General features: G+C 38.8%; 49 protein-coding genes, 1 non-coding gene and 1 pseudogene across 67 annotated transcripts; 25 read left to right on the forward strand and 26 right to left on the reverse strand.

Annotated features, from left to right (window-relative positions):
• Positions 1 to 726: 726 nt before the first annotated feature.
• Positions 727 to 14,325, reverse strand: LOC111788359 (uncharacterized protein At1g76660). 2 transcript variants are annotated; one of them, XM_023668672.2, is made up of 5 exons: positions 14,049 to 14,325; positions 12,439 to 12,546; positions 12,189 to 12,321; positions 1,432 to 2,611; positions 727 to 1,173 (listed from the first exon to the last, which is right to left on the reverse strand). In XM_023668672.2, exons 3-5 carry the CDS (start codon positions 12,225 to 12,227, stop codon positions 968 to 970), a joined length of 1,425 nt encoding a protein of 474 aa, XP_023524440.2. In that variant the 5' UTR covers positions 12,228 to 12,321; positions 12,439 to 12,546; positions 14,049 to 14,325; the 3' UTR covers positions 727 to 967. The 2 variants fall into 2 exon arrangements, with proteins under 2 accessions (XP_023524440.2, XP_023524439.2); XM_023668671.2 differs by having other exon boundaries at positions 12,439 to 12,556.
• Positions 14,326 to 15,147: 822 nt separating this feature from the next.
• Positions 15,148 to 23,516, reverse strand: LOC111788825 (neurofilament light protein). Its single transcript, XM_023669356.2, has 3 exons — positions 22,124 to 23,516; positions 20,480 to 21,166; positions 15,148 to 16,361 (listed from the first exon to the last, which is right to left on the reverse strand). The coding sequence occupies exons 1-3, from the start codon at positions 23,303 to 23,305 to the stop codon at positions 15,777 to 15,779; spliced, it is 2,454 nt and encodes an 817-aa protein (XP_023525124.2). The 5' UTR covers positions 23,306 to 23,516; the 3' UTR covers positions 15,148 to 15,776.
• Positions 23,517 to 24,127: 611 nt separating this feature from the next.
• LOC111788826 (UDP-rhamnose/UDP-galactose transporter 2) lies at positions 24,128 to 26,937 on the reverse strand. Its single transcript, XM_023669357.2, has 5 exons — positions 26,547 to 26,937; positions 25,902 to 26,086; positions 25,515 to 25,715; positions 24,862 to 25,023; positions 24,128 to 24,775 (listed from the first exon to the last, which is right to left on the reverse strand). The coding sequence occupies exons 1-5, from the start codon at positions 26,674 to 26,676 to the stop codon at positions 24,416 to 24,418; spliced, it is 1,038 nt and encodes a 345-aa protein (XP_023525125.1). The 5' UTR covers positions 26,677 to 26,937; the 3' UTR covers positions 24,128 to 24,415.
• A 1,921-nt stretch (positions 26,938 to 28,858) lies between these two features.
• On the reverse strand, positions 28,859 to 30,167 carry LOC111788827 (poly polymerase). The gene has a single exon (XM_023669359.2). It carries the CDS (start codon positions 30,009 to 30,011, stop codon positions 29,433 to 29,435), a length of 579 nt encoding a protein of 192 aa, XP_023525127.1. The 5' UTR covers positions 30,012 to 30,167; the 3' UTR covers positions 28,859 to 29,432.
• Positions 30,168 to 30,841: 674 nt separating this feature from the next.
• Positions 30,842 to 32,867, reverse strand: GALS1 (glycosyltransferase family protein (DUF23)). The gene is made up of 2 exons (XM_023669360.2): positions 31,669 to 32,867; positions 30,842 to 31,554 (listed from the first exon to the last, which is right to left on the reverse strand). Exons 1-2 carry the CDS (start codon positions 32,808 to 32,810, stop codon positions 31,197 to 31,199), a joined length of 1,500 nt encoding a protein of 499 aa, XP_023525128.2. The 5' UTR covers positions 32,811 to 32,867; the 3' UTR covers positions 30,842 to 31,196.
• A 1,746-nt stretch (positions 32,868 to 34,613) lies between these two features.
• On the reverse strand, positions 34,614 to 40,367 carry LOC111789164 (squamosa promoter-binding-like protein 16). Its single transcript, XM_087121155.1, has 10 exons — positions 39,269 to 40,367; positions 38,920 to 39,113; positions 38,011 to 38,840; positions 37,806 to 37,880; positions 37,595 to 37,702; positions 37,393 to 37,510; positions 37,032 to 37,167; positions 36,799 to 36,940; positions 36,101 to 36,700; positions 34,614 to 35,723 (listed from the first exon to the last, which is right to left on the reverse strand). Exons 1-10 carry the CDS (start codon positions 39,829 to 39,831, stop codon positions 35,307 to 35,309), a joined length of 3,183 nt encoding a protein of 1,060 aa, XP_086977281.1. The 5' UTR covers positions 39,832 to 40,367; the 3' UTR covers positions 34,614 to 35,306.
• A 542-nt stretch (positions 40,368 to 40,909) lies between these two features.
• On the reverse strand, positions 40,910 to 47,524 carry LOC111789163 (uncharacterized). The gene is given in 8 exon segments (XM_087121154.1): positions 40,910 to 41,136; positions 41,138 to 41,446; positions 41,522 to 42,115; positions 42,251 to 42,349; positions 42,885 to 43,079; positions 43,443 to 43,622; positions 43,758 to 43,916; positions 44,007 to 47,524. Coding segments are annotated over 8 exon segments (4,734 nt in total). The 5' UTR covers positions 47,181 to 47,524; the 3' UTR covers positions 40,910 to 41,112.
• A 10,859-nt stretch (positions 47,525 to 58,383) lies between these two features.
• Positions 58,384 to 66,462, forward strand: LOC111789162 (DExH-box ATP-dependent RNA helicase DExH12). The gene is made up of 3 exons (XM_023669822.2): positions 58,384 to 61,421; positions 62,394 to 62,783; positions 63,015 to 66,462. The coding sequence occupies exons 1-3, from the start codon at positions 58,461 to 58,463 to the stop codon at positions 66,195 to 66,197; spliced, it is 6,534 nt and encodes a 2,177-aa protein (XP_023525590.2). The 5' UTR covers positions 58,384 to 58,460; the 3' UTR covers positions 66,198 to 66,462.
• Positions 66,436 to 67,145, reverse strand: CP12-3 (CP12 domain-containing protein 3). The gene has a single exon (XM_023669827.2). The coding sequence runs from the start codon at positions 67,010 to 67,012 to the stop codon at positions 66,587 to 66,589; it is 426 nt and encodes a 141-aa protein (XP_023525595.2). The 5' UTR covers positions 67,013 to 67,145; the 3' UTR covers positions 66,436 to 66,586.
• A 58-nt stretch (positions 67,146 to 67,203) lies between these two features.
• BUBR1 (BUB1-related (BUB1: budding uninhibited by benzymidazol 1)) lies at positions 67,204 to 70,239 on the forward strand. The gene is made up of 11 exons (XM_023669826.2): positions 67,204 to 67,515; positions 67,601 to 67,660; positions 67,861 to 68,005; positions 68,089 to 68,246; positions 68,847 to 68,928; positions 69,074 to 69,131; positions 69,202 to 69,256; positions 69,372 to 69,540; positions 69,642 to 69,724; positions 69,796 to 69,876; positions 69,981 to 70,239. Exons 1-11 carry the CDS (start codon positions 67,319 to 67,321, stop codon positions 70,039 to 70,041), a joined length of 1,149 nt encoding a protein of 382 aa, XP_023525594.2. The 5' UTR covers positions 67,204 to 67,318; the 3' UTR covers positions 70,042 to 70,239.
• A 1,277-nt stretch (positions 70,240 to 71,516) lies between these two features.
• LOC111788961 (splicing factor U2af small subunit B) lies at positions 71,517 to 75,606 on the forward strand. 4 transcript variants are annotated; one of them, XM_087121170.1, is made up of 2 exons: positions 71,517 to 72,604; positions 75,468 to 75,606. In XM_087121170.1, the coding sequence occupies exon 1, from the start codon at positions 71,740 to 71,742 to the stop codon at positions 72,568 to 72,570; it is 831 nt and encodes a 276-aa protein (XP_086977296.1). In that variant the 5' UTR covers positions 71,517 to 71,739; the 3' UTR covers positions 72,571 to 72,604; positions 75,468 to 75,606. The 4 variants fall into 4 exon arrangements, with proteins under 4 accessions (XP_086977296.1, XP_023525326.2, XP_023525327.2 ...); XM_023669558.2 differs by lacking the exon at positions 75,468 to 75,606 and adding an exon at positions 73,410 to 73,718; XM_023669559.2 differs by lacking the exon at positions 75,468 to 75,606 and adding an exon at positions 72,875 to 73,294.
• LOC111788981 (pyrophosphate--fructose 6-phosphate 1-phosphotransferase subunit alpha) lies at positions 74,759 to 80,146 on the forward strand. The gene is made up of 19 exons (XM_023669589.2): positions 74,759 to 74,932; positions 75,468 to 75,640; positions 75,770 to 75,882; positions 76,158 to 76,232; positions 76,326 to 76,439; positions 76,517 to 76,584; positions 77,011 to 77,094; positions 77,372 to 77,425; positions 77,600 to 77,680; positions 77,779 to 77,872; positions 77,952 to 78,025; positions 78,145 to 78,255; positions 78,350 to 78,394; positions 78,478 to 78,534; positions 78,842 to 78,946; positions 79,037 to 79,153; positions 79,301 to 79,404; positions 79,497 to 79,662; positions 79,790 to 80,146. The coding sequence occupies exons 1-19, from the start codon at positions 74,843 to 74,845 to the stop codon at positions 79,922 to 79,924; spliced, it is 1,860 nt and encodes a 619-aa protein (XP_023525357.2). The 5' UTR covers positions 74,759 to 74,842; the 3' UTR covers positions 79,925 to 80,146.
• Positions 80,147 to 80,506: 360 nt separating this feature from the next.
• On the reverse strand, positions 80,507 to 85,884 carry LOC111789222 (ARID/BRIGHT DNA-binding domain-containing protein). Of its 2 annotated transcripts, none has more exons than XM_023669920.2 (14): positions 85,513 to 85,884; positions 84,710 to 85,160; positions 84,454 to 84,587; positions 84,311 to 84,350; positions 83,957 to 84,009; positions 83,788 to 83,833; positions 83,356 to 83,448; positions 83,071 to 83,193; positions 82,887 to 82,938; positions 82,739 to 82,811; positions 81,680 to 81,746; positions 81,510 to 81,560; positions 81,257 to 81,349; positions 80,507 to 81,176 (listed from the first exon to the last, which is right to left on the reverse strand). In XM_023669920.2, exons 2-14 carry the CDS (start codon positions 85,145 to 85,147, stop codon positions 81,072 to 81,074), a joined length of 1,368 nt encoding a protein of 455 aa, XP_023525688.2. In that variant the 5' UTR covers positions 85,148 to 85,160; positions 85,513 to 85,884; the 3' UTR covers positions 80,507 to 81,071. The 2 variants fall into 2 exon arrangements, with proteins under 2 accessions (XP_023525688.2, XP_023525687.2); XM_023669919.2 differs by having other exon boundaries at positions 83,071 to 83,214.
• Positions 85,885 to 86,460: 576 nt separating this feature from the next.
• Positions 86,461 to 88,630, reverse strand: LOC111788822 (cyclin-dependent kinase B2-2). The gene is made up of 8 exons (XM_023669354.2): positions 88,331 to 88,630; positions 87,863 to 88,004; positions 87,695 to 87,756; positions 87,497 to 87,608; positions 87,306 to 87,399; positions 87,139 to 87,208; positions 86,909 to 87,047; positions 86,461 to 86,812 (listed from the first exon to the last, which is right to left on the reverse strand). Exons 1-8 carry the CDS (start codon positions 88,555 to 88,557, stop codon positions 86,720 to 86,722), a joined length of 939 nt encoding a protein of 312 aa, XP_023525122.1. The 5' UTR covers positions 88,558 to 88,630; the 3' UTR covers positions 86,461 to 86,719.
• Positions 88,631 to 89,507: 877 nt separating this feature from the next.
• Positions 89,508 to 92,940, forward strand: LOC111788408 (AT hook motif DNA-binding family protein). Of its 3 annotated transcripts, XM_023668746.2 has the most exons (7): positions 89,516 to 89,653; positions 89,804 to 89,925; positions 90,294 to 90,810; positions 91,240 to 91,292; positions 91,553 to 91,684; positions 92,107 to 92,268; positions 92,384 to 92,940. In XM_023668746.2, exons 3-7 carry the CDS (start codon positions 90,342 to 90,344, stop codon positions 92,612 to 92,614), a joined length of 1,047 nt encoding a protein of 348 aa, XP_023524514.2. In that variant the 5' UTR covers positions 89,516 to 89,653; positions 89,804 to 89,925; positions 90,294 to 90,341; the 3' UTR covers positions 92,615 to 92,940. The 3 variants fall into 3 exon arrangements, with proteins under 3 accessions (XP_023524512.2, XP_023524514.2, XP_086977729.1); XM_023668744.2 differs by lacking the exon at positions 89,804 to 89,925 and having other exon boundaries at positions 89,508 to 89,653; XM_087121603.1 differs by lacking the exons at positions 89,516 to 89,653; positions 89,804 to 89,925 and having other exon boundaries at positions 90,187 to 90,810.
• LOC111788407 (uncharacterized) lies at positions 92,906 to 95,249 on the reverse strand. Of its 2 annotated transcripts, none has more exons than XM_087121602.1 (5): positions 94,930 to 95,249; positions 94,365 to 94,707; positions 93,946 to 94,211; positions 93,655 to 93,851; positions 92,906 to 93,436 (listed from the first exon to the last, which is right to left on the reverse strand). In XM_087121602.1, exons 1-5 carry the CDS (start codon positions 95,117 to 95,119, stop codon positions 92,999 to 93,001), a joined length of 1,434 nt encoding a protein of 477 aa, XP_086977728.1. In that variant the 5' UTR covers positions 95,120 to 95,249; the 3' UTR covers positions 92,906 to 92,998. The 2 variants fall into 2 exon arrangements, with proteins under 2 accessions (XP_086977728.1, XP_023524511.2); XM_023668743.2 differs by having other exon boundaries at positions 93,946 to 94,217; positions 94,930 to 95,247.
• A 278-nt stretch (positions 95,250 to 95,527) lies between these two features.
• LOC111788410 (heavy metal-associated isoprenylated plant protein 30) lies at positions 95,528 to 96,359 on the reverse strand. The gene is made up of 3 exons (XM_023668750.2): positions 96,185 to 96,359; positions 96,025 to 96,097; positions 95,528 to 95,914 (listed from the first exon to the last, which is right to left on the reverse strand). The coding sequence occupies exons 1-3, from the start codon at positions 96,188 to 96,190 to the stop codon at positions 95,718 to 95,720; spliced, it is 276 nt and encodes a 91-aa protein (XP_023524518.2). The 5' UTR covers positions 96,191 to 96,359; the 3' UTR covers positions 95,528 to 95,717.
• Positions 96,360 to 97,537: 1,178 nt separating this feature from the next.
• XCP2 (xylem cysteine peptidase 2) lies at positions 97,538 to 99,123 on the reverse strand. The gene is made up of 4 exons (XM_023668749.2): positions 98,649 to 99,123; positions 98,307 to 98,542; positions 98,057 to 98,197; positions 97,538 to 97,973 (listed from the first exon to the last, which is right to left on the reverse strand). Exons 1-4 carry the CDS (start codon positions 99,100 to 99,102, stop codon positions 97,758 to 97,760), a joined length of 1,047 nt encoding a protein of 348 aa, XP_023524517.2. The 5' UTR covers positions 99,103 to 99,123; the 3' UTR covers positions 97,538 to 97,757.
• A 3,196-nt stretch (positions 99,124 to 102,319) lies between these two features.
• LOC111789055 (NAC domain-containing protein 4) lies at positions 102,320 to 105,083 on the forward strand. Its single transcript, XM_023669691.2, has 3 exons — positions 102,320 to 102,814; positions 103,463 to 103,737; positions 104,074 to 105,083. Exons 1-3 carry the CDS (start codon positions 102,613 to 102,615, stop codon positions 104,929 to 104,931), a joined length of 1,335 nt encoding a protein of 444 aa, XP_023525459.2. The 5' UTR covers positions 102,320 to 102,612; the 3' UTR covers positions 104,932 to 105,083.
• Positions 105,084 to 109,775: 4,692 nt separating this feature from the next.
• On the forward strand, positions 109,776 to 112,590 carry LOC111788007 (protein PLASTID MOVEMENT IMPAIRED 1-like). The gene has a single exon (XM_023668138.2). The coding sequence runs from the start codon at positions 109,819 to 109,821 to the stop codon at positions 112,414 to 112,416; it is 2,598 nt and encodes an 865-aa protein (XP_023523906.2). The 5' UTR covers positions 109,776 to 109,818; the 3' UTR covers positions 112,417 to 112,590.
• Positions 112,591 to 112,625: 35 nt separating this feature from the next.
• MCD1 (multiple chloroplast division site 1) lies at positions 112,626 to 116,193 on the reverse strand. The gene is made up of 6 exons (XM_023668139.2): positions 116,021 to 116,193; positions 115,627 to 115,911; positions 115,058 to 115,224; positions 114,551 to 114,938; positions 112,946 to 113,153; positions 112,626 to 112,845 (listed from the first exon to the last, which is right to left on the reverse strand). The coding sequence occupies exons 1-5, from the start codon at positions 116,063 to 116,065 to the stop codon at positions 112,947 to 112,949; spliced, it is 1,092 nt and encodes a 363-aa protein (XP_023523907.2). The 5' UTR covers positions 116,066 to 116,193; the 3' UTR covers positions 112,626 to 112,845; position 112,946.
• Positions 116,194 to 116,256: 63 nt separating this feature from the next.
• On the forward strand, positions 116,257 to 116,328 carry TRNAW-CCA (transfer RNA tryptophan (anticodon CCA)). Its single transcript has one exon. It is a non-coding gene; the product is annotated as a tRNA-Trp (tRNA).
• A 1,585-nt stretch (positions 116,329 to 117,913) lies between these two features.
• LOC111787643 (RING-H2 finger protein ATL80) lies at positions 117,914 to 118,707 on the reverse strand. Its single transcript, XM_023667661.2, has one exon. It carries the CDS (start codon positions 118,608 to 118,610, stop codon positions 118,050 to 118,052), a length of 561 nt encoding a protein of 186 aa, XP_023523429.2. The 5' UTR covers positions 118,611 to 118,707; the 3' UTR covers positions 117,914 to 118,049.
• A 1,603-nt stretch (positions 118,708 to 120,310) lies between these two features.
• On the reverse strand, positions 120,311 to 123,187 carry LOC111787480 (FKBP-like peptidyl-prolyl cis-trans isomerase family protein). Its single transcript, XM_023667453.2, has 6 exons — positions 122,875 to 123,187; positions 122,438 to 122,508; positions 122,269 to 122,355; positions 121,879 to 122,028; positions 121,677 to 121,736; positions 120,311 to 120,635 (listed from the first exon to the last, which is right to left on the reverse strand). Exons 1-6 carry the CDS (start codon positions 123,122 to 123,124, stop codon positions 120,567 to 120,569), a joined length of 687 nt encoding a protein of 228 aa, XP_023523221.2. The 5' UTR covers positions 123,125 to 123,187; the 3' UTR covers positions 120,311 to 120,566.
• A 288-nt stretch (positions 123,188 to 123,475) lies between these two features.
• LOC111785280 (uncharacterized) lies at positions 123,476 to 127,426 on the forward strand. Its single transcript, XM_023665689.2, has 5 exons — positions 123,476 to 123,640; positions 124,315 to 124,447; positions 125,616 to 125,712; positions 125,913 to 125,999; positions 127,028 to 127,426. The coding sequence occupies exons 1-5, from the start codon at positions 123,580 to 123,582 to the stop codon at positions 127,160 to 127,162; spliced, it is 513 nt and encodes a 170-aa protein (XP_023521457.2). The 5' UTR covers positions 123,476 to 123,579; the 3' UTR covers positions 127,163 to 127,426.
• Positions 127,427 to 127,997: 571 nt separating this feature from the next.
• On the forward strand, positions 127,998 to 130,612 carry LOC111785270 (glyceraldehyde-3-phosphate dehydrogenase B, chloroplastic). Its single transcript, XM_023665679.2, has 9 exons — positions 127,998 to 128,262; positions 128,353 to 128,463; positions 128,655 to 128,816; positions 128,934 to 129,101; positions 129,176 to 129,336; positions 129,467 to 129,528; positions 129,604 to 129,653; positions 129,774 to 130,180; positions 130,275 to 130,612. Exons 1-9 carry the CDS (start codon positions 128,164 to 128,166, stop codon positions 130,408 to 130,410), a joined length of 1,356 nt encoding a protein of 451 aa, XP_023521447.2. The 5' UTR covers positions 127,998 to 128,163; the 3' UTR covers positions 130,411 to 130,612.
• Positions 130,579 to 135,407, reverse strand: LOC111785262 (glutamate receptor 3.3). The gene is made up of 6 exons (XM_087120989.1): positions 134,112 to 135,407; positions 132,670 to 134,012; positions 132,318 to 132,595; positions 131,801 to 131,832; positions 131,299 to 131,708; positions 130,579 to 131,215 (listed from the first exon to the last, which is right to left on the reverse strand). The coding sequence occupies exons 1-6, from the start codon at positions 134,374 to 134,376 to the stop codon at positions 130,793 to 130,795; spliced, it is 2,751 nt and encodes a 916-aa protein (XP_086977115.1). The 5' UTR covers positions 134,377 to 135,407; the 3' UTR covers positions 130,579 to 130,792.
• Positions 135,408 to 136,988: 1,581 nt separating this feature from the next.
• LOC111788887 (putative protein phosphatase 2C 27) lies at positions 136,989 to 140,497 on the forward strand. Its single transcript, XM_023669455.2, has 4 exons — positions 136,989 to 138,069; positions 138,349 to 138,540; positions 138,802 to 139,007; positions 139,561 to 140,497. The coding sequence occupies exons 1-4, from the start codon at positions 137,866 to 137,868 to the stop codon at positions 140,117 to 140,119; spliced, it is 1,161 nt and encodes a 386-aa protein (XP_023525223.2). The 5' UTR covers positions 136,989 to 137,865; the 3' UTR covers positions 140,120 to 140,497.
• A 48-nt stretch (positions 140,498 to 140,545) lies between these two features.
• LOC111788889 (uncharacterized) lies at positions 140,546 to 143,522 on the reverse strand. Its single transcript, XM_023669457.2, has 9 exons — positions 143,173 to 143,522; positions 142,785 to 142,811; positions 142,579 to 142,658; positions 142,386 to 142,458; positions 142,129 to 142,183; positions 141,726 to 141,777; positions 141,596 to 141,620; positions 141,413 to 141,504; positions 140,546 to 140,882 (listed from the first exon to the last, which is right to left on the reverse strand). The coding sequence occupies exons 1-9, from the start codon at positions 143,266 to 143,268 to the stop codon at positions 140,834 to 140,836; spliced, it is 549 nt and encodes a 182-aa protein (XP_023525225.1). The 5' UTR covers positions 143,269 to 143,522; the 3' UTR covers positions 140,546 to 140,833.
• A 137-nt stretch (positions 143,523 to 143,659) lies between these two features.
• LOC111788888 (coiled-coil protein) lies at positions 143,660 to 145,745 on the forward strand. The gene is made up of 6 exons (XM_023669456.2): positions 143,660 to 143,964; positions 144,346 to 144,463; positions 144,699 to 144,851; positions 144,962 to 145,020; positions 145,173 to 145,260; positions 145,370 to 145,745. Exons 1-6 carry the CDS (start codon positions 143,776 to 143,778, stop codon positions 145,486 to 145,488), a joined length of 726 nt encoding a protein of 241 aa, XP_023525224.2. The 5' UTR covers positions 143,660 to 143,775; the 3' UTR covers positions 145,489 to 145,745.
• A 120-nt stretch (positions 145,746 to 145,865) lies between these two features.
• On the reverse strand, positions 145,866 to 152,966 carry LOC111788886 (Calcium-binding EF hand family protein). Of its 2 annotated transcripts, none has more exons than XM_023669453.2 (13): positions 152,478 to 152,966; positions 150,635 to 151,772; positions 149,730 to 149,948; positions 149,408 to 149,634; positions 149,087 to 149,161; positions 148,829 to 148,900; positions 148,656 to 148,754; positions 147,957 to 148,028; positions 147,756 to 147,870; positions 147,453 to 147,521; positions 146,995 to 147,307; positions 146,807 to 146,888; positions 145,866 to 146,594 (listed from the first exon to the last, which is right to left on the reverse strand). In XM_023669453.2, the coding sequence occupies exons 1-13, from the start codon at positions 152,595 to 152,597 to the stop codon at positions 146,058 to 146,060; spliced, it is 3,138 nt and encodes a 1,045-aa protein (XP_023525221.2). In that variant the 5' UTR covers positions 152,598 to 152,966; the 3' UTR covers positions 145,866 to 146,057. The 2 variants fall into 2 exon arrangements, with proteins under 2 accessions (XP_023525221.2, XP_023525220.2); XM_023669452.2 differs by having other exon boundaries at positions 146,807 to 146,891.
• Positions 152,967 to 153,779: 813 nt separating this feature from the next.
• On the reverse strand, positions 153,780 to 155,548 carry LOC111786232 (WUSCHEL-related homeobox 8). Its single transcript, XM_023666561.2, has 4 exons — positions 155,198 to 155,548; positions 154,755 to 155,059; positions 154,170 to 154,679; positions 153,780 to 154,048 (listed from the first exon to the last, which is right to left on the reverse strand). Exons 2-4 carry the CDS (start codon positions 154,981 to 154,983, stop codon positions 153,975 to 153,977), a joined length of 813 nt encoding a protein of 270 aa, XP_023522329.2. The 5' UTR covers positions 154,984 to 155,059; positions 155,198 to 155,548; the 3' UTR covers positions 153,780 to 153,974.
• Positions 155,549 to 155,765: 217 nt separating this feature from the next.
• Positions 155,766 to 157,821, reverse strand: LOC111786276 (HMG1/2-like protein). 4 transcript variants are annotated; one of them, XR_015419780.1, is made up of 9 exons: positions 157,660 to 157,821; positions 157,509 to 157,563; positions 157,261 to 157,359; positions 156,874 to 156,931; positions 156,723 to 156,767; positions 156,563 to 156,643; positions 156,371 to 156,469; positions 156,214 to 156,280; positions 155,766 to 156,133 (listed from the first exon to the last, which is right to left on the reverse strand). XR_015419780.1 is itself a non-coding variant. In XM_087121144.1 (8 exons), the coding sequence occupies exons 2-8, from the start codon at positions 157,553 to 157,555 to the stop codon at positions 156,266 to 156,268; spliced, it is 444 nt and encodes a 147-aa protein (XP_086977270.1). In that variant the 5' UTR covers positions 157,556 to 157,563; positions 157,660 to 157,821; the 3' UTR covers positions 155,766 to 156,265. The 4 variants fall into 4 exon arrangements, 2 of the variants coding, with proteins under 2 accessions (XP_086977270.1, XP_023522357.2); XR_002813768.2 differs by having other exon boundaries at positions 156,214 to 156,283; XM_087121144.1 differs by having other exon boundaries at positions 155,766 to 156,280.
• A 138-nt stretch (positions 157,822 to 157,959) lies between these two features.
• Positions 157,960 to 162,052, forward strand: LOC111786206 (uncharacterized). The gene is made up of 8 exons (XM_023666552.2): positions 157,960 to 158,645; positions 159,264 to 159,303; positions 159,386 to 159,464; positions 159,556 to 159,601; positions 159,690 to 159,788; positions 160,487 to 160,847; positions 160,930 to 161,084; positions 161,175 to 162,052. The coding sequence occupies exons 1-8, from the start codon at positions 158,244 to 158,246 to the stop codon at positions 161,400 to 161,402; spliced, it is 1,410 nt and encodes a 469-aa protein (XP_023522320.2). The 5' UTR covers positions 157,960 to 158,243; the 3' UTR covers positions 161,403 to 162,052.
• A 280-nt stretch (positions 162,053 to 162,332) lies between these two features.
• LOC111786250 (DNA repair RAD52-like protein 2, chloroplastic) lies at positions 162,333 to 164,989 on the reverse strand. 3 transcript variants are annotated; one of them, XM_023666579.2, is made up of 3 exons: positions 164,832 to 164,989; positions 164,627 to 164,749; positions 162,333 to 163,427 (listed from the first exon to the last, which is right to left on the reverse strand). In XM_023666579.2, exon 3 carries the CDS (start codon positions 163,228 to 163,230, stop codon positions 162,607 to 162,609), a length of 624 nt encoding a protein of 207 aa, XP_023522347.1. In that variant the 5' UTR covers positions 163,231 to 163,427; positions 164,627 to 164,749; positions 164,832 to 164,989; the 3' UTR covers positions 162,333 to 162,606. The 3 variants fall into 3 exon arrangements, with proteins under 3 accessions (XP_023522347.1, XP_023522340.1, XP_023522333.1); XM_023666572.2 differs by having other exon boundaries at positions 162,333 to 163,438; XM_023666565.2 differs by having other exon boundaries at positions 162,333 to 163,465.
• Positions 164,990 to 165,665: 676 nt separating this feature from the next.
• On the forward strand, positions 165,666 to 168,622 carry LOC111789339 (putative serine/threonine-protein kinase PBL21). The gene is made up of 6 exons (XM_087121328.1): positions 165,666 to 166,483; positions 166,665 to 166,840; positions 166,960 to 167,149; positions 167,333 to 167,724; positions 167,861 to 168,186; positions 168,302 to 168,622. Exons 1-5 carry the CDS (start codon positions 166,420 to 166,422, stop codon positions 168,146 to 168,148), a joined length of 1,110 nt encoding a protein of 369 aa, XP_086977454.1. The 5' UTR covers positions 165,666 to 166,419; the 3' UTR covers positions 168,149 to 168,186; positions 168,302 to 168,622.
• A 2,244-nt stretch (positions 168,623 to 170,866) lies between these two features.
• Positions 170,867 to 186,268, forward strand: LOC111787997 (uncharacterized). Its single transcript, XM_023668125.2, has 39 exons — positions 170,867 to 171,078; positions 171,783 to 171,856; positions 172,044 to 172,143; positions 172,270 to 172,377; positions 172,798 to 172,914; positions 173,640 to 173,790; positions 174,155 to 174,402; positions 174,494 to 174,682; positions 175,009 to 175,085; positions 175,166 to 175,283; positions 176,147 to 176,230; positions 176,392 to 176,487; positions 176,640 to 176,741; positions 177,163 to 177,231; positions 177,422 to 177,517; positions 177,605 to 177,712; positions 178,292 to 178,405; positions 178,616 to 178,699; positions 178,828 to 178,956; positions 179,593 to 179,791; positions 179,895 to 180,035; positions 180,136 to 180,179; positions 180,792 to 180,875; positions 180,966 to 181,034; positions 181,152 to 181,228; positions 182,260 to 182,329; positions 182,481 to 182,630; positions 182,948 to 183,013; positions 183,164 to 183,308; positions 183,429 to 183,493; positions 183,594 to 183,659; positions 183,877 to 183,970; positions 184,338 to 184,374; positions 184,469 to 184,526; positions 184,649 to 184,759; positions 185,238 to 185,305; positions 185,452 to 185,518; positions 185,601 to 185,669; positions 185,884 to 186,268. The coding sequence occupies exons 1-39, from the start codon at positions 171,034 to 171,036 to the stop codon at positions 185,977 to 185,979; spliced, it is 3,885 nt and encodes a 1,294-aa protein (XP_023523893.2). The 5' UTR covers positions 170,867 to 171,033; the 3' UTR covers positions 185,980 to 186,268.
• On the reverse strand, positions 186,197 to 191,061 carry LOC111787998 (protein NLP4). Of its 3 annotated transcripts, none has more exons than XM_023668126.2 (5): positions 190,030 to 191,053; positions 188,860 to 189,788; positions 188,109 to 188,156; positions 187,183 to 188,023; positions 186,197 to 186,989 (listed from the first exon to the last, which is right to left on the reverse strand). In XM_023668126.2, the coding sequence occupies exons 2-5, from the start codon at positions 189,673 to 189,675 to the stop codon at positions 186,325 to 186,327; spliced, it is 2,370 nt and encodes a 789-aa protein (XP_023523894.2). In that variant the 5' UTR covers positions 189,676 to 189,788; positions 190,030 to 191,053; the 3' UTR covers positions 186,197 to 186,324. The 3 variants fall into 3 exon arrangements, with proteins under 3 accessions (XP_023523894.2, XP_086977452.1, XP_086977453.1); XM_087121326.1 differs by having other exon boundaries at positions 186,849 to 186,989; positions 187,082 to 188,023; positions 190,030 to 191,059; XM_087121327.1 differs by having other exon boundaries at positions 186,851 to 186,989; positions 187,078 to 188,023; positions 190,030 to 191,061.
• Positions 191,062 to 191,426: 365 nt separating this feature from the next.
• On the reverse strand, positions 191,427 to 195,390 carry LOC111786298 (catalase isozyme 1). The gene is made up of 8 exons (XM_023666611.2): positions 195,231 to 195,390; positions 194,701 to 194,797; positions 193,627 to 193,904; positions 192,472 to 193,248; positions 192,186 to 192,275; positions 191,998 to 192,065; positions 191,788 to 191,881; positions 191,427 to 191,696 (listed from the first exon to the last, which is right to left on the reverse strand). Exons 1-8 carry the CDS (start codon positions 195,243 to 195,245, stop codon positions 191,637 to 191,639), a joined length of 1,479 nt encoding a protein of 492 aa, XP_023522379.1. The 5' UTR covers positions 195,246 to 195,390; the 3' UTR covers positions 191,427 to 191,636.
• Positions 195,391 to 197,891: 2,501 nt separating this feature from the next.
• Positions 197,892 to 200,942, forward strand: LOC111786310 (G2/mitotic-specific cyclin-2). The gene is made up of 11 exons (XM_023666622.2): positions 197,892 to 198,231; positions 198,374 to 198,437; positions 198,600 to 198,741; positions 198,890 to 198,949; positions 199,039 to 199,237; positions 199,325 to 199,450; positions 199,575 to 199,664; positions 199,778 to 199,999; positions 200,089 to 200,187; positions 200,283 to 200,461; positions 200,553 to 200,942. The coding sequence occupies exons 2-11, from the start codon at positions 198,383 to 198,385 to the stop codon at positions 200,698 to 200,700; spliced, it is 1,320 nt and encodes a 439-aa protein (XP_023522390.2). The 5' UTR covers positions 197,892 to 198,231; positions 198,374 to 198,382; the 3' UTR covers positions 200,701 to 200,942.
• A 252-nt stretch (positions 200,943 to 201,194) lies between these two features.
• LOC111786321 (small nuclear ribonucleoprotein SmD3b) lies at positions 201,195 to 203,913 on the reverse strand. The gene is made up of 5 exons (XM_023666632.2): positions 203,659 to 203,913; positions 202,209 to 202,261; positions 202,031 to 202,097; positions 201,883 to 201,939; positions 201,195 to 201,547 (listed from the first exon to the last, which is right to left on the reverse strand). The coding sequence occupies exons 1-5, from the start codon at positions 203,815 to 203,817 to the stop codon at positions 201,485 to 201,487; spliced, it is 399 nt and encodes a 132-aa protein (XP_023522400.2). The 5' UTR covers positions 203,818 to 203,913; the 3' UTR covers positions 201,195 to 201,484.
• LOC111786332 (small ribosomal subunit protein uS10y pseudogene) lies at positions 202,591 to 203,248 on the forward strand (annotated as a pseudogene).
• A 211-nt stretch (positions 203,914 to 204,124) lies between the features above and the next one.
• On the forward strand, positions 204,125 to 207,145 carry DPMS1 (Nucleotide-diphospho-sugar transferases superfamily protein). The gene is made up of 8 exons (XM_023666649.2): positions 204,125 to 204,446; positions 204,933 to 205,032; positions 205,113 to 205,146; positions 205,212 to 205,288; positions 206,067 to 206,092; positions 206,209 to 206,373; positions 206,463 to 206,577; positions 206,791 to 207,145. The coding sequence occupies exons 1-8, from the start codon at positions 204,340 to 204,342 to the stop codon at positions 206,893 to 206,895; spliced, it is 729 nt and encodes a 242-aa protein (XP_023522417.1). The 5' UTR covers positions 204,125 to 204,339; the 3' UTR covers positions 206,896 to 207,145.
• A 1,000-nt stretch (positions 207,146 to 208,145) lies between these two features.
• On the forward strand, positions 208,146 to 210,084 carry LOC111786356 (butanoate--CoA ligase AAE1). Its single transcript, XM_023666658.2, has 2 exons — positions 208,146 to 208,358; positions 208,560 to 210,084. The coding sequence occupies exons 1-2, from the start codon at positions 208,161 to 208,163 to the stop codon at positions 210,027 to 210,029; spliced, it is 1,668 nt and encodes a 555-aa protein (XP_023522426.2). The 5' UTR covers positions 208,146 to 208,160; the 3' UTR covers positions 210,030 to 210,084.
• Positions 210,085 to 210,260: 176 nt separating this feature from the next.
• Positions 210,261 to 215,350, forward strand: LOC111786365 (O-fucosyltransferase 6). Of its 2 annotated transcripts, XM_087121646.1 has the most exons (11): positions 210,261 to 210,399; positions 210,508 to 210,722; positions 210,834 to 210,890; positions 211,005 to 211,095; positions 211,435 to 211,511; positions 211,803 to 211,891; positions 211,979 to 212,162; positions 212,395 to 212,576; positions 213,886 to 213,988; positions 214,277 to 214,611; positions 214,692 to 215,350. In XM_087121646.1, exons 2-11 carry the CDS (start codon positions 210,564 to 210,566, stop codon positions 215,149 to 215,151), a joined length of 1,737 nt encoding a protein of 578 aa, XP_086977772.1. In that variant the 5' UTR covers positions 210,261 to 210,399; positions 210,508 to 210,563; the 3' UTR covers positions 215,152 to 215,350. The 2 variants fall into 2 exon arrangements, with proteins under 2 accessions (XP_086977772.1, XP_023522449.2); XM_023666681.2 differs by having other exon boundaries at positions 210,365 to 210,722.
• A 1,193-nt stretch (positions 215,351 to 216,543) lies between these two features.
• On the forward strand, positions 216,544 to 219,033 carry LOC111786385 (uncharacterized). The gene is made up of 2 exons (XM_023666693.2): positions 216,544 to 217,331; positions 218,087 to 219,033. The coding sequence occupies exons 1-2, from the start codon at positions 216,744 to 216,746 to the stop codon at positions 218,858 to 218,860; spliced, it is 1,362 nt and encodes a 453-aa protein (XP_023522461.2). The 5' UTR covers positions 216,544 to 216,743; the 3' UTR covers positions 218,861 to 219,033.
• Positions 219,034 to 222,437: 3,404 nt separating this feature from the next.
• LOC111787565 (uncharacterized) lies at positions 222,438 to 223,649 on the forward strand. The gene has a single exon (XM_023667575.2). It carries the CDS (start codon positions 222,438 to 222,440, stop codon positions 223,329 to 223,331), a length of 894 nt encoding a protein of 297 aa, XP_023523343.2. The 3' UTR covers positions 223,332 to 223,649.
• Positions 223,650 to 223,718: 69 nt separating this feature from the next.
• LOC111786415 (serine/threonine-protein kinase BSK1) lies at positions 223,719 to 226,968 on the forward strand. Its single transcript, XM_023666695.2, has 9 exons — positions 223,719 to 224,601; positions 224,700 to 224,835; positions 224,962 to 225,095; positions 225,179 to 225,284; positions 225,427 to 225,512; positions 225,594 to 225,782; positions 226,024 to 226,188; positions 226,281 to 226,394; positions 226,509 to 226,968. Exons 1-9 carry the CDS (start codon positions 224,242 to 224,244, stop codon positions 226,758 to 226,760), a joined length of 1,542 nt encoding a protein of 513 aa, XP_023522463.2. The 5' UTR covers positions 223,719 to 224,241; the 3' UTR covers positions 226,761 to 226,968.
• On the reverse strand, positions 226,959 to 229,772 carry LOC111786398 (ATP-dependent zinc metalloprotease FTSH, chloroplastic). Its single transcript, XM_023666694.2, has 5 exons — positions 228,335 to 229,772; positions 227,978 to 228,224; positions 227,704 to 227,887; positions 227,342 to 227,513; positions 226,959 to 227,253 (listed from the first exon to the last, which is right to left on the reverse strand). The coding sequence occupies exons 1-5, from the start codon at positions 229,661 to 229,663 to the stop codon at positions 227,032 to 227,034; spliced, it is 2,154 nt and encodes a 717-aa protein (XP_023522462.2). The 5' UTR covers positions 229,664 to 229,772; the 3' UTR covers positions 226,959 to 227,031.
• A 431-nt stretch (positions 229,773 to 230,203) lies between these two features.
• LOC111786431 (putative CoA ligase CCL5) lies at positions 230,204 to 233,806 on the forward strand. Its single transcript, XM_023666697.2, has 5 exons — positions 230,204 to 231,558; positions 231,992 to 232,137; positions 232,546 to 232,613; positions 233,158 to 233,260; positions 233,503 to 233,806. Exons 1-5 carry the CDS (start codon positions 230,346 to 230,348, stop codon positions 233,614 to 233,616), a joined length of 1,644 nt encoding a protein of 547 aa, XP_023522465.2. The 5' UTR covers positions 230,204 to 230,345; the 3' UTR covers positions 233,617 to 233,806.
• A 359-nt stretch (positions 233,807 to 234,165) lies between these two features.
• On the forward strand, positions 234,166 to 243,252 carry LOC111786446 (uncharacterized). Its single transcript, XM_087121341.1, has 18 exons — positions 234,166 to 234,490; positions 235,142 to 235,281; positions 235,509 to 235,626; positions 236,179 to 236,274; positions 236,363 to 236,496; positions 236,712 to 236,789; positions 237,601 to 237,780; positions 237,883 to 237,955; positions 238,094 to 238,215; positions 239,160 to 239,324; positions 239,405 to 239,476; positions 240,356 to 240,476; positions 240,554 to 240,844; positions 240,916 to 241,046; positions 241,150 to 241,329; positions 241,643 to 242,275; positions 242,734 to 242,883; positions 242,982 to 243,252. Exons 2-18 carry the CDS (start codon positions 235,168 to 235,170, stop codon positions 243,048 to 243,050), a joined length of 2,727 nt encoding a protein of 908 aa, XP_086977467.1. The 5' UTR covers positions 234,166 to 234,490; positions 235,142 to 235,167; the 3' UTR covers positions 243,051 to 243,252.
• The last annotated feature ends 433 nt before the right edge of the window (positions 243,253 to 243,685 follow it).

A 243,685-nucleotide genomic window follows, 5' to 3' on the forward strand; every position in this document is an offset into this window, starting at 1 on the left:
AAAACCATTTACCCATGTCGATAAGACCTCACAACCTCAACCGTTTGATGAACCTTACACATATGTTGGGTTAAAATACAAAACTTATACACTTTTGCTCACGGGCCATTTAGGTGTCAAATTCCATAGGTGTTAATGTAGGAACTTTTTTCCCCTCTGAGACATGGGCGTTAACTTGATCTGAAAAGTTGTTTTCTCATTTTAGTATTATCATACAATATCCACTAAAGATTGTCCTAAGCTTAAAATATGGAAGAAAAAAAACATTTACTCGTGTCGATAAGACCTCACAACCTCAACCCTGTTATGGAGGCACCCAAATCATTTTGTGAAAAACTTGTCTCTAAAATGCACATTTAGAGAATTTGACGTACAACTCATTCTCCCTCAAAATTGTGTCCTTCCAAGGGTGCAACTAATGTTCTTGGTCCATCTTAGAGTAAGTCAAGATGTCGCCTATGAATATTATGACAAAATTATCCAAACATTCCTTGAACACTCAATTCATTAACTCCATGAACACTTCAAGGCACTAATGAGTCCGAATGACATAACCACAAACTCATAATGATCCTTCCTCTAAAGACTATCTTCGGTACGTCTTTCTTTTTATCTTAAATCTGTTGATAACTCGTTCAAAGATTACCTTAGATTCTAAAGAAAACCTAATCAATGACCACTATTAACGGGAGTTTGGATATGCATAATGATGACGTATGCACAAGATGGGCAAGATTGTACATGCTATTATATAATTCATTGGAAAAAAGACAAACTTCGTCTACCAAATACAGAGATTTGACCCATTCCATTTCTAAACTGGAACGATAAAGAACACAAACTATATGCATCCATCCACTGATCAAGTCAACTCAGAGAACAGGTTAGGTCATAGGTTAGACATTCCATGGAAACCCGCAAAGCAAAGAACAGATACACATACTACAAACTATTTCAGAAATGGCTCTTAGTCATGCCATAAAAAATCTCCCTTGACCTCCCCCCTCAGGCTCCTTCCTCTTCTGTAATCAACTTCTGCATCAGAGCAGGATAAAGCATGATTATACTTGCGGCTATTTTTGGACGACCCTATTCTTGAGAATAGGTCTTCTGTTTCACCTTGGGAAGTACTTGATCCTGGCAAGTTACCAGGTTGTCTTTGCAATTTATCGTCTGCATCAAACAGGTGACAAACAGGTGACAATTGTAACCATAACTAAATTGTAGCTTTCCTAAAACCACATCCCAAAAATGTAATTTAACCTGACTACTAGCATCAGAATTGTGAGTCAGTGTATATAAAAAGGAAATAATGAAACGGAAAGAAAAGTTGCAACATTTTGAAAAAGTTCCCCAAAATGTATTTGTCTTTATTTTCTTTTGATTTCTCATGAAACAAGTGTGAGCTTGTAACAGGGAACAGTGGCTCACCTTTACAGCCATTGCATAATGCCAGGACTTCAGAGCAGGTTTCTTTTTCAACAACGTCAGATGCTGATTTAATACTTCTTTGACTCTGTAAAGTTGCCTGCGTGGATTTCAGTTTTTCACCCACTAATGGAGGTTGAATACTTTCTTCTGCAGACAGACTAGTTGAAGTAAAAGGTCTCATAGTAAAGGAATCTTCCATTACATCAGATATCTCCACGTATTGTGTGGTACTTATAATTTCATCGGCACTGAAACCAAAAGATGCTCGGTAAGCTTCTATTTCCTCCACATCTTGTTTTGGAGACTTACTGTGCCGGTTTTGGTATCCATTCCCACCAGAAGCGTAAACATCTGAATCCTTTGATACACTTAACCTCCCACCAGTATGAGGGAATGGTGGATTGTCCAGATAGAATTGTGCAAATGTAGCAGGGCAGAAGAAATTAGAATCCTGAGAAGCAAGAGGTGTGCCAGTTTTCTCATGTCCAAATAGCCGACCAGAACCACTTCTTGGATATTTTCCATCTTGGAGAGAAGCTGAAGGATTCCACTGTGGTGGAAAGTCCCTCTCAGGAAAAGAAGATGATAAGCAATCGCCGGAGGTCCTTGAAATTGGTGACACGAGGCTACTGGCAGGACTTCCAGGGTAGAGAGAATATGCTGCTTGAAGATCATTGGAAGGAACGTAATTTGCCTTTCCAGTTCCTTTGAGATCCACCGATGAGGATAGGAACTGAGCAAAAGGCACATCAGGGGAAGAAGGAGTGGTTAGGTGAGCTAGTTCGGGTGGGGGAGTGAGTGGAGCAGTTGACGGTTCAGTGGTGAAAGCTGAGAAAACAGGAGGAGAAACCGGTTGTGTTTCATGCGCATATGGCCCTGTAGCGAACATTGTGGATGAAGGACCTCCAGGTGAGTTGGCAGACAACGACAAGAAACAGCTAGGTGATTGGGCTGTTGAAGGGAGTGCAGAATTTGTAAAGGATGCTGGTGAAGAAGGTGGGGCTAAAAGGGATGGAGCTATCACAGTAGCCTGATTGGCTATTCCTGCTGCATGAGGTCCATTTGGCTGGGTTGTCACGACATTGCCCTCAGGTAAACGAGATGCAGGCACAATGCGCTTTTCTCCTTTCTGAGAGTGAAAACAAGATAATGCACCCCAACATCCACCCCATCTCTTTCCCTGGTACAGAAGAAAGTACCAGAACTTAACAGGTTATCACAACAGCTCCTTAAAGAATAGTCAATGAAGAACCAAAAAGTTTAGAACCATCCCTTTTCACAATTTTCGTACAAATTCTTGCTAGCAGAGATGGCCATTTCAAAATTATCCATAAAAATGTCCAATATCCAGTTTTAGCATTAGTTAAAGTGCCTTTTAGATTTGAGCAAGTTGTTAATGGATGTAAATCGCTTAAGCGATTCAAAGGAGCAGCCTGAATGTGGGGATCAATAAATCAAATATCAACCGCAATAAATACAAATATTTAATCAAACATCATTAAAATAAAAACCAAAAAACAAAAAGAAGGAAAAATCAAATGCTATTGTTCCATAAATAAAAATTTACTAGGTTTTTTTAACAAGAAAATTCTCATAGATATAATGAAAAGGATTAAAAGTTCAAGGGATACAAAATCCCAGAGGGAGTGAAAAAGAAAAAAATTAATGATATAAAAGACACTCAAATAGAGAATAACCACGAACAAAAACTTTTCATAGACCTAACAAAACACCCAAAAAAAAAAAGACTATTATTGACTTTTTGCTACCATCTTGAGAAAGTTGAAAACGCTAGGGAGGGCTTTCAAATTTGCGACTGTAGATTTTACTTTGTATTTTTCAGAAATGGTGGAGTACGCCTCATTGAGCTCTTGTTTGTATTGAAGAAGAATCTCTAACTTCTTTTGAAGATATTCTTTTCAGCAAAAAATCATTTCTTGAAGATACTCTATTCAAGAAAGAATTCCAGTTGGTTGAACAACCAGAGGGAATGAGACAGTTTAATAATTGAATTGATGAATAAGGCCTTTGGGAGTTGCCTTTATCTAATGGAAAGTAACGAGGTCAAGACCAGGAGATGATTCTTCTCAATTTCTCATAGATCGTTCTTTGATTTCCAAGGAATGGGATGTGATGTTTGATAATTCTAGAGTCTCAGAACAGGTCCTCCTTTTTGTCACTTCCCTCCTCTTTTTGAAGCTGGTAGTTTTTCTTAGGGACCTTCCCCTTTTCAGTTTCGTAACATTTGGTTAGATGGAGTCTTGCTTCAAAGACTCAAAGAGAAGGTGGACTTGAAATTGGTGCATTGAAGCAGAGAAATATGGCTTTATTGGCCAAATGGGACTGGCTTTCATGATGGAACCTCAATTTTTATGGAGGAAAGTAATTGTTAGCATCTATGGTTCTGTAATAATGGATGGAATTCAGGCTTGGAAGAGATTTAAGTCTTCGAAGTCCATGAATTCAATTTCAAAATTATGGCAGAACTTTGATTAACTTGCTCACTTTAATTTGGGCAAGGGAAGGAAGATTCGATTTTGGGAAGATCCTTGGTTGAAATTTTATGTTTTAGGGACTTTTTTCCGCGGCTGTATGCTATTTCACCTTCTCCCAATGCCTCTGTTTGAGCGTTTTGGGATATGCACGCTGGTTCTTGGAATCTATCTTTTTGTTGATGCTTGAAAGATGAGGAGATTGCCGATTTTCAGACTCTACTCTACTGCACAATATTTTTGTTCCGAGTCTTAATACAAATGAAGCTTCTAGGCATTGGTCAAATGATCCTTCAGGTATTTTCTCCGCAAAATCTTTAAATGATCACCTGGTATCTTCTTCACCTTTGGAGAAAGAGTTATAATTAGCCTCACGGAAATCCAAGAGTCCTAAGAGAACTTATATTTTTTGTGGATAATGCTTGATGGGAATTTTAATCCGTCCAATGTTTGGAAAAAGAAGAATCCAGCTCACTGTCTGTTTCCATCAGTTTCTGCTCCTCAGCCTTCAGGATGCTCTCCCAACCATGTGTATTTTAATTGCTTTTATGCAAGCTTTGGTTGGTTCAAGCTGTTCTCAATTTTCAATTTTTTCTAATGTCTCATCGCAGTATCTCCCACACTACATGGTCCAACACTTCTCAAACGATCTTAGAAACTGACACCCAAAGAGAAACATAGAACCTAGAGGTGGAATGGTGTTTTAAAATGATATCAAAGCAAGAGGTCCTATGTTTGAACTCCGGTAATGTCATTTCCTCCCCAATTAATATTGATTTCCACTTGTTGGGTCTTCTACAATTTTAGGGTTAAGCATAAGTAAGGAAGAATTCTTTGACGATTCTGACAATCGTACCTTCCTTGTTTGTTCTTGTGCCACCTTCAATCCTTTTTCTAAACCCCATTTGTGTCACTTATGCTCCTTTTCCTAAACATCAATCGCTCCCCCTACTTTAGAGATGTCCAGAAGGCAAGAATAGAAACATTCCTGCCGCCAATTTGAATCTCTATTCTCACAAAAAAATTTCATTTATTTGTCAGAGAGCAAGTTCACTACAAGAAAACTTTTTTCGTCTTTTATTTCTTTTTTTTTTTTTATCTGTTCCATCTTTTAAATTTATTCTCAACTCTAATAACCATTCTTTCCCAAAAAAAAAAAAAAAAACTTCTAAATGGATTATCCTCGACATAACAATTTAAAGAAAAGTTACAAATTATCACAATAAAATAATAATATACCATAAGCAAAAATAAAATTATAATGTTCAACTAACATAAATTTTTATACTTAAATTTCAATAATGCAACATCAACTCAACTCCTCCATCCCTACTCCCTCCTCCATTCCTTGTGTACGAGATTCCCCATCCTATACGAGATGAGTCCTCGAAAGACTCGAGCTCTTACGATTAAATGGACATCTCTACCATTCCCATGACTCATGTCAACGTCTTTCCCGTCTTTCTTTCCTCACCCATTCCCCATCCATTCCATCGACCACTCTACCTTTGTCCATTAACCCCTTTTTCTTCTTTTTCTTTCTATTCTTCTTCTCATTCTCCCATCACTCAATTGCTCTTCCTTCCCTAACCACACAGCACCAACTCATTGACTGCAACCGTTGCTTGCCCTTTTATTGTTATCTGCATTTTCTTCGTTCAACCTTCCAGCTATCGGCTCTCCTAGTATGTGATATTCTCATAGATTTCTCTTATCAAGATTTCATAATTAAAAGTCGATTGATTTTCATTTTTCTTTTTTTTTTTTTTTTTTTTTTTGTTCAACGGTAGTGATGAGTTAGTACATGCATAATATTGATTTTCGTATTGAATGTAAAAATGACAAGTTTTTCGTAGAAAATGTGAACAAAAAGAAGATTCTTCTTCTAACCTACCTCTTATTCCGGTTTGAATGCTCTATGGTTGAGCTTTGACAAATTCCAGTTTGCTCGATTTTCATAAGAAATTTAGAAAGGATTTTGGGATCAACTAGCGGTCTAAATTTGGTTCATCCAATGATTGGCATTCAAAATGTACTATTTGGCCTTACCCAGGTGGAAGAAAGCTTGTACAACAAGAAACACTCCCACCTTGAGTGTATAAAGAGCTACAGAGGATGAATATTTTTAAAGAATTTACGTTTCTCATATTGAAAACATTCTTTTTTGAAGCAATAGGGCAACACTTTCAGTGGTCTGGTAAACATTAATTTCCCAAACAACTAATTTCCTCAGCCATTGTATTGAAGAAATCATGGTGTTTTGTCCATTAGAGACTCTTCAAACTTCGTGGATATAAGGAAGATTAATCAGGTAATGGAAGATGAAGGGTTCACTATCACAAACAAAGATGATTTGATGGCAGGGGTCCATTATTCAAAGTTCCCTTCCGTTCATGATACGATCAATAATGTGGATGGCCTGGGTTCTCCAAGCAACAATAACTTTGTGGGACACAAAGGATTAAATGGCGGTTTCTTGCATGATCAGAACAGTCCTCATCTTCAAAGGTGTTATTTCCCCCGGTTTTATTGGACCAGCTTTAAATGGAAGTGATTGAGATTGATAAATTGGAAGCGAACACCTAATAGTCAAGGTTATTAACGAGGCCACTATTCGAAATTTTATAAAAGAAAAAATGCATTTAACTATTTGTCTTTCATGGTTCCAGACTCTTCAAATTTTATCAAGTCAATGGAATTTTGTATGTCTATGCAGTCAGATCCTATTATCTCAATAAATGCAACTGATTCTCATTTGGTCTTATGATCAAATAAAATAAGTACATAAATTTTAGAGACTAATCCAAATTTTATTGAAGATGTTTGCTCATGGTTTTGTTAATTCATCATTCTCCATTCCAAGTTCAAACTTAATTCAGAAAATGGTGTACCGTTTTCCTCTAAAATTTCAGATGCTCTATCGTTTTTTTCACCATTTATCGACTCTGATGCTGAATCACTAAGAAATGAGAAATTGGAAATTGATCAGAAAATCCATGACAATCTTGAACAATCCTCGACTCTCCTTTTTTCGAAAAAATGTTATAGCTTCTTCAAAGTTTATGGATGACCCGGTCAAAGAAGATTTTCTGGTGGAGGCCACCATCTTGATTCCTAAAAATTTCACCTCTTAATGAGATTTGCAGTCGTCATATGCATGAAATTTCCCCTACTCCAACTCAGAAAAAGGTTAAATTGTTCTTTTTGTTTATTCCCTTATTCAAGATTCTTTTATAGCTTTTGGTTGTGGAAAGCTTCAAATCATTCGGTTTTAAGTTTTTCCAGTCCAATGTGCTTTTTAGAATAAGAAAATCAGTTTTATTAACAATTGAATATGGATGAGTTTGAATTTGATTGAATTGTGTTCTCGATTTGGTTATATTGGCGGGTATTGGTAAAATTTTATAAACCTCAACGAAGATCCTTCTTTGGCATTCTAGAGGATTTTGGAAGGTTTCAAAGGCTTGCATTAGTCTAATAACTCTTTCAATGCAAGAAGTGTTTCTTCAAAAAATATCTTTTCTCAGCTTCATTTTCTCGAGTTGCTTTTCTAAGTTTCAAGTTCTTGAGTATTTGTTATACTTCCACTCCGAAGAAGTTCCTACATTTTTAGCCAAAGTGGGAGCTCTTTATTTCAAACCTTTTGCTGTATTTTTTATTGTCTCACTAGTTGGTTTTCATCATTTTATCCTCCGGTATTTTAGGGCTTATTTTTCCTTATCTGGTCTGATCCTTAACGTTTTTCCTTCCTTTCTATACATCAATGGGAAGTTATTTAGTTTTAAAAAAAAAAATCATACTCTTCTTCTCATCCTTGAATTTCACTTTTTCCTAGATACATGATATGTATCTCTTATGTTTCTTTTTTCAACCAAAAAAAGGAAAGAAAAAAATTATAGAAAACATAAAAACACAAGGGTTGTAAAAGAACTACTCTAATTAGAATGGATGAAAGAATATTGTATATACAAAAAGGCATAACAAATATTAGATAGAGACGCCTATAATTCTAATTTCTCCCAAATACGGTTTAATAGCTAGCATCCTTCAAAAACTTCTCTAATCAATTTCCAACCAACCAATTCAAAAGAAGGCTTTCGCCATCATAAATACTCAACAATCACAAAGTACCACAAGCAACTTCTTTGAAATATCAATCCCACTAGGACACAAGGGCATTCTTGAAATTACCCATAAGTCAAACTAGTCCGCTACTTCAGGTTCCTAACAACAAGATCATAAGACAATTATGTTATGCTACTTGTTCAGCGTGGAATATTCTCTTGAAGCTTCTTCATATGATGAATAAAGATTCGTATGAAGAATATAATGAACATTGATTAACTGTGATGTTAGCACCCTCTCGAGTAGCATTCAAAAGGCACTTCCAAACATTTGTGGGAAGTTATTCTTTTAGGGGTTCCCTTTCTTTTCTCTCAATGTTTGAGAATGTGGTGGGAGATGGGGTTGGGTGAACACTTATGGGAAGGACGTTAGTTTGGATGATAGATCTCTTTACTCTTTCTTTTCTCATCTTTACCATCTATCTTCCATGAGGCTTCATTTAATGGCTTACGTCCTTTCCTCCTTGGAAGGTTCCACCTCTCTTGACCTTGGGTTGCACTAATCATTACCTAAAAGGGAAAGACCAGTCTAGTAGCCTCCCATAAGGAACTGTTATAACAAGCATGAGCGGAGATGAGAAATGACTTGTTTCTTCATGAGGGATCCGTGTTAGTCTCTTGCTTAGGTTAGGGGTCACCTTAACGATCTGCTTTCTAACGTGGATATTTTGACCATTTTATCTTTACTGAGGGGATTCATTTGCTTGTCCCAAGAGGAGGTATCTTCGTACTTGAATTCTTGAATTCTTAACCCTTGTGAGGTGTTCGAGAAGAGATAAACAATCATATGTTTAAAGGGGAAGGGTCAAACTAGGGAGCAAGTTTGGTCTCTTTTCATATTTCACGTCTCCCTCTGGGCATCAATACATAAGAACTTTAGTAATCTGCAGGGTTCATCTAGCTTGATTTGAGCCCTGTCCTTTATCTCAACTCATGGGGTTACCCCTCATATTCTTTCATGTTTTCTTAATAAAAGCTTGGTTTATATATTAAAAAAAAAACAATTGTGATGCTAAAATAATACTTAAATGTACGTGCTTGTCGGATTCATATGTAGGAAGAATTAATTACTTTATAAGGTAATTAATGCAAAATCAAATATTTGCTAATAGCAAAAGGACCAACGACTGAACTTGATTCTTGAATAAGTCAAATGCATCTCACCTTGAAGGATTTACGTACATTACAAGTGTGTGCATATATGAAAGAGTAAGTTCAAAGTATAATTAACCGAAAGAGTAAGTTCAAAGTATGATTAACCGAAAGAGTAAGTTCAAAGTTCAAAGTGTGTGCATATATGAAAGAGTAAGACCTCCGTCCCATCCCTCTTTGAGTGAGAACAGAGGGAGGTAAGGGTGGATTTAAGGTGGCTTGCTGGCTGCGGAAGGAAGAAGGACTCGGATTTGTCAAAGGGAGAAGGCACCGGAGGTTGAAGACCAAAACCCACGCTTGTTGGGAGAACTTAAGCTCTAGATCCACGGGCATTCGTCGGCAATTTCGGATGGAAGCAAGCCAAAACGAAAAGTCGAACGAAGGGAGAACGCCAAGGTACATTCATGAGTTTTGAGAGCTTCTACCGTTACATTCGTCCCCTACCCTCCATGAGTTGACCCAATTTCAATTGCTACCCTCCATGAGTTGACCCAATTTCAATTGCTATAGGTTCGCAAGAGGACGATCTAGACTTTGTTGAAGAAAACAGGTAGAGTTTTGACTTGTACGACGAAGGGCGAGTGCGAGAAAGGAAGGAGGAAATCCAGCAAGCGCAGAGATGAGGGAAAGAAAAAGAATAAGAGGGAAAAAAAATGATTATGAAAGAAGAAGAAGAAAAAAAAGGGAAGAAGAAGGTTCTCAAGAGAGGAAGAGGGAGGAAAAGGAGAGGAGGAAAGAGAAAAGAAAAAAAAAAGAGAAAAGAAGCGAAAAAGATAAAGAAAGAGAAAGAAAGAAAAAAAATTTGGAGGAAAAGGATGGGTCCAACCCACAAGCCCAACCCGAGTGGCCGACCCGTGGGCGGGTCAACTCGGGCGGTCTAACTCGCGAGCATCCCAACTCGGGCGGTCCAACCCGATTTTGCCTCTTTTTGCGTAATTTACTCGTTTCAACTCCGACTTTGGCACCATTTTGACCGATTTATATCAATGTAAGAGTTATTTGAGGAGTTTGACAATTGTTGGAATCCCCAAAAGACGCAAACCCAAACAAAAAGTGTCATGCTTTCCAAGTAAGTGGCATCTCAGAACCTAGGATTTAGCTATGGTCATAGCATGCATGAAAGTATGATATGAGAAGCATGTCATATAAATTTGAGCATGCAATGAGTTGGTTTGATCTATGTAAGAGCACATTAAACGTTATGGTGCACATTTATCGAGGAATGAAATGTTGAGTTATGATTTGACCGAAATTGAGAGTATGTCTTTAGTATGATATGAAGCATGCTATTGGAAGCCGCTTATAAATGGTTGTGCATAAAATGAGCTAAGATAACATATGTGGAATGTTATTATGTATGTTACTAAAACGCGTATGCACTATCTTATGAACTGAAATTTATAAATAGGTATCCATGCTTAGATCGCTATGCTATGTCTCTATTTCATATGTTTCTGATGTATGCAGTTATACGAGGACAGTTAGGGGTACGCCAACAAACCCCTAGTTGTGAACCTGACTCGATTGTCAAGGGTTCAGATAACCATAGAACTGGCATGATATTTTATGATTTATGATTGTACCATGTGGGGACTACTGTGAAGTTGGCCAGTTAGCTTCACGCCGGCCATAAGCAGCAGAGGTCCACAGTTGTACCTTGTAAATTGGTTATAATTATTGTTCATGCATGTGATTTATGCAATTACACAGGGACGGTAGGAGCTCGCCAACTAGCCCCTCATCATAAACCTAACTCAATTCTCAAGAGTTCAGATAACCATAGAACTGGTATATGATGTTTTATGATTTGTGCCCTGTGGGGACTATTAGGAAGCTTGTTCGTTAGCTTCCTTTTGGTGAACCTATCATGAGCAATAGGGGTCCATAGTTGCACCTTAGAGTTGGTCGAGCCTTAATATGCATGAGCCCTACGAGATTTATACCAAGGTCGTGCCTCAAGGACTCTGAGATATGACAATGATGATGATAGACTAGCAGAAACAACTAATTAGGAGACCTAGAAGACCTAAGAACATTCCAAGGGCCGGAGGTCAAGATAGGACCAAGATCCAAGAGAAAGTAGAATGAGTAAACCTAAAGTGTAGCCTAGGAAAAGCTTATACGGGGGAACGAATCTCCAAAAGAGAATAAGATACCGAATGTACGAACAAGATCAATAAGACTTAATAACGAAATATGAACTACCAACAAGCTGCTTACTGAGAATATTTTATATACTCATCCCTACCACTTCAACTTTCTTTACAGGCGGAGCTTGATGCTTGACGTAGTTCGAGGCAGAGGCACACATGGGTTGTTGGCTATAGGGAGTCTCATCACACTTGAGTCTGAAGTTCCTTTATAATTACCTTTAAATCTTGTATTTCATGTATTTTAAATAGTTCGATCTTGTAGTGTAGTATTTTAGTGGTCTTTTCTTGTTTCTTTATAAAAGCAAAAATTTTAATTATTATTTTAATCAAATTTCAAAGAGCATGCACGTGTTCAAATGTTTTAGATTTTACGCATTTTTTACTTATTTTCCATGTTAGTAACGGTCAGTGGCTCGAGTCCTTCGAAAAGTGGGTCCTTACATGAAAAGAAACTAAAACAAAGGAATAATAAGCATAAAGTGGAATGACCACAAACCAAATCACAACAAGAAGGTGATGCCCATTAGTCAAAGCTGTAAAACTAACAAAGATCTATATAAAAAACTATCAAGTACATGGAATCCACATTTGTAAAATAATTTGTGGTAGAAACATGGATTTGGTACATTGCTAGGAAATAGAGGGGTGAACCTAGATCTAGGAAAGAAAAGGCCGTGAAAAAGAATGTCATTGCTTACGCAGTAAATCCAAATCCTAAACAAGCAAAATGGGGATTGGAGCACTCTAAATCTACTGGTATAAGAAACAATGTGCAAAAACAACAATATTCTCGAGCTATAAACAAGCATAATGATTTGTGGGGAGGGGATGCATACCCGTTCTTGTTGAGGGATTCTATTCTGCTCGGACCCCATTCACACTTGGTAGCTCGACTAAGTCTCTATTTACCTTCCTAAGTTGCCCTTTCCTACTAGACTCTTGGCCCACCTCCTCCTCCACCTCCTCCTCCTAACGAGCATAAATATAGTTATAAGGAACCAGTAAAATGAAAGATTTAAAAGAAAAGAAAAGCCAGTAAAATGAAAGATTTAAAAGAAAAGCCACATGAGGAAGGAGGTCTCTTACCGTCGACTTCGTCCATTTAAGGACTAATATGAGTTAGACCCATACCAACCTTGGCATTTCTTAACTCACGGAGTAGAATCTAACAGCATATAGACTTCCTCTCCAACGCTGAAAAAAGCTTGATAAAGAGAAAGAGAGACGATTCAATATACTTATTTTAATAGATAAAAGTTGAAATATTACTAGAAAGGACAAGGAAAGACAAAAGTGAGAAAGATAAAGAGGCATAACAGCGAACTATGAGATGAGCATACCTAAAAATAATGACATTTCTTCTCATTTTATTTTTTTCCTATCTTTTGTGTCATTTTTATTAGATTTTAGATGCCAAGGGGTACTTGTATTTAGTTTGGTTCAGTTTTTTATCTATCCTTTAAAAGAGGTTTAAGTAAATCAAAATTATTATATTTGAAGATATTCAACTAGTCATCATCTTTATGATCTTGGAATTTCCAAAAGGAAAAAATGTATCTGCAGGAGGCCAGAATGTTCCATTGTTTAATTAATTCTAAATCCCACTGCCGGAAAACTGATTTTTTTCCCAACAACAATGACAAGGAATCTTAGGCAAGAAGCAAACGTGGCCAGCTGGAAAAATTTCGCAATTTTGAGGCTTTTTAATCAGCGCCACAATTATATTCCGCAGCTTCCACAATCAAAAATTGAATCGAGGGGAAAGGAAAATTTCAAGCTACATAAAAATAAATCAAAATATCAAAGCCGAGAAGTGTCTTTGAAATAAATCAAAGACATGCCAAAAGAATAAGAGAGTGGCAATCTTATATTTGTGAAGGTGAGGCAAAGGGTTATAGGGCTTAGTGCAATTACTGAGGGCAGTGGAGGAACTATTTTGTATGCGTACAATTGGAGCTATATAGGAAGTCTTGCACTGTGATGGTGAAGCATCTTGATGCTACAAGTCCAAGACTACCATAACGACTGGCTAGGTGTTCAACCAGCATATGGAAGCAGAGGGAACATCATGAAATCTTTGCGAACGGAATATTAACAACAGGGACTAAAATAGGCGCTTTCAAAAAGTTCAGAGACTAATCGGCATTTTGAAAGTTGAACTAAGAAATAAAAAAAATGTAAAAGTTCGGAGACCAAAATGGGATCTAAACCAAGAAAAAAAAATGTTCAGAGCGATTTTCAATAAATCTTTCTGAATTATGATTTGATGAAGAAGAATCAGATGGGTAGAGGAATCGATGGCTTTTGAGAAGAGAGACTTCGATTCAAGAAGTTTGGGATTCGAATTTCGTTCTGAACACCCAGTGCCTGAAGATGTGTTGGTCTCTGATTGAAACCCAAAGAAATCCTAGTCAACGGTCTTCGATTGCACTCGATTTGATGAATTCAAAATAACCATCTGAATTTTAGACTTTTGTGTTTTGTTCCTCTAGTGCAAGGGAAAGCGACTGTAGAAGCAATCAGTTAATACAAAAATGAATCTTCTAAAGGAGAAGAAGAAGAAACAAAAGGGAACAAAAGAACAGCAACAAAAACCCCAGTTTAAAGCCAGCCACAATTTCCCATCACAAGAACAACAAATTCATTATTGGGCCCATTGAATAAATCAGCTTAAAGCCCTTAGTAAGTGAGATTACCTGCAATATTAGCACACAAAAAAGTCCCAGAAGACGGCTGGTCCCTTGTTGTGATGAATGGTTGGTTATTTGTTAAACGCGTCCCTTCTCCCGACCAGTAAAGGTTCCAACAGGGAGCGACGGCGACAGTCGCTGATTAGTCGACGGAGACGGTGGCTTAGTAGTCGACGGCAACGGCAGCTGTGTAAGTGAGACGGCAAATGCGAGAGACAGAGAGAGATGGAACGATGGTGGCTACTGGCCGACAGTCGAAGGAAGTTCCCACATTAGAGAAGCCCTAAACCAAACGCAAAACTTACATTTGAGTCGGTCGGTTAAAACCGGGACTCGGTCGATTCAGTTCGGTCTTAAAGGTTATAATTCGAACCGATCGGCTTGGTTCCTTTCGTCCGTTTTGAATTACTAGTAAAAAACACGTGCATTGATAAGAGAGTAAAAGTGGCCTTCTTAGAAACATAGGTTGAAGTTCAATTTCTAGAATTTTCAACCATTTCATCACTTGTTGACGAGGGAAATTAACACGTATATGATTCATTATTTAAACTTGTGCTTTAATGGTTTTCTTTTTCTTTTTTTTGGTAAAATTCATAGGAGAAATGAAGATGAAATTGTAGAGCACCACTTTAATGAAAACTTCACGGTAACTCAAGAATTGTTCTTTAAGAGAAGGAAATCCTAGAATTGACGAACCTTAAAAGATGATTGGGTCACCTTGTTTGGTATATGTTTATTTTGAAGGTATATGTTTATTTTGAAGAGTAACAATCTCCTACTGATCTAAAATACAATTATACTTGATAGTTAAGAATTTAAAAAAAAAATGGTGATCATTTTGTTGTCGTCGTGTTTTAATGTTGCGTTGAAAGTAGTTCGTTGGGCTAATTTGAAGAATAGTGCCAATTTGCCCGATAATGTTATCATCGCCACAAGTGGTATTTAGTCAATTTTAGAAATTTCAGGTCTTCATTAACGGTTACTCTTTGTTTTGGAATGAGGAATTTTTTTTTTTTTTTTTCTTTTTTATTTGTTATTTTGTCACCTCATCAATGTCCCGTCATGTTTTAAATCAACAAATGATAAACTCCCAACTCTGAAATCATTTGGAACCAATTTCTAAAACCTCATAAATTAAAAATATCTCTTTTGAAATCTCAGAAAACCAAATAAACACCAATCTCCGACATCAAGAATAAAAAAAAAAACCGCATTTCCAGAAACAGAAAAGACAAAAGAGTAAATACACTTGAACACATTGCATGTCATGTACACTCGTTCCAAACCTGGAAGAGAAGAGACCAGCAGGATTCAGATCACTTTCGTTGTCCTTCCTGGGGCACATAGAGAGCTTTCTCTAGTCAAAGAACTTGGTTAACGCGCAAAGGGTTCTGCCAGCTTCCATCCAAACCTTGCTGCATTCTGAAATCTCAGCTTTGAACAGAAAGTAGATCAGTAATGTCACTTCCAAATTCTTCCTTTCTGATGAAGCTCCCGTGTCAATCAAACTCAAAACGAAACAACAAAAAGATGTGGCATTACGAAGCTGCATGCGTCTACATCACGACAGCGACTTTAATGATACAAGAATTGGAGAAAATCTCGAGTCAGGCTGGACGAGTTCCTGCACCACTGATGAGATATGTGATACTCAATGAATAACAAACACCAATATTCCCATTGTCGAGCTCCTTCATTCAATGACAAGCACCAAAATTACACATCATCGAAAACTCAATTTTCTGGATGACAAATGGATGCTACCAAGTCTGCTAATTTCTCACGACCTAGATTGAACACAAGTTCCGCAGAGATGAAGTGTTTAGGAATAGTTGAAAGCTCGTCCTCATGGAAATTATATATTGGCTGAAGTTTCTTGGCTTCACAACGAGCTGCTTCAGCCTCTGCCAATAGAAGGTTAGCTTCTCCAGTGTCACCCGACTCCAGAGCAGCAGCTCCTTCTGCGGCTGCTGCGCCAGCAATCAAAAGCAACCTCTGGAATCTAGCTTTTGCTACTTCTTTTTCCTTCGATTGAATCGAAACCTCAGTCTCCTGCAACCATTTCATTGTGTCTCTTGTCTTTTCCTCAAGTTTCTCCAGGTCTAATAAAGCTCTGTCTATGTCAATACAGATGCTATCTTTTTCATTACTGAGAGATTTTGCCTCAGCAGCAACTCGAGCAGCTTCTTTGAAATTTCTACCGGCAGCAGCAACTTTCTTTTCCGCTTCCAACTCAGGTACTCTCTTGTCAATGAAAGAAATTCTTTGTTTTGAGGAAACTATGTCTTGCTGGATGTGTGATTTTCTTGAAGATAATTCCTTCAAACAATTAGAAAGAAAGATTAATAGAAGGAAAACAAATGCAAACCCTATTACATAAATATAGAAGTCCATGCATTAAAGAAAAGTGAGACTTTTCCTTTATTCGGTGAAAAGAAACAAGATTTGTTTCTTGTTCAACGAAAAAATAATAATAATAATAATAATCATACAAAAGTCCATGCATAAAAAATAAATGAAGTCCATGCATAAAAAATAAATGAACCGTTCAAAAAAGCAAACCAGTCCACAGAATTTTGAAAAAAAAAACTCCAATCGTGGAAATCTATGAGAGGAGGAACCAGAGTGACAGAGATTGCTTTGTAATGAAAGATAGTTTGGGGCGATAATGGCAAGTTGTATTTTAGGAATAGCTTAGCTAAGGAGAAAATCCTGGAAAAAAAAAAAGCATTTGAAGGCAAGTGTCATTCGGAAAAGAAGATGCATTTGAAGAGAGTAGCTGTGCGATTCATTTTTACCCATTACAAGTGATAAAACCAAAGATTTTTGGAAACCTCGGCATAATCGTACACAGCGACGGGGAAGAAGGCACAACTAATATGAACGAAGAAGATGATGCGAGCAAATGAGGCGGCAGCTTCAACCAAGTGCTCTACAATGTCACATGTGAAAAGATGGAAAAAAAACACGTTTGATCCAATGCTTGCACGACCTAAGCCAATGTCCGCCAACAGAATTTTTTTCCTGTGTCCCAAGACTTACGAATCCTGACAAGGAACCATACCCATCCTTCTTTAAGCAGTCCCACTCACGAGTTGTGTTTCTCCCCCAGAATTTGCCCGACCCGGTTCATCTCCAAGATCAAACTTTTTGTTAAAAATTTGACTCAGCTCACATTTGAAGGATTTTACATACCTTGAATCAATTCAATTTGAATATTTTCAAGATTTGGCAAGAATGGAACGACAGAATCCAATGAGTACATTGCATGAGCAAGAAGGTTGGCAAGTGAAGAAGTGGCAAAACAGATGTATCCACGATGGAGAGATTGATCAAAGAGCTGAGGAACAGTTACAACTGATTGCAACCATGCATCAACAGTTTATAGGGTTGTGGGCATCGGTAGGTAATAACGTGTATCACGATTTGAAGGGGTATACCAACTCAAGAAAAGGCTATGGTGATTAATGAAAAGGATTGAAGATCTCAGGCCAAAGTTCATATCTGAAAAGTGGGAATGAATTTTCTGCTATTTCTTTAAACGCACAGCATGATGGATTTGAAATGGGTTTTGGAAGTGGTGGACGACAAAGAAAATGGTTGGGCAGAAAACTGGGATGGGCGGGGCACGAAAGCCACAAAAAACTAGGGGGCAGAGGAATGGAAAGATGGTTATCTAGAGAACACTACTTGCAGATTTATTTAATGGAGACCTACGATTGTCTGTTAGCTAAACAACAAGAATCATATGATGACGAGAGAATAACTGCAATATTTGTTATGTGGGAGCCGAACACAGCATGTTGTGGCCGTCTAATTAAAGATGGTGCAATAATTATTCCAGTGATCAAAGAGAGATTAAAAATGAAATCAGATATAACACATTTCTTTATTATTATTATTTTTGTTTCTTTTGGGAGTGGATATTTTGTTTAATGCTTGTAATGGTTGCTATTACGGGATATATTGGGAATATTAAGCTATTAGTAAGGGCATAGTGGTAACTAGTGAAGGGTGACTTGGTTATAAATAGGGGAGTTAGGGTTCTTAGAAAGGGATTAAAATTTGGTATTTTCTTAGTGTAGGGACTTTAGGAGAGTCATAGCCCTCTCAGAAGGCTATTGATATTGTAATACAGTTCGATTGTGTGTACTTCTTGTTAGGGTAATCCTAACAAGTCCCTCATCAGCTTTTCTAAACTCTTCTGCACAGCACAAAGGGCTCTAAAGAGAGAAAGCTAATGAGAGATCTCTACCTCTTTTGGGGAAAAACACAAAGGGCTCTAAAGAGAGAGAAAGCTAATGAGAGATCTCTGCCTCTTTTGGGGAAAAAATCTCTTCCAAAAAGCAAGTCTTTTACACACCATATCAACAACAGAATTCCAGAATTCCAAAACAAGAAGCTTTTAGGATTATGACCAAGCGGGAGACCTAGATAAGAGGAAGGAAATTGGGGACAAAACCCTTGGAAAATTGAGGTAAGAACACCGAGGAGTTAGGAAACTCAAATCACAAAAACCTCAAACCAAGGTTTCAACCCCAAGGGATAGGATAAGATGTATAAGATGTAAATTAGCGTGATGATCAAAGATCCAAGATACGAAAACTAATCCTTTGCCTAGGACTCGAACACTCCAAGGGTAGGTTGATCATTCTCACCAAATGTAGTCATGCAACCTTAAGAACAATAATTGCAAGAAGATGTGAGGCTTATGGCTCTCAAAAGTGCGAAGAAACAATGTTACTCACCATCATACCTTGAAAAAATGCACGAAAAACTTTTCTCATCCTTTGAAGATTGGGCTTTAGCTCTACAATCTCTTCAATTCGGTTGAAGTATTTAAGGAAGTGATGTAATTCAAGCATAGCCTAACTTTATCAATTAGTTCTCTGGTGTAGTGGTTTGAAATGGATTAGGCTGGTTTTAGTGAGTTATAACCAGAGTTTGGTACATTCACTTTTGTTTATTAGAAACTAGCCGTTGGAGGCTGTTTAAACCACTATCTAATGGGTGTTATGGGATTATTTCCCTTCAAGTACCTAGCTTTAGGCTGTTTGACACATTCATTTAAAATCAAAAGTCAGAACTGACTGTCCTCAATACAAATAAAAAGTGAGGATGCTTCCACTGCCAATAAATACTGATGAAGGTGGGTTCTTGGCCAAATGCATACTTAGACCTCCCTTTGAATGGAAACCCTGATATAACCTCTTTATGTGCACAAATTGTTGAGAAGTTTAAAAATTGAAAAGGAGGCTACTATTATGGAGGAGCTCTCATATATCCAAATGAGGAGGCTTACGCTTATTCAAGCAACCTCACCAAACCTCTCTACTAACTTCTTGTCCCTCTTTGACTCTACAGAAACTTACTACAGAGAGGGGAACAGCGAAATTATTGGTTTACACCTAGGAGGACCTTTTGCTTTGGAAGCTGGATAACAAAGGTTCCTTTTCTACAAAATCCCTCTTGAAAGACATTGATAGTAATGGAGGAGGAACACAGACCCTCCTATATGAATTAATTCGGAAGGATCACTTCACAAAAAAGATTAAATTCTTTCTTCGGGACCTCAGCCACAACAGAAAAAACTATCATTTATCTCTCTACCTCCTCATTGCTCCCCATTAGAAAAAGGTGGAGACCCAAAGTCATCTTCCTACATTGCAAAATTATGGAAGTACTTTTCTATTTAATTGGTCAACACCTTTAACAAAGGAACCAAACTGCCTCCTCAACTATGCTCTTGGCCACCCTTCCAAATAAGTTAAAATGATTCTTTTGATGAATCTCATTTGTGCTTTCTTTTGGGCTACTTGGATAATGGAACCAAAGGGTTTTCAATGACAAGGATCATGCTTTTGGTGTAAACACTCATCTCTTTTCAATTGTTATAGCTCCTCCTCTCTGTTAATAGAAGAAGTTCATTGTAACTCCATCGGCTTAGAGCTTTTCTCCCTTTTTCTTTTTCCTTTTTTTTTTTTTTTTTTTTTTTAACTTCTTCAATAGTAAATTTTTCACATTTAAAATACAAGAGTGTTCAAACTAACAGATTCCTAACATACCAAATAACCTACTATCAGCTGGTATACTAACTGGTTATGACTAACAAACAGCCTAACTAACCCATAACTAACTATTCTAGAATTTACTCTTACGTCATTAGAGAACTTTGGAAAAGTACAACTTTACTAGTCAGATTGTGCTTGGTCTTTTTTGCTGTATTTCTAAAACTGGATACCTAACAACTACTTATCAAATAGGACACTCCATTTGTCCTGAGCATATACAAACTTCTTGTGAAAAGGAAAAAATGTTAAGAATCTCACAAGATATGGAAGCTCCACGGTAGTACCTCCTCCATCAAACCTTTTTCCATCATGTGGAAAGTGATAAAGAAGAAGGGAGCCCCTTGGAAAATAGGTAGCGGAACTAACCTGGAGAGAAGAACTTGCAGAATGAAACTCTTGCTGTAGCATTTGAACATCCTTGGAGAGCTTATCTTCAGATTGAGAAAGACTAGCTTTATCTTCCCTTATTTTCAAGATGTTAGACATCAGAAATTTTCTCAGCCTAGCAATTTCTCTGTATGCTTCTGCGTCTTCTATGGAAAGTTGAGCAATTTTCTTCAACTGCTCTCCTTTGTCCTTTTCCAGATTGAGAAACTCATCAATTTCCCTTCTTTTAACTGAAAGAGATTGACTTTCTAACTGCAACTGGGAGAGGGTCGATTGTAAGGAATCATATTTCGCATCCATGTTTGAATGTACATGCTGAAAACCAGAAATTGCGACGGAAATTCTTTTCTCAACAGCATCAATCAGAGAATCATTTTCTTCTATCTCCCTCTTCTTTTCTTCCACCAAAGCCAGTAATTTCTCAAGTTCATCTGTCAACACGGCCTTTCTTTGACAAAGAACATTTTTCTCTCTTTTGTCATCCTCGACCAAAAGTTCAACAGAATCATTCAAAACCATGCAAGACTCTTGAATAATAAGTGACTCGATTTCAGTTTCCATCTTCTTGGCCTCCAAGACTTCATTTGACAAATGCCACTTTTCCAGTTCTTTTGCAGATTCTGCCTCTGCAGTATTTAAGCCCAAGACAACATCATTTGCAGCATCCTACAAAAAGGAAGAATAATTAAGAAGTCATTTCCCATACATGGAACCAACTTCAAAAATTAGAAATTGGTGAATGCTGTGGATTGCAGATCCTTATAATCTTTAATCAACCTCCAATGGCCTGTTTGTCTTTGAAATGCTCCATAACCAAAGAATTTGACATGTCCCCCTATTTTAAAGAAATCGCAGTGTGTTTTTTGTAAAGGCTTGACCAATTATTCCCGTCTTCGATAAAACTTGATTCATTAATACATAGCTTTCTTGTAATATAAATTGTGTATTTAAATAGGAACGAGTTCATGGAGTAAATGGAAGCGAACAAGAACTTCAAAAGACGAGGTTCAGGAATTATGCAGGTTATAGCAATTCCTACCAGTGTTAAGAAGTTGACGATAGATGAAAATGTCTACTTCTTTGCTGTTCATGATTTTAACGTTTTGCATAATATTAACAAGAAAAAGATACTTGTCTTTTTTCTTTTTCTTTTTTGAAAGAAAAAAAAAAGTATTTATCTTCTATCATAAAGTATTTTTCAATATTTTTCATAATATGAAAAATAAAAATTGGAAATCTGTTATTCTATCATACGTTATGATATAAAATGGGAAATAGAAGATCCAAGAGGCCCGTAAAGATGAAGATAGATATGAATGAGTCAACTAGATATCAGGGTATAATAGCAACAGTGACTTAATACTTCCCTCTCTTCAGAGGAAAATTTGTTGTATTTTTCTTAATTTCATTTAGACATTGAAATTCAATCAACATTCCCCTTAAAAATTTTGTGAATACCTTCGTATTTTTCATCGTAAGAAATCCTATCATTTGAAGGACAAGAATGGAAGCCTACAGTCTACAGCTCTTTTAGACGGAATGTGTTGTGTGTGTGTGTGTGTGTATGTGAGTATACTGAGACGTCAGACATTAACATACATAGAAATCCTATTTGAAACTGACCGTAGCAAAAGTTCGGAGCAGAGAATCACATTTTTCCTCCGTCGCAATCAAGAAGTCCAGAACCTCGTGCATTCTGGAATCCATTGCATCACATAAGGCTTCAACATCTTTTAGTTCGTTGAGGAAGGCTTCTTTTTCTCCCTCAGCAGAAGCTAGGCTCTCGCTGAGCCTTTCTGCGGTTTCAAAATCTTCGGCTTCGCATGCTTCCTCTAACTGCCTTTCAAGATTGGAGTACTTGTCTAATGAAATTTTAAGATTATCCATAATTTTGCGTCTCCGTTGGATAACATCCTTCCTAGAGGCAGATACAGAGGCGACCGAGTTACGAGCAGAAGTCAGGTTCTCAGAGATCTGGATTCTAACTTGCTCCAATTTAAACTCGGGTGAATTGCACACTTCAGTCTCAACGCTACTTTTTTCAAGTCGATTAGCATCTTGTTGATTTGGAGATCCCATTATGACATCTTCTTGAGATACAAAATTAGGGGATTCCATTTTGTCAACTGAAGAACTATGAGAGCTTAAAGTCTGTGGTGGAGAAGCAGATGGTTGGATCATAGATAAAGCATCAGGGTCCTGGTCATTGTCATCGTCGTCATGAGTGTGATTATTGGAATTCGGAGAATTAAGATCGGGAGAGGGATTTGGGGTGTGGGCATCTCTGCCATAGCCAATTCGCAAACCAGGTCTCCTTTTCCTTCTTGAAATCTGTCGAGAGATTGAGACGACTCCTCGGTCTCTCTCCGTTGCTTCTCCTACAGCCGAACCAGGGGTATTCATAATTGTGGCAACTTGAGAAGGATCGGTGATCTGCAACGAATTCTGATCTAACTGGAATTGAGTTTGGTGTTTAGCTTGGCCCTTATGCATGGAACTGGTAGTGACGAGCGTGAGGTCGGAAAAGAGGTCCTCGTCAAGGGGTTCAGAAAGATGAGAAGATGAAGTAGGCATCGTTACCGTAGAAGAAGCTGAATTACTGGCAGTAGTGGTAACTTTAGCGGCTGTGGAATTGAGGGGGTGAGGCTGATTAGAGATATCTGGACCAGGATGATCACTATCTTGGTCTTCGGGGGTGGGAAGGATTTGGATTGGGTACTCGGAAGGGTCGAAGAGTACCATTCCTTCAAACAAAGAATCATTCTCATTTTCATCCTCTACCTGATTATTCAGCTCCACGTCCATGACCTCTGGCACTGCGTTCTTCAATTCCAGAAAGTCGATCAGTGCGTCTCTCCGCTCCTCGGCGCAACCCTAGCTCCCACTCGAAGTCTAATTTTAATACTTCTCCTTTTGGTACATTCGGCAAGTTCTTCCACTCTTTAGATCGAAGGCGACGAACTGTTTCTTTCGTAAACAACCCCCATAAAATAAAATAAAATAAACTCTACAATAAGAGAGAGTGAGTTCTCCACGATATATGGTGAAACTAAATAATGGTCAATTCAACTAAAAACTAACAATTAAAATAAACAAAAAATTACGATTAAGAAAATAAAAAAATAAAAAAAAAACTACGATGTTAGGTGAAACTAAATAATGGTCAATTTTCCGCAAGCCAAAAAATGAATTTGAAGGTGAATCAATTAGAGACTAAATTACACAAACAAACAAAAACATATATTTAAATTTATTATTTCAAATGTTCCAATATTACTCTTATCATCTCATAATCGTTTAAAAAGTATCATTGAAATGACATTAATTATTCGTTCAACATACTAACAAAACTACATAATGAGAAATGAGAAATTCAAATATGGTACAACTCCAGTTTATGGACTATATGCTGGTATCTCTTTTGAATAAAATTGAAGGTGCCTCATTTTAATAATATTTGTCCTTAACCATTCAAGAAGTTAATCTTCTTCCTCAATCTCCAAATTCTTCCATCACAAAAATTAATGAGAAGTTTCACTTACAACGATTATGTGCCAGCTTTGTTTGGTTGAGTTGTATGCATTTTGTATTCAAACTTCCATAGAAGATAGAATTAACGTAGAGAAAGGAGAAAATCAAATAAAAGTTGACCCATTACAAATGACGTTTACATTTTACCATCCGTTCATGGACTTACAACTATTCTGTTGGCATAAATAATGTGAAGAAAAAAGAAATATACATGATATAAACGTATAAATATAAATGTGAACAAGAAAAATATAGGGTCGGCCAAGGTTTCTACAAGAGCTTTATAACATCTAAAATTGATGGGTGCAAGGACAAGGAAATGGATAAGTCTAGACTGTAAACACAACATAAACAATACCATGACCTAAACAAACAAAGTGAAATTTATCCTTTAGTCTCACCAAGTTCAATATCCTTCACTGGTTTGGATTCCATTCCGTCCTTCAGAAGTCTGATTTCCTCTTCCGTCAGGCTATGTTTCACATTGATATTAGTCTTCACCCCAGATTGCTTCTCAACCTCCACAGCCCAACTATAAATGACCATACCAACAACGGCTAAAATCATGCCTGATATATTTTTCAAGGTCAGTTCTGAATCGAAGAGCAGCCACCCCAATGTGAGAACACACACTGTTTTCATGTGACCTAACACCTGGAAGGACACAGCTGAGAAACGCCCAATGCACAGATATTGACTCACATTGCAGAACACAGCAAGAGTGCATGAGAGGAGGATGAACAACTGCAAGTATGTAGCATCTCCAGAAATTAGTTGAAAATTGCGTACATAAATGAATGGCGTACATAAATGAACCGCCTTCTACTTACAAGGGCACCAGAAGACATTTTATAGTTCAGTAGAGATTTGTCGCTAAGGTAGTAATCAATAAATGGTCCGAGAAGCAGGAGAGAGAGGGCTTGAATAGGTGCTGTCTTGCTCAGCAATTCAAAAGACCCAATGGAGTACTTCTTTTGCAGTGAACCTATAGTCTGTTGCAAGAATATGGTTTAGCGATGCGATGACACTATTATAACAACTGCCCTTACCTTTATTATCATTTCAGACTACACAAAAGGACTCAAGATATCAAGGTTAACACAGATAAGTATTCTGACCATGAGATAGTTATTGTTCCAAGAATCAGAATGTCTTTATCCAAAACAACCTCCATTACAAAAAAAAACTGAACAACTCCAGTTACCATTTCTGATAAGATATTTTAATAATATTGCAACAGGTTTGCCTAGAGAGGAGCCCAAGGGTCTCTCACTCAAGGTCGTTACACTGAAACCAGTGTCCCATAACCTTCAAAGTTCTGTTTTGCTTCTTTCAGCGGGATAAACAAAAGGGAAAAAAGAAAGAAAAACAGTCATACCCTAGCTACAAACCAATTGATCAACATATACATAAAGTAGAAGGAATAAAGGCTAAACTGGAGACGACAAGATTCAGCCAAGTAGATATGTGAAGAAGTACTCACAATTTGCTGCAAAGATGTTGACAAGACGGCTATGCACGCACACAGAAAACCTTTGAGATTAACTTTTACATCAGTGACAGTGCAAACTCCCACACCAATTACTACTACTACAACAGCAGTTTTCACTTCTTTTGAGTAGTGCTTGTTATGAAGGATCCACTCCATCACACAAACCACAGGGATCATACTAAGTTTCGAGATCTGAAACAAAAATATTCTCCAATCGTAAAAATAAGAAAGGAAAGAGACCAAAACAGAGAGACAGAGAGAGAGATTGCATGAATACACAATTAGATAGACATTGTTTAACTTGTTATACCCAATGCATTCCTATAAACTAAATTAAAGTGCAAACGTTGTCAAGAGTGTCATATAGTAAGTTCTTACTTGGTAGAATCCCACTGAATTCAACATGAGACTAAAGTTCATTCCCGTGATAGACATATTTGCGACAATAGAAAACCAAAAGAGCTCCCACAAAGGAACATGCTTTGATGAGGAATAACCAGTGGCATTCGAGACCAGACCGACTAGTGCAGTCACCGCAAAGTGGAACCCAGTCAAAGTTGTGGCTGAAAATGAAAAGAATTCAAATAACCTTATTTAATTAGTAGGAAGGAAACAAGGATCCGCGCAGTAAATTTCAAGATGAAAGTTCGGTTAACTAAGCATACAAAACTGTCCCGGCTTGCAAGTAAGACCGTAAAACGTCACTTGCAATATGAGAACGGGGCAAAAAAATTGGCCACAAGTGCAAAATCGCCATTGAGCGTACAAACGAGTTGAGAAATTCCATCGTAACCAAGAGAACAGATCCTCAATTGTCCGCATTACATGAGATGAACCGAGAGTGAAGCGAAGGGAAAACCCATGGATAGGATATAGATCGGTGAAAAACGAAAATTGGCGCAAGGAGTTTTAAAAGGTTGTAATAAAAAAATTTTAAAAATAAAAAATAAAAAAAGAAGAAGGTGCATACTCAGCAATCAGAGATCTATAGGAGAGGTGTGCGAGGAAGAGTAAGAAGCTCACCGAAACTGAAAGCGTAACCATTGGCAGACATGAGCTGCTTGTTGGCCATGATAATCCCGACTGAGCTGATGATATTCATCGCCCATGCCCCAACATCCGACACCGGCGATGATTTCTTATCACCCTCCATTTCTCTTTCTTCTTTCTCTCTCGTTCAAATGAAGTGAAATTCGGAAACAGGAGTGAATGAGAGAAAAGGAAAAGGAAGAGATTGGAGGAGGGAGAGAGAGAGGAATTGAAGGACCCTCCAAACAACAGATGCCCAGATCGGATCTTAAAATGTGTTTACAGATAAGTGAATGTACAAGACGATGGAAAGACAGGCGAGACAGCAATAGGGACTAGGGAGGCAAAGCAATACAATTTTGAAGGAAGGGGTAAAAAAGGAAAGAATATGAAGGGGTTATACGTTTTTTCCCGAGTCTCACACCTCCCACCCCAATTCTCCATTCCGCTCCGTTGGACAATTACTATAACACCCACCCAACCCACACCGTGTGACCGATCTGTGACGGCGAGGAGGCGTACGCACGCGTCGCATGGGGCTTCTCACGTTTCCTCTCGCTCCTCACTCCTCCCTCACTCTTTTATTATTATTTTTTTATGGGGGAAAAAAAAAAACCTCGGACGTTTCATTAATTTCATACTAAATGAAAAATACATATCATCAAAATCTAGTTAGCATAATCATCAAACAAGTGAATAGAGGCCACTTAGAAACCAATTTTGTAGTAACTAATTCTAAGCAAAATTTAAACTTTAGAAACCAACCATGTCACATGGAAACAAACTTAAATATCAAACATAAAAAATGTTGGTTTAAAAAATGAAGAGATCTAGATTATAATTAAATATAATTTGTAGAGGTGTCTATATGTTGATATTAATATTGGATTTTGTTCCTTAAGCGGTGAGTAAGAGTTTTATTGAGCTACTTTTGGAAGAAAATCATCCATGAAGGAGATGTTTAGTAATTTTTTTTTTTTTTCCAAAACTTCTTTAAAATTTCCCTCCATAGGTGGTGGTTTTACTCATTCGTGATCCATTAGATTCATTGTTAACAGTACTACATTTTGGAGAAAGAACCAAATTGAATCATGGACAACCAATGTTGTGGGCTGAATTAGGATTAGCCATTAAATTCACTATCCCAATGTAAAGCCCAAGCTCCAAGCCTATATATGTAGAATTATTTATGGTATTGTAGGGTTGTTGTCGTGTTTTATTGGTCGTGAAAAATTTATGTTTTGGGACCATAACTATATGCATGTTGTGATTTATGAATGTAAGGAGTGGTAACAATTATAGGCTATATGTTTTAGGTAACCAACCACTAATAGTCACATGAGTTAATTGCTAATAAATGGTCAATGGCTGAAAATGATTTTTAGTGAGTAATCAACCAAGGGTTTTTCAATTTTGATTGGTTAAATGATAATTTTGGGTTGATGGCAGTTTCCTTTTAAAGGTTTTTGTTGTCCAACTATTTGGTTAAATTGGATGGCTTTTAAATTTTATTTAGAAAAGGATAAATTTCACTCAAGTGTATTTTAAATTATAAATTTTCAGTGTTAATGACGTTGCGGATTAGTAGTGTGCCGCGATCTAATTACTAATTAGAATGATGTTCTAATAACCTATAAATAGTAGTTTTGAAAATATCACAATCATCTTTAATCCCTCAAAATTAAATTTATTGTAAGATACATGAGATGGGCGTAGTTGGAGTCGGCAAGACACATGCGCCCCCCAGACACCAGTTGCATTAGTTTAACACCCTCGCACCGCTCATTCCTCGTCGTGAACCTCACCTTCCTTCCATTGCAATCTGTGCTCCAAACCGACAAAGATTGCACCCATTTCTTTTTTGTAGTTTTAAGACGAAGTGCTACAGGAATGATAATTCTTAATTTTACAATCTATGATGGATTATATTGCTAACATATTTAATACAAAGTGCGCCAATAATGTATCATTGGTCAAATACATTATGGATAAGTCCAAAATGTATCTTTCTTATAAATTAAAAAAAAAAAAAAAATGTAACCAACCATGCTTTGGTGGTCAAAACCTTAGCATTATCGAAAGCATTTCATCATAAACAAATACATGCATGTTCTGCCCCTACCATCAACTTTTTGCCCACTAAAATTTGCGGTGAAAAAATGATTGGAATAGAGTTTGATGATGTGGCAGTGATTGTGGATTAAAGAGTTGGGTGTTGAAGTGAAAAGTGATTTTGTTGAAAGAACGGATATGATTACATATTATTTAAAATTTGTGAATTCCAAGGATTAGCAATGGGCATGGGCTGGTATGAATGAAGTTTCCTTTTTTAATTAACAAAATAGAATTTTCCAAAATGGAGGACGTAGAATTTAGTGGGGAATTAGATAACAAAAGCGAAAAGAGAGACATTGTGTTCAGATAAACAGGGTCGTCCATGCCATCAACTACGGCGGCGCCGTTTCAGATTGTCAACTCTTCCGCCTTCTCGTCGTATTTCAGTTCAATTCAGTTCATACTGTAATGGGCCACTCCCTTTGACTCTGACTTGCATATTTAATTAGGTTGCCCATCCACCGTCTTCGGCCCCTCGTTAATCCAATTCAAGCGTCGTCGATCACCCAAGTCGCCGCAAATTAACCGGAACTTAGAATCAGATCAGGATTTCGGAAGAGGATAATTCCCTCTTCCAGCAATTCAACATGGGTAATCATCTATACATCTCAACGCTGAAAGAATGAATCTCAGATTACAAAAGGGAAAAAAAATTAGAGTTGCTTACAGAGGAGAAATGAAAATTAACAAATATATGAGAGGCGGGGAGGGAAGGGAGCAGGGAGGTATCCACGTAAATCGGGGGCTAAAATCCCTACTAACTCCCTACAGAACGGCGCCTTCATAGATGGTGCTCAATTTGAGTTTAAAGGAACGGACAGCCATTTTTGCTCTTCTGGACGTCAATCTCTGCAATTTTCTAACGGAGGGTGAGGCAGAGGTATCCGCGGCGGCGTTCTTTTTGGAGGGCTCCTTGGAGATGATGTGGTCGGAATCCGAGAGGTTGAGGAGGGGAGAAACACGACCCTTTTTACGGCGATCGTTGGGGGAGGCATTTTGGAGGGCGAGGCTGGCTTTGACAGCCAAGGCAGCCATTTGGGAGGCGCTCAATCGGTGGTGGAGGTTGGAGGAAGGAAGGAGGAAATAGATCTGATTAGGGAGAAGCTGTTCATCGAGAGGCAAAGGGGGGATGAAGTCATCGTAGTATAAGCGGTCGGAGTTGCAAAGAAAGGAGTCGGAAAGAGAAGAAGAGGAGTTTTCGGTCTGGAGAACGCGGGAGACGGAGATGGGAACAGGGTATTCGCGGAGATGGCCTTGCAAAGAGATCACTTTGGCGGTGGGAGGAGGTGGAGAAACAGAAGAGGGTTTGGGATGATTGAGGCAGTCGGATAAACAGGCACCCATCAGTATCAAGCCTAGCTGTTGCTGATGTCTGTCTACGTTTCTGACACGGAATTTTGGGGGATTATGGTATAACCAGGAGGAGGAGGAGCCGAGGAGGAGGAGGAGAATGAGAAGGATAAGGATATTGGTATAACCAGGAGGGGATGGATCATTTATTGAAATGTGATGCTGGTGCGAGGTAAGCGATGAGGAAACAGAAAATTGGTCATCGTCTACGTCATAAAACTACCTTTAAACCTTCAACGCGGCCTTTCCATTTAATGCTAATACCAATCAAAAAGAAACCCGACGTAGTCAACGGACACGCCAAACCAACACACACCCACACAAAAATAAAAATAAAAGATGACCACAATCTTGTTCCCCAAGCACATACAAATTGAAAAATGCCCTTACTAATCAATGCATAATCCATCAACGTCATTCTTATTTATGCCCTTATTTATTTATTTAAAAACACACTGCCTTCTTCTTGTCTAATGTTTTTTAAGCTTCTAAATAAAGTAATTCCCATAACAATTGTCACATAAGAAGATAAAAGACCATAATTAATTGCAACAATTCAAAGGACACAACGGTAATTATATATTATTATTACCTTTTATTACTTTAGGTCCTCAGTAAGTAGCAACGGTAAGGACACAGTTCTCTTTCCCTGTACTTCCACTTCCACGCTCCATAGAAGCGGAAGCAGCGGAAGGCACAAACTACCCATCATCAATTTTCTCTGTCGCAACCCATTCATAATCATATTCATAATACACGAAAAGAAAAGAAAAAAGAAAAAAGGTCCCTTAAAATTGCAAGGCTAGAGCTCAAAGTAGAAAGAATGAAAAGAAAAAAAAGTCCCTTAATCCACTCATTACAATCTTAAAGCAACTATGTATCCCTTTTCTATCACTGGATTCAAAGTGACTGTTCTTTTACCACCACCAGTACCAGGGTAGATTAGTAACGGAGGAGGAGTAAGTTAGTAACTGAGGAGTAAAGTTTGGGCAAATATAATTCCCCTCCCCCATCATTACATCCACATTCAGAAAGTCCAGCCACTCCAATCGAATTTGCCCCCAATTCTGTCTACCACATAAATTCATGACTTCTACTTACAATTCACACATTCCTACACCCAAATTTGCAACTTGGAAGATGATGAAAGCTGATGGATGTTCTCGAGCTGTAACCATATCAGGAGAAGAGCTTCGCATTAGCAGTACCGATGGCGTGGCGCTCGAACTCCTTAATGGTGTCAGCAAGCTTCTTCATCTTGTCGTCGTACACAAAAGGGGTTTGGTTGAAGATCGTGACGTTATGAATGGCGGAGTTGGGGAGGAATTCCCTGCACAGTTCCCCTCTCACCATGATGGAGTTGTGGTAATGATAGTATCTAATCTTGGACTCTGTTTTGTGCGTTGTATTTCCAATCACATTTTCCGACATGTGTACCCCCGTAGCATACGCGTTCTTGGCTTGTATCGCGTACTTCCGGTCTCTCCAGATTCCAGACTTTATGTCTTTAAACAGCAGCTTTTCAAACCCCCATTTCCTGACAAGGGGAACAAATATATATATATATATCAATTCATTCATCACTATCTACCTCCTACCTGACCCCAGATCCAACAAGTATCTTCCACACATAATTAGATCGAACACGTACCTGGAGTAATTTTGAGCCGAATCGTTCAAACATAGCATACTGGACATTGGGTTCTGCTCGATTGTAAATTGAGTATATACGGAAAACTCTTCCAACACGGACTCCAAGCTACTCCCCTCGGGCAAATATATGTACTCGTCCACATCGAAATAAAATGTCCAGTTTGCCGCGTGTCGGTACCGGTGGAGGCAGTCGTTCACTACCAGAAACTGATTATAGTAATACCCATCGTACTCTGACTGTGCTCTAATGTCCTGAATTGTCACCCTTCCAGCTCGCACCCACGGCTCGAGGACAGCCCTGACCTCTGGGGACACCCCGCCGGCGTCGTGAAACACAAAATGGGATTTAGACCCGAAGAACCAGGCATGGTATGCCATCCATTCTCTGATCCTGGCGGCACTGAGGTTCCCGTAGAGAGACGAACCGCAGTACAAATATTCGTAGTCATAAGGAGGACGGAACTTGGAGGCGTTGTAAGAGCCTGGCAATTCCTCAAGAGCAGTGAACTTTTCGTACTTTTTCTGGGACTGACCGTAGTAGGCATTAACCGTAAGCTTTCCACCCGAATTGTCGTGATTGGGATTGAGGGGAAAAGTGCAATTGACGACGACGACGGTGTAGACACGGCCATAGCCCCAATCGGGAAGAATCTTGTAGGCCTTGGCCCTGATGGAAGATCCATTGTTGAAGATCCACTCGCATTTGTACCAAGGATGGCCGTAGACGTGAATGGGTTTGGAAGCAAGGCCGACGACGGCAAAAGTGCGTGGTCCGCCTCTATAGGCTCCCATTAAAACGAATAGAGCCGCGGCATTACCAAATGGCTGGAAAATTCGGTTGTTGGGATCGGTTGGGAGGGTGGTGGAGTACTTTTTGGCAGCGGCAGATGCGGTAAAGGGGAGAGAGGTATTGGGAGGAATGGTGAGATTGGCGAGGGCGGCGTCGGTGGTGTTGGTGGGGGCGGAGCAGGAGCGGGCGGTGGTGAAGAGGAGATTCTGGTAGTAAGGAGGAAGATTCCAGAGGAACATGACAAGAGTGAGGGCGAGACATGTGGCGACCAGAGGCTTGGTCTCGAAGCAGGTGAAGAGTTTGCCGACTTGGGCGTCGCCGATGGAGGTAGCCGGACCGTCTTTCCTCATGAAGGCAGGAAGGCAGGAAGGGAGGCAGAAAGGGGAACTTCAGTCCTTGGCCTCCGCCAGTCTCTTTTGCTCTGTCTGTCGGTGCGATGAGATTAGTGGCCATATGCGCATATCATATCATATTTAGTGTATTCATTGCTCTTTTTTCCTTTTTTTTTTTTTTTTTTTTTTTTCCCTTTTATTTTTAGTGTAATAATTTAATAATAATTTATTATTTTTCCTTGGGGAAACCATATCTTCAGAAAATTACAGTGATGGGACTGGGGTGGGGAGTGGGAGGCAAAAATCAAACAAGCGTAGGTGAGGCATCCACGTGTCTGGATTCCAGGTCCTGCAGTTACCGCGACCTCAGGGATTCCCTAAAACATTTGGGCATCGATCTCGTTGGAATTACAAGTCTACCACTTTGATTTAACCTAACTTTATTGCCAGTGAGGTGTCCGCCCCGGCAAGGTAAAAACATGAATAAACCTAATTAATTTTGTAATAAATTTCCGCAAATATTTGGTAATGCCAAGTCTTTTTCTTTTGCATTTGGTGGCAATGCATCTTCTATTTTAAATCTCCTTTAATCAAATGATATCGACTAACCGACTAAAAATACAATTTATTAATAAAACTACCCTCAAAATAATAAACGAGTTCTAGCCACTAAAAATAATTCATTCATTTTTACTAAACAAAAGGCTAAGCCCAATTCATCTTTATATTTGATGATGATGATTATTATTATTATTAATTAGATGCAATAATTAAAATTAGTCAATACTAAATAATGGAATGGTATTAAGTATTTATCAATCAATCAATGGTAGTTAATAGAGACAAAATAGTATTGTTGAATTTGCACCAAACAAATAATTGATGATACTCTCATCATTTCAAAACGCCCCAAAAGCAAGTTGCTAAAGCCGGTTAAGTAGTGTTCTCGATCCTCGTTTTTTATTTTTCATTTTCTCTATTTTAAGAAAGAAAAATAGAATTAAGTTTGATAATTTTGGTTTTTTTTTTCTTTCCTTTTTCTTAAAATTATATGTTTGGTCATACCTTGTTACAAAACCAAATATTCAAAATTGTATGTTAAATTAATAAGGGAAAATATTGGAAACGTGAAAATGAAATTGTTTTTTATTGTTATAACAGATATTGTTAACTAGCGCGGAATATGGTTTTATCATTTATTTTGAAATTATAAATTTAGTACACAAGTAAATTATAAATTATAAATTGTAAGTAAGAAGTTATGTTGGAAGAGTGATTTAGTAAGAGGTGGAATAAAAAATGAAAAGAATTATAGCTATGTATTTTTGTGGGGCAGTGAGAGTCAAAGAGAGAAATAAATAAAAGTGGGGCCGACATGAATAAGGAGGAGGGCGGGATTGGTGAATGTGATTATGTGAATTTGTGAGTATCGTGGCTGGCCTTGTTGGCTTTATTGGGTTTTGGCAATGATAATAAATAGTTATTAGAGAAAAAGAAATAAAATGAATTAGTTGTTTCACAAGAAAACAGAAATAAAATGAATTAGTTGTTTCACAAGAAAAAAGAAATAAAATAAATAGATTCCACGTACTATTTTATTTCCTGCAATTGTATTTCTACACCCTATCGTCTTTTTCCTTCAATTATTTTAATTTTGTTTTTCACTTTCAAGAACATGCCGTCGTTCTTGTGTTTTTATGGGTGAACTCAACCACTGAGGTGCATTGAGCAGTGATGACAGATGGTTGATTCCAGGACTGATTCCAAAATTTCCCTAAAATCCTAAATTGGGTGTGCAATATTTATTTTAAGCCCTTTCCAAACCTACAATTTATACCTCAATTAATTAGATTTATTAATACACTCGCACCTGGATGTTACTTAACATTCACAAACGGGGATCAATCAAACAAAAGCCGCTTCATTCACACCTCACGGCTCACAGTAGAAGACAGTAACAAATTTTCAAAATTATTTTTCTGAACTAACTTAATATCCATTCTTACTAAAACCTTATTGGGGTACAGATCTCCCCTGTTTGGTGTAGTTGTTGTGGGCGTTCCAGTAAAGTTTCCGTCTCCTCCGACACCACTTCTCTCATCGTCGGTCTTGTCTTCCCCCTTCAGTTTTAGGCACCTCCACGCCAGCTCTGCCGCTTCAATCACTTGCTCTTCAGACCTCTTACATAATAAAGAAGAAAGAAACTAAAAAGGAGGAGGGGGAGGGGGTCTCTCTTCAGACCTCTTACATAATCTCTTCCCCGTCCTTTCCTCCTCAATCACTCCATCATCCCCGACCCGCTTTCTCGAATTCAACTTCCACGTCCAGTGGCACCTTCCCTCTATTTCAAAACCCACCGCAGCTGCCAAATAATACAATATCTGCTCTTTTAACTAATCCGTCTCAACTTCACAACTCGGCTGCTGGTTCACCTCTTCTCTTTCAAGGCAACAGATCGTCTCAACTTATCAACCACTTGTCTTCTATTCATTACACATCATCACTCTATTCAAACTAAATTGTCCCATACCTCAAGTTCTCCCATTTGAAGGGTGCTACTAAGCCAATGTCTGGGGAACCCCGCAAGAATAGGCACACGCAAACACACACAGCACCTATAGCAAGCATTGAATGGATATAGGGCCGATGAAGCAACCGGTGTGTCCCACTCCCAGGAACCCTCTTGTAGCACCTTCCTGCAACAACTGCACACCTAGAGCAACATCTTCCTTGCACCCTGCTCCGCTCACTACTTGACACCCCTACTTCCTCTATCTCATTCCCAACTCTCACTGAAACTTCACCCTTCTTTCTGTCACCAAGTTTTCGATCCACCAGCTCGTTACAAGAGTGATTTCCCCTCATCAACGCATAACCCCGTGCTGACTTTCCGCTTGCATCTACTTGGGAACTCCAGCAATTCAATCCAATCTGCAACTTCCAAACAACAAATTAACAGCACGTAAATGTAAATAATTTTTTTGAATTAAAAATATAGTATCACCAATCCTAATTTAACTTTTTCTGAAAAAAGAGGATTTTTTAAAACATATTTCTCCATTTCTTAGGGGATAAAAAACCCCCTAAACAGCACTTCGGAACCATTTTGGGAAGTACACCTAGGAAGGGTTTTGAGAGCTTTCAGACAACAAAGTAGACAATATAATCCTTCATCACCACGGTGGTCAACTATCAGAGCGCTCTAACATAATTTTGGGACAAATATCAAAGTATACAGTAACGCAAAAACCCATCTTGTCCTCAAAAGAAAACCAGGATACGCCTTAAAAGATGCAACTAGATGTTACCTCCAGCGGGTCATTTGTCAGAGCATCAACCATATCATCTGAATCTGCCATTGAAGCTGCCAAATGCATAGGCGTAATACGACCAGGACCAATAACATTTGGTGGAAAGAGGTACTTTTTCTCTTCATCACCGAAGCCAAATACATAATAATGGACGAGTAAATCAACCATCGGCCTGCACCTCCTTTTCACTGCCCGGTTCAAAAGCTGAACCTCAGATATCATTTCCAAAGATTTCATTGATAGTCCATTTGTGATCAAGCATTTTTTTACCAGAATGTCAAGAAGTGTTTTAAGTAGCGCACAGAAGTCCCTCTCTACTGAGAACGTGAGTAAAAATTTGAACCGCCTGATTAGAAAAATTGGATTATCTAGCTTGGAAGACGACCTTTCCCTTTGGAATAGCCATCCAAGTTCATTTAAGAACTGCAAAGTTTCATCCTTTAGCCTCAGCTGCGAAGGAACACATGAATGGCTTTCGGAACTGATATCAGTTACTCTAAACTCATCAAACACGGACTCAAGATGCCTCAATTCCTTACAGATGGCAGAATCAGCTATAATAAGGGGGAAACTATTTCCTCTAAAACCATTTTCCACCTGTTAGCATTGTACAGTAGATTAAAAGAATAATCTTGTAAGAAACTTTAACTGTGGCCAAGAAGATAACACATGCTAGTTCAAACCAAAAAAACTACCTCAATGAAACAACGACCAAGAGTGGACGGTGATGCATCCCCAATTTTGTAATTACCAGAGTGTATCTCATCGTATGTTCCCTGCCTACTTAATCCCATTACTTCTTTGGATATGTAGCCACCCATAAATGTGCAATGAATCCTACAAGGTTGTGAAGCGTCACTTCCAGAAAAGAGAAAAAGGAACAATAAAAACCAACAAAATTCATCACCTATCATAACATTGGACTTACTTGGTGCAAGGATTTTTCAAATTCCTTCCCCGTAATAGAAAGGATGTCTTTTGTCCACTCACAACAGCCAAAGGTGACACCGAGATTAACTCCGGGTTACTCCATGCTTTTGAGGATTTGTTCAGACGAATCTTCCCTGAATATCCAATCAAATCAGTGGAAACAAAATTTAACACAAGAACAACAACAAATCTACAGCCTATTGCTTCAGGGACTACGCTATAAGATTATCACACATCGTTCTGAACCAAATCAGATATGAAAAAAAAAAAAAAAAAAAAAAAAAATGATGCTGATTAATACTAAATAAATCTCTAATTCAACAAGACAAAGACCGACCACTACCCTGGTAAGTTCTCACCATCCTTGTGCGACGCTAGTTGCCTCCCAGAGTAGACTAAAAATCTTCCACTTCTCCAAAATTCAAGATTTTCGCCATGAACCAAAGATTTAACATGCAAAACCAAATTTTCTTCAAGCTGGCAAAGAACGAGTGAAATTAGTTAGAGCTCATAGAACTTTAGTGGTACAATTTCAGTCCTGGATAACAGCTCTTCACTCACCTGTTCCCATGCAATGGATGACATAGACATATAAATCGATAGAACCACACAACCAGGCCGTATGTAGCTTTCCATTTCAGATGGACAATTAGACAGCCAATTGTATATCTAGAACATTAGAAAAGAAACTTTATGAATTTTTTCCAGACATATGCAATTGCAGCATTTTATATAAAAGAAAATTGGAAGCAATAAGATCCTAGAATCTTACTTGTGTCCGCAATGTCCCTGGAAACTGACTGGGATCCTTGTCGAAGAGTTTAAAACTTATCCTTCCAGTGCGATCCTGAATAATGTTGTTTCAAACCACAATAAAGAATAATGATATCAAACACACACACACACACACACACACACACACACACACACACAAAGCACGTCCACAAATACAAAGAAGAATGTACTCAGCAGGATACCTGAGCATCAGAATTTAAATTAGAAGGTGAATGATCAGACCCCGAAGAAGTATATCCAGCCTGATAAGGAACAGTATGAAGCAAATTTGGGCCGCCTCCTCTATCTGACTCTCTAAAGAGTTCAAAGGGCATGGCGCTACTAGGAGGCTTTGGGACCTCAACAATTCCACTAACTTCTTTTCTGATTGGTATTTTCCTATTACTCGTAGTTTCTTCTGATCTTTGCACGGGAAACAACTTCTGCAGGAGAGGAGGTGAGGATGATGGAGACCTCTCTTCAATAGGATTACTGCTATCAGAAGAAAAGTACTTTCTAGAAGCCGTCAAGTTTAGTGGGGTATCATGTTCAGGCGAAGAGCTAAACAGCTGAAGTGGCAAACCAACTCGAGATCCTTGAACTTGTCCATCCGATTCTTCCACGGGAGACTGGTAACTGGTACTGCTTCTTTCTCCTCCAACTGAAGGAAATTCCAGAGGCCTATTCTGGAGATCAGAACCAGAGGGGCACGATGACCTTGTTTTTTCGCTAGCACTACTCGGACTGCTCTTCTGCGACAGCATTGCCAGAGCATCTGGAGCTGATGCCACTAAAGTTGCTGAAAGTACAGTGAGCAAGTCCATGGTCGAAGAAGAAGATGGATTTCTATTGAATTTGTTTTGGTTCTGCAAAGAACTTCCTGGAGAAGCCTCCCCCATAAAATTCTCTAAATTGGGCACCTTTGCTGCAAACTCTGCTGGTAAAGGAAGTGAATTGACCTTAGTGAGGGTCTGAATGAGTTGGTCACTATTAGCTGACAGCAAGCTTTCTACACTCTGGCCTTCGTTTTTTCCTGATGTTTCAAATCAATGTGTTAAGACAAAAGTCAGAAACAAATAGGTATCAGAAACTTGATGAGGCAATTGCTTGACCTTGAGCCCGAGCTAGAACAGCCAATAGACTGAAGATGTCCAACTTCCCACCGCTTGGGGGTCCTCTACTTCCTGGCGGTGTCAGCCTTGAGGTTACATCCTCGGGCTGCGTCTTCCTTCTACGCCAGTTGTGCCCCGCAAGTCTCCTTCTACAGCTTCTTTTCCCATCATCGAATTCCGAAAGTGGATGAAATCTGAGGAGAGGTTAATAGCAATAAGAGTTAAAATGTATATACACACATTTGAAGAGGGAGGCAGATTGGTAATGAATTTCTGGCGCATCAACACAAGATGGAAAACAAAAAGGCATAGAGAAGCGGGGAGAGATGGTAGGAAGGAAAAAAAAAACCTGCTGCACTGCTGGCAGAACCTCTGCATCAGATTAGCAACTAGGGCTTTGGTGGATTTGCTATGGAGCTGGCAAACTTTATGTCTGCGGTGATAGTCTTTGGCATTAGAGAGATCTTCCTTACAATTATCGACCTGACACATAGGGTAGGTGGCAGCGGCGGGAGATCCAGGGTCAGGGCGGAGCTTTTTGGGGGGTTTGGAGAGCGGCTGCTCAACGCAATTGAAATTGGGAGCAGGACCAAGATTAAGGCGAAGAGTCTGATCATCCTGGAGGTGGAGAGTGTTGTTGTTTGAGGTGGAAGGAAGAGGAGTAGCAGGAAGGAAGTGGGGTTTGGATGAGAGAGCATCGGAGTGGAGTAGCGCAGGGTCGGAGGGTTTGATGAGGAACGTATCGGTATCCCAATCCCAAGTCTTAGGGTTCCAAGTATGGGAGTAGTGGTGGAGGTGATTGTGATAAGATAAAGGGCGCTTGTTGGAGGTGGAAGGCAAACCAGTGTAGTGAGTGGGGAAGGTTTGGTGGATGAAAACAGGAGGAACAACTTGGGCGCCGAGGTCGTCCATGGAGAGGGAGGGGAAGGGAAGCAAGGGGAAGGAGAAGAAGGGAAGCAAGGGGAAGGAGAAGAAGGGAAGAAATGGAAGAGATCCAGCTGAAAGAGATGAGATCTGGAATATGTACAAAGCAATCTACTGCCTGTTGTTGCTGCTGTACGAAACCCAAGAAGAAAGCGAGAGAGAGTCGTCTGGAGCTGGAGCTGGGCTGTACCTGAACCTGAACTACCTGAACTACCTGAACCTGAACCAGAAGCTGGAGCAGGAAGAATCACTTTTTCCTTTTCTCTTATTGCCCAATATTGTTTTTATCCATCAGTTCGTGCAAGTCTGACACGAAGACAGGAAACATCAACTCAACTCAACTCAAAGTCTGTAATATGAGTTAATAACAACGGAATATTACATACATGAGTAATGCCTTCTTGTCTTGCGATTGCTACTCTCACCCACCTGTGATCTACCTTCTGTTCGCACCTCATTTTGAAGCGTGCACCAAACACTCACGCACAGCCCATCAAATCTCACACCTCCATTCCCCGTCTCCCTCGCCCTCACCGCCTATATTTTCCACACGTCACCTTTATTCTATTGTTATTATTTTCAATTATGAAACTAAAGCATACAAAATAGCTCCTCAAAGTAACAGTTCAAGAAATTTTAATTAGTTTGTTTGTATACTAAAACATGATGTCCGGATATGTGCAAAGACTCAATTTCGGCTTTATAAATTGGGTTTAGCTGTTCTAAAATGAGCACCTAAAATCGGGAGCGTTGCTCATGGTTGTGGCGATAGTCACTTTCCCATAATAGCACTACGCATTAAGGATTGGAACAGGCACCCATCAACACCATTGTACAGGATACAGAAGCAGTGGGGCCACATGATTCCGGTTCCGGATAGCTACATTGTCAGTGCGGGCCCCTTCCCCCCTGTACGGACGCCGATACATCCACTTCTGGCTTCTACTTCTCCTCTCCTATGGAACATCCTTCTCCATATTTACTCATTCGAAGCACTTTTATTTCTGCTGCTTGCCCAGTCAACAAAATAAAATAAAATAAAAAAGGGTCATTTGAGGCGCCTTAATAATGGGAAAACTTTCATTTTGTTAATTTAAAAGAGACCAGTCCTGAGAATAGAGCCAAAGAATTAGCCTACCGTATCTATATAGAAATATATTCTATGGGAATGTCCCAAACCAAAACTCTATCCCTCTGCCCTTACCAACTGTAATTGTGTGTCGCTCTCTATATGAAATTGAATTGCATTCTAAATTTAGAAACCAAGACCTAGTAGAGAAGCCGCTGTTGCCCCCACGAAGAACACCACGAAAACAATCAGGGTGGTCAAAAGAACCCACATCCATGGCTGCATCCCCCTCTTACTCCGATTTCGAAGAGGTGGAGGAATTGTTGACTTTGTCTTGCTGTGCTTGGTGTACTGCGACTGCGACGCTTTTTGTGGCCTCTTCGCAGCCGTCCCCTGTTTACCTGTGTTTTCAGACACCTCCTTCGGGGTGCTCTCCGTGATTATACCAGATTCCTTTTCTTCCAAACCATTTCCAGCTTCCGTCTCAGCTGCTGCCATCTTCCTTGCCTTCTTTTTTGCTCTCTTCTCCCTTAGCTGTGCACAAATATGTTAGCTGTCAAAATTGTAATTCAAGCAAAGAATTAAAAGCAATTTGAATATGCCCAATACCTTCTCTCTCTCTTCCGCCTCTTTTCTTGCTTTAGTTACCGCCCTAGCGTGGGCTTTCTCAGCATTTCTCTTTTTCCTCTCCAATGCCTCTTTGGCTTTGGTCTTCTCTTCCAACTTATGTTGCTCCTTCAACTTGATTGCTTCCTCTTTCTTTCTCAACTCTTCTGCTTTCGCCGCCAACTCCTCTTCCTCTCTTGTTCGCTTAATCTCCACGGGTCGTGGTGGCTCTTCTACGTCATTCTCGCAAGAAATATTCCTAAGGCCATTCACTAAAGCCACAACTGTCGTGGGCTTCTCGTTTTTTGTCGGTTGATTCTTTGTTTTGACTACTTCGATCACTGGTTTATCATTATCTCTCATATTCTCAGCGGGTATCAGTTTTTCTGGTTCCAGCGTTTTTGAAACTGTTGAAAGAGAACTGTCCCTCGCTGGTCTCTCCTTTACAATCTGGTTCAGTGCATGTGGCTCTTCATTGGGGCCAAGGGAGCGGCCATCCAACGTCTTTAGTCGCCTCAGGGTACTTCTCATGTTGCTCTTAATATATTCTTCCCTGAACTCAGCATTTGTGTTCCACAGTTCCATCATGCACTCCACCTAAAATATTGATCAATCAGAGTATGGAAACAACTCGACGCCCAAAATCAAAGCAAACCAGCAATAGCAACACCGACTCAATACCAAAGAGTAACTTGATTATGTCAACAAAAACTAGGGGAAGAATAAATTAACCTGATTAACAGAAAAACGTTGCAGTCTCTCTACATCTCCACTCGATGCGATTTCATTGGCTTCTTTCACGTCATCCCGATACTTCCAGTAGTATTTGTTCTGCAAGTCAAGGGTCAAACTTCAACGGTTACACTTTCGCTGGGTGGCAATCGTTAGAGGATCTCTACCGATGGAAATATGCCAACGGAAAACATAAAATGACACATGTCCAATTCCAACATCATTTATTGCCTATTCGAGCCTAACTTCGTAGATAAAAACATAATTTGGCATCTCAAAGTTTGATGGTTCGATTCATAAACAAAAAAAAAAAAAAAATTGTATGTTCTATCTGAGAGATAAAAAAGTCCCCCAGATCAGGCTCCAGCTTGCAATCTTTCAACCTATACAGAACAGAATTCAAAACAAAAATGGAAACCCCTTTTGATAAATTCTCCTCACAAACATGTTATACCAGCTAAAATAGGTCGTTGGAAACCATCTTCCTTAAAGATGTCGATCTTGTTTCATTTAAAAGTCATGAGGGAAATAGACCCTGGCCCTCATAACTTCGACACTTGTTGTACACAGCGTCTTCTAAGATGCTTATTACCACAAGTAGATCGCATTATGAGCAAAAATTACGAGTACAAACCTTATCGTATAATTGCTTCCTCGTACTCTGTAAATTGGCATATGCTTCTTGGCGAATCTTATCTGCTGCTTTAAACTTGGATTGCAATTCATCCAGCTTTAAGCTTTCATCATTACATATCTTCTTGGCAGCCTTTATAACTGATTCAGCTTTCAGAACATTGCCTCTCAGTAAATCCATCTCCTTTCTTAATAGCTGTGTGGTACAATTAATAAATATCATGAGAATACGCATCTTAAAACAAAAGTGAAGATGCATTTTCTAATTTTTTATGCTTGCGAGCACTTGAAACCATATTTAGATGAGGGGTACAATTCATATTTATAGCATCTTTAAAACAAAACTGAAGACAAATTATCTAAATCTTATGCTGCATTGCAAGTACTTTTAGCTGTAAACACATTTTAGATGAGGGGTACCAAGTAACAAATACCATGTGAATATGCATCTTTAAAAGAAAATTGTAGATGATTGGAATGAATCTCATGCTGCATTGCAAGTGTTAGAAGCCATATTTAGAGAAGCAGAGATACAAAAGTATCAAACCCTATATCATACCTTTAGGCGCTCTTCAAACTGGTCTTTCTGGTCCAATGCCTGTTGAAGCTCATCCTGCTTACCCGTAGTAGATGAAAGCTGTTCCCGTAGCTGCTTCAATTGCTTGATTTCACGAATCAATTGCTTTTCCTCTTTCAGTGGCAGTGTTTCATGCTCTATAATGTGTTCAATGCTGCGCACCTGCATACATTGAAGCACGATTTCACAAAACGTTGAAATAAAAAATAAATTCAGGGGCATGAGCATGCACACAAGTGGCAGGGGGGAGGAGAATCGCTACAAACATATTTAACTAGAAGATCAACATGTACTTACCCTGCCATCAACGTCCCCAATGGACATTGCATTCTTTACTTTTGTTATGACTGATTGAACAGAGTCAATCTCCTGTCGTTTTGACCTCAGCAAGTCTCTTGCAGCTCTTCCTTCTGACACTGCAGCTTCAAGATCATCACTTAACACTTTCCATGCAGCCTGAACAGATAACCATTTGAACCATAAAATGATGTTTACATATACATAAATATATTAAACTTTGAAAAAGTATAATAATGTCATTATTACCCTCATTATCTGTATTTGAACTCGAATGGCATCTCGATCCTTGGTCGTCTGATCAACTTCCGTTTGAGCACACTTAATCTGCTCTCTTATATTTATATCACCAAATTTAGGTACCCTAACCAAAAAGTTAAGTGGCTTTGTTCCTGCTTCAGTACCTACATTCTTCCCTGCCAAAGCTTCAATAGAACCTTCTGGGGAAATAGGGGAAGGTTCATTCTGGCAACTCTCATGAACGACCTCAGTTTCTTCTTTCGTCGGTTTACTGTCAGTTTGAGAGGTAATATCAGACATTGGGTTCAGATCCACTTCATCGTTTACTGCAGAACCCTTGACTTCAGTTTCTGATGTGCAATCATCGCTAGTTATATCTCTGCCACCACCTCCTACGGAAGATGCAATCTCGATATTCTCTCCTGATTTCTCATTAGCAGTTGGACTTGAGCTACGTTCATAATCACGGAATTCTGAATCTGTTTCAACAGCAGAACTTTGTTGGATCGCAGTAGATTTATTGTCACCATTAGGAACTTCAGGAACAGTAGAACCTTTCTCTTCACATTCAATTGAAATAAAATCGTTAGATTCTGATCTCATATCATTACAAGGGAAAGTTGATTGGTTTTCTTCTTCGATGTCACCACTCTCAGACTTGGTTTCAAAATTATTGTCACCAAGAAGACTAATCTCATGATTTTCACGGACTTCATTATCCAGTTGGACATAATTACCAGCAGAAGCCACATTTTCAGACATTGTACAATCCTCGACTTCAAGATCAGGTCTCAGTACTGGATCATCAAGACCGTGTGTACAGGACATTTCCCTTATTTCAACTGAAGTATTTCCTATCACAACAGAAGAGACTGCTGTTTCAACGCTTTGTGCAGGTTCAACTTCCACAGGGATTAATTGACTTCCCGCAACAGAATCATCACCATAAGAAGTTCTAGATTCATCAAGCGCAGTGGACATCTCATCTCCAGAGACTGTACCTTCCAAAACTTCAACCCTGTCACATTCGTCCACTTTAGGATGGGAAGCCGTTTCTGAAATTTCTTCTAGTTCTAACACATGATTCACCTCTTGTTCATTCACGGTAATCTCATTTAACTCCACTTTTGGATCATTAATAAGCATTGTATGAGTTAATTTATGAGTTTCAACAGAATCAATATCAGGATCTACAGAGCTAGATAAAGTTTCAGTATGGTCATGGAAGCTGCTCGTGTTAGCTACAGTGTCTTTGTCATCAATAGTCTTCCAAGGGCCATCTTGATCCATACTCGTTGCAGTGCTAGTGGAGATAGAACCATTTAGATCTTCTGAATTGACCAATGGACTAGGAGCTGCTGCCAAATGCTGCTCCATGTCCACTTTGTTTTCTTCAGATGGCTCTAAAAGAGAATCCTCATTGTTTAAACTTTCTTGTTCCTCACCAACAACATGGCAATGTTCACCATCCGGATTAATTGTAACTTGAGTTCTCTCAGAGTTCTCTTCATTTAAAGCAACCCCTAATTTACATTCCCCCTTGACGTCCTCCACTGAACCATCAGGGTGATCTAGCTCAGATTTAACAGCACCCATACTTATAATTTGAGATTCTCCTAATCCTCCTACTGGGTCGCTTGTCGCAGCTTTATTTACCATCTCATCAACCTTCTCTTTGCCAGAATGGCAGTCGGCAGCCTCCACATTTGCATCTTGTGATTCTCGAATGCCTTCTTCTCTCTCGAAAGAGTCCAACTCAGTTTCTTCACTGCGGTTTTCTATGGTATCAGACAATTCATTAATAGCCACTGTTTCATTATCCTCGGGAACTACTTCACCTTGCCCACGCTTATCCAGGGTAGCAGAAGATTTGACGGCGTCCACTATTTCATTTTGCCCGTTAAGCTTAATATCTTCCCCCTCCCCAGGAGACTCCACTTCAATTTCTGACATAGGATTTGCCTCGGTATTAGACAGCTTGGGGGCTTTCATTATGCCATTTTCCTTATGATTCTGAATGTCCACCTCAGTATCAGACAAATTGAAGGCTTTCACTCTCCCATTTTCCTCATCATTCAGAATGTCGTCTCCCTTTTGAGAAGACTCCACCTCAATTTTCCCCCTAGGATTAGCCACGGTACCAGACAAATCGAAGGCTTTCATTCTGGCATTTTCCTCATCATTCTGAATATCGTCTGCCTTCTTAGAAGACTCCAACTTAATTTTTCCCCTAAGATTAGCCGCAGTATCAGTCAAATTAAAGGCTTTCACTCTGCCATTTTCTTCATGATTCTGAACCTCGTCTGCCTTTAGAGAAGACTCCACCTCAATTTCTTCCCCAGTGTTTGACTCAGGATCAGAAAACTTGATTGCAACAATTCCATATTCCTTGCGAAATTGGATGCCCTCTGCGTTTTGAGAAGACTCCGCCTCAATGTCTATCCCACGATTTGCCTCGGTATTAGAAGACTTCATGATTCCCATTACTCCATTATCCTCGTGAATTTGAATATCTTCCGCCATTCGAGAAGACACCACCAAGATTTGTCCACCAAGAGTTGCATCCGTGTTTGAAGATTCAGAGGTAGAAATTATTTGATTTTCCTCCTGAATCTGAACGTTTTCATCTTCTTGAGGAGCATCTACCCCATGGATTTCACCTTCTACATCAAACGATTCGTTGACAGCCTGGTTCTCCAGGATTCGAGTTTCTTCCACTTTTTGGGAGGAATCCAGTCCAGATTCCGCTTCATCCACCTTGGCGTCAGAAGATTGAAGAACATCTACCACTCTAGTCTCATCCTGAATTGCGTCACTCACTTTCAAATGCTCAGAAAATTTAAACGGTGAATCCTCAGATGCATTGGAAACGAAAAATGAATCGGGTTTCCTACCATCGTCCGTACTGAATTCCCCATTATGAACCTTAATTTCCGTATCGACATTGTGAGAACACTCTAGTTGCCCATTGAGATCCGACACAACATGATCATCGGAAGTAGCAGCATCGGTGGAGTTGACGAAAACGTAAGAAGCATCAGTATCATCCTTAGGAATGGAAGCAGCAGAGCCAAGGGATGCTGCATTGCAAGCGTTAGGCAAATTCTCGTAGGTACTCATATCCAAGGCACACTTCTCGTAAACCTGAGAGACGTCGGCGTGCACATCCATGTCAGCCATCATTGTGCATCAAAAACTGAAAACCCGCAACCGCAATTAAAGAGGAAGACTGGTAATTGAATAAAATTCAGAAACAAGAACATAAAAGGAGAAAGAAAAGAAGGGATCAGAAAGTGCGAAAGCGAGTAGAAGTGGGAAAAGGTATGATGAGTAAGTCAAAGTTGAAATGGGCAAGATCTCAAAAGACGAAGAGGAAAGAGAGAGTTACCGGAAGCGGAAGCGGAGGAGTGAGTTGAATTTGGCAGATCAAGTAGAGAAGATGATCGAGAATGGCGGATGCAGATCTTGAGAACTGATTCTGAGAATGGGGAGAGAGAAAATAAAAAATAAAAAAAAAGAAGAAGAAAAAGAAAGGAAAAGCGGAAGAAATAAGGTGTGAAACGAACAGCTGGGCGGGGGAGGAAGAAGAAGAGGAAGAAGAGGAAGAAGGAGAAGAAGAAGAGAGAAACACTGGTCTCTTCTTTCTCTGCTTCCTAATCCTAATCTTAATATGATTTCAAATCAAACTACCAAATCTTCTTTTCAAAACCAAATCAAAATTACCAAATCTTCTTCTTCTTCTTTTTTTTTTTTTTTTTTTTTTTAAGAAAATTAAAATGATCAAAACTACTCTATCTAAAATAATGGAAACAGAAGAAAAAAATCTTTAAAGGTTGTCATTTTTTTTTTTGAACTTTCCAGTGGCGTAATTTTCTGAAATACATTTACGTCCAAAAAAAAAAAAAAAAAAAAAAAAAAAAACCAACTTTCCCTATTCCTTTGGTTATTATAATATTCATGGAACTCAAAAATAAAAATAAGAGACTCTCACAGTTCCTTAGTTATGTTGAATTAAATATACTTTTTTATTTTTAGACTTTCCTAATATTTACTTTTCCTCCATGACTATAGATGATTTAAAAAAGAACTAGATAGTGTTATCTAAACTTCCTAATATTTATATCTACTACCTGATTAAATACATCACTAAGTTGATGAGTAAATACATCACTAAGTTGATGAGTAAATACATCACTAAGTTGATGAGTAAATACATCACTAAGTTGATGAGTTGGTTTTACAAAGGAAACAACCTAACTATATTTTTATTCCAAACTTTCAAATCAAGTTTTTTCAAAATGTTAAGTTATCCCTTTAGTCTCAAGTAAATGCATTAATCATTATGATGCAGTAGACTAATTTTAAAACTAATTTAATTATTGTTAATATATAAAAGAATTTAAGATCATCCAAGAACATTTGAAGAACATCCAAGAACATTTGAAGATCTAAGGAAACAATGTTGATGGGAGGAATATGGTTTTGTGGAATAGAAGCGAGATTTGGAAAGAGGTTACGTGTTCGAAGGAAGGAGGGGTGTATCTTCATGGCGCAAATTTTGGCGCAAATTTTGTGGAATAAAGATTAGGAACAAAACGGCAACACAAGTTAGTTTTGACAATATCTTTGGACTTACTCATATTATGTGATGGGGACGTGGGTTGAAAAACAAAGGGGGAGAATATGGTGGAGGGAGTGTCGGTGGAATTATTCAAACTCCGAGATCTGAACACCCAATACAAGGGCCTTCTACAGCCTCCGACAAATGAATGAAGGGTGTGGCGCAACGTGGGGTGGACTTTTGTACATCTAATCTACCTTCCCTGCAACTAACCCACAACTCAGCAGCTTCATATTGTCAAAATAACACACCCCAACCCAGTCCATCATGGAATAGAAAAAAGAAGCAGTGGGTTGGCTTGCACGCACAATTGCCTGGATCCAATCCACATCTACGAGTTGACTTAGATGCCTGTTAAATCACCATGGACCTCAAGCAATACAAACACAAAGAAAGGATAGCCCTCACGTACACATACGATTAGTCAACTAAACCCCGCGGAAACTATGATCGACACATTGAGTGCTAAGCTAGGGACATGAGTATTCTTTAGGCTGAGTGCTACTTCAGGTCACAGAGTCTCACGGTCAGGTTTGTCCAACGTAGGTTGCTTGTGGCCGCGTGTTGGATGTCTCGATCATGCTTGTCCAGAATATGTTGTCCATGGGGTATATGCCCGTTCTAAACTCCTTTTACTCGCTTTCATATATAGTTAGATCTGTATTATTCTTGTTGTGTCAATAAGCAATGTCTAGTCGTGTCATTGTCAGACAATTCAACTTCCCAACCAATCTTTTGTACTCCTGAGGATCTTTAAATGATTCTCCTTCTTTGCTGAGTTGCAAATTAGTTGCAAATGAGGATCTTTTTTATGTATGAATTCCGATTATATATCATTGACGTACCCAACAAGCATTGTAATACCATTCTCATATCATTGATAGAAGATAGAATGACCCTGAAAACCCTAATTGTTAACAAAAAGGTCCTCGTATTTTAGATCATAAACATAGTATCATGAACATAATATAGGCGCAAAACAACAAGATCCAAAACCCCAAACCCAAAGACCAGAATCTCAAACTAAGAGAACGTACAATTAAACTAGACTTCAAAATAAAACAAGATTGGACATAAGCATTTAAGATAAACAACAATTTGAGAGCAGTAAAAAATATAACCAAACAGATGGGAAAAAAATATAGAAACAAAACATACAGACAGACACAGGAGAAAGATTCCATGTAATAAATATCCAGAAAGATGCTTGACCAAGACATGGAAAACAAACCTTGCCCACTCACCGCCATATGGGTTGAGTGAAGTGAGAAGCTCCAAAATATCTTACATCTCTTGAATTAAAGCACCAAGGGATGCTAACATAAAGATTGAATATTCCCAAAATCCTTTTTTAGCATGAAAAATTGAAACCATTTGAAGAAATGTCCATGTCATCAATTTAAAATTATTAGGTGGACATCATTTCTTGATTGTCTAATGAACGTAATTCAAGAGGAACAAGGAAATCAAAATTCAAATCAAGTAAATATTAAGAAATAGCAATTCTACAACAGAACTTCGAACACGAAACAAATATCCAAATTTTGAATTGGAATATTCAGCTAATTCTAGTTAGAACAATAACGTGACTAGAAGAAGTATTATAGAAGCAAAGACTTCTAATCACCATTGGTTAGCCTAGTGGTCGGTCAGCCTAGTGGTCAGCCTAGTGGTCGGTCAGCCTAGTGGTCAACAAGGGGCAAGTAGATAACAAAGAGTGAATGAGCTCAAGTCATGTTGGCCACCTACTTCAGATTTAATATCCTACAAGTGTCTAAATCAGGTACTTCTCCTGTTATGAGCTCGCTAGACAATTGGCTATATCCACATCTTATTGTATGGCCTTTTCATGATGATAATAGAAAGTTAGCTTCCAAAGCTTTCTTTACCCCAATGTGGTATCAGAGCAGTGCTCATCTACTACATGTTCTCACCGTTGTAGTTCTCCCTTCTTCTCTGTTGTATCAATTAATTGGACCAGCCAACTTGAAGAGAGATAATTCTCCAGGAATTTACTCCTGGAGTTCTAAGGGAATTAAAAAATATTGGCAAATAACTTTCGGGTGGATGTCGCATCTAACAATCCCCTTTACATCCACCATTTTGATAATCTAGTATTGATGCTTGTATCCCAGCCAACAACTGGAGAAACTTCACTTTCTGTAGTCGAGCCACAAAGATAGCACTTCCCAAATGTCCATGAAGAACTCGGGTTGGTTTTATTGATCGCATCTTGCCATGTTCATCAAGAAATGATCCTTTAGTAAATAAGTGAATCACAGCAACCAGTGTTATCCACTTACATTCAGCTCAAGAAATATTACGAGAGATTCTCAAAGAATAATGTCCTTCAAAGTTTTCAGTTATGATGGGACTTGGTGACTCTTACCTAATGTTAAAAAAGAAACCAAGCTTTTCATGAGGAAAAAGAATGTACAAGGCATACAAAAAACAATAGACCTCCGGATTGAAAATAATAGAATGAAGGCACACCACCTCTAGAAATTGACGATCAGTGAGAGAACAAAGAGAACCCAAAGAGAGCAAGGGTCAGGAGAAGACAAAAAAAAAAAAGGCCACTTTCTCCCGATTATTGATGAGGACATAAATTGAAAATTTGAAATTATGTGAGAGGAGAACATCAATTATAGGCCTAGCAACCCTTATGTGAGGTGTGTAAGTGGAGGCACAAAGGCATTAATTGATATCTTCGAGATGGAGTATGGACTTTTGGGTCTAAACAACTTCTTTGATTGTTTAAGATCAATTGTTATTAATAGGTTCTATTCCTTCTAAGGCCGTGTGGTATGTAGTGGAGTTTACCAAGTGGTGTTCTTGCTGGACATGAACCTAGTAGAGGGATGGGCACTCATTGTGACAATACAGCTATACTGGTTGGACAAATCTAACAACCAAAGGAGCTAATCAAGTTTCTCAAACTCTAATCAACTTTCCACGAAAGATTACTTCCTATTCTTTCTTAACCACTCAGTATACTCTGCAGCGTAATAGACAGGGTATGTAGCCTTCCATCTTCCTCACCATTATCCTATGTATGAAGCTTCTCTTTCATGAAAGCATTCGGTATATCGAATATAATCAAGTGGCCTAATATTATCAACCTACAATTCTTCACGCACACACAAAAAAGAATAATAATAATAATAAATAAATAAACTTGTATACGAAACTATCATGAAAATCAAGAGTCCATATTCGATCTAAATTTTCCATCAAGAATAACACGGTGCAGAAAGTCTGTAGCCTATCCTCAAATTTTGAGGAAAATGTGAGGAAGCCTTTTATAGACGAATCAGACTTCCTTTAGGTGGAAAATTGTAGTCCAATGGTGGCAGCAGATTTAGTGTGATGTCCCACATTGGTTGGGGAATGTCCCACATTGGTTGGGAGGAGAACAAACCACCATTTATAAGGGTGTGGAAACCTTCCCTAGCAGACGCGTTTTAAAGCCTTGAGGGGAAGCCCGAAAAGAAAAGTCCAAAGAGGATAATATCTGCTAGCGGTGGATCTGGGCCGTTACATTTAGCATAAGGATCGGAGAAAGAGCATGAAAGATGAACGGAGAGTGATGCGAATAGGAGCAGATATGAAGGCGAAGGCAGAATGGGGTGGAGATCAAGAAGGCTGTACCTTCTGTCCAAAGCAATTATGGGAATAGCTTCCAGACTCTTAATCCAAACACAATACCAGCCATGAATTGCTAGTTTTTTTTGGGGGTAAAGAAACCAAGCTTTCATTAAGAAACATGAAAAATAATACGACAAAAAACAAGCCCAATAAAGATAAAGACTCAAAAGCTACACAAAGGGATTCCGGTCCAACAAAATCAAACCAAGATCATAATTACAAAAAGGTCCAGTGGCCGTTGTCCACAAGGAGACAATCTCACCAACTTCCAAATTTCGCCGCAAGACCTCTCAAGCTCTCAAAAATTCTATTATTCCTCTCAAGCCAAAATCTCCCACAAAAATGAAAAGAAATAACATGCCACACAACTTGGCCTTTACCACGAAAAAAGAACCCACGAGAACCTCCTCAATCATAGCATAACAGTCCCCATTCCAAACCAGACATAAATTATAAGAATCCAACCAACGAGTCCAAAGGGACTAAACAAATGGGCAATCCAACAAAAGGTGATGCAAATCCTAAAACGGGCAACACACAAAAGATGCACCAATGCGAAAACAACACAAAAGAAGAGTGTCTATGGACACAATTCATAGTGTCAACTCTTCCTTGTAAAACCTGCCACAAAAAAGTTACTTTCTTAGAAAGTTTAACCTTCTAGAGAGAGGAGAAAGGAGAGGCGGAATGGGGGCGAGGAAGACCAACAACAACTAGGAGAATGAGCAGCAAGAGAATCCCCAAGATGGCTCCAGGTTCCAGAACCTAGAGTCCCTACCCCTTCGAAGTATACAAAGACCATGGAGGATAGAAATATTATTGAAGCATAGAAGGCCTCTTTATCAGGAAAAAAAAAAAAAAAAAAAAAAAAGAAAGAAAAAGAGACATACAACCCAAAAATAGCAAGAGAGATCAAACAACGAAAGATCATAAGGCACAAGATGTAACTTTTTGCATGAGATATGGCATAAACATGGAAACACCTCACGAAGGCGCTTCTCACCCAACCACCAATCTTTTCAAAAATAAACACTCGAATCATTCCCAATATTGCACTTTAACAAACGAAGAAATAGAACGTAAGATGGAAGCAATCAAATTCTAGAGGATTTTAAGATAACCTTTAGTACCACCACTTATAACCCACTCACGGATGTGGGCCAACTACTTCTAAGGAATGATGCAGAAATCAAGGGCTCAAGTGCCCAAGTTCGTGTTTTAGGTACTTGTTATTATGTGCTACAAACTCATTGTCTCAAACAAGTACTGGATAATTGCATCTGGTGTGGCTTGTGAGATCTCACATCGGTTGGAGAGGGGAACGAAGCATTCTATATGAGGGTGTGAAAACCTCTCCCTAGCAGATGCATTTTAAAAATCTTGAGGGGAACCTGGATACGGAAAGCCCAAAGAGGACAATATCGACTAGCGGTGGGCTTGGGTTGTTACAAATGATATCAGAGCCAGACACCGGGCGGTGTACCAGAGAGGATACTAGGCCCCGAAGGGGGGGTGGATTGTGAGATCTCACATCGATTGGAGAGAGGAACGAGTGCCAGCGAGGACACTGGGCTCCGAAGGGGATGGATTGTGAGATCCCGCATCGGTTGGAGAGAGGAACGAAGCATTCTTCGTAAGGGAAAGCCTCTCCCTAGCAAACGCGTTTTAAAAACCTTGAGGGGAAACTTGAAAGGGAAAGCCCAAAGAGGACAATATCTGCTAGCGGCGGGCTTGGGCTGTTGCAAATGGTGTCAAAACCAGACACCGGACGGTGTGTCAGCGAGGGGCTGGGCCCTAAAGGGGGGTGGATTATAAGATTTCACATCGTTTGGAGAGAGGAACGAGTGTCAGCGAGGACGCTGGGCCCCGAAGGTGGTGGATTGTGAGATCCTGCATCGGTTGGAGAGGGGAATGAAGCATTCTTTGTAAGGGTGTGGAAACCTCTCCCTAGCAAACACGTTTTGAAAACCTTGAGGGGATGCCCGAAAGAGAAAGCCCAAAGAGGACAATATCGGCTAGCGGTGGGCTTGGGTCATTACAAATGGTATCAGAGCCAGACACTCGGCAGTGTGCCAGTTTGGACGCTAAGCCCCGAAGGGGGTGAACACCGGGGGGTGTGCCAGCGAGGACGTTGGGCCCCAAAGGGAGATGGATTGTGAGATCCCACATCAATTGGAGAGAGAAACGAGTGCCAGCGAGGATGCTGGGTCTCGAAGAGGGTGGATTGTGAGATCCCACATCGATTGGATAGGAGATGAAACATTTTTTATAAGGGTGTGGAAACCTCTCTCTAGCAGACGCATTTTAAAAACCTTAAGGGGAACCCCGAAAAGGAAATTTCAAAGAGGACAATATTTGCTAGCGGTGGACTTGGGCTTGGGCGGTTACATAACTAGTCATATTGTTGTAATAGATTAAGTTTCCATGACAATGAAACCAGTTGATAAATGTCCCGATTGCATAGTTTAGAACAGCTGGCTTGTTTGTGTATTTTAATGGCAATCGAAGCTCAAATCCTTAAGCTTAAGGATACTCGGTGTGTATAACAGAGTTCAAGTTCAGATTGTCTCGTTCATGATCTACTTACTTTGAACATGATTCACAATACCATACAACTTGAATTCCTATATGTTCTAGACAGATTTTAATTCAACGTTTATGTAATTATTCTAAAAATATGCCACTCCAACTTGGCATTGGGCCACAAATCTTTCATGTAACATAAATATAGTGGATGAACTTTTGTTCTATTTGTTTCTTAGCTCCATAGAGGAGGCTGTCTTTTGCGTCTAACAACAATTAGTCATCCAGATCTCATCCACTATGATGAGATTAATTTTGGTTTCAAATTGACTTTTGTCAACTATTGTACATGCTTCACGTGGATTTTCCAAATGCAATCAAGGTCAAGTGTTCAATTTCCCATCACTCTTTTCTTTGCGTCGATTGAAACTTAATTCCAAAAGGTTGTTAAAACGTTTCATTTGTGTATTGAAGTTTATTTTTTACATCTAAATGGTGTATTAATACATCAGTTGTCGTACGTATGAAGTCCTGAGAAAGCCTCGATAGTGGAAAGCTTTGAATGACACTTCCCCATTGTTTCAATCTAGAGTTCCAATACGATCTTGGTGACAGTATGCTTACTACAACTTTTTTTTCTCAATATAACCTCTTCCCCTTCTTTTGTGGAAACCACTCGCATTTTATTTAATACCAATCAAGAAAAGATTATCAAATACTCTTTAGAATACTACTACATTTTGTTTTTCTTAGGATGAAAAATTGGTAAGGTGGAAGAGTATTTATAGTAAAGATTAGACAAGGTAGACGACACATTTGTAATCTTCTAGATTTTATTTTCTAGATTTATTCCTAAAATATCTAAATATCTAAATTTTTTCTTCACTCTTCTTCGTGATGTCTTCTATTTGCTAAGCCCTGACTTCTTGGCTGGCTAGAAAATTTTCAAACTCTACAAGTGATGGATGACAGGTCAACCTTGTACTGCAATAATAAAACTTCTATATTCTGGCCACAATCCGTGGATGATAATCCTCTTCATTTGAGCTTCTCCAATGATAGACTTCAAATCTAGTTCAGAAATCTTCCGACAGATCGACTTAACCCTGTGAAGTATACCAAGCAATCATCATGTTGCGTTGTGAGATTGACAGCTCGGTTCTCCAGAAGTTGTAACCTCGTATCATTCTTCTTTGAGGAAAGCATTACGAACATGTCTCATGCTTCTTACGGTGTTTTGTCATCCTGAATGTGCTTCAACATCTCTTCTTCGACCACGATTTTCAAGGCAGACATTGTTTTACCTATTTTGATTTTCCATCTACCCCATTTTCCAAAACCTTCTTTTTAAGTTAGGGCCAGAGGCTTGAGCATACGTTGTTTGGCCGTAAGCGACGCGCAAACGAATTGGCTTAACTCACTTGTTGCTGGGAAGTGAGTGTCGCACAATCGCAAGTCCGCTGCCAAGAAAAGTGCGATTGTGACACCCAGCGTCCTCGCTGGCACACTGCGAATATCATTGTAACAGCCCAAGCCCACCACTAATAGATATTATCCACTTTAGCCCGTTACGTATAGCTGTCAACCTCACGGTTTTAAAACGCGTATGCTAAGGAGAGGTTTCCACACCCTTATAAGGAATGCTTCATTCCCCTCTCCAACCGATGTGGAATCTCACAATCCACCCCCCTTGGGATCCAGCGTCCTTGCTGGCACACCGCCCGATGACTAGCTCTGATACCATTTGGAACTGCTCAAGCCCACCACTAGTAGATATTGTTCGTTTTAGCCCGTTACGTATCGTCGTCAACCTCACGATTTTTTTAAAACATGTCTGCTATGATACATGAGAGCTAACACAATTATTGGGATTTTTTATTGGGATGGTAACCCAATAATTGTCTTGCTACAATATCCTGCTCTGATTTTATCATAGCCCAAAAGGGTTGAGGTTCGTAGTCACTCTGGGATGGTATAAACCCAGTTGTGATTGTTGACAGAGGAGTCCCACATCAGTTAATTAAGGGGTTGATCATGAGTTTATAAGTAAGAAATATATCTCTATTGGTATGAAGCCTTTTGGGGAAACCAAAAGTAACGTCATGAGAGTTTATGCTCAAAGTGGACAATATCATACCATTGTGGAGGTTCGTGGGTCCTAACATGGTATCAGAGCCAGACATCGGACAGTGTGCCAGCGAGGACGTTGGACGCCCAAGGGGTGGATTGTGAGATCCCACATCAGTTGGAGAGGGGAACGAATATTCCTTATATGGGTGTGAAACCTCTCTCTAACATACGTGTTTTAAAATCTTGAAGGGAAGTTCGGGAGGGAAAGCCCAAAGAGAACAATATTTGCTAATGGTGGGCTTGGGCTGTTACAAATGGTATCAGAGCCAGACACCGAGCGGTGTGCCAGCGAGGACGCTGGACCTCCAAGGGGGTTGAATTTTGAGATTCCACATCGGTTGGAGAGGGGAACGAAGCATTCAAGGGTATGGAAACCTCTTCCTAATAGACGCGTTTTAAAATTTTGAGAATAAGTCCGGGAAGGCAAAGCCCAAAAAAAGAAAATTTTTTTTAGCGATGAACTTGGGTTGTTACTAATAGTATCAGAGTTATGCCCTTAACTAGTCATGTCAATAGAATCTTCAAATGTCGAACAAAAAAGTTGTGAAGGTGTAGTCAAAAGTGACTCAAGTGTTGAACAAAGGGTGTACTTTGTTTGAGGGTTCTAAAGAAGGAGTTGAGCTTCGATTAAGGAGAGTCTAAGGTTTCACAGGGTTCAGCGGAGGCTCTATGGTATACTTTGTCGAGGGGAGGATTGTTGAGGATTATTGAGAGAGGAGTCCACATCGGTTAACTAAGAGGTTGATCATGAATACATCTCCATTGATATGAGTCCTTTTAGAAAAACTAAAATAAAGTTACTAAACAGGCTATTGGTTTTCACAGCCATTAATGGAATTGCAGAGAACACCAGAACCCCTGCAAGCTAAAGCAAGATGGAGAAAATAAAATATACTTATCATTCAGCTAAATTTTGATAGGGATAGCTTGTTGTCTTACCTCCTGCGACGAAATTCTGCATGTGGAACGATGAGGAATAGAGTGGCTGTTTCGAAGATTAAGGGTTGTATGGTGCGCGTGCGGAGTTGTTGAATAGAACTCCAGTAGAATGGGCGGAGGAAGATGAAATTGCAGAAGGAAAAGTGTGTGGCTGAAATAGGGCCATTGCTGCCATGAGTGACATTGGAAGTGAGCACTGAGCGAGAACGCAGCGTGCACGACTTTGGCGCGTTGTTAATTCATTCCACGTGCCAAGAGTAATCTAAAAGTACTATCGGAGAGCTTAGAGAGAGGAAGAAGCTTCTCCCTCCGTTGAGAATAAAATGTTTTGGTCTAATCCTATTAACAAGACTCTAAATATGAATAGGATTTAAATTTAAGATTTAAATTCAATATTCTAATTTTTCTAATTTTGAACTCTCCACTTTCAATAGAGTTTTACGGAGATAAGCCGGTTTTTTTTTTTTCTTTATTTATTGGGCTTCATTTCCAAACGAGGCCCGTTACTGTTAAGGGATTTTGAGCCTTCAAAACCCTAGATTTCGCCGCTCTCCAATTGACTTCCGATCGCCGCTCTCCAATTTACTTACTTCCGATCGTCCATGGCGCATCTGGGTGGTGGTGCCGAGGCTCACGCCCGCTTCAAGCAATACGAGTATCGAGCCAATTCCAGTTTGGTTCTGACTACAGACTCTCGTCCTCGCGACACACATGAACCCACCGGCGAGCCCGAGTCCCTCTGGGGAAAAATTGATCCTAAAAGCTTTGGTGATAGGGCTTATAGAGGGAGGCCCCCGGAATTGGATGAGAAACTTAAGATATCCAAGAGGAAGAAGAAAGAGCTCGACCCACTCGCGGAGCTTCCACCTAGTAGGCAAAGCAGCAAGCGTCGTCGTCTTCAGGAAGAAAGTGTTCTTACTTCTACCGAGGAAGGAGTCTACATGCCTAAGACTAAGGAGACCAGGGCGGCTTACGAGGCGATGCTCAGTGTCATTCAACAACAATTAGGTGGGCAACCTTTGAGCATAGTAAGTGGCGCAGCGGATGAGATTTTGGCGGTTCTAAAAAACGACTCATTCAAGAACCCAGACAAGAAAAAAGAAATCGAGAAATTACTGAACCCCATTCCAAACAATGTATTCGATCAGTTGGTGTCTATTGGGAGGCTTATTACCGATTATCAAGATGGGAGCGATGCTGCCGGGCCTGCGTCAGCTAATGGGGATGATGCTCTTGATGACGATGTAGGTGTTGCGGTTGAATTTGAGGAGAACGAGGAGGAGGAGGAAGAGAGTGATCTAGACATGGTCCAGGAGGATGAAGAAGATGAAGATGATGTGGTAGAGCCTAATGGTTCTGGGGCTATGCAGATGGGCGGGGGAATTGATGACGATGAAATGCAGGAAAAGGACGGAGGTATGAACCTTAATGTTCAGGATATTGATGCTTACTGGCTCCAGAGGAAAATCTCTCAGGCTTACGAACAACAAATTGATCCACAGCAATGCCAGAAGCTTGCCGAAGAGGTACTCAAGATACTGGCTGAAGGTGATGACCGGGAAGTCGAGACCAAGTTGTTGGTGCATCTCCAGTTTGAAAAATTCAGCCTTGTAAAATTTCTTCTACGAAACCGACTGAAGGTTGTATGGTGCACCCGTTTGGCTAGATCTGAAGACCAAGAAGAAAGAAAGAAAATTGAGGAGGAAATGATGCATCTGGGTCCAGATTTAGCTGCAATCCTCGAGCAGCTGCATGCTACTAGAGCAACAGCGAAAGAGAGGCAAAAAAATTTAGAGAAGAGTATCAGAGAAGAGGCTCGTCGATTGAAGGATGAGAGCGGAGGAGACGCAGAAAGGGGAAGGAGGGAGCCTGTTGAGAGAGATATGGACAGCGGGTGGTTGACTGGACAGAGCCATGTGCTTGATCTTGACAGTATTGCATTTCAACAAGGTAGTCTTTTGATGGCAAACAATAAATGCGTACTTCCTGATGGGTCATACAGACATCTCAGTAAGGGTTACGAAGAGATTCACGTTCCTGCTCTGAAACCAAAGCCGTTTGATAGCGAAGAGAAATTTGTTAAAATTGCTTCCATGCCAGATTGGGCACAGCCAGCTTTCAAGGGAATGACTCAGTTAAATAGGGTACAGAGTAAAGTCTACGAGACTGCCCTCTTTAAAGCGGACAATGTTCTGTTGTGTGCCCCTACTGGCGCCGGGAAAACTAACGTTGCTGTCCTCACTATACTACAGCAGATTGCTCTGCACACAAATCCAGATGGTTCGTACAACCACAATGAATACAAGATTGTATATGTTGCACCTATGAAAGCTCTTGTTGCTGAAGTTGTTGGCAATCTGTCTAATCGCTTGCAGGACTATGGTGTCAAGGTTCGGGAACTTAGTGGAGATCAGACATTGACTCGTCAACAAATTGAGGAGACTCAAATCATTGTTACAACTCCTGAGAAGTGGGATATCATTACTAGGAAGTCTGGTGATCGCACGTATACACAGCTTGTAAAGCTTCTGATTATTGATGAGATTCATCTTCTTCATGATAACAGAGGCCCTGTGCTTGAAAGCATTGTCGCCAGAACTGTGAGGCAAATTGAGACCACTAAGGAGCATATCCGTTTGGTTGGATTATCAGCCACCCTCCCTAATTATGAAGATGTAGCATTATTCTTGCGAGTTGATATGAAAAAAGGTTTGTTTCATTTTGACAATAGCTACAGACCCGTCCCTCTCTCTCAACAGTATATTGGAATAACGGTGAAGAAGCCATTGCAGAGGTTCCAGTTGATGAACGATCTCTGTTATGAGAAGGTAATGGCAGTTGCTGGAAAGCATCAGGTTCTTATCTTTGTCCATTCAAGGAAAGAAACTTCCAAAACAGCTCGTGCTATTCGAGATGCTGCTCTTGCCAATGACACTCTTGGCAAATTCTTGAAGGAGGACAGTGCTAGCCGTGAGATTCTTCACACTCATACCGATTTAGTCAAAAGTAATGATCTCAAAGATCTTCTACCTTACGGTTTCGCAATACATCATGCTGGGATGACAAGGGTTGATCGCCAACTTGTTGAGGATCTTTTTGCTGATGGTCATATTCAAGTTTTGGTTTCCACGGCTACTCTTGCTTGGGGTGTGAACCTGCCAGCTCATAGTGTTATTATCAAGGGAACCCAGATTTACAATCCAGAGAAAGGAGCATGGACTGAGTTAAGTCCTTTAGATGTTATGCAGATGCTGGGTCGTGCAGGAAGACCTCAATATGATTCTTATGGGGAGGGAATAATCATCACAGGACACAGTGAATTGCAATATTATCTTTCACTAATGAACCAACAGCTACCGATTGAAAGTCAGTTTGTCTCCAAAATGGCCGATCAATTAAATGCAGAAATTGTCCTTGGGACTGTTCAAAATGCAAGAGAAGCATGTAATTGGCTAGGATATACGTACTTGTATGTTCGTATGCTAAGGAATCCCACCCTGTACGGAATAGCGCCTGATGCTCTTTCAAGAGACATAACATTGGAAGAGAGGAGAGCTGATTTGGTAAGTCCAAAATACTTTTTGAGTCCTAATATTGGTTGTTTGCTGGATTGCTTGTTGTTACCTTTTGTAGATATTTCATGTTTCTTTTCTTTTTTTTTTTTTTTTGTCAAAACGTCTCATATTGGTTGTTTGCTGGATTGTTTGTTGTTACCTTTTGTAGATATTTCATGTTTCTTTGGCCGGATGAGCCATTCAACACTTGAGAAAAATATATCAGCAAACATGGTAGATGATAAATTATTATTTCAGAAATATTTTCTTACTTTGTTTTAGAGAAGAAACAACACTTCCATTAAGACCGAAACAAGATTAACAATAAAAAAGTGGCTAGACAAGTCGCTAAGCAATGATTCCAATGATGTTATTCTATGTTCTAGATTCAAAAGATAATAGAAGTATCTGAACAACGAAATCCTTGTGTATGATGCTGTAGTCCTCTCAATCATAATGTATTTCAACCAAATGCCCAAGGCTGATGTTAAAGGACCTGTAACCCACAAAAATCTACCTCTTCTTCCTACACAAGGAGGATTTTAACCTTACTAATTATTCAATCTTAAATAATAAAATAGAGTAGAAGATGAAAATTAACACTTTAAAGTCATAAGCGTTACTAACTCTAACATTTATTAGAATTAGATTATCATGGAGAAGAAGATTTGTCATGGAAAGAACTAATAGAGACCTGTAGGAGTGCTTTTGTTTAAGCTATTGGTATTGGAGCGTTTGCCTTTTCTAAAAAAAGCGTGAATTTGTTTCTTAAAAATAATGGCTGAATACTGTACTCAAGGAAAGAAAAATGACGAAGGGAAATAGACAAAATCTAAAGAGGAGAGATGCGAAGTAAAATGATAATGATGATTGTTGTGGGTAACTTGGTTGTGGGTGATAATGATGATTGTTGTTTTATGTTGCGGTTGTGTAAGATGATATTTTTGTTTTTCTTATTATGACGCTGCTCTATGTCTGCAGATTCATTCAGCTGCTACAATATTAGACAAAAATAATCTGGTGAAGTATGACCGCAAAAGTGGGTATTTCCAAGTTACCGACTTGGGTCGCATAGCTAGCTACTACTATATAACACATGGAACAATATCCACTTACAATGAGCATTTGAAGCCAATGATGGGGGATATTGAGCTATGTCGCCTGTTCTCATTGAGTGAAGAATTTAAATATGTAACTGTGCGCCAAGATGAGAAAATGGAATTAGCAAAGCTGTTGGAACGTGTTCCAATTCCTATCAAGGAAAGCTTGGAGGAACCCAGTGCCAAGATCAATGTTTTGCTGCAAGCATATATATCTCAGCTAAAGCTGGAAGGGCTGTCGTTGACATCTGACATGGTGTTCATAACTCAGGTCTGTTCAGTTTGCTTTTGTTTAAGAATTTATACAAATTGAATTATCTCATTTTAATCTTTAACATTTATTTGTTATTAATGGCTATTTACATCTCATTTTGTGGATTCCTGTCCAGCTTTGTTGTTGTACTCCAAACTTCTTTTGTTGTCTGTACCCATTTTCTGTGCCTCTATGCTTAGGCTTTTAATTTGGCTTTCCTTGCATTAATATCTTTTAATGTTTCATCAGAGTGCTGGACGGCTTATGCGAGCTCTATTTGAGATTGTCTTGAAACGAGGATGGGCACAACTTGCTGAGAAGGCCTTGAACTTGTGCAAGATGGTGAGTAAAAGGATGTGGAATGTCCAGACACCTCTTCGGCAATTTCATGGTATCTCGAATGATATTCTCATGAAGCTGGAGAAGAAGGATTTGGCTTGGGACCGGTACTATGATCTCTCATCGCAGGAGCTAGGTGAGCTTATACGTGCACCCAAAATGGGAAGAACTCTTCACAAGTTCATCCACCAATTCCCAAAATTAAATCTTGCTGCACATGTTCAGCCAATTACACGCACTGTTCTGAGAGTTGAGCTCACAATAACACCAGACTTCCAGTGGGAGGACAAGGTTCATGGATATGTTGAGTCATTTTGGGTACTTGTGGAGGATAATGATGGTGAAAATATACTTCATCATGAGTATTTCCTGTTGAAGAAGCAGTACATTGATGAGGACCACACTTTGAATTTTACGGTCCAGATATACGAACCACTACCCCCGCAGTACTTCATACGTGTTGTGTCAGACAGATGGCTAGGGTCACAAACTATTTTGCCTGTCTCTTTCAGGCACCTCATTCTGCCAGAAAAGTTCCCCCCACCAACGGAGTTGTTAGACTTGCAACCTCTTCCTGTGACTGCGTTAAGAAATCCATCTTATGAAGCTCTTCATAAAGATTTTAAGCATTTCAATCCTGTTCAGACTCAAGTCTTTACCGTGTTGTATAACACAGATGACAATGTTCTAGTTGCAGCGCCAACAGGAAGTGGAAAAACTATTTGTGCCGAGTTTGCTATATTGAGGAATCATCAGAAAGGGCAGGATAACATGTTACGTGCTGTGTATATTGCACCTATAGAAGCTCTTGCCAAAGAACGTTACAGAGACTGGGAAAAGAAGTTTGGAAAGGGACTTGGAATCCGTGTTGTTGAGTTAACAGGGGAAACGGCGACAGATTTGAAACTTCTTGAGAAAGGTCAAATAATCATTAGTACCCCAGAGAAATGGGATGCTCTATCTCGTCGTTGGAAGCAGCGAAAACATGTCCAACAGGTCAGCCTTTTTATTATTGATGAACTTCACTTGATTGGAGGTCAAGGTGGTCCTGTATTGGAGGTGATTGTGTCTAGGATGAGATACATTGCAAGTCAGATTGAGAACAAGATTCGAATTGTGGCCCTTTCTACTTCACTTGCAAATGCCAAAGATATTGGGGATTGGATAGGGGCTACTTCTCATGGTCTCTTCAATTTCCCGCCTGGAGTTCGTCCTGTGCCTTTGGAGATTCATATTCAGGGGGTGGATATAGCTAATTTTGAAGCAAGAATGCTGGCAATGACAAAGCCAACATACACCGCTATTGTTCAGCATGCAAAAAATGGAAAGCCTGCTCTTGTTTTTGTTCCTACAAGGAAGCATGTCAGACTGACAGCAGTGGATATAATGACGTACTCTAGTGCAGACAATGGAGAGAAGCTGCCATTCTTGTTGAGATCTCTTGAAGACATTGAGCCCTTTGTTGACAAGATTCACGATGAGATGCTGAAAGCCATTTTACGTCATGGGGTTGGCTATTTGCACGAGGGATTGTCTAGCTTGGATCAAGAAGTGGTGACGCAACTGTTTGAAGCAGGGTGGATTCAGGTTTGTGTTGTAAGCAGCTCGATGTGTTGGGGTGTTCCATTGTTAGCCCATTTGGTGGTGGTAATGGGAACACAATATTATGATGGAAGGGAAAATGCGCACACCGACTACCCTGTTACTGATTTGATGCAGATGATGGGACATGCCAGTCGACCACTGCTTGATAATTCTGGGAAATGTGTCATTCTTTGCCATGCACCCCGTAAAGAATACTACAAAAAATTCTTATATGAAGCTTTCCCGGTTGAAAGCCACCTACACCATTACCTTCATGATAATATTAATGCAGAAATTGTTGCTGGAATTATTGAGAATAAGCAGGATGCTGTTGATTATATTACGTGGACTTTTATGTACAGGAGGCTTACTCAGAATCCCAATTATTATAATCTTCAAGGTGTCAGTCATAGGCATCTTTCTGACCACCTTTCAGAGCTTATTGAGAACACCTTGAGCGATTTAGAAGCAAGCAAGTGCATTGGCATTGAGGATGATATGGACCTATCTCCATCTAATCTTGGTATGATAGCGTCGTATTATTACATAAGTTATACTACCATTGAGCGTTTCAGTTCGTCTTTAACTGGCAAAACCAAGATGAAGGGTCTTTTGGAGATTCTGGCTTCAGCTTCTGAGTATGCATTGCTTCCAATACGACCGGGTGAAGAAGAGTTGATTCGCAGGTTGATTAATCATCAGCGATTTTCCTTTGAAAATCCGAAATGCACAGACCCACATGTCAAAGCAAATGCATTGCTGCAGGCTCACTTCTCAAGGCAATCTGTTGGTGGTAACTTAGCAATAGATCAACGGGAGGTAGTCATTTCTGCCAGTAGGTTGCTGCAGGCAATGGTGGATGTCATTTCGAGCAATGGTTGGCTGAGCCTTGCCCTTCTTGCAATGGAAGTCAGCCAGATGGTGACCCAAGGCCTGTGGGAGCGGGATTCCATGCTTCTTCAGCTACCACATTTCACAAAGGAACTGGCCAAGAGATGCCAAGAGAACCCTGGAAAGAACATAGAGACAGTATTTGACCTGGCGGAAATGGAGGATGAGGAAAGGCGTGAACTACTTCAGATGACAGATGTTCAGTTGTCGGATATTGCACGTTTTTGCAATCGGTTCCCAAATATTGATTTGGCGTACGAGGTACTGGATGGTGAGAATGTTGCAGCAGGGGAGAACATAACACTGCAAGTTGCACTTGAGCGGGATCTTGATGGAAGGACTGAGGTTGGGCCTGTGGATGCTCCGAGGTATCCCAAAGCCAAAGAAGAAGGCTGGTGGCTTGTTGTTGGCGATACAAAGAGCAACCAGCTACTGGCGATTAAAAGGGTTTCCCTTCAAAGGAAGTCGAAGGTCAAGCTTGATTTCACTGCGCCTCCAGACACTGGAAAGAAATCGTATACCCTTTATTTCATGTGTGATTCATACTTGGGCTGCGACCAGGAGTATAGTTTCTCAGTCGATGTCAAAGATGCTGACGAAGATAGCGGGAGAGAGTAGAGTAGCTGTTAGTCTGGCAATCGATGTCAAAGGTGCTGATGAAGATAGCGGGAGAGGAGTAGAGTAGATGTTAGTTGGGTGTTTCCATTTTGATTTGAAATTTGTTAACTGATAAAGAGCAAGTATTTTATAACTCAAGGGATTGTCTTCGTTTTTATGTGATTAAGATGCTATAATTATGTATAAAACTTGTAACATGCTTGAATATGGTTCATTCAACACGGTATCTGGATATGGATGATATGAAAATATTGTGGTTTAGAAAGTGGAATTGTGGACAGATACAGCATTGATTTTGACAAAAGAAAAGAAAGAGTGGATATGATAGTTGATAGTTGATAGTTGATATAGAACAGAACACAAGACGAGACACATAGGGATCGGATCACTCATTCCTCGTAGATTTGACACTCGTCAAGCTGAGGATTGTCTCGACAGAAATACTCCAGGGGATCTTGAGTCTGTAGTTTACGTAGGAGATGGGCCTTAGCTTGGCTAACTTCCTCCACCTGGTCCCAGGCCACCTTGCACTCATCAGAGCCTGAGGTCTCGTCCCCCTTGCAAACCTCCTCTGCTTCCATCACCTTCTTCTCAATCATCTCCGTCAGAAGCTTCTCTCTCATCCGCGTTCCTTTGTGTTTGTATTTTGCCATGCTCACAGTCATTGCTCTCTCCCGCTGATACCCCTGTTTTCTGCTGCCGACACTCAGCCCTAGATACGCTATTTTCTCCTGAAGGCCCTTACACGGTCTCACAGAGGTGGATGATGAAGGTTGCATCGGCCACGGCCACGACCACGACCACGAGGCAGCCATTTTATTAGAACTCCAGTTGCTTCAATTTCAATGATCACCGGACGCCTCAAGGCTTTCTCAGAAACAGAATTAAGTAATAGTATTTTGAGTTTTTGACCACCCACCCTATCTCGAAAGCAATCTTCGTGGGTCTTGGGCCGGGCTCTTAGTCTTCGGCCCAGCCCACCCACCCACCCCATTTATATTCCTGGATTGAAACAACGGGGAAAATCGGCCGTTGAATTTTGAAATTTGAAATTTGAAACCCTTGGAGCGTAGTAACACGATTTGGTTCGTCGTCAGCGAGGTGGTGGAGAAACAATAGTCATGGAAGACGCTACAATACAGGAATTGGACCCAGAAACTGAGTTCCTTTTCTCCAAGCGGAAAACTGAGAACGATTGGGAACTCTTCAAAGAGAACGTCAGACCTCTGAAGAGAGGTCGCAATATCAGCATCTTGAACAATGCCCTCAAGTCCCATTCTGATAATCATCTCAAGAAATCCCTTCTTGATAACCGAAGGTTTTTTCCCCATCTTTTTCCATCTCTCTTTTGCGCCTATGATTCTAGTGCCCCTTTCCTAATCTCTTCTTCATTCTTCTTTCAGGAAGTTGATTGAGGCTATCGACGACTACAAAGGCGACGATCCCCTGCAGCCATGGCTCGAGTAAGTTGCCTGTTTTTCTTGTTTAACTTCAGATCTTCATTTGAACTGAAAAACTCGCCTAAAATTTATTCCTCTTCAATACATTGCTCTCATATTTCCTAACCTTTGGTTTGCTAAATTAGTTGAAACTTGCTTCTCACTCTCCTTCCAGCTTTACATTCTAATTCCCGGTATTTACTAACAATACATACTTTTCAAAGGTGTATTAAATGGGTCCAAGAGGCATATCCAGCTGGGGGTGATTTCTCTGGCCTTGTTTTGATATATGAACAATGTGTGCGGAATTTTTGGCATTCAGATCGCTACAAGGAGGATCTCCGTTATTTGAAAGTGTGGTTGGAATATGTGAGTGGGATCTCCTTTTCCATTGTGTACTACTACTATATTTGAACTTTGAGTCTTTGTCGTTTGATAATTAAATGCTGCAGGCTGAAAATTGTTTTGATGCTGAAGTCATATTTAATTTTCTGCACGCAAATGAAATTGGTACGACGCATTCTGCTTATTACATAGCATATGCTCTCCATTTGGAGTCTAAATCTAAATCAAAGGCTGCAAATGACATGTTTAATCTTGGTATCTCAAGGTGAGGCTTCAATTTAATATTTTGGCATTTCTTATTGAATTGGATCAGGCATTTTTTGTTAATTAACGTGAATAACATGATCAATTATAATTCTTTCTTGCTTTTCGGCTGCAAGGATTGAGACAAGTGTGTCCTAAATATAACTCGGATTAGATTACTAACTTCGCGCTTTAACCTTTGTATGACTTGTATTTTATGCATTGGTTTTGATACTTTGTTTTCTAGCATAATATTTATGTTTGATACAGATTTTGTGCGGTTAATTTATTGGAAGAAGTGGACTGTATCATTCTATGGTAGATATGGTTCGTTTGATTTGAACACAATTTAGTATAAACAAGACAGAACTTGGTTGTTGTGCCCTCATGCTGCAACAATGAATATTTCTTTCTTTCTTTATTTTTCCCCTTTGATAATATTAAGATGGATTTGATTCCACAAATTTATATTGATGAATTCCTCCATTTTCGCTTTGAGACATAATGTCTTATCTTGTATTTCTTATGTTGTAAATATAGAAAAGTTTTCTTTATAATTTCTTTAAAAATTTCCCCTGCTATGTTTCTTTTTAATTTTTTTAATAACTCTTTTGATGTGTAGGAATGCTCATCCAATAGATAAATTGAAGGATGCTTATAGAATGTTTCTCTTGCGCACAATGCAAAGACCAAAAGCTGCAGATGTAAGCAAGTTTTTAAATTGAACGTAGCTCATATCATTCTAACTGAACTTCTAAGTTGAAATCATTATAAAATTCAGATATATCGTATATGAAACTATTTAGGTAAATTGTAGCTCAGTCATGTGAGTGTACCTGTATTGTGTAGGAGTCGGTGGAAAAATGCTTACCAGTTCGTAGCTTTGGAACTGTGCTTCCCAATCCAGGTAATCACAAGTTCATTTGATTTCATCTGCATTAGAACTTTACACTTTCTAAAGCCTTTATATGTTGCAGGAATGCTGACAATGGGCAATGTCGATCGTTCCAGGAAAAACATGAAGCCTGAAAGGTGAGTGCAGTTAGACTTGGAGAGATTTTAGTACGGAGCTGTACAAATTTCACTAATATGGGATGTTGCTTGAGGTCATTTATCTCCTTTGAACTTTGTTGCAATTCAATGGTAGGTCATGTCTAGCTCCACTTGATGTTTATGATGATTCAAAAGTCGCCGTTACTTCACACCATGAACCAGATGTTTCAAAGGCACATTTGAATTCTTGGACAGTATTGGGGAGTCGAAGGGAGAGAAACAAAGAAAACAATGCACCTCCTTCCAAATGGACTTCCCACAAGGTTTGACAGTGACATCAAGATGCAAGATTATTTTAGTAGATACAATTCTTGAATTGTACAACTGATGCAGTGTATAAGACCCTCAACATTTCTGTTGTCAGATACCGCAAAGGATTGGATCCAGGATTGGAGGATCGAATGCAAATGCACCTATAGAGGTGTTTGTGGACGAGGAATGCGAAGAGTAAGCTAAAACATTATTTTGTGTGAACTATGGGTTCATTAACTTCACATGAATTTCTTCTCTTGTCATAGGGCGCATAAACTGGAACATGAAGAAAGTCGCAAGTCTTCAACCACACAGCTTAGGCAAGTTGATGGACGCGATTGTAAAAGGTGAGAAATCATTACCACAGTATTTCCAATGCTTTGTTTTTTGCATGAGGAGGGTCAAATATGATTTGCAGCCAACCCTTTTTGTTTTTATGTTGTTTGAGCAGGGAAGCAGAGTTACTAAGGCAGAATCCATTGCGCAACTTTCCTTCTAACAGTTTCCGATGATCAGCTCTGTTTGTTGTAAATTGTAATTCCCTAAATGGCTTATCCTGTGACTGGTGGATCTTTTCCTAAAAAACCTTCTCCAAGTTCTCTCCTTGGCCAAAAAAAAGAAAAAAAAAACCTGAATTGGTTTTGGGTTTGTTATGGTCAACAACCCTTGTTTGCAGTTTCTTTTTTATAAATAACTTTGTTTTGGTTGTAGTTTTATGTGTTGTAACTATGTAAGGTCATTTATGGTTGGAATCATTTGAAAATTTGATTGAATGCGACTTTATAGTTTAATTATGAAGATAAATAAAAAGGAGATTACTGCAATTTGTTTTACTAAACACTTTAGGGATGAAAAACTAGGTGGGAGCGGAGTGGAGTGGAGTGGAGGGATAATAGTAAAGGCGAGACGGTTTGTGCTTAAAATACCTAAATCTTTCTTTTAAAATTGTTATATATCTTTATTTCTAAAATCACAAAAACTTTCATGCAATTATTGAATTTGATCTTAATGATCTTTTAATACTCTCTCTCAGTACTAGTCCTTGTGTAAGTTCTTGAGGTGTTGTATCCTTTTCGTTGGATCCGCTTGGTTGAGCCACTTTTTGCTCACCAATATCAAAGTCACTTGGATCTTCGATGTATCAACACGGACTCAATATGCGTAGTTTGCTCCCCATCTTGTGGTACAATTTCTTCAATGCTGTTTGAGTAGGTCAAAATTTTCTTATCTCATAACCCACCACAAAGATGTTTCATCAAAGCCTATATCTCTTGAGAGGTTGCACCTCTGGTTGGTCACCACACTTCCGCCCTATATCTGTAGCTGGTATGCTCCTTTTTTAACACAAATCGCCCATATCGCCCATCTGTTGAAGGTTTAACGCATATTTCATTCAACTAATAGATGTTAGTATCGCTGACTCTTACCAATCATGTCTCCTTGGTTATTCTATTGATCATCAAACTTATCAAGAATCTCATCACTAGTGGGAATGACTTCGACCTCTTCGCATACCCTCCAAAAAAGAAGTTTTTTTTTTTTTTATCATGGAGCTTGCTTGGATACTTGTTACTTGGCTTAAAATCCTACTTCGTCCAATTTACCGACTCTATTTGACAATCTCCAAATTCTTTTGCTTAGATTTATGCATGGACTCCGAACTAAAGTAAACACCTAAACCAACTTTTCGAGTTTGGGTAGGGAGATAAATGGGGGATTCTCCTTTATTCCTTGAGGTCTTTCATTCCAATTATCTAATCTTCTTTTGTTCGCCGTGTTATGATTTTATTTTTTACATTATTTAAAAAAAAAAAAAACAACTAAGTGGCTGGCTGTTATGTGAATTTATTTATTTATATTTTTTGTGAAGACATTAGCAATTATGCCATGGCTTCTCTTTGATAAATAGCAATAAAAAAATATGAATATAAATATAAATATAAATATAAATATAAATATAAATAGTATGGCTGCTATGGTCGAGCGAAAATTTAACCCAGCTCTTCTCCGAAGCTCCTCGTTTACGTATCTGGGATCCATCTCTCCAATTTAGGGTTTTTGCCTCCCTTCCACTTTTCTTCTCTAACTTGTAATAGCACTATCGGCTCCCGTTTTCTCTTGATATTCATTTCAATATCAGCTTCTATTCCGCCGAAACCCTCCCAATCAGGTCCACAATTGTAGCTGAGAACTTCTTCTTCTGATCTACAATGGCTGAACACTTGGCCTCAATATTTGGCACCGAGAAGGACCGTGTCAACTGCCCTTTCTATTTCAAGATCGGCGCCTGCCGTCATGGAGATCGTTGCTCTCGCCTCCACAACCGCCCTACTATTTCCCCCACTCTTCTCTTATCGAACATGTACCAGCGCCCCGACATGATCACCCCTGGTGTCGATGCTCAGGGTCAGCCCATAGATCCCCGCAAGATTCAGGAACACTTCGAGGATTTCTACGAAGACATTTACGAGGAACTCGGAAAGTTCGGTGAGATCGAGAGCCTCAACATCTGTGATAATCTCGCCGACCACATGATCGGCAATGTTTACGTTCAGTTTAGGGAGGAGGACCAGGCTGCTGCCGCACTTCAAGCGTTGCAAGGGCGATTCTACTCTGGTCGACCCATAATCGCAGATTTTTCTCCGGTGACAGATTTCCGCGAGGCCACGTGCCGCCAGTACGAGGAGAATAATTGTAATCGAGGTGGATATTGCAATTTTATGCATGTTAAGATGATTGGGAAGGACTTGAGGAGGAAGCTGTTCGGTAGTAGGTTCCGGGGTTATAGGCGGAGCCGTAGCAGGAGTAGAAGTTTGAGTCCGCGGAACCGGAAGGACTACGATAGGCGTGAGAGGGATTATAGAGATCGTGACCATCGTGGAAACGGACGGAGCAAGGAGCGTCCAGATAGGTATGACAGAGATGGGGGAAGGAGAAGGCATGGAAGCCCCAGGCGAAGCAGAAGTCCTGTCAGAGAAGGAAGCGAAGAGCGCCGAGCCCGTATTGAACAGTGGAACAGAGAGAGGGAGGAGAAGCAGTGAGGTGTACGTGTTCGTGTTGGAATTTGCCTGTTTGGTAATTGTTCTGTGCTCTTTGTCATTTAATTATGTACCTTACCTTACACCAGAGTACCGTCTGCCCGAATAGGAAGTAGAAATCTTTTCTAGACAAAACGATGGATATGATATCAAGTAGGCCATTTGGTTGTGTTATTTCTCTTTCTAGTTGATGTTGTCGGATATGATTTCTCACCGTTTCTATCTTCGCTTCATCATTCATATGCTTTAACAACCTGTGTTTCTTCCTGTTTATGCCAACTTCCTTTCTACTTCTTATGAATTTCAGTTTCTCCTACATGAATTTCTGATCCAGGCAAGAACAGGATAGAAAATACGTTGGCATGTTAGCTAGCAATTCAAATTCCGATTACTTTTTCACTATCAGTCGGCTGGGAAGTACATGGAGATGTTGTCCAACTTGTGGGGGAAGGAGTTGCATTTGAGTATACGTGAGAAAAAGTGAGATCATGGTGCTTTTAGATCGTTGAGTGTGAAACAAATAAAGTTGTACTGTGTGCTAGTCAAATTGATGAATGTTGATTATGTTAAACTAACCGTGTATGGCCTTGTTGTTCCTTGCATAACTAGTTTTGGTAGAGAGTAATCTTCTTTAGATGTTCCACGACTTTTCTTTATATGGAAATTGTTTGAAAATTGTTTGGGTTTTGAAAGGGCCTAGAGATATTAGCGCCTTTTTTCAGATGAATTGTTGTTCGATAGTTATTGTAGCTAGGATAATCAGGCCATATCTATATAACTTGGACTTTCATACTAGATGATAACAATGTTGAGCTGAAAAAAGTAAGTCTGGAAATATGCAGAGGTGAGCAACATGCTGTTGTTGAATGGCAGCAAATGAGGAATCTCGCTTGATTTGATACTTGAATAAGAAAGTAGAGCAATGGATACCTTTATGGGCGAGGGAGAGGTAGAAGCAGAGGAAGATTACCGTGGCCAATGGAAACATGAAGCCGGCTTTATGATAGAGTTCCCATGGACTTCGGGGGGAAAAATGCCTTGGGACTGGATGGATTATATTCATTTTGATATGTTGCGTGGATTCTGTCTTAAGAATTGGTGCTTATATATGGATTTCTTTCTTCCCCTTTGCTCTCCTTGTTTGAGGGATAGTTCCTATGCGTTTCTATAGGATGATGGCTTGTGATTGACAAATTAGTTCAGGTTTAGGTGACAAATTAGTTCAGGTTTTTACTGCACCAATTCCCGTTTAACAATCCTGATGGCAATGCTTCAAATATGCAGAAATAGTTTTGCATTTCTTCCCAACCCAACCACTTTGCATAGTGGGTGTGATGATAGTTTTGTAGTCGGGTGGTTAATCTCCGAGGATTGCATATCATATTTTTTTTTTGTGAGGTAATGCTGTCAACAAAAATGAATATTTTCATTTGCATTAAAAAAAAATATATGAAAAGCACATGTATTTCAAACAGCATGCACATAGAATTTGAGGTTTTGCATAAAAAAAAACAATATGCTATGAACAGAAATGAATGTTTTGGTTTGAAATAAAAGTAACTCACTTTTTAGCAAATGATTGGTGCAAAATTGATGAAATATGCAAAGACGCACACAAACAAACAATAATATTAAATTAGCAGCAAGAGCATGATACAAAACAAATGTAGGTTGGACAGGTAAAATGAAGTAAGAATGAAAACAAATATAATTCATCTTGTTGTTGTAGTATTACAGAGCAAGAGATGTTATAGGTGTTAGTTAGTTAGAAAGCGTGGTGTGGTTTTGAGGGTTTAGGTGAATGAATAATGTTGTATAGTGATGGGAATGGATAGTGGTGGAGTTGGAGTTGTGATTGTTATCTAATGGCAGCTTGTTTTGGTGTAAATTAGTCTTCTTTTTCAAAAAAGAGGGTTATCTTTTTACGGTGGAAAGTGAGGCGAGGCGTGCAGAGCTGCCCATGGTTAACCACACCGGAAACTGGTTTTGGTTAGACAGTGGGCTGACGCGGAAGTCCGGCTCCAAATTTCGATTTTCATTCATAACCCCCCTTTACACCAATGGCATTATGGTAATATAACCCCCCAAGTATGGTCATTCTTTGGTGTACACAGCGCAACACCACCAACTGAAACCAAACAGCGCTTGCTTGGTATCAACGCCATGCGCCTATAAAACGAAACCGTCATTTCCAAGCTGAACCATTACCAAACGACTCTTTCACTCCTCACTCTCTCTGGTTCCTCCGCCACAACCCTACCAACCCAACTCCCCCATGGACTCCGATTACGGCATTCCCCGCCAACTCTCCGATCTTCAGAAATTCCGCTCTCTCTACCAACCACTGCTTCCTCCCTGCCTCCAGGTTCTCTCTTCCTTCTCTTCTCTCCCTCTTTTCATGCAATCGTTTTTCTCACATGCTGCCCTATCATTTGCATCCCATCGTTTCCACTCACTTCCTCATCGATCTTATCCTACTACTCACTCCATGCTTAGATCTGGCCCAATGTAGTTCGCGTCCCACACCCAAGGATCATTGTCATTCCTGCAAATACATTTTGCGTTGCTTATACCACAAACTCCGGATCCTTCCATTTATATCACTACCAATCTATGTTATTAGTTTCATACTTTGATTCTGTGTTGTCTGCCCGTCTTAGCTCATGTTGATCTTTTTATGCTGAAGATCGAAACTGCATGCTTTCTTGTGCTGACATAGCTTAAAAAAAATACCAATTTGACAATTGTGGTACTGTGGAAATCAAGCGAACGATAATAAATATTGGAATTGAAGAATAACATAAATTAGTTTGCGTTTCGAGTTGGTGGTCCGGTGCAGATGTACAAAAATGTTAAATTTGGTGTAGTCGCTTACATGTCCTCATTATATCATTCTACAGGGAACAGAAGTTAGGGTTGAATTTGGTGATGCCACTACAGCTGTGGATCCTGCTGATGCTCCCACCATTAGTCGGGCCTTTCCCCACACGTACGGTCAGCCATTGGCTCACTTTCTCAGGGCAACTGCCAAAGTCCCAGATGCTCAGATTATTACTGAACATCCATCAATCCGGTGCGTGCATTTGGCGATTAATTTTCATAGTCTACAGTCGCTATAACTTCATATGTTATTTGTGCTTTTGAGGCTACAAAATAGATATATTGTACAAAAAAACTTCTCTCATTGCTTTTCTACCAACAGGGTGGGAATAGTATTTTGTGGAAGGCAATCCCCTGGAGGCCATAACGTTATATGGGGACTTCATAACGCTCTCAAAGTCCACAACCCGAATAGTGTATTGCTTGGATTTTTGGGTAAGTTTTTCCTCTCGTCTTGGTATTGATACGAGTAAAGCTTAAATGTTCACTTACTCGTGACGTGTGCTTTGATGCTATGAAATAGTCCGTCAGTATGGCATGGTGATGAGTTCTTGAGAACTATGTTGATGTTTAGCGCTTTTTTCTCATACTGCATCGATTATGTTCCCTTTCAAATGATATAAGACTTTTTCTTTCTTTTCTTCTGTGGTCTGTGTTGTTGTCATTTGAATGGCAGAGGTAAATTGAATGAACTGTTATTTCTTCAACAGGTGGCTCTGAAGGTTTATTTTCCCAGAAAACTCTTGAGATAACCGAAGACGATCTTTCAACGTACAAAAATCAAGGTATGCTGTGTTTTGAATCCTCTGTGTTGCAGATATTTTGATTTGCCATGCTGTATAAAGTTTCTTTACATTAGTGGCATTCATGTTACATAGGTGGTTATGATCTACTTGGACGGACCAAGGATCAAATTCGAACAAAAGAGCAGGTTAATGCTGCACTTAAGACATGCCTAGATCTGAAACTGGATGGTCTTGTCATAATTGGAGGTAAATTTCTTTCGTTAGCTCTGCCTAGCTGTTCTATTCATGTGTGAGCTAAATATGAATATCTGGTGGTTCTGAAGGAGTGACATCAAACACTGATGCTGCTCAGCTTGCCGAAACATTTGCTGAATCCAAATGCCCCACAAAGGTAATTTCAGTGAGTTCAAATAAAGATATACTGTTTAACAGACGCACACACAAAATTACTGAAATAGTTTTCAATACTATAGATATTTTGAGTTGTTGAGATATTGAACGAGGAGGTTTGGGAGGTGGCTGGGTTTAATGCCTCTATTTGAGCCTCGATCATTAGGCCTTTTTATAACTATGATTGTAGTCTTATTCTTTTGGATTGGTGTCCTTCTTTGTAATTTGGTTTGGGAGCCTTTTGTTCAGGCTCGTTTTTTGTATGCCCTTGTTTTCTTTCATTTTTCTTTTTCTGAATAAAGCTCAGTTTCTTACCTAAAAAATAAACTGTACTTAACTGCAATTTTTAAGTTCTCTTGTGTGTGCCACTTCATCCACGATGTGATATTTCTTTCTTGCTCTGAACTGATCGGACTGAACCATGCAGGTTGTAGGTGTTCCTGTTACTTTGAATGGAGATCTCAAGAACCAGTTCGTTGAAACAAATGTTGGCTTTGACACCATTTGCAAGGTAAAAAAAATTTCTGATATTTTCCAAGTGGAACTATGATTTTGTTGTATGATATTTTTCCTTTTGAGTCTTTGAAAGCTACTAATACTTCGCAGCAAATTTAAATGAATGAAAAATAATTTCTTATTTCTTTCCAATCTGTGGGTTATCACTGTCGCTTGCTTTGCATATTGTTGATTAAGCATCATAATATTATCTTGTAAAGGAACTTATTGTTGATTAAGCATCATGTTATCTTGTAGAAGGGACTAAACTTACCAATTCTTTTCATCATCAGGTCAATTCTCAGCTAATAAGCAATGTATGCACTGACGCCCTGTCTGCAGAGAAGGTTAGGAAAGAAGTCGTCATTGTTCTACAGTTACATGGATGTGGGCTGACATTGTTTATCTTGCGCATTCCTTCTTTTGCCTTTATATGATAAAAATCCTCATGCTTTGTAAAAAAATGGCGCTCTTGAAAATTTTATTAAGAATTTTTATGTATGCCTTTTGTGTTTCTCCAGTACTACTATTTCATTAGACTCATGGGCCGGAAAGCATCCCATGTTGCTTTGGAGTGCACTCTTCAATCTCATCCAAATTTGGTTAGTTTTTCTTCCATACTATTTTATTTTTACTGAAGTTGTTTCTTTGAAGGGCCTACTGCCATATATCTTGTCTGATTGGCTCTGCTCATTTGCAGGTTATTCTTGGAGAGGAGGTAGCTGCATCAAAACTTACTCTTTTTGATTTGACGACACAGATATGTGATGCTGTTCAGGCTAGAGCACAACAAGGTCTCGTACAATTTATTGTGCCTCTAATCTCATATTTGTTAGTAGTTTTCAGTTGTCTGATCTTGTGAATTATGATCAGACAAGTACCATGGGGTCATCTTACTACCCGAAGGGCTCATTGAAAGTATTCCTGAAATCTATGCTCTCTTGAAGGTTCCTTCTCTCCCTTTCTCTGGTTTGGTTCATGGAAAGCGGCACCATATATTGACCTTTTTTGTTTAAAAAACTACGTGAAGTACTTCAACGATGTGGCTTTATTTTGCCGCTTTCAGGAAATTCACAGTTTACTCAAGCAAGGAGTTCTGGTTGATAACATTTCTTCCCAACTCTCTCCTTGGGCATCAGCGCTTTTTGAATTTCTGCCACCTTTTATCAGGAAGCAGGTTAATGCTGAAATCTTCAAAATTAATTCCATCTCCAATTTTGTCCACTCTAAGCTGTGAGATCTTAATGTTTGTTGCAACTTTATTGTTCCAGTTGCTACTTGACCCGGAATCAGATGATTCTGCTCAACTATCTCAGGTATTTCAGATGCATGTTTTAGATTAAAAAAAACGTCATGCATTCATCTTTAGACAATTGATGTCCTTTGTAATTTTCTTTAGATTGAGACAGAGAAACTTTTGGCACATCTTGTGGAGGCTGAAATTAACAAGCGTCTGGTAAGACATGCTACGTTTGGTTTTATAAAAAAATGTTTTGTTTTTTCTTTTGGTATAAACCTGGAGTCTACGTTTGTAATTTTACTCCATGGGCATCCCATCCCCCTGCGGAGATATTTAATATTTAATACGACTTGCCTTTTGGTGTTTTGCCTTTGTGAGTGAGTGATAAAAAGTATGCCTATGGTTTTCAGTTATCGGACTCTGATCTTCAATATTAATTGGCCTTGTTCTTTCTAATTGTTTTCTTTTCTGTGCCTAGTTTTATTGGAAATTTTGTGATTGTGGTGTATTTCATTTCTAACAGAAAGAAGGGACTTACAAGGGGAAGAAATTCAATGCCATTTGTCACTTCTTTGGTTACCAGGCTCGGGGATCTTTACCTTCAAAATTTGATTGTGACTATGCCTATGTATGTGACAATTAACAGTTTTGAAGTCTGATGAGCATATCCACTTACCATGAGCTATAATTTAACATTTGAATGTTTCTTTTTATTCAGGTTCTTGGGCATGTTTGCTACCATATCTTAGCTGCTGGCTTGAACGGTTACATGGCTACTCTAACTAACCTGAAAAATCCAGTGAACAAATGGCGCTGTGGTGCTGCCCCGATTGCAGTTGGGTTTTGTTCCTTTCATGCTTTGTTTATTCAGTTTAATCAAATTAATAGAATTGTGATTACTGTTAGATTTTTGTTTCTTATTGATATCATTTACGTCTTGACAATGCCTACTAACTATTTAATTGCTTCTGATGAAACACAGTCCATGATGACTGTGAAGCGTTGGGCTCAAAATCCTGGAGCGTCATCCATTGGAAAACCTGCAATTCACCCAGCAACTGTTGATTTGAAAGGGAAAGCATACGAGTAAGAATTCTTTGGTTTTCATAATTCTAATGGTTTGACGATCCAAAATAGCTTCACTTCACCCACGGCAATGTATTTGTTTATTGTTACAGGCTATTGAGAGAAAATGCGAGCAAGTTTCTTATAGACGATCTCTATAGAAACCCTGGACCTCTTCAGTTTGATGGTCCTGGTGCTGATGCCAAGCCTATCTCTCTTTGCGTTGAGGACCAGGATTACATGGGCCGCATCAAGAAACTACAGGAATATCTTGATAAGGTGCGCTTCTTAGATCATTGGTTTTGTCTTGAATATTCTTTGAATGCCTATAACCAAATATTGGTGGTATTTATGTGGTTGAGCTTACTGTGATTTCTGATCAAAGTTGTTACATCTTTCACTTCAGGTCCGAACCATAGTAAAACCAGGGTGTTCCCAGGAGGTTCTTAAAGCAGCATTAAGCGTCATGGGATCGGTGACCGATGTTCTCTCAGTTATGTCATCGAGTTCCTTCAGTGGAAAGGCATCTTTGGAAGCGTAGTGAACTTATTTTATGTGATGCTCTTCCGGTGACAATGTGATTTTCTTTAACCTTGTTTACTTCAGCTGGCAGAATTGGGTAGAGGATAACTACTGATGAGTTTTCAATTTATGGTGTAACATTTTTCTGTAATAAGTACCACAGAGGTATGTTTCGCAGTTTTGGGAGAATGTGAACATTTTCTTATCATTTTCATATTTAGTCTACAGTAGCTATCATTCATCTGGTTTGTTCCCGAATGCGCTACTGTGTGGTAATTCGACTCGTGTTTCACTTGCACAATGACAATAACAAATATAAATAATGCAACCAAGTGTGAACTTGTGTGATAATTTGACTCGTGTTTCACTTGTTTTTTATGATTAATGAAAGAATATAGACATGAATAAGAGATTTGGTTGATGAACAAATAGCATGTTTTTCATTAGATCTAGATGCTTAAATTCCTTCTCCATCTCTTTCATCTATTGCAGTAAGTTCCAATATTAGCAAATAACAAAAGCTTCTCAAACTTACCGCAACAGTCCAGACGGAACCAGAATCTTGGAGAGGTCCAAGCCATGTCCAACAAGGAAGATCAGCTTTCCCAGGAAAGCAAACTGAATATTATTACTATTAATTGCGTCAATAGTATAGATGAATACCATTATAATATATCAGGGAATCAACCCAACAAAGTTATTATCATCTCAAACCGGGCATATAAAACAAGTGAGAAGTTGGAGACAACCAATCAGTCGAAATGATAATGTTGATCCTGGACTACCCTAAAGCCAGAAGCAAAGAGAAAAGTGTTAATAATCATGGGAGGAAAGAGCAAAGGCCGGTTTCAGTGTGGACATATTCTCTAGATTTTTAATGCAGGATTCTATGTCAGCATCACCTTACCTAGCGTTGCATCGGGTGCAAGGTGATGCATTCACCAAATGAGTAATTTCTTCGCCAGGGATCTTACTCATCTCAGGAAACACTGGAATCAACTTCAAACCGCTTCCAACTTCCACGGAGAGATTCCCCCAACAAAATTATCAACTTTCAAGGTTCCTAACCTAAACAGCCCATTAATTATACAACTCCTCTCTTACTACAAATGCAAGATTCTTGCCCTGAAAACATAAGGAGTCTCTCTCAATCAAACCAAGGAGGCTCACATGGATCCTTGCTCAAAAGGGGCTCGCACAAAAAGTCGGCCATGAAGGCTCACCACGGCAGATGTCTGAAGAGGATCAATTCTTGTGGGTAAGCTCACCACCTGAAAATTAAACCAATATATAATTCCAACTCCCAACAGCCCAACCAATAAATAAAGGCTCATCGTGTAAAAAACCATACCTTTTTAAAAGGCGTGATGCCCCAAGGATTATCAACCTGCTCAGGTTGACCAGTAATTACCAGACGTCCAGCTGGATCGGATTGAACCCGAACCTGAAAGAAAAGTCAGGTTCATATGATACTATTGTTCATGTTATATGATACTATTGCTGAATATTCTTTTTAATCAAATTCTAACACCTGAATGCAAATGTAATTCACTGCATATCACCAAATAAAACAATTAAAAGAGAGATAAAAAAGGACTGCATACCTCCTCTCGTAAAAGCCCTGGAACTAATGCATATACTTCAAAGCAGTCATTCTGAGCATAGACCCAAACAGTCAGTAACCAGTCCAGTTGAAGATGATGCAGAGAACCACGACATGATTTCATAGTTGCGAAGAAAACCATTCAGCAATGGAAAAAAGCAGTGTACTAACCATCTCACGCACATTAATTTTGACCCAATCAGCTGGAGGTCCAACATCCATAACTGTTGTCATCACTCTGACAGACAAAAATTATTTTAGATTCTAGACTCTGAATCAAGCAGGAAAAATTAAAAGGCTACAAGCTGTAAGTCTGAATATTCAAAAAATGCTTTAGAGAACATAATGCAGCACTTCAAATATGGCTAACTTGACAAAGTGTCATTAAATTTGTATGTTAGTTGGCATAGTCATTGTAACAGCCCAAGCTCACCGTTAGCAAATATCATCCTCTTTCGGCTTTTCCTTTCGAGCTTCCCCTCAAGGTTTTAAAACGCGTCTGCTAAGAAGAGGTTTTCACACCCTTATAAGGAATGTTTCGTTCCCCTCTCCAACCGATGTGGGATCCCCAATCCACCCCTTTAGGGCCCAGTGTCCTCGCTAGCACACCATCTGGTGACTGACTCTGATACCATTTGTAACAGTCCAAGCCCACCGCTAGCAGATGTTGTCCTCTTTGGGCTTTCTCCTTCGGGCTTCCCCTCAATGTTTTTAAAATGCGAATACTAGGAAGAGGTTTCTACACCCTTATAAAAAATGTTTCGTTACCCTCTCCAACCGTTGTGGGACCTCACAATCCACCCTTTTAGGGGCCCAGCGTCCTCGCTGGCATACCACACGATGTCTGGCTCTGATACCATTTGGAACAGCCCAAGCCCACCGCTAACAAATATTGTTTGGTTTGACCTGTTATGTATCGCCGTCAGCCTCACGATTTTACAACGCGTTAGTTAGGGAGAGGTTTCCACACTCTTATAAGGAATGCTCTAACCGATGTGGGATCTCACAGTCATTAAGTCTATATGTATGTTGAAATAATTCGCACTTCAAATATGCCTAAGAAAACATAATTAAGCCATTAAGTTTTTAACTGAGAGGTCTAACCTATACTTGAAAAAAATGAGCAGACAAATTAATGGGACCAATTCCCAGATTATTAATGGAAAAGGAAAATTACAAAGGAATAAATATACATATATTTTAGCTATAAAAATAACTATAAATCTTAACTGCTTGTCTGATTCAAAATCTGCATCTCTTCCAACGTGGTCTGTGTTAGTTAGCATCTTGTGTTTTGGAAAACCTGGCTCAGGACATCAACAAGATGAAAATACGAAGCATCGAAAACATAAGTAAACAAGATCTTCAAGGATTATACCAATGTTCTTGAGATTTTTTTCACGCTTAGATGTAGAGCCCAAGTTCTTGTCCTATCAAGGAAAAAACTGAAACAGCTCATTCTACTATTTTTTGAAGACGGCCATACAACTTTGGAACATGTGAAATAAATGATAGGTAACTAAAACTAATAAGAAATCAACATGATTCAACTCTCCACAGACCTTTATTATAGGCTCAGCATCCTCGCCATATCCAACCAGACGCTGTGCATGCCAACCCTGCATGGCACGAGCTGCAGCATCCCTTCGGGCCCTACCTGAGCCAGGAGCTTGGTAGTAGCCAGTCTGGACGAAGAAACTGGATTTCTAAGTCATAAAAGGAAAAGGAGTTTCCAAAAATCATGATTAAGCCTGTAGGTACCCTTTGTTGTACATTTATAAAAATCATAAACAAAAAATATAATTAAATACGAAAAGCAGCCTACTGGATAGAGAAATAAAATCTACCTCCTTTTCTGTATTTGTAGACTGAGGAAGGGATCCAACAGGTAGTTGCAGTTCCCCCGTTAGTCTTTTATGCTTTTCATACTCTAAAAGTGCCTGCATGTTACAACGATAACCAACGAAGAGGAAAGACAAATTAAGCACATAACTGAAGAGATCTATAATTCAGAGAATAACTATAAAGGTAAGTGAAATGAATTCATATCAGTTATCAGTTATTTAAGTTCTTTTCAGTTCCTATCGCATAATCGATATCGTAATGGCAATTCAAAGTCCAACCATTTTCAGTTCCTATCGCATAATCGATATCGTAATGGCAATTCAAAGTCCAACCATTCAACATTAATGCAGAGAATCAGCTTTAGCAAAAATATAAATGAGAAAAATAATAATAACCACATAAACATCAGGAAAGTTTCAAGAAGTAGACATCACCTTCTCATAGAAAATGCGAAATGTCCAAGAGACTGTCGTGCATGTTCTGGAAAGAGAGAGAGAGAGAAAGGGGATTACATTAGTTGGAGTAAAGAAGAATTCGTATTTTATACAAAGATATCCGATAGGAAATCAGAGTTAGATGAAAATGATGGATGCTACTTCTTACTTTGGGGGATGGAAAGACTCTCCTACTTGTCGCCATAATTTAGATGCAGTCACCTACCAAAAGTGTAAATCAATATTCAAAATCTAATACAATGAAAGGGCACCTGTAAATACAGACTCAGTAAGTCTTCAAAATTAGTAGCATTACAGTTATAGCTTTATTAACAGTACTTCACTTCTAAAAGCACTAAACAATAAACAATAATTTCAAACTTCCAATAAACATCTTAATTCACGTATGACAAAAAGAAGGCCAAAAATTGGATTAAATTCATACGACTAAAATACAAATGCCAAGAACATGCAAGATTTGGAAACGTAACCAAAATATCATTATGAAGCAATGCATATCTACCACATCATAGCCTCCCAATCTAATAACAGCTCTCCATAACCTACATTCCACAGAAAAAAGAATACGTAATTAAGTATACAAACCAAAACATCGTATTCTGATGTTCACAAAGCCAGTTGCATTCAAAGTGCCTACAAACTTACTTCAGGCAGTTTAGTGGCTCCCCATAAAACTTAGGAGGCTTAAACTCCAAAGCCCTCTCCCGGTGGAAATTTTCGATCTCCTTCATAAATGCCACCCTATCCTCTGGTGTCCCCGATTCGTCACCCTCAGCCATCTGCATTTAACACAATAACAAAGAGGGAATCACATTACTCAATTCATCTTGCATATAAGATTCAACCCATTGATTATTAGAGTAGTGAATAAGACGCAATCAGGAGTTGTCAGTTGGCATACTTCAATATCAATCCATGCATTCTTCACGAGTGCCGCACTCTGATTTGCGGCATTTGAAGGCAGAGAGATGTCAGGTGAAATGGGAGGTGCAGAAGGATTATCTTCGTTCCCAATTAGAGGATCAGTCTCCATGGAATCTTCTTTACTTTCAGGCGGTTCATCCAGAGCAACCTCCACAACTTTTGCATCAGCAGCAGCAGCTTCAACGGCAGTATGATCAGGTAAATCCTCATCGTCCTCAATCGGTTTTTGAAGGCAAGGAAGTTCGTGAAACTGAACGTCGTTAAACATTGGGCAGGCTGATTGCTCATCTTCTTTAAGGTTCTGATCCTCCTTTGTCACTGCAAATCCTGGCTCCCGAACTTGAACTTGGTTTTGAGCAAGACCTGCGCCGGGGCCGTGGAGCAAATCCTGCCCCGCCTTATCGGTATCGTCCATTTTGCTTATGACACTATCAAAATGATAATAAAAACAAAGCTTATTCCACTGACGGCGACAAAATTGAGACTGTGCGATGCTCCCATAAGCAAGAAAAACGAATCATATAAATGCCACCGATTAAACAGCCATAATAAGAAGGAGAGAAGTTCATATGGGTGGAAATGGAAAAACAATCGCCCTCAAAAGATACATATATATTATGATTTTCTATTTTCCAATCCGATAGATAGTCGGAGGAAGGGCATAGAAAAAGGAAAAATTGTTCATTTCCTTCTGTCGGAACAGAAACAAGCAAAATTGGTCGAGAGAAGGCATAGCAGAAAGAAAAGGAAGAAGAAGAGCATAATAGCTCAGAAGCTCGCCTGTGAAATATGGATTACAGAGGATGATGTGACGCAGCAGAGGTATTGAGGGGAGAAGGTGGAGTAGGGCGTTCAATCGTTGTGCAATATACATTGAAACATTCAGAGCGGGCACATGCGCGATGAGCAGTCCGCAAAAGGAGCAATCGACATGGGAAGTGATGGGAGCGAGATTGATGAAATGGAGGGAAAGTAAGGGAGTGAAAGGGTTTGTCTCCGTCTGCCTGCCTTGGGGCGCCCGTGTGTATGTTACGTAGAGGTGGGAATTAAAAGGAGCGCTCATATATATGCGCATTCGGCAATGGGAGTGGGAGTGTTTGCTTCGCCTGTCGTACGCTTCCGGGATTACGCCGTAACCTCTCCACTCTATTAAGTCCTCTGGTCGGAGAATTAGACATGTGCATACATGTGCCTAAAATGTAGATTAGTTCTCACTAATTTCCAAATTTTCTTTTCCCCAAATGATACTCTAGATCTAAAGTTTTACCTTTTTTTTTACTCATCTCTCTCTTTTCCAGTAACCCAATTCCATTCAAAACTTAGATTTGGCATTAAGAGTGAAGATTGTCTCTATAAAACCTAAGCGGGTCCTTCAATTTAAGAGCCGAGTTGGATATGAGACATCGAAAGCGCCCAAATGTAAATGAAAAAGTAAAAAAATGGTGGGATTTATCTAAAGCAAAATAATAGAGTGGTGATGGTCCTATTGGGCTTTATAATGGCTCCTACCAGAGGAGTTGGGTTTCAAAGGTTCTGTCTGGGCCTAAGGCGTGTGCCTGTTATTATATATATGGAAGGGTTCTGGTGTTGGCCAACAAATTAGATCATATATGGTGGTTATGGATGAAGGAGATAGAATGTTTGACATGGGTTTTGAACCAAAGATTACTCGACCACACCGTCAAACCCTACTACTATTTTCTGCCAATTTTCCTTGTCAGCTTCAAATTTAACAAGTGTTGAACAACACGAGATTTCCAAAAGGTAAGGTAATATTTCTTCACACGAAATACCGACTGATTAAAACTGGTTTGATCATTTTGGTTACACAACAAACCAAAAGCCATCCCTTACACAACAAACAAAATAGCCATCCCTTTTTCTCTACAATATACTCCAAATTTCTGCTTGAGGAAAGCAACCCCTTCTTCTCTTCTCCTTCCCCTTCAGGAAGAAAGCCGCTAATCAAATCATCTTCAACACGGCATCAGAGATATGCCTTGTTCAAGTCATCAAAATAAGGATGTTCCATTGCTCTCTTCGCTGAAATACGCTTTGAGGGTTCATACTTCAACATTTGCTGCACAAACCATTCTTCCTCTAATTAGATACCACTACCATCAACACACACATACATCCATCTACATAAAAGAAAACATTTTAGCAGATCACTTACCGCAAGCAGATCTAGCGCTTTATCATCCAAGTTGGGGACGGCTGTTGAAAGGCTTTGGGGGTTCCATTGGGGATACTCATGCCAGTTCATTAGTTTGCTCACACCAGGCCAAACTTTTTCATTTGGGGTCCCTAATAGCCTGCACACAAAATTCCCATAACATCTTTGTCAAAAAGATTGACGACCCATTTGTTAACGTTATGACAAGAAGAAGGCAGTGGCATCAGCACCTGAAGATATGAAGGAGCTGTTGCAACTCAGAATCTCCAGGAAAGAGCGCCTGCTTGGTGGCAAGTTCGGCTGAAGTTATCAAAAGAAACAAGTTTAAGATGCGTATACATGGAAGTCAGAAACACAAAAATTATAAAAAGCTACTAATTACGGGATGGAAAGATACCGAATATGCAGCCAACAGACCACATATCTACAGCAGTGGAGTAATGAGTAGCTCCCAACAGAACTTCAGGAGCTCTATACCAGAGGGTCAGTATCTGGAGGACACAAAACAATGGATCGTTCTAATTCTACCACGCCATGTGTAAAACACAACTAGAGAAAACAGAAACTCAATATTTATATATGACTTGCCTCGTGAGTATACTTCTTAATTGGCAAAGTAAATGCTCGAGCGAGTCCAAGGTCTGCAATTTTCAGCATCATAGTCTTTCGGTCCATCAAGAGATTGTGTGGTTTCAGGTCCCTGAAATAAAATTAGAAGCAGAGAATTAGATTGCGTTTACTTCACCACTATCACTACACTATAGTCCCAAGTAGAGTGAAGATTACCTGTGCAGGATTCCATGACCATGGCAGAAGGCAACGCCCTTGCAGAGTTGGTACATCAGACTCTTCAAAGTAAAACAGAAATGTTAAACTCTATGGGCGATTGAGAGGCAATAACATAGCAGTAATTTCTAGATAAAAATGAAAGCTAAAAACAGCATTTCTCCGTACCTTGACAGTGTTGACAGGAATGCTTTCTCCCGTATGACGGAAACTCTTGATGAATTTTTTCAGATCAGTATCCATGTATTCAAACACCAAGTAAAGAACGGTTTTCCCTTCCTTGTTCTGCCCTTGTTTCACATCCATCAACCTGTACCAAATCGTTTATAACGATCATCAGAAGAGAATTGAGAGTTGATGGAGAAGAGAGAAACAACAAGATCATCAAGAACCAGATGTGCAGGACCCCAAATTCAAACTACAGACAAGATACGGAACCCTAAAAATTCAACCCTAATTTGTACGGGGACCCCAAAATCGAAACTAGTTAGATCAGTGAAAAGAAGAAAAAAAGCATTGACGATCCAAGAAATAGAAATCCAAAATAATTATTATAACCCTAAAAATTGGAAGCAAACCAAAACAGGATTTCTAGGCGAAAAGAATCGATCAGGAGAGAAATGAGATGGGGGTTACCTAACAATATGAGGATCCCGAGAAAGCATTCGAAGAATTGAAACCTCTCTAAGAGTAGTGGGAGGAACACCTTCCTCGTCCTCGTGGAGGCGCGTCTTCTTAAGCGCTACAATCTTGCCGGTGGCCTTCTCCCTTGCCCTATAAACTTTGCCATAAGTTCCTTCTCCGACCTTCTCTAGCTTCTCGAACGCCTCCATGGCTGAAACAGTGGTCGGCCCCTTCTCCATTTCTGCGTCTCTCTCTGAAACTGAACTTTCTCGCAAAGGCTCTCTCCCTTTCACCACAGAAAATGAATGGAAGTCTGATGGGAGCGTCAGATATATATGAAACTTCGGGAGGGACTTGTGACCGTTGTGCTTGCAGATGCCAACGGTTATATCTTTTCGAAATTCAAATTCTAAAAGTTCACATAAGCATCTGTCCCTCCACGTCAGCCCAATTTTTTATTTATGAATTAATTTTTATCATTCTCACCTTTCCTTTAATATCTCCTGCATTCTAGATAAAATATTAAAATTGAGGGCCTTAAAAATGGTAAATCTCAAATTAATGAATTTTTCCTTTTTTTTTTTTTTTTCTTTCAAATTTTTATTTTTACATTTAAGTACAGGGAATAATTCACTTTTTTCACTCAAAAAAGAAAATGAAATTATGTTTCATATTAGTCATATAAAGAAGTAAATTACTTATATATTCATCCATGGGTTTGATTTTATAAATTATAAAATAAAAATAATTAATTTAGGTTTTAAAATTATTTTTAAATCTAAATATCATATAAATTAAAACTGAAATTAGTATAATAATTTTTAAATTTAAGCTACAGTAAATATATAAACGAATAAATAAAAAAAAACAGGCGTAAATATGACTAAAATCTAAATAAATGTGAGCATTTATTAATATTATTATTATTATTATTATTATTATTATTATTATTATTATTATTATTATTATTATTTGAAAGACGGTGAAAAAAAGATAGGAATAATTAGATAGCGGTCTATTATTGAGGAAGTGAGTATCCAAAGCCGTAAAGCAAATATAATTAATGATATTATTTTCAAATACCAAAATTACCCATCGGTTTCTTTTTACACATCCACGGATTTCTCGTCAAAATATTATTAATAATTAAAACAATAATAAATTATCACCAAATATTCAGAATTCCTGCATTTCTCCCAGAAAAAAAGAAAAAAAGAAAAAAAAGCGAAAAAGAAAAAAAAAAACCCTTGGGGCTGAGTTGCTTTTTCGTTCCCAAGCCTTCCAATTTCTTTCCCCTTATTGTTTTTCGTCTCTGCTATTTTTCGTGTTTTATTGGTAAGTTTATTGGATTTTTCTGATTTTTTTCCCATCTTCTTCTCATATTTTTAGTCATTTTTGTATTTTCGGAGAATCTTTTACTGTGAAATTCAATTTTTTATAGAAAATAATTTCTTACTGAATCATGTGGGTTTTCTTCTTCCTCAGTGGCGACTGTTAAGATCTGTGGTTGGAAACAAAAATTTTGTGCAAGTTTTGACGCTATTAGGGTTTTTCTTCGACTCCTACTGATTCTGTTCCGAGTTTTAAGCTCGGGTTGGTGGCTTTAGGTATTTTCAGAATTATATAATGAGGCGCTTCTGGATTTTAATCCCTATTTCTAAATTCTCTTTTCTTTTTCTTTTCTTTTCTTTTTCTTTTCTTTTCTTTTTCTTTTTTGGAAAATTCACATTTCCCCCACTAAATAATTATTTCCCCGACACTGAATTACCGAGTGGAGTCAAAACAATTATTGTTCTTTTTTTTTTTTTTTTTTTTTTTTTTTTTTTGAATTTGTTGAAGCTGTAAAATCTTGTGAATGGCGGATTGATTGTTCCGAACTTCTCCGAGTACTGCAGCCTGCAATTTGTGATTTCTTTTATTTTGTTTTTGAAGATGGATTATGTTTGTTTGTTTGTTTGTTTGTTTGTTCGGTCAGGGACTGGGACTTCCCTGTATGGAATTTTGATTCCAGCGCTGGAGAAGAATGACGGGATCTGAGACCGGAGTGATGACCAGCGGCGAACCCTTCACCATCGGTTTCCAGAAGAGTCCAGTACAGTCACAACAGTCGGTCTTGCCTGGCTTGCATTTGCCCTTCGGCGCCGACGCCGTCTACAAGCCCGCCTCCTCCGTCTCGCCCACCTACCAGTCCCCCGGCGTCGGTGTTTCCGGTAATGCCGGTGCCGATGTTTCTCCTCGTGAAGCTTTCGTTGACATGAATACGCAAAGCGAGCCTGTCAAGAGGAAGAGAGGGAGGCCTAGGAAGTATGGGCCAGATGGCAGTATGGCAGTGACTTCTGCAGACCCGTCCGCCGCCGCAACTCAGTCCGGTGGAGGTTTTTCTCCTCCAACCACTGGCGTGACTCCCTCGGGAGGATCAGCCTCTCCAACTTTGAAGAAAGCCAGAGGCAGACCCCCTGGCTCTGGCAAAAAGCAGCAGCTGGATGCCTTGGGTAACTCTACATATTCCACGTCCTTTTGGTTTCCTGGGCATTTGTTATGGTCACAAGATTATGATATGATTATTCAGCTTAGTTAATTTTAAACTGACAAGTGGGTTAACCCGGTTACGCACTTTTGACCAGTTCGTATATATTTAATTTTCCAACGTTATAAAAAGAATATACAAGTGCAACTGTCGGTGGTTCTCGATAAACTAGAACAGGCAATTAGCTGATTCTGCTTCCTTGATATCTAAAATCATTGCTCTCTGCCCCTCCCCATTACTGCCGTGGCTTCTTTCTTTTTTAAGTACCTTCTGCCACTGAGTCTTCCCTTCACAGGCATGTCAATTTTAGAGTCTTGATTCTTCAGGCTTAATTTCGACTTTGATAATGCCATTACAGGCTACAGCTTAAAATAATGTATGATTGTAATTGTAGGATCAGCCGGAGTTGGATTTACCCCACATGTCATCACCGTGAAAGCTGGAGAGGTTCATGTTTTTGCCTGTTTTATTTTTCTTTCATTGCTATTTCAACATTGTTTTCTTTGTCCACCTAATTGAATGAGTACATCACGTTAATGTTTGGACGTCTTATTATGAAAACTTCACGTTGTATGTCCATCATGGAAGGTAATCAGGTGCAATCAATGCTAATTTGAATAACCATTGCGATGTTTTGATCAATGTGCAGTTATACGATTTCATATTTTAGTTAGGACTGCAATCTGAATTTTTGTTATGTTTTCCAGGACGTGTCTTCAAAAATAATGTCAATCTCACAGAATGGTCCTAGAGCTGTTTGTATTCTTTCAGCAAATGGAGCTATATCCAACGTGACTCTACGTCAACCAGCCATGTCTGGTGGAACCGTGACTTATGAGGTTCGTTCATCTGGTTCTTTTGAACTGAAGTTGTGATTTAGTACGGCTTCCATTTTGAATACTTAACATTTTCTTGTGCGGGTAACAATTTATAGTCATTGAAGAAGTTAGTCCCCAAATTAATAGCTATTTGAGATAATTGATTGTTAAACAGACCTTGTTCTTGGTTTCTATGGGATTAATAGTTTCGCTGAAATGTGGGTAGGTTTATTGAACCCGGGTTCATTTATCCAATGGATTTGGAAAGGGATGGAAAGAAAACTAATTTCCACAAGGCTAATTGCTTTTCTCATATTTTAGTCTGCCTCTCAGTTGTTCGCCAAATCAATTTATTTGGAGTAAAATGGTTGAGCGGGGCGTTAGAAGCACAATTCAAACATGTTCATGAATTGAGTGATAATGAAGCATTATTTGTTGTGCAGGGGCGATTTGAGATTTTGTCACTATCTGGGTTATATCTTCTCACCGAGAATGGTGGTCAGCGTAGCCGAACTGGGGGTTTAAGTGTTTCATTGTCTGGACCAGATGGTAGAGTTTTGGGTGGTGGGGTGGCTGGTCTTCTAACGGCAGCCTCTCCTGTTCAGGTACTGGTTATTATTTTTAGAACGTTTTTCATTTTTCACATCGGCACTGCTCTCGTTTAGTGATGTTGTTTTTGATTATGCATTGGTTGTTATCGGGTTACCATCGGATTACTAGGTGGTGGTGGGGAGCTTTGTGAACGATGGGGGGCAGAAGGAGTTGAAACAAGCAAACCAAATAGAACAGCGGCCTGTTACTGCACCACATAAACTCGCTCCGATCCGTGCTGGAATGACAGGGGCGAGCAGTCCGCAATCACGTGGGGCTCTCAGTGAATCCTCAGGAGGGCAAGGGAGTCCGTTTAATCAGAGTGGTGGAGCCTGCAATAATACCGCATCTTGGAAGTGAAACTGGAGCTGCTTCGTTAACTCACTTGATTTGCTAATAGGGCGGGCCAGCCGGGAGTTTAGTTTGGTGCTCTATTTTCTAATTTGTTTTAGATGCACCTGTAGTTTTAGCTAAGCCTTAAAAGGATAATGTAACTCTTTCCAGATTGGGTTGGCTTGGATGGATCCTTGCCCTTAGTATCGGTTAGGAATTAGAAGATTGTGAAATAGTTGTGTTGTTTTGTTTTAGAATTACAAATAATGAATTTATTGAAATTACAGCCGTTGTAGCTTCGATGCTATAAACTCAAGATTCTCACAACAACAGGCTCTATTTCTTCTCTCAAATTCTCCTTTACATTTTCTTAAGTTTCTCTTACAATAGGTAAAAGTAACGCCAGTTCCCCTATTGACTCCTTGCTCTTCTCAACAAGAAACGCAAGGAAAAGTAGCCTAGAGCAAAAGTTTGCCAAAACCATCCCCTGGAGTTAGCAGGATCGACCTTCCTTGCTAAGAACCATGCATATATGCTCTCACCAACGTGCAGTAGAAAGGCTACAAGAAACACCATCCTCACCACTTGAATCGACCTAAAGAACAAAAGGCTGATAGCTTTGAAGAATGGAACAGGCCCAACGTCTGGAAGGAAAGCTGCACTAAACAGCATGCTCATTCCAACAACAGAAAACAGCCACGCATATATTGTTGGCCCATCGAGGCTCTTCCTCTTCCTCTCCTGCCAATAGGAGATGGTCGCAGCCATGCCCTCCTTCGAACTCACCATTGGAGTATAGCCCAACTCCTCCTCGGCTTTAAGATACGAGAAATAATTGCTGATGCCAACCTGTGGCGATATAGGCAAACAACTAATTAGGATTCAGAGGAATTGATTAAGAAATGTTATATTAACTCAGCATGGAATCATTCTTCACACTACGAAGGAGCATTATTGGGATGGTCAAGGAGAGAATTCTTGGTTGCAAGTAGAATTCCAAACATTCAGTAGGGCCATTTGCATGTTAGCAGACACAAGCATAAAAGAACGAAACAAAATAAACAAACCTTGTAGATCTCAGCGGGAAGCATCAAGGGATGTGGAAGCCACCATCTATTCAACCAAGGATATAATATTGTGTACAACGCAGCAAAAAACTTCCCCAAGAGAAGAGCTTTAGAAACAGGCATGTAAAACTTTGGCCACTCATAACCTAAGCTATTGAGCAGTGGTTGAACGAATTCAAAGGAATTAACTGGATAACCTGATAAGAATAGAAACAGCACAGCAGGACATTAAAGCAATCTACAAAGAGTAGATGGGAGGGTTGTAAAACGTAAGAAATTCTGTGGAGTTACCATCTGATACATAATACGGCTGGCCAGCAGCTATTGGGCCTCTTCCTTTACCAGGAGTATCATCCAGAAGCCCCATGCTTGCCAATATTAAAGCAAGCACGAGATTATCCACATAGATCCAGTCTGTTTTAACACTTGGTTTCCCAACTCTGAATGGTAGCAAGCCTAACTTCGCTAAGGAGACAATCCTAGGAAAATGCCTCTCTTCCCCAGGTCCGTAGATAGCACAGGAACGTATAGCACAGGTGTGAAAACATTTGCCATCCCTGTTCCTAAGAATCCAAAGGCGAAGCTAATGTTATTATACACTCTTGCGCAAGAAAGTAAAGACTAACGGTTGCAGTAAGCGCAATCCAATACAAGTAAACAAATCAGAAAAAGCCAAAACCACGGAAGTAGAAAGTAGTGATTTCACTTACTTTAAGGGGCGCCCGTTGGTCTTCAGAACTAATTGTTCTGCAATGGATTTACTTCGACTATATGCATCAACGTGATCATCAATTGGGAAATAAGGTAATCCCTCATTTCCGTTAACAATCTCTTGACCTCCAAACACTACATTATACGTGCTCATATATATAAGCCGTCTAACGCCGTGCTCCAGGCAAGCATCCAAGACATGGCATGTTCCATTAATATTCACCTCATCAATGCGACCGACTTGAAGCATTTCTTTCCCTGATAGTCCAAATGCTGCTAGGTGGAAAACACAATCAACACCACGAAGAGCTCTTTCCACGTCCTTTTTACAGGTAATATCCCCTACATGACTGCAAGAGTTAGCGTCGAAAGAAGCCTAATGTCGCACACAATTTTACTCCACTACACAGAGAGAGAATCAAAGCCAGAAAAGAGTAAAGTAGAGACAAATAGCGAGAGGACGATCAAAGTGGATGCGTAAGGCAGAGAGATTATAATAGCACCGCCGAGGGGAATAGCAAAATAAACAGTAAAAGGGGGTCTGAATTGCAGATAGGGATGAACCTTGGATGATGTGGACCCCGTGAATCTTGAGGTCATCGGACCAAGGAGAGGCAGGACGGAGGTCAAAGGCTCGGACCTGGAGAGCGCCTCTACGGACAAGGTCTAAGCAGAGGGCAGAGCCGACGAAGCCCAATGCACCGGTGACGGCGAAGGTGTTGCCTTCGATGCCTTGGTTGGCGGTGAAATGCATGGCGCGTGATGGGAAATGGAAGTAAGGAAAGTGTTGCAGAGGAGTGAAAGAAGAGGAGGGGAAATTGAGTAGAGATAGATCCAACCCTATTATTCCAATTGGATTCTTGTGTTGTGCGCTAAGTTTTTGGTGTCCAACTAAAAGTGGTAGCTTTAATAATTATAATTTTTATTATTTGCTAAAAAAAAGCTGAGCAGACAGGTTTAATAATTGTTCTTTTGATTTTGTAACACATCACTACTACTTAATCTACAAAAGATTATAATTATTGATGACAGGTGGCTTTCACATCAAAATCATCAACCAAGATTGCTCATACTTAAAAGGGTAAACAATCCCCATTCTTAATATATATGTATGTATATATAAAAATTTATTTATTTTTAAATATTTAATTAGGATTTCTAATCTAATTTTAAAAATAATTTTAAAAATAATTTTAAAAATACAAATGAATTTCCATCTAAAAGCTATTCATTCTGAGATTTGTTTTGGAGTTGCTTGTGTTTAAAATTACAGTAGGCAGTTGAATGCCAGCCTGAATGAACATATTTATACCCCTCCCACAAAAATAAAATAAACAAAAATGGTAAAAGTTCTAAAAGAAGGTGTTGTAGGAGCAGAATCTGAAGGCTCCATAAGTGGCGGCGTATGCATTAAGAAGCTCGTTTTGGGCCGACCAGAAATCGGCTTTCAGACCACTTCTCCTCATCGCTTTCAGTATCTTGTTCCGGTGAATGCAGCTGGTCACCGCCACCTTCTGGCTGTTCGCGTCCACCTCCACCTTCTCCACACCTGAATCAAATGAAATGTCCAACACAGATTGGAAGCAAACATCAAGATTTGTGTGTCTGGATCATGCGTCTAATCTAACCACCCATATTCCACTCTTTGCCACTAATTACCTTTCAATTTGTACAGACATTTCCTGAGCCTTTTCTCGTGGATTCCGACCATATCTACTTTGAACTCAACTGTCTGAGACACACACCCAAAGAACAACGTTAGTCTCCTCAAAAAAAAGAAAAAGAAAAAAAGGAAGAAAAGTTTGAAGTTGAATGGTACCTCCATGGAAGGCGTTTAGGTGCGAATGGATTGAAAGAAATGTTCGAAGTTGGAAGAGTGAAATGCAGAGGAGGAGGAGAGGGGGGTTAAATAGAGGGGGTTTGGAAGAAGCAAAGTGGGGCCGAGATGGGTGTTCCAGAAGAGCGACCCCCGATTCAATCTAGTCTTTTACTTTTTCCAAGGACAACATCCAAAGACAACATCCAAAGACAACATCCAAAGACAACAGAGCAGACAGAGAAGTGGAAGCAGAATACGAGGAAGCTGTTGTAATGTGTGTCATGGGATTCCCACTCCAAGATTCAAGAATCCCCTGTTTTCAATAACTTGAAGCATTCAAAATGATTGGGTTTGACGAGTCCAACTTCCCTTTACTTCCTTTACCAAAATCCCCTCACTCACTCTTCTTCACTTTGTGGATCTCGAATTTTCAGACACCAAAATCTTCATTATTCTTCTCGAAACTCGCGTACGTTTCATCGGATTTCCAATCCCTTTTCCATGTTTTTCAAAACTGGGTCATATATTACAACACCCCTTTCAAACTTGTAGCATCCAGATCACCTTGACCGCTACATAACCGTCTACCCACCACCCTCCCAACCTTACCGACCAAAGCTTTAATTTATCACACCACGCTTTCACTTCTTCGCCCAACTTCAATTAACATATTAAAAGAAATTTAAATGTTTTGATTAAAGTTATAGTTAAATGAAAATAATAAGAGACTTAAAAGCGTAGTAATTAGGTCTATTTGGCGCTCAACCTATTCCCCTTTCAAATTCATCGTAATTGCTGCGACCACCCTTTTCACGGATGCTTTTGATTTCTGTTCGGTTTTTCTTCCGTCATCACGATTATCCAACGGACCAACTCCTTACCATCAGAAAAGCCACCCTCACGGTCACCATGATAGGCTCTGCGGTGGACGCAGCCGTAATGTTTCGAGTCTTCGGCTTTTCAGTTCCGTCTGCTTCCGCCTGCTGCCCATCGGAAAGTGGACCTATCATCGCGGGAGTGCAAGATGCTTGATGGTGATTCTTATGGTGGCTGCACTTCCAGGTGCGTATCACGACTTTTACACTATGCCTGAAATTGCGATGTTCTTGCGTATTTCTCGACAATTTGACAACATCTTCATCTCTTTGATATTCATGGCTTAGGAAGTCTTAGAAATCGAAGTGTAGAGTAATTAAAAATGATGAAGGAGTTTAACATATTTCTACCAAATCAAGGAACGAATAACTGTAATGGACTATGAATCTGACTATGTTTGCTACAATTACTCAACTAATTCCGTTCATCACAAGTACTAAAGCTGATTGGATTATTTCCCTGCTGGCAAGCCCTACATTCAACCAATCGAATATGATGTAATTGCAGATTATAATGTCGTGTACAACACAGTATCAAACAAAGGTTTATGTGTCATCGTTTTTCTCTCACAATATCATTGTCAATACATATGCTTCAGAATTATACGTCTCTGTGGGAGACAGAAGAAAACAGAAAAATAAAAGTCAAAGCCATATATTTGGAATATAATGTAGGAAACAAGACATAGTTACTTTCTTCACTTATTTTTAGTAGGATAGGAAGCCATTTTATTGATTCCACACAGCCCTGCAGGCTTCCCAGTGTTCCTCTTCATTCTTATAAATCCCTTCTCTCCCCATTTGGGTCCCCACGAGTTCTTCACAATGATGTAGTCCACTCCCTTTGATGATCCATATCCAACGGCTGCGACTCCATGATCAAGCTCTGTTCCACAGGGTCCGTCGAAAATGCCCTGCACAAAGTTGTAATGTTATTATGCACTAGAGCCAGATAGTAGATGCAGCAATATCCATAGCAGTTCAAAATTTTGCTTACCCCGCTGTAGAATTGGAAATCTCTTCCTGAAGCTTCTATGGCCACGCTGAGTGGCTGGTGTGCCAATGCCTTTATGAGGCTGCCTTCATTGTTCTCTGGTACGTCCTTATAGCCAGAGATTGTCACTACCTCCAGTTCCCCCTGCAGGGAAGAAATTTGAACATTTCTGAGCTTTTTTGGATATGGTTTTATATATCTGGTCCAATGTAATGCCCAAAAACGGGCTCCGGGGTTCAGTAGGTAGTTTTACCTTTTTGTTCTCGCAAGTGCTTTCTTCCTCGAGATAAGGGTAGTCTTCTTCCTTGTGAAGTCCACCACTAGAGACAATAAAAGAGAATGCGTAGTCCATGAGGCCCCCATGGCACCCATTGTTATAAGGTCTATCGCAATCAACTAGTTCCTGCTCTGATAACGATGTCAAATTTCCAGCAACAATCTTATTTATCCCCTCAACTGCAGCAACAGTGGAAAATGCCCAGCAGCTACCTGTGTAATTTCAAACCCCATTCAAATTACTGCTGAATATTGGTTACTTCTTTATTGGATAAAGTTAGATATAGGAACGCAAAATGGGAGTTGACATATTACTTACCACATGAACCTTGGTTCTTGACACGAGTCACAGCTCCTTTCTTTCTCCAATCCACCGACTTGGGCAAATCTACAACATCCTTGTAGGTGAACTCTTCTTGGGATTGCCCTGTTCGAGACGACTCAACTTTCAGTCCAAGATACATCTTTTGGAACTCTTGGTGGGTCAAATCAGCAAACTCATTGAGTCCAAGCCAATAACTACTCACTTTCTTGTTTGTTTCATCAATGTGCTTCAAGTTGTCTTTAAACACCTCAAATCTATTCCACTTTTCTTCGATGGTCTCATAAATCTTGCCGTGCTTTGATATCCATTCTTCAAAGAGCTCAATAAGTTTATCCATGGAAGTTAAGTCTTCTGCTGAGTAACCCACGATTGAAAAGTCCTTCCCACAACTTGCTACGACAAAAACGCACATGCATAGCGCTAGAAGCAGTGACTTAGGCAGAGCCATTGCTAGCTCTCTAGTTTTGGAATTCGCAAATATTTTTTATTGGAGGAAGACAAAGAAAGGGTTGGATGGAAACGAAGAGATATAGGGAACCATTTATACTAGGAGGGTTGAATGAATGTGCTTGTGTGTAGCTTACAAAATGTTGCTTACAAGCAAAGTTGATATAATATATATTTGTATATAGGAACATTGATACCCAGACTTAAAGACTGGTTTGTGTGTATTAACTGACTTTGAATCTACGCTTTCTGTCATTCTCATTCATGTAATTCCTGAATCACTTGAAAACTTAGTTCCACTTCACACCAGAGGAAGAATTTTTATTTATTTTTAATTATTATTGAGGTATTAAGTAGATCCAATCCACTTATAAGGAGGAGCTCAGCAACGAGTCTAAGTAGTGTTGCTTTATAGGTGCAATTTGCCCCCTCGGTATTTTTATACTACACGTGTATTCTTGTTTCGAAAAATATAAAACGTAAATTGATTTATGGTTATAAATGTTGGATGTTATACATTATAAATGAAGAATTGGAAACAATGACCTGAAGGTATATGTTCATCTTAATATTTATATTCTTAGTAGATGGGATAAATTTCTTAGTTTTAATTTAGAATATGTTTTATGTATATTAAACTATGTTCATCTTAATATTTATGTTATTAGTAGATGGATAAATTTCTTAGGACCAAGAAGATTTTGCATTATTTTATTTTTTAGTTTTGCAATAGATTTTTATTGGGTTTGTGTGTTTAATTATTTCAAACATAATATAGGCAAAAATTGATTGATGGCTTTTTTTACTCTGGTTCTTTGAGGAAATTATATATATGACTACTAATGTTAATTTTTTTTCGCAAAATTTGGTATCACTGTTGTTATTGCTCTGAAGTAAAATAGCTAAGACGATTAATATTATAGTTTTTTCTTTGGGATGCCATTATAGATATTTTTACGTTTTTTTTTTTTTTTTTTTACTAAGCCAGATGGAACCTTTTAAGCTACATAGATAGAATTTTAGTAACAATATTGTAGAATTTTGAACTATATCTGTATAGTTAATATAATATTGGTACAATAAATTTGTATATTATTATTTTTGAAGGACAAAAAATTATGATTTTTTTCGTATAGAATCGCACAATAAATTATTAGACATCCAGTTATTGTGGTGACGTAAAAATGCATAATGTATGTTAATGTGACGGAAGAAAGAAAGAGGAGTGAAAAGAATCCAGAATGGACACAGGCGGTGGGCTGTACCGTTGGGGGGTGAAAGCCCAAAGGGTAAGGAAGTGAAAGTGGGAGTGTAAGGGTAAACGGGAAAGGAATTGAAGAGTTTGGAAAATGAATGGGAATGTGAAGACAGCAAAGCAAGACGATGTCATGAGTAAATAAGAGACAATTGTTGTTTAATAATTGCACTTCTTTTTCACACATATCTGTTCTGTTCTGTTCTGCTCTGCTCCGCCCCGCTCTCTCCCCAATTATTTCTCCACTCTCTCCCCCCCCCCCCCCCCCCCCCCTTCCGTTTCCTTTTTACCTTGCTGGTGGTCCCCCACCTCCCTCCTCCCTCCTCCCTCCTCCCTCCTCCCTCCCTCCCCCCTTCTGCTCCCATTTGTACGGGCTTTCCTTTTCTTTCTTTTTCCCCTTATAAGAGACGGTGCAAATTACCTAGTCTGCCCCTACTTCTTTGAGCTGTAAGCATTGGTGTTGTTAATTAACAAACACGGAATGGGTCGAAGAACGCCAAATGGCCTTGCCTTCTCGTTTTCTGTTTTCAATTCATTTATGAGAATTGAGAATTTCTCATATATATATATATATATATATATTTTTATAACATTTGAACACAAACCCCAATCATTCCTTATGAGATTATTGCTGAGTGGTCCCTGTATTATCCAAAAGTTTCACTTTTCTTCTGCTTCGTTGCCTTGCAGCTCCACTCGTCCACCCACCCAACCTCCTCCTTGCTCTTTACTAGTACTTGGTGGTTACTCCTTCGCCCTGTGTGTGTATATATATATTACCTTTTTACACTCGGATTTGAATCAAACACGAGAAATCGACGAATTTGAGGTCCCACGCAACCTGTTGCCTTTATACACATTGACTTGTCATTTCATTTGCATCCTCCCAATATAACAAAAAAACAAGCCTTCCTTGGCACGTGCGTGGGTGTAATTGCATGCATTCATTCCTCTTCCAGTTACAAAAAAGAAAAAGATAATAAGAATGATATTATCTTTGTGAACACATTAATAAGCAGCAGCCCTTGCATTCAATGGGAGTGTGCAATGTCTTAAATTCTCATGGCCCCCGCACTGACTTTTTCGACCACAGTTTTGTTTGACAACGCCACACATCAACGTCTCCTTTTCCTATTCGTCTCACGAAGACCATTGATTAGGGGAAAAAAAAAAAATCCTTAAAACGCTAAGCAGAAGAGGTGTGGCTTGGCTTACGTGTGGGTGAGGAACAGTGGAGAGTTCCCATTCCAGCTCAAAGTAATTTAGAGAAAACGAGAGGAGGGCAGAGGGTGCCCAGATAGGCTTATGTAAAGCTACCTATTTGGCTATTACAGTGCATCAGTAGATCTTTGGCGTTGCAGTTGTATTATCTTTTACTTCACTCAGTGGTTATAACTATTCTTGTGCTCATTAAATAAATTGTTGTTGTTGTTGTTATTATTATTATTATTATTTGGTGATGATACGTACACGTGCAACGCCGACTGATTTCATTGCATATGCAGCCCACCAAAGCATTCAAATCATTTATTACAATCAAGAGCCCCACCCTAAGTTAGTAAGTTCTATTCCATTCGGCTCTCCCTTCTCTTTCTTTCTTCCTTCCTTCCTTCCTTCCTTGCTTCCTTCCTTCCTTCCATGCCCTCATTTTTCACTGTTGACAGTATTATTGTCCAATGGGTGTCCTTTCATTATTCATAATAATTGTAGCATATGAATCCATAGACTACTAAGTTTTGGAAGGCATGAGAAAGAATTAGTGTGATGATCTCACTATTTGTCTCCCTTTCCCTCATGTAGATTATCTCACTTCTACCCTCAAAACAAACAAACAACCAAACATACGCACGCATAAACTAAGTTTTGCATTTAACATTCTCCAAGCGAACCGCCCCCTGTTCCCTTTCTCTTTTTTCTCCCAACAAAAAAAAAAAAAAAAAACACATTAATAAAAATATGATTTTGTTGGCGACCTAGTCCGGGAAGGGAAGGCCTTTTTCAGGTGCGTTTCTCTAGGCCCCCATGAAAGCGTTTTAAGAATCTCAAATCCTTATCTCTCCGCCTCCTCATTTCCCCTCATATTTTTCTTTCGCTTTACTTTGGTTTCAGTGCTTTATAATCATACCTATATAATTTACCCTTCCTTTATAAAATAATCACTCTCTCCTCCCATTCTCTTTCCCTCAACTCTTTCTTCTCTCTCTCCCTCTCTCCCTCTCTCTCTCTCTCTCTCTCTCTGGACATCTGCGGACAACCATGATGGCAATGGAGCAAATCTTATCCGAGCTAAATGGCGAAGAGTTAAACGAGCAGGGATTGCCTCCAGGGTTTCGGTTCCACCCTACTGATGAGGAGCTTATCACATTTTACTTGGCTTCAAAGGTTTTCAAAGGCAGCTTCTGCGGGGTGGAGATTGCTGAGGTAGACCTCAATCGATGTGAGCCATGGGAGCTTCCAGGTACGTACTACACTTGTGTTTATGATTCTCCTCACCTTAGTCACCCATGCAGCAGCATTATTAAGTAACTTCAAACATTCACCCTCACTTTTTTTAAAAATTAGTGTCAAAATCTTCCTTCTTCCATCTCTATATCATACTTTTTTTGAAGCTGTGATCGTAGATTTTCGGTCTTTCTTCTCTAAGATAGGAACAGAAAATGTGGCTTTTGTTTTGTTTTGTTTTGTTTTTGTTTTTGTTTTTGTTTTTGTTTTTGTTTTTGTTTTCCTATCAAATCATCACTTTTGTGACGTCCAAACTGAGGAGTTGAAGTTAAGGGGATAAAAGCAACACCCTTTTCAAGTTCATAAGTTGCATCTTTCTTGTCGCCATAATGCTAGAGGTAGGTTCATGTCAACTTCAATGATCTAATGCATCACTGGGGTTGCAGCTACCATTATTTTTCCATTTAACAACGCTACAAAATCTATCTCTCCCTGTAAAAGTATCTCAACTGCCCACAAACTGGTAGACTCTAATAAAAGAAATGTGCAGCTCAAAGAGATGGAGAGAGAAGAGAAGAGAAGAGAGGAGAGGAGAGGAGAGGAGAGGAGAGGAGAAGGGGTACTTTAGTAATATGCATTGTTGTGTGTGTGTTGATTGTTTCAGATGTTGCAAAGATGGGCGAGAGAGAATGGTACTTCTACAGCTTGCGTGACCGGAAGTACCCAACAGGGCTAAGAACAAATAGGGCCACCGGAGCTGGTTACTGGAAAGCCACCGGAAAAGACAGGGAAGTTTACAGTGCATCCAATGGATCCCTACTTGGGATGAAGAAGACGCTGGTGTTCTACAGAGGCAGAGCCCCGCGTGGAGAGAAAACCAAGTGGGTCATGCATGAGTACCGCTTAGACGGCGATTTCTCTTACCGCCATGCCTGCAAGGTAATGCCAATAATGAACTCGCCCCCGCCACCGCACGTGCATTCTCGCACCGTGCGAATCAACCTACCTATATTAACCTGCAATGCTTAACCCTATTCTTTTGTCCTCTTCCGGGTTGACTTATTTTATATATTCCATAAAAGTACTGCCTCTTTCCAATGCTACACTGTTCTTCTTCTATTATTTACTTTGGGGGGTAAGTTTTGATGTGATGCGATTGATTTAACTACTGCTAAGTTTTATCTTCTGGTAATGGCGCAACGTGCTGTAGCCCTTGCTTTTCTTTTTCTTTTTATTTATTTTTATTTTTATTTTTATTTTTTGTGTCGGTTGCAGGAAGAATGGGTTATTTGCAGAATATTTCACAAGAATGGGGAGAAGAAAAATCCAATGTTCCCGTGCCACGCTTACCTCCTGGAGTCTGCTGCTGCTTTATCTTCGTCCACTACTTCCAACTCCTTGCCTCCGTTGCTCGAGACGACTCCAACAACACTAATAGAGTGTCAATCTCAAGCCGCAATGCAGGCTTTCCAAAACCCTTTTCAGATTCATCAGCCTCCTGAAAGCGACCTGAAGAGCTTCGTAACCTCAGTCGTGTCCCAATCCAACCTCCTTTCCTCGAACGAGCAGCCGTTGCAGCAGCATCATCAGCAACACAAACCACCACCACCACCACCACCACCACCCCCTATCTCAATCAACACCATCTCCATAGCCAGCAATAACATAAACCCCATTGCTAATGCCAACAGCAACACGTATACTCCGTCCGCATCATCATCATCATCATCATCATCATCATCACTGCTGCCATCGATTCTCTTCAAGTCTCTCCTCTCACATCAAGATTCCACAGTACTACTAAAGCAGCAGCAGCAGCAGCATCAACAACAACAGTGTGATGTCTTTAAACAGTTCAAAGCGGAGGCCAGCTTTACAACCCATTTCGAGCCCGCTGAGGCCAACTCAGACTTCATGGATATGATGAAGATGCAGCCAAACCCCCCCTCTTACCATCAACATCCCTTGTCTTTTGAAATGGAATGCAGTTCACCACCAGCCCCGGCTGCTGAGGTGTCTGTTCATGACATATCAACTTCAATCGCCTTCACCAAGGCCGGCTATCAGACAATGTTAGATCCTCACATCAACATCGTCCATGCCCATGGAGAATCTTGGCCTTTAGATGCTTAACATCTTTTTTCGTATTTTTTAACTTTTCGCTTACTTTTTTAGTACTCAAGTACGTGGTTGTAAACTAGTATGCGTCTGTAGCGTAGCGTCCAATCTGCGTGTCTGCATGTACCAAATATTTCTTTAAAATCCATGCTTTCCCTTCTCTAAAACCCATTATCCACCTCTGTACGTAAGCCGAAGACACCCAGCATATAAACATAAATGGGCGCTCTAGTGAAGATCGAGAATTAGGTGAGGGCAGGTTCAGCTGGATTTGACACCATTGATGGGATTGCAAGGTTCGTCTCAAGTATATTTTGACGTCACCTGCAATTTATTAGGTATTTGAAGTTTGAAGAAGTTGGCAATGGTACAGTGGTGGTTGCATGCATGCTCTTGCTGTGGGCTGTGGGTGGGTTGGCTTAGGACTAAGGAGGGGCTTCTTCTGCCCTAGGCCAGCCCTCAGCCTCCTCATCTCAATAATAGCAATGAACAGGAGCAATAGGTGGTGGGAATAAATTTAAAGAAGCATCATTTAGTAAAGAAAATAAAGCTGTGATGAATCTGAATCACGCGAGTGGCACAGAAAAGTAGCCCCTAAGAATTATTAGTATATATCAGAGAACAGACATATCTACTCCGCAGCAGGAATAATGACAAAATAAAACGAGTACGGCATGGGGCCATCAAAATCAGGTTTGGATTCTAAAATCTTGAATCAACTGTGAACCAAAGGACCCCAAATCCTTTGTTGTTTTGTCCCCAACCCATTCATAAAAAACAGAGTTATTCGGCCACAAGAATACCTGACACAGTTTGCAGTGTAGTGTAGTGTAGTGTAGTCCCATTATCCTATTGTTGCCATGCCATGCCGTCCCACCCCACCCCTCCCCTCCCCTCCCCTCCCCTCCCCTCAATCATTGCACACAAATTCCTTCCAATATTTCTGTTTAAATCTATTTCCAAAACACAGGCTAAGGCCCCAAATTCATGCAGCAGCCCAATTCAGTTATATCCTTCCACCGCTGGAGTCAGCAAGACTTAATTACATAAACCACTCCCCCCCCCCTTACCTGAACCTGTCATTCTCATTTCGAGCTTCCTTCTACTTAAGGTCGCACCAAAGATTGGGCGACAGAGCTAATGTCATCTGCACTGCTTAAAATATGAGTAAATCTTCAAATTACTACTCTTCCAAAGGAATGCTATGAAATATCGATGCTAAGCAGAGGGACATGAAGAGAATTGATGGCAGTCCCAACAAAAACATTTTGAAACTTTTAACAAAGTATACGATCGGAGGGAAAAATCAAACACAAAACAACAGTGGTAATTTGACTTAAAAATCACTGGAAGATGAGGATGACGTCAAGTAATCATGTCCCTCCCTTGTGCCTGGGATCAAGTAAAGGTCGAAAAACCCGATTTCAAATTAACACTGGACAGGACCAAAGGGTTGGTAAATATACATTCTGAGTGAATGAATATATATGTTGTGTGATCATGGGATATCCACATTTCCAACATTTTAAAACTGTACCATTTTCATACAAGCATATGAGATTTGCAGGTATGTATGTATCCCATTCAATGTCCACTTCAGTCTCATGGTTCAGTCACCACTTCCATGGACATATAGCCCACAAAATTTCTTCAAATTTATCAAGGGCAAGAAGAGGGGAAAAAATAAGCAAAGGAAACATATACTTCCCATTTTGAGTATTCCTCAAGGAAACAATTCATTGTTCTTTCTCCGAAGACCAAGCCCCAAAAGTGAAACAAATGACTAATTATTGAGACATAATGACAGTAAGTCCATTACACACCATTATCAACAAAAGAGGAACACAAATCTGCCAATGCAAGCCTACATGATCAGACGGTCCTGTACCACAAGAAAACAGAAAATCAATTCCAATTCCAATTTTATCGAATGGAAGAAAATAAACCAGACAAAAGCTTCTAATGCTTACATAGCAATGAACGTGATTCTCAAACATTTCAGCAAATTTAGGTGATAGTTTGAAACCCATACGTCAAGAAAAGAGGAATCAAGGAATTATCAAGCAGCAAAGATACTCAGCATTTAAACCCCCTGGGCAATGGGATGGCTGGTTTGTAGGAAAAGGCTCTTTCTTTTCCTGAGTGTGCCAGGGGGTTATTATCGAAAATAAGCAACCTTACGTTCAAGAGGCAAATCAATGAGGAAACTAGGGAGATCAACTACCAATACGCCCATTAAATGGCTGGTAATCTAGATGACGACACAATCAATTATGGTGATCCTATAAAAAGATAAACACCTTGTACGTTGGATCTAATAGAGCCTACTTATTTCATCAAGTTCAAACTTAGTTTATTCTGCCTAATCAAATTCAAATCAAATTACAAAAAGAAAAGAATTATCAAGTTATGATTCGTGTCGAAGTTATGCGAGGCAGGATAATAAATGTAGAGAAAGTTCAAATACGTCTTAAGCACACTCTCGAAAACATATTCATCGATTAAAACATTATCAATTTTTTTATCAATGATTATGAGATGCACAAAGCATCAATTCTAATTGCAAACACAACGAGCATTTCCTCAATAGCAGATAACACGTTCGTTCACGTAAAACATCCCACAATCAGACCAAATCATCTATCAAAATTTTAGAAAGAGAACAGCATAACGAGGATTATAAAACGCTAGCCCTAAGAGAAGGCAGATCGAGACGAACCGATAGGTGGAAGAATGGGAAAGAATCCTATTTGGAAGACTTATCGTCATTCTTGAAGTAAGCATAATCTGGAGGAGAGTAAACAAGAGCGGCGGCCATGGCTCCCGGAAGAACAACATACTTGGCGAACACGGCGAGCTTCCTCACCAGCGGCTCTCCTTTCATCAACGCCATTTTTCTGCAGATTTCAGCGAAAGGATCTTCAACACGAAGTGATCTACAAGTCCAGATCGAAGTCAGTCCATTTACGCTATATAGGCCTATTCCGCTCAAAATATGGGCCTTTATTACGGGCCTGAATTTGAAGCTGGAAAATGCTACTAAGGCCCATTCACACTCAAATTTGGGCCTTGATTACGGGCCTGCAGGTTAAGCTGGAAAATGATAGTAGGCCCATTCACACAACAATTTGGGCCTTGATTACAGGCCTGCATTCTAAGGTGGAAAATGCTAGTAGGCCCATTCACACTCAAAATTTCAAAACTTAGTATATCATTTGTAGACTATTTTTATTTTATTTATTGGTAAATGTCAATTAATGATAATTTGATAAATAACTTTTATGTTCATCTGTAGATCATTTTATTTCATTTATGGGTAAAGTGTATCATTAATAGATAACTTTTAGGTTTATTTTTGTGACTATTGTTAATAGACCAATAATGTGTATGATAGTTTTCTATTATTGATACACAATTTTATATTTATTAGCAACCATATTTCAAAAATTATCTTTATGTCTATCATTCACAAAACATTTCTATATTATTATTATAGCGTACGTTACACAAATCATATATTGATTATATGCTATTTGTATTATTGTTGTTTGTAATCTTTTTTTTTTTTTTTTTGTTATTAATATTAAAATATCATGTTGGTACACATGACTAGTTATGTGACTGGGAGTCCTATCTCACCAAGTTGTATGTATATGTATGTTAGGAGTCCGGATAATTATAAAATTTGCCAATTAACCTTCTTTGTGTGAATATGTCACGAGCAATTTATCTTTATATGGGAATGTTTATTGCAGCACCCAAAGAAGTGAAAAGAAATTCTTAAATAAGGTGTATGGAATCAAATTTTCATATTTTAAGTTATTTAAAATTATAGAGGTGAGGCGAGGCGAGGGAGAGAAATGGATGACTCTCTAACTCAAATTAATTCATAATTATGATAAAAAAAAAAAGAATTCAACACATTGGATATGTTGTCAAAAAAATAGAGTCGCACATATCAGTGGATAAGGCCTTGTCTGGTGACGGCGTCAATGGAGGCCGGAGCCACCTCTGGGAAGCCGCTGCCGGACAAGGTGGGGGCATCGGTGCCGCCGCCCTGAATGGGCTTGGGCTCAATATGGCCCTCCACCCCATACCCCTTGTTTTTGTAGTCCTCCAAGTCCTTGTATTTCACGTAAGGACTGCTCTCCAGTGGCAGCAGTTCTTCCACCGAACCCTTGTCTTCTTCTGTTTCCCGCCTCATTTGCTGCTGCGGCGGCTCATGCTCTTCCATCTTCCACATTTTCTTCGCTCTCTCTTTCTCCTTCACCCTTTACTACTTATGCACCCTCTCATACCAATTACGTCCAATTCTTTCCAAAAATTCAGCTCTTTTTTTAACCTTTTTTTTTTTTTTTTTTTTTTTTTTTTTTACCCACTTGACCCGCTCTCTCCCCCCCGTCTAATTCTAATTCTATAATTCTAATTCTAATTCTATAATTCTAATTCTAATTCTAATTCTATAATTCTAATTCTAACCCCATTTGAAATACTAAAATTTGTAAAAAAAATAAAATAAGTATACGTATTATGATGGAATAGTGTTAAAATTATTGTAATTAGTTACAGCATTAATTATTTTATGACGACGGTTAGTTGTTATTTAATTGTGATTAGTGATAATGTTGGTAAAAATTGAAGTGGCAGTTGAAGTTTGAAAATTAGCAATGATTGAGGAATGAGCGAGAAGATAGTGGGCAATGAATGCAGAAGGGACCCGAAGATGGAAGAAGAAGCCGTGTGTGTCGCTCAAGCTTTTGTGCCCAGAAACTTTTGCCTGGCTCTCCATGCTCCACCCGCCGCTTTCTTTCACCTATCGTATCTCCCAATATCTCCACCTCTTACACTCTTCTTCCTCCTCCTCCTCCTCCTCCTCCTGCACTTTTGGCTCCAACCTCATCAATGGCCACTCATCACGACACGCCGGAAACAAGGGATTCCAATACCCACCTTCTCCAGGAGCTTGAGGCACTCAGCCAAACGCTCTACCAAACCCACACCTCCTCCACTACTCGAAGAACAGCCTCGCTTGTTCTTCCTCGGACCTCTCTTCCTTCTATTCCCTCTTCTGAAGATGTGGGGGCCATCCACACAATCAACAAGCCCCGGTCCCGGCGTATGTCTCTCTCCCCATGGCGTTCCCGCCCCAAGCTCGATGACGATCATAACTCCCAATCCCAACCAAACAAGGTTTCTTCTAATCAGCCGGAGCTGAGGAAGTTGGATGAAGCCGCCCCCGAGAAGAAGGGGATTTGGAATTGGAAGCCTATTCGAGCTCTCGCCCACATCGGAATGCAGAAGATTAGTTGCTTGTTCTCTGTTGAAGTCGTCACCGTTCAGGGCCTTCCCGCCTCCATGAATGGGCTTCGACTTTCCGTTTGCGTGAGGAAGAAAGAGACCAAAGATGGAGCAGTCAACACAATGCCGTCTAGGGTTTCGCAAGGCGCTGCGGATTTTGAAGAGACGTTGTTCCTCAAATCTCACGTTTATTGCACTTCTGGTAACGGAAAGCCTCTCAAATTCGAGCCTCGTCCGTTTTGGATTTACGCTTTCGCTGTAGATGCTCAAGAGCTTGATTTCGGGAGAAGTCCAGTGGATTTGAGTAAGCTGATTGAAGAGTCCATGGAGAAGAGTAGCGAAGGAACGCGAGTTCGACAGTGGGATATAAGCTTCAATTTGGCGGGGAAAGCTAAAGGAGGAGAACTCGTCGTCAAATTAGGCTTCCAGATTATGGAGAAAGACGGAGGAGTTGGAATTTACAGTCAAGCTCAGCCGAAGGAATCCAAATCGGGAAAATCTTACGGGAGAAAGCAATCGAAGACCTCCTTCAGCGTTCCTAGTCCCAGATTAACTGCTCAAACCGAAGCTTGGACACCATCGCAAACAAGAGCGACAACAGATCATACAGGAATGGATGATCTGAACTTAGATGAACCAGCACCGATTCCGTCAACTCCCCCCTCCATTCAGAAATCAGAAGAACCGAATATTGAAGATTTCGATCTCCCAGAGTTTCAAGTTGTTGACAAAGGAGTTGAGATTCAGGACAAAGGGGAAGAACTGGACAAAGAAGAATCTGAAAAATCCATGGAAGAAAAGTCGACTTCAAGCGAGGTAGTCAAGGAGGTTGTACACGATCAGGTTCATTTGAATCGATTGTCGGAACTCGATTCCATTGCACAGCAAATAAAAGCTCTGGAATCAATGATGGGAGATGAAAATCTGGGCAAAAACGATGAAGAATCCGATTCGCAGAGGCTTGATGCTGATGAAGAAAACGTAACAAGGGAATTTCTGCAGATGCTCGAGGAAGAAGACGGGGATGGCTCATACAAAAAAGACAGCAAACTCGATTACCCTGAAATCCGTCGTTACCAACTTGAAGAAACAGAGGATTCCTCTGAAATTGAATCCAAATCGTACCTTTCAGACCTTGGAAAGGGGCTGGGCTGCGTTGTTCAAACCAGAGATGGAGGCTACTTAGCCGCCATGAATCCATTAAACACCCAAGTTTCAAGAAAGGACATTCCAAAACTAGCGATGCAGATATCGAAACCATTCATTTTAGCCTCCACACAGTCGCTGAGTGGATTCGAGTTGTTTCAGAGAATGGCTTGCAGCGGGGTCGAGGAACTGAGCTCCAAAGTAATGGGATTGATGTCTACGGATGAACTGATGGGCAAAACAGCAGAACAAATAGCATTCGAAGGAATTGCTTCGGCAATCATTCAAGGGAGAAACAAAGAAGGAGCAAGTTCCACCGCTGCCCGCGCCATTGCTGCAGTAAAATCAATGGTGACCGCGTTGAGCACGGGAAGGAAAGAGAGGATTTCGACAGGAATTTGGAACTTAAACGAAATCCCTCTAACCATCGAAGAGATTCTAGCCTTCTCTTTGCAAAAGCTCGAAGAAATGAGCGTGGAAGCCTTGAAAATCCAGGCCGAAATGGCGGAGGAAGAAGCCCCATTTGACGTATCGGCTCTGAATGTGAAAATTGGAGGAAAGGATCAAAATCAAATGCACCCCCTGGATTGTGCAGTTCCGTACGAAGACTGGATGAATAAATTCAACTTCACTAAACTTGCAGGCCAATTGGAAGATCCAGAATCCATCACACTGGCGGTGGTGGTGCAGTTAAGAGACCCACTAAGGCGATACGAAGCCGTGGGAGGCCCTGTGGTGGGTCTGATCCACGCCAAGGAAGAAGAAATGGAAGAAAAATCAAGCAAATACGAAGAGGAAAGAAGATTCAAGGTGACGAGCTTGCATGTGGGTGGGTTGAAGGTGAGGGGCGGAGGGAAGAGGAACGCGTGGGGCAGCGAAAAGCAGAGGCTGACGGCGATGCAGTGGCTAGTGGCGCATGGGATTGGGAAGGCGGTGAAGAAGGGAAAGCATTTATCATCCAAGGGACCAGATTTGCTTTGGAGCTTGTCGTCGAGGGCAATGGCGGACATGTGGCTCAAACCTATACGAAACCCAGATGTAAAGTTTGTGAACTAGAAGAAGAAGCCGTTTGAATTACGGTCAGTAGCGGTCACAGCGTAGTGAGTTCGTCGTGTGTTCATATTTTTATTATTTTCTACAGTTAATAATAAGAGAGAATTAGGAGCAATTGCATAGTTCATTTTGTATTTAGTTACAGAATTCAAATAACAATCTTATGTGTTAATGTTAGCAGTTCAAGTCAATTTTCAGATTACAATCGAGAATGCAATAAGGCAGAGAATTGAACGATTATACCAATTCAACAAAAGTACATATTTTTGAAAGTTCTGCCTCAAAACACAGAAATACATTCACTACTGATAGCCTACGGAAACAAGTCTGCACGCATTGATACTATACAGTAAGCGCCTCAACAACTAACTTCATGCGTTCTGCAGATAAAAAAAAACCAATGGCAAAAAGATGGTCCTATTTACAGCAAGCCTGCATTTTAAATACACAAATTCTAAATTTAGAGGAACCTGATAGATTGTTGGGATGGTAAAATGATTATCTTTATGAACACAGCAGAAAAAACCCTGACCTCAGGATTTCTGTGCTTCATCAGATGTTGATTGAACACCACCGATAGAACTTGGATGAGGTCCCGAGTTTGGAGGCTTTGACTCCCCAGCTTGGTGATCAGAAAAACTCCGTTCAACTTGTTCATCTGACTTGGATTTTGATTTAAAAGGCCTCTCAAACTCCTTGGCACTTCCAGGATCTATAAATAAATTATTCAGTTTCTGTTCCTGCGCAAAACGTACATATAAATATTAAAGGGTGACTCTTAAATACAATTTAGTGGACAGGCATCATCACTTGAATAATTAATTTCATATGAATCTCGATCTAACCCAAGGCCCAGATAACGGGAAATGAGAATAAATAATAATCATTTATCGTACAAACTGATGATTTTTAAGATGGGAGGGAAGAGGAACAACTTATTGATGTAGTGCGCCAAATGAACAATAAAAAATTTAATTAAGATTAAAACGTCCACTACACATCACAAGCGTTTAGATGTAAACTTCCTACGAGTTACCTGAATTTGAGGCTCTTTTCTGCATAATTCTTAAATCTCGTCCCAAAACCAAACTCCCCACCCCATTTCTCCCTCTAAATCAATAAATCAATAAATAAATAAATAAAAGCTTTTCCATTGCCTCAAGGATCCCTACAACTCTTTTTCTAGCTTCCTTTCTTAATAAGTTTATTATAAATACCAAGAACTGCATGCGAATAATTCATCCAACAGATGCTGAGTTCTGTCCTTCTGTCGCTAGTATATCCCTAAATATGTACAATAAATACTCAGAACTAGAATGTATCTGGCATCCCCAAAGGGAACATTTATAAAACTTAACCCAATGATATGTAATTCTTGAAGGTTATAATTCAAATCATCAAGGAATACAATCCGTTCTCACATATAGGCAAAACCAGAAAGTTCATCTTTCAGTGATATTTGTGATTGCAGAAGAATTAAATTCATTTCATTGAAGAAAGTAAATCACAAAGGGTGAGAAAAGCCTCAAATTTAGACAAGGAAGATGCATTTAAAAAGCACTTCAAGTTGGCACAAAAACAGTTTGAACAATAATTGCAAAGGACGTGCATATAACTTTCACCACCTAAGAGTGAGTAACAAAAGTGGGAGAATCCAAAAGCGGGAGAATCTCAGAAAAGGCAAGAGAATCTACCTTTATCCTAATAAAGCTATTCTATTTTTATCTAACCAAGTGGTCCTAAAAAGACTCAAATAATTGAATCCATAGAATCTTCTCCTTCTTGAAGCCGATGGGGTGTCCACCTAATGTGAAAGGGATTAAACTTGAAAGAAATAGATGAAATGCTTTTAATATCTTTAGGAAGGCCATCGGGCGCCGATTAAAAGAGAGGATAAATTGGTAAAATTCAAAAAAGAGGCAGAAGATGAAAAGGACTTGGCATTCGTCATTAGTTTTGTTATGCAAAACACCAACCAGGGGAGAGAGCCGTCTTAAGTTGTCTACCTGAATATTGCTTCATTTTAGTTCCCCATTAACACGCAGCAATTGATACATATGAATTTAGTAACTAAAGGAATGAACATGAAGACACCACAGAAACCAGTACAAAGTATCAGAGATTCAGAGGTACTCACATTCTGGAGTGCTTCCAGCTTTCTCTGCAGAGCCTCATGCTCAGCTTGAATACGGAAAGGAACACCATGCTTTTGGTACACGTTGTTCTGGGCTAAGTCTTCGTCAATATCACTAGCTGTTGTTGCGAAAGGATGGTTTGCAGGAATCCACCTAACTGAATCCGGGTCAACATCAGGAGGAATTGAATCTCCTTCCTTAAGAAACATGGTTGGCCTCTTCCACTGATATGCTCGGGACCTCCGTTTCTGATGAATACTTTGTTCCTCCTTGGTAAGTGTAACTGGGGCCAACCGATAAACCTTTCCGCACATTTCAACAGACGAGTTGCTTTTGTCAACCTTCACCAATGGGTTGTTAAAGGGATCGTTGTATTTTAAAGGCTTGGAACTGGAAGAAAAGATGATTATAGAGAAAACTATAAGAATATAATGGAAACAAGTAATACATAACATAACATGACATTTTAGCAAGTCGAAAGGACAAAGCATTCAAAGATTAATTCATACATGCCTCTTCTGTCAGATCTTAGCTGACCACGCCTGACAAGATCAGCCACTGATCCGGAGTGACTGTCCCTGGACTTCCCCATGAAATACACTCTTGCAACTATTGCTAAACAAGCAGTTACAATGAAAAACCCAATTGCAAGCCCATTTCCAGTACATTTGTTCATCTGGAAAATAATGTGATAGGAGAGTAAGATATAGCAAGGTAACTCCAAAACAAAATATATGATTTGCGCTAAGAGTAGGGTCACAAAAGTTTCGAGTTTAAAGAAAAGGACACAATACGTTGTTGCAAATTACATTTAATTCTTTGCGTTCAAAACTTGCATATGCTTATATCCAGTCCACTGATATTCCATCCCAAACCAATTTCTCAAAACCATTCATGATGCAATGCAGGTTCCAATCACGTAATACTCATGGACTCAAGGTCCATGACAATTTAGGAGACAGTTCTCCTTTCATTTGCGGTAAAGAGATGTAAATTGTGTATATAGCAGTTGAAGAGAATCATTACAAACGCCTTTCCCGAGAGGACCAAAAGATAAAAAATAAAAAGAATGTATTACCACGAAAACGCCTAGAGGCGAGGAACTAGTCATCTCCTTCATTTTCCCGATGAAATCTTTGGAAGCCACAGCCACAGTACCACTCTTGACCACAATTTCATCATCTTCGACATTTCGGCCAGAATCAGTGCTCCCGGAACCCCAACTCGCTCTAATCAGAGACTTGCGACCCATTCCATGCCGATTCCAATTGAAATGCTCATACCTAATGCTAGTGCATTTATAACCAATTCCGAGTTCGAATATACCGGACAGTGCAGGAGGCTTTCGAGCCCATACGGATGGCTGCACATACGATCTAAAAAGTGAATAAACATGGCAGAGAACATTTCCCGACGAAATTAAGAGAAACATGATTAAAACTAAGGAAGAAAGACAAGCGGAAGGCGATTACCTGGAAAGAATGAGAATGTAGCTGAAGAGTCCAATTGGAAGCCATTACATGTGCAGGAAGAAAACATACTGAAAGAAAGCCAAAGGGAAATTAGAATTTTGGAGACGGGAACGTGCAAAGAGGCGCCATAGCAAATGAATGAGCCGCGGGAGGATAGGGTTTCCAAGAATACCTTTGCTTTTGGAACCAAATAAAATACAAATATATTAATAAAGCTCGACCTCACTAACAGAAACGGATCCGTGGCGCAATGGTAGCGCGTCTGACTCCAGATCAGAAGGTTGCGTGTTCGATTCACGTCGGGTTCAATTTTTAAAATTTTTCTCTATTTAATAATTCTTTTATTATTAAAGCTACATTGTTATTTCTAAAGTTGTACCTATGCTAATGAGATTTATTTGTTGGCTAAGATTGTGCCACGTACGCAGATGAAGTGGAAATTGAAACGAAGTGTAAGAAGTATTAAAGACATGATGATGCCCATGTGATGACTGCCACATAATTATTATATTATATGTAATATGTGAAGGAATAATAAAAATGGGTTTATTTATACTTATCAGGATAAGTGGTGTATTTTATATATAAATATATGTACACTAGAAGGACGAATTTTGTTAAAGGACGCTAAAGAAAGAGAAAGAAGGAGAAAGGGCCGCAATATTGGAAAGTGTGGCGTTGGGGAATTAAAAAAGAAAGTAAATAGGAATGCAAATTGTTTGGATTACAAATACCAATTCACCTAATTCATTCCCATTTTTGGGTAACCCACATTTCCAGTTCCCATTTTAAAAACAAGGGGCTACACATGCTTACCTACCTTTATTTGTTTATTCCATCAACACTTTTTTCTTTTAAATTCCTTTTATTTTACTCCATTTTCCAAACATCTATTTTACTATATATATATATATATATATAAATATTAAACTATGTCATCAATTAACACATCTGCCTTTGTGATTTTTTCTAGTCAAAGCCTAAGTTTATTTGCAATTATATATAGTTTAGATTATAGGTTTAGAATCGTCGCATTTATTATAATGTTGATATCTCCCACAACACTGTGCGTGGTTAAAAGTGGGAGAGAAAAAGTGTGATAATGGGAAGGCAGAAAGAATGCATGTGAAATGGATATCTCACAAAGTTGAATTCCCAATCCAATGTGGAAAGAGGAAGAGAGAAAAAAGTGGGGTTTGTTTGATTTTGATTCCTTCAAACTTGCTATTATGAGTTCTTTTTCCTACAAAAAAAAAATTCATTTTCTAAGCTTTTCTTATAATAACAATTTTATTTCTAAAAATATATATTCACTTTTTACATTAATTTTCATATCCCCTCATTCAATTCTATTCACACAACCAGAATGGTTTTCTTTTCAGATCCCTCGTCTATTTACTTTTTACAAAATCTGAAGACATAATGAAGTTTATGTTAAATGAAGTTGATAGTTATGATGATGGTGAGAGAAGGACAGAGCAGCAGCAGCAGCAGCAGCAGCCATGGGCTGTTGCAAATTTTTAATCACAAAGGGAGCAGTTGCAGTTTGCAGGTAGAATGATTCCATTTTCAGAAGTTTTCGCATCCCACCACTTGGCTTGGGCGCAGGAAAGACAAAAATTGGCATTGTGAAGAGAGAGATGCAGGCAGAGGAAGCCATTTCGAGCTGAAAAATGCGAGCGATCCAAGATGCAAATAAACAATTCGCATTGACTGTTGTCCACATAAAACAATGTGCACCATCCACATGATACTACTAACACTGTTCCCCTTTTGATTTGAGCGCCTGCACTGTAAAATTATGCCGTCTCCGTTACGTTCCGAGGCTGAAAATCGACGACAGATTTGAGGTCAATATTCACGATAGAACGTACCAGAGCGGCAGATTTCAAATTCAGGGAAATCGCCTCCGCTTACAATTTGAATACATCCACAACTTCTTGTAATTACATGAATTTTGATTTAGAAAGATATTTACAGCACGGGAAGTAAGGAACAAGAATCGCAGTAGTTCAAGAAAAACCTAGGCCTAAGGTAAGAACCTATTCCTCTTATCTTCTCCTTCATCTTTTACTCTGGATTCAGTCCCACCGTTCGAACTCGAGCTCGCAGGAAAACCGCCGCACTTCTGGCACTGACTTACCACCAGAATCTGACGGCATGAAGGACAGGAGGAGTGAGATCGGAACCACGTATCGATGCAGGACACGTGAAATCCATGGCCACACTGCGGCAGAACGCGGATTTCATCACCGACAACGAACTCCGCGAGGCAGATCGCGCAATCTGAGAACTGAGCAGCAAACTCCGCGGTGAAGGTGTACTTGGGAAGAGACCTCAGGATCTTCTTCTTGAGACCTTTGTTGGAGGCAGGAGGCGGAGGAGGACGAGTGGAAGCAGCGCCGCCTCCATCGCCAGCGAGGTGGCGTAGCCAGGCGCATCGAGCGACAGCAACGAGACCAAGAACGCATATCAAGGCGCAGAGAAGAGCGGCGAGGATTATGACGAAGTCGGAGTCATACCTCTCGGGCTCCACCGTGTCGGAGATGGAGGAGGAGTTGGCATCGGCGAGGTACCTAAAAGGACGCATTTGGAGCGGCGAGATGAGGGAAGAGAGTATAAGATAAGGGATGGGAAGAGCAGTCGTTTTAAATCAACTGTGAGCGTAACGTCTGTCGTTTTGAGGGGATTTGGGGGGTTTTATACTGGACACGGGAATCGGCTTTCGTTTAACCTCACTTCTAACAGCGTTTGTATAGACGCCACTACGTAAATTCACACACACACACACATATATATATATATATCACAAAAAAGAAAAAAAAAAATTTATGATACCCATTTGAAAAATAGCCCTTTCACCACATTGTATATTTACCTTATTTATTTAAACTTATATTTTTATCGCTGAAGAATATGTAATAATATTTTAAATTTTTAAAAATTATTTATACAGCATTATATTATATCTTTACTTATAAAATATTAATGCCCTCGAAACATGAGGATTCCTACGGTGAGTTACATGTGAAATTATAAGCATCCATGTTGCTTTGAATCATGAGGAAGGACTGAATTCATATTCATCCAACAAGAACACACACACTCTCCCACTCCCACTCCCACTCCCACTCTCCCACTCCCACCTGAATGTCCTGTTGAGGCTCTCCTTCAAAATTAACGTTTTTTTAGGGCAGAAGTATGAGAAAACAGAACTCTTTAGTTTGGGTTCAGATCGGAAGAGGAGTCAGATATTAAATCAAAATTAGAAGACGTATGAGTTACTTCCTCAACGGCAGTGATCAGTTTCAAATAATTTTTTTTTGAAAGTGGAAGGAAGCATGAAAACATCCGAAACGCCACAAAATACTCATTTTCACTCGCAACATGACAAATACCTGAAAACCGACCAAAAATTCAGTTTCGTATCAATAAAGTAAATAATGGAATGAAAACCCAACCCTCCAACAACTAAAGCCTCTCCAATTCCAATTCCAATTCCAATTCCAATTCCAATTCCAATTCCAACTCCTTAACCAAACCACTATCATTAGTAGTGAGCTAGAAGCCCGCAAACACCATCAATCAATTGAGCAGCAGCTCGTGATCTGATCCGATACGATCAGATCAAATCAAATACGGAGCAAATCCTTTTTTCTTTTTAGGTAGTTGGATTTAGGTGCTACAAAAAGTAAGAACACCGCATCTCCCGCTCATTTCGTCCACATTACAACACAACACACTCCATTTCGCTCAATCTTTTTAAACCGGGTTCAACTTGGACTTGAATCCGAGGTTAGGGAAAACCAACAAAGTGTTGGTGTTGCGTGGACAAACTGTCTGTTGATTTGAGTCAGTATTCCCCTTTTCTTAAATGACCAAAAGGAAAATGTCAAGAAGAGGAGGAGGAGGAGGTTTCACAGAAAGTGGGTGGGAGCCCTGCGGCATCCCAGCAATGACAAGGCACTTTCGACCCATCAAGAAAGGAAAATACCTCCACAAAATGTCACTTCAGACAATCATCCAATCCAATCCAATCCAATCCAATCCAATCCCCCTTGCCAGCAACACCAATTCATTGCGTCTCTCTCTCTGAAATTGATATCCACAACACTTGAAACTTCCGCTTTTTCCTTTTGCTGATAAAACAATAACACTAATATACAAATAAGGCTGTCACGTTTTCCCTATCAGAGCCGCCCTCTACCTCTTATCAATTAATATCCAACCGGATTCAAAAGCTAAAGCAAGAGAGAGGGGGGCAGAGAAAAGGCGACACATCCAAGGACCGAAGTAGAAATTTGGTGCGGGATCTTTTTGTTGTATTTTAAAGGACCGTCACAATGAGTCAGTCGGGGTAAGATACGATACAAAATAACTGGTCTTAACATTTTCGTTCTATTGACAATAATCGCTCAAGGTTCCATTGAAAAACTCCCCCTACCCAAGAATAGGATGTGCTTCTCCTCGTCCTTCCAAAGGACTAAGTCAGCTAATGCTCAACTTCTTGTCCTGCGGGGGATCAAAATCAGCTTCTCGAATCAGGTCAGGCCCCACCTTTATCAGGCTGCACCACTTCTAAAAGCTCGATGTTCAATTCAAAAGTAGCTCCAGGCTGCCAATACAAAGCAGGATTACATGTACATCTGATAACCATACAACTCAAAAGTTGTCATCTTATCTCTATCTCAACCCTTCACGCACTAATTGGCATAAATAACATAAGTAAACCAAAGGGCACTTGACTTCACCATTTCTTGGATTCCTCCACTAATTACACTAGAATACCAAAAAGGGGCCAAATTATGGCTTTTGTCCATAAACTAGCTATGATTTTTTTAATTCCGCCAATACTTTTTTAAACTTTTGAAATATACCCTTTACAACTTTTTTATGGTTTCGGAATTGCTATTCACTTTAAAAGTACATTTGAAGTTTCAATTTTTCTCTTAAACAATTTTTTATATTCTTATTCTGTCCTTGAAGTATATAGATCTTTTGGTTTGGTATTTTGTAAACTAAAGACCATAGGCAAAAAAAAGTAAACCAAATATATATGCGCATGTTTCATGATAAAAGAAAAAACATTTTCAATACAATGTTCCGAGATCAAATTCAATGATATGACAACAAAACCAAGGAGTTAGACCAGGGTTTTAATCCCATGTTTTCATGGGTTCACATGCAAATGTGATCATACAATTTTAAAAATAGTTGATCTGTCAAAAAGCCACGCATAAAAAATGAAAAAAAGGTAAATGATTGACTTACTTTAGTGGATAATTCGACACTAACATTTACAACTTAATTTTTTTATAAAAAAAAATGCAATTTTAAAGTTTTAAAAATAGTTATTCTGTAAAAAAAAGTTGTGGATAATTGATCTGTCAAAAAAGTCACGCATAAAAAAAAGTAAATGATTGACGTACTTTAAGTAGTGGATAATTATTGACATTTACAACTTAAATTCAGGGCCTAACTTTTTAGACCCGAGTTTTCATGCATTCACATGTAAATGTTACTAAATTTCAAAAATAGCTGATGGGTCAAAACGTCAAACATAATAAAAAGGCAAACGATGGACTTACTTTATGTAATGGAAAAATATCACACTCGAGATTTCGATAATATCTACAACTGAAATTTAGGGACTTACTGGGATTTCATTCATTCCCTTTTGACCATATCCAGCCTCAGGGGGAACAATCACCGTTCGCTGCACAAAGAAGGAAAATGAAGTCAAAGAAATCCTCGCAAAAATAAAAGGTAAGACTTGAGAGAATAGAATGGGGAAGAAGAAGATTACAGACAAATCAAGCATGTGCTTGTGCAAGTTTGGAATAGAAGAATGCACTTACCTTTCCCCCAACTTTCATCCCTTCAGTTATGGAGTACATTGCTGGTGGGGGTTTAGGTGCAGCCTGTGCTGAAAACAGACCATTTGGATTGTCCACAAAATCACGTTTCCTCTCCTTCCCGGGAGGGGCTCCTACTTTGAACTCATAAGGCTGATCAAACCATGGGTCAACATACATTAGAAATTGAATTCTCTAACTAATAAAGATGAATTTTAGATTACATCCAGACGCTTAGTTACTAGAATTGACCTAAAAGCTGAAGTTGTTGACTAAAGAAAATTTAATCCTATGATGTAGTTTCAATATTAAACATCACATTTGTACACACTCATTTTTTCGATAACAACTGATGAACGAAATCAAGTTCACATAAGCAAAATGTTCAAGAACCTGGGCGATTATACGATTTCCAGCCAAGAGTTTAGATTCTCGACTTGACACAGCTGTAATCCCTCTATAGAGGCAATCAAAGTGAACCTGTAATAGAGAGCTAATACAGAGAAAAGTTAAAATTCAAAGACAGGCAAACACAGCTCTGAAAATGTCCCAAACAGATTACCTGTACTGTGGAACCCTTCTCAGCCACAGGACCCTTTCCCTCCTCGATATCATAGTACTTCAGTCCATTGGCTGCAATCAAAATGTCATCGCCAATGTGAATCAAAGAAAATGCTGCATAGAAATGTTCCTCATAATCCAGATCCTCCAACCACTAAAGTGAGATTTCGATGGGTTTTTTAATTTTTTTTTTAAAATTTGTTATCAATAAACATAACAGATCCCTCTAAGTCCTGGAAACAGAATTGTACACTCCACGAGAAGCTCAACACGTAACGAACAAAACTCCCACTTCATTTCGGTTGATTATAAAATGTAGATACAGAATTTGAAGAATAGGTCGTAATTACTAATCAAGATTTCAGGATTTTCAACCAATTTGAAGTATTAAAAGGAAATTCAGAAGATAACGATACATGAAGGATTGAGACTACTAACGGCTGGTGAGATAGTCCTCGAGAGGAATAGTCTTCCTGCTCCTTCTCTCTCTTGCCTCGGACGACGGAGATACGGAAACAAGAGCGAGAGGTAGCGAGGAGATCAAAATTACAGACCTTCTTGAAATTGGAAGAGAAAACAATTCTTGGCTAGCATTTTCTCTTCTGTTGGCCGTAGATTGTGAACGAATTTGAGGAAGAAGGCGATGAATGGGACAAGAATCCAAGCTCTTAGTTATGGCCACTGCCATGGCGGTTGAACTACGCAGAGCAAGTGTTCGTAAAGCGCCCACATTATATCCCTATCCACAAACGCTTGGCGGAATTTGATAAATAATATCTTTCACTTTAAATTTTTATTTTTAAAACTTTAAATAAAGCCCGGGAGAAAGTTCCTTATTTGATGTTGGGCCAAAAGCCCAGAAAAAAGCGGGGCAAAAGCCCAGAAAAAAGCGGGGCAAAAGCCCAGAAAAAAGCGGGGCGTCGATAGGATTGACATCAGATCACAGGGCAGCAAAAAAGAGCTCAAGGGATTATCGTGATCGCAAAGCACGGAATAATTTCCCCAAGGCCATCGATATTATCGAACAAGAAAAATATTCTCCTAGTAATAATCTGTTTCCCGTTTCCCGTTTCCACGTTCACCTCCAAACCAAAACCGCACTCTCTCGCTATCTTCTGTTCATCTTTGGGACTCAACACAACGATGTCTGCTATATCCAATTCGTTGATTTTAACGAAAACCCCTGAACTCCAGTTATCAGCTGGTAATCCTCACTCTCTGATTTCTTCAGCATTTGATCTTGTGTTAGATTTTCGTTGTTAAGTACACAAGCTCCCCATTTGTTATTTCTTATCCTGTATTCTTTTTTCTTGTATCGATTCAATTTTAGCTGTTGCTCCTGAGTTTCTTTTCCAATTTACACATCTTAGTAACACCCCTCTCTCCGGTTTAATTTTGGGGATGATCTTGTAGTGCGGGAGATTTAGGACTTGTGTTCTCGATTTTTCCATCGCGAAATGCCCTCATTTCCATCGGTAGATATCGGGTTTTCTTCTAATTTGTATATTGAGTTACAGCGAGCTTCAAATGTTAGCTACCTGCTACTTTTGACCATCCTCTTAGCTCATAAATCGGTTTTGTGTTCTATGTAGAAACGGCCTTTTCTAGGAGAAATTTGCGAGGGGAATGTGTATTTTCCTCCATTTTGGTTCCGTTTATGGTGGGCTGTTTATTCTTTCTTGATGATGTCTAAAGGCGCTATTAATCTTATCGTTTTTATTACATCGTGATGATGTCTTGATTTCCAAATTAATGAAATTTTTTGTAATTGTTGGAACATTGAATTATGACTAGTAGGTAGTTGCTCTTATTTTCATAATTGGGAAGAACTAAGGAGAGTGCACATGTATGTACCCATAAATTGTATTTTCCTGCCAGGATCAAATCTGAGAACTGCTGATAAACGATTTGGGAGTGTCTCCCCTACCCGCTTGTTACTCAATCCTGGATGGGTGGGAAAGGCCAAGCTTTCTACATTTAGGCGGCCACTTTCAGTTCAAGCTGCATATAGGTATAATCTTTGAAATCACTACTAAAACAATATGCCATTTAGTCATCTCATATTATAGCATTACAGTCTAGGGAGTCTATTTTTGGAAGAAATTATTATCGATCACTACATTGAGAAACTATTTACGTGGTAGGAATGCATGTTTAGAATCTTTGTGTGGGTAGGCTTATCATTGGGGTGCACAATAACTGGAAAAGGAACTGCCGTGCTGAGCTGAACTGAATGTGTTAATCTCAGGTAGTCAACAACCATGAACATAACTAATTTTTAGCTGGTTCAAACAGATTTGCAACCAAAGGATGAGCCTGTTTGGTTTGCTATGCTCGAAACTGAGTCTCGTTGATTTGGTCAAAGACTGATCAAATCAACATAATGAAGGCATGTAGGTTTCCTACCCAAAAGAAGGGGAAAAAATAATAATGAATGTGTGTACTCATCCCATTTTAGATAACAAATTCAAATGAAACAGGTGTTGAATTTGATCTGTTTACTCTGTATGATTACGGTCTGGATTTGTGCCTCCCTATGAGATTTGGCCTTTTGCTCCTAAAATATTTTGGGGGATCAGTGTTTAGAGGCATGGCCAACATTTTGTGGAATTGTAGTCCATTCTCTCCTTTGGTTAATTTGGAAGGAGAGAACAAATAGGATTTTTAAAGTCAAGGAGACTACGGTGGATTCTTTTTGTAATCGTGTACAGCACTTAGCATTGTGGTGGTGTTCCAAACACACGAGCTTTTTTTTTGGTTGTAATTTTAGTCTTTTGATGATTACTAATGATTGGAAGGCTCCAATGGTCTATTTTCGTGAGGGGGATTTTTCTTCCCGCACTCAGGTTGTTTCTCTCTCTCAATCTGTCTATAAAGCATCATTCATCATCCCCAAGCCTAGATTGTTTCTCTATCTCTTTGTTTATAAAGCCTCATTTCTTATACCAAACAATTACTAATTAATAAATAAACAATAACTCTTAGGGTTGAATAATGTCTAGCCTGTAACAATTGTTAATAAAGCTTTTCCGAGTGGAAACTAATAATAGTATTCCTATATGTTTCAAATGGACATAGCACAAGTTGATGTCTATTTTATTGTATATGTCTTGATGGGTCCGTCCTATATGCTTCATTTGAAATACTCTGACGGCAGTTTATTATGCCCCTTGTGGCAGTGATGGTGGACGGTCAAGCAGTGCAGGCATTTTTATTGGAGGTTTTGTATTGGGAGGGCTCGTAGTTGGTACGCTTGGCTGTGTATATGCCCCTCAGGTTTTTAACTTTTTTCATCTCTTATCCAACCTCTAAATTGGACATATGGGAAATTTCACCTAGTATATCTGTTACTTGTGTGCTATGGTTACTATCTTAGGGAAGGTATGTAGAAATATGCACAACTATTGTCTCTGAGCTTCAAGTGCAGAATCCTAGTCTTGTTATGACTGAGAGTTGATCTTGTGTTTGAATTATAGATTAGCAAGGCACTTGCTGGAACAGACCGAAAAGATTTGATGAGGAAACTTCCCAAGTTCATATATGATGAAGAAAAAGCCTTAGAGGTGCAAAATCACTCATCTCTTTTTATTTGTTGCGAGTGATCTTGTGAATGAACATTTCATCTTCACTTGACATTCATTTACCCAATCGTGGATTTTATTCGTAACATTGCACTTTCTTCTTAAATACCATAAGTTGGCAGAATGATAATTGGAGCTTGGGAAAGAAAAGGGTTAAGAGGGAATGAGTTCAAATCATGTGGGCACCTACGTATGATTTTAAAATTCTGTTAGTTTTCTTGGCAACCAGTTGAACTAGGATCAAGTAGTTGTCCCATGAGATAAGGTGGCTCGAACATTTGCAGATATAAAATAATAATAATAATAGTAATAAATATATATTTTTTCCAACCTTCATCAACTTCTCATCAAAGATGCTAAAATGTGTTCGTGTAACTTCAGTTTTGACAATTCTGCGTGGGGGTATTTGAATTTTGCATAAAATTTGTGTAGTATAAGGTCAAAAGAGTACATAAACTGGAATACGAATTTATATGTATGGATTTACTTATCCTGGGATACGAGTTTTCTAAGGAGCACATAAACTCATATCACATGAATCTAAAACAGTTCTTCTATAGTACATACTAATTTTAACAAATTATAAACCCACCAAAAAAAAAAAAAATACAGATTACTGATTCAATTGCACAATTCAAATAAGCTTATCGACTAAATATCCCACTTTCATTTGGTTTTTGAGATATGGTTTGTCGGTATTAGTATAAAATATGACTATAATATGTTGTATGTATGTAGTCTAGAAGATTAGCAAGCTTGTGGATCAGGATAAGCAAATCTACACCCATCTAGATTATACAAAACTAATCTATGAACTAAAACAGGGCCCTTTCCAGTAGGATTTGTCTTAAATTTTTAGATAACAATATTTTGTTTTTGATTCTGGATTTTTTTCTTTTCAACTCTGAACTTTCTTTATAGAAGAAATATAATATTACGTGCTTTTCTTTAACAGTTCCTGTTCGGTTTTTGATGTGCGAACATGTACTTGCTTTTTATTGAAATTGCAGAAAACAAGAAAAGTGCTGGCACAGAAGATTGAACAGTTGAACTCTGCCATTGATGAGGTTTCTTCTCAGCTCCGCACAGAGGATTCCCCAAATGGAGTGGCCGTAAACTCTGATGAAGTTGAACCTGCCATTTGAAAGTATCGTTACCTTGGTTTTCACCGCCCACGATTCCGGGACTAAGAATAATAGTTAATTTTCTAGCTATTATCTTTGATTTTCTGTCTTAATACGTTTGGAACCGAACTTTGATGTGCATTACACATCATCGCGTAATGTGGTGCTATGATCACTCAGATGCTCCTTCTAAAGTTGAATAGTTTGTAGAAGAGCATTCTTGCTGTTTCCTACTTTGTAAACGAACAGCCATTGTTTTGTATTTGAAAATCACATATTTCATTCCTTCCTCTTATTTGCATTTTTTAAACTTGTCTGGCAGTCTTAAGCCAAATGATCCCTTGTTGCTGGGGCGTCCATTTTGCCTTCCAGCTAAAAACTAAATCTTAACAGGGAAAAGCGAGGTAGCAAAGCTTAATATTTAAGGTTCATATTTGGTTTTTGGCGAGATTCTGGAGATTACAGGGGAAGAAATGGTGGAACCTTGGAGGAGAAAAAAACCAAAGAATGAAACGTTATTATTTAAGCAAAAGTCAGGTTGGATCGAGTGAAGGCACTGGCCAATGTCTTCTCTGTATTTGCTGTTCCAAGCCAAGGGCGAAAATGACGTGGATGGATAGGCTATGACTCATTAACTTGGAACAATGAGAGGCAGACATTAGAGAGGGAAACGTCGGTGACTTGTCAGACTGAACAGGTGCCAGCTTGGACTACTACCAACAATCCTCTTGTAACAACATATAGCTTGAGGGCATTATTGGAAAGTTACATAGGTGAAAGATCTGTGGTTCAGAGGCTTCCTGAAATTGATAGGCGAAAAAGACTGCCTTATCTTATGTATCTGCCCCTCGCAGCTTTCTCACCACAAAACACTCTCTAGATCACTTGATTGCAAGTTGCCACAGTCCTTCCATCTATGATTAAAAAAGGGCAGCTTCTGTATAACCCAAATGCCAATTTCAGAGTTCTACAATTGATATACATTTGTGAAGTGGAGTTACGTAGCCCCTGAGTTAGCAGCCATGGCCACTCACGCAGCTCTGGCTTCAACAAGGATCCCCACCAACACAAGGCTTCCTTCCAAGACTTCCTATTCTTTCCGACCTCGATGCTCATCCAAGGTTTGTCTCTTCATCTCTCAAACTACTTAATGGTAGCTGATACTTCATTAAATTGTCCTCATAATTTAGTTTTGAATTTGCAATGTGCAGAGGCTGGATGTTGCTGAATTCAATGGGCTTAGATCTGCTTGCCTGACCTTCTCTAACAATGGCAGAGAAGGATCGCTCTTCGACGTCGTGGCTGCTCAACTGACTCCCAAGGTTCTTCCTTTTCCCTTCGTTTTGTGGTTTAAAATTCTAGATGATTTCATGGGATGAAAAGAGATCGCAGTAGTTTGAGAAATTTGATATAGTTTGAAGAAATCTATATGTTTGACTAATCTTAGTAATTATGAGCAACTCATCTTGATCGTGGTTCTTACTAACAGAATAGAAACATTTTCTTCATACAGGCAGTAGGATCATTTCCGGTTAGGGGAGAAACAGTGGCTAAACTCAAGGTGGCAATCAATGGATTTGGACGTATTGGCCGAAACTTCCTGCGGTGCTGGCATGGCAGGAAAGACTCGCCTCTCGATGTTGTCGTTGTCAACGACAGTGGTGGTGTCAAGAATGTAAGCAATATATATCTTCTCAATACATTGATCAAGTGCCATTTTCAAGGATTAATCTACTTGAACATAGTTAGCAAAAGTCTCGCCACTTAAGATGAATTATACCAAAAATTTCAGGCCTCCCACTTGCTAAAATATGATTCCATGCTGGGAACTTTCAAGGCAGAGGTGAAAATTGTAGACAATGAAACCATTTCTGTTGATGGGAAGCCAATCAAGGTTGTCTCAGGCAGGGACCCCCTCAAGCTTCCTTGGGGCGAGTTAGGCATTGACATCGTTATTGAGGTAGATTTAAGTCCATCCCAATCAATTATCAGATTATCCGCCCCGATCAATACCAATATCCATGGCCTTCGCAGGGTACAGGAGTGTTCGTGGATGGCCCAGGGGCAGGGAAACACATCCAAGCAGGTGCAAAGAAGGTTCTCATCACTGCTCCTGCAAAAGGTGCTGATATTCCAACATATGTTGTTGGGGTAAACGAAAAAGATTACTACCATGATGTTGCTAACATCATTAGGTCAGTAACAGTTTCATTCTTGGAGCTGAATTTGTTTTTGACCTTTGAGCTGCTAAGTAATTGTTTTTGGTTGGTTAGTAAGCTTCTGATTGTTGAAGTTTTTAGCTTTTGCTCTTAAACTTTTATGCAGCAATGCTTCTTGCACCACCAATTGCCTTGCTCCTTTTGTGAAGATCATTGATGAGGAATTTGGTAGGCAATCAGTTTCATTTTGGGCAACGAGCATTGTTTCCCGATTTTAACCACTTGGTGTTTGATTGAATTCAGGCATTGTGAAGGGAACGATGACAACCACTCACTCCTACACTGGAGACCAGGTAAAGAAAATATATGAACAATTAATTACATTATGAATGTGTGTAGAATCCTATGGCATTGATGATTTTTGAGATAGAGGAAATCTTATAACCTCGAGTCACGTTTTGGGGGTTATGCAGAGACTTTTGGATGCATCACACCGTGACTTGAGACGAGCCAGGGCCGCAGCTTTGAACATTGTCCCCACAAGCACTGGTGCAGCAAAGGCCGTATCCCTTGTGCTGCCCCAGCTTAAGGGCAAGCTCAATGGTATTGCACTTCGTGTGCCTACTCCAAATGTTTCAGTTGTTGACCTCGTTGTGAACGTTGCGAAGAAAGGCATCTCCGCAGATGATGTCAATGCTGCCTTCAGAAAGGCAGCTGATGGACCATTGAAGGGCGTGCTAGCCGTGTGCGATATTCCTCTTGTTTCTGTGGACTTTAAGTGCACTGATGTTTCCTCCACAATTGACTCTTCATTAACAATGGTAATGGGAGATGATATGCTCAAGGTGGTCGCCTGGTACGACAATGAATGGGGATACAGGTGAGGACTTTCATTCATGGGAATGGATGATTGATTCCCTTCAACATTATAAACCAACGTATATGATGTTTCATTAACTTTTTGTTGTCTGCAGCCAAAGAGTTGTGGACTTGGCTCATTTGGTGGCAAGCAAATGGCCGGGAGTGGGATCGGGAACAAGTGGAGATCCGTTGGAGGACTTCTGCCAGACTAACCCAGCTGATGAAGAGTGCAAAGTTTATGAAGCTTAGGCATCATCATGTCTTTTGTTGGTTGCTTTGAGTTTAGGTCGTTTTTTAGCATTGCTGTACAATGCTTGTTTAGAATTCAAATTCAAGGAAGAGACTTTTTATCTATCCATTTGTAAAATTTGAAGACAGTGTTCTAAAGCTGCAATAACCTTTGAAAAGGGACAAAAATGAAGGAAAAACATGAACCACCCCCTTTACTACACCTTTTTTCCTCGTATTTCCTCTGCAAATTAGTCCATTTTGTTCTTTTAGATGCTTTCCTCTGATTTCTTGTTCTAAACTTTTAAGTGTACAAACTGGATTTAGACAGACTTAAATGTATTGATGAGGAGACGAAATTAATAAACCTGGCTGGTTGCTTCAATTTCTGTCTACAAACTTCTCAAGGATTTACCTCCAAATTACCATCATTCTTATCATTTTCGGACGATTTCTCAACTTTCCTTCGTTTGCTTTGCCTTGGTTCTTTCTTCTCATCAAACAATGACATGATTCGTCGAAGACGATTCGGATGCGATCCACTACTGCTAGACAGATCAGATTCTTTTGAATCAGAATGGTATAGCTGACGAATAATCTGAAAGCAGTATATGGCAAGGGCAATGAAACACACTGTCCCACAGATAAGAAAGAGACCCCAGAAGCTCTTAAGTTGAAGCGAGTCTGATTCGAGATCTGTACTGTCTGAGGTGCAAGCACTTTTCACAACCCATTTGTCGTGTATCCGTTGCAGATCGCCGTTCTCGGATAGCTGCAAAATGGCAGTTGACATGTCTATAGCCAATGGAGAGTCTCGTGGGAATGCCTGAATTACCAAAAGGAGCAACAGGAGAATAGTTATTGATGTGTTCAATTTATCAAATACTAAATAAGAACGAAAACACTCACGAAACCCCAGCCGCTTTTGGTAAACTCTTGACCAACAACTCTGAATTTACACTCTCTAGAGATGAAATTTTCTACATATAGAAGTTCATCAACTACAGCAGCGACGCCTCCCTCCTTGCCAGGGCCAAGATCAAGTGCCTTGGCATATTCTTCCGGTGATCCAAGAGGAATAAGCCTAGATCTAGACACGTTCAGCTCCTCACTCAGATAACGTTCAGCAAAAGATCCAACTTGGAAACCAATCGGTTCATCAATTTCCCTCAAGGTTTCTATTCCTGTGATTGGAGAATATAGCTGCTGCACCGTGAGAATGGATGTTAAGCTTGCAGTGTAGCTAGAATTTATAATCAAAACCACAAACAGCCATATGATCAGCACGAGGCGGCCGAGAGTGCTAACTGTGTTCTCCTCTGCAAAATAAGTAGAGAATGAGTTACATTACAGATGATAAGATTACAGTGACAATAATCAAGACTGAAATCATGATTCTATTTCCACTTACTATGGGCAAAAAATAGAGTTGAGAAGCTAAACCTGCAAAGTTCACAAGAAATAAATGGATCAGCAAACAATTTAATGAGATATCAGCGGGAAAGAGGAGAAAAAGAGTATGGATTTGAGTAATCGGCCTGTCCTAGTTGTCTAGTTCGACATAAGAGTAGGGACACACACAAACTCTTGGGATGCACAAGATCAAAGACAAATTACATATATCATGAGCAGTACAAAATGCCACCTTAATCTCCAAAACACATTTTTTCCATGCCAATCTCAGATATATGGGATTCCATAGTCTATTGAAGTAACCTTTTGCCTACTTTATGAAATTGTGTACAGCAGTCTCCTGTCACTTCGTTTTCATCTTACCAGTAAAACAATGACACTAACCTATCAAAATGGCGAGATATAAGCAGCATTTTGTACCTCTCTCGCTGCTTTTCTTTTTCAGTGTGTAAGTGACAAACTCAAATATGTTAATAGGATGAACTATGGAAGAAGATCTCAGACAAGGACCTAACCATAAAATTGTAATGCATTGTCTTCTCGGTGGGCCTCGGAATTCATCGTTCGTCCTATGCTCCAGAATCCAGACGACTATTCCGATAAAAAGGAAGAAAGCAGCAGTAACCATCCACATGGCTGGAGAAAATGGATGCAAGAAAGCCCAAGCACCAGTGTTCAGTTTTTTGAGTGGGGCCACAACAACTAGTCCAGAAGCAGTATATGGCAGAGTAAAATCCACAAGCCTTGTACGGCTTGTGACAATGGCTATGTCTCCAACAACGGCATCAAATTTCTGGTACACAGATAAGAATTAGCCAATTGAAGTAACATACAGAATTCCAAATTTAGATATGCGTTAATACTCACGCCAGTTGTTATCCCATATACAAGATCTGTGTAATTCGGATTCTCATGGCCATTGCCAAAGGCTATGAATTGGTGCGGGACAGCGTAAGGTAACAAGCTTACAGCAGCTGTAAACACATCAATGCAGAAACCTTGGAAATTGTCGGACCCTTTGATTTGTGATACAAACTCCTTGAAACTGGCCCGAAGTGGCACTCCAATGTTTAGTAGCTTCCCGTTGTTTGGGAACACCCATCCTCGAGGCTTTTCCACTGTATTTCCTGGCCATATAACCTCGTACAGCTTCTGATTTGCGTGTGAACGGTTAGGTGGTTTGGAATAGAGTATCTCAGGATCTTCAATTGATAGACCAGAGTAGTTAGACCAGTAGCCAACCCTTCTTGACCCAGTCCCGATAACGTTAATAATATCATATGCAGGATGAACAAGGGATCTACCAGAATCGAACTTAAGGGCACCCGTCAAACCAACAAGGTCACTCTCCAATATGTTATTCAGCAGATGATTTCCACCATCGAAGATAGTCATAGCTTCAAGATGAAGATCACCGTTTCCATTGAAATTCAGCCGGGAATCATTAGAATGTGTAATGACCCCACCTTGATTAAAAAATTTGTCAATGGCATGAGCAACCACCCAAACAGAGTCATAAGCATAGAGACCATAAGCATTCAGACCTAAAGAGCCACCAGTTAACTTATTCCACCTGGAAACAAAAGCTTTCTTTTTATTTGACTCTGCTGTGTGCTGGCGTAAAGAAAGAACTCCTTGCATCGAGTCCAAGGTCTCAGGAGGTGGGGGAACAACACTATCTAGTAGAGACGAAAGCCAATCAGTTGCTATCCATACATATCCATTGCCCATCATTTGAAGGGATTTAGCCACTGAAAAGACTAAAGTGCCTAATTTGGGGTTCACATGGAGAACCATAACTCTTGATTCCATCAATGCAATCTTAACAAGTTGATCCATAACTTGGACTTGGTTTACCGCAGTTTCGGGACTAATACCCACCTTGTATGTGATTTTACAACGTTTTTCAGAAAGTTTATCATCCAATGCTGCAATACCATTCCACCCATAATCATCATCGACGTATATAGCGATAACCTCTTTCCAATCATAGTACTCAATAATCTCAGCAACTGCAGTCATTTGAAACAAATCACTCTGTGCAGCCCTCACAAAAAAGGGAAACTGAAGGGCGGAGAGAGTAGGATCTGTAGCTGAAAATGAGACTAGAGGAACTTGGAACTCGGTTGCAATTTGGGATGAAATGTGGGCAACCACAGAAGATTGGGGGCCTATGATGGCGACGGTTGCATTCTCCATAAGTTGCAAAACTACAACAAATTCATGGTTAGCTCTAGTTTGGGATTAGATGGAAACTCTTCACCAACACACACAAAACTAAAGCAGTAAAGAAAGAAGGAAGGGATTACCTTCAACCATGCCTAAGAACCCACTACAGTTGGAATTTTGCATTTGTAACCAAAGGTTGGTTGTGGGAAGAATGGTAGGATCCGCATTCACATCTTTCACAGCTTCTTCAATGGCAATCTTGGCAACTTTTCCAATGGTAGAATCAAAAGAAAAAATAGCTCCAATGTTCACAACCGATGGTCTTGAGGAGATGTTCTTACCAAGCCCAACAGGGAATATACCACAATAAAGAGATAGCAATGAGAGAAGCCAAATGAAACTCATTTGTGCTTCTTGCCTGAGAAGTCTGTGGCCTGCCGCCAAAACAGGGGATTTTATCAGCGTCCAGTTTATGAAAATAAAGAAACTCCCAGTGAAACTAGCCGCTTCTGTCTATGTAAACTCTAAATGAAATATGATATGAACCCATTAAATCCTACTACAAAAAGAACTGGTAGAGATAGAGAGATAGAGAGACAGAGATCTATCCATCCGTTCTCTTATTAGCTTGGGGTGAATCAGTTACACGCAGAACCAAGAAAAACTTAAATATTAAGCATTCACAATGAAGCAGACCCGGAATCCAATTCCTTTCTCTCTGCAAACTAAGAAGGAAAAAACACCGCCCAATATGAAGGCCACTAAACTGTTCCCTGAAGATAGGTATTATTCTACTGAAACAAAACACTCCATACCATATGCCCCCAACTCCCAGAAACAGCTTGATTGAAATGGAGATTCAACTATCCTCAAATTTAAGTAAGAAGGGATACAAAATTGGGCTGATAAAGTAGCAAGTAACAGAAAATGAACTGATGACGACCCGAAACAGTCCGACGGGAGTGGAAATTCTGCTACTGCATTAAAACTTCACAGAAGGGTACATTCCTCGAAGAAGGAATGAAGAAATCGAAAACTAAGAACCTGAATCGAAGCTGCGGCAGTAAGAAACTGCTACTGAAAGGTATGGGAACGATTGGTAGACGAAGTATACGGTGGATGCTAAATCAGTTGCTCGTATGGCGGAACAGAGAATCCAGAACTTCTGAAATTAGTGGATGAAGCTGGCGAACACTACTACGGCACCGTGGCGGAACCACGTGAGAAATTGGACAGCAAAAAGCAGAAAATTCAATCACTCATAGATGAAGCAAAAGTTGTGGAGAGCGCAGAGTTCTTTTCTTGGAGGCCCAATCTTTGTGCGGCAACTTGATAAGACTATCCGCCATCGCCCCCGTCGATTCTCCACCGGTGGGCCCTTCCGCCCAAGTGGGCAGCTAATACTCAGGGTTAATTCTGGAAAACGTGATGATTAATTTCTTAATCAGTTTTAAGATCGACTAATCCCTCGGTTTAAAAGGGTTTAGATGGATTACTTAGTTACGTACTTTATCCGACAACTGTAGTGGTGCTTTTTTATTTAGTAGAAAGATCTTTTTAAGTCCTTTCTTGTCTTTTTTTTTTTTTTTTTTTTTTTTTTTTTTGTCGACAGGAAAATAAATAATTAATTAAAGCTACAATTTTGTAGAAGAAAGCGTGAACAAAAAGTATAATAATAATAATAATAATAATAATTCCACTTCATTTTTGTATGCCCATAGTTTTGACAAAATTAGTTCCTACTATTTAATCAACTCAGTAATCAAATTTAATAAATCTTCGTGTTAAATACTTTACTCCACTTTTAAAACTTTCTTACACGCTCTTGACTTTTCAGACCATGTTGTCTCTAATTTATTAGTATTTAATTTTTACTTTTTCTTCATCAAATAGTATTAATAATTTAATATCTTTAAAATCTCTCAACTTTTTATTTTAGGACTAATCCGTCTAAAACAGATTTTTTTTTAAGTATTTAATATTTTTAAAACCCATGGTTCTATTGGAATAATGTCCTAAAATATAATGGATTTGTTCTAAAATATAATGGATTTGTTCCATCGACTAACCTTAATTAATGGATTTAAGTACATGCCGAAGAAGTTAAAGGGGTCCAAACGAACTAAAAAAAAATTCTAACATTATTAAATACAAAGGGGTGGGGTAGGAGCAAAATCTATTGAACAGAAAAAAGTTGAATGATTTTATGCCCATACCCAAGTGACATGATAAGAAGCTTCGGAAGTACAATGTATTATTAATTAATAGTTTGATTATGTTAAAGTTGTCGTGTCCTGTTTTTTAACTGTTGTTTACAAGACAGCCTTAAATGATGTGGGATTTTGGAGTATGCAATTATTATTGGTATATGTATTTTAGTATGATTTTGTTATGGGGAGGATAGGATGAAACCAATTAAATGTTAGATGAGACTTGGTACATAACCAGGACAATGTAAAGAGGGTTTTGGGCCTAGAGGCTCGAAAGCCCATCTGGCCCAAAATGTAGCCCAAATGTAAGCCCATATCAGCGTTCTTTTACAGCTATAGTCGAGAGCAAACCCATCAGGGTTGAGACTAACTCGATGGAGATTGGAACTGTTTAGTGTATGGTGCAAATAAAGTGCAAAATTCCAGTTGAGCACTGAAAAGAGTCATCAAAAGAGGGTTAGTCAAGAAAATCATCCCAAAAGGGAATCACTTTCTCTCTTAGCCGCAACATCTGGTTGCGTCCAATCAGAGAGCACCACGTGTTGGGCTGTAGGATCTGTTGTCAAAAGAACAAGAAGGAAGGATAGCGCTGGACCGTCCGTTTGCCAGTTAAGAGATCCAAGGGCTGGGTGTCTCTGGCGGCAACGATCCACAAATTTCACACAAGGTCATGAGTCAGCCATAAAAACAACCAATAATAACTGATCACGTGTCGCCATTCGCGCACCTAACTGACAGCTACGAGATCCACCGGATAACCTGGAATCGCCGGTCACCAACCAAATACATACAAGTTAGTTCCCTCTTTTTTCTCCCTTGCACGTTCATTTCTTCGCTCCAAAAAAACCCTCCTCAAAGATTCTGCTAGTCTTCCCCACATTTTCTCCTCTTAGGGTTTCGTTTTTCTTCTAATTCTCCGACCACCACCACCACCACCACAAACTGCGAACCTTCTCAATTACGCGCCTCGTGAGAATTCTTCTCTTCTTTTTACGGATTCTTCTAAAAAATTATCGATTGTTCTTTCTTTCTTTCTTTCATTCTTTTCTAGTTGCTCGCATCTCTTTGAGACTTCTCGGACGTTTTTTTTAGTTATTCCACTTGGTTTGCTTTCTGGCTTCATAAAGCCTCTGCCCATTTCAGTAATATACATAAAGCCAGTTTCCCACTTTACTTTATTCGACAGCTTTTGGAGGATTGTGATTTCGTCGAGCGATTTTTCTGGGTTTTGGTTCTTCCGCACGATTTTAATATTTGGCTTAGTAGATCCGGTATTTCACATCGGACGCAAGGGAAGGGTGGCATATATTGCGGATGTTTCCTGGGTTTCTCATCCGTATTTTATAGTTCGATCTGCAGTTTGATCTGGGTGTCCTTGTGTTACTGGTTTCAAGTTATCTGGGTGTCCTTGGACCGGAGGCTGCGGCTTTACAATAATTTGGTTAGGTTGAGGTGGGTTTGTTCTTCGACTCATTGGTTGATCTGTACTCCAGACCCTGGCAGTAAGCTCTGGAACTTGCCACCACTAAATATTTTTTACTGGTCAGCGTAGTCTATTTTACGAGCTTCAAGGTCGGAAATTTGACATCTAAGAATTGCATCGTCCCAAGGATGCTGTTTGTGTTTCTTCTGAGATAAGGGTTAAAATCTGCTTTGTAGATAAATTTATGCCTTGGAAGTAATCATGGCTACGGGTATAGATTTTTCACCTCCCTTTGCCCTACTAGAAGGCGGCGGATACAGTAAGGACAATGTATCAGCGACAAATGACGAAAGTTCTGATAGCTTTAATAGTTTGAAACAGATGACCACTGGGAAACCTCCCCGACACCTCTCGGTTTCGCGGCATAGTGTGAGCTCTATAAAGCTGCTAGACCAAGCTGATTTAGTGAGTAATCATTGTTACATTTTCTATTTTGCGGAGATGCAGATCAATTCATTGCTTCCTTTTGAATTTTGTCTGTAATAATGTCATTTCAATTTCATGGGATGATTTGATGTTTGTGCATTGAGGTATAGTATAGTATAGCAAATATTTAAGTCTAGCTTGGCACAATGACGTTACGGGCATGGAGTTCTGGTTGCTTTCTTTTCCTTTAATAAGTAGCATGACTGGTATTTAAAACATTTTTGTTGTAAATTTTGGGAAAACCATTTACATCTACAGAGCTTGGATGCTGATACTCTTGGGAATAATTCGCCTGATGGGAAAGCAGGATTCTTACCTGTCTTCAGATCGGGTAGCTGTTCAGAAAGGGGACCTAAGCAGTACATGGAAGATGAGCACATATGCATAGATGATCTTGTAGAACACATTCATGCATGTGCAGATTTCACTTCTCCTGGAGCTTTCTATGGTGTGAGTATCCCTTTTCACCTTGATAACATTTTGACTTGTAAATAGTAACATTCTAGGTGCAATGTCCTTCAAAGCTGACAAGTCGTGACAATAATTATTCATCTGCCTATTACAATAAACCCATTCGATTCGTTAGAAAGATAAGCTTTGGCTACCAATAATTTTGTTAGTAGCAATGCACATGTAATTTCTCTGTTTCAGAAAGTGGTTCTCTTGGATGCGCTCTTTAACGTTGTACTTGGTGGAATTGATGTGTGGCAGGTATTTGATGGCCATGGGGGTACAGATGCAGCAGCTTTTGTCAGAAATAACATCCTTAGATTCATAGTCGAGGACTCCTGTTTTCCAGTTAGTGTAGATAAGGCAATTAAGAGTGCTTTTTTGAAAGCTGATTATGCATTTGCTGATGCTAGTTCTCTGGATATCTCCTCCGGCACAACTGCGCTAACTGCTTTCATTTTTGGAAGGTAGAGACCTCAAATTCTTGGCAGCTCTAATAGGAGTAATGATGGTTTGAAGAAAATTATTCTGTGATATGAAATTTGCTCTATGCTTGACAGTTTAAACAATGAATTTCTGTAGTATTTGTTTGAGACAGTGGGAAGGAATAGATCGAGGAAATTATAGAGAAAATAACGAAATATAAGAATGATAGATGGAGGAGGAATTAATGGAAGAAATTGGATAAGGGAAGATTCGTGGGAGGTATGTGACACGGATAGAAGCCAAACCATATCATAATAGGAATCATCAACTAAATGGTATTATATGAAAAATATGGCATAGTAGGCTTCAAAGATTAGAATCCAAAGATTCCTGGATTGATGTATGTTACATGAATTATTTAGTGCCCCCTTAGAGGGCAAGTTTCTTGGACTAACATTTGTTGTTCAAACACTGAATGCTCATCTGTCCAAGTTTGGTTTTAAAAGTCAAACGTGTCAACGCAAATTTTCATCGTTCAGCATGTGGTATTCTGAATCATTATCCAATCACTTCTTACTTCTCTCTTCCTTACAGAACAATGATTATTGGGAATGCCGGGGATTGTCGAGCAGTTCTGGGGAGGAGGGGCAAGGCTATTGAGGTGTCAAAGGATCACAAGCCCAATTGTGCATCTGAAAAACTCAGAATAGAGAAGCTCGGGGGAGTGATTTATGATGGCTACCTGAATGGTCAGTTATCTGTTGCGCGTGCTATAGGAGACTGGCACATGAAAGGTGCCAAGGGTTCTGCATGCCCGCTGAGTGCAGAGCCAGAGCTGCAGGAATTGCAATTGACGGAGGAAGATGAATTTCTAATTATGGGCTGCGATGGTCTTTGGGATGTGATGAGCAGTCAGTATGCTGTTACAATGGCAAGGAAAGAGCTGATGCTGCATAATGATCCTGAAAGATGTTCAAGAGAGCTGGTAAGAGAGGCGCTGAAGCGCAATACATGCGATAATTTAACCGTTATTGTAGTCTGTTTTTCTGCTGATCCGCCCCCTCGGATAGAAATTCCCCCAACTCGAGTAAGGAGAAGCATATCTTTAGAAGGGCTGAATTTGTTGAAAGGTGTACTGGACTGCAATTCATGATTTTAAAGGGAAAGAGATGTGGGAGTTGGTGTACATATAACATTGGTTTAGCAGACTGGGCTATGGTCTCTCACCCGACCTACCGATGCCCCTCATCTATTTGGCATTGGATGCTTTAACGAGGACAATAAAAAGGAGTCATGTTGGATTCGATTGTTTTTTTCTTTTCCTTTTCCTTCTGTTTCAATGTGATTTCGAATTCCATGCGTGTACAGATTACTGTTGTACCAGTTGGAAGCCCAAAAATTCATTTGTTTCCCATCTCTCTGCTTATGTATGAAATTCAGAAATTGGTGCAGCATGAACCTTCTCCTGACTATCTTTGTACGACAACGAAGCACGGCTTCATATATTTAGGAGCTGTTTTAATGTGTCTCAGTTTGTTGTTATTTTTGTTTATAGCACACCAGACCAGACAACGAACGATAAATAACACACTATCTCAATTGTGGTCAATTCCAATTGCTTTCGACAATTTTGCTTGTTTGTCAATTCACCTTTCATGAGGCACTCCATCAGAACTATAAGGACAAAGATTACAAGTTCACATTAGCCAAAGGGCTGCATAGTAACCACACGAGAATTTCAATGAAGGGTGCAAATTGGATGCCACTGTAAGAAACTTTGACAGTGACATGGCCATTCCAAGTATGTAGCTTATGGGAAAGAGCAACTGGTTTATAGCTTCGCTCTCGAGCCTATCTTAAGAATATTTCATAATTCTCCATCTGCTTCGTCATCATTGTCATTCAGCTGAGCACCGCTGCACATAAACAAGGTGGCTACTATTATTAAGTTTCACAAATCAGCAAAGATGGTCCAGAGATGAAAAGGAAAAGGTTATCTAAAACAGTGGCTATAATTTTAGTCATCACCTAGGAACCGCCATCTAAATTCTGAGGTAGGATAAGTTCATAGTATAGTCGATATAGTGCTTATGTAGATTTGAAAAATAAAAATCATTTTTGTGCAAGTATTAGAAGAAAAAAAAAAAAAAATACTGTTATATGAAATAGTTTAGGTTTGATATTATCATTTTAGATGTTCTAAGAATTAACAATTGTTCTGCTTTCTACATCCACGAATACTTGTTTTGAAATCTATCATGGAAAGAGGTCGTACGGAAAACTATTTTAGGAGGAGCAGCTAAGCAATATAATAATTAATACTATAACTAGCCCAGAATGAACATTTTTACCATAAGTTCGACTTCATAGTTAGATTAACATTTGAAAATGATATAAAAGCACTTTTCAGAGACGCACAACCAGGAAACAGCACAATAAAAATTACCTCGCCTTGCTGCAATGTCTGCTCAAATCATGGCATAGGACTTTGCTAACGTTACCTGCTCTGATAGATCCTTTCTTAATCAACTCTGCCAACTGCAGGTTCATCAATATCAAGAAATAGATTAGATCTGTTTAGAGGAAAAAAGGAAGGTATTCCTTTATGAGGCAAAACATGTCAACTTACATCATCTTCTGCTTCCTCTAATAACCTGTCTCATTAATAAACAACATTAGATTAGTAAAATCATACATCTAAATGAACCAGCTGGATTATGATCGCTGAATTGAATAACCATCAGGTGATATAGTCTCACCTTCCACAATAAGTTGATATGTCTTTTGAATAGGCACGAGCTTCTTGTTTATCTATAACAATGAAAACAATATATTTGCATAAAACAAACAAACAAAAGTAACTTCATATGCATATGCAGGAAGGAAGCTATAAATATCAGTTATCTACAAGAATGTGAAATTTTGGGTATGAACAATATCTAAATAAACCCAATCAAGGCCAAAACATATATAAGGCCATTTGTGATACTTGTTTCCAGCTTCGTTTTCTTTACTACTCTATGCATCGGGTGCATGACAGTTAGTTAGCTATAAAACATTCAGCAACTTTTTTTGTAAAAAAAATTATAAAAAACATTCAGCAACTTAAAGATTATTGATTCAGAACTCGTTGAAAGACAGACACTTCAATTTTCCACATACTTGCTAGGTTGTCCCAGTTATCCACCTTGATCCACTGTTGTCCAGTTGAATCTGTCTGCACCAAGAACAGATAAACAATTATCTCACGAAATAAGCTAATAATGTAATTTCTAATCAAAGATTCGGTTTCAAATGAAGTGTAAACACCTGCACTATGCAGATATCCATTTCTACAATTTCTTAAAATGATAGGCCCTCAGACTACAGTTCTAGATTACAATCCATATAAGATCAAACAGATAATTTCAATGAAGTACCTTATCAATCGTGTAATCTTGCATGTTTTCACAAAGCCCATCCAGGAGTTCGACAACTCGTAGCTCACTGACCCTGTAGAAATTTAAGCTCACAATTTACAAATATGCAGTTCATTCATATTTTAGAAACGAACTAGTAACAAAAAAAAAAAAAAAAAAGAGCATCCTGAAAATCGGGATGTTGGTTTTTTACCTGTAATCAATTACCTTCCCTTTACGCTGACCTTTAGAATCCAACCGATGTCTCATATCTAAATGATTCCTCGGTTTTTCCTATTTAAATATGTAATTACTGGTTGTTAGTGAAGCCACTTATACACTTCAGACCATGTATAACTGACCAAACCATAAACTCACATCAAACAAAGAAATTTTCTATACAAGTGTACATCGCCTTACATTGGAAAGTCCACGTTCTATCTCCTCCTGGGATCAATAAATACAGAAGTTAGATCCCCCTTTATATATCTATTGGATTAGCATCAGCGATGTTAAGCGGCAATACGATCAATTCAGCATCAATAAGAGCAATTACTAAGATATCAAATAAGAAAATGCAGATATCCACTGAGAAACGATACACATACAACCAAGTTGTGATCAAACTACAAGGCAATACAACACAGGAAGTTAATGCCACTCGAAAAAACACCAATTGACAGTGATCAGATGCAGGCACGCATTACATAGAATAAGCGAAAAGATGAAGGATTCTTAATATTCGAAAACCAAATCAAGGAAGGCAACAAAGAGAATTCAAAAAGGAATTGTAGGAGCGAGAAATTACGGCAACAGCATTGCAGGCGGCGCATTTATCATCAATGCAATCGACGACGCCGAAGTAGATCACTAATAACAATAGAACCCACGCGTTGGATTTCATGGTCGCTTGCGTCTGGTCCAATCGGAGCCTGAGTTTCACCTCCTCTCTCCCAACACCTCACACCGTTTGCAAATCTGAAGCGTCAACAAACAAAACGAAGGGAAAAAATGGCGGTATCCTTGACGAATGTATGGGCCTGGCTCGTGGATTACAGGCCTTCACACAACCGACGCCCACTAGCAGATGCCCGACTCCATATTGGGGCTCCATAATGACCCATCGCTTTAAACTCATCTTACAAAGTTTGGTAATTTTCTTGGGATAACCATTTTCATCCAAAATCTCAAAAATTTAATTAATATACTCTATTTGTTGGGCTTATTGTAAAAAGTCGATAATATAAAATAATTGATGGACAAATTCAAAACAACCTATAAAATATAATTATATGATCTAGGGCAGCAAATATGTATGTATAGAAATTTATGAATATGGAAAATATATTTATATAAACGGAAGTGTTTTAGTTCAAGCTGAGTTGAGTTTTGAGAATCTGATGAATTGTCGATGAAGGAAATACAAGATCCATCGCTGGATTCCCTGAACGAGTCAGGGGAGGAAGATGGAATTGAAGAAACGCAGCAAGAACAACAGAAGCAAAAACGACAAGAACGAGAAAGCATTTTGCTGCAATTTCTGGATTCGACGGATGATTATCTGAATCTGTTGGATGCATTGTCATCAACACTCCGCCAGGTACGCGAAAATTGATCTCTGCATCAATCAAACCCTAATTCTAACATAAGTTTGTTCAGTGCACTATACTGCTGTAGTTATGATCAACACCTTTAAGCGATGGTATTCTAGATTTTGGATTCCTAAAAAACAAATTGACTCAATTATGCTTCTGAAATGGTTGAAATTGAGGAGGTATTAAGCGTCTGGATATTTGCCATGGAAGAGTCTAATAGGATTCACTTCTAGGACTTGTCGGATTTACCGAAATAATGGCCGTAAACAATTCTCTGCTCGATTTTTAAGAATGCTTACTGAGGGATTGCTTTTATTCGCTATCTCTTAATTTCTGTTGGCTGCGGAAATGCTGCCTCTAACTTTGCGCATCCATTCGAGTAACAGGGATGGTTTGATTTGGCGAGCGCCCGACATTCTATGGGTACCTCTCGCGTAAGCACTGCATTACTGGACTTGAAAATTCATTCTGCTGCTACATCGCTGCGGGTGGACGAACGCGATGGTAATCTTAATCACCCCCTCTTCCCAGATATCATTATTGAAGTTTGAACCAGCTACGAAATTCTATAAACATTAAACCATCTTCCGACAAATGGAAGATTTAAGCCTAAACTTGAGAGAGTCTGATTATCATGTAACTACTTGATCTAGTTTACTGTTCCACACTTAATGATAAATGTTCTTTAAACATGCTAAGTTGGCAATAGTCTCACTTGGTAATGATATGTCCACTGAAGGTGGCTCCATAGGAACGCAACCATTCATTAACTTGCGGAAATGGACATCCACTGAAGGTGGAGAGTGCTTGGTGGAAGATAAATACAATGACAAATTGGAAAGGAATTCTGATAGTCCTCAGCTACGACAACGGAACATTTCTGAGCTTTCTGGTAGTTGATCCCATCTATTCATGCTTACAGAATTTTTTAACCCAAGTTATTTCCTCTTTTTGGTTCCTGTTCTTTGGAATGTATGTAAACTCTCTTCTTCTGTTCACTAGAAGATGATCTGGGGAGAAGTTCTACAAAGAAAGAAGATGCTCTCATCATTGATGATCAGGCGAGTGTTGGTTCCATTGACCTAATACTCTCCTTTTATAGACTAGTTGTGGCTTTTCCTTCTTGTTTTACGGTTCATATTTATTTGCTCTGTGATACTGGGATGGTAAAGAAGTGGACACCGACTCACAGTATTTTGATTGTGTTGTGTAGGTACAAAAGGAACGATCTCATACACTTTCAATGTTTGGAACTCTAGTTTCCCCCAAGCTCCGATCAGCTCAACTTTCATTTGAGAATGGTGAATTTCTCAATACCTGTATTCCTCATTAAATGGGGCGGGCGTGTGTGTGTGCTATATAGTTCAAGAATATGATACTAATACATATTCGCAATTTATTTTTTCGCAGCACTTGAAATTATTGTGGAAATTGCAAATAAGCGTTTGGCAATGTCATCTTCCTTCGATCAAGTCAAGAAAGGATTGGACGACGCATCCTCCTTCGAGCAAGTGAAGGAAGAACTGTAAGGCACCGCCGAAACATAACAATCATTTGTTTCCCTCATGGTAAATTGTTTTAATTACCTCAAAGATAGCTATGATAGTTGGTGGGATGATATCCACAGTACAAATTAATGGACCTGTTTGGTTTTGTCTGTGCACTCTCTCTCACCTCAAAGTTAGCTATGATACATGAACTCTGTATTCTTCAAAGAAGTTGTAGAAGAAATGGATTTTGCACCATATTCTTCGTTGAAAGAATAACTCGTTCTTTGTTTCTTACATCTCTATGTGTATCCAAGGCATGTTGTTGAGTGTGCAAATGGACGTGCGTTCTTGTATCTACCTAGCTCAAGAAAAGTAAACCAAGAGATGTGCGATTTCTTTTGCAAAACATGTCATCATAAACAAACAATATCATGAAATCAATACATATACCACCACCTTAACATACAAAAATATGTCCATCCATTTCAAGTTCTTCCAAGCCATAACAACAGACAAAAAATGGCACCCGGCTCACTACAAAGAACAAGATAAGTTGGGAAAACAAGGGAATTGATACAAGTATATAAACTCAAACAGGATTCTGAAGGTTAGAAAGCTCTCCAAGAATCAGAACTTTTGTTGGGACTTTGATTCTCTGGTGGGGCTTTAAACGGGGCAGAGGACCCAAATGGGTCAGCATCATCAAAAGAGAAGGCACTGTGGCTGAAATCTCTAGAGCTGCCAGCGGAGTCAAACCTGGCGTGCCGCTGGCTGCTCTGGCCGAAGTCCATGCTACTACTGATAGAATCAAACCTTGAAAACTTCTCCTGGCTACGGCCAAAGTCTTGAGAACTGCCTATTGAATCGAACCTGGAGAACTTCTCGCGTTGTGGAGAAAAACTGGGATCCTGCACGCTGAAAGAATCAAACCTGGAGGAATTGTCAAAGAAGTGATCCCCCACATCACTATAACGAGGGGAAGAGGAGTTGCCGAATCTAGAGAGAGGAGTGGGAGGAACAGAATCCTCAAAAAATGGGCTTTTTGTCTGAAAGAAGCTATCTGCATTGGGGGATGCGGTTTTAGCAGAGCTCGTATCGAAATCACCGGATCCAAAGATATCTCGGTGCTTTTCAGCGTCTGATTCCTGTGTGATGCCATCAAATAAAAAGAGAAAAAAATAGGCATGGCTCAAATCCAATAATCAGTTCCATACTAGTGAGCATCATTGCCAACTATGATCTCAAATTGAAATATAAGGGCATGCATCAAATTTCCCAACAACAGAAGGGAACATCAATTTTAGAAAATAGTTTCCAATAATAAACCCAAATAGAATCTCAGCATTTTCATGCTCACCTTGGTATTAACTGGTTTTATTCCCCAAACTGAGTCCACATCGTCATTGTTGTCAAAGGCGCCCCAAGCTGACTCATCGAAACTTCTAATGCAAGAAATAAACAAAAAGGCATAACATAAAAAAGATGGGGCTGTATGAAAGAGCTGCAAGAAATTACAAGTATAAAAAAATAGGAATCCATTATTACCTATATGCTTCCGGACTTTTTTCATAAACAGCATCTGAAAATTCACGAGGGCTTTCTAGAGATGTCTTTGCAGCTGGACTGCCATATGGACTTCTAGCTGATTCATCTTCACTGTGGCTATACATAAATTCACTCTCAAGGCCATGATTGATGGTACTCGAGAAGATCCCCGCTTTGGTCTTGTCATTGCCATTGAACGATGAATCAAGAGTTGAGTTATAATCTTCTAGATCCTTTTCATCCAGACTATCTGACATTTTTGGTTTTGAGGCAGAAACACGTTTTGGATCGAGATTGAGATCATTGGAAAATCCTGAAAGGTACATTAAGTAACTCATATGAACAAAAATATGAGGTATCTCCATCAAATTACTAGTCGTAGTTAGCTGACAACGAGACCAAAAACTACATCACTGTAAATCCAGAGAAGTAAATAACTTGTAAAGAATCACTTATACCTTCATCTTCAAATTTATCCCACTCTTCATCCCAAACAGTTGCATCATCCGCAATTCCAGGTTGCCAGCCTAATATGTAAAATGTCATTAATTGAAACCAAGAAACATCAAGTCACTTTGATCGCATAATGGGTCATCACATCATGCCACAGATGATATACAATCAGTACAGGAACAAATGTACCACACATTTCCTTAACATTTTTTTTTTACAACGTTCAGTTAGAAGATGCAAGCACATGCAAAAGGAATCTAGATAGAAGATGCAAAAGTATAAATCTGAGGCTAATGTGAGACTAATACCTACTGGAAGTTCAATCATAGCTGCCGACTTAACATCAATTCCATGTCTCTTACAACGTTCAGTTAAAGCCTTAAGAAGCAACTCAATATCAGATTGTATTCGATCAGCTCGGACCTGAAGAAGAAAAACATTAGTATTAGACAACAAAACAGAATAGCCTTCGGCAAATTGAAGCACGCAGCTATGTAGCAAAATCATACCTGAAGAATACCATCAGCACTTCCTCCTTGTTCCATTTTAATAATTGCTTCATGTAGCTCTGTCTTCCTTTCCTGGAAAAATGACAAATAAGAGGGGATTGTAAAATTACACATGAAACAACAAATCTCAAATGCAGCCAAGGACAAAAACTTTAGTGAAAGATGAGCGTATGGCCTTGTGGCTTAAAATGGTTATTTTCCCCTGCAAGCATACCGTTCTGGTCATTAAGCATTATAAACTTCTGTGAGTTTCTTTTAATGATTAAATGCACTGAATAAACTCTCCCTCAAAAAAAAAAAAAAAAAAAAAAAAAAAAAAAAAAAAAAAAAAAAAAAAGAATAATATGCCAACAAATGAAGTTTATATTCACGATTCTTTATGCTAATTTTTTGCATCAAGTCCATTTAACTACGTCATATTCACATTCTTTTGGGGGGCAAATCACATACGTTAGCATAGACAAACATATAAATGAAATAGTATAAGGTAAGTAAATATCCCTATATCAAGAATTGATATATAAAGAACTTGAAAACAAAATAAAGTGTCCCCAAGAAACTTTCTAATTAACAGCTGAGCAGTGACAGTAGCGATAAGATTAACCAGCCGGTTCCAGTGGATGCTATAAAAAGGTGGAAGAAGATGCATAAAAATTCAGGTACAATATCGAAGTACAGTTTCAAGATGTGTATTTTAACTTGAACATCACGATAATTTGCTTCTTCAATGGTTAACTTAGATGCTATGTCAGCCACTTGCTTGTACTTCTCCTCATATTTTTTCCCCAAAGTTTCTGCCTGCAATATAAAGCCATAAATAAGTGCAAAGAAAAAGAAAATGGTAGCGGACCTAAAAATATAATAGAAAATACCTCACGCCTGTCAGCAGATGCCCTTTCTGTGATCTCATTTAATCTGTTATCACATCTGCTTTTATGCAGAACCTGAAAAGAAGACAATGATCACATGTACAAATTTGAACTACTTACATAAGTAAAAGAAAATAGTCGGAAAGTATTTTTTAAAAAAGTTGAGCAAAACATTTACTAAAAAGAACAAATAGACTTGGAATTGCATGTTGAACACATATTATCAAGAAACTGAAGGCAAAGGCAGCAAAGAGTACTTACAAGTTCCTGCATCATTGTGCGATAGAATTCAATCTTTTCTCTTGAATCCAAAATAACATTATCTGTCTCTCCAACCTATCAAGGATGAGATAGAAAAACATTAGAGAGAATAATACTGCATAACAGGTGATGTCAACCTTCTGAATTCAAGAGGAAAATAAGAAACGAAATATATACTTAACATGATATAAGGGGAACATTTTACAAGGAATAAAAAAAGAAGCCCATCAACTAGCAAGCGTAGGAATTACTCAAATAGGATGAAACTGGGTCCTCTCAAAAACATAATATGAAAGTTGACTGATAGATATAAGGAGATGCCTTTTTCTCTGATGCTGTAGCATCTTGAGCATTTGGGCTAGCTGAATTCTGTTGGTTCTTGTCAGATTGGTCCAGAAATGAATCCTCCAACACTGGAGTCCTTGATTTCTGCGCATTGGATAGTCTAGCAACACCAGCCTTCGAAGCAGGTACATTTGTTGGGGGCCTCAATCCTGCAGTTGGTGCCATCGACCCAGCAGCAACCTGGGGTTGCTGCTGTCCAAATCCTAATTTCAAAGAAGGAAAAGTTAAGGAAAAATATAAGAAAGAGAGAAATAAGAGGGCAAAAGAAAATAAGCACAACTGACACTCTAGTAAGTACCAGGATGGGGACCCCAAGCTGCATTTGGGTGGACAACGTTAGGTTGTCCTGTCATGGACAACAGAGTCTCATCAAACATAACATTATTTGGAAGTGCAGCTGGAAGAGGTCGACCTTCCCTGTAACGTTCCATTAGATATAAAGCAAAACAAAACTCTCTGAGAGAAAGCATGCTGTCATTGTCTTGATCAGATAAGTCCCACACCTGCTTCAAGACCTCTGAGAATATGAAAAATAGATTGAGCGTGCATAATGAATTAAAAGAATATCCATAAAAGCAACTTTACAAGAGTTTCGGTAAATAAAGGAAAAGTTAGGACATAGGCATAACTTCCTGGGGATTAGAAAAAAGTATACGTGAATTTCTTAAACTAAAACTATCTTCCCAGCATTACATTAGAAAGCACATATATTTCCAAATACTCAAATTGTGTCTAAATGCTAAATGAGTTGCTAATATAAAAAGAGTCGTCAACTAAAGGGCAATACCAAATCTTTTTGCATATCAGAATGAAAAGAACCATAATTCTAACCTCAAAGCTTGCCGCTTAACATTAATACATATTCATTGAGCACATATGCTCATTTCCATTTGTTCGTGTAATACACAAACAGGACAAGGACGAAGCCTCCCAACTAGAGATCTTTTTTTGGGGTAAGAAACCGAGTAAGTTGAGCAAACTTTGACATAAATATTCTATTCTAAATTGTTTCCTCCCAACTAGGAAAAGGACGAAGTCAATGATGTCATGCTATTCTAAATTGTTCCCCCCTTTTCATTGCAAAAACAACACTAAATTGTATCGCTAATTGTAAATTAAATAACTCCTCAACTACAATGAGAAATTACATTATAGATTTAAACACAAAACAAAAAGAAAAGAAAAAGGAGAGGAAGTCCGTACCTCGAGGTAACCTCCAACTTAAAAATAGATTCCGTGCCTGCTCACCGGTAATTCTACCGTCTCTGTCAGTGTCTACTTCCATAAAAACTTTTGTGTACTTCTGAACATCAGTTGGTTTCATCTTTGGCCAAGAAACCTGTGCATTTTCAGCAGTCGAGTTCCTGGCTCCAGTTGTGATCCCAGAAGATATAAGTGGTGATGGACCTGTTGCTCTAACCTCCTTGGTAGGTTCCAGTGATGACTGAGAGAGCTGTAAGGGTGACTGAGAGAGCTGTAAGGGTGACTGAGCGAGCTGTAAGGGTGACTGAGAGAGCTGTAACGGTGCGCCAGATAATGGCCGTGAGACAAAGGCACTCTGCAATGACTCCATCGATTTGTGCTGACTTAAAGGTTGGGATACACTGGAAACTGGAACAATGGCTGATGGGCCAATACTACTGTTAGCTGTATTGTTGAGTCCGGTAGAATCTGGTCTATGTGGAGATGGAGTAATAGAAAACATGTCAGCACCAATTGCCGACTTAGAAGTAAATCCATTACCAGAAACAGCCGGTGCTCTATCATTAGGCATAGGCTGAGAAGGCACTAAAGCTGATGATAACGACGTAGCTGGGGAAGGCACTGAAGGGCTACCTCCTCTAGGCCCAGCAGCAAGGGCACCACCTGGTCTTCCACCAAGCCAATCATTTGTGTTTGGAAGACTTGAACTCCGTACGTGTCCTCCTCCAGAGTGTTCAGCAGCAGCAACAACCAGCTGCGTACTGGAAGCAACACCACCAGGTGTAGCTTGAGGTAACCTCATGGAAGGGTTTGGCTGGGCTGAAATATGCTGCTGATTCACACCTACACTTGGAACTCCTTGTCCTCTAAAGCCAAAATTTTGAGATGCCGTTGGTGCAGGCATACTCATCTGTGGAGGAGATGCAGCAGGCACTGAAGTTGATTGAGGGCTAGATACAGCTGGAAGAACAATCTTTGGTGGGGGTATTTTGGCTGCAGCAGGACCATATAGTGCTGCCTTAACAATATCAGGAGTTAGCTCTCGCTTACTTTGAGCAACAGTTACGAGTCTGAGAGCATTATAAAATTCGGGTCGCCCAAGAAAACCTGTTTTTCTCTGATCAGCATGCATCCATATCTGTAAGTAAAGAAGAGAACCTTGATTGGCGAAACCATTTACAGAATGACAGATTTGTAAGCATACTAACACTTCTTATTAAATGGTGCCAGTAGGCAATGGATACAATTAGAGGCGTCATCTTTCATCAGTTACATATTTATAAGAACAAGATCAAGTAAAAGGAAAGCCTTTCAACATAACAGCTAAATACAGACTATTTGTACCAGTTGGCTGAAACTGAATACAAATGCAAGATTGTTAGAGCTTGAATTGTACAACCAGACTAAATCAGCATGCGTTGACTACATCAGAAAATTGAATTGCACGAAGGTCGCCAATTCAATCTCGTGAGGAAGTTTTAGATTTCAATCGCAGGTCTGACGTTGGAATGCGTGACAATTATATCTAAATACAGCATTTCGATGGGTAAAATGTTTCATAAAAGGAAGAACCTCAGCGAAAAACTCAAGGAAGGAAATTAAACACCAGAACTTTCCTAAAAGATATTGGCAACCACCCAATTCACAGCTATACTCTTCCACGAGGCGCAGACACCTTAATTTTTAGACCGAGAAACAAAGTAATGAAGTGAAAAACGAAAATATGGATTTCGAACTCGCAAACTAATCGAAGTACATGGACGCCATTGATCTAAGATAAATAGCGCATAAGAAATCTGGAGAATAAAAGGTGAGAAAGGGGGTAGAAAGCGAAGAAGGGAACCTGTGCAAGAACATTTTTAGGCAAATTGGAGCCCTGAAAGAAAGCGACAGCTTCAGCTCCACTAATCCTTCCATCACCATCCAAATCGGCTCTCCTGAAGAATGCGTCGAACTGATCCATATTAGCCCCCGCTCGATTGGATCCCGCCGGTAGCACACAGAAAAACGCAGTAGATCAAAATTCCTTCAGACAATCATCGTCGGCAGTAATAAAACTATGATCCCACCATGACAATTCAACCAGAACAGCAAGAACGAACAGAGGAAAATGAGACGCTAGGCCGATTGAGGAATTGTATAGTGTTAGTTGAGAGAGGAGCGCACAGATGAGGCGTGGTGTGAAACGTGGGATCGAGGGAGGAGAAAAGAAGCCGATAACCAATATAACCGAACAGGGAAGAAAATTTAGGAAGCTTCAGGTAATGAGAAGGATTTGTAGAGACAAAATTCCCGTCTGAATTTGGGTGGCTTAGTCACCGGAATTAACGTTTTTAATTCTCTTTCTTTGTATTTAATGCCTCAATTTTTCATTTTTAAAGAAATAAAAACTCAATTTTCCCAAACAATATTTATTTTAATTCCGACCTACCAATCATTTTATCAAAATTATGCAACCGTTAATCTCATTCTTAGTTTGGCGCCAGGTGAAGCTGAGCTTTGGGTTCTCAAGTATCCGTATGCTACAAATGATATTAGTAATAGGCGTTGGCGATACCTAGTGGTATCCTATTGAACTAAGGTGACTATTATTGTTAGGATTGAGAATCATATCGTTGAGTAGGTTGAATCCATACTCAAATGATGTAACGCTCTATGTTCAGGATTCGGAATCCAGATGACCCTGACATTCTCTGCAACATAGCTATGTTACATAGTTGTCTTGAAGTGCTTCTAAGAATGAAGACTATCCCCACAAACCAACAAAAGTAATTTACAACAAAAGTAATTTATGCACGTTTTAGCATTAGTCACATGCTTCTTAAGAAAATTCCTAAGAAGTACCTTGAGAATCTTAAGAAAGTGGGCACCTGGATGCATCAAGTACAAAAACAGTTGTATCAAGGACGCGGGCACAAGGTTAGTCGTATTAGAGATGTTTTTGCAGCTGGGTTGGAATTATGGTAACTTCAGGAGATTGCTAGCAAATGCAGGCAATTAATTAGTTTAGCATGTTTTCATCGTGTGCTGGTAGCGTGGATTTTACCTCTCTATTAGTTGATATCAGTTTGACAATAGCTGATATCAGCTGAAGAGGATATCAGACCAAACTACAGAACGGTATGAGTTGGTTGTACAAGTGAAATACAAGGAGTTCGATTTCTATTATATTGTAAGCTATATCGTTGGTAACCACGTATGTAAAATGTCCCAACAAGCATCTTCAAAACTTGATTCCCTTTTACATGCTCTCTAATATTTACTCTCTCAGTTAACATTCCTCCAGGATGATCACACCATTGTTTTCAAGAACATCTGTGGAATGTTAGGCACCAATCCCTCAACCAAGTGGATATCCTTCACAAGGATGGTAAGGGGTGTAGCCGTCTGGTACGTTCATCTTATCATTATTTCCTGCACATTCGCAAGTTTAATGTACAAACTAACAAGTTATGCTCAAATATGCATATCTCTTCAAATATGTTTGATTCAGCATGCTCTCAAACGTATAGTGCTTAGAAGATTAGGAACGTACTGTGATTCTGTGCGGTGGCCACCTGACTTAAATGACTCGATCCGAAAGACTGGAACATGGGGTCCCCTTTGTTTGATTGTGCATCAAAGGTGAGCATTTCAGCGCCTAAATCAGATGTCTGAGAATACACGTTGTTGGAATTCGAAACGAATTGGTCATATGTTTGGAAGGTCTCTGGTTTGGTCTTTTTGTCCTTTGGAGAATCAACTTCTGTGTCTGGTTCCGAGTCTGGATTATTTGGTGTTGAATTTGCCTGCTTTCTTTTTGAGCGAGCCCTTCTGTTCTGAAACCAATTGTAAACATTTGCTTCTGAAATTTGGCCATGCTGTGTGAGGTGGAGAGTTATTTCCTTGATCTTCTGCTTGCTTGGGGTCCCATTGCCCTCATCAAAGATCTGCTCAAGAATTTGAAGCTGCACAGGCGTGGGCGTCCACCTCTGCCTAGAACTTATCTTGTGACCAGCGGCAGATGCCATTATTTGATCGCAGTATAGGTTCCCTACCCTAATTCCTGAAAAACCAGAAAACATTAGAGCCGCTCTCACATAAAGCGGAAATGAGATGAAGAGGGAGAGAAAAGAGAGACCGGCAAGGTCCTGGTGGGCGGTGAGAGCCTTGTGCATCTCCACGAGCTGCTCACATATGGAAGCATAGACAGAGATCTGGTGCCTGAGGAGCTCCATTTGCTCATCCGTCATTACCTTGACGTACAGCCCACCAACTCCATCGCCGTTGCTCAATTGCTCTACCTGCATTTGCACTTGCAATTGCTGCTCAGTTTGGTTGTTCTGTTGCTGCTGGTTCGCCCACTCCATCCTCCTCTTTTCTGCACTTTCTTGGTTCTTCTACGTCTCCATTCTAAGCTAACCCATTCGGGCATTTCCATTTCTCCTGTAAGCAAAGCAAAAAGGGGGAAACAAAAACAAAAACAAAAACCACTCAATTGGAAGCAACGCAGAAGAGACTTGGATAGTAGTAGGAGCCTAAAAAAAAAGACAGAAAAAGGCGTGGAAAGCGCGGTCAGCCTACTGTGCTGTTGCTGAACATGCCACGTCGGACCCGCACTCTACCGCTAATTGCGGAGGTCGCGGCGGGTCTTCTGGTTATCTTGGCTTGTCTGTATCTTTTCTTTGCTTTGCCACGACGGCAATGTCCCTTTACCACAAACCCTCCACTACTAGCTGCTACAGCGCGTGTGTTCCACGCACCAATACCACTGGACTCAATTCTGTTGGTGTTAGGAACGACTTCATTATTGGGGGCCAAAGGTTAGTTGGTTTGGTGCCGTCAAACTGACTTCTTCAATGTTCCATGCAAGGTTCGGTTTTATAAAGAAAGAAAAGTTTGGTCTTTTTTTCTACGCAAACCACCAACTGCAAAACCGAACCTCCAAGTGTGGAAACGTAATTAAAGGGATTTTTTTTTTTTTTTTTTTTTTTTTTTTTTTTTTTTTTATAATTTCTTCTTCGATAAACTAAATAATGTCATATTTAACTGGTGGACATATTATTAAAGGAGGAGCATTATCAAATTTCCTTCATTAATAATGTTGGTGGATCTTCTTTTCGTGTTTTCAACATTTATAACGAATTATCCATCAGATCAACCATTTCTTGAATTACATTGAAAGAATGAAAGAACACCTTGAGTGTTGCCTTGATTCAGTAATGAAGGATGAACATTTAAATAAAAGAAACAAACAAACAAACATTAACAGGACACACCAAGCAAGCATTCTGGTGGCATATCTCGAATTCAGAGGTCGAGTGCAGGCTCTAATAGTTGGTCCATAGTAGGAAGGAGAAGAGATTTAGTGCGTGGGTTTGGTACCATCTTCATCCTCATCATCTTTCTGTTCTTGCCATCTTAGTTGAAAAGTTAAAAAAGATAGTTGGGGGTTGGAACAACTAAACATTGTAAGGTACATGACACACATGATCTCCCATTACAACCCATTGGTGGTTCCTGAATGCACAAACAAAATAACAGGGAGATACCAATATATTTTCATGATATTAAAGACATTTAACAGGAAATGATCAGACCATTACTGTTGGAAGGTCAGCCTAAATGACTTAATTATCATCTACATCTTCATCACTCCTCATCCTCCTCCTGCAATATCAAATGAAAGGAATGGTAATCTCAAACAAACATCCACATCAAAACGTCTACTTTTACAGCAATCCTTAAACAAACTACCTCCTCGCTGCCATCATCGTCTCCTGCCTCATCGTCACCATTCACCTCGGACGTTGACTTCTCAGACTCATCTCCCTCTGCAGCATTGGCTCCACTAGCCTGAACTCACATGGGAGTGAAAATTGAATTCACACAGTAATATACAGCTGCAATATGAATGATTCAGAAACTTTTCCAAGAGGATATTAGTACCTGTTTCTTGTTATAGGCCTTCATGTTTTTCTCATATTCAACCTTCCTCTTGTCGGCCTTAGCAGCGTAAGGTGCTTTTTCCTGATATTATAAACAGCAATTCAGACATAGTTTATAATACCAGGTGAAGTTAAGAAACACTACGATGGCAATCACGTACAGCATCAGACATCGATTTCCATTTGTGTCCTGCAGCTTTGCCAACCTGATCAAACCATTTGCAAGTCAATTGTCAACGCACATTACCATAGAATGAATTGCAAAAGTTGAATGGAGACAAATAACGAAAAGTACAACGGGAAATAACTTACAGCAGATACTGCTTTGTTATTCGGATTCTCCTCGCTGAACTTCTTTCTGAACTCTTCCCTTTAATTGTTAAAAAAATAAAAACGACGACGACAACAACACGACAGCATAGAGATAAGAAACATAATCGACAAACAGGAACAAAAATACTGCTCAAGTAAAATACACATAAATCAGAGGAATCTTTTCGTTGGAAGTCGGGTGTTTTGACACTCGCTAATATATCCACAAGGTAATTATAATGATTTTGAATATGTATTTTGTCACAAACCATAAACAAGTTCATAGTTTTTCCATCCAAGCTCGCATATTACTCAACTCCACAGCCGTATAAATGAAATAATTTGTAGATAAGCGAGTAATTCAGCCATCTTATAAAGAAAAATTACATGAAAACGAAGAAGGCACTGGCGGGCCTCTTGGGTTTGTTAGGATCTTTTCCTGCCTTCTTACTCCCTTTCTTGGCTGCACCTTTCTTCACCGCAAGCCTACAGCAAATGAACAAATAAGCAAAAACGATCGATCAGAACAAAAAGGGTTAACGCCTACTTTAACACAGGTGATATGAACCGATTAAAAGTGGAAAACAAACACATCAGACAGAAAAAAAAACATGGAAGGGACAATAAAAACTCACTTGGCGTGTGGTTTCATCGACTCCGTCTTCGATTTACCGCCTTTCATATCGAATCCTGCAGGAATAAGATCAGATCAGCAACAATTTCGAGATGAAAGAAAGAAAGCACATGAAATTGCATCAGAAATCGAAGGAGATGGATGAAACGTACCGATGGAAGGAGGTTAGGTTAGGTATAGGGTTTGAATAGGGAGGATGAAGCGGAGCTGCGTGTGAAAGAGAAGCAAAGAAGCGGTACGAGGCGAGGAGGGGAGGGATAATTCAGTCCTTGAAGGACAGGAGGGCAAATTGAAATTCAATTGCGCACGAAATGAAAACAAGCAGGAATTTCGGCGGGATTTTTCATTTATTGCCAACTCAATAATCCGCGCACTCTTATGCCATTGGTCCACGTCATCAAGAACCCTACTGCTCATATTCGTTGGCGGTGCGAGGGGCAAGTGTAGAGCATCTCTGAAAGCCTGTTTTTCCAATGTTGGGCCTCAAAAGAAGCTCGAAACAATCAAGCCCAGAGTGAAACCCACTATAATGATGTGGGCCAGAAATTACAAAAAAGCCCATATCCACAGAGAGGGCCCATTTGCGCTGCCTTCGTGCTCCAGCGTTTCTATTCCTTTGCACGCACGTTATACTGTCATGCGATTCGCACGTGCCTAGAAATCCCTGCATCGTCCGCCGTGAAAACTGAAATCGATTAACTCCCTGCGTTGGGTCCCTCCGAAAAAGGGAAGAACAATGGGCGAGGTTTCCAAATCGACGATGAAGAAGAGAAAGAAAAAGGGCCGTCCTTCTCTCTTAGATCTCCAAAAGCGGTTCCTCAAACAGCAGAAGTTGCAGGAACAGCATCAACAACCGCTTAACGCTTTCGACTTGGCCTCCAACCCTAAGAGTCCTTCATCTTGCCAGAATCGTAATGTTCACCCCGCGACAGAGCGCGTCACCGGCGACGACGACGACGACGATGACGACGAGCGCATTGAGAAGAAGCACAAACCTTTACTTGGTTTAACTTCTCGCCAAAACTATCCAACATTGTCCGCTTATTCTTTACGTAAATCAGCCCCCTACGACGAAGATTCCGAGTCGGCACTCAAACGTCGCAGAATCGTTGCAGACCAGTTTGGATCTTCAGAAGTGGTGATGAACTGAATCTATTCGCTCGTCAAAAAATATTTTCAAGCATTGGCGAAAAGGAATTTGTTTCTTCTTCTTCTTCTTTTTTTTTTTTTTTTCGTTTTTTACCAACCAGTTTGAAAAAGGAAGAAAACCCCTTGCGGCAATGATTTATAAAATCAACCAGTTTTGTTTCTTTCCCTTTTTCTCGATAAAATCAAATCGTTGTATTATCCAAACGAGATTCAATGATTTGTGAAGTTTCGCGCGTAAATTGAAGATTCTGGCAAACTTTCTGTCAGATCGGAAGTTTGTGGGATGTGTTTTGCTCTGTTAAGTTTCTTTTTAAAAAAAAAAAAAATTTGGGAGGATGGTAGTTTTAGATATATATTACTTAATGGAATTCTCCTTCTGTAATTTATAATTAATTAATTGGATGAAGGGTTTATGAAACAAAATAATGCACGACAGTATCAACTTGAAAAGAATGAATTTGTCTTTTATATAGCTATTATGATTTTTGTATTCATGTATCTCAAGGCTGCATCTGGAAGGGCTTTGCTGCAACTTTGTAGAGAGTTAAATAGAAATGCATTCCCACACTCCAAAGCTCTAATCTTGTTTGGTTACTTTAATTTGCAGAGTGAAAAAACATGGAAAGCGACAGACACTGCGAATAATGGTATCTAATTCTCTAACTAAATGTGGATGATGTTGTTGTTGTGAACTTTATTTGGTGATACTATTTATAATGATGTGAGTAGGGTCGCAGGTGGAGTCTGGTCCCACGACAACTTTGCCAGACAAAAAGTTGTTGATTTTCATCCTCGATAGGCTTCAAAAGTGCGACTGTTCATTTGTTTCTTATCGTTTTCCCTCATTATTGTTTCCCATTTAATAATCGTTCTGAGTAGTGCTCCCTGTTTCCTTCCAGAAAAGACACCCATGGAGTCTTTTCCCAACCCGTCGATCAAAACGAGGTTCTTTTTTTTTTTTTTTTCTCTTCTTTTTATTCCGCAGTTTTTAGATTTAAAGCTCTAAACTTGATTCATTTCATTTTTGCTGCAGCTTCCCGATTACCATGTCATTATTGAGAATCCTATGGATTTTGGGACTGTGAGGGCCAAATTAGATGGGGGAGCTTACGCAAATTTGGAACAGTTTGAGGTCTGTAACCCAGACTTGTTTTTTGACTTGTAGATTGTGCCATTCTGATTGCCCTTGTCTCTATCTTCTAATTATTATGATATTTGGGTTGAGGAACTCTTCTACCTACCTCCACCACATCCATGTCAATGAACAGATACATGCAAAAATCTTCTTTCTCATGCCACAGCCATAGCCATAGCCATAGCCTCGAGGTTTTGCACTCCTAAGAAGTTTTGAGCTCCTTAAAGTGCATGGTTTGGTGCCTGTTCGGTTTGGAGTTCTAGTCACTGATATGCAAGGTCTTAGTCTCGATGGGTTTCGATTAGGATCTGTGCTAATTCTCGTTATATAGATGGGACTGATGCCATTCTTTGGACATGATTTTTTCTTGTCTAAAAATCTGACTTAAAGCTTGAGAATTTACTTATATTTTAATATGATAGATTCACTTTGTTGTTTTGCTCTATATCCCTTGTTTCTGAAAGAATATATTTGATGTTGATTTTTAAATGATTTGACTTTTTTCTATCATTTTAATCTCGCAGGAAGATATTTTTTTGATATGTTCAAATGCGATGAAATATAACGCTTCAGATACCGTTTTCTTCCGTCAGGTTTAAATAAGCTCAGATTGGTGGTTTTGGATGTTATGGCTTTTAGATTAGAATGATTCTTGGATTTACTGTTTATATGATTTAAAGTTTACTTGATCTTAGGCACGATCCATACAAGAACTTGCGAAGAGGGATTTTGAGAATTTGAGGCGAGAAAGCAGTGATGAAAGTGAAGCAGAACAGAAAGTTGTGAGGAGGGGTAGACCACCAGGAAAGAGCCAGAAGAGATGTCTAGGAGGTCTTGGTAGTAACCCTCTTGAAAGCGGCATTGGGGCAGAGTTGTGCTCAGGTGCTACTCCTGCTTCTGGCGATGATTCCATCAACGTCAATGGCTACAATTTGAGAAGGGCACGTTCTTCCTTCAGGCCCCTGCCTGAAGATCCTCCAGTTAGGACATCCGCAGCAGCTCAACATGGCGAAACTTTGGCCAGCTGGTTGCCTGAATGGAAAAATGAATTTCCAGGTTTCTTTTACTCAATATTTTTCCTACAGTCTTTACAGTTTTGTCCAACATATATCTTTGACTTCTATCCAATTGTTTTCAGCTTCAGTTTTGAAGGGTGTTCTTAAAAGTGGGAAGAATGATAATATGGCTGTGGATGAGAATAGACGTCATACCTATGGGAATCATTCACTGTCCTGTGGGAATTTGTCATCTGTCTTTGGTAACCTTGATGGAGACTTGAAGCAACTAATTACTGTATGTGGTGTCACTCTTCATTCTCTGTTGCTATTTAATTTAATGTTTTTGTTGGTAAATGTAATGTTTATGATGAATATCAACAAGCAGGTAGGTTTGCATGCTGAGCATGGTTATGTAAGAAGCCTAGCTCTGTTTGTAGCGGATCTTGGTCCTGTAGTCTGGAAGATTGCATATAAGAAGATTGAAAGTAGTAGTCGGGAACTGGGGCGAGTACTGATACAGGAAATTGAAATGCTGAAGCAGCAGCAGCGCATGTTGCCTGCGGATGGAGGAGGCTCAGCTGACACACAAACAGCAGCGGAGAGCTTTATCTGACTCACTCAAACATTGGTTGGTATTTCGAATAACTTTTTTGGAACAAGGCGAAGATGTTGAAACTGACAGCGTGAGAATTTCCCAAAGCGAGACAATAGTGCGAAGATGGTGATTTCTTCCCCCCCGTCATTTTTGACAAGAAATGAGAATGGCAAGACTTGATGCCATTATTGGTGGGGAGTCGTCCTGTTCAAAAGACTCTTTCAGTGCCTTGTCAAATGCATAGTGCTTCTTTCCAAAGCCCTGCGCTGCTGGTGCTGGTGATCTGGATGATTTACTAAGCCAAGCTGAAATGCTGAAACTTGCAGCAGAAGATGTGGGTCAGATCAAAACACAACAAGAGCAGGGGCTTGGCAAGAATTATCAACCAACTCATTCTGTGCATTCAATTATCAGCTCATTTTGGATTAGGCGTATACGAGTAATGCTGCAGATTTTTCCACACTATACCATACGAGTAATGCTGCAGCTCTGTACAGATAAAGTAACTTCAGTGTCTCATTTTCTCCATCTTTAGACCATAGGGAGTTGTGCAATTACTTACTACATGGACGGACCTCATTTATCTGTTCACCTGGTCAAATCAAAACCTCAATCGATAATCGAATAGACTCAGAAATTTTTAATACAAAAACCTTGACTTTTGCGAATTGGGGTTTTGCTGCTCTCTCTTAAATCATGTGCTATCTTTCGTTTCAAATTCTGTCCTTTTCCTTCTTGATGGGGCCCAGCCCCCCCTACCCTGGGCTTGCTTCTTCTTCCTGTACAAACTACAAACTATAGATTCATCTACGCCTCAATTTCATTTTCTAAACAAAACCATCCACTTACCGACGTGAACAACTTAGCTTCTATCCATGTTCCAGTTGGCTCATCGAGCTTTATAATAGGTTGAATGTCCTATCTGTTATAACTAACAAAGGGGCAATCTTCAAAAAAACACATTTCAGAGGGTAAATTGAAGAGCCATCTTTGATACAGGGTTCATTTGTAAGCTTTCTTATTTTAAAGTTCATCAGCATGAACGGAGGGCAGCATCTTCTTTGGACTTTGTTAAAGTTCAAGACCTGCTCTGAATTATCTAAAACTAGTAATCTACACCTCAAATGTCAAGGCCAGCATTATAATACCCCATTTCTACAAAATATTGAAACTAAAAAATTTTAATACATGTTGGAAGCATATCATTCTTCTGTTCTTGCTTTCATTCTTCATGATAGAGATACAAACCCAGGCCAAATCTTGCACAAGCCTTGCAAAAAGCTATTTCCTCCGCAGCAGCTACAGGATCTTCAATATTGCTATCAGTGGCTGATACTGTTCCAGTCGATTCACGGTGTGCCTCTCCATCAGATCCTCTTACAGTCACACGATAAACCACAGTCACGCTACCATTGTCAGAGAATATGACATCTCTTATTTCTCCACACCATCCAGGGGCATAGAAACTCAGCATCCTATTGGCATGAAACCAGGGGATGAAAGTAGCAGGAGGACGATTCTGGGGGTCAGATTGAGGGACTTTTGGAGCGATGTTATCGGGGATTCTCTTGTTAAGATCACGGAGGATCTCAGCAAGGGGACGAGTGATGCAGGATGAGTTAGCCGGGGAAAAAGATTTATTGAGTGGAACAACATAGTTGGTGTTAGGTACTCCCTTCTTACCACTAGCATCACTGCTGGAGCAGACAAGATGAAGATGGCGTCTCGTAGCAGTAGAAATTTGGGGGAGTCGAATCTCACTAACAGAGTAGGAAGAGGGAAGAAAGGAAAATGCAGGGAGGCGAGGGCCCAAGAGCTGGGAATGGGCATAGGTTTGGAGAGCCATAAGAACAATGAAGCAGAGAACCGACGACCAACAGCAACTTAAGTTCAACTCAATTCCCTCGTCCACCCACAACTACCTGTCAATATGCCTGAAGTTTACCAAATACCTAGCAACAAGAGTTTGGGATCCAAGCATTCAATTTGGGCTCTTGATGAACGGGATGAAGATGATCCACACTGGTGATGACACAAATCCACCTGATGACGAGCTTGAAACAGCGGTATTCAATTAACAACTACAAAAGAAAATGTTCTTAGAACAAATAAATTATAGACAAAATCTAGACCAATCAAGATCAACGAGAAAACAAAACACTATTTGTTAAGAAAATCTAGACATGCACTAGTAGAATGCATGCCCGTTGAATTAAATTTTTGCAAAATATTGTTTTCTAATTTAACATTGATCGAGAGAAACTAATAACGCTGATGCCGTACATAGCAAATCCGTTTATATTGCATAAAATAATTATATTATGATGACCCCGATTAGAAAATTATTCCGGAAAATTGTGGAAACCATATAGGATTGGGAAGCTTGGGAAATTACTTATTAAAGATACCGCACATTCTCTTAGAAAATTACTTATGAAGGATATGCATGCCGGGGTCCAACTGGTTATTTCAGCGTGAGTTAATTTCCAGCAGGTTTTGTTGGACACAACTGAAAACAAATGTCTCAAATCTCGTTGTTACATTTGCCCAACCGCAAAAGGAAATCACAAGGCACAAGGCACAGGGCACAGGTTTGTACATTCCTTTACCTACTTAAAATATTTGGGAAGATTTATCCATAAATTTGATCTTAGGATTTCCTACGACTCAGGATTTAATCCTATTTTTGTTGACTACTTTAGTAAAATATCTCACTTTATACCATGTAAACAAAAATGGGGATGCTGTTTATATTGCAAAATTGTTTTAGGAGGTGGTAAAACCCCATGGTAATCCCGAAAACAGTTGTTTCAAACAGTGATGTCAAAAATTTGAAGTAATTGTTTACAAACATTGTGAAAACGTTTAATACCACAGTCATCCACAGAATGAAGATGATCAATAGAACTTTGGGCATTCTATAAGGTGCTTCAGCAGCCAAAAATCATAACAATGGGACATAACACTGCCCCAAGCTGAGTTTGTTGCTCAACAGGGAAGTGCCCATTTGTAATTGTTCATACTAAATTTCCTAGACTAACTATAGCCCTGTCTAAATTTCCCTCCACTATTAGAATCGGAAGAAAAGATTGCATAAAGACATAAAGAGGTTACACAACAATTGCAAATCAACAACCAAAAGAAAAAGCAGATGCAGATGTGAACCTCAAGGAATTCAGTGAATCTCAAATAATCACGATTTCCAAAGTAAAGAATAAAAGAAGGTTGGAGAAAACGCTTACACTGCAATTACCCAGATGGTTATAGATCAACACAACCTTCAATAAATCCAACCTCCCTGGATATTTCGCTGCTGACGATTTTCGTATTCCGGATCCGATTAGATCTGCCCGCGTATGATAGATCTGTAATGGTTTCAAGATTAAAAAACAAAAATGTATCAATATCTCAAAAGTTTAGAGAGTCAGAAAGCTAAAGATCACTTACAAAAAAGTCTCTTGTTCGGGCAACGGCGGGATCTGCCAATTTTGATGAAGTTATTAGGTCAAAACACCGCGTGGCGGGCTCTCTGCAACTTGATGGCAGCGCGGTTTTCTCTCTCTAAACGAAACTCGCCGTCGAATAATGTCAGGTAGGTAGGTAGTTGCAGTTGGGCAGATTAAGAGTTTCCTGTGATGGGCTTTTATTGGGCCTTGACTTCAGAGGCTTTATTTTTCAGTTAATTGGGCTGAAATATATTGGGCCTCCCATGTAAACCTGGTCCCAGACAGCCGAACAATGAATGCTTGAGCCGAACCAGACAGGCTTTCCAATCATGTGCCATCTTTTGTTTCAAATCCTGTCTTTTCTTCTTTTCATTATTCCTTTTTTTTTTTTTTTTTCTTTTTCCTTTTTGATGGGCCCAACTTTTATTTATTATTATTTATTTATTCGGTAGAAAATTATAGATTCATCTACACGTCAGTATCGTAATCTTAAAAAAAAAAAAAAAAAAAAAAAAAAAAAAAAAAAAGGGGGCCTTTTTTCTTTAATGAAACAATATCATATCACTATTGACATTAACGACAACTTTGCTTCTATCTATGTCAATCCAGTTGGCTCATCAAGCTTTATGTGCCATTTTCCCATTGATTCTTTTTTATTATTGTTGTTATTTAAGAAAAGAATTAATTGAGTAATTTATAGATATTTTGAATTTGTAAGCAACATTGCATGTGATGAGATGAGCTCCCCAATTTGTAGCGTTCTGTGTTGGGTAAGATTTGATGTCCGTCAAAGGAGGAAATGGGCGTTGACCTGAAATTTGTCTCAAAGTCAATACCTCATCCCACAATCCAAACCGGATCTGAACCGGTCGGACAGTGTTAGTTTCGTAAATAACAGTGATGATGAAGGGTAGTGGCGGAAGGTCGACCACCGGGCGGGCGGAACGTTTAAATGCGGGCAGTGGGAAAGAAGAAATTCAGAGGGGAGAGAGCGACCGGTGACGGTTGCCCACAAAAATAAATGCAAAGAAAATTAAGGCCCACTTTCCCCCAGATTCAAACCCTAACAAAAAATGCTCTCTTTCTCCCCTTTCTTTTCTTTTCTAGGAACAAGCTCCGAAATTTGAACCCAAATCTCCCTGTCATCCTTCCTCTTCTCCCAGTTCGCCGGAAGCCGAACCCGATCGCCGGCGGTGGTCCTCCCATTCTATATTTAGCTCTGTTTTCTCATTTTTGCCCTTCAGATCTATCTCTTGTTCAAAGATCATGTTCGCCAGTGGCGCTTCTTCTGATAGGATTTCCCTATTTTTTTACCCTTTTTTGTTTTTGTTGGGTTCCGAGTGTGTGTAGCCTACATTATTTATTTTGTTCTTTTTGTAAAATACTTCATTTCTTCTTATCTCTCTCTCTCTCTCTCTCTCTCTCTCTACCGATTCTTCTCGTGCTTAACCCTAAGGTTTGCCTTTGAATCTTCGGGGGAGGCTCATGGGACCAAGCTTTAGAGTGAAGTTCATTTGAAATGTGTATATGGGTCGAATTGGTGATTTTTGTCTGTGAGTTATAATTTGAATTGCACTGCTTTTGGAGGTATGAGCTGCTTTTCTTGCATTCGTACTCGTTGTAATGACGCCAGCAAGGTCGAAATTGACAATGGTAAGAACTTTTGAGCTCATTTTCGAGGTCAAATTCACTGAATCTTAGATGTTTTATGATTTGTAAACTTCAACTTTTCGCAGATGGTAATTGGCGGATGCTGCCTCTTGTTTCCTTCTGCTAAAGGAAATGGATTTGTAAAAAGCTTTGAATTTGAATTTGAATTTGAATTCGTGTGCAGAAACTGGAAAAGGGAAGGAATCACAACCCAGAAGTGGAAACAACCGGAAATGTGGGGCTGCTCGAAGCTTCCCGTTTCGCGAATTGGCAACGGCGACGAGAGGTTTCAAGGAAGTGAACTTGATTGGTGAAGGCGGGTTTGGAAGAGTTTACAAAGGCCGATTAGAGTCAGGCCAGGTTGTTCTTGCTGCTTCCTTTTTGTCTGCTAGATCGGCTAAAAAACATAATGTGGTCTTGTTTTTCCTGTGATGTTGAGCTTCATGTTTATGCAATGTATCATTTGCTTTCTTGAGCAGGTTGTTGCTGTTAAGCAACTCAATCACGACGGTCTTCAAGGATTTCAGGAATTTATCGTCGAAGTTCTCATGTTAAGCCTATTGCATCACTGTAATCTTGTTACATTGATCGGTTACTGTACCGATGGAGACCAAAGGCTGTTGGTATACGAGTACATGTCGATGGGAAGCTTGGAAAACCATCTTTTCGGTAAATGTCAATAAATCTTTACTCCCTTCTTATGCTCGAACCAAAAGATATTAGGATTTCTTGAAATTTATCCTGTTCTTGAGCCTGAGGGATTCAAGGGAGTGGTGAATAACTTGGAGATAATTTCAGTGTATTTCGTTTGTAATTCTGGTCGAGTTATAGGCTTCTGTATTTTGATTTCAGGTTTGTCCCCCGAACGACCGCCATTGAGTTGGAACACTCGAATCAAAATTGCTCTTGGTGCAGCCCGGGGCCTTGAGTATCTTCACTGCACAGCCAATCCACCGGTTATCTACCGTGACTTGAAATCTGCAAATATCTTACTGGATGACGAGTTCAATCCAAAGCTCTCGGATTTCGGACTGGCAAAGTTAGGACCGGTCGGTGACAACACCCATGTTTCTACCAGAGTGATGGGAACATATGGTTATTGTGCTCCGGAGTATGCCATGAGCGGCAAACTTACTCTGAAATCTGATATCTATTGCTTTGGTGTGGTTCTCTTGGAGATAATTACAGGTAGGAAAGCAATAGACACCACCAAGAAACCTGGAGAGCAAAACCTGGTTGCTTGGGTAAGTTCTCGTATTCTCCTTCGTAAATAGCTCGGTCGTTATCAGCTTTTGATGCCATGTGTAAACAAAATTGAACTGGCTGTTGGATTGGATGACATATTAATTGAACTGGTTCGTCCCCCGCCCCTCCTTGCAGTCTCGCCCGTTTATTAAAGACCGGAGGAAGTTTGTTCAATTAGTCGACCCACTACTAGAAGGATGCTACCCTGTTCGTTGTCTACACCACGCGATCGCAATTGCTGCAATGTGTCTCCAGGAGCAGCCAACATTCAGACCAATTATCAGTGATATCGTCGTGGCTCTTGAATACTTAGCTTCTCAGAGTTACGCATCAGAACAACCGAGAGACGGGGCGGCGCCTAATCCCTCCAAACTATCTCCTCAACAAGACAGGAGTCATGGAAAAAGCTCTACATCCAAGTAAGGCTGGCTGCTGTAGAAGTCCTGGTATAGCTCTATAAGGTATCAATTGTCTCAGCTTATTTCTCATCGATCGGAATATCGCTCACGAAATATCGTTTCGTGAGTTGAATCGGAATGTGGTTTGAGTGGTTGCCTTTGGTGTACTTGGTTGCAGATGAATTTGCAGTTGCTGGCTAGTTCAACTCCAATCTCCTGTTTAATATGGATTTTTGCTTCATCCTTTTCATCTTCATCGAATTTCTCATTGGGCTTCCACAATTTATATCATTCAAATCAGATTAGATCAGATTTTTTGATCGATTAACGGTCAATTTTTTTTTTTTTTTTTTTTTTTTTTTTTTTTTTTTTATTGTGAAAATCTGTAAAAGCATTGAAGAATTTCCGTAGACTAATGTGAACAAATATATTTAGTAATATGGATCCAATGATTATGGGCTTAGTAATAGTAAAGCCCAGCCCATATGGTTAAGATAAATCTAACTAACCCATAAATTTTATATTTTATTTAATTGAATTGGGGCCGCCAAATCCGATGCGAACAATCAGTCGAAGGAGTGAAGCAGCTCGACCCGGAGAAAAGCGGCAATTGGCCCATTTGCTTCCATTTAAATCCACCAATTGGCCCATTTAAGTAGACATGCGGCTTTGACGGTTACGAGGTCTAAAACAAATGTCCCAAATCCCAGACCTACGGCTCCGATGATGCTCGCAAATTGTCTGAATGTTCTTTATGATTTGCGTTGGTAATTGGTTTGGGTTGCAACGAATTGCCAGGCTGTAGCTTTAATGGAGGGTTCTGTTTTATTCGGCGTCACACATCCATTAATGTTATTGTTACCAATTTGTACACGTGCGTGGTTCAAGATGGGGCATGTGGGATTTGGCAATTCGAGTTTGAGAAGCAATTGTGCGCGTTGTGCATGATAGAGGCGTGGCGATGATGGCGTCAAATGAGTAGCAATGATGACCATAAATGCCTCAACCACACCCTCTGTTTCTGAAAGCTCCCCAAACCCCACAAACACCTTTTCCTCTTTTCTTTTCGCTCTGCAATGTTGCCTGTCGTGTGTGCCAATTTGGTAATGCCTTCTCCAAATTAAAACACTGTTTCCGCCCACTTTTTGAGTTCATCACTTGCTTTCATCATTACTCCCACCACCCCTCCTCTTCTCAATTACTCTCCCCTTTGCTATTCAATTTTATTTTTAAATCTAAAAAAAAAATATAGAGATTAGGTTAAATACTTAAAAATAAAATATTGTATAATTTCTAGAAGGATGCTAATATGGCATATAATTTTTAAAATTTTATTGCGGTGGTTGGGTTTTGGAATTTGCATATCAAGCCCCACACTTTCTCGTATTTTCCCACTAACCCCAACCACCCAAATATTCTCATACCAATTAACTCAAAATCATTTCATCAATTTTTACTAATCATTATTTATTTGATTTTTTTTTCTTTTTTTTTTTTTTTTTTTTCCTTTTTCACACTGCTTTTAAGTGAATAGAAAAATAGTTGGGTTTATTTGATATGATTCAGAATTATAGCTTTTTGGGTACTCAACAAAATCATAGCTTTTTTATGCTTTTTCGAATAATTTGAGGAAAAGGTTCAAACAATCAGCTCGCCTCTTCCACACTTCCAAATGTGGCTACTTTTAATATTAGTAAATTTACCTTCTTCTTTTTTACCCTTATTCATTCAACTGAGAAGTCAAAAATAGAAGACAAAGGATTTACCAGAAAAGCTTAATTCACCTCCTCCCCCTTGGTATGGTCATATTGGACAAGAGGTTAAGGCTTGACTCGACCCATTAATGAGGGCATGCACACTTATGATATCCGTGTGCGGTTTGATGTGATTCCCTTTTAACTTCTTTCACAGATAAATTATCTTCATCTAATATAAAATGTATGCTTTGTTGAACACTACTTTGCGTAGAAAACACTGGCACTCTTTATTAAAATAAATAATTATTATAAAATTACAGATAATACTACCATATATTTACTTATGGTTTGTTCCTCAATAAAAAAAAAAAAAAAAAAAAAAGTCTTATTAAAGTTTGACTTAGAGTGAATTCTTTAATCAATGATTACAAAATTCCATCCACTACTAATTAATATTGCAATAATCGACTAATTATAGAGTTTTATTGGATGAAATTAAAATTTGAAGATAAAAATTAATAATTATAAAAAATGATTAATTTTTTTAGTCCCTTTATTAGTTAGTTGAAATTGAAGAAAAAACAAGTCTAACATTAATTACGATGGTAAATTTGGAAGGTCCACGTCATATAGGTTTAAAAACTGCCATCTAATTAGGTAAGTACTAATGTTATAGTAAGTTCTTTATTCCATTCCACACCAAAATAAATTAATAAAATATAAAATAATAATACATCTCTAAATCAGAAATTAATGTATATATTTTTTTTTTAAAGAGAAAATAATATACATATTATTTATTGTGGTTCTTATAATATACTCACCCTCACGGTAAGGTAATCCTCAAAATAAAAAAATATGATTAAAAAATATGATATGGTTCGGGTTCGGGTTCGGGTTCGGGTTCTGTCGTTTTGTGAGGTAAATGTGACCGTTTAATAAACAAATCGCATTTACAGAAACACCCTCGTACTGGCTCCAAATGATAGAGCATACAAATCAGTATCACAGGGGCCTGCTCGCCAATCAAACCAAAAGCATTTTCAATTCCTACGCCGATTTTATTTGCCCCTCTTGAAAACCGCGAAACTGCTGCCCGCGCCAACAGTAGACATTTTCTTTCTCACACCTCAGTAACTATAAATACGTTTTCCCTTCGGTGCGGCTTTGCTCTTCATCGCACAGGACTCATCTTCTACTGATCTACTCCACAATGAGGCTTCGTCTAGGGTTTATCCTCTCAATTTATCTCCTACAGGCAATAATTCTCTAGCTAAATCGTATTTTGTTATTGAATATCTTCTGTCTTCTTCCGTTTTTTTATGTTCTCTGTTAGCTGCTTTCGCCGACGTTCTCTGGACGCTAGGATTTGGAGACTTCTTCTCTGTAGTTTTGTCTCCATCATGCTGTGTTTCAGTGATTCGTTGCTGAAGAAATGTTGCGAATGGAAATTATGAGTTGTCTAGAAGTTTGCTGTGTATTTCTGTTTCTGTCGCCCGTTTATCTCTGCGTTTTTTCAGTCTTCTTTTAGCCTTCCTTATTCGGAAAAGTAATACGAGGAACTTCGACGAGGTTGGAAATGAATTGTATACCGATGGCGGCTTGTGCTGTGCCGTCATTTCGGATACTTCCAGTGAACAGGAAAAAACGTCTGCCTCTGTTTTACAGGGTTGTGAGGTTGCTTCACACGTATCCGAAATTGTTTAAACGAATGTTTAGTGAGCATGTTAAGTGGTTTTTGAATTAATTCCCATAATTGGAGTCTTTGGTTCTTGAATCTCTTCTCCGTATGAACTCGGGATAACGGTAATCTTCAATCATTTGTGGATTGCAATGAAATCAGATTGAAAGTTGTCTAGAGTCTACCCTATTTGAGATCTTTTTAAGAATTTCACTTCATTACGAAATTCATAGAAACGAACGCTGACCTTGATTTCTTACTAAAAGTTGAGAAATGTGCAGGCTATATATTTTGTCCTAGCGTATGCCGAGAGGTCTAATGTTCGGTTGCTGTTATCTACGAATGGCACATCCGGGTATGTAGTTCATTTAGGTTGGCTATTCTTCGTTTCATTAGAATATTTTCTTTTTGCTGCGGATACTGTAGCTCGAATCTGTTCATTAGTTTTTTTTATTATATATATTTCAAGAGTATCTGCGCATTATTTCGTTCGTTTTACGCGGTAATTTCTAGATAAGGCTAAATTTTTCCTCCTTTTAAAGGGAAAAACATTCGGAAGGATACTGCGCAATGTATGATATTTGTGGAAAACGACCGGATGGTAAACTGCTGAACTGTCCTACTGGTACCCCATCTGTGAAGGTACACTTTAAATTTCCCGTTGTCGTACTATCCATATTTTAGTAATGGTGGTGTTTCCATCAAAATATTAATGTTTGTTTTGCTTCCTGGGTTTTTCTTTATGATCACAAATTATTGTGTTCCCAGCCAGATAATCTTCTTTCATCTAGGATCCAAAGTCTATGTCCAACTATTACTGGCAATGTTTGTTGCACAGAAGAACAATTTGACACCCTACGATCCCAACTTATGCAAGTAAGATATCAAACTGGCTCGTACTAGTAATAGCGTTCATAATCTCAGAATTGCTCATTGCTCACTGATGGCAGGTTGGACTATGCATCATGAGCATTTTGATGATCATTTTTCTTCTAAAACCAACATATGTTGCTTCTTCATTAAAATGCACGTAAAATATATGAATGCATACCCCTGCATTCTTGAATTGCAAATACGCACTTTACAACCCTTTTCTGGGTATTGCATTGATTCGCCTGCGCGGGAGAATCAACCTTACTTTTGATTTATGCCTATTATTTGTTTGTAAGCTGAATATTAAATGGGTTACATTTTGTAATGTTACAGTCCCTTTGACATTTCTGCTATCTTGTGTTATCTTCTGATGAAATTACGTCAAATTTTTGGCCCACAATATGACTTGTGTATTTTATGCAGGCTATTCCATTTCTTGTAGGTTGTCCGGCATGCTTAAGAAACTTTTTGAACCTGTTCTGTGAGCTTACCTGTTCTCCAAATCAGAGCTTATTTATCAATGTTACTGCTGTTTTAAAGGTTAGAAACACTTCCATAGTTATACAATTTGCTAAGAAGTATTTGTTTCTCACACGTTTGTGCTCTTTGTTTCCCTTAACTTATAAGCAAAGGTGAACCTGCTAGGGAGGCAGATACTAGTTGCTTTACCCATTGAGTCTCTCTTCTATTCATAAGACTAGGAAGAGGTCATAAACGCACCCACTTACCAATTAACTGCACGTAGATATTTGGAAAAGATGAGGATATGTAAGAGCAAGGTTATAGTGTAGTTCACTTCTTTCTAATCTAAACAACGATTAATGACATTTTTCTTTTTCAAATTATAGAATTGCTTATTCAACATTCCAGTCTAGTTTTCAGCAAATTCTTGGGTGATCTTTCTTACTAGAGATTTGAGCTTGTATGAAATGAAATTCCAGTTTTTTCTATTTATTTTTAATCTTTCTTCCTAGCAGTTCTTGTCAATAAATTATAAGCTGATTTATTCTTACTGGAGACTAGAGCTCGTATGTGAGTAATCCCAATTTTTACTGCACAATTACATCTCAAATAAAACTCCTATCTGGAATGACTGCGTATTTGTTGCATTTGCTTAGAATCCATGCATTTCGTCTGTATGCTCTTTCCCAACGCTGACCGCTTTGTGATTTTCTCCCCTTAGTTTAGCTGAATGTTAGACCTCTGCATTTACTGAGCTGTTAGAAGACCACATTAAATTTTGGATGACTTGTCTCTGGCTTTAGGTTAATAACAGCTTTGCAGTTGATGGCATTGATTATTATGTAGCTGATGCTTTTGGTGAAGGGCTATTTGAGTCCTGCAAAGATGTAAAGTTTGGTACGATGAACACTCTAGCCATGCAATTTATTGGTGCCGGTGCTAAAAATTTTAAAGGTCAGCAGCCTCTCTTTCTCTCATGCATATATGTGCACACTCATACCCTGTTTGGTTAAAGAACAAGCTGATACTGTGGAGATTACTTTAAATTTTTTATGTACCCAAATTTGGAAGTATTTTTGTAATAGTTTTCCGTGTAGTGTGGGAGTTGAAGAAATTTATTGACAGGGAAGAAGAAGTAGAGGTTATTCCAAGTGTGAATAAAATGAAATTTTATGTGGAGGGGATTATTTTCCTTACCTTGACCTCTATGTTCTTTTCATTTCTTGATTGTGAACAAGTCATCTCTTGCATATAAAGGCTACTTTTATCGTGTTCTCTCTTCCTTCTAGAATTTGAACATTTGTATAATTGTGAGCAGAGTGGTTTGCTTTTATTGGTAAACAAGCTAGCCCCGGCATGCCTGGTTCACCATATGCCATTGGATTTCCATCTATCGTGGCTACGTCATCTGGAATGAAGCATATGAATGTATCTGCTTATTCTTGTGGAGATACTTCACTCGGATGTTCCTGTGGTGACTGCCCTTCAGCACCAGTCTGCAGTAGTGCTGCGACCCCTGTTTCCCTTAGGAAAAATGCTTGTTCGGTGAAAATTGGGTCTCTTAAGGTGAGAAAATATCTCATAAATTGGAAATCTTTTTCTTATGTGTGCTGATTTGCATATTGTATTTAAAGACTTATTTTTGTGACTACTATAGGTCAAATGTGTTGACTTCACTCTGTGTATCCTGTTCATTATATTTGTCTCTGCTTTTCTTGGATGGAGTTTGTTTTATCGCAAATCTCAAAAGAGGCATTCTTCTGGAACTAAAATGATGCCAAATATCATGGATGGGAGTAATCTTGATTCTTCTACTAGGCAAAAGGATGAAAGTTTGCCAATGCCGGTTCGTACTTGTTCAAATTAGATATTTCTATAACGACATCATCAGTTAACTTAATGAACCATCTTATATTAGTTTTGCATTAACCCTCCTGCTCTTCATGTTGGCAGTATGGTGATTCATTTGCCTACTATAAGCAAGTTCTTTGCCAATACTTTATAGTTACTGCCATTTTTTTAAATAACTGTATGTCATGCAAGCTTCTAGCTGCTGCCAGTCATTCTGGGCCTTGATTTCTACCATCTCTTTCAATTATACGTTAACACTAATTTTGCAATTGACTTTGTTTTTTCTTGTTTGTTTCTCTGCTCATTGTTCATATACTTCAGACGCTTGAAGATGCTCCTCAAACCAAAAGTAGGATCCAGCTTTCAGTCGTCCAGGGATACATGTCCAACTTTTTCAGGTAACCCTAACGTCAATGTTGCTTTCCTAGTTCATCTGTAGAAAACATTTATGTTTATTTTCGTTCATGTTCCTTCTCAGGAAATATGGGAAATGGGTGGCCAGAAATCCTACATTGGTGTTGATTTCATCAGTAGTCATTGTTCTTCTTCTTTGTTTAGGTCTTATTCGTTTCAAGGTGGAGACAAGGCCCGAGAAGGTATAAATAATATGGTTGATACCAGCTTCATAAGAATGACAAGAAAAGTTTTGTTTCAATCAATTGAAGTGCTACTTTTTCTTATCATCCTTCCTTTTCTTTTATTGCTGCTCATAAGTTCTTTTCTTTTCTTTTCTTTTTTTGCTGCGCATATTCATTTATTCACATGCGTGTGTATTCAGCTGAATGACTATGTTTCCATAATTCCTCTTTCCTTTTATGGCCATCCATTTGTTTCTTTTCTTTGCATACATACAAATGTGCCTGCATGCAATGTATATATTTTTATTTATTTATTGATAGGTGAATGTGACTGGAAAGCAAATGACAGTTTTTGTCATTGAAAGAGGCAAACATGTGGAACACAATAATTTACTTGTTTGTATTTAAAATGGTGTGAAACAGTGAGTCAAGTTACAGATAAGGTGTCCTGTGTTTCTGAGCTGCATGAGGCAACAGTCGGGTCACTTGTGATATGGAGATAGTTTAGTGGCAGAATATCTTCGTGTATTTACTACTATCTATTTGATTTTTGCTAGTCTTCCTTGTTATGGACGAGTGCTAACACTGGGTATCTCTTTTCTATTCATGGCTTATAAAGATCCTGATTCAAGCCAAAGTCTTGGTAACCTTTAGTGAACTGACAATTTTTTTTTATTATATAATTCAATGAAGAAAGTTTTAGTTGCCTTTTATAGTAAAACATGCTATCATGTTTGACATCAAGTTGTGTGCATTAGAATAGTTTACATCAAGCCTTTTGAATTATAACCATCCTCAAATCCTTTCTTGTATTAATTATTTTATACTTCTAGCCAGATATCAGCTGCTGGGCTCTTGATGATTTCTTTATTTTGTTTCAGCTATGGGTAGGACCAGGAAGCAAAGCATCCCAAGAGAAGGAATTTTTTGATACTCATCTAGCCCCTTTTTATAGGATTGAACAGGTAGAGACTTGTTTAATAATTCAGCAAAGTAGTAAAAATGTGTTAGTTACTACTCTCAAAAATGATTTTGGAGTATCGTACCTATTGTGAAGATGTGTTGGAGAAGAATTATCATTTGCTGTTGATTTCAGACAACTTCTAATGCCACATTTCTTCTGTAGATTATAATAGCCACAATTCCAGATATTGTGCATGGAAAGCCGCCAAGTATTTTGAATGATAACAATGTTAAGTTACTGTTTGACATACAAAAGAAGGTATTTTTGTAGCTAGAATAAAACTTCAGGAGTGATTCCTATATTATGGGTTTTGACTATATCCCTTGGGATATTACTTCCCATAATTTAAATGTAATATACGTATGTTGGGCCATTCTCAGAATTTCTACTCCACCTGTTGGTTTTTGCAGATAGATGGTATTCGTGCTAAATACTCGGGTTCAAGTATATCTCTAAGTGACATTTGCTTGAAGCCACTGGATCGAGATTGTGCCACTCAGAGTGTCCTGCAGGTGGAGATTCTAGTTTGCTAGTTTGTTATCTTATTAAATAAATACACATGGATGGAAACATTTCAATTGAAAAATACATAGACTCGTTTGATAACCATTTCATATTTTGTTTTTGAAAATTAAATTTATAAACACTGCTTCTATCTATGAGTTTTTTCTACTTATCGTCTATTTTTTACAAATGTTTTCAAAATGCAAGCCTGAGTTTTGAAAACTTCAAAAAGAAAAGTCTTTAAAAAATTTAGCTAAGAATTGATACTTAAGAAAAATGAAAACCATGATAAAGAAATTGTAAGAAAACGAGCACAAATTTTTAAAACAAAAAATCTAAAAACCAAATGGTTTTCAATCTTATGGTGTTAGGTTATAAAGCAATAGTTTAATATTTATAGAACTGAACAGTGTCCACTCTATTTGACAGTATTTCCAGATGAATCCAGAAAATTTTGATAACTATGGAGGAGTCCAACATCTTGAATATTGTTTTGAGGTATTATATACATTTCCCATTTTCTGATCCAGTTTTGATCGTTAGATGGTAGAGAATTTAAATCCATGAGCCATATGAGAGCTCCTGTGACTTATTTAAAGTAGAACGATTAGAGAAATCTTTTGTATTGTCTTCTACTATCGGTGCATTTGACAATATTTTATATGTTTGTTCGTGTTTTTTATTTCAGCATTATTCCTCTGCAGACAGCTGCAGGAGTGCATTTAAAGCTCCTCTTGATCCAAGCACCGCATTAGGGGGCTACACTGGGAACAATTATTCAGAAGTAATCTATCATACTGCTTGTTAGTTGGTAATCTAATTTGAACAAATAAATCTCCATAGTTATCTTACCGTTAGTTTTTTGAGACAGGCTTCTGCGTTCTTGATAACATATCCAGTGAACAATGCTATTAATAAAGATAGTAATGAATCTGGTCGAGCTGTGGCATGGGAGAAAGCTTTTATTCAATTGGCTAAGGTTTCTCTCATATTCTGGTTCTGCGCAACGACTTTTCCTTTCTTCAAAGTGCATTCTTATTATCATACTTTACCTTCACTGTGAAATATGTGAAAATGTGTTCTTTTCATCTTTTGAAACCTTCATGAGTGAAATATTGCTAGTTTTGAATTTTTAATTGTAGATTTACTTCAAAAACAATCTTTATTTATGACATAAGTAATATAATTATAAAGTAATAGATTAAAACAAATTTTTTCCATCTTTTATATCTTTTCAACAATTATGACATAAGTAATAGTAATTAAAATGATCACAAATCAATTCTTACAAGTTTTTCTCCAAACACCATTTTTATATTTTCAGCCTAACGAATCCCGATCCCATATAATTCCAAGCATACGCTTTGAACTCCTATTCTTTTCTTACATATCTCATTTTTCTTAATCCTATCATGCTTTATAACTCCGGGCTCTAGTTATTTGGATTCTATATTAGTTTCTTTCTCCATTTGTTTATAATTTAATTTTAATGTAATGGTGTCCGTCCTTCATCTTGGAGTAAATGGAGTTTCTCGACATTAATCTACTTTTGTGATAGGATGAGTTATTGACAATGGTGCAATCTAAAAACTTGACGCTTTCTTTTTCTTCGGAAAGCTCCATTGAAGAAGAATTAAAAAGAGAGAGTACTGCAGATGTCATCACAATATTGGTTAGTTCTTTCTTAGAGAGAATTTTGTGTGTTATACAGTTAAATTATCATTTTCTTCGTCCTTATATATGATTTATTCTATATTTTCTCCCGATATTTGCATTGAAGTATTATTTTTTATTTTTTATTTTTTGATAGTGTGAGTGGCTTCATATCGTGTCATTTCTTCTAATTGCCAATTCACTCTGTTTACCTATAATTAAACTGCAGATAAGCTATCTTGTAATGTTCGCTTACATATCTCTTACTTTGGGCGATAGACCACATCTAAAAACTTTTTATGTTTCATCAAAGGTACGTAATGGGCTCTCTTATAACTTTCAGTAGCTCTACTTAGATGGATTATTCTCTAATTTACTGATGTTTCATCCCAACCATTGGACTATATGCATTAATAGCTTGTGATTCTTTTCTATGATCAGGTATTACTTGGACTCTCCGGGGTTGTACTTGTCATGTTATCTGTTCTTGGATCAGTAGGTTTCTTCAGTGCCGTTGGAGTTAAATCTACTCTGATCATTATGGAAGTTATTCCTTTCCTTGTTCTGGCAGTAAGTTCTATCTTCATCTGCTTTTTTCCACTTTGCACTCCCGGTTATGATTTGGTATTGATATTCTTGTGCTGGATGGTTTACATGCCATAGTTGGACTCCATGCACGGATGATCATACCAGTTCAATCTTGCTTTTTTAACTTTTAACTTTCATTATCATGAGCTTGGATTATACTTCCATTGCTTCATAATTGTTCTTCTGTTTTCTGAGTACTGATAAAGGGAGTGGGTTTTTATTTGCATAACCTACAACTTTGTCGAAACTCCAAACCTTAGAAGATGTTGGTTCGGTTAAAGAATGAGATTATCACATTGCTTGTCAACTTGCGCACATGCTATTGGCAAGCATTTCAGGAATTAAAATTTTGGGAACAGAAAATGTCGTACAGTGCTTGCTCTGCACATTCTAATTTCTATTCTATCGCAATGTTGTTTTAAATGAATGAATGTCTTGTTAAACACGATAGACTATCATTTCCTTATGTAAGATTAATATCTTTCTTGTATATCACTGCAGCCTAACATATTCTTAAATCTTGATGGTCAGCATTCTTCTTGGATATGTTGTCAAACACTCTTTTTTGAAGTCCTTTTTATGTATCATTTCTAATAAATTTTATCATCCAAATATCAGGTTGGGGTTGATAATATGTGTATATTGGTACATGCTGTTAAACGGCAGTCAGTAGAATTGCCTTTAGAAGGACGAATTAGCAATGCACTTGTAGAAGTTGGACCATCCATAACACTAGCAAGTTTATCTGAGGTTCTTGCATTTGCAGTTGGAAGTTTCATTCCTATGCCAGCATGCCGTGTCTTTTCCATGTTTGCAGGTTAGATATTTGTGCATTGTTAATCTCTCAAGGACGCTTAAGATATATGTTTTAATTGTGATAGGCGTAGTTTTCCGATCACTTTTTTCACTTTCTTTTACAGCATTGGCTGTTCTACTGGACTTCCTGCTACAAGTGACAGCTTTTGTTGCTCTCATAGTATTTGATTTTTTAAGGACTGAGGATAATAGAGTTGACTGTTTTCCATGTGTTAAGAGATCAGGATACGCTGGGAGTGATAAAGGTAGAACCTTAGGTACTTTAATTCTTTTTATAATAATATCTTTGTACAAATTTATTGCTCTTTATTGCGGTGATGCATTGTCTTGTTGAATATCATTTAGGCGTCACTCAGAGGAATCCTGGCTTGTTAGCCCGATACATGAAGGTAGCTTTCTTATTGTAATATTACCTTTTCTTTGTTTCTTGGGGAAGAAAAGCTCAATCCACCAATATATTATATTGTATTAACTTGTTAGCCCGATACATGAAGGTAGCTTTCTTATGATATATTTTTGTAGTCTGATTTCAGTTGCGTCTAGCTATTATTTCGGACTCAAACCAAACCAAGAACATTACTACTTTTGGATGAATGATAAGTCCCATCGTATTTGCAATTTTGTATGGATTTCAGTGTCTTTTTACCATTCCTTTCCTCTCTTTTCTTCAACTTAGTTTCCGCTTTGAATGTAAGGAAATTCCATTTATTTTGTTATTAATTTGAGAGTTATTTAATTTTTAGCAAACTAAATATTAGTTATCATCTATATCCACACTCATTCGTTCCAATCATACTCCAAACCTACTATAAGGGGCTGTATGGTTCATTACTTGTGTTACAATGCATCAAAGCTGATGTAAATGTCCAAGCTTTTCATTGTGTCTTCCTCGTAAACTTGTCAATTTATCTGAAGCATTTATCTTTTCCTAATGTCAATGCCTGTGTAATATTTCATTATCTTTTTGTTTTCTATTTAACGCCCATGTTTTGTCTATCCAGGAGATCCATGCACCAGCACTTAGCATCTGGGGAGTCAAAATAGTTGTCATATCCATCTTTATTGGGTTTACATTCGCAAGCATTGTGAGTTCTCCATCTCTTGTCAGGTTATCAGTTTTCCTGACCATGCTTGTTATATGGGATGTTAATTTTCTATTATTTTAAACTTCACAGGCGCTATGCACCAGAATTGAACCTGGTTTGGAACAAAAGATTGTCCTCCCCAAAGATTCTTATCTTCAGGTTTTTATTTTTATTCATCGCTTATGTATTTTCAAGGGATGCCAAAGTTGCACCCCAGAACCACTTATTTCATGATTTTTTTGCCTGGCATGTTAAAGCTGCTTACCTTTTCTGCAGGGGTACTTCAATAACATTTCAGAACATCTCAGAATAGGCCCACCGGTATATTTCATTGTAAAGAACTACAATTACAGGTATACCTGTAGAAGAATTACACTCCATCTGGAAATTTTGACAGACTGACCTACAAAGTTGGGTCAAAATGCTATTTCTAGTTTTTCTAAATACAGTTATCTAAGCTTCTTCAAACATATTTTTATCATTATTTTTTCTATCTACCACGATTCCTTCTCCCTCTCATTTTCCCCTCTCCTCTCTCTTACTTTGTTTTCTCCTGCCCTCCTCCTCACTCTACTCCCTCCCTCTTCCTCTTGCCTTCTTTTTAGTTTTTTGTTCTTTTTTTTTTTTTTTTTCTTTTTTCATTTTCAGTCGGCAATTTATCTCCCAGTTTTTAATCCATATTTGAAACAAAAATCCATTTGGGTTCTCTTAAGAAGATGAAGAGAGGAGGAGGAAGCGAGAGTGTGAGAGGGGGAAGCAGGGAGCCAAAGTTAGGAGCGAGAGGAAAAAAACTTAACAAAATATTCGCTGAAGTTAGCAAAAGGTTAGAAAAGAATATGGGGTCTAATACCATGGGACTTTTAGACGCCATATTATTTCTACCTTATTTGCTGTCCTTGGCTGTCTAATTATATTTTGCCCCAGGAATTTAAAATTTACCAGGCACACAACTTTATGACAAATATATCTTGAAGTGATTTGTAATAAAGTATATTCATGTTATTTTGTTATATGAAAGGCAAATTAACTTTATAGGAATTATTTTATAATTTATTAGTTATGGAAGGTGTGCTCTCAGAAGTATGGGTTTACCTTTTAATAAGTACCGTGTCTCCCTATTTTCATAATAGAGTTCTTCTTTACCACTTTGTTATAAACTGTAATGTATAATTCTATATGGATTCTTTACACCATGGTAACTGGCATTTTTTGCAAACCTTTGTGATACGGAAGTGGGAATATCGAGGATGTTACTGCTTTCATTTCTCTCTCTATCTCTCTTTTGTGGAGAAAATGAGCTGCCGGTTCCTAGGACAGACATCTTTAGTCTTTTCCATTTGCATCACTCATTCCTTGTTTTTTCCCCTCCCGTGACAATGCTCAGCTCAGAATCAAGACAAACGAACCAATTATGCTCCATCAGCCAATGTGACTCAGACTCTCTTTTAAATGAGGTATGCTATCCTCCATTTTCTTTTCACAGGAAATGTACGTCTTTTCCAAAATGCGCAGGAGAATAACATTCTTGCTGCTCTAGCATGGCTTATTTTCACGTTATTTTTTCAAATCAGGGCTTTTTTTGTTTTTGTTTTTCCTTTCCTGTAGATTGCAAAAGCTTCACTAACACCAGAGTCAAGTTACATCGCTAAACCAGCTGCTTCATGGCTTGATGATTATCTTGTGTGGGTATCTCCAGAAGCATTTGGATGTTGTCGGAAGTTCAAGAACGACAGCTATTGCCCCCCTGATGATCAGGTCATGTGGTTCCTTTGAAATTGTTTCTTGAGAAATAACATCATGCTTGTAATACAGCTATCGTAGACAAGACTATTGTTCTTTCTACAGCTAGTTTGATCTTCTATAATCTTTGATTTTTTCTTTATTTCTCTTCCTTCTAATGCAATGGCTTACCCTTTGATGTCATTTTACTTGTTGCCATGTTGCTGTTTTATGTTAAGATAAATCGTTGACTGCACTTGGTCAGTTATTTTTTAGAAATGCTTGAGAATTGTTAATGTATTTTGCGCCCGGTATACTTTCTCCTTAAATTTACTGAATTTAGTCTTTTTCAGCCCCCTTGCTGTGCTTCAAATGATGGTTCTTGTGGTCTAAATGGAGTATGCAAAGATTGTACAACGGTAACATATCCCTATAAATTGGGTGGCAGATAACAAATAAAACTGCTGCCTGGTTGCTTTTTAGTATTTTGCTAAATTAGTAGTTTCCGAGTCATGGGTTCTATTATTCATCTTAGAATTTGTAAAAGTTGACGCTTAGGAATTGTGCAGTGCTTCCTTCACTCAGACCTGCATGGTGGTAGGCCATCTACTGTACAATTTAAGGAGAAATTGCCGTGGTTCCTCAGTGCTCTGCCTTCTGCAGACTGTGCTAAAGGAGGACATGGGGCATACACTAGCAGTATCGAACTGAAAGGTTTGCAGGATTGGATATCTTTTGTTGTATTATTTGATAATAACATGTTAAATGAGAGTGAAAGATTTCTTGCAGCCTTAAATTAATTAAAACTTTTTTCTTTTTTTTTTTCGTTATCAGGCTATGAAAATGGTGTCATTCAAGCATCTTCTTTCAGAACATATCATACTCCCCTGAATAAGCAGGTATGGTGTGGGTGGCTAGTTAATAATTGGAATTTGGATAGTGTATTTGAAGGATATAATCAAAAACTTTTTTAATTTTATAAATTACTAAAATTATCAGGTTGACTATATCAATTCGATGAGGGCTGCTCAAGAATTGAGTTCAAGGGTTTCAGATTCTTTGAAGGTAAAATTTTCAATCATAATTTTTGGTTGGTTCTCTTTCTTATCATGTTAGTTTAAACTAATAATGATCGTACCTGGATTTTGTTTCTACCATTTGATTGAATACAAGAGTGGTGAATTGCTTTTGAAAACTTTTTTTCCCATTAATTCTTTTTTTCAAACTATTTGTTTCTGTTCCGTCAGCTTGATCTTGAACTGGCCATTTTTCTCATTTGCAGATTGAGGTCTTTCCGTATTCCATATTTTACATGTTTTTTGAGCAATACTTGAATATATGGAGAACAGCATTGATCAACCTTGCCATCGCTATTGGTCAGTAATTAAGGACATTTTCGCGTGCATTGTTTAATATTATATAGTGTAAAGGCTACCATGCACTTCATGTTACAACTTTGTCTACCACGATGATGCTACCGAATGATTTGTGCTTCTGCCTTTTTAATGGGAAAGAAAATTAGAAGAGATCATGTCCTAATATATATATCGAGGATAAGTCCTCTTGTGGTGTGCCTTCTCTGTCCAGATATCCTCATTAAGTTGGTCTTTTTTTCTTATTCAATTTTTCCTCTTATTTCATTTGAAGACCTCTTAAGGACAGTTTTCATTCCTAATAAAGGAATGAAAGGTGTCATGGATGGTTCTGAAAAGCATTGATTTTGTACGCTTTTACTGTTTTCAGGTGCGGTGTTTATTGTGTGTCTGATCATCACGTGCAGGTTAGTGATGGGGTTTCTGTCATTGAAACAGACAGATATTCTTTTCTTCGAATGTGCTAACTAGGCTTCCTTGTGCTTGATTTTTTTGTTGTAGCTTATGGACCTCGGCTATCATTTTATTGGTGCTGGCAATGATTGTTGTGGATCTCATGGTATTTCCTTTATTCCTGATTATTTTTGGAGCGCTTACGATAATATGGCAGTGGAGTTAGTTTAATTATTTTAATATAAAATTGAGAATCATACCCCTTGCTGACAATAAAATACTTTGCAGGGCGTGATGGCCATTTTGAACATCCAATTAAACGCAATCTCTGTTGTCAATCTTGTCATGTCAGTGGGAATTGCTGTTGAATTTTGTGTTCATTTTACACATGCTTTCTCGGTCAGTATCATTCTTTGCTACACGATCTTTTTTTCAATAATGTACTCTACCTAAAGTCGGCCATCGTTACTATTTTCATAGAAATTTCCTTTGCATAATAAAATCCATAATTGAGCGATAGATGTCATACCAAGGAGCATCAACTAGTTGGATTATTCTCTTGCATGATCAGTCAGAATTGGCGTTCTAATTACTAGACTACCTATCAATGCATAACATCGGTTACTAAACCCAAAATATGTTGAGAATCATTGAGAGGAGTAGTCCCACGTTGGCTGATTAAGAGGAAGATCATGGGTTTATGCTTATACTCAAAATGGACAGTATCATATCAATATCATATCATTTTGGAGGGTCACGGTTCCTAAAAAAACAGTGACTAGAGCTATAATTATCCTACCATTGCCACAAGGGACAACCTGTAATCTTGGAACATTTCTCAACTTCCTGTTGTAATTGGTTGTGTTTCTTTTCTCAGGTAAGCAGTGGAGATAAAGACCAGCGCATGAAGGAGGCTCTCAGTACAATGGGAGCATCTGTTCTTAGGTACCATTTTCCATATCTTACAGTGGAGCTGTGCTTTAGATCTGAAATCTTGGAGAACTGGCCTTGCGTAGTTACCATCATTCTTTATCAAATTTATAAAAGCCAATTTGCGTTTATTTTGTTTACATATCTACTGGTGCTTGCAGTGGAATCACACTAACAAAGCTAGTTGGGGTGCTTGTTCTATGCTTTTCTAAATCGGAAGTTTTTGTGGTATAAATTCCACGCCCTTAAGCTTGAATTTTAAGTAATCCATACGCGATGTCTATTAATATCTTCATTCTATGTTCTGCAGGTTTATTATTTCAAAATGTATTTGGCATTAGTACTTCTTGGATTTTTGCATGGCCTCGTATTCTTGCCGGTATGTACATACGTGCTTCTTCTGTACATGAGGTTGTTAGGTGTGAGTTTAGTTTGTCTTTTTTACAATGGAGCATACTCATTAAAAAGAGCAAAAACTATAATCAGCCCTTGTAACAACTGACCGATGCTCTTGCTTCTCTCAGTACTTCGCAACGTAATCAAATCATCCAATCAATTTTGACATGAATTTGTTGAACCATCATGGATTGCAGGTAGTGTTGAGCATTTTTGGTCCACCATCAAGATGCGTGTTCGTCGAGCAACAAGACAACCAGCCCTCTAATTCGCCTCCGACAAGAGAGTTGTAATTTGATTTGCTGCAACGGATGAAGTGGGCTTTTACAGGTTTGTCTGACGCATTCATTGGCATGCATGCTTAAACGCCAATAAAAAGGAAGAGAAAATATACCCAGCAGCTTCTTACTTGTAAAGCGAAATTTCCATAGCAGCAGGTAGTGGTAGTGTTATTTTCTTTGTAATTTGTATTAGGCGTTGCTTCATTGTGTTCAGAAAATGACATTTAAGTTGATAAATGTTATTGACTATTGCTTTCGCTGGAAAATTGTTGCAAATCCAAAGCAGCAAATTAAGGATTCCCATTGAATTTTGAAAAAGCAAATAATAATTGTTGATATTAGATGCTGACGCTGACGTCATAGCATATAAAATGTAGGAAAGGGTGGGGTTTGTGGCTCCTCTCTCATATGGCGTGGAGATGGGTGAAGCAGAAGCTTTATGGTTTGGAGTGGAGACGATTTATACATATGAAAGCAGTCCTGAAGATACGCATCACTTGTTAACAACACCCATTCACATTCATCATCTAAGTACTTGAGATCATATTTACTTATGTCTCTGATATTAAATCGTCTTCCTACTTCCTTCACTAACTCTTCGTATCTCCACCATTTCTGCACTCGAAACCGGATTCTCTCCTCTCCATAGCTTACTTTCACTCTCATTTGATCGCTTTCTTTTGCTGTCTGCATTACACATCCAGTGGCAGGATGTCTGCAGAAAGAAAAAGATTGGCTTGAATTCGAGCTCTGGCTGAGCGACGAGGGTGCAGTTTTTGATGCTGCATCTCCGAGGTCGCTTGATGTCTTCAGGCCATCGCCCATCTTTCTTACGTATGGAGAGGCCAACTCCTGTAAATTGGAATACAGGGAGCTAGTTTGAAAAGCACCAGACGCACTGTTCACCGAGTCGATTACAAGTTGGAGCTTCTGCAACGAGTGGCCAACCTTCTTTATTTTTCGAGAAGGCCAACGTTTGATCCCATGTTGTCGACATATCCTTTTCAATGTGGTTGGACAAACTGAAACAGGAAGAAAATGGATTTAAGATGAACAGTTTGATGGTACAGAGAATAGAATATAACAAGTTCAAGGGAAAGATATTGACACCAACACTTCCAAATGCAACCAATCAAGATGCTAACTTCAAGCTCTACGATATTCTGTTATTTGCACTGAAACTTAACCACAGAAAACAAATGGCACTAATGCTACCTCCAATGCTCTTTGCAGCATCTTTTAAGCTACCCGCGAAGTATTGCCGAAGAACTTCTAAGGTGATACTTTTCTCGACCTTGGTTCGCCTTTTCTCACCCGTTCTTCCCATACTTATATCTGCAAAGATACCATTACCGACTGTCGGGCACTCTTCGCTGTCCTCGACAACCCCATTCAGATCATAATTTAGCTCCTGCAACAATGAGACAGAGCCACTACATTGTTGGATGTTTTGAACAGATGAAGCTAACAATGAATTTGTCGGAAGAGGTTGTTCCATATTTTCCTCCCTACACTCCTCATCTGTTACAAGACGCAGGTTCCTGCAAGAGTATTGTATAACTGTGGACAACGAAGTGAGCAGGATTCTCTGCTCTTCAGGATCTCTACAATGGACAGGCAGGAAGAACTCGAGTACGAAGTCCATTTTACTAATGAAAATGCAACGAAGCCGTAGTGCAACTGCAGCATGTAATCCAAACAACTTGGCATGGTGAGACAGAGGATATTCTGTGTTACGAAAGGATGTAATATCACTTGAGAAACACGGTTCGTTAGATTTAAACGCCATCCCAACGATTCCTTCGCCTTTTAGCAAATGATGCTCGGAGCATGCCTCATGGAAATCCTGAATTCGAGTATCAGCCACGAAGCAAGCCCGGTCTACCGTAGAAACACAACAACTGTAGTTCTCGTCCGAGTGCCTGCAACCCTCTTTACATTGTTGGATACATGATGCCCAAGCTTGTGCCAAGGGCAAACCATGAGTTTCGCAGGCAGTTCTCAAAGTGTCTCGAATCTCTTCTAATAATACAGCTTCATTGAACCTATTAAATACCTGTTAAATACAGTATGACGTTCAAATGAACAGCAGGAAAAGAGTTGCATAATCCAATTGTGTCAACTGCTACTCATTCAATTACCTTTTGATTGGGTGGGCTGATTACATCAGAGCTCCTAAGCTTGACTGCCTGCAGACAAAATACAAAATTTCCAGATTCCAATCAATAAAGGATGTGCGAAGTTAGCATGTTAAGCTTCCACAAGCAGTACAAAAACGTCCATCCTTAAACACATACATACTCTGTAACAGCCCAACCCCACCACTAACAAATATTGTTTTCTTTGGGCTTTCCCTTTCGGGCTTCTCCTCGAGATTTTTAAAACGTGTCTACTAGGGAGAGGTTTTCACACCCTTAATAAAAAATGTTTCATTTCCCTCTCCGACCGATGTGAGATCTCACAATCTACCTCCCTTTGGGACTCAACATCCTCGCTGGCACTCGTTTCCCTCTCCAATCGATGTGGGATCTCACAATCCACCCTCCTTTGGGGGCCAGCGTCCTCACTGTCCCTCGTTCCTCTATCCAATCGAGGTGGGATCTTACACATTCATGAACCAAAAGTGAGGCTATAAATATGTTAGACCACAGTTTGGCTACAACATTTGGCTTCATGACACTATGACTCAAACTTCAGCCAATTGTTATCTCTAACCCCAATTCATCTTTAGTGTCAAAGGAATCCAAATTCATATAAGCAGATACAATAATTTTGATTTAAGGAATATATTGAAACCAATTCACTAAGGTCCTTATACCAATAGGCTATTAGTAAAGCATCTTTTTCTCTCATTAAATATCAAAGGCTAAAGCATAAAAGGTTAAAGCAGACCTGAAGGGCTTTGCAAAGAATCTCATGTTCTGAACCATATTTGATCTGTTGGGTAACCATGACAACTTCAATCACCCCTAAACAACTTTTGCTGCCTTGTTCAAAAACAGGAAGTGCTATAGTTCCACGAACATCGTGCTCGTGAGCATGATCAACTCTCGGGTACTCATCGCTTCTGAAGAATCGAACATCAGGAGTCCACTCTGGAACCTTTCTTAAGAACACTCGACCCGGCAATCCCAGAGCCTTTTTGGAATCCTCATCAGCTGTGAATTCATAGTTCACAGAGACGTCCCTGTATTTTGCAAGCCTTGTGCAGCTGGAATTCTGAGAGAACGGCAGCTGATTTGTGATGAGAACACTTCTTCCCCCTCTACTTACAGGCATCCAAACTTGTACAAGAACATCTTTGTCTCTCACAATATCTTTTATATACTCAACCGCCATGATTAGTCTCTCCATCACAGAAGGTGCAGACCCCATATGCTCCCCAGCTCCCATCCCCAGTCTTCTGCACAATTCAGAACCTTCAAGCGCGTTGTTTTCGGATTGATCGGAGCATCCCTCTTGCCCGACATCTACTCTTTCCCACCCCGGAGACGCCTCATTGCTCAACATGATCCTTGGTTCTTCTTGATCACTCCTTGTAATCAAGTTGGTGTTGAAAACACCATTCATCTCTGTAGCAGGCCATCCAATCAAAGGGTCTAAGTTAGCACCAAAGCTTGAGAGGTTAGGATGAAGAAACACAGTACCATCCGCAGTTTCTAACCAACAATCATCTAAAAGCAGCCCATCCATGTAGTCAAAATCCATGGCAATATCAGCTGGAGCTTCCAGCAATATAAGACGTCGTAGCAATGAATTAGATATATATCAGATACAAACCTAGAAGAAGAAATTCCAGTCCATGTTTAGGAAGAACAAACCTGTTGAATATCATAAGAAACATATTAAACCAACTCATTCTATGTCAAACAAGGCAGGTTCAGAGAACAGGTTAGCCACCCAAGAAGACTTTCAACAAACACAAAGAAACGCACAAAAGAAAAGGATTAAAATACACTCATGAATCATATTTGCTAAAGACAACCAAACGAACACAACACTGCTTGAAGCAATCTCGTTAACCCAACAAAGAAAAAGGGAAGAGAAGAATAGAAGTCTCACATAAAATTTGAAAGATTCCAAGAGATTCCCAAGTGGATACTTATTTCTGTGGTGTTGCTGAAATGGGCAGGAAGAAGAACTGTCTGAAGAATAGGGAACAGGTGAGGAAGGGAAGGGAATGATCCCGTCAACAAGCTTCGGGCGCTGAGGAGGTCCTTCTCCCAATGATACCGTTCGCAGGCCCCCTTCCTTGAATCCTTCAAGTTCCTACTGCTTTATAGCTGAGTGAGATTCCGAGCACGACCCCACATACTCCCCTCACCCCTTTGCGTCCGCCTTCGGAATTCTCGCTGTAAAGTCGACTCGCACACTCAGAGAGAAATAAGAGGGAAAAGGAAACGATACCTCTCGCTCTCGCTTTGTGATGTGGGCGTGAAAACGAGAATCCTGCTAGTTTTTCTCCCCATTGGGATTAAACAATAAATCTCTGAATGATTCTTATGATTATATAATTTGGGTAATAATTATTAAAATCAAAAGAATCCACCAGAATCAGAATCAGAATCTTTCAAATCCACAGCTTAACTATAAAATAATAATTACCAGCTTCAAATCAAATACCCACATACTCTTTAATCCTTAACTTAACACACAACGCTATCAAGCATTTGGTGTTGTTTATTATGATAGTACTTAGAGATTCCAACGTCACCCACACCCACCAAATTATTTGGGATAAACAAATCTAAAGAAACTTCAAAACATGAGCTCATCATCCATTTGCATTATAAAATTCAGTTCAAATTTGTTCCTCCTCCTGCTGACACAAGCAAATTCGATATTATATTCCTTCCTCATATCCACCGATCATATTAAGATTTCTGACCCCTTTGTTTATGAATCTTCCAATTGAATTCCAACTTTTTGCTCTAAAAACAAAGCTGAAAATACAGGTAATTAATGGATACTTGTTGACATAGACTTGATATTATTGCTTTTGGTGTTGGAGATCCACGTTGAATGATTATTTTATTACTTGTGGGTCTTTAATATGTTAAAAAAATTCTAAATTTGGATATTTTCTCATTAAAGAATAAAGTAGTGGTTGCAAAAGTAGCAAAATTGGTCAAAATAATAGAAAAATAGAAAATTATGAAAATATTGTAAATTATGAAAAGAAAAGAAAAATGAAGGCAATTATTATTCAAACTAGAATAAACTATTGTAACCAAACTCTAATTTGAATTTTTCTGACTCACTTGAACACCTGAAGTAATCATACTAACATTTACACATAAAGTAAACACTAGTTCATCACATCATGTAATATAAGAAAAGTTGGAACATTTAGTAGCAAATGGAACATTTTAAAAGATTTTATATTTTTACCAGACAGACAGACAGAGAAATTATGGTGAGAGCAAGTTCCAAGTCCGGGCAGGCAAAGACTTATGAAGTACAGCACAAACAATAGCTTTTTATTTATTAGATGGACTTGTTTTAAGTCGAACAGACACATGAGAGACATGCAAACATCAAAACATGGTATAAAACAGAATGGATTTAACATCTGATTCATCATCTCAAATGGCTTCCACCCTCTTTTCCCCCCCTATAATTTACCAAACTCTGTGACCAGAAGAACCACAACTGAACATATATCATCCTCAAATGCTTGGCCTCACGTTGAGATGGGATGCGAGCTTCTGACCAAGAGACCTATCCGCCTGTCCAAACAGCATGATTTAATGTCACAGAGTTAAATCTCAAACTTGGTACAATAAATACAAGCCTGCAAGTAATATCGACGAAACGCACCTGAGACCAGTATGAAATCCAGATGCTGCGGATCTCATGGGTGACTCGGGTGTCGGACAAAGCATCAACCCATCTGCGGACGAATCGTTCTTGCCTGCAACAGAAACAAACAAGACCTGTGGTTCAATATCCTCCAACACGGGTACATGAAAATACACCAACACAACGTACGCATCTTCCAATAACAACCATTGATTATATAAAAGTTACCTATCTGGTGTCCAAGATCTGTATCTCTCTCCAGGCTCCTTGAAGTTGTTCTCCTTTTCAATTATGCACTGGCGTAGGAAAGCAGCAGCAGAAATTTCAACAGGTTAAGCACACTCGTTAATCAAACAATACCAAAAGGAGTTGGTGTTAAAAAGCATTCAAAAGGTACAATAATAATGATCACTGACCCTCTCACGCTTTCCAGAGCAGACAGCAGGTGGGTGAGGGTACCTCTCGGCGTGACGAGAAGGATCAAATCTAGAAGGGAAGTAATTGACCTGCAGCAAAGCGAAATCAAAGACAGAGACTGGAACATCAAATTACCAAGCAGCAGTAAGGCATCAGCTGGTATGCTCAATGTGTTAGGTCACGACTCGTAAGCATGAACAACTTAAATTATGAACATCGAAGACAACTAAAAAGAAACATCACCATGCTTTAGAGATAAGACAACGAAAGAAAAAATTGCAATACCTCCTCATCTCGGTGCATAAAGTTCATGAAACCCTCGTGGTGATTGTTGTGGTGAGCACACTTGGGTGCATTAGCAGGGAGTTGCAGATAGTTTGGTCCAAGACGGTGCCTCTGAGTATCAGCATAGGAGAAGATCCTGGTCTGAAGCAATTTGTCATCTGAATAGTAGACTCCAGGAACTATAATGGCAGGACAAAAAGCCAGTTGTTCATTCTCTGCAAAGAAGTTATCGATGTTCTTATTTAAAACCATGCGGCCAACTGGCTGCAGAGGCAAGATATCCTCAGGCCATGTCTTGGTTACATCTAGAGGGTCAAAGTCATATTTGTCTTCATGATCAGGGTCAATAGTCTGAATGAAAAGCTTCCACTCGGGGTAGTTGCCTGCTGCAATTGAATCATAGAGGTCCTGAGTAGCATGGCTATGATTGCTTCCTCCAACACGGATAGCATCTTCCTCCAGCAAAGACTTGACTCCACAGGTAGGCCTCCAGTGAAATTTCACATAGTGTGCCTTCCCTGCCTTGTTAATCAGAGTATAAGTGTTAACACCTGAACCGTCCATGTGTCTGTAATCTTGTGGGATGCCAATATCATCAAATAGAAATGAGAACATGTTCAAGCTTTCTGGATGGTGAGAAAAGAAGTCAAGGATCCTCCAATTCTCCTGGATATGGGACTTGGGATTCGGTTTGAGAGCATGTACCATGTCTGGAAATTTCATACCATCACGGATGAAAAATACAGGGAAGTTGTTGCCCACGAGATCAAAATTACCCTGAGTAAGAGAAAAAGGAAACTTGAAACTTGCATTGCCATGAGGTCATAAAACAAAGCAAAATAAAGTACGTATTTACATAAGCAAAAGAAAGATGCAAATTCTAAGCTAATAAAATCGCATCATATAATTTGCCAGCAGAAGTACAAATATTATGTACTTAATGCTGATGGAACATGATAGTATCTAATCTAATCAACTGATAAAAATATTAGCCCGCAACCTATGCAAGTAAAACAATAGGCATAGACCAAATTAAAGAAGATTAAAACATAGGCAGGGTATATTATCACAGTTGTTATTTTTTTAAGCTTCTTTTGATTAGAACTGCCATGATTATTGTAATTATAAGTTATGTGCAGTCAATAAAGCTCTCACCTCCCTGGTGTAGAACTTCACAGCAAAACCTCGGGGATCTCTCAGTGTTTCAGGGCTGCCACGCTCATGGATAACAGTGGAGAAACGTACAATAACTGGAGTCTGAACTCCAGGGGCCCGAAGGAAATCAGCACATGAAAGGTTGGTAATATCATGAGTCACCTCAAAAAACCCTTTTGCACTAGCTCCTCTAGCATGGACAACCCGCTCTGGGATCCGCTCCCTATCAAAGTTAGCAAGTTTCTCCACTAGATGATAATCCTCTAGGAGGATGGGACCTGCCAAATAAAACATATTCAATTATTTTTCATCTATAGTCATCAAAACACAAAGGACCAACCACAACATTTTTGGTATTCTCATCTATAGCTATTCATCAAAGTCGGGTGGCACAAGATTCAAATCTTTAACCAGAAAATTTACAGAACTAAGATATGCAGAAGATTTTCATCAGGCTAGAACAATCAAATTGTCCAAATGAGTACGAGAAGAATCACAACCTTTTCACGGTTTCTTTCTGACTATATTCGTTCTGCACATTCAACAACTACCAGAATGGGAACCTCTAGTAACAAAATCGACCATCATCTTTTAGCAACTGCTTTCGATTACCATACAAAATGCAATACATGATTAATAAGGGGCAAACTAGTCCCCTCGTCTGACCAAGTTTACCACAATTTAATGAATAGTTTCTTCAGCAGATAAGACCAACAAATCTCATTATCTTCTCAATTAACAGGTAGAAGTTGTAAATAGATGTAGAGCTAAAGTCACCGAGTCTCTCAAGATGAAAACAGGCTTCATTTAAAAAACTGCGTATGAGAGGGCCCACTCCCGCTAATTCCCTGTAGCTTCGCCAAGAGAACCAGGGTGGGGATCTACCTGAAGCTTTTGAGAGTATCTCTAAGCAACTCAAGCCCTAATTACTAAATTATAAGCACAGACTCACAGTACTTTCAGCTTATATCAAAATTATGGTTAAAAATAATAATAAACGCACACTATTAACGTATTCTTGCAAATGTTTTAACAACTACGTGAAAAACAGTAATATCAGAAAGCAATCCACACCTCTGGGCCCAACGGTCATCGACGAGTTGTTGTTCCATACTGGAGCACCAGAATTCGTAGTCCAGAAGGGGGCGTTGAAAGCACTTGAAGGGCGGTGCTGCATCGTACGAACAGATGAAAAAACTCAGCCAAAATATACACAACAAAGGAATTAGCTCAATAACATTCCAACTTCATAAACATCCTCAACAGAATCAAGGCCTTCGTGAGTCAACGAATAAACATATCCAAAAACTAAAACAAAATGAGAAAAAAAAAAGAATCTCGAACGTTCCGTATCGTCCTTCCCAATAAACCCAAACAACAATTTCAAAACCACCCCAGCGGAAATGAAAACAAAGAAAAGCAATTTGCCGACAATAAAATTAGTTAAAAAAATCAATAAAATCGAGAAGAAAAATCTTGCGGCAATTTCGATGCAATGGATAACCAGGATCGCAGCGTGAAGAAAGAAAGTCAAACCCCCATTGACAAGCACAAAAACACATGAAGCTCGAATCCAAAAAACTAGGGGCGAAAGAAGGGAATACCCTGTAAGGATCCATGGCAGGGGAAGAAGAACCGAGCGACTCGAAGACAGGCTTGAGAATCTGGAATGGGGAAGAACCATATACGAAGAGAAATGGTGGAACGAGGATTTTATAAAAGCTAGCACCCGCGGTTTACGCTTTTTTGTGGCGTCCCATCCTTTTATTCTTTGCTATCCCCCACACGTCCCAATGACCCTGACCCTTTTCCATTTTCTAGCGTCTTTTTCGTCCCTCTTCGCGAGAAAATGAGTTGATTTATTTAACTTTCTAAATTTTTTTTTATTTTATAAAACTCATTATATGATTATCCTTCAAACAAAAAAAAAAAAAAAAAGAAAAAAGAAAAAAAAAGTGCATTCGACGTGGATTTTCTAGCATAGAGACAACTCTCCCACGCCGGTCTCTAACGCCCAAGGGCTCAAGCTCATCGAAAGATGGAGCTACGAGCCTAAAATGAACTAAAATGTCCCAATAAATTATAGGCTAGGTTGAGGATGCCTATATTTTAAATACTTATAACAAAAATTTTAATTTTTATTTCAAAATATATAAATAATATATATATATAATTAATGTCATTAAAGATAAATAAATTTATTAAAGAGGGTTGATAAAGTACTGTTTCTTTATTTAATAAGACATTATTTCTTACCATTATTTTAAATATTGTCATAAAATTAAATATGAATGTAAACAATATTACCCATCAATAAATAATTCATTTAAAATAGGTATATATTTTTTTTATTTCATTTTTATATCGCAATTTAGTACAAATAAATTATTTATAATTTTTCTGTAATAATTGAACAATAAATCTGTACTAAAGGTTTCTAATACGATTTTTTAAGATACAACTAAAAGTTTAAAAGTATTTTTTTTATTTTTTTATAATTAGTTTAAAAAACGGATTTAAACAACAAGCAAAGATTAGCAGCATCCAAAAATAAGTCAGCGGACTCGGAGCGAGCAATTTCTCGGGAGCTAAACTCGTGGTATTTTGAACCGTGATATAAGATTTCGCTTTCAAGCAGGGGACCCGCGGGTGATTTTAGGATGGACAAGAAAAAATTGATAAACAACAGTTGGAGATAATATTTGAGGACGTCATAGAATTGCGGTTCCTTATCGGCAATTTTGGTCATTTGCGTAAATTCGGTCACAGGTATGCAGGCGTAGGAGAGACGTGGCCCACTAGAATTTAGCCACGTAGAATAAACAATGCCTTGAAACGTGTGCTATGTGTGAACATAGCGAGATGCCGAAGAGAGATAAGGCCATTTGATTTTTTTTGTTTTTGTTTTTTTTGGTAAATTACAAATTTTAGTGAAATAATTTTTAAAATGTTAAAATTTAATATTAATTTTGAAGGTTAGAAATAATTCAATAATTTTACCAAAAAAAGTTCGTAAATAGTAAAGAGATTAGAGAATTTAAAGTTTTTATGATAGTTTATCATAAATCCAAAGTTCTAAATTTAAAAAATATAAATTAAATTTTAAGTTTTTTCAAATAAAATATATAATTTATGTTTTACTTTTAAAGGGCTGTCATTCTTTTTCTTTTCATTTATTTATTTGACCCAATCATGAAATTGCTTTTATTTCCTCTAAACCACGCATTTTAATTGGGTGATTTAGATTGAGTTGTCCCCTCAATGCTATTTCATTTCCGTCCATATTTGGTATGTTCTTTTTTTTTTTTTTTTTTTTTTTTTGACTCAAAATTTTAAACTAATTTTTTATTATAAATTTCTCAACAATAATAGGATGTGGGGTATGCTTGCTTTCATTTCATTTTATTTTATTTATTTTTATTTTACGGGAAATGAAGGTTTTGTACGGACATTAAATACACGTGGCATTTGTTTACAGGACGGAAGACAATCTGAATGGAAATTCAATTAAAATAATATTTTGTGAAATTAAAAAAGGCAAAATATCAATGCAGTGACGTGGAGAGCATAATGGAGTGCCACGTATTTTTTAGATCCAAAATTTCAGAAATGAAAACCAACGATAATGAAATAAAATAAAATATTATATTTATTAAACTTAAAAATATATATAATTCTAAGTAGGGCTAAATAGGGCTAAGGCGGTTAATGGGCCTTGGGCCGAGCTTACCCACAACAGATGGGCTCACGTCGTAGCATGTTTTTTTTTTTTTTTTTTTTTAATTAAAAAGTTTTAATAATATTCTAACCGTTGATTTTGATTAAAATCGTTACTATTTGAAATATTCTTCAACTTAAATTTTTTTATTTACATATTTTTTAAATGTTAAAAACATTTTAGTTGGATTAAACTTGAAAAATGTATAAAAAGGCTGATGATTCTAGGAATTAAAGAGAATTAATTAAAAACTGAACAATTTAATGAAGGTCAAATTAAATTAGGTTGAATCATGGATGTGTGGTGAAATTATTAGAGGACTGAGAAGATGACGGTGTTGGAACGTTGGATAGTGAAAAGACATTGTTGCCCTTGAAATGTTGAGCCTAAACGGGAGGAAATTTTGAAAGCACATGGAGAGGTAACCGTTGAGGAGCGCAGAGAACCACGCGACTTTTCATCAGATAGATCGGGCGGCTATCGTTCACTAGCCGTTAGATTTAAATTTTTTTGTAGCAGGACCATGTGCAGACATATATCCGCTGTTTACGATTCAATATCGCTTATTTAGTTTGGAATTCGGGTTTCGATTCTCTCTTAATTCATTCCTTTCTTTTCTTTTTCCTTCGTCTGTTCTAAAACAGCGACCAGAGAGAGAGAGGGATAGACCTAGACCCCCACTTCGAGACTGCGAGAGCGGGGCGGAGAGAATCGACAGACGGCGGAGAGAGTGGGAGAGAGATCGCTCCGGCTACTGATGGAGTTAATCCAAGTTGTTTCTCACTCGCTTCTTCGAAAATGAAAGCACCGGCTGCCTCTCATTAGCGACTGTAACCTGTTTGATCAAAAGCCTTAGAAGAAATTTTGAGAGTTCTTGATTTAAGAAGGTTGGTTTTCACGATTCACGATCTGGGTATTGCGCTTCTTGATGGATTCTTCTTCCAATTTTTTTTTTCCCACTATAGCTTGAATGAACAGTCGTTCGATCTTCTTTGATTCTGAAATCTTTGTGGGCATTATGATCTGTAGGTGAGGGAAATGGCTGGATCGGATGAGAACAACCCGGATGTGACCGGACGAGCAAATCTCCATGGTAAATGAATGAGAAATGTTTTTTTTTTTTTTTTTTTTTTTTTTTTTTTTTTTTTTTTTTTTTGGTCTCACAGATTTACTTAGGCATGCCGATTTGATATGAATAAATATGATCAAGGCCTGTAGTGGAAATGAATTTTTGTCTCTTGGATGAATCTTAAAGGGAGTTTACGAGTTGATGGCGGTCGCAAATTTGTAGTGGGGGCGGGTCAAAACCGCAGAGCTTTGAGCAACATTAATGGCAATGTTAGAGCTGCTCCTCCTCCCCTTCATCCCTGTGCAGTCCTCAAAAGAGGCTTAACAGAGTAATTCTTTCATCTTTTTACCTGCTGCTAAGTTCCTAATAAAATTCAGGAGATTGATCTGTTTTTTTCTTGCTGTAGTCTTTTGTTTCTTTCTGTGATTCAACTAAAGATCTCATGTTTTTTAGTGTTTTTATTCTTAATTTTCCAGAACTGATGCTGTTCTCAACTGTAAAGTTCCTCCCATTCCGATCCATCGACCGATTACTCGGTCAGTAATCCATCAGCCTTTTAATGTCTTTGTGTGTTGAATATACTCGCCTGCAGCTTCTTGATCTGTTCTTTTGTTGTTTGGTTTAGGAAGTTTGCAGCTCAGCTGGCCGACAAGCAGCAGCAACCTCTGCCTGAGGTTGATAGAAAGCCATTACAATCTGCTCCAACTCGAAAAGACTCAATAGATCATCACCCCATCACAGAGGAAGATGATTCTATGGACGAATCGGCAGTACCGATGTTCGTTCAACATACAAAAGCAATGTTGGATGAAATTGACAAAATGGTAAGGATTTGGAAGCCTTCTCTTTTTTTATTACAATCCTTCTAATTCTTTCCTTGAAATTCCGTTGATGTGATGCATTTTCCACAGGAAGAGGTGGAAATGGAAGATATAGAAGAAGAGCCAGTCATGGACATAGACAGCTGCGATAAGAAGAACCAGCTAGCTGTTGTGGAATACATTGATGACTTGTATGCTTGCTACAGGAGAGCCGAGGTAAGAGTTTCTCAGACCAGACACACTCCATGTCTGAAACATAAACCTCCTGTTCTTGTTTTTGTTCTTGTTCTTTTTTGTTCTTTTATGTCTTTGTGTCTGATTAAGATGTTCCTCCCTGCAGGTTTCTGGCTGTGTCCCACCAAACTACATGGCTCACCAAGCAGATATTAACGAGAGGATGAGAGGGATTCTCATTGACTGGCTAATTGAGGTATATTAGTATTATTCTAATCATCACTTATCCAGGCTTGATTTAATAGTAATTTAACTAAACATCATAGATAAGGAATTAACAAAACTTATGATGATGATTATTACTACAAGGTGCACTACAAGTTTGAGCTGATGGAGGAGACATTGTACCTCACAGTCAACCTGATCGATAGATTCTTGGCGGTTCAGTCGGTGGTGAGGAAGAAGCTCCAGCTTGTTGGAGTGACGGCGATGCTTATTGCCTGCAAGTACGAGGAGGTTTCTGTTCCTATTGTGGATGATCTTATTCTCATATCTGACAAGGCCTACAGCCGAAAAGAAATTCTGGACATGGTCGGTTTTCTTTGTTCTTTTGCTAATGTCTTGGAACATTTGGGTACGAGGATGTTGTTAGAGGATGTGTTTTTTGAATGGCTTTGCAGGAAAAGTTGATGGTAAACACCTTACAGTTCAATCTGTCTGTTCCAACACTTTATGTGTTCATGAGAAGGTTTCTCAAAGCTGCCCAATCTGATAGAGAGGTGAATAAAACTTAATCCTAATTGCTTCACTAACTCTAATTCACTGATAAAGACCAGAACTGAGGTTGAATTTTGTATGTGTTTAATATTACCAGCTGGAGCTGCTGTCATTCTTCATGGTGGAGCTCTGTCTTGTGGAATATGAAATGCTCAAGTATAAACCTTCATTAATGGCTGCTGCTGCGGTCTTCACTGCTCAATGCACCATCAATGGCTTCAAGGAATGGAGCAAAACCAGTGAGTGGCACACTGGGTATTCTCAGGAGCAGCTTATGTAAGTAGATGTTCTCTTTCTTTTTTCTCTATATGCTATTTATTATTATATTTCTTATTAGAATAGAACATGTTTTGTTGTGTGTTTACAGGGAATGTTCACGTTTGATGGTGGAGTTTCATGAGAAAGCAGGGACAGGAAAATTGACAGGAGTTCACAGGAAGTATAGCACATCCAAGTTTGGATATGCTGCAAGAAGTGAACCAGCAAGCTTTCTGTTGGAAGAAGAAAGGCCATAGCTTTCTGGAGGATCTTTGTTGGGGGGAAAATGTGACGTTGTGTTGTGTTGTTGTGTGTAGAAAGAAAGAGCAACAAAAGTTGCCCCTGCCTTCTTTTTCTTCTGAATCTCTTTCTAATTTGAACGAAAGAATCCAACTTTTTTCTTTTTTTTTTTTTTCTTTTCTTTTTAAATTAAGCTGGAATTGTGGATGATTCATTCCCTTGTGTGTGTTGGCTGGGAAATGTTATGAAAGTTCTTGTATGTTTGTTATTCTCTTTTATATCACATATGAATGAGACATACCTTCAAATTGAAATTTTGGTGTATGTGCACATATTTGATTGTATAATAACTCCACGTCTTGTCAAAATTCATCAAACTATTTTGTTCGTAACCGAGTTTTTTCACCACGTGCTTTCCATGGCATTAACCGGTTTCTTAGATTTTGGACTTCCTTCGTCTCATAGTCAGCCCCATGAAATTCAGCAAAAGATTAGAAGAGTAGAGAATTGATAGCACAAAGACAATACTCTTACAGTGTTATCTATTGAAATGCAAAAGAACGTACATACATATAACAAAGATGATATGGGGTAATGAATTGTTCAATCTCAACATAAAATGGGCTGAAGCAAAAAGTTTCTAATGAAGTTGAAGGTTATGGTCATCATATTAGCCCACTTTCTCAACAAAATGGAATAACGCGTATTTCTTCAGTGTTGGGGATGTCAATCTGATGGTCAACATTCCAATGACTATCGAGGCTTGAACCGAGGACATAACAAACTGTATTCATGGTTTCATCACCTTCGGGCAGATGGCACCGCACCCCGACCAGTCGCACCTCCACGCCCAGCAGCTTGAGCCTAGAGAAAATAGAGCTCACCGCAGTGTTAATTTTTGGAAATCTGTAAATGTACACAATAATTTGTGAAGCACTCTACTTGTTTTCCCTCATGATTTGAGAATTACGAAGTTCGTAGTGCCATAAAATATTCACTAATATCTTCCAAGGGATGAATCAGAAACCTGTCAACGAAAGTAAATCCTGTACTTCTTGCACACAAGCAGCCATCATATCATTCTCTCATACATGGGAAAAATGCACACAAGCATGTATGCGGATGTTCGTACTGATTTATAAACGTATTTAATGGAATAAATTATCACCATACTAAAATTAAGATCCAATGGGGCCTACCTTAGCTCGCATAGCAACAGCCCTGCCCCTTCCAACACCAAGTGAGGCACCCTTACCCTTCAAGATCCAGAAAGCATGGGTTAGGAGAGAAACAAAGCAAGCAAGGATTCCATCAGAATTAAAATTCATAGAAATTAAGTTGAAATACCTTAATTCTAGCATCAAGACGCTTGAACATTGGAGCATTCTTCAGCATGTCTGGTATGACCATGAACCTATATGCATTAATAGATGTCAGCATGCCAACCAAATCCTAAAAGAATCCCATGGAATAAGAACTAAGAAAGTGATTGGATAGTCTATAATACAAGAGACAGTACAGATACCTGACTTTGCTTCCTCTGATGAAAACATGCTCAAGCTGAGAGACCTTCCCATCCTATAGAAGAAAACATATCAAGTGAACCCGAAGAACACGACTCTCAACCATATACATGCAAGCAAAGGGAAAAGACAATCTCAACGACATTGAACGACAACTATAACATAAGCAAAACACTAATATATTAGACAAAGAAAATCAGTGAAACTTAATGCATTTGAAAGATTCATAGAACCATTTTCTTTCCAATTAATCTATGAATCTACGATAATTCCAATCTCTCCTATTAGATTTGGTGGTGGTGAATTGCATAGCAAGAAAGTAGCAATTAAACAGCGCACCAGCAGAGTAACCAATGTGCACAGTTAACATTTGTCCCTAGTTGATTTAATCAATCCCAATGTTGCCTTCAAGATCACGGACTTTTGGTTTTTAGAGAGAGGGAGCTAGAAATTCAACCCCAGAGATCTCCTTCTCACCCACCTACCCAGATTTGTTTCGGAGATTCAGGATATAACGACCTAAGCCCACCGCTAACAGATATTTGTCTTCTTTGGCTTTCTCTCAAGGTTTTAAAAACGTGTCTGCTAGGGAGAAGTTTTTACACCCTTAGAAAGAATGCTTCTTTCTCCTCCCCAACCGATATGGGATCTCACACAGGATAACCAGAAGCATGGCATACGTAGCAATGAAACCGACTAAGCCAAGCCTAGAAGATACGCAAGATAAAAACCAAAGATCTGGATTACTCTCTCCTCCAAAAAGGTTAAGAAGCTTGTGAAAGTTTTTGTTGACTTGATTCGTCGTGGTGCCAAGGACAGGAGATTGAGGGTCAAGGGACCAATAAGAATGGCCACGAAGGTTCTTAACATCACAACCAGAAAACCTTCATGAGGTGAAGGATCCAACACATGGGGCAGATTTGAGCTTCGTGCCCACTAGCGAGTTATTGACCTATTCAGCTCCGCAGATGTAGTGAAGTAGATTACCTCCAGCACCATTGAACCTGGTGAGGAGATTCAGGCGGCCATTGCTGATCCATGAATACACTCTTTTCATGTTTGCCGACTTTTAGTCTCATTAGAAAGTTGACACAATTTGAGGTTCGGGACACTCCAACAAGGTCTGTGGGGTTTAAATGCAATAGTTATTCCCATTATACGTTGAAATTAACGACATTGAGAAAGTTTTCAATTCCCCAAAATTTTCTGGCGCGACAACCATGTTAATTTCATGATTCACGCTATAAAAACAAGAGATCACAGCGTTTGAAGTTAGAAATCCCAGAAACTACACCAAATTAGGGTTTATACGAAGTTCAAGTATACTGAAGTGGGAAACTTTAGAGAAAAAGCAGCAGAATGGGCGAAATGAAGTAAACCCTAAAACCAGAAAAACGTAAAAAATCGAGTAGTCTTATGAAGAACAACGAAAAGCAACAAAGAGAGGCGTACCTTAGCAGTGTAGGTGATGTTTTCGAGTTGACAGTTCCAGTTATCCTCACACTCGATCATACTTCCTCTGTAAAGCTCACCGCTTTTAAGCTCCACGGACACAACGTGGCCGGCGGCCTCATGGAGTAGCTTCACTGGAATTCCCAAGCTCCTGCTCATGGCTCCTCTCTGCAAATCTCAAATCTTCCTCTAAAACCCTAACGCTCTTCTCAGCTTCTCTGAGGCTTGAACTCGCGACCCGGCAAAGCCAATTATAAGGCAAACGACTTCGTTGCAGAGGGTGTTTTTCGGAGAAATTTCAGAAAAATGGACCACTTTGTTTTCAACTTTTGAAAACTAGTCCTTTTAAAAAAAAGTAAAAATTAGACACTTGCACATGGCTACGATGTTAGAGATGAAATTACTTATATGCCCTCTTATATACCACTGAAATGAACCTCGACATAAAGTGAACATTTAGGAAAGCCCACAAGCCAAGTCTCACGCAATCAGGCCCACTGAAACTACCACCACTTTTGCTCCTCGTAGTTTCGGTCTTCGGAGAGCTCATCGCTGCGCCCAGAATCTAGAAGGGAGCGGAATCAAAGTTTCCGTCGATCACCTTGCAGTTGATTTCGCGATCGTTGACTATAGGAATTCTTGGTTGAAGAGCAATCTCTAAGCGTATACGTGATCCGATTCATGGCGGAGCAGGAGAAAGAGAGGAATAAGTACAGTTTAATTGTCCCAACCTACAACGAGCGCCTCAATATTGCTCTTCTTGTTTACCTCATTTTCAAGCACCTCCCGTACGTATACTTCTCTATAATTGCGATCTTACTTCATTTCTTGTTTTTGGATTGTTACTTGATGAGGTAGATTTTTGCTCTACGCGTACTCGGTCAATTTTTTCGAAGCAAGTCTTCGTTTGTGTAGAACTGTAGTTCATTTAGTTGGAATTAAATCATGATTTGCTTGTAGTTCAATCTCTTTAGTCTTTTTAGTGGGTAATAAACATTTCTGGAGGTTGAGGAGGATTCTCTGGTGAAATCATCTGGAGTCGTTGGATCGAATTATTATTCTCTTTGTACAATTGTATCGATTTTGTTTAGCACAGACGAGAGTTGACAATTCCTTCATTTTTTCTTTTTTTCTTTTTTTCACACTACTGGGAGTCGAAATTGTAATGTATAACTTCTGCATCCTATTATCGTTCACCGTCCAGTTTTAAGAAAAGGAAATTGGAAATTGGAAATTGGAAATGACCTAGCACAATGTTTTCTTGGCGATATTAGGGATGTTGATTTTGAAGTAATTGTCGTTGATGATGGAAGTCCTGATGGTACTCAAGAAGTTGTGAAAGAGTTGCAAGGGGTATATGGTGAAGATCGCATTGTAAGTTCACTGTGCTTGGTTTCTGTAGTTGTTGCAGCAGAGGTTACTCTTTGTCTTATTTTGTTTATTATTGTTTGCAGCTATTGAGAGCCAGACCTAGGAAGCTTGGCTTAGGTATGTAATAGAGTTTCTTCGTTGATAATATCACCGATCTTATATTGATGAATCATTAATTTCAGGAACGGCTTACTGTCACGGTCTCAAGCATGCAACTGGCAATTTTGTTGTTATAATGGATGCTGATTTATCCCACCATGTAAGTGTTTCAGTAGGAGTGCAGAAAACTTCTGTGAACAACATTCTAGTGTTGGATTTGTGATTTGAAATGTTTCCATGAGTTCCATTCTGCATTATCAAATGCCCATTTCCCTGACGTTATTATCTTCCTATTTTATTAATTGACATTTTTTTTCATATAATTTAACAAAAAATAACAATAATGAGATTGAGAGAAACGTCCTTGATCTTCATTTTAGGCCCCCAAAAAATATTCTAAATGGAAACTAAAGGAACTATCCAAAATTGTGGCTCTAATCTATGCTAGAACAGTAGATAATAACACTTTTAAGAATATAATAGCCGAATGTCAAATAATTGGAACAACACACGATTTTAGTTTGATTTCTTTAATAAATGGCCCTGTATAATGAGGTTTCGAGGGAAATGAGTTTTTCTTAACAATGAAAATCGAGTGACAAAAAAGTAGAATGAGTTTGTATTTCTGTATTATTTGGCTTCTATTGAAAAACTGTTGTATATTGGTACAAGAAAACCTGGCTCCCTCCAATCATATGAATGCTTCTGTTTAATTATATGTTTTTGCCTCTGACTTGCGCTACTTGAGACATCAAATTGGCAAAAGCCATCCGAACTTCTACTTTCATCTAGCATATCTTTACTTCTAAAGCTCAATTTCAAAAAAAAACTTCCATAAGCATGTTTGGAGTTCCAAGGGTTTAATTCCCCCTCCCTGTTGTTTTCTTATGATGCTTTCTCCATGGAATAACCTTTTCTTTTTCTTTCTTTTGTTGCAGCCCAAATATTTACCAAGCTTCATTCGGTAGGACAGACTTCCTTCCATTACCTCACTCCACTTCCTTAGCTCAGAGTCATAATAACTAAACTCTAGATATTATTGACTACTTATTTAAATCCTTTTTTTTTTTTTCCCTTTAGGAAACAGTTACAAACAGGTGCTGATATAGTTACAGGCACCCGATATGTGAAAGGTGGCGGTGTGCATGGATGGAATCTTATGCGCAAACTAACAAGTAGAGGAGCTAATGTTCTTGCCCAAACACTTTTATGGCCCGGTGTATCAGATTTAACTGGATCTTTCCGGTAATCAATTTTTTTCCTTTCAATTTATCGATTGTATCAATCGATCATACTTCTACAATTCTTAGTCAATGATTTATTCCTATGTGTAGGCTCTACAAGAAATCTGTGCTTGAAGATATCATTAGTTCAGTTGTTAGCAAGGGATATGTCTTTCAAATGGAGATGATTGTTCGAGCTACAAGAAAAGGCTATCACATTGAAGAGGTAGAGTTGTGCCCTGTGGCTGCGACCATCTAATTGTTGTTTTACAGTACTCTTTTCCCTTCATTTTTGCCTATCGTGGGATCTGGAACACCTTAGTTGTTAAGTGTTTGAATAAGAATGTTTTTTCAATTTTTATTTTTCTTATCCCTTTTCCATATAGACCGTATTACACGGGGAAATTTGAGATGATTTGTGTTTCATTGTGGCCTGCAGGTTCCAATAACCTTTGTTGATAGAGTGTTTGGAATTTCCAAGCTTGGAGGATCTGAAATAGTAGAGTATTTGAAAGGTCTGTTGTACCTTTTGGTCACCACATGATACACAAAATAGTGAAAATTTATTGAGTTACTACCAGGTAAGCTTCTTGTTTGATTTCTGGTTAGGTACCCACCACCTCCAGGCTTTTGATGTAAACTTGAGATGATATTTCCTAATTAGGGGTTTTCCCGCAATTTTCCTTACAAATCAAAACCACAACTGCGAGCTTATTTGGGCCATGCTAGGTATTGTATTCCATGTTTATTTTGTAGGATACCTCCTTTGACTGGCGGGTTTTTCTTCCTTTCAACATTTAATTTACATACATTCATTGAAACTAGAATTAGATCGAAGTCTAATTAGCTTTGATGAAATCTGTTTAATTCAAATGGAGCAAGTGAATCAAATAAACGAATACTCTATAATCCAAAATCAACAAATTTAATTATTAGAACGACAAGTGTAAGGACTAATGCTTTGTAATAATCAAAGTAGAAGAGCTAGAAATATATCTTAACTATGAGACTATAAATTACCAAGTTTGGTTTCTAAAAATAATAAAAAAAAAAAAACAAGAAAAATAACTAATAACCTAACTTTCATTATATTTATGGTACTTATGGGTTACATTTTTTTTCCTTATATATGTAGTTTATACGTTTTTTAAAATTCTATTTATGCGTGACACAATATTCTTTAAATAAAAAATCAAATGTACAAAAACTTGAAATATAACTTAACTACGAAACTATAAATTATCAAGTTTAATTAAAAAAAAAAATGAGGAAAACAACTAATAACTAAACTTTCTTTATACTTATTGTACTTATAAGCCTTGAATCATATTTAAAATATATATATATTTATACGTTTTTTTTTTTTTTAAATATTTGAAATATAACGAGACTACAAAGTATCAAGTTCAATTTCTAAAAATAATAATTTAAAAAAACAAGAAAAGGATCTATATGTTTGATACTTAAATCACCACCTCCCTATTTATTGAACAACTAGTAACAAAACTTCCACTATATTTATGGGTTATTGTTAAGTTATATTTATTTTTCCTTAAAATCATTTAAAAAAATTACAGTTTGCAAGTTTTTTTTTTTTTAAATATTGTATTTAATATTCTTAAAAGAAAAAATGTTAGAGGTTTAGAAAGAAAACTGACTTGACGTTGACTGCATGTCCAGTTCTTTCTCGGCTGCTTATTTAAGTTGCAGAGTGTGGAGAAGGAGACTCAACAAATTGGCTTTGCTTCTTCCTTTCACCTTCACACTCCCATTACCTCTCTCAACCTCCCTCCCTCGTCTGCAATTTCAATGGACGGAATGCACCGATGCTCTGCCAACTACTCTCCTCTCACTCCCATCACCTTCCTGGAGCGCTCCGCCGCCGTCTACGGTGAAAGACTTTCTCTCGTCCATGGAACTGTCCGCTACACTTGGACAGAGACGCTCGAGCGATGTACCAGACTCGCCTCTGCCCTGGTTGACATCGGGATCTCTCGCCGCGACGTGGTATTTATTCATTCTCAACTCTTCCATTTCCTTCATTTCTATGTATTTGTTTTCCTCTGCTCTTCGATTGTTAATATCTGGATGTGGCTGTTTACGTAGAATTCGAAATTATGAAATTGAAGTTATTGAAGCAGATTAACAGCATTACTGATTGCATTTCCTCGATCTAATTTTGTGGCGCAATACGATTCTGTCGATTAGGTTGCTGCTTTGGCACCCAACATTCCAGCGATGTACGAGCTTCATTTTGCTGTGCCAATGGCCGGCGCAGTTCTTTGCACCCTCAACATGCGCCACGATGCGGCAATGATCTGTACATTGCTGAGACATTCAGAAGCCAAAATCATTTTTGTAGACTACCAATTTCTACATATTGTAAAAGGAGCAATCGAAATTATGTCCAAGACGACGGAAGAGCTGCCTCGCGTTGTGATCATTAAAGAGTCTGATCAGCAATCCTCCTACACCAATGGATTCGACTCCAGTTCAGATGATTTAGAGTTCGAGAGGCTTTTAGGCACTGGAAAACTTGATTTCGAGATCAGACGTCCTCAAGATGAAGATGATCCAATTTCCCTGAACTATACTTCAGGCACAACATCAAGGCCAAAGGGTGTGATTTACTCCCACAGAGGTGCTTATCTCAATACTCTGTCCACAATCCTTATAAACAATATGTGCTCGATGCCTGTGTATTTGTGGACTGTTCCAATGTTTCACTGCAATGGATGGTGTTTAACTTGGGGCGTGGCTGCACAAGGCGGCACAAACATCTGCCAAAGAAATGTGACTGCTAGAGATATCTTTGCCAACATTTCTGAGCACAAGGTCACTCACATGGGCGGTGCGCCAACAGTGTTGAACATGATCATCAATGCACCAATTACCGAACAGAAGCTGCTTCCGGGGACTGTAACCGTGATGACTGGTGGCGCTCCTCCGGCCTCTCATGTACTCCACAAAATGAAAGAATTTGGATTCCTTATTGTCCATTCATACGGCTTAACAGAAACACACGGGCCAGCAACAGTTTGCAGTTGGAAACCTGAATGGGATTCTCTTCCTGAAGATAAGCAAGCAAAGCTGAAATCCCGCCAAGGATTGCAGCATGTTGGGCTGCTGGGAGTGGACATAAAGGATCCAATCACCATGGAAAGTGCTCCGGCTGATGGAAAAACCATAGGGGAGGTTATGCTCAGAGGCAACACTGTGATGAGTGGATATTTCAAAGATCTTAAAGCCACAGAGGAAGCTTTCAGTGGCGGATGGTTTCGAACAGGGGACTTGGGGGTCAGGCACCCTGATGGTTACATCGAATTGAAGGATCGATCAAAGGACATCATAATTTCTGGGGGAGAAAACATCAGCTCGATTGAAGTTGAGTCGGCGCTTTTCAGTCACCCATCAGTTCTTGAAGCTGCCATTGTGGGACGCCCGGATGATCACTGGGGCGAAACGCCATGTGCTTTTGTGAAGCTCAAGGATGGGCGTAGTGCTTCTGAAGAAGAGATCATCAAGTTTTGCAGAGACAATTTACCTCATTACATGGCTCCAAGAAGCGTTGTATTCAGAGATTTGCCGAAGACTTCGACTGGGAAAATTCAGAAGTTCAAGCTGAAGGAGGAGGCGAAGGCGATGGGCAGCCTCACCACAAAGAGGTCGACTAAATAAATTAGTGAAAGATGAGAATGAATTAGAAGAAATAAAAGTCTGTAATAAACCCACCCACCAATATAATCTTTATTTAAGGTTTATGAGAATAAGTTGATTTAAATTTATGAATGGATCTTAATATGGGTGAAGACAGACTGAAAGATTTGGTTCACTGAGCTGTTCCCACCCAACAATGATTATCCTAATTTAGCCCCTAAAAACAATCCACACCCAATTTCAATTATTATCCAAAATAATAACCAATAAAGGAAAACGGGCCCGCCAGCTCCGACCAAAGCTCTCCAATGAATCCACGATGAGCTATATATTTGATGTCTGCGATTCCATTGTCGGCATCCGAGTGTTCTTTTTCAGAAATATAAAAAAGGTGATGGTTCTTCAGCCTTTGCTGGACCCGTAGCTCACAGAGATCCACTTTTCCTTTTTTTTTTCTTCTTCTCATTTTCTTCAGGTCATTTTCCTCCTTCCCAATCAGAGTGGAGCACCGATACGGAGAGTCAGGAGCTTCGGTGGTTACTGTCACCAGGAGCTATGGCTTTTCAGCGGCGCCGCAACCACTATTATAATCGGTTTAGATTCTTGATCCCTTTCATTTCGTCCATTTTCGGTGCCCTGCTTCTTTTCTTTGCACTTCTCTCTTTTCTTGCTCCTTCTCCCAATGTTTCCGATCATACCCGCCGCATTCCTCCGGTAGCTATCCCCTCCCTCTTTGTATTTCTTGTCTGTTATTGATTTTTTTTTTTTTTTTTTTTTTTTTTTTTTTGTTAGATTCTATTTGCTGAATTTCGTTTCGTGCAATAGGTTCAGTTCAATGCTGCTTCCGACAAGGCGATTGGAGTTGCGCATTTTCGCGTTCCGGTTAGGGTTTTCTCGATTTTCCCACTTGAGTGTCTTATACTGTTTCTGCTAGTTGATGCCGGAGCTAACAGATCTTGTTTTCTTGTGACGTGATTGTCTTCCTGTTGTAACCAGCGCAATGGAGCTAGATCCGGCCGTGATCTTTGGACTTCCAGAAATGCGAAGTTCTACTCTGGATGCAGTAATGCTAGCAACAAGTTCCGGAGTATGTTTCCCAGAAATTCCAAGCTCCTCCCACACTCTGCTATTTAATATGGGTTTAGTTGAATTCAGAGGTTTAGTTTTGTTATCGGTTTGGCAATCGGAAGCAATTAAGTTACAGTATTTTCTTCTGTAGATTTAGAGATGATTAGATACCCAAATTAATTTTCCTAAATGCTGGTGTTTCCGGGCTTTTATATTTCTAAAATTTTTATCCATCTTGAAAATATAGCGAGAGAGATTGAATTCATGTTAAACCTGGTTGTACAGAGCTCGCATCGTATTCGCTTTTTAATTTTTGCTCGAGAAGCAGAAGAACTTATATTTTTCCACATTGCTGCAGAAGCTAATGCCATTACTCATCCGAATCGTTATTTGCTGATTGCAACTAGTGGAGGTTTAAATCAACAAAGAACTGGGGTAATGTCACTGGCTTGCATTTTTCTTGTTGAGGATTTTGTATTTGCATTGCTTTTCACTTGGAAAATGGTTGGTTGAATTTGATGTGTGGTGGGTGGCCATAATATGCACATGCCATGGAGCTGTTGGCCATTACCGTATTAGTTGTGTATCAGTAGACCTTCCATAGTTGCAATGCCCTCTCTCAAAGCTCTAAGATAATTGTGTTATTGCCTATCCTTTTGGTGCAAAAATTGATTTGATTTCTTTTCTTCTGGTTATTTTCAAGCTGACTAAAGCTCCTGCTAGCAGATAACAGATGCAGTTGTTGCAGCACGCATATTAAATGCCACCCTTATTGTGCCTAAGCTTGATCAAAAGTCCTTTTGGAAGGATTCCAGGTTGATAACATTTTATAAAATAAAAGCAACTTCTGCTTTTAGTTATCCTTGCTAGATTTCTGATACGTGTTTGTTGTTTCTTGACAGCAACTTTTCAGAGATCTTCAATGTTGATTGGTTTATATCATTCCTGTCAAAAGATGTGAAAATAATTCATCATCTGCCAAAAAGGGGCAGGAAAACATGGAATGCTCACTCAATGCGTGTCCCCAGGAAATGTAGTGAAAGATGTTATCAGAACCGTGTCTTACCTGTTCTTTTGAAAAGGCATGTAAGTTCTCCGTTCTCTACAACCCATTTGACCATATGGACATGCAACTTTTGTTATTGTTCGGTTTTCAATTATCAATGCAAGCATTGATTTCTTATACATGTTTCCATTGCATGCTTTTCTTAGAATTTTTTTACAGTGAATCTGTAACTTCTCATTCTTGTGCATTTGCTATGTCTCATGTTTATATTAATTTGTAATTATATACTCAGAAGTATTCAGAATGTGTCAGGCTATTCAGCTCTCCAAGTTCGATTATAGACTAGCAAACAAGTTGGAGACAGATTTACAGAAACTGAGATGCAGAGTTAACTACCATGCCTTGAAATTCACAGACTCAATAGAGAAAATGGGTGAAAAATTGGTCCATCGAATGCGGGCAAGAAGCAAGCATTACATTGCTTTGCACCTCAGGTACGTGGTGATAAACCCATGGTCCTAAATTATCGTAGTTGTCATTGTGGAACTGTTATGGACAATTGCTGGTCTTTTCTGTTGATTGGTTGGTTATTATAGCGTACCCTTGTTTCACAGGTGTACTGTTCTCAAATGATTTATTTAGTAAATGAACTACAGATTTTAATAATTCATCAGATGTTGCTTTGATGAAATTAATTACATTTTTTTTTTGTGCTGGCTTATTTACCTATATTCTTGCATAGAAACACATTCAATTTTAGAAAGATTATTTACAATCATTCAATTTCTTTTACACATGCTAATGCCATCAAAATGGCTCTGTAAACAAATAAATCTCCTAGTCTGAGTGAAGATTCTAAATTCCAATGTGCATATGGTATTGTAGAGTAATTATTTGTTTACTCTTTGTGGGCTGTGGGAAAGCCTATAACTTTGGGGGGTGGTGTTAGAGTTACTGAACTCAAGGAATCTAAACAAAGGCCTACTGGCTAAATACGGTCTTCATCCTTTGGAGTGGGGTTAAAGACACTTGCACAAATCCATGGAAAAAAATCTCATCTGAGAGCCCCTTTTTCTCTTGTTTGGTTAGTGCTCCGTGGGGGATGGGAGGGATACTTATTTTTGGGAGGATAATTGGGTGGTGAATAGGCCCTCGGGGTTTCTCTTGTAGTTCATTCTTTGATTTTTTGGCAGATCCAACTTTGGTTTGAGAGTCTGCATTTTGGAGTCTCTGTTTTGGAGTTTGTGGAAGGTGAAAGTTCCTAAGAAGGTTTAGTTCTTTGTTTGGTTGGTTGTCCATAGAAGGATTAAAACCTTAGATAGGTTCTTAAGATTTTCTAGTTGGTTGGGCCTTTTTATTGCGCTATGTGTTGGAAGGTGGAGGAAGATCTTGATCATTTGCCATTAGATTGTGACTTTTCTCGAGTTTGTGCTATTTTATGGGGGTTATGAGGTGAGAGGAATAATGGAATCTTTTGAGGAAGCAAAAGGTCCCTTTGTGATGTTTGATACCTTATCAGATTCTATATTCCTTTCTGGCCATCAGTAAATGAACACCTTTTGTAATTATTCGTTAGGTCTTATTTTACTTGATTGGAACTCCGTTTAGTTAGTTTCCTTTTGCGAGTTTGATTTGTTGTATGCCCTTGTATTCTTTCTTTCTTTTCTCTATAAAAGTTTGGTTCTTATCAGAAATAAAAATTTGTTTACTCTTGATTCCAAGCCGTGCAATGCGTACTGAGGCTTGTCGTAGTATTGGGGCGTCAATTGTGATTTTAATCCTGCCATTTGTGTATTACCATAGGTTTGAACCAGATATGCTAGCATTCTCTGGTTGCTATTACGGTGGAGGTGAAAAGGAAAGGAGAGAACTCGGAAAAATTCGAAGGCGATGGAAAACATTACATGTAAGGCTCTAGTTTTAATTATGTACAGAAATCCAGTGCTTATGACCAATATTTGCAAGTCAATTGTAGTGACGTCAACCAGCCCAGTGGCTTTTGTTGTTTGAATGAGGTCGTGGGATTGGTTTGGCATATAGTTAATCCTTATTTGGGGAATATAGTTAATTCATGTACAAGCAAGAAATTGTCTCAGATCTGTATACTGCCTGACATTTAGATGGATCTATTTTCTTTGTGGTAATTCAAACATAAGCTGGCAACTAAAGTAACGCTGCTTTGAATTTATTTCAGCAAGTCAGCAATCCTGAGAAGGAAAGGAGGCATGGAAAATGCCCACTGACTCCAGAAGAGGTTGGTTTGATGCTGAGAGCGCTGGGATATGGGCAGGACGTCCATATCTATGTGGCATCTGGTGAAGTATATGGAGGGGAAGAGACGCTAGCCCCTCTCAAAGCCCTTTTTCCTAATTTCTATTCCAAAGAAACCATAGCTTCCAAACAGGAATTGGAAAAATTTTCTTCATATTCCTCTCGCATGGCTGCGCTCGACTTTATTGTCTGCGACGAGAGTGATGTATTTGTCACCAACAATAATGGAAATATGGCAAGAATACTGGCTGGAAGAAGGTGCGGAATTTCCCTCTTCAACAAAATAAATATATATATCTATGTGATGAATAATTTTGTAAAATTCAATTCTATTTCAGAAGATACTTCGGACACAAGCCTACCATTCGTCCAAATGCCAAAAAACTGTATAGGTTGTTCATGAACAGAGCCAACATGACATGGGGAGCATTTTCCTCCAGAGTAAGAACATATCAGAGAGGCTTCATGGGGGAGCCAAATGAGATGCGGCCTGGCAGGGGTGAATTTCATGAAAACCCATCGCCTTGTATATGTGAAGAGGCCGGGTTTCATGTCAAGTCTGATAATTCAGGACCCAGAAAACATGATACGACACGAAGAAGAAGAAGAAGAAGAGACGAGGCTGCGACAGTAGGCGACAACCAAAACAATGATTATGAGCCAGAATGGCCGGACTCAGAAGAAGAGGAAGAACAAGTTGAGTTCCAAGATAAAGATCCGTTCAACACAAGTGTGGAATATGAGGGAAGTAACTATGAGGAGCCAAGTTTGGAATTGGAAGAGATTCTGTCGGACTAAACGAGCTGATCCTTACTCAAGTGAGTACTTTACTAACCTTTATTTTCACCGAGAAATTGTTTGATTCAACAAGAGCCGTTGATTTTAGTGCAGTGTATATAACAACCCCATGTAGGGCCAAAAGATATCGCCCTTGGTTTCAACACTTTCTTGTAACAATTTGAGTATCTCAATTAAAGTGGTGTGGTTGGACTCTTAACCTTAAAAACAAGAAAACAAAAACGGTGCCCACAATGCTGGAGTTGCATTGCCTTTGGTTTTGTCGACTCGGTGTCGTTGCTTCCTAAGCTGCGTGGGAGGTAAATTAATTAATTTCAAAATACATTTTTACCAATAACACTATCTTAACAACCAAACGATAGTTTATCCTAATTATTTTTAGAAAATCATTTATTTATTAATACATTTTTTTTCTTCATTTTTCTTGTTTTTTTTTTTTTTTTTTAATATAAATCTTTTTTGCCTTAAATAGAAACTAATCTTAACAACCTAATTTCAAAACAGAGGATATCCTCTTCTTTTTATTTATTTTTATTTATTTTTTATCTTTACTAAATATTTTTCGATATTTTATCAAATTAGAAAAAAAAAATAAATAAATAAATACATGTTATATTTTGTGCTTGTAGTATCTAAAATTTGGAAGGGTAAAAATGGAAAGAAAAAAAAAACATTCAAACAAGTGACTAAGAAAATAAAATTCTTGAAAGTCAATTTTAAAATTCTACAAAAGATCATTCTAAGCAGCCTTTGCTTAATTTTCAACACGTCCTTCTACCTTTCTCTCCCACATTTTTATTGGAAAAAATGGTAAATAGTCCAACAGGTTTAATAAATCAAAACCATCAAGGAAATTAAGTTAGTTTTGTAGCATATTGAGATTATCAGTTGACCTACCAAATGATAGGTTAGATGATTAATCATACTTAATTAATATAATTAACTCATTTTTAAAAATTAGTCATTGCAGTTGATTTTAAGTTAACTTTTAGGTCAATTTGCAATATAATAATAATAATAATTTCTATTCCAGAAACGACGCCGTACCCATATGTATTCAAAATTATACTGAGAGGGTTGACAAAAAAAAAAAAAAAAAAAAAAAAAAAAAAATCTAATTTTTTAAACTAAAAATAGCAATAAATTAATGATATTACCAAAATTTGGAAAATTGAATTTAAATCAATCATATATTTATATTTACGTTTAATAATATATAAAAATGAGGCCTCCTTAAACAAGTTAATTATGTAAAATAATATCTTAGATAATTGACAAATAATAATAATAATAAAATCATATTAGGCAAATTCAATTTTCATTAAAGCGTCGTATCTTATTTTCATGGCAAAGGAAAAAAAAAAAAAAAAAAAAACATTTAAATATTATTAATGTTTAATGAATGGGATGTAAATTACCTTTGCGTCCCGATTCATATTTGAATATCGTACGTTTCATTCACGCAAAAAGTCGGTCCCATCTTCTTCCAATGCCTGACCTAACCGATTTCCTTCCAAATGAAAACACGGATTTCAGTCACCAAATTCCGCCATTGATTTCCTTCACTTTCTTCCATATGCCACTGCTCTTCCATGCTCAAAAGCCGTAAGAAAATCGCCATGGCGTTTCGAAGGTGGGCTACCGATGTCGATTGGCGTCTCCTTTTTCTAGTCCTAACTCCTCTCTCTCTCATCGCCTTTTTCTCCGTCTCAACCGTTCCTGCGATTCCTTTTTCCTCTCTCGCCCCGCTTCGATCCTTCATCATCGGCGCCTCGTTTCAACAGCCTCACGAATCGAATCATCGAACTGATGATTCTTCGTTTGGTCTTCCTCCGAGTAAGCCTCCCAGAGGAGCCGTAGAGGCGGAGGAGTCCGCCGAGGCTCGTAAGTGGAGAAAGAAGAAGGCGGAGTTACAGAAATCGAAAATGGCGGTGTGTTTAGTCGGCGGAGCGAGGAGATTCGAGGTAACCGGACCGTCGATTATGGAGAATATTCTGAAGGAGTATCCGAATGCGGATTTGTTTCTACACAGTCCGCTAGACCGGAACTCGTTCAAGTTATCGTACTTGAGAGCAGCGCCGAAACTGGCCGCCGTGAAAATCTTCAAGCCGAAACCGATTCCGGAGACGGAGTCGCAAGTCCGGCTTCTGACGGCGGCGAACTCGCCCAACGGAATCCAGGTTCTTTGGTCTATCGATCTGTAAAACGTTTTGAAATTTTTGGTCAAATTTTAGGTTGAAGCGTTATTCGATTAGGTGGCTGTTAGGAAGAAGATGAGAGGCGGATGTTGTATCTGTAACTAACTTTTTTTTTTTTTTTTTTTTTCTCTCCTTTATTTTTTGCTTGATTTTATAAATCTTAAAACCTTTGCTTCCCTTTGAATTCATTCCTTCTCTTTCTTCGTCAAATCAACCGAAGAATAGAATAAAAAATAGTTGGTCGCTTTTAGTATTTCATAAGAAATTTAGAAATAAAGGAAACTAAGGTCAAACAAAAACGTTTTATTAATAGCACTAATTTCCTGAATTAAATTCAAAACATAACCCCCATATGTAATCACATAATTCCAGTTTTATGTTTAGGAGCTTTACTGAATTTCTTATTATATTTGCATGTTCAATTTCTCATTCAAATTTATATATTTATTAATAATAAAAGCTCATTTTTCCATTTATTTCAAATATATTGCTATAATAGGTTTTTTTATTTTCCATTTTATGTTCATATGAACAAATCATTGGATTAAGAAGTTTAATACCCTCTTAATACATATTTCGATTTGTATGTAACCAATTTATCAAAAATTTATATAAAGTAAACGAATACATGGAGGACGTAATTGTCATGCACTGGATGTGCCCCAGTTTGTGTACTTTTTAAGTGAAAAGTACGATAATGCCCCTACTAAATGTGAATGGATGTGTTTCTTTCGCAGGGGCTTTTGCAGTATTTCAATTTGGTAGAAGGATGCCTGACAATGATCCGGACGTACCAAGAACTCAACAATTTCACCTACGATTGGATTGTTCGGACTCGGGTCGACGGGTTCTGGAACGCTCCGCTCCGACCCGATAACTTCGTCTCCGGACAGTACGTCGTGCCGCCAGGATCCTCGTACGGCGGACTCAACGACCGGCTCGGCGTCGGAGATCTCAACACCTCCACCGTCGCTCTCTCACGCCTCGCTCTAATTCCGAAACTGGACGCCGCCGGACTCCGGCAACTGAACTCGGAAACCGCCTTCAAGGAACAGCTGACCACCGGAGGAGTTCCATTTGTGACGAAACGGTTACCGTTCTGTATAGTGACGGAGCGGCAGTACAATTTTCCGCCGCGGGGATTTGGAGTTCCGGTAGCGGCAATGTCGAGTCCAGGGCCGCTGAGCGGGACAAAATGCAGGCCGTGCAAGGTAATATGTGAGGGTGAGTGCGTGGAAAAGGTGATGGGTTCATTGGACAGAGGATGGAGCTGGACGGATTGGGAAAATGGGAGTATGGGTCTGTGCGATGCCCGTGGAGATTGGGAAATGGGATGGGAAAAGTTATATGAGGATCTGGTTGGGGAAGAAATGGCGGATGCGAGTTGGAGAATACAGAAGATGAAGATGAGTGAGTGTAGTGACGGATTCAGTGAAATGAAAAGACGAAGTGGGATTTGGGAAGCTCCGGCGGCGGAGGTTATTTGTAGGGTCGGGAGCTTGAAAGGTTAGTACAATTAAATTCACAGCTTCATGCTTTATTATTAGGAGAAGATCATACGAAATTTTCTTGCGAATTAGATTAATTTGTTGGTTGGTTGGCTTTTGATTTTTTGCTTTTGGTCTGTAATTAATGTCTTATATTTAGTTATAATTCCCAATTAATTCATAAATTAGTTTCTTTATTGTTCTTCATTTCTGAAGGGCTTTACCCAAACTTCGTTTCAACTCCCTCATAGCTTAGGCTTTTAATTACACACGTGGAACAACATTAATTAAACTAATTCTGTGACTCGCAACCAATCATAAATTAAACCCTTTCTTTTTGCTAAATTATCTACTAAATCTCTTGGGAATACCGATTTAATCCGAAACGAGGCGTTATCGAGTAAAGAAAAGATCCAATAAAAAGACACGAATTACCTTTTGCCATTACTAAATACAAAACGCAATCGGCAGCGACGAACCTGGCAGGCTACCGGAAATGCGACTAGCCGGTGATTCCTATGTCTCCGTTGCCGGAGATGCATGCTTCGTCTTCATTCCGGTCTCAACTGGTCCGTCGGCGCTCTGCGTGTCGATCGCAGGTTTCTTCTACATTCCTCCGACGTAAACACTTTCCGTCAATGGCTACATCGGGGCGGCGGTTCTTTCTCCATCTTCGTTTCCTCTCGCCTCTGCTGCTCGCTCCCCGTCTTTCTGCTCTGATTCAAAATCCTATTGCCCTAAATCGTTGGTTCCCTACTTTTAAATTGAGTTTAATTAGAAGCCACGTGTCAAATAAACGTTCGCGGCAGTTTTTTGAAAAACGCATTTCATCCCACGTGCCACGTCATGAGTTCGTTACCTCTCGTTTCATTTATAACCAATGGGCTGGGCCGATAATTTCATGTTTACACATGGGCCAGGGATTGATAGTTAAGGCCCATTGATGGAACTCTAGAGGTCAGTTTATTTTTCTAATATTTATAGAGAAAGTACAATGATATTATTATTATTATTATCATAAAAGTAATAATGTGATCCATGTTGGTGTGGATTTAAATTTTAAAAAAATGAAAGGCAAAACAAGGTGCCACGTCATAAGACACATTTTAATAATTTAATTAATGTTAATCTGAAATGCATTATGGATGAAAGAATCAACAAATTAATATTAATTTATGGAACTTTTGGAATGATACCCCAAAATTCGTGGAGACAGCTAGACAGAGAAGGAGAGTTAGTTTAAGGGTCTTTTAGCAAAGGCAAAGGGCACTAGAGAGGGGGAATGGATCTAAGCCGCCCTTTCAATATTCATTTTAAGCGGTTACGGCAACCGCCTAATCTTATAATTAGTAGATATTGTTGATTTGGTCCGTTACATATCGTTATCAGTCTTACAATTTTAAAACATGTATACTATGGAGGAATGTTTCATTTTACTCTCAAACCAATGTAGAATTTCACCATCCACACCTTTGGAGCTAGCATACTTACTGACACAGCGTCCGGTGTCTGGTTCTAAACAATTAGTAAGAGCTCAAGTTCATAATAGAAGTCAGTACTTTTTTAGAGTTATTTAATAGAATCAGTACTTTTTTTTTTTTTTTTTTTGGCTTGGGCGGTTAGGATAACAAATTTTCATTTTATTATAATAAACTATTTTTTAATTATTTTCTTTTGCAAAACTATATATATATATATATATATATATTTTATATTGAATACGGTCACGTTTTGGAGGCCACTTCTAGTTATTAGATTCCTTGTGTTGTTTGGTGGGCGATTATGATTGATTGATTTTTAAAAATAAATGTTATTTTATTCTTAGAATTTTTGGTTCTAATTTAGTATAATTTACATGAAAATGACCTTGTTAGAATGGTTAGGATGCATGATTTGGACAAAACATAAATAAAAGTGAATTATTAAGAAGTGGTACAGTCAATTATAATATAATTAAATTTTTAATTTTATTATTCCTTGGTATGGTATGTAAAAGGGAGAGCATACCAAATTAAAGACACAGAGGGGACTCAAATAAATAAATAAACAATATATATATATATATATATATAATTGATTTACATAACCATTACCATTATTTTTGCTACTCAAAGAATTGGCAATTTCCACTGTGTTCATTCATGGCTGAATCTGTTCTTCTTTAATGTTATCATATAGTTGAAATTCATGCCATTCATTTCAATAGTTTTTCAATTTAATGCACACAAAATATTTATTATTTGGTTTAAGTTTTTAGAGATTTAATTAATACAAAGTGTATATGTTGTCTGCTCAATCAATTCTATTTCGTCTAACTTGAATGTCTGTTGTACTTGTTGCGAAATAAGGATGTACGATATTGTGTTAAAAGACAACGTATCTTTCGAATTGGACATGATTCGAACAAATTTGTGTTTTTCGATGAATCTACTCATATAACCGTACAAGTTCATGGCTAAGAGATATTATATATTTGTATTAAGGTGATTAATTTTGTTAATGGAAGTAATTAGTATATTATTCTGGTTTAAAAAATAAATGAGGGCAGCCGTAGATGGGGCCCGCAAAGTAGACCTTCCAGCGTGTCAAGCCACGTGGTGTCCCTCCCAACGAGAACGGTAGAAAACAACCGCCTCCGTGCTGCTACGTGATTGGCCGCCCTATGCCTTCCATCTTCATTTTGAACTTATTCGCGGATCCAGTCCCCTTTCCCCACCCAGAACAAAAGACAAAATACTTTTTTTTTTTCTTGGAGGCTAAAACTTTTTATTCAGGTGGCTTTTATATTTTCGATTTAATAAAACATCACCAATGAAATTAAATTACATCCTAAAGTTTTAGAAGCCGCCGTTATTTAATATGAATAGATTCATTTTTTTTAAATTAAATTAAATAAATTTGTAACCACTAAATTTTAGTAATACAAGCGGTAAGGATTCTAAAATGATTGGTTGGTAAATAAATATGATTCAACGAAAAAAAGACATTTGTCGCATATTTCTAATCAAAATTCAAATAAGAATTTGGAATCAGGATTCAACACCTTATGACCTGACATTCTCCCACACATGACAACATTTCAACATTAGATTGATACGAGTCACTTTAGCATATTTTTTCATTACTTCACATATGTTCTAGAGAACTTTGTATGAAGTCATCGAACATAGAATTGCTTAAAACTAAACGAGCGAAGATGAATAACCTAAAAATATTGGTATAAATTTTAACATCAATTCTTTTAAGTTTTTATCAACCATTATTGTAAAAAAAAAAAAAAAATATATATATATATATATATATATATATATATATAAAATTATAAATTTATTAAATACAAAATTAAAAGTTAAATTTAATAATCAAATAGAATAGATTTGAGTAAAAACATAAAGGTTAATTTAAGTTAATTAACCGCAGAAAAAGAAGAAAAAAAAGTTGAACATTTGATAAATTTTGGTTTCCCTCGTGCACCTCACTCTCTCTCCACTCTCAAATTCCACGCCTTCTCCGCTCCCCTTTATATACTTCAAAAAATCCCTTCCCTTTTTCCTCACCAAAAGTCCTAAATCCTCACTCCGCTCTCATCAAAATCACAGCCATGGTCGGCGTTTTCCGGCGATCCTTCTCTTTTCCAAACAAGTCTCCGCCCAAGCCCGCCCTCTCTCATCACGTCCGTTCCATCAGTCTCCCCTGTAGATCGCACCCCTTGATTTTCCAACTCAAGGATGAGATCGCCAATCTCAAATCCTGGTCGCTCAGTTTGGATTCCCGAACCGCCGCCTGGATATGCGACGGCCTGAACCGCCTCAAAACCGTCCACAACCATCTCGACGACGTTCTCAACCTCCCTCAGACTCAAGAATCTCTCCGCCACCAGCCGCACTGGATCAATAAGCTTCTCGAACATTTCTTAACCTTCGTCGATGTTTACGGAATCTTCCAGACTTTGATTCTCACGCTCAAAGAAGAGCACTCCGCCGCGCAGGTCGCGATGAGGAGAAAGGACGAAGAGAAGATCGCTTTATATGTTAAAGCTAGGAAGAGACTAGCTAGGCAAATGGCGAAACTGGTTTCGACCTTACAGAAGAAAATTAGAACGGCGGAACAAGGCACCACCGCCGCCGATCTTGCCTCCGTGATCGAAGAAGTCGTCGGAGTGACGACGGCGGTTTCTCTCGCGCTACTCAACGGAATCGCAGAATCGTTCTCGACTAGGAAGCCATGGGCGTGGACAGGATTGGATCGCCTTTCAAAGAAATCAGCGGAGGAGGAGAAAGGGATTCGAGAGTTCAGAGAAATCGGATCTGAGAAATTGAGAGAATTAAAGAAGAAAGGAAAAGAAGAAACGGAAAAGGCGATGAAGAAGATGAGAGATTCAGAGGATTGGTTTAGCGACATTGAAACTCGAAGCCAGAAGGTATTCAGGAGTTTGATCAGTGCCAGAGTTTCGCTGCTAAACGCTCTGTCACAGCAACAAGCATCGGAAAAATAAGGGAATTTTTTATACACGAAATTACTATACTAATTAAATATCCACATGATTTTATCGAGGAAAACGAGAGATTGAAAAACAAAAAAGTGGTGAAAAATCAAACAAATCTAATTTAGAAAAAAAAATATACACATAGAATTATACGGTGTGTGTTGTACGGTTGATCTGGTTTTGATGACCATCCCATTATAGGAAGTGATGATTTGATTTGTCTATTTCATTCATTGTTCTTATGAAAATTAGTGGATAATGATCCATACTAATCTTTAAATATTAACTTTATTTCATAAGGAGTTTTCGACACGTCTGCTCCACTCTTGTTGGTCAAGTTGCATGCACAGTGGATTAATTAAATTACAAAATCTTTTTTTTTTTTTTTTTTGGGTATGAATATGGTTCTTGTTTTAGTCATTATCATTCGATCAGCACTTAGAAATATGGGAAAGGTTAGAGGATGATATTATTAGAAAGAGGAACACAGAGATTAATGTAAACTAAAATTGAAGATGAAATTGAAGAAGAAAAGGAGAAAGCTGTGTTCCGTTGCAACGAACATAGTTGTTTTAATGAAGGAATAGAAGGGAAGTTACAACGAATGTTGGTACCATTTTCTCTTACGACAACGCATTTGCAGAAGAATCCAAGAAGACGATGCCTCTGTTAGCCGCTGGGAGTGAACAGAAGAAACAGAAACAGAATGAGCCACCGAGGAGACAACGACGGCAATCACACCACGATGAACCTGCAGAAATTAGCTCCGTTTCTCTACCTTCTTCACAAGCCAACGAGCGCATTTTCTAGAAATTCCATTTCAAACCGCTCTCTCAACATTCCTCCGCCCGCTTCTGGTTTTCATTTCCGACTGAAAATTCGAGTTCCGATTGCAGGTTAGAGTCGAATCGAGTGAGTTATGGGCTGTTGCCTATCTTCCTTACTTCAACTGAAAAAACCTTCTGCCGATGACGATGGCCGTGGCCATGCCCATCCCCATGCCCATGCCAATAATTCTATTCACCAGAACCACCACCATCAGAATGAAGTAGAAGCCGCCCCGCCGACGGGTGATTGCGCGCCCTCGTTCCTTGAGTTTTCCTTCGCCGACCTCAAGGCGGCGACTAACAACTTCAGCTCCGATCATATTGTATCGGAAATCTGCGATAAAGCTTCTAATGTCGTTTACAGGGGGCGTCTCCAGACAGAGAATAACCTAGGGTGTATTGCTGTTAAAAAATTCAGCAAAGCTGCGTGGCCGGACGCCAAACAGTTTGCCGTAAGCACGCTTTGTTCATCTTTCTCAAATTTCTAGGGTTCTGATTTGGTGTCTTAATCCATATTTGCTTATGCTGTTATCGATGAACTCTGATTCAGGCGGAAGCATATGGTGTGGGGAAATTGAGAAACAAAAGACTCGCCAATTTAATCGGGTTTTGCTGCGAGGGCGACGAAAGGCTGCTTGTTGCGGAATACATGCCCAATTGCACCCTTGCAAAGCACTTATTCCACTGTAACTTTCAATCTGTGTTTGTTCTTCTTGTTCTTCAAATCTTCAATGACTAAAATAATGAAATTCTGGCTGTGGATCCTTAGAACTTGGATAATGAATGCAATGTTTTGTTTCTTTCATCGACAGGGGAGAAACAAACCATTGAGTGGGCAATGCGTTTAAGAGTTGCTCTATACATTGCTGAAGCACTAGAATATTGCAGTCAAGCAGCACGTCCATTATACCACGACTTGAATGCAGACAGAGTTCTATTTGACGAGGTGTAGTGTCAATAAACAAACAACCCCCCTTTTTTTATTATGATCATATTGTCTTGCTGTGTTGATTTGTAGAGATTTTGCAGGACGGCGATCCTCGGCTATCGTGTTTCGGGTTGATGAAAAACAGCATGGATGGGAAGAGCTACAGCACTAATCTTGCCTATACACCTCCAGAGTATCTAAAAGATGGTGCTTCAACCTCTTCTGCTTTTTTTTCCTCTTCTATTTATGATATCCATGCCAAAGTTTAAAGGAAACCAACAAGCTTGTGATCATCTACTTTTCCATTGTTTCGGATTGATTCACTGTCATAATTGGGTGCTTATTTCAGGAACTGTAATTCCTGAAAGCGTTATCTATAGCTTTGGGACTATCCTGTTAGATCTTCTTAGTGGAAAGCATGTCCCTCCAAATCAAGTACGTACGCTTTGATCAAAGAATTTGGGGTTCTTGAGATATGTTATGAATGTCAATAGCAACTACTCGGCTTGTATGCAGGCACTTGATATGATAGGAGGTAAACACATTAGTCTGTTGATGGACTCACATTTGGAGGGGAAGTTTTCAACTGAAGAGGCGACTTTAGTGTTTGAGCTTGCTTCACAGTGCTTGCAATATGAGCCAATGGATCGACCAAGTATTAAAGAACTTGTTGCAGCACTCGTCCCCCTCCAAAACAAGTGTGATGTAAGCGCTTCCCTTTTGATCTTGAGGACTTTTGTTGGTGCGTGATTAGATGTTATGAGTTCATGTCTTTGTAGTTTTCATTTACCAACTAGATGCTGATGAACTGTAGATTCTGCAGGCCCTGGTTCATGTTCATTTTGGAGAATTTGCTTGCTTTCTTGCTTGCTCTGTTTTGAGGACCGCAAAATTTTCCAGTTTAGTCAGTATTCTAGCTTCTAAAGTGATAAATTCTTGCTTATAGATTCCATCATATGAAATGCTGGGCATCCCAAAACAAGAGCGAATACCGTTGGTGTCGCAACAGCCTCTATCTCAAATGGGTGATGCTTGTGCTCGAGTGGACCTTACAGCCATTCATCAGCTTTTGCTACTGTCACACTATAAAGACGATGATGGATCCTACGAAGTAAACCAGCTCTATGGCTGACATTTTTCCCACTTCGAATGTTCATAGTTCTTAAATGCTAAAATTTTCCCTCTCCATATGGGTTTATGCAGCTTTCCTTCCAAGAATGGACGCAACAGATAAGAGACATGTTGGAGGCACGCAAGCGAGGCGACATCGCATTTCGAGATAAAGATTTTGAAGGTGCAATAGATGGCTATACTACGGTGAGCTATATATCTCGTGACCATGAAAATACAGAACATTTGGATGATAGTGATTTTTGTGTTGCTCTGTGCTCAAAGATTGACCCTATTGTTCATGGTATTATGTGCATGCAGTTCATTGATGTGGGCAATGTACTTTCTCCAACAGTCTACGCACGTAGAAGTATTTGTCATCTGCTGTGTGATCAGCCAGACTTTGCACTTAGAGATGCAATGCAAGCACAATTGATTCACCCTGAGTGGCACGTTGCATTTTACTTGCAGGCTGTTGCCCTTGTTAAGCTTGGAATGCCAAAGGATGCGGTTGACATGCTGAATGAAGCATGCACATTAGAGAAGAAAAGGCATAGAGGCAGAGCGTATTGAATATTCAACTCTCTCAAGTTCTTAGGTCTATTTTTTTTTTTAAATATCTATAACTCCTTTTCTACTTCCATCTTCTTCTTCTTCTTCTTCTTCTTCTTCTTCTTCTTCTTGTTCTAAGTTGTAACAAAACAGTGGGGATGATATCAGGCAAAACGGCATACCATGGGATCTGTAAGTTATCAATTAAGTAGTATGCAATTTTGTGAAATGATTAGTTGATTCATCTGTGTGTTTAACGTTTATAATACAATGCCGTGTCAATATCTGTATTCTAAGCAACATATAACTCGGCCTTTCCATCGATGAAGAGGCTCATGAACTCTTCCCCGTCCACGGTTTCTTTCTCGATAAGGAGTTGTGCAAGCTTGTGAAGAATGTCAATGTGGGTCGTGATAATCTGCTTAGCTCTTGAATATGCCTTCTCTACCAATTCCCTAACCTCTGCATCCACAACATCTGCAGTTGCCATGGAGTAATCTTTCTGGGATGACATCTGCAAGTTAAATAAAAATATTCATTACAAGTCAGTCCGTCAAAATATGAAGGTAACCTCTGAATTCAGTGACGGTATTAGAGCATACCTGTTGACCTAAGAACGGATTTCCGCCCGGTCCACCAATCGCAATTTGTCCAATCTTTTTACTGAATCCAAACCTCTCAACCATTTGTCTTGCTACTCGAGAAACTTGCATGAAGTCGTTCGATGCACCCGTTGTCACGTTGTCGTCTCCGAATATCACCTCCTCAGCCACTCTGCAATAGCCATTGAATACAAATTGAGTATAAGCTCTAAATAACTCAACACTACAACAATCGGCTACAGATTGAAGTAAAAGAATGATTTGATACTTGTAAAAGTTAGTCATAAAAGACTGATGAGTAATATGCCAGACAATCAAATATTAGGGTCATCACACGGATGGTTTGAATGAATGATATATACCTTCCTCCAAGGGCAACAGCCATCTGATTCTCCAGGTAGCTTCTGCTGTACAATCCAGACTCGAGCCTCTCTTCACTTGGAGCGAAAAAGGTAAGTCCACCAGCTTGGCCTCGAGGAATAATCGATATCTTCGCCACGGGATCATATTCTGGCATCAACGCACCAACAAGAGCATGCCCTGCCTCTGCATTTGGAAAACAAAATGAACTGTTAATAAATTTAAAAAAGCTAGAGAATTGAAGTTCACAGAACAATGATGATCAATATAATATACCATGGTATGCAACTAATTTCTTCTTCTCATCCGAGACAACGGCATTCTTCTTTTCTGGCCCTGCAATTATCCTTTCAAGAGCATCTGATATCTCATCTTTGCTGATTTCCTTAAGATCGCGCCGGGCTGCAAGAATGGCTGCTTCGTTCATCAAGTTTTGCAGATCAGCTCCAGTGAAGCCAGGGGTTCTCCTTGCTATCTTTTCGAAGTCAACATCTTTAGCAAGGGCCTTCCCTCTTGAGTGCACCTGCAACACATCAATTTCACAACAATAGCCTAAGTGACTTATTAGCTCAAACCCAGAAACTATTACAATTTCTTTGAACTTAAACCAAGAAGAGTTTCCAATGCACTGACCTGAAGAATCTTAACCCGCCCGGCAACATCAGGACGGTCGACAGTGACTTGCCTGTCAAACCTACCGGGCCGTAACAGTGCTGAATCAAGAACATCTGGTCTGTTTGTAGCAGCCAACACGATGACACCGGAATTACCAGAAAAGCCATCCATCTCAGTCAAGAGCTGATTGATTGTTTGCTCTCTCTCGTCATTCCCACCTCCAAGACCTGCCCCTCTCTGTCTCCCCACAGCGTCAATCTCATCAATGAACACAATGCAAGGAGCTTTGGACTTGGCCTTGTCAAACAAATCTCGCACTCTCGAAGCACCCACACCAACAAACAGCTCTACAAACTCTGAGGCAGCACACGAGAAGAATGGCACACCAGCCTCACCGGCCACAGCCCGAGCCAGAAGAGTTTTTCCAGTACCGGGCGGTCCAACAAGGAGACAACCTTTTGGGATTTTAGCTCCAAGAGCTGTGTACTTGTCAGGGTTCTTCAAGAAATCAACCACTTCCTGTAATTCAAGCTTAGCTTGATCAGCTCCAGCAACATCAGCAAAAGTCACTCCAGTTTCAGGCACTTCTTGGAACTTGGATTTCGATCTTCCAAAATCCATGGGCCCACCTAGTCCACCGGGACCGCCAGGGCCGCCCTGAGCACGGCGGAAGAGAAAGAACAATCCAGCAAAAGCCAAAATCGGGAACAACAAATTACCAATGAAACTGAACAACCCATTTCCAGTATCGCCTTCAGAAACAGAAATATCAACACCATTCATAGCAAGAATGTCGATAAGATCAGGGTCATTGGGGACAATCACAGAGGCACGACGGCCATCGATGGCAGTGAGCTGAAGCACAGAGCCGTCTTTACTAAACCTAACTCGTTCCACCTTCCCCTTCTTCACCGCATTCAAGAATTCACTGTACCGCCATTGAGTACCTTCGGGAAGGTCCGAAACCGATTGAGATTGAGGTTTCGGAGCAGTAAGAAGAACATTCTGAGAGAAGGGCGAGGAAGTTGAAGTACTGGGACTCACCGCTTGAGCTTCAATCACCGGAGGAGGAGGAGGAGGCGGAGGGCTAGCGTCATCCACCGCCAAAGCTTGTGGCGCAATCGAAGAGAAGATTAGGGCAGCCAAAGTAGCTTGCGATGAAATCGATTTCAAGTGTTCAGAATTGGGCTTCTCGCTAAGAATGCTTCGCGTAACAACAACCTTTCTCTTCGAAATGAAAGACAAATGTGTCGTCGATCTGGTGGTTTTCGGAGTCGGAGGAGAAATTAAGGTACTCGTTCCGAAGAAGGATGAAGATAGAAGCAGATTAGTGGCGGAGGAAGCCATAATTCTTACAAAATCTCAGAGGATTTCTTCAATTCAATCTGCTGAAAAGAGCGTTTATAAGAGAGTAACGGAGAAATTGCATCCACTTTCTTCTTGTTTGATAATGTGAAGGGAAATGGGTCGGGATTTCATCTTCGAATCCGCGCCATAGATTCAAGCAGCGTTAGCGTCTCATCCACGTGTATGCTTCAAAATCCAATTACTTCTTTTTACCAAATATCCCTCGTGGCATCTTACTTCGACCCGAAAGCTGATAAAATGGGCTCCAAACTGGGCCATGATAAGTGAATGGGCTTTTCTTTCGGCCCATCTAATAACCGCCCATATCAGTGAATGGGCTTTTCCTTCGGCCCAGTTATATTCGAATCACAAATATGGATAAAAACTACACTCGGCCTAAAAAAAGAAAAATCCAAAAAACGAACGAACTTTAATATTTCCTGATTTTTGGCAACATTTTTTTTTTTTTGTCGGGATACTGAACGAAATTAAATTATTATTTCAATTTAAAAGGAAACAAGTTAGAACATATTAGTATTATTATTATTGTTTTCAGAAAAAGTTTGGCCCGTCAACGACGGCGGCTCCACAGCTTCTATACAAGCCAACTCCGACTCAATCCCCCACTACCAAAATCAATCTCAAAGCTCAGTTACAAAGTTCCCTTTTCTCCGGCAACCAGATGGCGGAACACGGCGGCGAAATAGATCCTAGGAGCGGGTTCTGCAAATCCACCAAAATCTTCCACAGCAAGCGCCACCCAATCCCTCTCCCCCCGAACCAATCACTCGATGCGACGACCTTCATCTCTTCCCGCCCTCACAACGGCAAAATCGCCCTCATCGACGCCACCACCGGCCAACACATAACCTATTCCCACCTCTGGGAAGCCGTCGATTCCGTCGCCTCTGCTCTCTCCGACATGGGAATCCGAAAAGGCCACGTCGTCCTCCTCCTCTCCCCTAACTCCATTTTCTTCCCCATCATTTGCCTCGCCGTCATGTCCATCGGCGCCATCATCACCACCACAAATCCCCTCAATACTCCCCAAGAAATCGCCAAGCAGATCGCCGATTCAAAACCCATTTTAGCTTTCACAACCCAACAATTACTCCCCAAAATCGCCAGCTCCAAATTGCCAATCGTCCTTATTGACGGCGAAATTCAAACCCCCTCAGTCAAAATCGTGTCCACGTTGAACGAAATGATGAGGAAAAAACCCAGTGAGAGTAGAATCAAAGAACGGGTTGAGCAAAACGACACAGCGACTCTGCTTTATTCGTCTGGAACGACAGGGGCGAGCAAGGGCGTAGTGTCGTCTCATAAAAATTTAATTGCGATGGTTCAAGTGGTCGTGACGAGGTTCAGATTAAGCGAAGGGGAAGGGACTTTTATCTGTACGGTTCCGATGTTTCATATCTATGGACTCGTGGCCTTCGCGACGGGGCTGCTGTCTTCAGGATCCACGATCATCGTCTTGTCCAAATTCGAAATTCATGAGATGTTGTCTGCGATTGAGAAGTACAGGGCAACGTATCTGCCACTTGTGCCCCCGATTCTAGTGGCGCTAGTGAACGCCGCCGAGCAGATAAAGGGCAAGTACGATTTGAGCTCCTTGCACACGGCGTTGTCCGGCGGAGCGCCGCTGGGGAAGGAGGTCATTGAGGGTTTTGTTGAGAAATATCCGAATGTTGCGATTCTTCAGGGGTATGGGTTGACGGAGTCCACCGGAATAGGAGCTTCCACTGATTCTCTGGAGGAGAGCCGCCGGTATGGCACGGCGGGGCTTTTGTCTCCGAGCACTGAGGCAATGATTGTTGACCCGGAAACTGGCGAGGCTCTGCCCGTGAACCGGACCGGAGAGCTTTGGCTCAGAGGACCCACCGTTATGAAAGGTAAGAATTTGGTCAATGGCGACATGTGTCGAGTCAAAGAATATCAGCGTTAATTAATTTCCTTAATTTAAAGAATAATCCTTAAGACAATGATTTTATCTTATATAAATAATTTTTAACAATAACGTGTTTCTTTTTAAAAAATAATTCAGGATCATATGGTATTTTTTTTAAAATTAATCTATTATTTTAACAATAGTGCGATGCATCCTCAAATATATATAATTTATAAATTTAATTCGCAAACCATATATTTTTATTTTTTTTATTAAATATCAACAAATTTATAGTATTTCATTATTTAACCAGTGTATAGTATTTCATTAATTCTACAAATTTTCCCAATTTATTCCTTCAATTTGATAAAATAAATTTTACTAAACAGTTTTATTTATTATTATTATTATTTTTTTTTTTACATTGGTTTTTGTAGGGTATTTTGGTAATGTGGAGGCCACAGCCTCAACGCTCGACTCAAAGGGATGGTTGAGAACGGGCGATCTGTGCTACATCGATCAAGATGGTTTTATTTTTGTGGTTGATAGGCTCAAAGAACTCATCAAATACAAGGGTTATCAGGTAATTTTACATGGATTTTCTTTCTAAAAATCACTACATTTTTAAAAGTAAAACCACCCCATAAAAAATTATTATTTTTAGATAATTTATATATTAATTTAACATAATTTGAGTTTATATGACATTTTTGCCTTAAATTAATCTTTTTTTTCTTTCATTTATATGCTATTTTGTAAAATAAGTTAATTTATATTGATTTGACATTTTTTTAGAAAAATGAAGGGTAAAAAGGTCGATATACCTTTCTCTCACCATGGGAATCTTAAGAAGCTCATGGGCATCATAACTTTATGGATATCTCTAGATAAACGATCAATCAATGAAAAATTATTGAAAATGTATTTATTCGCATCACTTTTTTAATGATTAATTTTATTGATTTTTTGTTTATTTAATATTGACGTTCAGGTGCCTCCAGCCGAATTAGAGGCGTTATTACTCACACATCCTAATATCTCTGATGCAGCTGTGATCCCGTAAGTTCTCAAAATTCTTATTTTTAATAAAAATTGTTTAGATTTTTCTATTAAAAAAAAAGAAAAAAACTTAGTGGTATGAAAACTTTAATAAAAAAAAAGAAATAATTTTAGATCCAAATACACTTTTTATATTGATCACGTGATGAATACCAAAATATCTCAAACCATTAGAATAGATAAAAGCCTCCTTTAACTATTAAATAAATAAAAAAAATTATCCTTCAAAAGGCAGTGGGCCAGCAGGATGCGATATTTTATTATCCCATCCATGGTTTTCATTCGCTGTTTAAAAAGAAGCAAGGAGTGGACAAAATTACATTTCTATCCCTATATTGTATTTTTATTTACTCACCATGTCTTAATCAACAAAACAACACAATTAGGCTTTGAATTTAATATTTTTGATAAATATTTCATTATAAACGATTTATTCCAAGGATTACTAGTGTCTTTATTATATTAAAAGGTTTCACAATATTGTCAATTTAATTTGAAGTATATGATTTTTAATAAGTCTTTTTTTTTTCTTTTATAATTCCAGTTTTCCAGACAAGGAGGTTGGGCAGTATCCAATGGCTTACGTGGTAAGAAAGGGTGGAAGTGACATTTCACATGAAGATGTAATGCAATTCGTGGCAAAACAGGTCAGTATTTGATATCAGTCGGTGTAAAATTTGGAACATAGATTTTATAAATAAATTTCATACTATTTTAACAATATTTGGTCTAAATTAAAAAAATTATAATCTAATTAATTAAGTTTGTTTAATTAGTAGAAATAAATTTTCTATTATTTTAAAAATGGTTAATTATTATTATTATTATTGTTTTATGTCGTCAACTCTATAATCATAAGCTGAGAAGGGGTCCACGTGTGCTTGTACAGGTGGCGCCGTACAAGAGAATCCGGCGGGTGGCTTTTGTGGATTCCATTCCCAAAAATCCGTCCGGTAAGATTTTGAGAAAGGATCTCATAAAGCTTGCAACCTCTAGACTCTGAATCATCTGCCTTGGAAGAATCTGGACCGTTGATGATACCGCGGAGTTGCTTTTAATGGCTCGCATATGCAAGGCAAAGGGTTATAATGCTGATTCGGACGCTGTCGTTTTGATATTCTGTCTGTCGGCTGCATTTACTTTTTTTAATTTTTATTTTTTATTATTCAATAAATCTGGATTTCTAAATTTTACTTCTCTCTTTATCTCATTATTATTCAGTATAGCTAAAACATCTCTTTATCTCATTTAAAATCAAATCTTTTATTTAACATTAGTTAAATAAGAAACATTGATATAATAAATTATATTTGGACAACTGAACTTTTAAAGCTAGTTTATCATAATTTTTTCATTTTATAAAAAATAGATAAAACAAATAAATTTATAGAATCTAAGTGGATAGTATGAAGCAAGGCATTTGGGCCGACATGGCAAATAGATTGGGCTTCATGGGCCTAAGCAAACCAAGACAGCTAATCTTGAGCCCGGCAGAGGCAAAGCATCACTTCATAATTTTAATTACGAACGGGCCGCATCGAGAAAACAATTTATCTACGCGCGCAATCAAACGCGCCGTTTTGACGTCCTTTTCTCTCAGCTCCGGGTTCGTTCTTACTCCTCCGTTCTCTCGAGATAAAGCCCATTCGCCGTCCGGGACTCCAGATCGTTCTGGAAGGCATTTTCATCGTTAACATCCGCTATTCTGCCCCGCCTCTACATCGTCTTCGGCAAAAAACTGCAGTTCTGCGATTGGGTTGTATCGAACTCTGACAAGAAAAGATTTCGCCGGTGGTCTATTGTGATTCTCGACGACATTCACATCCGTCGTTGCCGGTTCTTGTTTCCATTGCTTGTATCGTTTCTCGTTCGAAGAGGTACGTTTTTCATTGTAGCTTCCTGTAACCCTATGCGGATGATGTATTTCTGTTTATTGAATTCGTTTTCATCGGGATCATCGAGTTTTCTTTTCGTTGTTTGGATGATTGTTTCCTTCCTATTTGGGTCTGCACCTTTCTTCCGCCTTCTGTATTTTGCTGGATGATTCTTCCTGTTTTCTGTTATATTGCCAAGCTGTTGCATTTTCTTCATCAATGGAACTTAAGTGAATACGACAACTTCTTCCCCTAGAACTGTACTCATACATTTTAATTAGACTAGCTGTTTCGGTAGATTGAGGGCGTTAATTTAGATCTTAATATCTTATTGTTCCGCATTTTGTATTGTCGCGAATAGAGGTCTCACATTATAAGTCTAGCTCATGCACAATGAAATTCGAATAGGTTTGTGATCGAATCATGATAACTAACCACTCATCTTTTCTTGCGAAATCTCGTTGTCATTTTATCCATATGTGATACCGGCTTCTAAGTTGGTGCGGCCTCTCCGCTCCAATCTGTTATCCCACGATAAATATGTATCTGGTTTGACTTGTTAGTTGTTGTCTTATACCTCTCTTATGATCGTCATTCATGGAGACGAGGCAAGGCATGCTGGGGTTTTGTTTCTGAACGCGCCTTTGTGTTTAGACGGTAGCTGCAGTTAATTGAATAGCATGGCGGACCAGTCAAATGAAGGTTCCAGCACCAGCAGTACTGCAGCTTCAAATATTGAGCTGAACATCAAGACTTTAGATTCACATAACTACAGTTTTCAAGTGAACAAAGATGTAAGAAATAAATTTTTGTCTAGAAAGAAAATTACTTTTCTTAGGCATGATTAAATGTTTTACTTGGAGAATTAGTCGTTTTCGAAGGGAAAAATGAAAAAAAAAAAAAAAAAATCATTTTGAGATTTTTGTTTTCTTTTTTCTTTTGTAAACAATAGTTATTGTTCAAGTCTGTTTCCTCTTCATGCACATTCATTACCTATTCTCGTTGCTTGTCAATCTATTAGATGCCGGTTCAACTATTCAAGGAGAAAATTGCAAGTGAAATAGGAATCCCAGTGAATCAGCAACGTTTGATATTCAGAGGAAGGGTCTTAAAGGATGAACATGCTCTTTCTGACTATCGTATCCTATCAATTTCTGCATTTAACATTTGTTTTATTTTAACATATTTCGTAGTTTTCTTCTTTTCTTCTTCCATCACTAGTCCTAGTTTTCTGAGTTGCAAACTATTATGTCACATCTTTCGTGTATGTTCACTTGCTTCCTGACATTCATATTCGATCTCAAATTAATTGGGAAGTTTCTTTTACATGGTAATGATTGATATGCATATTGACAGGACAAGATAATTTATTTATATAATTTGGCAATCTTAAAAGCTTTAATAGCATAGGAGTTGAAAGTGCGGATGGGAGTTTCTTCTTTACTCCGGTAATATTAGATGAAATTATGACATTTCATAACTGTTTTTATTTGACTAGAGTTGTGATCGATACTTTATTTAGTTTGTTCATATAACAGCCCTTAACATAGTAATGTACTCCAATTCTTTTCGGATTTGCAGCCTTGCCAAATTTGTTTCTTAGTTTTTGCTGTCCGAGGCTTTCCCTTTATGCAATTAAGTGCACTTGTTCATAGATTTGGATTTGGACTTTAGTTTCTTAACTCTTTAAGATTTGGAAAATGGACATACCTTACATTTAGTTGAAAGACTACCAACGGCGCAACATGCAGCATCCGATGCTGGCGCAGTCGACAGACCTGCAAATGGTATGGCAATTAGTATACTAGGGTTGAGAATTTATAAACATATGAGGTATTGTACATTTTCTTAAGTTTCCTTTTATTTGCTGCTCAGTACCTTCATCAGTCGGTAACGAAGCTGGAGCTAGTGCCCCTCGTAATCGTGTAGGACAAATTGCACATAGTGTGGTTTTAGGAACATTTAACGTTGGTGAACAAGGTGAAGGCATTGTTCCTGATCTTTCTCGGGTATACAGTTTAATGTTCTTTTGTCCTTTAATCCTTCAATTTATTTGTTTATTGATATTATTATTATAATTATGCTTATCATGGACTCTTATCACATATAATATGTTCCCCATTCCCAAGTTATTAGTTGTATGATGTACATTCGTGAATTTCATATTGCCCAGTAAGGCAGTAGCCAATGAAACACTTTTTTCTTGTTCCTCCCCATATTCTAGGTTATTGGGGCAGTTCTGAATTCTATTGGACTAAGCAGCCAAAATACAAACATCCCAATTGGTATGCAGTCTTCATTGGTAAGTGAGGAAGTCTTCTTTTTCTCTAAATGATAAATGGTGTATATTTCAATGTTAAATCAAGAAATGTTGGGAAGTATGGGATATTTTAGGGTCTGTTTGGTATACAATTCATACTTTGTTTTTTGTTATTCACTTATTCTGAACAACTTTCTAAATTGAGATCTGGTTTCTTAATTTGTTACTAAACGCATTCAAAGTATTCAAATAACAAAGTACAACTTTGTTGTTCATTGAACCTGTTGTTTCAAAATTATGTTTTCGAACTACCAACCGAACAAATCCTTAGTTTTTTAGCCTCCTTTCTGAGCTCGCACAAGGCTTATTTGTATTTTTTATTATTATTATTTTTTTTTTTTGCTTGATCTTTTTAAAGATGTTAATATGATCATTATTATTATTAAAGCCAATAGGAGGATTGTTTTATCCAGCTTTGAGTTGATTTCTCATCAATCTTGTTTTTTGCTTGATATAATGTAAGCTCTTATTGTTTCCTAATCCTAACTAAAAAAGTCAATGGTGCATATCTCCCAGTAAAAGTTCACGTAAGTTGGATTGCCTTTTATTTTCTTCCTTTTCTTCTTCCATACATTCTAGTTGAAGCAGAACTTGTTTCAATACTGTACTATGTGTGGATTCTCACAACTCTTTGATTTAATAATTGTATTCTTATCGTATTTCACCTCAAGTGCATGATTTCAGCTCACCATCTTTTTTGTTGTATCCTCTGGCCTTTAAATTTTCAGTTTCTTATTCTTTTCTGGATACTTATAAAATTCTGACGGTTGTTGATTTGGTTATACTTGTATAGCCAAACAATCGTGGCGCACCAAGTCAAGGGAATGAAACATTTAGGGGTAATTTCGGCGCTGGAGGACAAGCAACGAGTCAGGCACAAACTGGACAGGCCAGCCAGCAATCACAAAGTTCTCCTCACGTGATTCAAATTCCACTTGCCAGTGCTGCCGTACCAGTTCCTTCTATTCATGCAGTAGCGTATCTTTTCTCTGTCCATGCCAAATTGTTATATATTGCTTGATAGGTTTGGTTTCTTGGCTCTCCTATTGACTACTTGTTTACCTTTTGCTTTTAGCCCATTCCTCATTCTTTGACAACACTTTCTGAGTTCATGAACCGTATGGAATATGCAATATCTCAGAATGTTGGTAAGCTCTAAAAAAACATGATCATTGATTTGGTGCTTAAAACAAATGCTTAATTTGAAGAATTTCATCTCTAATTTATGTTTCGCTAACCTTTTGGGTTGATTATTATTATTATTTTTACATTTTATGATAACACAGGAGATCTACCCAGGGTGGAACTGCCTACCAATCCCCAAGGTTTACCAACCACTGAATCTTTGAGCATTATCTTGCGCCATGCTCAACGGCTTCTACGTGATTATGCCACAGTTTCACTATCTGTGAGTACTGTATCTAGTTACATTACTTAAAATTAATAGCTGCTGGAAGTTGTGATGGCATAAGAGTGTACATGTGGACAATGAATTGTTGATCTGTCAACAAGGATATAACTGTATAGTCTTGTTGGTTTTGGTGAGTAATGTTATGAATTTTGCGAAAGATAAATCTAGCTATGTGGGTTAGGTCAATTATCTTAGTTTTACACAGAATGGTTTAGTTCATATGTACATGTACAATGTCTATCAATAGTATATTTTATATCCTTTTGTTAATTAGTAACTAATAACCTATTAAAGAAAGGGTTGCAGTGGTAGTAATGGTCTGTTTGGATTGATTTCTAAGTATTGAAAAACACTTTTGTTTGAGTCAGGTCTTGGTCTATAAGTATTCTCAATGGAAATAAAAGAACTTCTTGTCACGCTAGCAAGGAAACACTAAAATAAAAAATTTATGGAATTAAATAAAAATTTAGGCTGGAGTGGGGATGAGGAATCCCATTGGATTCATAGCCAAGTAAGTCATAGGGTCAAATCTGAAAACTCAATGCATGTCTTCTGCCTGTCTTACCAGAGCGGTGTTCAGCATCCCATATGGTTTCCAGTATCGTATGTTCAAACTATCTGGTAGTGGATGGCCTTTCTTTCATAATTGAAGTATTAGAACTTCATTGATAATCCAGATGAACAAACGATGGAACAAATTCTTTTGATACAAAACCATATGAGTCCAGGTTTTATTGTTCTTTCATTTAGAATAAGAGTGATTGTGGATTTTTCCTAGCTGCTGCGTGGAAAACAAGTCTTTTCTTTTTTCTTTTTAATTAGTTATTGAACATTAATTTTCTTGGCATTTCATGATTGACGTCTTTTTCTTTATGTTCATCTGAACTATGCTTTATAATCATCACATGAATCTATTCTCATGCATCTATGCCAATGTTTAGAGTATTGCTGGGCGTTTGGAGCAAGATAGCTCTTCCACTGATCCCATTGTGAGAGCTCAAATTCAGGAAGAGTCAGTAGAAGTAGGACTTCGGACACAACAATTTGGAGCGCTTCTTCTGGAACTTGGCCGTACAATGTTGACATTCCGTGTGGGACAGTCACCTGTAAGTCGTTATTTATACAGTGAGTGAGATTCAAACTAGTGATTTAAAATGTACTAATGTTGCTGTTTGGTTTTTTGCAGGCTGAGTCGGTCGTTAATGCTGGCCCAGCAGTGTATATCTCACCTATGGGGCCAAATCCCCTAATGGTTCAGGTTAGACATCTTCGGTTGTTTTTCTAATTAATTTAAAAAATGATTGAGATATGCAATGTTCTAACTTCGTTATGTTATGTGCATTGGGAATCTACTCTAGCATAGTTGATACCTATTCTTTTTCTATCTTTTTCTGATTTGTCTTTGGTATGTTTGAGGTGTCCGTTGTGTTCCAAGTGCTTCCCTGGGTGAATGGATTTTATTTTGCTTTCGTTAAATATGTGAAACGTATATTGTAACCATCATGAGATTGATAACAAAATTTCTGAGATTTTCTGTTGAATTAGTTTATTATTAAATTAGTTTTATTATAAGAAAAATAGCTTATAGGAATGAGTTCGTCATGACTACCACAATCAAGCCGCCCCCTCATCACTTTTTTAATGACAGGAATGGTTTTTAAATATAAAATTCAATTAACCTCAACAATAACTAATTAGCATTTGATTTATTGATTTTAAATGGTAAGAAGCTGTATAGTTCCATTAATGATTTCTTTGAAAATTTAGATTTTTACAATTATTCAATTTTGAATACGAAAATACATATCGTAAAGTTATAAATTTCACAATGTATTAATAATATCAAATACTTCAAAACTACACATTACTTCAGTAAATTAAAAAGTAAATCATTTCAATAACCTTCTTAAAATGTACTTATAAGGAATTTTATTCAGCTTAGACAACGTTTTTATCTAAAGAGATTGGAGATTTTTTTTATATGATTTTTATAATTTTATACTTATCCAAAAATATGTAATTGTTTGGTCATAGATACTGTTTCTAGTATAGATATTGTTTGGTCATCCCACTTATTTACAGCATCGGGTTCTATGCTTTTGTGAGTTTTTCTCACAATTCACATCTTATTTTGCAGCCTTTTCCCCTTCAAACTAATCCCGTCCTGGGAGGTGCTGTACTACCATCAAACCCAGTGGCTGTTGGTGCAGTTGGAATTGGAGCTCCCCCTAGGCACATCAACATTCACATACATGCTGGTGAAGATTGAAGTGTTTTGATGTGTGTTTTCTTCATATCATGTGCTTTCTCCTGAGTTCTGCCACCCTTTCCGCAGTTGGTACCAGGTCCAATAATGGGGAGGAGGGAGCACCTGCAGAGCGTCGGAATGTTGGTGGCTCGACCAATTCAGGTGGAGCACAGGCACCGACTTTGAGTAGTGTTACTGAGTCTGCTATTCCATATCCGTTAGGCGTTTCGATTTCTGCTGCTGTGCAACCTGGTGAAGGTATTTCGTTTTCCCAGCCTACTCCTGACTTTGTTTCATTATCTTCCATTATTGCTGATGTCAATTTACGAATTAGAGATTTAGTTGGTAATGTTGGAGATGGTAGCATTACTGAATCAGGTAAATCATTTATTTAATCACATGAGTACATTGCATTTTTTTTTCATTTCTACTGAACATTTTGTATTCAGGTCAAGTGCAAACGGCAGTTCAGAATTCTTCTATTGGTTCTAGAACAAGGAGTGAACAGCAAAGTGATATGAAAAGGGATGTGGGTGGAGAGTCGAGTGATCTGCGTAACCGTGATATTGGAAGTGACAAGGTAGATATTTGGTACAATGTTTTTCCTCCTCACTCCCCCCAGTTCTTTTTTAAGCTTGTCCTTGTATTAGATTAAATGCTAATATAGTTGTAACCAACCACAGCGAGATACAGGAAAGGCTAACTCAACTGATTTACCAACATGCTCTAGTGGTGGGGGATCTGAATTTGTTGGAGGAAATGAAGAAAATTTTCAGAGTCAGGCATCATATGAGAAGAGCTCAGGAGCCGGGTCTTCTCAAGCTGTTCCACTTGGACTTGGACTGGGAGGCCTAGAACGACCAGTAAGATTAAGCTATTTATTTTTCAAATTTTGATATCAGATTACTGTTCTGGTGTCCTATTGTTGAACTATACACGTTTTTGCCTATTGGCGATGGGTAGCACTTAGCACTTGTGCTTTAATTGTTTTAGTAAATGATGAGACACAAGGATAAGCGTGATAGGGCATCAATGATATTGAGATGAGACTCCATATCTAAGGGATAATTTCATGTTTGTACTGGATATTAATTCACAATTCTCTTTGGTTTTCTTTCTTTCTTTCTTTCTTAATTATTTCCTCTTTCTTTCCTCCTCTTTGTATTGGCTGACCAGAGGCGAGGAAAGCAGCAAAGGTCACAGGTTAAGGAGGGTAACAGTGGAACCAGCTACAGCCAAGGCTCTACGGGCCAGCAGCTTTCACAATCTCTTGCCTCTAGTGCTTCTATGAATAGGTCAAATGCTCATGAGCCCTCGACTGCGAGCCCAACTCTGGATAGCAGATCCTTGCATGGGCCAGGTTCTGATAATCAAATTGATATCGGAAGCAGTATGAACCAAGTTTTGCAGAGTCCTGCTTTGAATGGATTATTGACTGGGCTTTCAGAGCAAACTGGCGTTGGTTCTCCTGATGTATTGAGGAACATGTTGCAACAGCTGACGCAGAGCCCTCAGATGACAAACACAGTCAATCAAATTGCTCAGCAGGTTGACCCTCAAGATCTCGAGCACATGTTTGCTGGGTCAGGAAGAGGCCAAGGTGGTGGTATCGATTTGTCCAGCATGCTCCAACAGATGATGCCTATTGTCTCTCAAGTGCTTGGGGGAGCAGGGCCAGGGCAACTGTCTTCCTCAAACATCGAACGAGAGACGAGGCAACCGCCGTTTCCAAATGTTGATATAGAGCCAAGGTCTCATAGTGAGAGGTCTGGTAGTGGAGTAGAAACATCTAACGACCAAAATTTTCAGGTTTGTTTAATTCATGTCTTTCATATTATCTTCCCATGTATAATTTTGTAAATTGTCTAACCCGTCTGATACAAATTCTGTGACTTGTTGAAATACTATGTTTGCTTGTGGAGAGCATATTACCCAATAAGTTGAAAATTTTCATACTCGGATCTAAGTTGAAAATTTTCATACTCGGATCTAAGTTGAAAATTTTCATACTCGGATCTAAGTTGAAAATTTTCATACTTGGTTTCTAAGTTGAAAATTTTCATACTCGGTTTCTGGAGTAGCATGATGACTGAGGTTCATGGTCCATTACACTTGTTAACCATTTGAATCTTCCTCCTGACTTATTTCTTTCATGCTTTTCTGCCGTTTTCCTATAATTTTCAGTGTGGGTGGTTTGGAATGTGTGATCTCTTTTCTATTTCGTGTGCGGTGAAGTTTTATAGCGTAACTAACTATTGTGTTTTTAGATCGACTCCCAAGATCTTGCTCGAAGGATCACGTCTACCAATTCTCCGAGGGATGTCTTCCGAGCTATAGTTGAGAGTTCAGCTCGGCTTTCTGGCAGTAGTAGCGAAGATATTGCAAATGAGTTGTGCGGTGATGAGAGACTGGCTAAGGTGAAATATTATTGTTACATAGTGTGTGCTCTTCTTTTCAGTTCCCATTACCATGGTGTGACGTTGAGTTTTCATGGGATCCCTGTGGATTTTTGTAGGAATATGTAGAGATATTATCAAGTGATGTAAACCGACGGCTACAAGACAATTCAGATCAGGAAAAATAAAATCTGTGGAGGGAAGTTGAAGATTGGCACCGCTGAATTTGGACATTATTAGATTTCTCAACTTATTTTTCTGGTGGTATAAGTTATGATGTTACAGTCTCTTTTTATATGCTGTTTTGGCCTAAATCGTAGAGCCTATAGGTTGTAAAATACTTTTTTTTTTCTTTTGTTTAAGATTATTATGAAATTCATTATTGTTTCATCGATGCTACTCTTTCTTTAGATGTTGGCATATGCATATAGATATCGAAGTGCAAAAGTTCAATATTGGAGATAGGTCAACTTTTCAACTTATAGAATTAGTAGAACTTGATTCCAACTTATAGAATCCAAACTATTTAATTTTCTATGTCAAATTAAATAAGAAAATAGGAGGTGTTTTGGATTTTGTTGAATAAAACTAAAATTAAATATGAATAGATAACTGGGCAATTTGCGTATCACATTAAAAATGATGATGTATGTGTTTTGTTAAACCACACTCATTGACATTTGATTGAGCCAGGAAGGTGGCTAGGCTGTCTTTTTAATCAATCTCAAGCTAGGCTATCTTTTTAATCAATCTCAAGCCAGCCCCTAATTACTGGACCAACTTAGTAGAGTTGTAAGAAGTCTTGATCTAGCTAGAGTGTCAT

This window comes from Cucurbita pepo, chromosome 2, assembly GCF_057944985.1.
Source record: "Cucurbita pepo subsp. pepo isolate OVF chromosome 2, ASM5794498v1, whole genome shotgun sequence".
NCBI lineage: Eukaryota > Viridiplantae > Streptophyta > Magnoliopsida > Cucurbitales > Cucurbitaceae > Cucurbita > Cucurbita pepo.

What these genes read in the sequence shown, in the direction of transcription:
- LOC111788359 (XM_023668672.2), bottom strand. Translation starts at nt 12,227, where the DNA reads ATGGGGTCCGAGCAGAATAGAATCCCTCAACAAGAACGG. An exon ending in GAATCCCTCAACAAGAACGG is followed by an intron (nt 2,612 to 12,188) that starts GTATGCATCCCC and finishes CTTCTGTACCAG; the next exon opens with GGAAAGAGATGGGGTGGATG. An exon ending in ATTATGCAATGGCTGTAAAG is followed by an intron (nt 1,174 to 1,431) that starts GTGAGCCACTGT and finishes TGTTTGATGCAG; the next exon opens with ACGATAAATTGCAAAGACAA.
- LOC111788825 (XM_023669356.2), bottom strand. Translation starts at nt 23,305, where the DNA reads ATGGACGTGGAGCTGAATAATCAGGTAGAGGATGAAAATGAGAATGAT. An exon ending in TGCTCCGAACTTTTGCTACG is followed by an intron (nt 21,167 to 22,123) that starts GTCAGTTTCAAA and finishes TCCTTTTTGTAG; the next exon opens with GATGCTGCAAATGATGTTGT. An exon ending in CTGCAAGTTCTTCTCTCCAG is followed by an intron (nt 16,362 to 20,479) that starts GTTAGTTCCGCT and finishes AATTGTTTGAAG; the next exon opens with GAATTATCTTCAAGAAAATC.
- LOC111788826 (XM_023669357.2), bottom strand. Translation starts at nt 26,676, where the DNA reads ATGGAGGGTGATAAGAAATCATCGCCGGTGTCGGATGTTGGGGCATGG. An exon ending in ATTCAGTGGGATTCTACCAA is followed by an intron (nt 25,716 to 25,901) that starts GTAAGAACTTAC and finishes TTTTTGTTTCAG; the next exon opens with ATCTCGAAACTTAGTATGAT. An exon ending in CAACATCTTTGCAGCAAATT is followed by an intron (nt 25,024 to 25,514) that starts GTGAGTACTTCT and finishes TTCTTGCAACAG; the next exon opens with ACTATAGGTTCACTGCAAAA.
- LOC111788827 (XM_023669359.2), bottom strand. Translation starts at nt 30,011, where the DNA reads ATGGGTGCCTGTTTATCCGACTGCCTCAATCATCCCAAACCCTCTTCT.
- GALS1 (XM_023669360.2), bottom strand. Translation starts at nt 32,810, where the DNA reads ATGAGGAAAGACGGTCCGGCTACCTCCATCGGCGACGCCCAAGTCGGC. An exon ending in TCGGCTCAAAATTACTCCAG is followed by an intron (nt 31,555 to 31,668) that starts GTACGTGTTCGA and finishes TCCCCTTGTCAG; the next exon opens with GAAATGGGGGTTTGAAAAGC.
- LOC111789164 (XM_087121155.1), bottom strand. Translation starts at nt 39,831, where the DNA reads ATGGACGACCTCGGCGCCCAAGTTGTTCCTCCTGTTTTCATCCACCAA. An exon ending in TGTTCTAGCTCGGGCTCAAG is followed by an intron (nt 38,841 to 38,919) that starts GTCAAGCAATTG and finishes TTGAAACATCAG; the next exon opens with GAAAAAACGAAGGCCAGAGT. An exon ending in CAGGGACATTGCGGACACAA is followed by an intron (nt 37,703 to 37,805) that starts GTAAGATTCTAG and finishes CTAATGTTCTAG; the next exon opens with ATATACAATTGGCTGTCTAA.
- LOC111789162 (XM_023669822.2), top strand. Translation starts at nt 58,461, where the DNA reads ATGGCGCATCTGGGTGGTGGTGCCGAGGCTCACGCCCGCTTCAAGCAA. An exon ending in AAGAGAGGAGAGCTGATTTG is followed by an intron (nt 61,422 to 62,393) that starts GTAAGTCCAAAA and finishes CTATGTCTGCAG; the next exon opens with ATTCATTCAGCTGCTACAAT. An exon ending in ACATGGTGTTCATAACTCAG is followed by an intron (nt 62,784 to 63,014) that starts GTCTGTTCAGTT and finishes ATGTTTCATCAG; the next exon opens with AGTGCTGGACGGCTTATGCG.
- CP12-3 (XM_023669827.2), bottom strand. Translation starts at nt 67,012, where the DNA reads ATGGCTGCCTCGTGGTCGTGGTCGTGGCCGTGGCCGATGCAACCTTCA.
- BUBR1 (XM_023669826.2), top strand. Translation starts at nt 67,319, where the DNA reads ATGGAAGACGCTACAATACAGGAATTGGACCCAGAAACTGAGTTCCTT. An exon ending in AACTGTGCTTCCCAATCCAG is followed by an intron (nt 69,132 to 69,201) that starts GTAATCACAAGT and finishes TATATGTTGCAG; the next exon opens with GAATGCTGACAATGGGCAAT. An exon ending in AAAAACATGAAGCCTGAAAG is followed by an intron (nt 69,257 to 69,371) that starts GTGAGTGCAGTT and finishes ATTCAATGGTAG; the next exon opens with GTCATGTCTAGCTCCACTTG.
- LOC111788961 (XM_087121170.1), top strand. Translation starts at nt 71,740, where the DNA reads ATGGCTGAACACTTGGCCTCAATATTTGGCACCGAGAAGGACCGTGTC.
- LOC111788981 (XM_023669589.2), top strand. Translation starts at nt 74,843, where the DNA reads ATGGACTCCGATTACGGCATTCCCCGCCAACTCTCCGATCTTCAGAAA. An exon ending in ACTGAACATCCATCAATCCG is followed by an intron (nt 75,641 to 75,769) that starts GTGCGTGCATTT and finishes TTCTACCAACAG; the next exon opens with GGTGGGAATAGTATTTTGTG. An exon ending in TTGATTGTGACTATGCCTAT is followed by an intron (nt 78,947 to 79,036) that starts GTATGTGACAAT and finishes CTTTTTATTCAG; the next exon opens with GTTCTTGGGCATGTTTGCTA.
- LOC111789222 (XM_023669919.2), bottom strand. Translation starts at nt 85,147, where the DNA reads ATGGACGATACCGATAAGGCGGGGCAGGATTTGCTCCACGGCCCCGGC. An exon ending in ATGCTGAGCCTATAATAAAG is followed by an intron (nt 82,939 to 83,070) that starts GTCTGTGGAGAG and finishes TTTCCTTGATAG; the next exon opens with GACAAGAACTTGGGCTCTAC. An exon ending in CAGGGCTTTTACGAGAGGAG is followed by an intron (nt 81,350 to 81,509) that starts GTATGCAGTCCT and finishes CTTTTCTTTCAG; the next exon opens with GTTCGGGTTCAATCCGATCC.
- LOC111788822 (XM_023669354.2), bottom strand. Translation starts at nt 88,557, where the DNA reads ATGGAGAAGGGGCCGACCACTGTTTCAGCCATGGAGGCGTTCGAGAAG. An exon ending in TTCCTGTCAACACTGTCAAG is followed by an intron (nt 87,757 to 87,862) that starts GTACGGAGAAAT and finishes TTTACTTTGAAG; the next exon opens with AGTCTGATGTACCAACTCTG. An exon ending in AAGCGCTAGATCTGCTTGCG is followed by an intron (nt 86,813 to 86,908) that starts GTAAGTGATCTG and finishes TGGTTTGTGCAG; the next exon opens with CAAATGTTGAAGTATGAACC.
- LOC111788408 (XM_023668744.2), top strand. Translation starts at nt 90,342, where the DNA reads ATGACGGGATCTGAGACCGGAGTGATGACCAGCGGCGAACCCTTCACC. An exon ending in GTGGAACCGTGACTTATGAG is followed by an intron (nt 91,685 to 92,106) that starts GTTCGTTCATCT and finishes TTTGTTGTGCAG; the next exon opens with GGGCGATTTGAGATTTTGTC. An exon ending in CGGCAGCCTCTCCTGTTCAG is followed by an intron (nt 92,269 to 92,383) that starts GTACTGGTTATT and finishes TCGGATTACTAG; the next exon opens with GTGGTGGTGGGGAGCTTTGT.
- LOC111788407 (XM_023668743.2), bottom strand. Translation starts at nt 95,119, where the DNA reads ATGCATTTCACCGCCAACCAAGGCATCGAAGGCAACACCTTCGCCGTC. An exon ending in CGGGGTCCACATCATCCAAG is followed by an intron (nt 94,708 to 94,929) that starts GTTCATCCCTAT and finishes GCAGTCATGTAG; the next exon opens with GGGATATTACCTGTAAAAAG. An exon ending in GCCGTATTATGTATCAGATG is followed by an intron (nt 93,852 to 93,945) that starts GTAACTCCACAG and finishes TATTCTTATCAG; the next exon opens with GTTATCCAGTTAATTCCTTT.
- LOC111788410 (XM_023668750.2), bottom strand. An exon ending in ATGTCTGTACAAATTGAAAG is followed by an intron (nt 95,915 to 96,024) that starts GTAATTAGTGGC and finishes CATTTGATTCAG; the next exon opens with GTGTGGAGAAGGTGGAGGTG.
- XCP2 (XM_023668749.2), bottom strand. Translation starts at nt 99,102, where the DNA reads ATGGCTCTGCCTAAGTCACTGCTTCTAGCGCTATGCATGTGCGTTTTT. An exon ending in CAAGAACCAAGGTTCATGTG is followed by an intron (nt 98,543 to 98,648) that starts GTAAGTAATATG and finishes GAAATTACACAG; the next exon opens with GTAGCTGCTGGGCATTTTCC. An exon ending in GCACTTGCGAGAACAAAAAG is followed by an intron (nt 98,198 to 98,306) that starts GTAAAACTACCT and finishes TCTTCCCTGCAG; the next exon opens with GGGGAACTGGAGGTAGTGAC.
- LOC111789055 (XM_023669691.2), top strand. Translation starts at nt 102,613, where the DNA reads ATGATGGCAATGGAGCAAATCTTATCCGAGCTAAATGGCGAAGAGTTA. An exon ending in TGAGCCATGGGAGCTTCCAG is followed by an intron (nt 102,815 to 103,462) that starts GTACGTACTACA and finishes TGATTGTTTCAG; the next exon opens with ATGTTGCAAAGATGGGCGAG. An exon ending in CTTACCGCCATGCCTGCAAG is followed by an intron (nt 103,738 to 104,073) that starts GTAATGCCAATA and finishes TGTCGGTTGCAG; the next exon opens with GAAGAATGGGTTATTTGCAG.
- LOC111788007 (XM_023668138.2), top strand. Translation starts at nt 109,819, where the DNA reads ATGGCCACTCATCACGACACGCCGGAAACAAGGGATTCCAATACCCAC.
- MCD1 (XM_023668139.2), bottom strand. Translation starts at nt 116,065, where the DNA reads ATGGCTTCCAATTGGACTCTTCAGCTACATTCTCATTCTTTCCAG. An exon ending in CGCCTCTAGGCGTTTTCGTG is followed by an intron (nt 115,225 to 115,626) that starts GTAATACATTCT and finishes ATTATTTTCCAG; the next exon opens with ATGAACAAATGTACTGGAAA. An exon ending in AGATCTGACAGAAGAGGCAT is followed by an intron (nt 114,939 to 115,057) that starts GTATGAATTAAT and finishes CTTTTCTTCCAG; the next exon opens with TTCCAAGCCTTTAAAATACA.
- LOC111787643 (XM_023667661.2), bottom strand. Translation starts at nt 118,610, where the DNA reads ATGCGTCCTTTTAGGTACCTCGCCGATGCCAACTCCTCCTCCATCTCC.
- LOC111787480 (XM_023667453.2), bottom strand. Translation starts at nt 123,124, where the DNA reads ATGGCAGTGGCCATAACTAAGAGCTTGGATTCTTGTCCCATTCATCGC. An exon ending in CGAGGACTATCTCACCAGCC is followed by an intron (nt 122,509 to 122,874) that starts GTTAGTAGTCTC and finishes TTTTGATTGCAG; the next exon opens with CCAATGGACTGAAGTACTAT. An exon ending in AGAAGGGTTCCACAGTACAG is followed by an intron (nt 122,356 to 122,437) that starts GTAATCTGTTTG and finishes TCTCTATTACAG; the next exon opens with GTTCACTTTGATTGCCTCTA.
- LOC111785280 (XM_023665689.2), top strand. Translation starts at nt 123,580, where the DNA reads ATGTCTGCTATATCCAATTCGTTGATTTTAACGAAAACCCCTGAACTC. An exon ending in TGAACTCCAGTTATCAGCTG is followed by an intron (nt 123,641 to 124,314) that starts GTAATCCTCACT and finishes TTTTCCTGCCAG; the next exon opens with GATCAAATCTGAGAACTGCT. An exon ending in GCTGTGTATATGCCCCTCAG is followed by an intron (nt 125,713 to 125,912) that starts GTTTTTAACTTT and finishes TTTGAATTATAG; the next exon opens with ATTAGCAAGGCACTTGCTGG.
- LOC111785270 (XM_023665679.2), top strand. Translation starts at nt 128,164, where the DNA reads ATGGCCACTCACGCAGCTCTGGCTTCAACAAGGATCCCCACCAACACA. An exon ending in CTGCTCAACTGACTCCCAAG is followed by an intron (nt 128,464 to 128,654) that starts GTTCTTCCTTTT and finishes TTCTTCATACAG; the next exon opens with GCAGTAGGATCATTTCCGGT. An exon ending in ACAGTGGTGGTGTCAAGAAT is followed by an intron (nt 128,817 to 128,933) that starts GTAAGCAATATA and finishes CAAAAATTTCAG; the next exon opens with GCCTCCCACTTGCTAAAATA.
- LOC111785262 (XM_087120989.1), bottom strand. Translation starts at nt 134,376, where the DNA reads ATGAGTTTCATTTGGCTTCTCTCATTGCTATCTCTTTATTGTGGTATA. An exon ending in TATATGGGATAACAACTGGC is followed by an intron (nt 132,596 to 132,669) that starts GTGAGTATTAAC and finishes TCTGTGTACCAG; the next exon opens with AAATTTGATGCCGTTGTTGG. An exon ending in AACTCTATTTTTTGCCCATA is followed by an intron (nt 131,709 to 131,800) that starts GTAAGTGGAAAT and finishes CTTATTTTGCAG; the next exon opens with AGGAGAACACAGTTAGCACT.
- LOC111788887 (XM_023669455.2), top strand. Translation starts at nt 137,866, where the DNA reads ATGGCTACGGGTATAGATTTTTCACCTCCCTTTGCCCTACTAGAAGGC. An exon ending in TGCTAGACCAAGCTGATTTA is followed by an intron (nt 138,070 to 138,348) that starts GTGAGTAATCAT and finishes TTACATCTACAG; the next exon opens with AGCTTGGATGCTGATACTCT. An exon ending in CTCCTGGAGCTTTCTATGGT is followed by an intron (nt 138,541 to 138,801) that starts GTGAGTATCCCT and finishes GATGTGTGGCAG; the next exon opens with GTATTTGATGGCCATGGGGG.
- LOC111788889 (XM_023669457.2), bottom strand. Translation starts at nt 143,268, where the DNA reads ATGAAATCCAACGCGTGGGTTCTATTGTTATTAGTGATCTACTTCGGC. An exon ending in TAGAACGTGGACTTTCCAAT is followed by an intron (nt 142,659 to 142,784) that starts GTAAGGCGATGT and finishes ATATTTAAATAG; the next exon opens with GAAAAACCGAGGAATCATTT. An exon ending in TAACTGGGACAACCTAGCAA is followed by an intron (nt 141,778 to 142,128) that starts GTATGTGGAAAA and finishes TCATTGTTATAG; the next exon opens with ATAAACAAGAAGCTCGTGCC.
- LOC111788888 (XM_023669456.2), top strand. Translation starts at nt 143,776, where the DNA reads ATGAAGGAAATACAAGATCCATCGCTGGATTCCCTGAACGAGTCAGGG. An exon ending in TGTCATCAACACTCCGCCAG is followed by an intron (nt 143,965 to 144,345) that starts GTACGCGAAAAT and finishes TTCGAGTAACAG; the next exon opens with GGATGGTTTGATTTGGCGAG. An exon ending in TCAACTTTCATTTGAGAATG is followed by an intron (nt 145,261 to 145,369) that starts GTGAATTTCTCA and finishes ATTTTTTCGCAG; the next exon opens with CACTTGAAATTATTGTGGAA.
- LOC111788886 (XM_023669452.2), bottom strand. Translation starts at nt 152,597, where the DNA reads ATGGATCAGTTCGACGCATTCTTCAGGAGAGCCGATTTGGATGGTGAT. An exon ending in AAGTTGGAGGTTACCTCGAG is followed by an intron (nt 149,949 to 150,634) that starts GTACGGACTTCC and finishes TCATATTCTCAG; the next exon opens with AGGTCTTGAAGCAGGTGTGG. An exon ending in GTGCTGATGGTATTCTTCAG is followed by an intron (nt 147,871 to 147,956) that starts GTATGATTTTGC and finishes TTTCTTCTTCAG; the next exon opens with GTCCGAGCTGATCGAATACA.
- LOC111786232 (XM_023666561.2), bottom strand. Translation starts at nt 154,983, where the DNA reads ATGGAGTGGGCGAACCAGCAGCAACAGAACAACCAAACTGAGCAGCAA. An exon ending in CGCCCACCAGGACCTTGCCG is followed by an intron (nt 154,680 to 154,754) that starts GTCTCTCTTTTC and finishes CTGGTTTTTCAG; the next exon opens with GAATTAGGGTAGGGAACCTA. An exon ending in GGCCACCGCACAGAATCACA is followed by an intron (nt 154,049 to 154,169) that starts GTACGTTCCTAA and finishes GCGAATGTGCAG; the next exon opens with GAAATAATGATAAGATGAAC.
- LOC111786276 (XM_023666589.2), bottom strand. Translation starts at nt 157,555, where the DNA reads ATGAAAGGCGGTAAATCGAAGACGGAGTCGATGAAACCACACGCCAA. An exon ending in GGAAATCGATGTCTGATGCT is followed by an intron (nt 156,644 to 156,722) that starts GTACGTGATTGC and finishes TTATAATATCAG; the next exon opens with GAAAAAGCACCTTACGCTGC. An exon ending in AGGCCTATAACAAGAAACAG is followed by an intron (nt 156,470 to 156,562) that starts GTACTAATATCC and finishes ATGTGAGTTCAG; the next exon opens with GCTAGTGGAGCCAATGCTGC.
- LOC111786206 (XM_023666552.2), top strand. Translation starts at nt 158,244, where the DNA reads ATGGGCGAGGTTTCCAAATCGACGATGAAGAAGAGAAAGAAAAAGGGC. An exon ending in CAAATTTGGAACAGTTTGAG is followed by an intron (nt 159,789 to 160,486) that starts GTCTGTAACCCA and finishes ACTTGATCTTAG; the next exon opens with GCACGATCCATACAAGAACT. An exon ending in ATGGAAAAATGAATTTCCAG is followed by an intron (nt 160,848 to 160,929) that starts GTTTCTTTTACT and finishes AATTGTTTTCAG; the next exon opens with CTTCAGTTTTGAAGGGTGTT.
- LOC111786250 (XM_023666579.2), bottom strand. Translation starts at nt 163,230, where the DNA reads ATGGCTCTCCAAACCTATGCCCATTCCCAGCTCTTGGGCCCTCGCCTC.
- LOC111789339 (XM_087121328.1), top strand. Translation starts at nt 166,420, where the DNA reads ATGAGCTGCTTTTCTTGCATTCGTACTCGTTGTAATGACGCCAGCAAG. An exon ending in GCCGATTAGAGTCAGGCCAG is followed by an intron (nt 166,841 to 166,959) that starts GTTGTTCTTGCT and finishes TTTCTTGAGCAG; the next exon opens with GTTGTTGCTGTTAAGCAACT. An exon ending in CTTGGAAAACCATCTTTTCG is followed by an intron (nt 167,150 to 167,332) that starts GTAAATGTCAAT and finishes TTTTGATTTCAG; the next exon opens with GTTTGTCCCCCGAACGACCG.
- LOC111787997 (XM_023668125.2), top strand. Translation starts at nt 171,034, where the DNA reads ATGAGGCTTCGTCTAGGGTTTATCCTCTCAATTTATCTCCTACAG. An exon ending in TGTCTTTTCCATGTTTGCAG is followed by an intron (nt 179,792 to 179,894) that starts GTTAGATATTTG and finishes TTTCTTTTACAG; the next exon opens with CATTGGCTGTTCTACTGGAC. An exon ending in CTAAATCGGAAGTTTTTGTG is followed by an intron (nt 185,519 to 185,600) that starts GTATAAATTCCA and finishes TATGTTCTGCAG; the next exon opens with GTTTATTATTTCAAAATGTA.
- LOC111787998 (XM_023668126.2), bottom strand. Translation starts at nt 189,675, where the DNA reads ATGGATTTTGACTACATGGATGGGCTGCTTTTAGATGATTGTTGGTTA. An exon ending in TTCTTTGCAAAGCCCTTCAG is followed by an intron (nt 188,157 to 188,859) that starts GTCTGCTTTAAC and finishes TTTTGTCTGCAG; the next exon opens with GCAGTCAAGCTTAGGAGCTC. An exon ending in TGCTGCAAAGAGCATTGGAG is followed by an intron (nt 186,990 to 187,182) that starts GTAGCATTAGTG and finishes TTCCTGTTTCAG; the next exon opens with TTTGTCCAACCACATTGAAA.
- LOC111786298 (XM_023666611.2), bottom strand. An exon ending in TTATGCACCGAGATGAGGAG is followed by an intron (nt 192,276 to 192,471) that starts GTATTGCAATTT and finishes GCTTTGCTGCAG; the next exon opens with GTCAATTACTTCCCTTCTAG. An exon ending in GGATTTCATACTGGTCTCAG is followed by an intron (nt 191,697 to 191,787) that starts GTGCGTTTCGTC and finishes CTGTTTGGACAG; the next exon opens with GCGGATAGGTCTCTTGGTCA.
- LOC111786310 (XM_023666622.2), top strand. Translation starts at nt 198,383, where the DNA reads ATGGCTGGATCGGATGAGAACAACCCGGATGTGACCGGACGAGCAAAT. An exon ending in GAAAAGAAATTCTGGACATG is followed by an intron (nt 200,000 to 200,088) that starts GTCGGTTTTCTT and finishes ATGGCTTTGCAG; the next exon opens with GAAAAGTTGATGGTAAACAC. An exon ending in CTGCCCAATCTGATAGAGAG is followed by an intron (nt 200,188 to 200,282) that starts GTGAATAAAACT and finishes TAATATTACCAG; the next exon opens with CTGGAGCTGCTGTCATTCTT.
- LOC111786321 (XM_023666632.2), bottom strand. Translation starts at nt 203,817, where the DNA reads ATGAGCAGGAGCTTGGGAATTCCAGTGAAGCTACTCCATGAGGCCGCC. An exon ending in ACATCACCTACACTGCTAAG is followed by an intron (nt 202,262 to 203,658) that starts GTACGCCTCTCT and finishes TTTCTTCTATAG; the next exon opens with GATGGGAAGGTCTCTCAGCT. An exon ending in CTGTTGCTATGCGAGCTAAG is followed by an intron (nt 201,548 to 201,882) that starts GTAGGCCCCATT and finishes TATTTTCTCTAG; the next exon opens with GCTCAAGCTGCTGGGCGTGG.
- DPMS1 (XM_023666649.2), top strand. Translation starts at nt 204,340, where the DNA reads ATGGCGGAGCAGGAGAAAGAGAGGAATAAGTACAGTTTAATTGTCCCA. An exon ending in TATATGGTGAAGATCGCATT is followed by an intron (nt 205,033 to 205,112) that starts GTAAGTTCACTG and finishes TATTGTTTGCAG; the next exon opens with CTATTGAGAGCCAGACCTAG. An exon ending in AAGGCTATCACATTGAAGAG is followed by an intron (nt 206,578 to 206,790) that starts GTAGAGTTGTGC and finishes TGTGGCCTGCAG; the next exon opens with GTTCCAATAACCTTTGTTGA.
- LOC111786356 (XM_023666658.2), top strand. Translation starts at nt 208,161, where the DNA reads ATGGACGGAATGCACCGATGCTCTGCCAACTACTCTCCTCTCACTCCC. An exon ending in GGATCTCTCGCCGCGACGTG is followed by an intron (nt 208,359 to 208,559) that starts GTATTTATTCAT and finishes TCTGTCGATTAG; the next exon opens with GTTGCTGCTTTGGCACCCAA.
- LOC111786365 (XM_087121646.1), top strand. Translation starts at nt 210,564, where the DNA reads ATGGCTTTTCAGCGGCGCCGCAACCACTATTATAATCGGTTTAGATTC. An exon ending in CTGTTCTTTTGAAAAGGCAT is followed by an intron (nt 212,163 to 212,394) that starts GTAAGTTCTCCG and finishes AGAATGTGTCAG; the next exon opens with GCTATTCAGCTCTCCAAGTT. An exon ending in AGAATACTGGCTGGAAGAAG is followed by an intron (nt 214,612 to 214,691) that starts GTGCGGAATTTC and finishes ATTCTATTTCAG; the next exon opens with AAGATACTTCGGACACAAGC.
- LOC111786385 (XM_023666693.2), top strand. Translation starts at nt 216,744, where the DNA reads ATGCTCAAAAGCCGTAAGAAAATCGCCATGGCGTTTCGAAGGTGGGCT. An exon ending in ACTCGCCCAACGGAATCCAG is followed by an intron (nt 217,332 to 218,086) that starts GTTCTTTGGTCT and finishes TTTCTTTCGCAG; the next exon opens with GGGCTTTTGCAGTATTTCAA.
- LOC111787565 (XM_023667575.2), top strand. Translation starts at nt 222,438, where the DNA reads ATGGTCGGCGTTTTCCGGCGATCCTTCTCTTTTCCAAACAAGTCTCCG.
- LOC111786415 (XM_023666695.2), top strand. Translation starts at nt 224,242, where the DNA reads ATGGGCTGTTGCCTATCTTCCTTACTTCAACTGAAAAAACCTTCTGCC. An exon ending in AGCATGTCCCTCCAAATCAA is followed by an intron (nt 225,513 to 225,593) that starts GTACGTACGCTT and finishes GCTTGTATGCAG; the next exon opens with GCACTTGATATGATAGGAGG. An exon ending in CAATAGATGGCTATACTACG is followed by an intron (nt 226,395 to 226,508) that starts GTGAGCTATATA and finishes ATGTGCATGCAG; the next exon opens with TTCATTGATGTGGGCAATGT.
- LOC111786398 (XM_023666694.2), bottom strand. Translation starts at nt 229,663, where the DNA reads ATGGCTTCCTCCGCCACTAATCTGCTTCTATCTTCATCCTTCTTCGGA. An exon ending in GAAATTAGTTGCATACCATG is followed by an intron (nt 227,888 to 227,977) that starts GTATATTATATT and finishes TTCCAAATGCAG; the next exon opens with AGGCAGGGCATGCTCTTGTT. An exon ending in ATCCGTTCTTAGGTCAACAG is followed by an intron (nt 227,254 to 227,341) that starts GTATGCTCTAAT and finishes TTTAACTTGCAG; the next exon opens with ATGTCATCCCAGAAAGATTA.
- LOC111786431 (XM_023666697.2), top strand. Translation starts at nt 230,346, where the DNA reads ATGGCGGAACACGGCGGCGAAATAGATCCTAGGAGCGGGTTCTGCAAA. An exon ending in AGGACCCACCGTTATGAAAG is followed by an intron (nt 231,559 to 231,991) that starts GTAAGAATTTGG and finishes TGGTTTTTGTAG; the next exon opens with GGTATTTTGGTAATGTGGAG. An exon ending in TCAAATACAAGGGTTATCAG is followed by an intron (nt 232,138 to 232,545) that starts GTAATTTTACAT and finishes ATTGACGTTCAG; the next exon opens with GTGCCTCCAGCCGAATTAGA.
- LOC111786446 (XM_087121341.1), top strand. Translation starts at nt 235,168, where the DNA reads ATGGCGGACCAGTCAAATGAAGGTTCCAGCACCAGCAGTACTGCAGCT. An exon ending in TGCAATATCTCAGAATGTTG is followed by an intron (nt 237,956 to 238,093) that starts GTAAGCTCTAAA and finishes ATGATAACACAG; the next exon opens with GAGATCTACCCAGGGTGGAA. An exon ending in CAACATTCACATACATGCTG is followed by an intron (nt 240,477 to 240,553) that starts GTGAAGATTGAA and finishes CCCTTTCCGCAG; the next exon opens with TTGGTACCAGGTCCAATAAT.